General features: G+C 32.5%; 1 long non-coding RNA gene and 1 other non-coding gene across 2 annotated transcripts; both read right to left on the reverse strand.

The window, feature by feature from the left end:
* Nucleotides 1-46310: 46310 nt before the first annotated feature.
* Nucleotides 46311-221090, reverse strand: LOC118189470 (uncharacterized). Its single transcript, XR_015042845.1, has 4 exons — nt 220959-221090; nt 125985-126201; nt 84349-84486; nt 46311-46576 (listed from the first exon to the last, which is right to left on the reverse strand). It is a non-coding gene; the product is annotated as an uncharacterized LOC118189470 (long non-coding RNA).
* Nucleotides 143763-143836, reverse strand: TRNAI-GAU (transfer RNA isoleucine (anticodon GAU)). Its single transcript has one exon. It is a non-coding gene; the product is annotated as a tRNA-Ile (tRNA).
* Nucleotides 221091-222183: the final 1093 nt, after the last annotated feature.

Here is a 222183-nt window from a genome sequence, read left to right on the forward strand (position 1 = left end):
TCTGATCATGCATGACGCAAAACATTATGGTTTGTTAGTTCTTGTTCATTGTGTAATTAACTTATGCTCCACTTTTGCCACATATATAAATGAACTTAATAATCTTAAAAGTGTTGTTATTTTCCTTTGTTACCTTCTATCACCATTCATATTCGTCTACAAAAATATTTTCATGAATTCTTCATTTTCAGCTCTTTAAAATACACGCACTTCATTTTCACCTATGCGTGTTACATTTATCACGTAAAAATAGATCTTTGCTTGCTAAATACTTTAAACAATAAATATTAACAATAAGGTTATCTTCTTTCTTTTCAACTTCTCAATATAATCATGTTTGTATTTGCAAGAACGTGAATTCATGGAACAATTACAAAATTTCTAATTTCTTCTGAATGTGGTTTTGCGGATATAGAACATATCTGCAGATATGTAGAGTTTACAATACGCGAGCATATAGGGTATGTTAAAGAGAAGAAAGTAAAAAAGTCTTCAAAAGCTTTTGATTTTGAAACAAAATCCATAAATTTCAATTTTCTGAATCTAAAATTATTTCTCATATTAGTTTGACCTTCATTTTGGATTTTTTAGAAGCTTCTGACATTTTCTTTCTGGATAATCTCGCTAATGACGCGAAATCGTTTCCTATCTTGTTGAAATTTTAGGAAAAACTATTCTGAGCTTCACTTTTCTTCTTTCAATCTGTACTCTTCTATAGCAGTCACCACCATAATAAAAACACTTTAATAATGACAGACTTTTCCCCAACGAAATTGCAATGAGAGATAAAATATTTGCTTATTTGTGTTAATTGTTACATTGAATCTCTTCATTATTTTTCACTGTGAAGTAGTAATAGACAATTTCTTCTGCCTACATTATGATGGCAATATGAGACTGAACCCTTTCTGATTAGGTATGATAACGCCATCATTCATAAAGCAAAGCTTACAACTGAGAGATTTGAGGAAACGGGATTTAATGAACAGGGACTTATCCTAAATGGGCATCTTTAGAATGAGATGCAGCACCGCTTGGAAGCGAGACTTAAATGTCCCCAAAGTTAGCACAACAAACTGAAAACTTCTGATGCGAAAGATTTCCTTTTCTAATTTCTTTTATTATTTCAGTCAGTCTTAATCTCTCTGTATGAACTTAAAATATAAGAAACGATATTTTATTTTGGTTATAAGTATTCTTTAGAAAAGAAATTTTGACAGGCAAAAAGGTTTATAAAAATTAATGATTTAACTACGTACATTTTTATACAACAGATCAAGTTAGGCCAGATCAAGTAAAAATATTAGTAGTTTTTATATTCAGTATGAAAAAATTGTAATAAATCTAAAAATTTGATTTTAGGTTCTTCATACTGATGTTACCATTATTTGCCTCAAAAGGCGATTAATAATTTTGGAATTCAGCTATCTTCTTCGGTGTTTCCTTCAAAATATAGCTATTCATGTGCAACTGTCCGCTGTCGTAATGCTTCTCAGTAGACTAGTTTCGAATATTACGTGGGATGCTGTCTAAACTTCTGTATAAGAAACACAACATCAGAACAACGGACGTGCCAATATATCAGTGGTTCTTCAAATTTCAAAAGTCATTCCCAGTGATAATAGCATCAAAACCAAAATATAATGGAATAATGACACTATTATTGAAGACCGCTATTGCAGAGGCTATTGAATGCCATGTTTTCTTATTCTGCGATGCTACTACGATTTCTTTTACAGACGATAATGCCATGCAATGTTGAACCAAATCGGCGGAAAATCTATTGGAAAGTTAGAATTTTTCATCAAATCGAGTGGTCTGCAGCCGTCTATTGAGCACATATAGGGTATAACGAGAAAAAGAATTGCAGTACCACTCCTTCGTCGGAAACAAGGCTTAAAACACCTTCTACAAAAGAATGAAGCAACCTGTTTTAGATACTCCTGAACTATTCGTAATAACCGTACCACAGTGTTGTACTTGTAACATCGCAATTCGAGGGGGACATATTTCCTATTAAGAAATCACCATAAGTAATTTTCATTCATCTTTCGCCTACAGCCAAGTGATTGTGAAACCTTTCCTTGAAATACAAACACAGTTGCTTTGATTTGTTATTTCCAACATCTAATTTAAGGTACTTTACCTAAGATAACAACCAATAATTTATTCTCAGTAGGTTATGCCCTACATATTTTTCTTATACGATAGAAATATTCATTATTTCATTTAGGATTCATTTTTGGTACAACGATCCCACTACATGCGCTTTAAAAGGGGAAGCATGCAATTTTATGATTATTGTTGTTAAAAAAAGTAATTTAATGCTCAGATAATGTATTTATATTTTACACAAACTTAAAGTAAAGATTTGTGTTAAATATTTTTGACGAATTATAGTTTTACTCTCAACGACATATAGAGTGATGGAATAATAAAAAAATGTATCTTTCCCCCGTAAGAAATTTTTTCTTGATTCTAGGAGTGAGATGGAATATCATCAAAGATTGAATTCAAGAAAAGATTTGTGTTAAGTCTTGTTTTATAAATCTATGTCAAGACGAAAAGGCTGTATAAGCAATTTGTAATGTACAGAAATAATTCTGTTTTATTCGTAAAGATAACGTTTTCATTAATTGCCTATGAGCTAAACAGATCGCATCCAGAGTTAAAACGAATAATAGCAATGAAAAGTGGAATTAAATTTAAGAATAATCTTTAGTCTAAGTAATAAAATTGCAAGAATGAAGAGCAATAGAAACAAAATTTCATCAGAGAGCTTAAGGCAATAAAATTTACATTGAAAGCAGAAAAAATTAATAGGTGAATTATTTTAGAGTAGACTAATGAAAAGAAAATCCATAATACAATCATTTAATTACTGCATTGAATTCCAAAAGCTAAGCACACGACGGTAAAATCAACAAAAATGGAAAAGCAAAGATTTGTTTAACACCAAATTTCACATGAAACTAACAACTGTGTTTATGCGTGACAGAAAACAAGCATTATATATAAAGATGAAAACGATATTTAACTTTCTTAAATTACAGGGTGAAGTCACATTTGGGACATTAACAAATTGATGCTTCAAGATAAAATCAAGCAAACAAAACTTACATTAATAAGAAAATGAACATCCTAGACCTTTGCGCAAATTCTATAGCGATTACCCATGCTTTCAGTGAGGTCATCATACATCGCAGGTCCTAGCAATAGCCTTTCCTCAATTATGGCAATTTCAAACAGTCTAGGAGTTAGGTTGTAGGAGATAAACATGCTGAAACAGCACAACTGATGTTATTCCAAAGATTTTCAATGGAATTAAATTCGGGCAAATATGGTAGCCACTCCATATAAAATATGCCCCCACTCTCTTAGTTACTCGTTAACAGTATTGGGTCCATAGGGACAGGCATTACCTTCCATGAAAAAGAAATAAAGACCAACTTGTTGTGGGTATAGAACTTTAACTAGATAACGTACAACCGTCACACAACTGTCTTTCTGGCGATGAACTGTATCACTGCATCACAGAACTGTATTACTGGAAGCGATAGCCCGGTATCACTGGGCGCGATAAAATCCCAGCCTACGCGATCATGCTGCCATCTTTGAATTTGTGATATTTGATGATGTTCTGGGTCTGAACTTTAGTTCCTCGTTCTTTCCAGACCCTTACATGTTTATTATCTCATTCCAGGGGAAATCTGGACGTGTTCGTGAACAGGAATTTGCGCCAGTCTGAAACAATTTAACCGAGATGTTGACAACGCCCTTTTAATTTTGCACTTCTCAATATACGGTTAGTGGGACACAAACACTTTGGTACTCTGGTATACATTTCCTTCAAGCCTTCGGTTCACAATACTGGCAGATACTGTCTGACCGAGTGAAGATGTAACCATGAATGTAGCAGTTATGAAGATTGCTCTTCGATTCCGGTTGACCACTGTAGCAATATACCGATCTTTAGAAGGGTAATAACTCAATTTGATTCGTTTGGAATTCGTTTCTAGATTCGACAAATTACCGAGTTCTTAACTGCAAAGGAAAGAGATACATCTCTGGTTGACTGCCAGGATTCAATACATTGGACAACATGGCAACGCTCACTATCTTCTGTTAGCAATTAATTAGTTCCTTTATTAAAAACACATTCCGTCAAACATTAATTGTTAGTTACTTGCTTTATTCAGAAACTTTACCGTCAACATTACTGCTCAAAAACATTACAGTTTAAATTATTATCGTTCTGAAAAAAAAAAAAAAAAAAAAAAAAAAAAAAACTGTTGTTGCCAATCGTGAAAAAACATTTTAAATAAAATTAATACGTTGCGTTTACATTCGGGCATCCTGACTTAGTTACGACCTCGGAACATTAAGAACTTATATTTAAAAAAATTAAATCTGTAATATTAATGTTTATAGTTCGAAAGTCTTTAGCTGTCATATAGATTCAGCGTCGTTTTCTATTCTTTTTCCGTGTCCTAGTTTTAGTAATATGCGGCGTGTTGTTATCGTTATCCCCTGTAACACTAATGTCATCACCATCATCATCGTCTTCTTCTGATTCAGCTTGACACTGCCATGACTTTAATTGGCTCACATGAGCTGTCGTATTAAAGAAATGTTCTTTCACCTTCTCTTCTGATTGAGTCACTCTATATGTATCACTCGGTAAAACTTCTGTAACTACCAAAGGTCCTCGATACTTTTGTTGTGTTTTGGTTGATTCTCCAGTTGATTTAGGTACTCTTCTCATAACTACTATTTCTCCTCGTTCGAATGATAAAGAATTGATTTTCTTCTTGTCATAATTTGCTTTCATTTTCATCTGCATATATTCAATTCTCTTTCTAGCTTCATTCTGTAAGATTACTGGATTCTCCCATTCATTTGCGTCTTCATCTGTAATCATCCTCATCAATCCGTCGTTAAATTTTGGTGAATAACCGTGAAGCATTTCGAAAGGAGTTTTATTTGTAGTCTTATTTATCATATTGTTTATATTTCTTTCGCATTCCTTAATCTTTTTGTCCCAGTCTCTCTGATTCGGATTTTCCATACTCGTTTTAATCGTAGCCAAAATTGTTCGATTTGCTCTTTCCACCATTCCATTATCACTTGGATGAGTTGAATTGTGTGTATGACTGATTCCATTATTTTGACAGTACTCTCGAAATTCATTCGCTGTGAAACATGTTCCTCTATCGCTGATAATTTTTTCTGGTAACCCAAAATCATCTACAAAACTCTTCAATGCAACTAACACATACTTGGTTGCAATACTTTTCATAGGATATAAGCGTGTAAATCTCGTAAAATTATCAATTATTACAAATAATTCCGTATTTCCTCTTGAACTTTTTACGAATGGTCCTAAATGATCTATATGTAAGGTCTTCTACCAGGTATAATTGGATGCAGTACTCCTTGTTTCTTACCACTAGGCATTTTATTTACTAGGCATTCGAAACACATCGAAATGTGACGCATAACATATCGTTTCATTCCTTTAAACCAGCATGATTCCTTGATTTTGGCAACAGTTCTGTCTGCTGAAAAATATCCCAAAAGATCGTGAAATTTTACTACAATACCTTTTCTCATCGATTTAGGTATGACATATAACAATTTCTCCTTTTCTTGATCTTTCACTTTACGAAACAATCGATTATTCTTCAAGACGTAATTTTCAGTTACATATTTCTCTGCATTCGTTCTATCATTTATCTTTTTCTTTAAAATGTCTATTAATTTGCTTAATTCTGGATCTGAATGCTGAATCATAAGAATTTGTTCATCTATTGTTAGCGTTAAACAAACTTCCAAGTTGTTTTCAATTATAGAGTCTAAAGTTTCTTCTGGCTGATCAACTGGCGATCGGCTCAATGCATCTATGTGACTCATTTTTTTACCTTGTCTGTGCTTTATTTCAAGATTGTATTCCTGGATCAGATTACTCCACCTTGCTATCTGAGGATTTGAAGTTTTCTTCGCGTTTAAATAAACTAAAGCTTGGCAGTCTGTAGTTACCGTAAATCGGATTCCAATTAAAAATTGTCGAAGTCGTGTCAAAGTCCAAACTATAGCCATTAATTCTAATTTGCTTGAATGATAATTCTTTTCTGTTTCTGTTGTTCCTTTACTCACACAATAAACTAAATGCCACTTTCTATCTTTACCTTTTTGCAACAGCATTCCTGCCAGCCCTTTGTTGCTCGCGTCTGTGTGCACTTCAGTCTCTGCTTCCGGATTATATAATGCTAGTATTGGTTCATTAGTTAAATGATCCTTTAAAGTACTGAATGCTTCTTGCTGATCTTCGTTCCAACGAAATGTTTCATCCTTCGACGTCAGTCTCGTTAGCGGCTCAGCTTTCTCTGCGTATTTCGGTACAAACCTTCTAAAGAAACTTGTAAGACCTAAAAATTGTTTAACTTCATGTTCATTGGTTGGTTTAGGAAAGTTTAATATGGCTCGTACTTTTCTTGGTCCAGGTTGCATACCATTTGATTGTCCAGGTTGCATACCATTTGATTTTATTAGAAATCCCAAATACTCAACTTCATCTTTTCCAAATTCGCATTTTGTCAGTTTCAATGTCAGCATTGCTTCTCTCAATCTATCAAACACTTTCCTAAGTTTTTCCATCATTTCTTCCCAAGATTTAGCCGGAATTAATATGTCGTCCAAATAGCACAATACTTCTTTATTAAGCAATGGACCTAAAACTTGATTCACAAGTCTCTGAAATTCTGCAGGTGCATTAGCTAACCCAAAGATCATACGTTCAAATTGACCAGTATCATCTGGAGTGATGAAAGCTGTTTTCAGTTTCACTTCTTCAGTTAAAGGAATATGCAAATATCCATGAGCTAAGTCCAATGTAGTGAAAACTTTACACTCACTAAGACATTCAAGAAGATCATCTATCCTAGTGAGTGGAAATTTATCTTTAACAGTTTGCGAATTCAACTTTCTATAATCTATCACTAATCGTAATTCACCTGTTTTTTTCTTTACGAGTAAAACTGGACTAGCATACGGAGATCTTGTTTGAGTAACAATTCCATATTTCTTCCATTCATTTATTATCTTTTTATAGAAGCACGCTCTTCGGCATTGGTTTTATACGACTTCATGCAAATAGGCTTACTCCCTTCAATTTCTTTAATATCCATTTTTGTTAAGTTTGTATACCCTAATTCCTCCATATTTAATGCAAAACAATCTCGATACTCATTTATCAAATGTAAAACTTCCTGTTTTCTCTCTGGCGTAATATTGTTATTAACTTTAATTTCTTCTAAAGTAATCGGTCTCCTAAACTTCTTGATTTCATTTATTATTAGTATTTCCTTTTGACTTGAATTTTCAGTTTTCTGATCTGAACTTGGTTCAACTAATTCTGCTACTTCCGCTCTACCGATACATTGATTCTCTTTCAAAATTAGTTTTCGATCGCTGTAGTTAATGACTGGTATCACTGTTTCTCCCTGTATTACTTCCAATAATGAGCCTAACTCATCTTCCGATCCACTTATTAAAACATAACCGTTATTATTTCATCAGTTTTAACTTTCACGAAATTAACCGTATTACTTTCGATCTGAGTTTCTTGGGAAACCTTCAGTTTAATTCGCGGAGTGTTGCTATCATTTTGCAACTGTGAAAATGGGCAGTCATTAGCATAGCGTATGTGCAAGGTATTACCTATCTTGGCGTATGCAATATGTGGTAAATCAATCCATGTTCGACCAACTAATAAGTCGCATGGTTGCGTTTCATCTCCTACAATTAGAACTGTAATGTCCTTTCCTTCCACATTATCAATCTCTAAGTTAACAGTTACTTTTCCCAATGTTCTAGCGGCTGGTTTATTCTGGTTCCCAAAGCCTAACAATTCCTCCACATCAGGTTTTACAATAAGATTCAGTCTCTTAGCCGCAGACTGTTTCAATAAACACGAACTAGAACCCGTATCTATGATTGCAGTAATTTCTTCTCCATTATTGATGCGAGCATACTTTAAATATACAGCTGGTGAAACACCTGAATTCTGGTCCATGGATAAATTATTTTAACATTTGTCAAGTCTGGATTCTTAGACGTACACTTTTTAAAAGTATGACCCTTTTCATTACATTTCCTGCAAATAATTTCTTTTTTAGGTTAAGGACAATCCGTCGCTATATGTCCATAATCATTACAATTGAAGCATTTCGGCTCACCCTTTTCATTGCGGATGCCAGAATTATATTCCCTTTTCCTTTCGTCTGTTTTATAAAATTTATCTCTCAGATTGTATTTATTATCAAAACTGTTTTTAAAACCCACTTTGAAATTACCATCTGTCTGCATGGAATCGTTAACATTTCTTTGTCTTGAATACTGATTATAGGATCCTTCATAAAATTTAGAACCAGATTTGGGCTTTGAATTATGCCTAAAAGTTTTATTTTCTACTTGAAGTACTTTTATCCCTGCCCGAATATTTTCTTATTCATCTAGTTTTTCAGCCAACTCTTCAGGATTAATGAATTTAGACCAATCATCAATGAAATGGTCAAATGGTCTCGGATAGCAGCGGGGACCCTCTTCTTTAATTGATCAGTAATAATAAGTTGTTTTAAAGAGTCAAAATCTGTTACATTTAATCCAGCAAGCCACTCTTCAAAATAATTTTTTAATTCAAACGTGAAGTCCTTCCACGTATTACGCAACGTTTTAATATGATCAACGAACTTTTGCCGAAACTGTTCAGGGCTTAACTTAAATTTTCTCAGTAGCAGTTGCTTAACGTGCTTACAGTCGTTAGCTTTTTCTTCTGATTCACGGGCAATTAATTGAGTTATTTCATAAGGCAATAGACCCAACAGCTGAGAAACCCAGTTTTGTTCTTCTAACCCAATATGTCGTGCCTGTCTCTCAAATAAAACTAGATAAAAACTTATATCACCTTCATTCAAATCATACTTATGCATTAATTTACTCATATCACAAATAATACTTCTACTAACATTAGAAGGAACAGAATCATTTACATTACTACTTCTGACTTCCGCTTCTATTTTCAATTTTTCAAGTTCAAATGCTCTTTGCTTATCTTTTTCTAAAATTTCTAACTTTTCCCTGTCTAAACGATCATTTATAATTCTATCTAGCATTTGTTTAGTAAAGTCTTCATTATAATTCTTACTATTCAAAATCATATCTCTTAAGCCTACAATTTTAATATCAGAAGGGACATCTACATCAAGTTCCAGAGCAAGTTCTTTTAAGTCACATTTCTTGCCTCTTGCCAAATAAGCCATCTTAGACTTTAATTTTCAAATAATAATACAATAATTATACTTAAGTTCTTTCCGTTTAATACTTAGACATAACATAAACAGTTTATAAATTCACGTACCTTTCTACTTTCAGTTTTGGCGAGCTTCCGCATTCCGTTTAGGCTTAGCGTACGTTAAGGCAATACGTTGTTAAATCTAGATAATAATTCTAGTTTATCCCACTTCTGAAATGTTAGCAATTAATTAGTTCCTTTATTAAAAACACATTCCGTCAAACATTAATTGTTAGTTACTTGCTTTATTCAGAAACATTACCGTCAACATTACTGCTCAAAAACATTACAGTTCAAATTATTATCGTTCTGAAAAAAACTGTTGTTGTCAATCGTGAAAATACATTTTAAATAAAATTAATACGTTGCGTTTGCATTTCTATTCGTCGTTCTTCAGACACAGAAACACTAATGCCATCAAAACTTACCCTTCGTAAGTTATAGCTATTTTGTATGAGCAATTAAATGAACTCCTTAAACGCTTCAAGATGTTGGCCTCTTCAATGACTGCCTAATTAGCATATGTTTGGACAGTCAATCGTGATGCTTACATATTGCCATTTGTATCCGCAGCGATCCACTCAGCCGCGATTTTGAAAACGTTTAGTTCTATGAATTCATATATGATTTCCCAAATAAAAGGTACTGCTGTAACAAAAATCTTAAATTTGTTAAAGCTAAAAGCGACAAGCGTAATTCAGATACTAAGTAATAATACCGTTCTCGAAAATATTCCTGGAAAATCTAGTATAAAATAGAAATAATATTCACTTTTATGATTCAAAATATACACCTTAAGTCAGAAACTTTCAGAGCAGCAGTTCTCTAGAAGATATGCCGAAAAAAGTCATTATTTATTGGCAAAAGTAACATTGTAAATACACAATCCAAGAATCAAATAATTTCTCAGAATTGAATGCATACAGAATTGAATGGAAATATATTTTTTACATATTTGATCGAGTATACTGATTTCGAAATCTAATTTCTAATTTTATAAAAGCAATTTGGATTCAATGGCGAGGTTGCCCAGTTTTAAAAGAAGCAATCTAGAAGACCGATAACTGCCTTTAAGGATCGTTATATAACACTGCTGCTGCAATTAATTCTTCTGTATATTCTCTAAAAAAACAGAAACCATAATCGGTAAAATGCTTTTATACTAACTGTGAACACTATAAATTATTTTGGATACGCGTGAGAAATTTACATTCTTTCAGTTCTATTGCTCGATTCTACAATGCCTTCAATTACTCGTCGGGGCTCCAGTACAGTTCCTACGCGATGTGTTCAGTTCCCGTTAACCATGATACTCAAATGTCTCTATATTGAAACCTCTCTGTTTTCCTAGCTTTTTGACAACATGAATCATAGTCGAAGCTGTCATCATTTGAGTTCTTGTATGGAAGAGAAAGAATATTGATAGAATCAAATGACTGTTTCAAATGTTGAACTCAACAAGCAACCTCTCCTTATTAAGTCTATATGAAGACACTACGAATTCTATGTTGTGTTATGGTTTTGTCTAAAGTCAATACACAATTTTAATAGTTGAAAGGTATGGCAGTTAAATATTTTACAAGTTGCAGATATTTGTGAAACATTATAATGCACATAATAAATACTACTGTATAGGTGTAATTTTTTTAAATGATTAACTTTGAAATGCATTAGTATGTGTAACTGCACAGTATTATAACACGTTTTATTTTTGTCAAATATTTGAAATTTGTAATGCATATACTATTATATTCGTATAGCTGCAATGCCACGATTTTTTTTATTCTCGACTTCACCGAACTGATATCGCATATATAATTCAATATAATATGTAAGCAAATGTTCTCCTATTGACAGGACAAAAAGGCCAAAATATGCGTTTATGGATGAGGTGCTTAGTTATGGGCAAAGTTTTACAGAGTTACTAGCATTTTTTGCTTAAAAGTGTATTTCTGGTCTTTATACTAAAAGGTAACAGAATAATATTATATATAACATAATTCTATACGTAAAAGGGGAAAGAGATTCAAATACATATTGTTGCATTCTACGGGTTCGTAGATTTAGGGTAATTGATGACAACACTTCATGAAGAACCAAAACACAATTTATTCACCAGTAAGCACTATTACACAGGACAGTTCCAAAGAATTACAGTCGTCGAAAAACTACGACACACACGCTGAAACCATCAGCAACATAACCTTCAGGCTGTAGCAGTGAAGATAGATTCCTGGCAAAGCACTAAAGTACAGCTCCCGACTCGGTCGATCGCTCTCAAGCTAATCTCTGAACTCAAGGTACTACTTTCTCTCCTTAAAGGAAGGCTATATATAGCTTTAACCTACCTTCGAGAAAACCGCTGAGAATGCATTCTAGAATGTTCTCACTCGGTCTAAGGCATAATGCCAATTATGTGGCCAAACGAGGGATTTCGAGCCAAATCTGGCAACTCTGCCTTTCCATGTCACATTCTGGCAACCCTGAGCCCGCTTTGCCGAGAAGAGTAGCAGCTGGGTATTTCGAAACGATATAATTATTTACGTGAATCTAGAATAACAATATCACTGACGTTAATATAATCGAAGTTTGCTTTATTAAAACCACGACATTGATTATAAACTCCATTTTTATTTCACGCTGATTTAAATATGTTTATATCTAGTTATCTCGCAAATTTGTGACTTAATCTCCTTAAGAAGCAATGCAAAAGTGCACAAATAAGCTATTGAATGTGCAATTTATTCACAGTTTCCAACAGCTTCATTATGAGTTGAGAAAAAAGTCAAAAAATGGTTACGGGTAAAAACATAAACTCGAAATTAACCTCCTTATCCTTCCTCAACAATTATTATAATGAATGAATACTTTAATATTATTGCTAATGAGTCGCAGGGTCACACAGAAATGTTTTCATGTGCTTAATTATGCCAGTGGGAAATCCCCAAATTATGTCTTAAGGATTAAAGGATGATTGTTTCAAATAATAACTGCACTAATAACTGTAAAATAATAAAGTAAGAAAAGGAAAAATATTGAAGGTATAAGGCAATTTTTTATTCAAAAAATTCATATTTCTAGTTCCCAAAGCATTTCTCAACCTATTTTACACTAATTTTCCTTTTTAAGCAACTGAATGCATATCTCTGAAATGAAACAATCATTGAGTAGATTAAATAAGCTGCAACTCGCTAGAAAAAATTGAATTAACCTTAAGTATGACCTAAAGTCTTTTTATTATAGAAGAATTAAAATTAGAATCAATATTTGTTTGAGCTTCAATTTACTATATTATTGAAGGTATTTTTTTTTCTATTATATTTTAAACAGCTTTATTTTTGTTAAAGACTGTGTACTGAACATTCGGGAATCAATAAGCTTTTAAAGTAGAAATTCTGGAAAATTTAACTATGCCTGTTCTGGGAGTTCAACTCAGGCATTCAAGCTTGTTGGCTCGATGCCTGAATACTACTCCATTAGAATATATAAAAGACAGTACTTTAATTCCGTGTGTGACACGTCCATTTAACAGATACGACTTTTAACCGCCACAGATTATTTAGCCGATACGGATATTGAGACAACAGAACATTAATTAGCAGCACACTTAACTGACAACTCTTTTACCCAGCCACATGTTTAAATGACCACGTGCAAATTTAGGCAAAAATATGTGACAATGGTTTTGCACAATTTGTCCATATTTATCCGACAACTTTATCGTTTTTATAAATTACAAAATTCCTCGAATTTTCCATAAATTCAACATTCAAGTGATTTTCTCATTTATGAATAAAACTAATTCTTCGAATTTTAAAGGTTACATCTTGGATTTTAATTTTTTCAGAATTTTTTATTATATCATGTGAATGTGATTTGAGATACATCGGTCAAACCGAAAGAACACTGAAATTTTTAGAAATGCTGAGTTAGATCATATTATGCTAGTGCGCAATTAAAACGCTATGCACATATGGACTCCCGATATGATGGTAATGATTAAGGTGAGCGGGTTCACCTTTTCAGACATTTAAGCTGGGTGTCTTAAATGTCTGAAAATAACATGTAGATGTGTCGAACAACATGTAGATGAGTTGGATAACTTTTCGTGACGAGCATGAAAAAATAATGGTGTGAGTGAGTTCGAAAATAGTAAGATATTGAAGATTTGGGTAGTAGAAAGAGGTGGACAGGCTAAGAGTTCATGATAGCAACTTAGGTAAACGATAAAGACATTAATAGCGTGAGTCGAGAAATATAATCTAAAAACGATGTGGAGTGGCATGCTACATGTTCATCGATCGAAGCTCTAATGACTGACATCTACCCAGGACGCTGGGCTATTAAAGAGTAGGAGGTGGGGTATCTAGTCATGTGATCGTCAGGAGTGACAGGAATGTTTGCGGGAAGAATACATAATACTAGTAATTCAAGCCCTGGTGAAGGGAGCAGGAGCTCTCGCAGAACCACACAATTTAGAAGGATTAGCTGAAATATATAGGGACGAGAGAAATTAAAAAATATTAAATTAAATACTAAATAAAAGCCTTAAGTGTTTAGATAAATAATGAACTAGAGAAAAGAAGTTAAATTAGGTGAAGTAAGACGGCCGCTGACAGCTTATGATTGCTGGAGTCAAAATAGTCATAATCCATCACAGGAATTGAGTAATTATTGACTTCCCCCATGTTAAAGAATCTTTTTGCAATTAGCCTCATCAGTAATGAGTTTCTCGTGAATAGACTGGTTTCTAGCAAATTATCTGCTTTTACTAATTTGCTGAAAATTAAAGTTCTGCAATACTTGAAGCTGTTTAATTTGATTTTTAAATGCATAACCTCAGACAGGATAGATGTATGTGATAGTGGAAGGCAACCTGGTTTTGTAAATGAGAATCGTATTTTTAATAAGAAAACTGAGTTTTGAGCAATTAAGTTATTGAGTTTAGAGGCCCGAAACTTAAAATAGATATGGGTAATGTGTGGAATTGATTTGAGTTGTCGGTCTAAAATGACACCAAGACACGAATGGCTGGGCTCGCTGTATAACTATGTAGTAGGTACTGATGTTGATATCCAGATTTCGTTTCCAGTTGAATAGGACAACGCTGATTTTTATTTTCTATTTGTTTAGTCAAGATTCCAGCGCTTAGATGTGGTTTTGTAGTGTTGCACTCGCTCACGACAGCTGTACATAGAGTCGTACTTTGAGAGATGATCGCAGTATCACTTGTATACCTGGCAAGTATTGTGTTAGATGTATGTGAGATGTTCTTTGCATAAATCATGAACAAATTTGGCCCTAATAAAGAGTCCTGAGGATCACTTGCAAGTTTTTGCAGGCGAGTGGAATATGTGTTGTTTTAGCGAACGGCAAAAATCTCTCTGTAAGATGGGAATGAATGTTGTTAATAATGTAGTCTGAGAAACACAGGACGACGATTAGTTTATAAATGAGTTATCGAGCCATTCTGTGTAGGAAGCCTTTGAGATATCTAGAAATAATGATCCGGTAACAGTTTTGTTCCGAAAGACGTTGGAGAGTGACTAAGTAAGTCGATAAAGTTGGTATGCCATCGAGTGCTTTTCCTTGAAGCCAACTTCGAAATTGGTTCCATAATTGCAGTTCACCAATTGACTGGGAAATACTGGAGTTTGAAAGTACGGCATCTTGCGAAGCAACTTACCTATGATGGAACTATGACAGAACATGCACCTTATGAATAAATGGCAGAAACAGTGGTTATCTGGAACCACAGGCAGACGTGTCTGTATGTTTTGTGCGAAAGTAAAAATGGAGCTTTATATCAGTAGTCTATCGCTGACACAAGGTCTAAGGACTCACGGGCCCTTTCCCAGCTATATCAATCGATTCGAAAATAAAATCTCTGATGAACGCTAATGTGGAAAGTAGGGCACTCCCCATTCACTATGCCGCTTGGGTGCATCAGTTCAAAGGGAGTAGTATTGCAAAACCCAGTGCTTCGAACTAGCAACATGGGCGGAAAACACGACGTTCAGTCCTTATATTCTCACAAACTGTTCCAAATTTTAAATTACTGTGCCATGATAAGCGACTCCACCCCTCTTAGACTAGCTTTACTTTCATCCTAAGAGACAGGCTAAGGTGTCAAAAATATACATAATTATACATCATTCCATATATTTCTATGACAATATGCAGCATGTTTTATTATTCATAAATGTCAAAGCATTTTCTGTGTACATAGTTTATATCTCTTGTATCTATTTCTTTGTGCCTGCTTTATATCATAATTAGTTATCCATGTCTACATTGTAAGGATCTTAAGTTTTACTAACGTTTATTTTTATTTTAAATCTTTACTATCACTTCTTATTTTCTACTTCCGGCCAGAATTAAAAGCTTTAACTTACTTATGCAAAAAGATTTTGCAGCTATTGCTGAACCATTGTTAAAATTAAAAAGGAAAAAGGCAAGATTCTCGTGGACGGCCGAAGCCAATAGTGCTTTCGAAAAATTAAAACAAGCATTAACGCAAGCCCCTGTGTTGAAATTTCCTGAAAAGGATGAGAATTTAGAAATTTCAGCGGATGCTTCGTATTATGCGGTAGGAGCGGTACTTTCGCAAAATCAGCAGCCCGTGGCATTTTTTAGTCGAACTTTAAATCAAACACCAAGAAATTATTCCGCGACCGAGAGAGAGGCACTTGCAGTTCTGTTAGCAGTGCAAAAGTTCCGAGTCTATTTTGGAAAGGCGCCAATAACAGTGTATTCTGATCATGCGGAGGTAACTAGATTGTACTCAGGGAAAAACTTATCCCCAAGGTTAATAAGATGGGCACTCAAGCTACAAGAATATAATCTCGTAATCAAGCATACCCCCGGAAAGGAAAATATCGTAGCAGATGCCCTATCCAGAATAAAAATAGATGAAGAAGGTAATACTGTAAAGGTGGCAATGCTCACAGCATGTACAATAAATTCCCGAGAAACTGTAATAACCGAACTGGGTAAGGATCTTGAGTTTGGAAGCATTTATGAGTATTTAAAGGATCCTGAAAATTTTAGCTACCAAGATATTGTGGCGATAAGAAATAGGGCGGCCCATTACGAACTAATAGATGGTCTATTATTTTATACAAAAACTACAAATTCCAACAACGGATTTCGACCTGTTATCCCAGCTAGTCTTAGATTAAATATCCTGCAGGAGTTGCATGACAGCCCTTTAGCTTCTCATGCTGGTACTCGAAAAACTATCCAACGCGTACGCGAGGCAGTCTATTTTCCTGAACTGCAAAAGTTAACAAGGGCGTATGTCCAGTCTTGCCCAACATGTCAAGCAGTTAATTATATTAATTTCCGCCCGGCCGGGTTTCTAAATAGTATTAAATCCGAATTTCCAAATGAAATAATTGGCATCGATTTATTGGCCCCTTTCCCAAAAAGTCAGTTAAATAAAAGTCGCTATCTCCTTGTTATGGTTGATCATTTTAGTAGTTTAGTTTAGTTTAGTGACGGAGGACGTGGGCACCATCCCTTTACCGTTATGGTTAATTGGTAATAGCACCACGTCCACCCTTATCTAGAGACTAGTGGGACTACATGTCATACTTTACAGTACTTACGATATCGTACAATATAAATAAACCATACAATTTCCTACATATGCATGATACAGTATATAATCAAACAGGATTATTAAAGCATAATGCTGGTGCGTATACAGTTAAAATGCAAAAGTTAAGATGTAAAATACTAAGTATCGATTTAAGTTATATGACTAAATAATATTATATTATTCATGCATAAAAACCTTAAAAAATATAAAATAAAAAATAAAGAAAGAAAATTTTAAAAAAAGAAAAAAAAATACAATATCCTACATATGCATGATACAATATATAATCAAACAGGATTATTAAAACATAATGCTGGTGCGTGTACAGTTAAAATGCAAAAGGTTAAAGTGCAAAATACTAAGTATCAATTAATTATATTATTAAATATTATTATATTATTCATACATAAAAACATTCAAAAAAAATAAAATAAATAAATAAATAAAATAAATAAATAAATAAATAAAAATAAGTAAATAAATAATGCGCTGTATATATATATATATATATATACATAGAATATGCCATACAAAATAATACACATACACATTAGGAGCAGAATGTGGAATATAGGATCATACAAATAAAGGATCAAGTCGTGAGGATCATTGAAAAGTACATACTTAATGTGCTTCACAAATTCAGCCATAAGTATCATTCATACAAATGTAAGCATTCTGGAACAACAAAAACCAATAATGGTGTACCCTCATATTTGCTACAATACACTACACTGGTACAGTAATTTCTTATGAAATATTTTACTTTTACATTTCAGAGACACAAAATTTGATAGAATTTGTACTGAGTGACTATTTGAAAGGGTACGTTAAGACTGTGGTAACTAATAAGCAAAGTAAACATATTGTTTTTCATAGGGGGTGCATAAGATACAGTACAATGATCATTTCATTAGATCAGTCCGTTATAAGAATATCACTAAAATTTATAAATGTAGCATTAAACCAGAGTTTACCACGAAGATTATGTACTTTGCATCAATGCATTATGCCTATGAATGCTACACCTGGAACAGGTCTATTCCAAGACCTTTAACCTTTTCCATAACCTTGTTAATTTTATTAATCAAGTGCCTCTGCTTGATTAGAAATTTGCAAAAGGCTTGACGATTTTGCGAAGGGAATCTGATATGTAAGCCTTCTGTAAGAGGGCATTTTTCAAGGTAATGCTCCGGAGAGCCTAACTCTCCGCAGGTGCAAAAGCTGGAATCGCTTATTTTAAATCTCTCAAAATAAAGAGGAAAAGGGCCATGCCCTGAAATATAACGTGTCAGATGGGGATTTCCACAGCATCTATCTTGTGTAACGTAAGAAATATGGTAATAAGTACGACGACCAGTGGTACTATAATCCCATTCTTCTTGCCACTTACTGATTGCTTTGAGACGTAATGCAGATTTCAAATGTGAATGCGGCCAAGGTTTGTGAATTTGTTCAGCAGCAATTCCAAAAGCGGCCTCCTTGGCGAGAGTATCTGCAACTTCGTTTCCATATTCACCCATATGTGCCTTTATCCAAGCTAAGTGGATGTCATGGCGTTGATGTTTTCTAAGGTCTTGTTGAATATCTCTAATGATTTTGGATGGGTGTTCTGGATTACTAATCGCATAAATAGCTGAAAGGCTATCAGACTTTATAGTAGCCTTTAGGATTTGGTGGGTTAGCAAGTAGCGAATAGCTTGCGCTATTGCTACTGCTTCCCCTTGAAAGACACTGTTATTGTTAGCCAAATGGCCCTTCCATTGTGCAATGACACTATTTTTTTGTAAGACAGCAAATGCGCTCCCACATTTCCTTCAATTTTAGATCCATCCGTATAAATTACTATACTCGAGGGGCTACGGTATTCTGTAGGCGGGACATGTAGTCTAATGCCAACACCATAATCCGCAGGGTGAATGCTGTCAGATGTTAGTTTGGTTTCATATTCCTCCGAAGTAAAATTTTCTTCAGCAAATGCTATTGGCTTGTGTAGCTGTATTAACATTTGTCGTGCTGCTTCCTCCTCAGTTCTAATATGCAGTGGGAGCAAACCAGCCAAGACATTTATTGCATCAGTGGAAGTAGTAATATATGCCCGAGTTATTCCTAAGGCAAAAGAGCGCTGAGTAGTAGAGAGATGCTTGATTTTTCTCCTCTGCATAGGGAGAGCCCAAATTGCTGCTGCATAAGTTACTAACTTTTCTACAACCGTTGTGTATAAGATCTTTTGAATGTGGTGGTTCAAACCCCACTTGTATCCATAAAATTGTCTTAGTTGTTTGGCGATGGCCAGGGTACGCTTTTTAATAGAGAGAACATGAGGAATCCAGGTAAGTTTTTCATCAAAGGTAACACCAAGATATTTTAATTCTTTTACAATTTTGAGCCTCTGACCATTGAGTACAATACGCGGTCTCCTTGCCAAAGAGCCTCCCTTCTTAGGCACCAGTAAAATTTGACACTTATTTTCTGCTATGACTAATTTCAGTTCGTCACAATTTCGTTGGAAAATTTGACAGGCCTCATTGCAGTTCTTTTGCAATTCTTCACGAGAATGTTCCTTGACAACCAAGGCCGCGTCATCGGCATAGGCAAAAATGTTCGTATGCGCAGGCCAGGAAGCATTGAGTAGCTTATTGAAGGTTAAATTCCAGAGTTGAGGACCTGCGCAGGAACCCTGCGGGCATCCTCTCGTCTGTGACTTTTCAATAATTCTCGCTGAATGTATAATCATTATTCTTCGATCCTGTAGATAATGATTTATAGTATTAAAGATATTGCTTGGGCAGCCAGAACTTCTTAGAGCCTGCAAGATCGCTGGCCGCCATAAGTTGTCAAAGGCACTCTTCAGGTCTAAGCTGATGAGTGCTGTATGGAGACCGTGATATTTGTTGTCCATGATAGCCTCTTTGATATCATGCAAAGCGTGTAAAGTGGAAGTTCCTGGCCTAAATCCATATTGCCTGGGACTGAGGATATTATTAACGTGTAGATAATAGCGTAGTCTGGTCATAAGGAGTTTTTCAAACAGTTTACCAAGAGCCGGAACTAAACAGATTGGTCGGAAAGATGTGGGTTCCGCTGGATTGCGATCTTTTTTCAAAAACAACACCACTTGTCCGATTTTAAACGATTTCGGGAATGTACCCGTAGCTAGCAATTTATTGAAAAAGCTAACAAAGATTGTTGGCTTGGCCAAAACGACTGTTTTAACGATTGCATAATCAATGCCATCAGGGCCAGGGGCCTTTTTCTTTGGCAAATGCCCTAATATATGTTTTAGTTCTTTCAATGTAATATCCCTATCCGGTGGCACGTTAGTAGACATCTGTTCTGTACGTATAGTTGCTTGTTGCTTAGTATCTTCGGTTGGGTCATCCTGACTGAAGACGGAATCCAGGATCTGTATTAATGTTTCCCTTGTGTAGTCCTGAGTAACATTTATTCGTGTAGGGATGTGTAACTGGGCAGGCCTAAACAGCTTTCCAGTCATAATCTTATGATGAATACCATAGATGTTTTGTGACTCTGTACAAAAAGCATGCCATGAATTGATTTTAGCCTGCAAAATTGAACGTTTGTACTTCGCTCTTGCCTGTTGTTAAATTGGGAGGGTCTTAGCTGGAAGGTTTAGTCTACGCTCAGTCTTTAACCTTCGACGTAATGCGCGACATTGCCTCTGCTGAATATGAAGTTCACTACTCCACCAATTGATCGTAGTCAGCTTTTTAGTACTACGCTGTGGCAATATGTCATCACACGCTTGCTGTATACACTTTTGTAGAGTCACTGTGAAATTCTCCAATTCGTCTCTAGAGTTCGCTTGAGTTAGCTGTTGTTCAATACCTTCAAACAAATTCTTGACTCTAGTAGTAAAAGCACGTTTACGCCTACCAGGTAGGTTGTAACGACGAATAATATTAATTGTCGTCGGTTGCTCTATTGAGAAAGTAATGTAACGAGGTCGCTTAAGCTAATTTCATCATTAACCCTCCAGTTTTGTATTAATGGCGCAGCTGAGGCTGAGCTGACCGTCAAATCAGGCCAGCCTTGTGCGTAGATTCTGTCATATGTCGGAGGAGCGTCTGCTGTGTCATGTAAAACAAGATGATTAGCAGACAGAAAATCCTCCAGAAGGCTTCCTTTGTCATTCGTAGAAGCATACCCCCAAACCGTGTTGTGGGCATTATAATCGCCTGTAATTATTTTAAGAGGAATTTTAATCTTTTGCAGGGTATCTGTAAGAAACTGTGTAGTAGCCAAAATATCTGCAGAAGGAGGAGAGTATTGTGAGATAAACAGTAAAGATGCTTCTTGTACTTCTATAATGATTGCAACATTATCGCGTTCAATTGCTACGATAGCCGGAGACCATTTTTTGTTGCAGTTAATAATAATGGCCCTAGGAGGATATTCTACATTTCCTTGTTGATAAATTGTCCATTGCAATGGAAATCCCACTGCAATTCCGTCTCGCGTGTAAGGTTCCTGAGCCATTATCAGGTCAGCACCAAATTCTGCTGCAAATTGTGCTAGTTGAGCAACTGCTGCTTTTGCTCGCTGTAAATTTATTTGTATACATTTGATAGATAATGTACTGCATATTGTATCTTTATTTATGACGTTTGATAAATCAAGATTAGCAGTATTCCGTATTATCTCGGATTGACTGTACCTTGCGCTGGTATTGTGGGCATTCTGGAGCATAGGCTGGATGGAAGTAGCTGTATTTGGTGCCATAGCGGGAGTTGGCCTCACCACAGTTGATACACTGTGGTTGTTGGGCTGTGCTATCACGGTTCCCATGTTCTTCTGCACAGTAGGAGCAATATTGTTTTCTACTTCTGCAGTCAGCTTGCTTATGCCCATATTGCTGGCATCTAAAACATCGCTGGAGGCCAATATGCTCTGAGACTCTATAAGCCTGCCAGCCGAGGAAGATTTTTCTGTGCTGCATGATGGCTGCAAAGCCTGTCGGCTCACACTCAAAAACCCACTTGATTTTGCCTTTACGACGTTCTTGTAATCGGAATAGGGGTTTAAAGGTGGTGCTAGGCATTCCAGTGACGCCGCTGAGTTCTGCGAGTACTTCTTCTGATTGTGTGGATACCGGCAAGTCATGGACGGTGCATCTTGGCTTACGTTTCCATGGACGGGTGACTTCCGCTGGGATATCTTGTTGTTGAAGCTGTTATTCGAGGATTTCGACATCTTCAGTGGATTTACAGACAACCTCGAAACCTCCTTTGTTGAGCTTAGAAATTCTTTCTATACCTGCCTGTAGCTTGGAAAGTGGTACTTTAGCGTTTAGCTGCGCCTTTAGCTCAGTCTCTGTGACGTCCGCTTTGGGACGTATGTATAGACTTGGATTCTTATGTTTCTTTATAATCTCTGCAAAAGTTGGTCGAGAAGCTGTTGGCAAAGGTGGAGGTGCCTGTAAATCAGGTGGTTGTTGTGCTATCGGTAGAGGCTGAGAGCGAGCCAATTCACAGCAAAGCACTGTTGATGTATTAACACCTGTGTCTATCTTTGTTGGCTTGGCTGCTAATTCTGCACCTTGTAAGGCCAGCGTCTGCAACGCAACCAGGGAGTCTAATAGTCTGGTGCGAAGAACTGTAGGTAAAAGATATTTAGTACTTCTGGTGGTGGCCGCTACCAGTCTAATATCCTCACACAAAATAGCTACTTTCTCTGCGTAAGGCAAATCAGAGGTCAATAAATTAGTGGCGTCTACGTCACTTTGTGAATGAGCGGAATCACCGTCAGTTGGAATCACTGATTGACAGGACATGCTGTCCAAGAACTTTTTCAGAGTTGCAAATTATCACACTCGTAGTGTAACTCTTTATCAAATACTTAACGTAAAATAGCTATTGCTTATTGCTGTATAACAACCAATAAATGATAAAATTTGGTAGCAATAGGTCCCTTTCACACCCAGTAACAAGAAATTACAGTAATTAAAGCAAATAGTAGAATAAGTAAGATACTAAACATAATTAACAGATGAACTATGACTAAAAATTCTCTAAATACAATCAAACTGACTGATTTTTAAGTGCGAGTAGAAACATAAAAATACAAGTAATTAAAATACAGCAATTAATACAGTAATTAAAAGATTAAATAAACATTTCAAGTAATTAAAGGTAAAATACAGAGTGCATAAAGATCAGTTCTCATGTAAAACACATCAAAAGCACGCAACTAGAGCTTTAAAACTAAATTTTTAGAGTTTGTCGAATAGTGTTCAAAGTTATCGAAAAGTTATTCGACGACGAGAGCTATAAAGTCGAAACTGAAGATGAAAACGATGGAATTAAAAACACTATGCAAATCCTGTAAAAATGTTAAACATTTTGAAAAAAAATAAACATACCAGTTCTTGAAATTCCTGGTTGCAATGTATCCGAAGATATATACATATATTTTAATTAAAAATTAATTTCTGGACATGGAATATTTGGCCGATTTCCTAGGCCTACCAGGGGAACCACGTGGTAGCTAGGCGGGACACTTCCGTTGCTGTAGCGGCAGAAATGGTGAACAAAAACACGGTAAATTGCGACTGCCTATTTTCTTTTGTTAGAAGCACTAAAACACAAAAATCTGGAGAAATATCACTCACACACACTTAAACGATGTATCCAAGGATGCAGGAGATATTCACGCACATTTTGATATATAATACACACGTTGCACTCAAAAACTTCCACTGAAAATTGGGCAAAAACCAAGAGCTCGGCGTGATGGCGTGCTTCCTCGTTGCATGCTCCGGCGTCCTTGATCATTTTAGTAAGTGGACCGAAATTGTTCCCTTAAACGAGCCTCCGCGAAATTAGTTACTGATTCTATTTTAAATAAATATATTTTAAAATACGGGGTGCCCCTAAAAGTTATATCGTATAATGGTCCTCAATTTGTAAGTAATATATTTGAAGACATGTGCCAAAAACTGGGCATACGTCATTTAAAAATGGTCCCGTATCGGCCGCAATAAAATATAGCGGAACGGGTCAATAGAAATATAGTGAAAATTATCCGTAGTTATGTTAAAATTTTTCATAAAAGCTGGAATAACTATGTCAATGAATTTGCTTTCGCCCTTAGGACCGCAAAACATGATACAACGGGCAAAACTCCTGCTGAGTTATTTTTAGGCAGAAAGATTATAACGCCGTTAGATAAATTATTTTATGTGCAACAAAGAGCCCCAGAATTTAAAATGGGTGATATAGAAAAATTAATTAAAGAAGAAAAAAGAATACTGAAATAGCACAGAGAAAACAAAAACTCTATTACGATTTGAAACGACGGGGAGTAACTTATAAAGTAGGAGATGAAGTATTAAGAATTAAGCATTCACCAGAAGATAAAACCGCCAAATTTTTTCCACGATTTGAAGGACCATATGTCATAGAAAAAATAACTCACGCTGTAGTGGTGTTAAAAGCCAGGAATGGTGAAACATGCTCCGCAAACATTGATCAAATAAAACCATATTATGATCGTAATAAAATGCAAATATTCAAAGATCTTTTGCAGGATCCGGCACGGCAGGCACAAGCTCCAGAGGTGGAACAACAACAAGTACAAGGGCAAGCCATTAGGAGGCAGGAGCAATTGAAAAGAAAGTTTCCCCGCTGGAAAATTGAAGGTAACAAGAAAAAGAAGCCGTTCCACCGTCCAGAAAAGAGAGCTCACGACCACCCCCAGAATGAAGAAGGGAGAAGTACGACGAATGCAAAGAGAGCCAGGAGAAATAACGGCAACTATAACCCGGCTCCCAAACGGAAGATCTACTCATCGGACAGGACTCTCCGCAGCAAATGTCGCCGAACTGCGGAAGGGCCACCAGCGGCGGAGGAAAAGATAGAAGGAAAATTTGAACGGCCAGCAACGAGGTCCAAGCAGGAACGAGAGAGAAGTGTCCCGGTTCCGCCAAGCCAGCTGCCATCAAACGGCCAAGACCACAGGCAGAGGCGAAAAAGAAGGTATTCAACGGTGACCGAACTGGAGGAAAAAGAAAGCTTCTAGAGGAATGCACTGAAGGGCGAGCCTGCACAAGAAGGAGGATAAATCAAACTAGAATCTTCGCTACCTTCCAAGACTGGGCTGAGAAAAGAATGTCCGAATATCACAAAGATAAGTAAAATTTTATGTTACTTTACAAACTTAAGTTAATCTTTCATTCTTACTGCAAGTGGCAGATTTCAAGAAGTTTTACCTCATGTGAGGTCTACCTTTATCGCCAAAAACGCGAGAAATGAGTTGTTACCTATTTTGGTATTATGTTTTTCAATTACTCGCGAGTAAAACTAAAGTTGATGTATAATAGGAATGTGTAAATACTTGAATATTGTAAAAGTTATTGTATAAATTTTATTTAAAACATTCTGGCAAGAAAGAAGTTTTAGTCTGAAAGACTTTTGAAATGTAGTGTTTCAATGTAGAAGAATTGGCACTTGCTTGGAAAAGAATAGAAGTTAACAATGTACTACTAATGTATGTTTTAAAATGCGTAAAATTAACGGCATGTTAATATGTTCTTATATACAATGTGAACTGTTATTTTAAATGTTAAGAAATACTGTGATATGGTAAAAGTGAAAGTAATGCCAAAAATTTTAAACTTATTCGTGTGACTGTAAAAAGACCAAATTATGGTGAATATGTGTTAAAGGTTGAATGAATGTAGTTAGGCTCTCTCACGCTACACTTCAGAGTTAGCCACTTTCAGAATAGTACCTCAGGGTTTAGAGTTGAAGATAGGGTGTGTTACGAGGTCTTGTTATGTTGAATTTTAACACGTTAGTGTTTTGATTGTAGGCGGCAGTGTTGAACACGTATACATAAACACATTTGTCTTTGGTGTTTTCTTTTACAACACATGTCAGAGAGCACGGGAGAGATAATTAAAATAAAGTCATGAATTAAATAAGAATGTTAAGAGAAATATAAATATTCATGTTACTTGCCATTTCATTGAGTAACATTTCATTAAACTAGTTTTCCTTCCAGATCTCTGGAAGTAACCAGATTTGAATAAAAGCTCCTGTTTAGATGCAGTACAGATGAAAAATTGGGTGTCCATGGAGCTGATATTGTAAAAACAAATTTTTTTTTAATTTCTAGTTTCTAGTGAGAGATGTTTGTAAAAGATTGGCCTAGGGTTAGATTCTAGAGCTAAAAGTTTTCAACAAGGTCGTTTTAGACCTCAGTTTCAAACTAATTAACTCTGGCGGGAAGTATGTAAGGATCTTAAGTTTTACTAACGTTTATTTTTATTTTAAATCTTTACTATCACTTCTTATTTTCTACTTCCGGCCAGAATTAAAAGCTTTAACTTATTTATGCAAAATTTGCCTGGCGAACGCCAAGTACTTAAGTTGTGGCTTTTTGCCAAGCGAGAGAGAGGAAGGAGTTAGTCGAAGCAGGCCGCTTACCTTAGCAGTTTTACTCGGTTGCTGGTTGCCTTCCAGGCCAGAGGTTTAATCCTCGTGATAATTTTAAACGTATTGTAGTGTTAACAGTTCTCTGTACTACATACGGCTTCCTGTTAATATACGGCCAATCTTCCACGTAGGCCCTTGTTTATTATTCCAAAGTTAAGTTAGAGTTTAGTTAAATATTTTTATATTCTTACGTTCAGACCACAAGTAGTTGGTCTCTGTATTCCGAAGTACGGAAATTATTGTAAAGAGTGAAAAATAAAGAGTTTCGTATACCCTTCCTGTGTATCGTGTCTACTTCCCACATTTATTGAACATAGCTTTAGTAAGCTCCCTGTTCCGAGTCAGGGTCTTTGCATGTTCCCAAAGAAAGTAAGGAGGAACACTGATCCTGATAACATAACCTAACTATGCATGGAATATTTTTTATGTGTACCTATGTATGGAATATTTATATGTGTATATTATGTATGTACCTATGTACGTAACATTTATATGTGCATATTATATATGTACCTATGTATGTAATATTTATATATGTATCTAAGTATGTAATATTTATATGCGTACCTAAGTATGTAATATTTATATGTATACCAGCTGCACTTCTAATGTCCACGCAGTGTTCTTTTAATGTTCAAATGTGATTAGTACGAGACGCAGAATACATCCGCCGTGTTGGTAACCATCCTCGTACAGTTAACAACAGGGCAAAGACCTACACTAGCGGCGTTGTTTTGTATTCTGTTTGTTTAAGTCTTCGCGTCTTCTAAATAATTTGTTGGCTTACTTACTCTTTGGATAACTGTTCGCGAACGTTTTGATCTTTGTTTCAGGAGTCTTCAAACAATCAACTATCCGCTTTTCCCTCAATTCCTCACGACTTTTATTTTCTGCATCAAATTAATCTGTTATCGTTTTTGTCAATACGTCATGGCTTAGCAACTATGTTAGTACACCTTCCTATTAAGAAATGAATAGATGTCAAAATTTCGAAACTGTCATTTTAGAATTTTTGTGATTTAGAATTAGTTTTTCCTTACGAGGGTACAATCTTTCCTTCAGTTGAGACGTTACTCATTGCACCAGAGTCAATCCGTGTTCTGGCTGCTACTGAATTAACTTCCCTGCTCCTTAAATTTTGCTGTTATTCCAGGCTGAAGTCTTGGATTTATTTAGTAGTCTCTCGTTAACATTTGAAAATACAGAAGCAACTCTAGAATCACCTTTCCTTATGTTTGAGAATATCTCTGAAGCGTTTAAAGTTCTCGCGCGACTCTTAAAAAAACTAACTTCTTCATTATAGTCGGTAAATATTCGTTTTTAAAGTTTCCGTATGATGATAATTTAATAATTTTCAATATATAGGACCATGACTGAAGAAATCCCTTCTATGTTTTGTTCTAATATTTACAGCATACTTAAGCACTCTATAAGATTTAATATAGTAGAGAAAGATTTATTCTAAAGATTTGATTTGACCTTTTGAAACAAGCATAAGTTTGCTGCATCTGATAAGTAGGAATTGTATAGAACATAGTAACTCTTAGAATTACGCTGTTCTGAAAGCGACCATGCTAATATGTACTAGGAATCAAAAATATTTATATACTGTATAATACGAAAAGCACAGTCCCTAACGTGGATTTCAAACACGATAACTTCATGGCATCTGACAATATAATATTTTCATGAATACATGATTTGAAAGAGAGCAAGCAATTTGCGCAAGCTATCCGAAAACGTTAGAAGCGATATTTTGAATTATTTAATATTATTTACAGAACTCGCTGGAACTTCATTAAAACCCTATTTTTCATTCGAAATGAAATATATATAAATAACTGTATCTTTAAACTTCTGATGCTCAGTACCATAATTTCTAGATTTTCTTCAGTACACAACGAAAAAATCTGATGAAAACAATGAATAAAATTCAGCTTCTAATTTCTTAACCTTATGTTTCATTATTTCATAATCACCCCTCCCCCCCTCACTTTAAGGTTTTCGGTTACTCGCTTTTCTTTTAACTTTCAAGTTTCTGTAAGCTGTGATTTTTTTAAATTGTATTTTTTATTAAAACGTATTTTAAACTTAGACACCATAAAAATGAAATAGATATATTTACTTGACACTGCAGCAGTCCTCTAATTTATTTGAAATCCATAGCCACATAATTCACATTAGTTCTCTTTCTACGACTGTTCGAAGGACCATTTTATTTCCTGCTTGTAGATATGTCTGCTTGCAGATATAGATAAATGAAGATGCGCAAATCTCAATAGTAAAATATTCTTTACTGAATTTAACTGTAGATATTTAAGAACTTCATACACAGTCATGAGACCGTATCACACATATTTTCACCAGGTAAGTTCGAGACTCTCAGGCTCGAAACCGTTTGTGACTCAGATTAATGCCAAGGTGTGCGTGGTAAGCGTTGCCACACATTTTCTTAAAATCAACATATACATAGATGCAGAAACTTGAAAAATACACAGGAAAAGATTACTAAGATTATCAGAGCAAGAAATTACCCAAACTTTGAGAAAGTTATAATTACATTTTCTAAACCTGCCGTCGCCTCTCATTATTTCATTATGCTAGCCATATGCGTGGCCAGCTGTCAACATTAAGTATCATTAAAGAAATTATGTAATGAAATTAATTCGATTAGTTAGCGTAATTTAATTAGATTGAGTTAGAATAATTTCATAAAAATACTAAATCGTTCTAATAATAAACTAAAAACATTGATTTTTTTGATTACATTAATTAATTAATCGGTGCACTCCAGCGATTCGAGACATTATATGAAAAAGAAATTATACACTAAGCATTAGTGAATACTGCAGCGCACTGCGTAAATTTTTTAAAACGACAAATGCTTCTAATTATGCTTCTAGAGCGTTTGGAGCTGTTTAGTTTTTAGTGACCAAAGCACCTTGAAATAAGAATCATATACATCTTTTAGTTTTTTCATTTAATAATATTATTTTTGGTGATCTATTTTATTTTTAATTATATCGTGGTACTGATATGAACTCAAATATCAGTTGTTTGATTCCATTTGTTTTTATTTCTATTGAAATATTCGATGATAGGAGACACAATGGCCGCTTTGTAGCAGTCATCATGCACATTACTTCTGTAAAATTTTTAAAAAAATTTCTAGCTATGCAACGGAAGCTGGGAAATCCTTTTTCATAGAATGACGAAACAGATACAGAAAGGAGCTTATAACGATATGATCACAAGATATAGAACAGAGGAGATCGACTAAACATTATGAGTACTGAAGAATTTCTGTGCAATTAGCACGAGTCCAAAATGCATGTAAATTTCTCAAATTGCAATATAACGCCTGTGAAAAAGACTTGCCGTTTAAGAAAGAGAAAGGGTACAAAAATAAAAAAATTAGATTCTGTACCAGTTAAGCACCATATAGATAGCAAAATATTTGGGGGAGTGGGAAGAAAAAAGAAACAGAAAAAATGGGGGGTGGGGTGGAAAGAATAGGTTTACAAGAATTAGTAGTTAGATATATCACGAATTAAATGCATTTTTATTTAAATAAGTTAGATTTAAAAGAAAAAAAATATTATTAAGATTTGCTTTTATTGTATTTAGATCGCTTAGTTGTTAATCAGAAACAGACCGATTATATTTGAAACTTAAATATCTTAATGCACTGCCGAAAGGCAACAGGGTGGCGCGTCAGAGATAAACGTATTACGTTTTCGAAAATGGCAATACGTTGCTTTTAAAGAGCTGAATTTGGGGATTAAATTTGAAGGATAAATATTTTGCATTTTTAGAATGGAAACAAACTGGAGCGGTGAAGATAAAATGTCTTATTTCAAGCAATAAGCTTTTGCAGAGTTTTTAAATTAAAATTTCATTAAATTCGCACAGAATATGAAATAAATAAAACTAACAATTCGAAACTCAAAATTCGGGCCATGAGGTGCACATATCAGGCTATGCAAGGTCAACATTTGGTATCCGTAGGTGTCGGTGTTTTTCCACAGCGATGCACATATTTACATGCATACATACACAGATTCTTCATTATTTAATACTAGAAATATCTCGCTTTAATTTTATCAAAGTGCTCTCTCTTTATCAAAGTGCACTGCTCTGAAGGTTTTAGTATATTAGGTTTAAAGCAGCATGACAGATGCTATTAAGATCTGAAATAATAGAAATATAGCAGAAAGTCACATGAAGATAAAGCTCGCATGTGAAGGGCCACTGAGCTGAACTGAAAACTGCGAGTTTCTGCAATAGTCTCATCAATATTAATGGCTATATACATAATTTTCTTCAAACTGTTTGCTTTTATATTTTAGGCTTAATGACGAACACCAAGTGTTTTTAAAATGCAGAAATATTTATCGTCTTTTGAAGATACCTTTTCGAAGCTCACTGAATTCAACTGACAACTTTGCAACTTCGAGTATCATTTCATATAAGTTAATGGCTATTAAATAACGCTGTTAAGAAATACAAGTGTATAAGATTAAAAACTGAAAAGATGAATCATCTGTATCATGTGCTAAAATTAATTTTTAAACTAAGGAGATGCAGATTTGTGTGGGAATTAGCTGAGTAACGTACCTGATGCATTTCGATGGTAGTTTCAGCACACTATTGCAACTAGTGTTCGGATACATTCAAACATATAAACATAATGAGGTAAAATTTTGAATCTAATTATTGTAAATAGAATTTTTCCACTCACTTGAAAAACCCATTTTGAACAATATTTGTATTTGGATGACAAAATATGAATATCTTTGAAAAAATACTGAAATGCTTGAAACATGGTCTTTTTTAATGGTTATAACGATAAATGCTAAGAATCGGTTATCTTAAGGTACGGAGGTTTTAAGGAGTCAGCTACAGATATCAGCAGTTACTTACTATAGTCCACTGATAATGGACCTGTGCTTTTCCATAAAAATGCATTTTATTATTATATGACAGTTAACTGTCAAAAATTTATATTTTTTACAGTACCAAATTGTGAGGAAATTTAAATATGGAGATTAAATATTTAATTTATTAAGTATGTATGTAACGTATATAACAATGTCCTTGTAATGCAGTCATTCATCACAATTTCAAGTATTACTGCTGTTTAATATAGATTAGTTTTTAATTGTATTTCCAAATTCGATTTTATCATAATTATTGAATTTATACATTATACATATTTTTAATGCTTACGCTACTTTAGTCCACCTCGTTTTTAATATTCATGGCAACATTGTAAGGATTTTAAGTTTTACTAACGTTTATTTTATTTTAAAACTTTATTGTCCCCTCTTATTTTCCACTTCCGAACAGAATAAATGCGGTTAGTTTTAGTATGCAAATAGAGCTCGTAAATTGCTAAGTATTTGTGGCTTTTTGCCAAGAAGGAGAGAGAGACTTCTCGCTACCTTATCTCACGCGCGCTATTCAGTCAGTTACTGTCCGTCTTCAAGACCAGAACTTTAGTCCTCTTGATACTGAAGACGTATAGTAGTTTTCCCACGTTCTGCGTACTACATACGTAGAGATTAAAAGCGTCTTGTCTTTACGTATCTTAGAGTGCTAGTCTTTGTAAAGTATTTGAGTTTTGAGTTTAGCTCTTATTTAGTTCGTTTGTAGTTCTTAGTTTTTACGTTTCAGACCATAAGTAATGGTCTTCTTATCCCGAAGTGCGGGAGCAGCTGTAAACTGGGAAGATTAAAGGGTAGTTAAACCCTTGTTAAACTTGTGTTGTATCTTCTACACTTTTACGAACATAGTTTTTAGTAAACTCCCTGTTCTTACTGAGGACTCCAACATGTTTGCCAAAGCAATTAGAAGAAACAGTAGCCCTGTTCATCAGTGATACAATTTCTAACATTTTCTGTACTAAGAAACACATTTTTTGTATCATTTTCTGTAATATTATTCAAAATATTTTCATCATTACTTATGTTCGACATTTATCTCATCATCAAAGCAATTCAAAATTGTGATTATTATTACATTAATAATATTTCCTACTGAAATGTTTGAAAAATGTTAAAATTCGCTACTGAATTTATTCAACACAGTTATAGAAAAATAAAGTTTTAATACTATAAAATTTCAATTTGAGTATAAAAGTCAATGATTTTCCTTAACTCAAAAACTAAAATTTGTTACTTATTTTATTCAAACATGAAAATTGAAAAAAAATTTGAATACCATAAAATTTTAACTTGATTTTTTCTCATGAAATCATATTAAAATCCAATACAATAAGAAAAACAGCATTTTTCAATTCAGTGATGCAGAGCTGTGACTAGGTGTTTTTTCACCTAAAGTAAAATGATGAATGCGCGCCCCTATGTGCAGTGAAATTAATCTATGTGCAGTGAAATTAATTGTATATTAACAAAGATCATTCATAGTTGTTCATCATTCACTAGTTTTTATAGTAAAATTTAATCGTATAAGGTATTTCTTCCTCCTTTCTGCATGCCTTCGTGGTGTAACGGTAGCACACTCGGCGCGTATTCTAGAGGTCCAGGTTGGAGTTCTTTTTTCAGGTCTCATTTTTCACGTCTCCAACATTAAAAAAAACCTAATGACTCTATAAACGTAATTGTACGAGTATATTGAAAAAAAAAATAATACGTATAATAATTCGCAATTTTTTAATGAAAATTTTAAAGAATGCCTTTTTGATAAATAGCAAATTACACTGAAATAATATAAATAGTAAAAATTTAATATATATATAGTATTAAACTAATATTCAAGCATTTTGTATTTTAAAAGACGTAAAATAAATAATTTTTTCGAAATACATATGGTTACTTATGCTCTATAAAGAAAACAGTGATATTTGATTTAACCAAGAGACATTTTGCATATTATTTTAATTATTATTTCGAGTTTTTTGAAGCTCCTTTTTTAATTTATAATGTTAAAACTATATTTTAAAGCAGCTTTCTAATTCAGGATGTGTTCGAACTGAGCAACATACTAGGATTATCTTTAAAAGGTCAGCTATAGCGGCCAAAATTATAGAAATAAAATGGTTTCTAAAATGAATTCATAAACGTATGCATACATACATGCATTTCTGAGTCTGGTCCTGATAACAGAACAGTACCAAATTTTCCTTTTCATTTCTCTTCATTTCTGTTGATATTTTCAGCCTTACCCAAATTTTCACATATCTCAATAATATTTTCTGTATAAAAAAGAGGTAATCATTCTACTTGTGCATTTAATTAGATATGGCAAAGCTACTTGCCTAAGGAGAGGAATGCTTTTACAGAAAAAAATTGAGGGAAACTAGCTCGTTTTAAATTGCCCATGGGTAAAACTATAAAAAGCTTACAGCCAACGCATTCGTTCGGATTTAGTATCAGATTAATCCATCTATTGAGGGTGCAGCTTTATGTACAATTAAAGGTTTTCATCGCAAGGTTTTATTTACTTTTCATGTTTCTTACAGTATCAAATTCCATGCATACAATTTCAAACTGAGTTGCTTAAACAAGCTATTAATTTCTAGTTTGCTTAGAGACTATTAATTTCAACTCACTGATAAACAGCACAGTGATATATCATTTGATATTTTACATAAATCTGAGACATTGATCTAAATATAATGAAATAATAACGAGCTGAAAATTATATAAAATATGTGATAATGATTTTTATGTCTCCTTTTAAATATTAAATCATTAATAATTAATTAAGATTTTGATTTTACTTGGTTAAACAGTTTAGAAAAAGCACGTGAGTGCTCAAGAAGGAAATGCCATTTTTATTAATTTTATGATATTTTAAAATGGTGCTTCGATGTATTTCAAAATTGAAAGTTAACACTCATAATTTATATTTTAATGCATTTCTAAAACTTTGCAGCTAATTTGGTACCCGTCCTCGCCGTTCACCTGAGATAAGTGCCCCACTTCTCTTACCGTTGTCTCGATCTGCAGATTTTTCTGCATTTAATTAATCATGTAATCGTTTGCTACATTGTTATCATTTGCATTCATTATTTATATTATTACATTAATTAATTATTATTATGACTCTCAATGAAAATTATTAGCATATTAAAAAATAAAAAAAGAAAAAAGAAAAAAAAAGTTAATTAATCTCATGTTCGCGAAATTTGTTTTGCTTTTGCAATTTCCATTCGAACAGACAACAACACAGGAAAGCAGAAATAAATTGTGAACAAAATTAATCGTATCAAAATGCCGTAATTTAGCGAGAACACAGGTACGAAGGCAAGAACCCAAGCAATAAAGCTTGAATGCAAAATCTTTCTAATCCAGAAAGGGCTGTTAGTCTCGAAACACTATTTTACATTATTTCCCTTTTTTGTTTCACTTTTCATTCGAGACTGTTGCCATTCGGCAAAATATAAGATATTTATCTTCCAAATTTATTTATCTGTAGTCGATTAACAAACTAAGCTATTTAAAAGCAATACATTCAGTTTTAATACAGTTTTTTTCTTGCTTTTTAATCTGATTGTTTTAAATAAAAGCGCATTTAATTCAAGTTACTGTAGAGTCTCACTTGCTGTGGTAACATAAACTAAGTCAAGACTCCCAAATAAGACTACCAGCGAGTTATCACTAAGCCTCGGAAAGTATAACAGAGACGTGTTAAGATTGTAAAAGAGTCTTTTATTAAGAATTTAATAAACTGAATGCAAGACATTCCGGTGCTTATAAATCAGCTAGCGTTTATGGCGTAAAGTCAAAAGTAGAATTTTAAATTAAAACTAAATCCAAGTCTTATTTAGTCAACGGCTATTCAGAGATATTTAAATGCGCAAGTTGGCTCTTAATCTATATTGGCGTGACAGAGCTATCTGCAAGAATAAAGCAATGCCGTACACAGGAATGTTAATCGTAGAATTACAACTAGTAATGTGGCCTTCAGCAGGCAGAACACGCTCTGACTAAAAGAATATCAAACAAACACGCGAGAAAATTTGCATTCTGGTATAAAAAGGACAGACAAAAATGACAGTAAAGATTAAAGATTCGGATAATAAATAACTGATTAATTAACATAAATACATTACAATAAATTTAGTTAAAACACTAAATATTTATAAAAATTACATGATATATCTATTTTCTTTTGCTTTTCAAATACACGGAAGATATATAACGTTTCCATGTTAATTTAAATGCGTGTTCATCTAGTATTCCATAAAATGTTTCGCTATTTCACCTGGTCTATCTCAATTTAATCTCTGCTGAAAAATATATTAAAATTTAAAAGAACGTTTTTGGCAGACAACTAGAATCTGAGCCATTTCAGATTTTTTGTTTAATTTTTTTCCTTCTTAAACCTTTATTAATAAACCTTTATTCTTAAACCTTTATTAATTAAGTGCTGGAAAGAATTATACTGCAATATCCCGCGTTTCACCTGGCGCTTAATTTTCGAGCAGCCTGATTCAGAGGCGGAGAAATATATAGACCGTGTTTTGAACCCTTGTTATACAGGAAAGAAATGTGACGAGATTGCACACAGTTATTATCACTACTGATAATGTAAGGCGCCTTTGATTCGTTGCGGTGGCATAATATACTCAACTAGCTAAGTGGCCAAAAACAGTTTATGAGTTCAAAATCGTAAAAAACAACCTTATATTTAGCGTAGGTATATACCTACGCTAAATATAAGGTTGTTTTTTACGATTTTGATTGTCACATTAGCGTGTTTCTCTTCTAGTCTAGTTTATGAGTTATTATACTGTTACCTTGATAATCGTTTCACTCAAGTCACAAACGGCGAAGTTGTTTGCTTGACGCGCTTCAATAAAAGGTTCTTTTAGAAGCCATATTGAGCCTGTTACTACAGAATTTGGGAGATGACTCATCGCTCGCCATATTTATTGATAGTAACGACGCTGAAATCTTGGCAGACGCTGACGACTTCCTAACAGTAGAGAGAAGCTTGTGTGATGCTAATGAGCAAAAATCAATGGATAAAATTGCAGGTATCTCATGTAGTGGATTATAAAATCACGAGCTGCATTGTTTTGTTGCAAAACCACGAGGTATTTATATTTGTAAGAGGAATATAAGAAGATCTTATCCAAATGTCAAAGAGAAAAATCAAATAGTCACCCGTTTCATACATCTGGTTGTCACCTTCAATGTCGGATCTTGGGTATTCCTGCATCAAATAATTACGAGACAGAGTTCATAAAATCTATAAACAGTGAGGAAAGCAGCAGCTGCCAAATGAGCTGTACCGTCGTGACAACTTAGAATATGGTACCTAATTGCGATTGAGTGTTTTGCTCCGCGCGAGGTCTTTGTGCTCGATGCCGTTATTAGCTATGCTTCATTCAAACGTTTGTAGTCATATTTTACTATAAATGTACTTAATAAAATGTAAATGGCTTCTTTAAAATATTCTTTCATTTCTATATCTTCGAATGAAGCCCAACAAAACCTAATGGATTCAATTTATGTTGTTAAGTAATGTGAGGATCATCCAGCTACCTTGCGAAAATACTTTGTAGACAAAATGTTAAAACTAACTGCACCTAAATAAAATAAATTATTGTACAAATTCTCATCAGAAAGTATACGAAATTGCTGTACAAATCATCTTCTAAAAATAAAAATATCTATATTAAAAAGGAGGGATTGATCAACGGGTAGCCCACTTGAAAAGGGCCTCAGAACTGGTTTGTAAAAAAAATTAAATGTAAAGTAAATTAAACGAAATTTGAAAGTGATGGAACCACGCTTCATCACTGAAACACATGTACTCCAATATTCCGGGTCTTTCACCAATAAATTGCTTAAACCAACGGAAAAATATGATATGTTTAATAAAGTCAACCTCATTAAGTTCATGAAAACTGTAACCAGTAAATGAGTAGGAATGTAGGCCAGATTGTTTTCCCAGCTCATGATACTTACTTCGTGATATTCTACTCTCTTACTACAAACGTCGGAGAGATTTTGTGGGAGAAGCCAAGCGTCGGTTTCTTAAATCCTCACAATTTTTCTACCAATAATATCAGGCATTCTCCTAAGTGCTTTACAACGCTGTTTTATTAGCTTCCAGCTTCCTCACTAAATGTTGTTTGCAGTGTTTAAAAGGAGTTTATCGATGATCAAACTGTTCCAAAAACATTCGCGGATGTTCTTAATGGAACCACTAGTTCAATATTGTTTCAAAAGAAACGCGAATTTATAGGGTTACACTATTAACTTTAAAGAGCTAATGGACTTCTGAAATTAAGACGATTTCTTATCCAATCCAACTGTTAACAAAAAGTATCGTAACTAAAATAAAAGTTTAAAGTGAAATTATTTATCAATACGTCCAAAACATATTCAAATTAAATCGAATACAAAGTACAAGTTGACAGACCTTATCTAAACCTTGGCTTACATTTAACTAAGAACTCCCGAAACAGATATTTCTGCTGGTAAGTTAAATTGTAGCAGTAGGAAAACTAAAACAGAATGACGGCCAGCCTATTCTGCAAAGTGCTTTCCCCTCTCTAAAACACATTGACACTTAGAATAGAAGAGAAACACGCGAATAAACACTTATTAACATTGACACTTATTAACATTTTAACTACATTGCCTACTGGTAGCTGATAAAAGTAGAAGTTATTATAAAGCCAAAAGGATAAAATATTTTTCCTAATTAAAATTAAAGCTTACAAATGTTTTCAAAATTGCTAACTTAAGACGATTTATTACCTACGTTTATTTACTGCTTCCGGTAAAATAATTTGAAAAAATTGTTTAACCGGAAGCAGCAATTAAACATAGATAATAATGATTTTAAAGACCATGATGATAATACAGAAAGATTTTATGCTGAAGGTTTTTCAAAAATAATCAAATGGCGGACACGTGCCCTTTTTCAGCATTGGCCTCTTCTAAGGCCAGAAGTGGTAGGCAATTTATTGTGAAGGCACCTAATAAGCGGCCATCGTTACCTCCTAGGAGGGGTCAGACAATTTTACAGCCATGCCTTTTCGGGATTCGAGCTCGGGCCCTTTGGTATCGCAATCGGCTCCCCTAACCAGTATGGCATGGGCGGTATACTAAAAATCTGAAATCAAGATTCATTTTTACAAACTGGTTTCGTCATCGGTATAGGATATATCTAAACAGCACTGTGTTACAAAATGTCCAGCCGCTGTAAGATAGTTTCCTGCAAAGCAGGTTTAGGCTTACCAGAAAATGGCAAGGGAAGGCAGGGTTGGCTCGAAATGGCGCATTTGGAGGCAAAATTGGCAATATGGCATAGACGGATGGAAAAGCACTCTGGAACAAATTCTTACCGGTTTAAACCCAGAATGTCCTCAAAGGCAGGACAAAAGGTATGTAAACTTTGCCTGTATGTGGAGTAGCAGTGCATCGAGAGTGTGTATCGTTGAGGCTATAGAGTGTATTTTCGAGTGCATCGCGAGTTGCAGCGTGGAGAGTCTCGAGAGTACGTTGAGTTCCGAGAACGACCTAGTCGAAAGCTGTACTCTAGCGCTTTGCCGTGAAGCTGGCTGCACCGTTATAGGCTTATAGCCTGAAGGCTGTGTTGCTGATTGTTTCAGCGTGTTTGTTGTAGTTTTTCGACAACTGTAACCGTGTTTTTGGAGCTATCCTGCGTATTACTGGCTAATAAATTGTATTTTCATTCCTCATCAAGTGTTGTCGTCAATCACTCCAAATCCACAAACCCGTCGGATGCAACAATTGGTCTTTTCTTTCTAATGTATGCTGTTATTTTCCATGAAACTGTTTTTAATGTTTCTTTTCCTATTTTCTTTTATCCATAATTGTTTTCCCAACTATTTAAAGGGATACAGCTCAGAAAAATGAGAAAGGCCTTTATTTCGAGTTGTATGCAAATGAAAATCAGAATACCCTGTTCTTACGAAAAGTGCACACTAATTAAAAAAAACTCATGTGTACACCACATGACTTCCTTGTACGAAATATTCAATTATACGCAATTTTCCTGCATTTCATTTAAACATATTGAATTAACAGTTAACGAATTAAGAATTAAATCTTCTTCCTCGATAGTGAATAAACCACAATAGAATAATCGCACTCTTTAAAGTTCACTATATTTATTTACCATAGCGACACTTCGATGCTAGGTTCACTGAGCAGCGTTACATTTCATTAATTTTATAACTCAGAGTACACAAAAGTTATATCATCTGAAGAATTACTACAAGTTCTATTCAAACACTACAATAAATCTAAAACGATGTATAAAAGAAATTAAACAAATAAAAAAGAAATAGTTTTTCACAGACGATTCAGCGCCGCTTACCTAATGCGCAGGCGCTATTAATTAATTCAGTTCTCACTCCTCAGCTAGGCAAAAATACGTAAGTATTTTTATTAAAAATTGAAAGCTTTAGAAATACATAAAATATCAAGTACAGTTAAAACGATTAAAAAAACAATTTTTACAATTAAAATTACAGTTTGTACGCAAAAACAAGCTAATAACTTAAATAATAATTCCAGAATGAATTAAGCATAATTTAATTCGCAATAATAAAAGAAGACATTACTTTGTTATTGCAAAGCTTAGTTTCCCTATATTAGCAACAAATCCACTATTCTGCTAAGTTTCAAATGTAAACAAATATGGCTGCTATCATTAACAAAAATTAGGCTTAGCCGCACTTAAAAAAGTTTTAAATTGTTAATAATTTCACCATAATTGCATGTAGGTTATCTAAAGGCATAAAAATCTTAACCGGAAGATAAGAAAAACATAGTTTAATCATTTTTAAAGCAAAAAATTCACAATTTACAAATATATAAGAATAAAGAAACTGAGCTCACTGAGCCGAGTAACAGAGTGGATATATATATGTATATATATGCATATATTTTTATACTTTTGATGAGGCTGATTTGCAACCAAAATAGGAGGTGCAGATCTACATGTTATAGCAGTCCTATGTACAAAATTTCACCGTTCTGAGGCTACTAGTTTTTGTCGTGTGCTTTGTCATTATAAAATAAACCAAGCCAAGGGACACAATAATGAACATGCTTGTGCTAATTTGTGGATTTTATGTTTACAGTATGCATAACATCTTGAATTCTGAATCTTTTACTACTACGGGGAACATAATTAGAGATATCCTTTATAAATATTTCTAGACATGAATGTATAAACTTGACTAGCACAAAATGCACGAAAATTGAACTGAATGACTAGCACAAAATGCGCAAAAATGACAAACACATCCCATATTAAATATCCTTTTTTAGCTGCGATTGGACCCACTCTTAGTGTCCATGATAGTGGCACTATTATCACTTCAAAAGCCAACGTGATTACCTATTGTCATGTTTTTTCTATTAAAAAGTCTTTTAAAAGTTGATAAAGCCCTTCTGAAGTATGATTTTTGACACAACATCGTCAAGTAACACGTCTAAGACATCAAAGTTTTCAATATCAAAAGACCTAGCATCAACAGCTAGAACTTGAGATACAGATATATATGACATGTGTACCTTCATCTATTATCATTTGAAGCTTATTTTTTCTGCATTTTAGGAAATGCATATTTTTCATGATTGGCTATTCCGTCTTGTTTATAAGACACTTTGGTTGCCTTCATCTGAACTTGTTTTGCATTACTGTTATCATGAAATGCTTTTCTATATGGTTCTAAAAGATGATCACATTGCGAAAATGGAATATTATGCTTAGAAATGAGTGCAGCAATTATTAATTCTGCTTTTGCTCACTCTTTGTGACGAGTGAGCAAAATAAATGAGTTTGTGTCTAACTCTGAAGTTGTCTTAGCAATATTTGCTTTTTTTATGTTTAACTGATGCTAGTCACACTGATTTGTTGGCATTCTTTAATTTCATTTCACAACAAATTTTCATTAACCATTCATGGATAAAAATTTGTGTATACCAGCCTTTACTCATCTTTCTCTGTGGGCAACAAATTTCATACATTATAGCTGTGACTAGTTAATAGTATCTTATTTAAAAATAAAAACATAAAGCACAAATCCATTAACGTGAAATAGGCATAGTCGCTTCAGTTTATTGAATCACTGCGTGTAGCCACTCATAAAAATTACATCAAATAATGCAAAACTCCCACGAATAAGAATAAAGACTATACAGAACCGCCCTTCGCCTGCTCAACAAGCTGCGCATGTAATATGATAGCAACATGAAGAAAAACTATGGACTAGAACGGTGCAAAAACTTTGAAATCCTTTCACATATGTATTATTTAGTCCACACACTTGGAGTATTATAAATCAGTATTAGTATTTCAATAATAGATAGTTAAAAAGATTTTAGTCTTAATATATTAATTTTTACTGTATTTACAAGAAATAAAAATAAACGTTGACTTAATGCTACAAATTACTAAAAAATCCATATAATGGTGTAGTTTTGGGAACAAAAACCTATCAACCCAGATGACAATCAAAAATTCCAGATCTGGTGAAAATTTTCAGGTATGGGAGGCCTGCCAAAACAGCTTTAATAATGGTGGTTTAAGAAAGTGATGTAAATATACCTGTAAATAATGCTTTGAAATTTTTCTTCTGTAATATTTCGTGTAACTTTATAGCATGCAATTAAACATTCCAATAAGGTCATGACAAGGAAGTTTTCACAATTTCCTTGTCGATACATCTTGTTAGGATGTTTTGCTTCGACAATATTTAGAATTTTGGCAGTCTTCGTTGTTGATTGTATTTTGGGATGGGAATATCCCTCAAGAAAATCTTCCTACCATTGATGCAATATTTGCTAGTAAGAATATGAAAACAAATTGTCCTTTATAGTGACTACAAAATGCATTGCCATCGACAATGTATAGCAGAACGCGAAGAATGGCAGGACAGAGTAAACATTTAGAACTAGTGCTAATGCCATTTAAAGAATAACGGTTTTATCTATGACATTTTTTAGAATATGAAGCTTACTGTTTTTCAGCGCGGTCTTTCTCTCTATAGTAAGTAAAAGATACCTCGACTATTTCTCTGTCAACATACTTATTCCTCATTTTTATATAGAAGACAAAAGAAGCGTTGTGTTCTTAAGCTTAAGATGAAACTTCGCTTTTACAACATTTGAAAAAGAAAACAAATACGTAACTATTAATTTTGACATGGCTTAAAGAATAATAACAGCTGGAGAAATTATTGAAAATGTTCGATGTGAATTACTCAAAGTATGTTACTAAAAACTACTTTAGAGAACTATTTCAATTCAAGCTGAACCAGAAATAAATCTTTCTCGCACAAAATATTGATGTTTTTCTATTCATTTGTGTTATCCCTATCCTATAGGTAAAGAAATATATGGATAGTACAGCTGTTACATCGTCAAATAAAAAAATATGGGGCAATTGATCTAAATTGCTAAAAATGATTAGCCTTATATATACATCATATATCAGATTAAATGATATTTTGCCTCATAAAAAAGGCTTGAATAGATACATCTTCTAATTTAGTAGGTTAGTGTCTCTTAACTTAACGCAAAGAGATAATAAAGCAAATATATAGAGACATTTCCACAGAACTTAGGTGTCCTTGTAAAGCGAAAAATAATCATATAAAAAAGACAGTACTGCAACAAAAATACTCAGTAATTAATATGAATTTAGACTGCGCCCACTGATGGAAAAATCAGATGTGGGAGTAGAAGCATTGAAACGTAATCGAAAGCAGAAATCAATTTTCACCCTTTCATTTTGCTTTCGATTTTAGTTTAGTTTCTGCTAAAGAGTTGCGTGAAGAACCTGATAAGAGAACGAAGAATTAAATTTTCGCCAGTAACAGATAAATATACAAGTGTAAAAACTCTTACCATATATATGATATAATAATCGCATATTGATTAACTTTTAGTGTAACTATAAATAACAGTTTCAAGGTGATAAAACTAGAATTCTTGAAAAAGAGATCCACCAAAATATTAAACACGTCATCTAATGTAGCAGACGTTTTCACTGCACTAATAAAGCCTTCACATTAAACAGCGTTGATTCAGTAACATGTTGGCAGACATCTTTTGATATATGGTGTTATGACTGCAGCAAAAGACTCTTCTCAGTTCTGTAAATTGTACGGATAGAGTTAAGTTGCTCGTAATTACTGTTTTTAAGCTCAAACCACAAATACTCTATTGCTTCATACTCTAGGGTCGTGTTTATAAAGATATATATTTTCCATCATCAGAAATATTCCTTAATATTCTTCGCAATATTAGCATAGATCATTGTCTTATTGAAAGACATTATCTTCTTAAGGTAATAAAATCACTTGCTATGAAGAAAGGCACTCTATCAGCGACAAGATTTAGGTATACATGTGAGCTATCTAAAGAATGCTAAGAAAATATTGCCTAGATCATCCCACTTCCTCTGCAGGCCTGTGGTATTCTTACAGTACAGCCACTTGAATAGGATTCCTTGAATATATGTAACACACAAATTCTTGAAAAAGAGATTTTGCTCTTTTCTTATGACAAAGAAATGGGATTCTTTTTATCATAACAGCTTCTTCCAGTCATTGATTGTTTCCACAACTTATGAAGATGAGCCCACTGCAAGAGCTGGTAAAAGAGAGCGGGGGAGAGGAGCATGACTGGATCTGCTGACACGAAAAAAACATACTAATAGCATACGACAAACTGTGCATCAGGAAAAATCAGATTCAACAGCAGGCAGTAACTTCGCCTGATGTTGTGGCTAACAAGACACAGCTTTTGACATCAATGAGGCATGGATGACTCAGTCCTGTAGAAAGCTCGAAGCAAAATTTGATTTGAGGAAATGGTTGGTAAGTGCTAATAATACTGCATAGCATGAACTATATATCAGCGACATCTTTTGAAGCTGAATTTACCAAAGCATTTATCCGTAACGATGTTTGTCCCAAACCAAATAAATCCATCATATTTTATATACATCCATCATATTTACGTCCATTGTATTTATTGTAAGGATTATGATAATTTTATTAACAGTTAAATTTTAAGTTCATTTCCTGTCAAATTCTTAACTTCAACTTACTACTTCCGGCCAGAACGTAGTTTTGGAATCTTTCTGAATACTTAATGAGGAGGAGCGGCATTTAAACCACGAAGTCTACTTACAGAGTTAGAGAGAATCAGAGTTTCTGATTTGCGCGCGTCTGCCTTTTGGCTACTCTCTCTCTGAAAGCTGTTATTACGCTCGGTCATACTCAGGCCCTTGATAAGCTTCGTAGTCAAATAAAGTTAAGGGGCCAACTCGATTATAATCTTGATACCTTCGGCCATATTTCTTTAGTTAATCTTAGTTTTAGTTTAATTTTTAGTCTCTTAAGTGTCGGCTTTTATTGTACACTCCAAGACGGAGTTTTTTGAAATCTGATTTGAATAATAAAGGGTTAGTTACCCTTCCATCTTGTTTCTTGCTACACGAACTTGAGCGATTATTGGCTAACTAGTTCCTAAGATTCGTCACTTTCTACAGTAACTGAGAATTACACTAGTGAGAATCTTACATTATATACATCCATTATATTTAAATCAAACACCCTACTGCTTAAGAGTATGCGTCTTTCAGCCAATGATGGTTTTCTGGGGTCTATGAGCATGGCCCGACTGCAAGCTAGTGCAACAAGAGCATGACTATGTCTGCTACCATGAACACACATATCAAGGATATACGACGAACTGTGCATTCGAAATTCAGGTATTATGCATGTTATTTCGACCATGGCTCTTGTCGTACATGGGTTATAGCCACACAAATTTCCATAATGCAAAGCTGGCTTGAAATATTCGCTGATCAGTATGAGGAATTCTATTATAAACGATGACAGTAATTTTAACAAAAACATACATTCGCACTAATGTGATTTAATTAGGGCAACAAATTAGCAAGACATCATTAAAAAGTGCAATAAGATTGTACAATGTTAATGTCTAAAAATAAGGATGCAAATAAAAACTTTCTGGAGAATGTATTTTGGGAACAAACTTTCAGATAATGAAGCAACAGTAAATTATATATTTATATGACGCTAAAATGCCTGGAGGTTTGGATAAATTAAATTTTTGTTTCCATTATGGTTACATATTTTTTTATTGAAATGCATTTAAATTTAACGGCTATACCTACCGATTACTAGAAATGATATCAGCAAATGAAGAATTTCTTTTCCCTGTAATTTGGCCGAAGTTTTCACTTTCAGCGTTGCTTAACGTTTTATTCAGTTTTTATAAAACCCAGATTTCAAATAGAAAGCCAAAATGAATCTTAAATATTAATCAAGACATTCGCTAAACAGTCAATGAAAACGAACGTTAATCAGCGGTTGTTTTATTACACCCATAACTAATTAAACACATTTCCTGCCCCCAAACTCTGCTTCTAACATGGATATAGAAAACAATCTGAAGATATTCAGTGAACTGTAAAACATAAACTTCCTATCTAGTAAGGCAAAATGTCTCCAAATATGGTCGATAATAATGGTAAGATTTGAAGCAGAATATGTATATTTGAGACTGAGATAACTGTTAATGACGAATTTCACCTTAAAAATTCAATATTGTATTAAATTACAAACAGTAAACAAACGCACATTTATATGTTAAGCCCTGAATATTTAAGACATTATTTATCATTATACATAGAACTTAAATGAGTTATCCGAGATATACTGTAAACGCATACGTTTATATAAGAAGAGAAAAACACTTACCAAAGCAATAATGGTTTGAATAATAATCTCTCCATAAGCCGTCATGTGTGTTGATTTTTTTCATTCACCGATGGGAGACAGTGATCTATTGTTTAAGGCTTTACAAACAATAAAATCACTAGTCTTCCAAGCAGGAAATGAAATCTCAAGCGTCGGATTCCCTGTGGTTGAATATCTTCCTTATTGATTGGTTTAGGACGGTACAAGGTTTAAAAATCATTACAATATCCTTATTGGACTCCAAAAATCGGTCCTTGAATGTAGTATCCTTGAATGTAGTACTAATTGGAGTGCATAAGTCTGAATAAATTTCAACTGAAATATACCAGAGTCCTTGAAAGATGTTTGTGACACCTTCGAATATTTTCAAGAGAGATTTGTATGCATCTAAAAGTTCTGCAGAGCTAAGGAAAGGACATAAAAAAACAGTAAGTGATAAATGAAAAGTTTCTAAGGAACACTATAGATTTTTATGCGAAAAACATTAACATTCTTAGGAATGAAATTAAAGCAAGTAAAATTAATTTACTTAGCAAAAGGTTTTACTTATAGCCTATGATTTCTTCTGAAATAATATTAAAAATATTTGTCAATATTATTTAATTGTATGCAAAGCATTTTTCTAGTAGTTTGTTTTTTCATTAAATTTAAACCGTTTCTGATTGTTAATATTTAACAGACTTTTCAGAATTTTGTCGAAACTCCTGTAGCTAAACAGTAAACTAATTTTTAAATTTATAAAATATATGTAAGCATATAGGTGAAGATACAAAAAAAAAAAAAAAAAAAAATCAAAATTTTTCATGACGTCTGAAAAACTCAAAAGAATTATTCATGATTCCTGCATAAAATGTATTCTAATAAAAATCGAATAACATTTCCTTAATACATGAAGTAACTAAAGCACACTGAGAACAGTTAAGGAAAGTTGAACTTCAATTTCTCGTTAAGTCAAGATTTAACTCAATCATTAAATTGAACTTCTTTTAAAGATAATGGACGTTGCTTAACTTGAAGGTTATGGAAATTGAAGTTAAGGTACTATCCCACATACGCTATAGCATCTGCAAGTGCTTGATTTTGATTAACAGGACAACACCTTTTTCTCTATATAGAAGTCAGGCGCATTGCCACGCCCATTCGCGAACAAATATCCCATTATAATTAATATCTATGTTGCAAATATATAAAACCTTAATTAAGAAATACTGTTCTTCTTCAGTTATAAAGTTTCGTTCAGTAACTAGTTTTGTCTGTGTAATTAATATTTTTACATTTAAAGTTACCTGTATAGAAGGGCCAATTCTATATGCAGAAAGAGACTTTTCGACTGAAACATTAAATTTATTGTTCATGATATGATTATAATAAAGCATTTATTTCTAGAATTACTTTCTGTTGTGAGTCTGAAAAGGGAGAAAATTCATAATTAATTCGCAGTTTAGTAATTCGTTTTTTAACTTACTACCATACTATTACGTACACTGTTCGGTTGTCTTTTATAATCATTGCACCTTATAGAATGCTGGCATTTACTGACTTACTGCATGTTTTCCGATTCATTTTACATAGGCCAATTCTTAAATAAAATTGTTTAAAATATAGTAAGCGTATATAATATATAAGCTAATATAGTAAGCGTAATAGGAAAAAATAATTACGAAAGATATTTTTCATCCAAAATGAAAAAAAAGCAGATATGAATCACAAAATGTACAGCTTTAGAGTAACAAAATATGGAAGTAGAAAAATAAACTTAAAATAAGCTGTTTATATACACCAAGATTCAACACAAACAACAAAATTTTAGATTAGAAATTACTTCAAAGCAAATTTTTACGATGTGTTTTTTTAATTACTGAATAAAAATATTTTGAAAAAGGCTTTTCACAGAGACAAAAATAATCTAACTGAATGAAATGTAACAATCTTGCATGGCTATAAGGTTTTTCGAAGGAGGAAATATGAGAAATGTGGAATGCCCTTTACAACCTAATCTAAGACGCAGACTGCACAAAAGCAAACTTCTAAAATCGTTAAGTAAAAATATTGATATATTAACACTTCCTATTTATGAAAAGAATTAAACTAAATTAAAATACATAGAACTCACATTTAAGAGTAAAAGTTTAGAATGAAGATCTTATTAAACTTCAGAATGAAGAATGCAGTTTTTTGTGCTCCATTAAATCTGATATCAACAGGAAAAGGCAACACTATGAACTGATAAAATACGGTTCTTCAGCTTACTTTTAAATATATCCTTGATATAAATTTTAAAAAAAAGTTAAAGAAACAGTTCTTAGTTGCTCCTATCTCCCGAGTTTTATACTCCCAAAACTGACAGAAGAATGCGACAAGAAATTTGTTATACCATAAAAATGAGCTTGCCTTTGAAGAGTTTCACATTTTCTGCCATGCTCCGACGAATAAGAAAAATTCCTCTAATAAAATTCTTCCGCAAGTAGCATAATACCCTTCACTTTATTCAACTTAGCCTTAAGCTAAGCCTTAAGTGATGTACGGTTCCAAAATAGAATGCCATTCAACCAACTCCTGCGTTACCCTGGGAACGTAAGATTGACTTCTTCCTGTCTGCCCCCCACAAGTTTCAATTTCCTCTTACAAATGTAAAAGTAAAAAATCTTTTACAGGTGCCCAACGTATAAGGCAAGAAAAGTTTGTATTTGATTGTATGTTCTTCTGGAAAAAGATCTTCGGTATATCATGTTAGTACCAAAAAGCAGAAATGATTATTTTGTAAATTTTCTCCAGCCTCTAATAAATTTGTTTCAGTAACTTAGTATCTTCGACTGTTCTACAATCGTAAGGTAATTTTTATAAAACTTTAAACCATAGTTTATTGCCTTAAACCTTATAATACAAGGAACATGCACTAATACTAATTAAAAACAATTTTTGCTTCGACTTAATTTCATTTCTTATTGTAGTAGACGTTTTCAAAATTTCATACCTTTATTCGTCTTATCAGGACTTGTATTCCTTTTAATCTGGGTTTTGGGAACATGACGTGCCCTGAATGGGAGCAGGGAGATTACTCAAGCTATGTTCAAGTAGATGATGTGGAATGGACAACACAAGCAGGAAGGGTTAACTTTACCCCTTTATTTTCTACAATATTACAGGTGCTCCCGCACTTCGTGATACAGAGACCAACTACTTGTGGTCTGAACATAAAAATATAAAACTACTAACTAAGGTTTTAAATAAGAGCTGACTTTGAACAGTTTACACAAATACTTAAGACTGGCCTTTTAAAATATTACGTATGTAGTACGCAAACTGCCGAAAACTACAATACGTTTTAAATATCAAGAGGACTAAACATCTGGCCTTAAAGGCGGACAGCAGCTGAAAGAAAACTCGCGTGTAATGCAGTGCAAGGCGGCTCACTTTCTCTCTATCTAACTCTTGGCAAAAAGCCATAACTTAAACACTTGGGCGTTAGCAAGTACAATTTGCATAAACAAGTTAACGCGTTTAATTCTGGCCTGAAGTGGAAAATAAGAGGGGATAATATAGTTTTAAAACAAAATAAACGTTTAGTACAACTTAAGATCCTTACAATCTTATTAGATCTTTATGATGAGAAATGGTTTCAGATCAGGTTTCTATATTTTTAAATATTTTTCACATCTTAAATTCTTATAGGCTGGTAACTAACACTTTAGGGTAAGTATTATGGTATATAACACATTTTGAAAAAGCTTTCATAGAGTTATTTACCTTAGGAAGAATACAGGATTCGTAAAGAAATTCCTAAGAACAATTGGATCAGATTCACGTTGAGCGAACCTTTGTAGCCACCACGAATAAAACGTAGAGTAAACTACTAATATCTAAAGGTCGCTGATGGTCAATTCTTTAGAGGTTAACCAAACTGTATAACCTTTGAGCCTTTCTGAGCTTAATGCAACTTTTCATTTTCGGGCAAGGTAAGTCGCAAATAAAAATACATTGTATGCAGATGCCCTACTAAACAATAAGGAGATCATTAAGAAATAATTTTACTTAATTATTAGCATAATGCTGTTGCTGGTTATTAATTGAAATTCCTTGTTAAATAAAATTTCCAAGTTTCATCATCTTTGCAGTAATTTCAGCAAAAATAATTTTGTGTTGACCACAACCATAATGTTCACCAGACCACTGGAACAGGAATAACTACACATGGATCTACAAAGTCAGGAAGATATATTTCAGAACGAAATCTTCATTTTAGAATTTATGCTAATGATTGGTGTTTCATTTTATTTGTTTCATTATAAACAATGTTTTTGCTTTCTGTAAATTCATTCTCAGATTTTGTTTTGTAAATCGCTGTGTCCAGTATACTATTAATCATAAAAGTTTTGTTTTTATAAAGATAGAAGGAAAGCTTAAAATTCCTGCATTACAATACAGAAATTAGACTATGAATAACAGATATATGATTTCACTTTATTTCTATGAGTTACTTACAAGATTTTATTTGCAAGTTACCATTATTATTGGCTAAAAGACTTAACTTGAATGGTTTAATTTTTCACTTTTCGCATTATGTATGGGTCATTAGCGTTATGTAAGAATCATTTGACACCGATTAATTTTGAAATGCAGTTCAAACAGACTTATTACGATTATATTACTATATTTAGGTTAGAAAACGAAAACAACCATTTAAAAAGGAGACTTAATGGGCTATTAAAAATTAAGTTAGAATTTTATCTTACATATAATTTTATCTTTGTCAGATATATATTTTAAAAAAAACTGTTTTTAGAATTTGCTTATTACCATGACTATTGCCAAAATAATGGGAAAAAGATTTTTTAAGGGAGTGAAGAGTGAAGAGAATGTCGATGCACAATGTGCAATTCAGGCAAAAACACTATATCTTCGTATTTAGTATCACGATGAAATCCTTCTTTAACATAATTTGTAAAATATTGGTTAACAATTAGACGCTTGCCATTATATAGACTATTTTCGGAGTTCAAAGTTTTAAAATCCAGGTCGCTTTAACTTAATTAAGTTGTTGTAACTTAACGTGTTGTATTATACATAATTATAATATAAACAGTCGCTTCAGCTTAAAATATTAATTTTATGCATTTACCCTTTTTTCAGAAGGTAGTATATAAGGTCGTGTAATGAGGAGAAATTTTCTCCCTCCTTCTAACATGCCTTCGTAGTGTAACGATAGCACACTCGGCGTGTATTCGAGAGGACAAGGTTCGAGTATCGGCGAGGGCATTGTTGAATTTTTATGCCTCCTATTTTAAAACAACCTAATGATTCTCTATTTATTTTCTCCATGTTACAATGCATGAATCCTTCAATAAAACTTTAATAAAATAAACTTCAATAAAAATAGTGAGCATATTGCATAAAAATAAAATTAAACTATTCATTATTTCAAGTTCAGTACCGAGATTTTTCATTCCTTTTCTATATTTGCTAGTAACAGCTTGCACATGAAACATCTCTTTTCATACCTATAAAGGTTGATGTAATTTACATAGCGTGTATAAGGTATTCCTTACTATTAATTAGGTTGCAAAAGCTTCATTTGCTTCAATGATTGTTGCTTTAATTACGATTCATTTAATAAAATATAATTTCGCTTTGGTTTGAAATATGTTATCATTTAAATTTTGAACTACAGAAGAAATAATTATGTATATCAAATTTAAATAAGCTCAAGAAAAACTGAATTCCTTATATTAGTTTACACATATTGATTTTCTTATGACTGATTACATTAGTATTTGCTATTACTTATATTAGATGATACTGTTAGAAGCAAGTATTTTATAACGCATACGCATAATGTTTATCGGATGCATTTTGAACATCAAACATTGGGAATGGGAACAACTTTAATAAAAACTCAAATTCAGAAACTAGCGTTAAAAATTGTAACAGAAAGGTGATAGCTTTGATTAATTTATAGCAAAGTAAGCAAAACTTCAAATTACCTATTTTATTCGTTATATCCGAAATGTAGGGTGTGAAGGATTATCAGAGACGGTTACCTATGGTTAAGTTAGAATTCGGTCAATCATCGTTGTAGTTCGTCAATTATTTTTTTTAATTTCGCTATTCTACTGTTTCATTATGCTATTCAAATTCGAAGTAGCGCAACAGTAAGTAAAACGCTGATTTCAGGCTGATTTTCAGTTAGAGCAAAAGGCTTCGAATTTCTGAAAACTGCGATATGCATTTATTGGATAGACGTAACTCCATGAAACTTTCATCTATATGAAACGCTATTCACACGTCATTTCTTACAAATTTTGTTTTAGTCTGGAAGAGAGCTTCGGCCCAAAAACTCATTTCTCGCGGTCCGCGGCCACCTAAAAAAATTCAAGTAGGCAAAGCTACGAAAAGGTCGTAAATAATGTTACACGGCCTAAGAGAACCAGAAAGGTGATGCTTTAATTAACTTTGCGTTCCATCTATCTATCTATATATCTATATGTGTATGTGTAAGGTAAAAAAAAATATGTAAATAAGCTTTATAACTTAATTACAGCCTCTTAATTCCTCATTTTAAATTTAGGTATTTCCTCTCTGTATTCTAAAAGTAATAATAACTTTTCTGCGATGCGCCATTTTCAGATTAATCTATGCCGCAGAACTTGCATAAAGGTGATGTCTTAGCTTATTCGGTACTTGAACTCAAAATTTCGAGAACTGTATCCTAAATTGTTCTGACCTAAACCGAAGCCTTCTCTTGGTGAGCGTTCACAGTGTATAATTGCGCCCTTTAGCTTTTCCCTATCTAGCTGTAACGACGCTTTTTTGCGGTGCTGTCTTCCTATCGCAACAGTATTAAAAGCGTAAATTTTCTTGAATAGGCTCATTTATAGTGCTAAGTAAATTGTGACCACAAAAGTCAACTGAAATAAAAATGAATATTTAGTCTTACTGGACTGTCAAGTTTCCTATTCATTACATATTCAATATTTTAACATTCTACTCAATTATAATTCTTCTTCTTCAGTATGGATCTACTACGTTCTATGAATTCTACGTACTAAACCATCAACATTGCTACGTCTTTTTCTCTTTTTGATTTCATACATGTTTAATTTGTTTTATTGAATAGCATAAGTAAAGTATAGTCCAGTATTACATATGTGTCCACATTATGTGCGCGTTAACAGCCCCACAGCGATGAATATCACATCGCATATATTATTACTTCCAAGGCATACTGATATATTTGACATGAAAAATCAGTGATCTACATGAGTATCTAGAGTTTTCTAAATGAAGTTCCCAAAAAGTGTTTCCTTCTAATAAATACACGTCTCCTTGTACAAGAAACAGTCCCAACTTGAAATGAAACAGATTAAACCACAAAGAATAAAAGCTAAGCAAAGGTAAAGAAGACTTTTCGCAAAGTATCATTTAACAATTTAAGTTGTACAGCTCCAATCCCTTAATCATAAAAGACTTTTAATTCAATTTTGATTTTATTACATCGTTACCTTACGTTTTTATTACACTTTTATACAACTCTTATTTGAATAAAAATGCAATAAAGTCCTCGTTGTTGGGACGTTATTAACGCAGACTGACAAATGTAAATTATTCAATTCAGAACAAAGTACATGTTTTTGGTACAAAAGAAAAGATATTAGTAATTTAACTGGCGACGGCAAACAAATTTTAGATTAAGTTTGGATGAAAAAGAATTGAAAGTTGAAATGAAAAATAAAGCAGTTTAAAAGAATTTCTCCGTAAGCTTAGAATAACAACTTCCCGTGAATATATTTCTAAGGAGGAAAGGTCTGAGTAATTGGAAATTAGCCAATAGGTTTCAAGAGATTAAGACCCTAGTTTAAAATGTTATGTGGGACGGATGTTGAGAGATATTGGAAATAAAAAGCGAAAATTGCTAGATAAATGTATTTCGAAACAGTGAGGGGAGAAATAGCTACTAGATTGAAATGACGATCAAACTAACACTGCCATTTTTGATTTAATCTTTCGTCACATTTTAGAAAATTTGAGATAATTGCTAAAAATTTATAAATTTTTAACCGGGGTAATATTGGGGACGATTTTCACGGTAAACTCAAAACCCAGTTAATTCGAAAATAGTTGAAATGCTTAAGAAAAAGAAATAGCCTGTATTATATTCGGCAAAAAATACTAGTAGTAATTCACCTATATTTTCGAGAAATATAAATGTGGAGAATAACCTCTCTCTTCCTTCCCGTCGCTCTCTCTTTCTCTCACTTACGTTCATTGTGTTCTAAACAAAAGGAAGTCTAAGCAAGTAACAGTGCTAGGAAGGTACTGAGTGAATGTAATTGACGGGCGTAATGAAGGTAATTGGTTAAATTGATTTACCTGCTGTAAGAAAATTAAGCCCAAATCTGTATTAAATATTGTTTTTCCAAGGCTCCATCAAGACATTTAAAGCTTATGTAACAGCAACAGTTATAAAAATAATTGTGAATTTTCCTGTTGCAGGTAAATTAGGATATCTAATATAGTTTTTTCTAAATGTTAGGTTAGAAGTGACAGGACTATTATCTGATTCTTTAATTATGTTGGAGGAAAACATTTCTCGGTTATGTTATACATAATCTTTAAAATAATAAAGAGAAGTATGAGAGATATATTAAGATTGGTGCTTATATACGGAGATAAAAAATAGTAAGGCAGCTTTCGAATAATAATAATAAGTGACATAAGTGTCAAATTGGGCAAAGCAAAAATTTTGTCCACTGAAAGAAATGCCACATAGAAGGTTATAAGGTACGAATTTTTTTCCTTCTTTCCGCGTGTCTTCGGGGTGTAACTGAATAGCCCATCATACGCATCATTGGAAGATACGAAGTTTGAATCCCGGCGAGGGCATTGCAAATTTTTCATGCCTTCTGCATCGATAAGCCTCATGACTCTACGAGTGGCACGAACTAAAATGTGTTGGTCGGTAGCTCGTCACGATCAGGATCTGCCGATGGGCTCCCTTTATCCTTAGTCACCCTTAAACGGGGAAATATGTAAGGTATTTTCTCCTTCCTTTCCACGTGCCTTCGTAATGTAACTGACGCATAAACGGGAGGTCCGAAGTTCGAGTCCCGGTGAAGGCATTGCATATTTTTACGTCTCCTGCATCGATAAACTTAATGATTCTACAAGGTCATCATGGTCTTTTGAATATATTATATTTTTCTTAGTTATCCGTTCAGTTCATTTAGAAGGATGACAAAAGGGTACAATGTTATTTTGGCTAGTTACTTCTACCTACGTAAGAGGAAGGTTGCTGTACTGAAATGCATATGAAAATATTAAACTGGATACTGGGCTTAATTTTAGCATCAGCTACAGGCTGACACCCTTTACGTAAAAGAGTATTATATGAAGTCGATCACATAACGATAGCTAATTAGACAAGATCGCTGAACATTAACAGTAAGGTCAAAGTTCGATCCCAGCTGCGTGAATGTTTTATTGTTTTATAATTTTTAATGTTGTAAAATGAATTTGAACAGGTTTCTTTACGAAAGTGCACGGTAAAGGCAATAAAGTATCTGAGTTAGAAAGCATTGGGTTATTTTCAGATAATCAGTCAATCAACCATCTATGAGGTTTTAGATATTTTCCTAATGCGCAATTTTAAGCAATTTACTATATTACAGCGCCTTTAACGAAATCAGTATACTGAAATAACCTTTGAATATTATTTTGAAAAGGGTGATTTAATCCTGTCTGTAACCTGAAATCCGAAATATTACTGCCTCTATATAAAGATGTAAAGTTGCACATCAAATTAAACTTTACATTTGGCAGAATTCGCTCTTTGATTGTGATTGATTTAGAATAAAATGAAGGAATTTATTTCAAGGAACAAACAGCTTTATTTCTCAGAATGAAGTTACTAATTAAACCCAATCTCATTGTTACTTAGAATGATTATAAAACAACGGACATCTAGCGTAAGAGAGGAAGCTATTGAGGAAGATAAAGAAAACTCAGAAATTAAGAAATATTGATGTAAACTTTAGTGATGGCACACGCCATAAAGAGTAAAGATGATGGTGCACATCTGAAACAGTAAAATAAATTCAATATCACTTCCGAAACTAGTCACTGGTTATTTATGAGGAGTTTTTAAAGTGTAAATTTAAAATTAAAATTTTCCTTACCTTGCAACAATTGAGAATTTTTAGATTTATTACGGTAAAATTTCCAAGAATAATCGTTTAATTAACTAAAATAAAAAACTCATTTAAATGTTTAAGCAATATTCAATAATGCATAATTAACACTACTTACTCATTTGTCTTGTTATTAACATTGCAGCTTTAAGATTGTTAAGGTGTCGTTTCTCGAAATTATGAGTGTTTTATTTTTAACTTTTCCTTTTCTCGAGTGAAAACATTTTCTGCAAATTGTGTTACAAATATTCCGCCGAAATTTACATGCAAAAGGCTACTATTTTGATTCTTTGAGAACTATTTTACTTCTTTGTACGAAGTAAAAAGGAAGTATTGTAATCGCGAAAAGTTTCAGGCAGCATATTTCAACGAAAATATCGATTTTGACAGCTATCGAATGCAATTTAACGATGTTTTTGAGTGATATCTGTACGTAAGGACAGAATAAAATACTCTTTTCCTCCAATAAAATTATAAAACTGCTTTAATATTAATTCTGAAGAGAATTTTTCGTGGCGTCTGTACGAACGTATGTACGTACGTATCTCGCATAACTCAAAAACGAGTAGCCTCAGGACGTTGAATTTTTGTATATAGGACTGCTATAACATTTAGATGTGCACCTCGTATTTTGGTTGCAATAGGCCGCACCAAACGTATATAAATATATTTATATATATATCCACTCTGTTACCCGGCTCAGTGATCTCAGTTTCTTTACTCTTATATGTTTGTAAATTGTACATTTTTTGCTTTAAAAATGATTGTATTATGTTGTTTTTATCTTCCGGTTAAGGTTTTTATGCCTTTAGTAAATCTGTATGCAATAGTTTTAGAATTATCAACAATTTTAAAGTTGTCTAAGTGCCGCTAAGTCCTTTTTTGATGGCGGCCATTGATGTTTACATTTGAAACAGGAGACTAGTGGATTTGTTGCCAATCTAGAGAAACTTAGTTTCGCAACAACAAAGATAACGCATTCATTTATTATTGCCAATTAAATCAGGTTTAATTCTTTCTGGAATATTTTCGAGGAAATAAGTGTTTAAGATTTAGTTCGTAATTTTTAATATAGATATTTTGAGTTTTTATGTATTTTTGCCTTCTCGCGAAGTGAGAACTGAATTAATTAAATGAGAAATACTCAATCGTCTGTGAAAAACTGTTTCTTTTTTTTTGTTTTGTTTGCTTAATTTCTTTTATACATCATTCTAGCTTTATTATAGTATTTTAATAGAACATGTGGCAACGATTAGATAATTCTATTCTTTAAATGATATAAATTTTGTGCATTATGAGTTATAATATGAACGAAATATATAAGTTAACTGTTATATAATTACTGGATTATATAACAGTTAACTTAGTTTCCGTTATATAATTATTATAGAAGTTAACTGTTATATAATTATTAATACTGTTAAGCGAATCTAGCGCCAGAGTGTCGCTATGGTAAACAAATACTAGAATGAATTTTAAAGAATGCATTTATTCTATTGTGGTTTATGCGCTGTCGGCGAAGTAGATTTAATTAAATCCAATAAGTTTAAATGAAATGCAAGAAAAAATGCGTATAATTTAATATTCCGTACAAGGAAGTCATGTGGTGTACACATCAGATTTTTTTTAATAGTAAAAAACGCCTATAGGCACTTAATATATCTAGTAGATTTACTTTCAAGAAAAAATTACAAAATATACATGATAATTGTTTTAAAAATGCTCATGATTTGGAACAAAATTAAAGTAATTTGAAATATTGCGTATATTCTAATCATGAAATCCTGGTCAAAAATTAAAAAAAAATTCTCGAAATTTCTTTAGCGTTACCAACGAAGCAAGTATTTAATTTTCCGTAACAAAAGATGTTTTATATCTATTTTTTAATCTATTATGACGGAAATGATATTTTATAGCTTTTGATTAAAATGGAAAGCATATTTTATGGAAATTCTTTTAACAATACCGCTGAAAAAATATTCAATTTTATGAAACAGAAATAATGTTTTTTATTCCAATTCAATCGGTTGAAACGAAAGGATGTTTCTTATTCTGAACTAAACCTTCTAAAATAATCCGAAATGGCTTTTATATGTTATGTACATAATAAAGTTCAATTTAATATCTTTCAACTTTATTGAGACAGAAATTTTTATTTTACTCGTTTTTTAATTTATAATTTACTGTACCGTAACATCATACAAATGGTTAATGCATTCTTCAGCCGAGAAAACCTAATTATGTCTTCAGATGATAAAAATATTCAAGGGGAAATAGATTGAATTAAAAATTACTCAGAAACGAAGCATAGTAACTTCAGTATGAAAATGAATGGAAAAAAAAGAAATGAAATGTAAATGATTTCTTTTATAATATTTAAAATATTTTAATTCACTGTAAAAATCGATGTGCTGACTAATGACGACGCAGAATAAATTAAAGTTCTTCATGCGAGTAGAATGGGCTTGTATAGTGACAAAATGTGTCATTTAAAGTTTTTGGAATCAATGTTTAAAATTTGATGTTATTAAGTATTTTGAAGTAATTTAGTAGCCAAGTAAAAGAAGCTTTTGATTTCTCAAAGTCCACCGAGGTATGTTTGTATAAGAGAATTTAAAAACATTTTGTGTTCAAATATACTTGTTATATTAATAATATATATACTGCAGGTCATCCAAAATGAAAAACCAAAAGGAATAAAAGTTATAAAAGCAATATTTACTAGACAAATACTACAAGAGTGAACTGATTAAACAGCTCCGTTAGAAATGCGGAATATGAAGAAATGAGTTTTCCCCCCCTCAGTCGTTACAACTTGTAATAGCAGTTGCCAGAAGCTTCGACATTGAAAGAAAGTGATATCGGATGGTATGTGTCTATGCTATTTTCACACGCCGCCGAAGCTTATCTGGGTAGTCATGAGAGGTGTATCTTGGAAGAATGTGGTATGTGCCGTCGAACAATGACCTGCAGAAAATTATTCCCAGACAATCTTTGAAGGTATGGGGCTGCAACAGATTCCAAAATTAAGTATACTGGCAATTTGTGTCTGGCGGCTGCAAGATTGAAATAGATGACATCCCAAACTATAGTTCTAGGGGATGGAACAATATGGCTATGTATAATGCAAAGGTCTTGATGGCTATTACCATGGTGCGGTCACATTTTGATAAAACTATCACGGATTTGTAGCATGAATCGAGATTCGTCCACAAGAATAATATCTTGCTTTTCCTTTGTCCACATGCGGCGTTCATTGCACCATCATAGCAGTATACGCATATAGTATACAATCAACTCTCATTGCGGAAACTGGCGCCTCACAGAGTTTTCCCTCTTCAGCAAACAAGAGTATGTGCTGACAGAAGTTATTGTAACACAGACCCTGATTCGCTTTAAATTCTTAATGCTGTTGAGTGACCTGCCACATGCACATCATGCTTGTCCTTTTGTTTGCTCGCGGAATGATCCTGGTGCTATTCCTGCCTTCAAAAGATCCGTTCTTCGAGCACACTCACCGATTTCATATTTGCATATTTACAACTTTATTTCGCCTAACAGGAGGACTGATTTCAAGGGAGGTGGGAAGGATAATTCGCACTTTCTTTGAGGGATAATTCTTCGTCTGTCAAACAATACAGACACGCTGAAGACACTCGACGAGACATGCTGAAGTTTTCCCACAAAGTGGAAAATCAAGAAAACATACTATTTAAGTATTCTCTCTCTCTCTTTTTCTCACTTCTGAATGGTGTAACTGGTGCAAATTATTTACACAGGCGCTGCAATGCTAATTGTTTTCCTACCTTACTGAGGTCCATGCATGGGGTCAATTTGAAATCTATTAGATACATTTTTTATTGTACTGTATTTTAGAGGCCTAACAGTGTAAAATGCGTTAATTCAATGTTTATCACAGCTGTGATTCTGTGTGACTCCGGACAAGACACAAGATGTTAGATATAATAATTCAGCAATTACAGGGAATATAATTTCAAGCAAAAAATTTTTTATAGATCTGTTTATTTTGAATAAATATGTGAGCCTTCTTTTAAAATGCATTGTTTCCTTTATTGTAAATTTAACCACTTAAACAGGACAGGAGATGAAAAGAGAACATTTTAAAGATATTTCAGGCCAAAATAAAAAGTTGCTAAAGAACTGGTAAAATTAGTTCTTCAGGCTATTAAAAATTACAAAATGAAATTAGTTCATGTTAAAAAGTTGAATAGTTATTTTAAATAGTGCGAGAGATAATGAAAATTGCGTTTTAAACAGAAGATGATAAAACATTATCTTAAAGTGCAAGTAAGTATACATCAAGTCTACTGGATGAAAGAAAAGATCCATACAAATTTGCCATATTTAATTTATCTTTCATCGTAACGTATTAAAAACAGTTTTAGAGGCCTTTATGGATAAACGGAATGCTAAAATTTTAAAATTCTCGTATAAGCTTTCTCTTCGTTAATGATTTCATTTGCCTAAACTGTGAGAATATGAACTCAGTGATGAATATTTAGAAAATTATCAATATTAAGCCTTTTTAAGCCAGCATGAAGATGTCAAAGAACGCTATTAAAAGTCAATCGCATGACAGAAATTTCGTAATCTATTATTCTTAAGCCGTAAACTGAAAAACGAAAATATCAACTAACGTTAATGAGTTGCTAAATACTTCCAGTATCTTCCAATAATGCAACCAATTAAAACTCGGAGGAAGGAAAGGAAAAAAAATATATAATTTATATAATTTTTACTCGTACCTTTTTTGAAAGTGATTTTGATCGATGAATCCGGAGTCCTTTTTGCAGCAAACTTTCAGAGATTCCGTGACAAGGAAAGAATTTTTTTTTATGTGTCACTCGAATAGAAGGTTAATTAAACATTACCTTCTGAAGATCGAATAATCCCCTTCTAGGTAGGAATAAGAATAGGTGAATTTTTTTTTTTTTGTCTTTTTTATGATGCATTCTAGAAAGGTATTCATGAAGCGAGATGGAGGCTGGTGATATATGGAAAGAATGAACTCGGGGTGGAGTACATTTTTCCCACTATTCAAATGAATAGATAATAAACTACACACGAACGAGTTAAGAAGGGCAGATCAATTATGTAAGTGATGAATTATTCGTGTTTATTCTTTTTCGTTGTTTAATAATTTCTCAAAGAAAAAGATCAAAATCCTAGAGCTTGTCTAGATTTGATTCTGCACGCTTATCAAAATTGTGGCTGATATTCGAACAGTGCTGGTATACAGGAAGAATTTTTCATTAAATACACCGGGGGAATTACTAAATCATTGATAAAGTTTCACATGTGCAGGAAATGCTAATGGTAAAAATTTCTTTCCTTTGTTCCATATTCCATGTTAAAATGAATTTCTGCTCGCATTCGAGTAAATTTCAGTTAATAACTAACGGAAATAAAAACTATGTTCTACAAAAATAGAAAAAAAATACATTAACAATGTTAAAAGTATTAAATAAGCTTTGAAAAAGTACAAAAGTGGACGCTGCTCCCTCTTAAACTTCTGTTCCTTAAATTTACATGCAAAAGCTATTCTGATATTGCCATTTCAGTAAAGCGTAATTCGTCTTCTTTCACTGGTGAACGCGCGATCTTTAATTTTTTAATTGTCTGTAAAAACCATTTGCGATTAAATTCATAAAAGTGTACACTGATTTTAACAAAAGATTAATTTTTGTTAAATGCTTACATTCCTAACTGCTATTAATATACTTATATTTCTAACAATTAAAAAACGTTGAGGAAAACATTATTTGATGTTTTAAAATATTAATGTTTTGGGGAGGGGAGGGACTATTTGCAGTTGAAAAAACAAAAACATATAAAGCTACATCAAGCTGAGAAAGGAAAACAAAAATGTGTCCTAAATTTGTTTTTAAATCAGAAGAGAACAGTAGATTACATTTCAGTTATTCTAATTAATTTTTGAAGTCTATTATAAATACCAGATAAATGCGCTATACTGAAATTTCAAAAAAGCCAAAACTAGATTGATAAATTTTGTAGAAAAGCTTTACACATTTCGAAACAATTCTTCCTCTCAAGAATTGTCTTCTGCAAATTAAAGAGAAAATTATTCACTATATGTATATTTGCAGCGTTTTATGAGAAACATTTTGATCCTGATGTTAGGAACAGATTTTAAAATTTAGTTTATAATATACTCTGAAAATTTGTAAAGAAAATTATCAGATCTTCCGATTTATTTCTAGACCATTCGCTTTTACATATATGAATGTTATAAAACTCATTTTGGTTTCTTTATTGGTGAACTGATAATTAAAAATACTTTTTAATCAATGCAAATAAAATTTGAATTAATAATGTTAAATAGAATAGCTTTTTATGAGAAAAGTTTTGATCCTGATGTTAGGAATAGAGTTTTAAATTTAGTTAATCATATACTCTGAAATCCTGTAAAGAAAATTATCAGATATTCCGATTCATCTCTAAACCATTCGCGTTTACACAACCGAATTTTATAGAACTCATTTTGGTTCCTTTATTGGTGAAATGATAATTAAAAATACATTTTAATTAATGCAACTAAAATTTGAATGAATAATGTTAAATAGAAATGTAAAATTAAAAATTTTTTTATACTTAAGTAATACAATTTATGTTTTCGTAAAAATTGCATTTTAATATATATTTACATATATAATAGTATGTAAATAAGTATAGTTTTTAAAATTGTTTAAAATCGTCTATCAAAGCAATCTCTTTTAATTAAAATGCCGTTAATGAAACTTGGAAAATTTGAATTTATTGTTTTATATTAATGTCAGTGTACAAAATTCTTATATTTGTCATATTGTATTTATTCAAAATTTCATTAAAAATTATTTTGGATAAGTTAGTAAAGAATAAATGTTTCATAGACGTAGCCTTGTAAAATCGGTCATGAAATACTGTTGCATATATAGCCAGTATAAGCATAAGGAATAAAGTATAAGAAAAAGAAATATGAAAGATGCTTATGCTTCTTATTTTAAATTACTTCCTTTATCTAAGTACGACTCGACAGATATTAATAAATTTGACAGTCTTAATTTTGGTTTTGAGGAATAAGTAACAGTTATTAATTAATGTTCTCTAACAAAGGATTAAACATTGTGGATAGACAATAACAAATAACAATATATCCATATAAGACATTTCAATCTTTAATTAGTGTGATTTTTTCATACGGCTAGCACAACTATTTCATTAGAATGTGAAGCCCTCTTGAGCTCTGAAAAATGCTTTCTTAATTGCCAATTTTTAGCACAATAGTACACTTTCGCATTCTAAATTTCATTTCGAATTTCCTAGGAGATAATTTCCTTTATTTTCTCTATTGCTATATTGAATTATATCTATCTATCTATCTATATATATAAGCATACATCGTATCCACAAGAGCTATTATAGAACCTTTGTTTTCGCAACCATTAGTTGTAAGCATACGCTTCCACTTACAAAAATGTTTAAAATGACTCAAACTTACAAAAATGTTTAAAATGATGTTTTAAATATTTAGTTTTGAAAAAACTATGAAAGCTAATTTGTACTGTTCCCATGTCCCGATAATAGTATTTAGAAAACATTTCTGCTCATTTAAAAAAAAACAAATGTGCATTTCGAATAGTTTGTCTTCTATTAGGAAAAAATTAAACAAGATATTTAATTTCAAAATTTAGAATTTTTAATGGCATATCCCGCTTGCTTTGAGTGTTCGATTAAATATAAATTAAAATAATTTCGAGATGAATTCCCATAAATATCATACAATATGTTTTCGTGACTTTATGATGTGCAACATTTTGTAATTAAAACTTTTATTACATTTGTCATGCAGTTTCATAAAATAAGGAACTGCAAATGAAAGATTATAACAATGAAACAATAATTTCAGCAATATGACTACTATATTTATGATATTAAGAAGTATCTTTTAAATATGGAAATCAGCATATTATAAAACTTTGAAATTTTCTGTTATTATTCAGAATAAATAATAGGTGTATGAAATTTTTTATATTTGTGACATTATGTGAAAAGTTATGAAAAGCCTTCCCTGAACAATTATGATTATGTGGACTCTAAAACATAAAGACTTTTGAACTGAAAATTTTAACATTACTCTAAAGTATTATCAAAATTGATAATTTGTAATCAATTAAATAATTATTTTGGTCAGAATTTTATGACTCATATTTTTGAAATTACGTTTGTCTACATTTGCTATTGCTTTAGCTCGTAAAAAAAGGCATTTTCGTCACCAAGCCTTTTTCTTTTTGAAGGGCGGAGTCATAACTTAAATTATCAATAGCCTCTTAATTTCTCATTTTAATTTGGGTATTTCTCCTTTCTATTATAAGAATAATAATTGTTTTAATAACGTTTTTTGGAATGCAACCTTTTTAGATTAATCCATATCATATGACTTTTGCATAACGCTGGTGACCTAAATGGAACTAAAACGAAAATAACCAATAATAATTTTACAGCATTGTTAATTATTCATTAAAAATGTATTGAAACTGAAACTAATCTATTCTGAATTAAGATTTTGTCCTGAATGCAACGCACTTTACTTTTGCTTCTGTTGCCGCAAACACACTGCTGCAGTGTTCTCTTCCTACCGCAACAGTATCACAAATGTATATGTTACGTTCTGCAGCAGGCACAATTTAGTGTGCCAAGAATGTTGTGACCGAAAAATGTTTAACTAAAATAAAATGAATATTTAAAAATTTGACATGACTGCAAGCTTTTATTATTGTATGCTTTGGCATCTATATGCGTCATTCTTAAATTATCACACATACATAGGTACATAAGTTGAAGCTCTCAATTCATTGCTGTTTTGTTTTCTTGGTGAATTATGATTATTTTTTTCGCATAGGTGTGTGGCTGCACCCTAACAAAAAATACTATTAGTGAATTTGAAGCGAAATCGTTTTTGGTTTCCTTTCCTTTGATTATTTATATACGCTGTTTTTACTGATTTGTTCCTTCAAAGAAATTAGAATTTGAAACACACCGTATAGTGCAAATGCCCTGTGGTTTACAACGTACTGTTGAGCGCACGTACGAAGCACTGTTTACGAAAATTGCTACAAATATTTCCAACGACGTTTTCCCTACATCCAGATTTTCGAACAAGATGCTTTACAATATTAAAAGATCCACTTACATATTTATTAAGAATCTCAAATTTCCTATAACGTTCCTTTGCATTGATTCTTTTTAATGCAACAAATTTTAGACAACAAGAGTTACAATGAATCATAACTTTATCATGAAGTTCACAACTATGTATTTTATAAGGGTTAACTCTCACTTGAAACTTGTTTAGAAAGTGGAGGGGGAATGCAAATAATTTTCTGAAATTTCAGGTACATAGGGTGGAGATTTTCAATACATAGGGTGGAGATTATTCTAACCAACAAACTAGCTGTTTTGAATGTAAACGAAGAAAAAAAAGGGCTAATGATACTTGCATGCACTTCTAAGTGCAAATTATACGTTTATAATAAAGTGTAGGGTTTTCCTTATTTTGCATAACAAATTTATTTTAAGTTTTCCAGTTCTAAACTTCTCAACTTCCCCTCACATTCTCTCACCACGATGTAAATTTAAAGTGAAGTGAAGTGCTACTTAAACGTGTGATTATCTCAGTTTATTCAAAGCGTGCTTCGCTAGCCAAGCGCACGTTTCGTTGCTATTTCGCGGTCACGCTAGTAAGCCATTTGGCCTTGTCAGTTTAGTATCACACTGGTTAGATTTCTGTGAGTCCATCTCGTAGGAGTAATTTTGAAGTGCGTTCTTGCATTCTTTATTTTTTTAAGATTTGATTTGTATTACAGTCTACGTTTAGTTACCGCCGCAAGTGAACGGTGTTTTTGTAACGCACGAAGTCCGTGCCTTTCTGTTAAATTAGTTTGATTTAATAAAGGGTTATTTTGCACCCTTCTTCTGGGCTGGTATATAATTCACGCCTGTGCGAGAATTCGCCAGGTTCATTGAAGGATCTAATTTGGTTTATGTGGAAGAATATAGATAGGTCTTCCAAAAGTACTGGAGTAACTATTCTCACCCCAAATTATAATTTGCTGATTAATTGACTGGTGATATTTACTTTTTTGTAACTGCTTTAATCACTTCTCGCATGGTTTCTAGAAATAAATTTTAATTTATTTTTAATAATTCAGTTATGATTTGATTTAAAAGTATCAAAGACTATGCCAAGAAGTTTAACGCCAGTAGCTTAACTCCTATCAAACCATTCTTATCTTATCTAATCACTATATCTTATCTCCTTCATTTACGCTTTGGCAGCTGAGGATAATGGTTCAGTAAAACCATCGAAACTAGTCCTGTGAAAATTTGATAATATAACGCTGATTTTTGTTGTTTGATTTCTAAATCAATACTCGTTCGGCTTGTTATTGTATCTTAACTGATAAAAAAGGTAAAAAAAATCAATTCAAAACATGTATGTTTTCTACGTGTTATTGTAATATAGTAGATGGAGTTTCAGGTCGTTTACTTATTCACGAGTACAGCAAATTAAGCCACAGTAAAACAGAATGAATAATTAAAGATAAAAACGACGTTGGACAATCAATTTTTATTCAATTGTGTAATTATAATTAAAAATTGAAACTGAATTTCTAAAATATGAAGAAAAAAATTCCACCGTTTTTTAGGAATCTATAAAACAACTGATGGTATCTTAGCACAAGCACTAAGGTATCTTAGCACAAAATACAATTTCGAATGAAACGTTAAGCCATAAATTGAATTTTGATGCCTTGAAATGCATAACCAAACATACAAAGTAAATTAAAACTCTACGATTTTATTCAATTGTTTATTTCCCATGATTAAAATGCAATAAAAAGATTATATTACTATTCATAATTAGAGCCACAGTTCCAACAAGCATGGAGAGAAAAGAAAAAGAATTGCACCTGCCGGGCAAACGTAAAAATATTCATCACGTGAAGGGGAAATTGGATTTAATTTTTCCTTCACGCACGTTAGCGAAAATGAGGCTAGTTTCTCTCTTTCTCCCGGTTTTTCTCCCGAGAGGGGTTAATACTCCGCGTTGAATGAGTCACAAACATATGTCACGCGGGCACAGTTTCTGGACCACGCCCTAGAAATCGATCCCGGAATACAGAACCTCCCCTAACCCGGGCTTCCAATTTCCATGGAATGGATGACGACAATTAAAACACAGTCTCTGGTCGTCTCAACGAGCAAGCGACGGATCATAACTGACTCTTAAATTTGCATTAGAGATTAGATCTGCGTGGGTTAGGCGCCATGCGTTATTTTTGTCTGATTTCGGTTCTAGACTTCGCTTTGGCCTTTTTTCCCTAGTGGAGGGAGATCTCCCAAATGGGAATTACGGATTCTTTCAAGCATTATTTTTAATGCAAATAAATTAATTAGTATATAGAAAAACGTATGCAAAATGTCCGTATGCAATTACTCTACCACTTCACATTTAATGAGATAGTGCCGTAGAGTTGCAGGCAATGTGTTTAGCTTTTGTAGGGCAGATGTGTTTGCATACAGTGAACTTAATTTTCTTCTTTTACAATTAATATGCTCTGAACTCTGTGAAATTTCATACCAGGATTCCTCAGTCCCCTCTCGTTGGCGTTTTCGGTTGCTATAAATTTAAAAGTGGACTTAAAATTTCGAAGTAAGGGACAAAAGTGGTGTAACAAAAATTATGTATCTAAATGATGAATTTGATGGAGATTCACTTTCCAAGTAGGAATTCGAAATTTGTAAGAAAATCAAAGGCAATATATCATTTGATCATGGTATCTTGCAAGGCAATTTCTATACGAAAGACTTAAATGATTTGCCATGCAATGTAGATTTCCTTATTGTGGTTTCCTGATTTATTAAAAGCAAAACGTGAATGCTTTAAGATCAAAATAGTAGTATACGTAAGGATTTTAGAGATGATGTAAAAAAGACTTACAGACAAATATTTAACGAAACAATTCTAATATTACTGTTCTTAATACTACCAACTTATTACTAAAATTATAAGCTATGAGATATTTACATCACTCTGCTTTCCGCGTTCTTTCATGGTAGCACTTCCGGCTAGCAATCAGAAGGCCCGGTGCTTAAATCCCTGCCAGGTGAAAGAATATTTTTTTTTTTGTCTTCTGCATCGATAAACCTAATGACTCTATAAACGCACCCACACTAAAAAGTGGTGAACGATAATTCATCACCAATAGAGTATGATGATATGATACCCTTATTCCTAATTGCTCTTTAAAAGGGAAAGTTTATATAACGTATTCTCTCCCTTCTTTCCGCGTGCCTTAGTGGTGCAAGGGGATAGCACATAACCACAATAACCACAAGCTAAGCCAATTACCATAAAGTGAGTTTATGAAGATTACAATACTGAAATCCAAAATGTACGATTCAATAAAGTAATTGCATAAAACGGAATGAATATAAGTATTAATAATGAATAAATTTGTGCTTTTATACAACTGGAGGTCTTTAAATTATTTCTTATAGTTGATGTTTTTCTACTCAAATATTTTTATGGAGTATTTCTTTATATTCTTATTTCAGCTCTGTTCTGAGCGTTTTTAGCCAACCTTACCCAACTGAGTTAGCTATGTTTTGAATTGAATTGTTTCAAAGCGAAATACTAGAATTTTATAACATTCGAGAAAGGAAGATAGGAAGAAACGGGCGAAGAAAATCTTCTGTATAACTTCTAATTTAACGTTTGCTCAGTAATCATCTATTAGGATGCGGTCAGTAAAGTTAGTGAGCTATACAATATTAGTGTAATATATATTTACATGGCTTAAAGAAAATACACTTTAGATATTTATCGCACGGTAAATATTTAGATAGAGATGCATATATAACATGAAAATAAAGCTGAAACAATAATATGAAAAATGAATTCTCGGAAGGTCTGAAATACTACATTATACATTTGTTCTAATACAGCTACATCTTATATCAATTTCGCAATTTTTTGACAGAAAAGATAGTCTTTATTTGCATACACTGTCAAGGCTAAACATCCTATTCTCCGATACTTTAAGATGATTTTCTGCTGCTAAGGATAAGAAATAATGATCAGGGTCGCAACTAAACTGCTGACGTGTGTGAAAACTGTAAAGTATATTTTCCAACATGTGTGTCTTCGAGGTGTAATTGAGAAGCACGTACGTTAGCAATCCGAATATCCAGAGTTCGAGTCCCAAAGAGGGGACTGCACATTTTCACCTCTTCTCCGAAATAAACCTCATGACTGTGTAAAGTATGCAGTGAAATAATCATGCTCATATTTTTAGTAACATTTTAGTTACGTAGTCTAGCGCGTAATTTAACATATTTAACAGAAAATACAAAAAAGAACTTTTAGTGAAATGAAAATAGAAGTCGTATACGCGTCTGATATGTTCTCATTCTGGTCATTTTCCTTGGCAATTCTTTTGCGCATGCTTTCTAAGAACAAATATAGAACAATGTTTCGGAGACGGGATTTCGCCATTTCGTTATTATTCTTTTAAGTTTCTTCTTTTGCAAGTTTTCAGATAATTTGCTTCCATCTCTTCCAACATGGACTAAAATCAATGATATTAAAGGTTCCGTAGAAATATTACCGTCCATCATATATTTAACCTTTGGGATTTTTCGTGGCTAAAATTGATGTTTGGCAGTCTGTACACATTAACGTAATAATCATACGTAACATCTATACCATTTTTCTGTTTACAGAAAAAAATGCACACTAAAATAATGCACTTTTCGAAAAAAAGTTTGATTGTTTATAACACAATTAACACTCAATAAAAATTCTGAAGGAAATAGCCATAATTAATTCATCTAAATCAAACATCGTTCTTACTAACTTAAGTACAGCTCAAACGGGATTCATCGGCAGCGAAAAGCTAAAAATTAATTACTATGCTAGAATATTATAAGAAAAGAACCTGAGTTTCTGAAATATACAAAGGAATTTGAAAGAACAGAATCGACTGGAATAGAAGATAGGAATTTGAATGGAATATGATTTTTAATTCTTTGAATATTGTTGCTTTATAAAAGTTCTTCATTTGAATTAATATTTTTGATGAAAAAATATTTTCATTGTTATTTACATTTTTTTTGTCTATCTACATGAAAAATCTAAAAATCTATCTACATGAAAAAAATCTATCTACATGAAATAAATATTTTCGTCTTCTTTTCATTCTTCACCAAAATTATTTCACAAAAATCCACTTATATTTTTAATGATTTTACAAATTATGTTATCAAATAAATATTTATCTTCCTCTTTTTTATAAGACACTGCAACTCATACTGTCATTCAGATTTATATCTGCTGTGCCTTATGGAAGATATTTTATTTGCTCAGTATAAATTCAGTTATAGTAATTAATATATTTTACTACTTCATATTATTATAATGTATTGGTTATCTCTTAACATATCGTATTTTTGAAGCATTTATATGTTTGGCACACATCACACGCCCATATCCGGATAATGTGCAATGATACTGCTTCGTGTATATAAAAAATTGTACATTTCGGATATAAATCACAAGTATGAACATTCTTCATATCTTCATATATATCTATTGTTACGTTATTTTCTTGTAGTTATTTTCTTGGTTAGTAGATTTGGAGTGAATAACGACGACACTTGATGAAGTATCGAAACATACTTTATTTAGCCAATATTAATCAGGACAGATCCAAAGTCACGTTTTACAGTTGTCGAAGATCTAGTATACACTTGCTGGAGCAATCAGCGACACTGTCTTCAGGTTATCAGGCTATAACGGTGGAGACAGCTTCACTGCAAAGCATCAGAGTACAGCTCCCGACTTTGCTTGGTCGTTCTCGAAACTACACGTACTCTCGAGACTCACCACGCTACAACTTGCGATGCACTCGACGACACACAGAGCACAGATCCCGACTCTTCTGTTCAGTACTTCCCGGATCACAACACACTCTCTCGACAATGCACTAACTCGCGATACACTAAAGACTGTCTCGATGCACTCGGCGACCAACTCGGCGCTAGACTTCTAGACAGTGGCTCAATGACTGACTATCAGCTCGCTAGACGAGCACACTAACTGACTGCGGACCAGCAGGGTTTATATAGCTTTCGGCTTGTGTTCGAGAACATTCTGGGCTAAACCGGTAAGAATTCGTTCCAGAAGGTTCTCCATCCATCCATGGCATATCGCCAAATGGGCGATTTCTCTCCAAATGTGGCAATCCTGCTATACCTTGCTATTTTATGGCAATCCTAAACCTGCTTTGCGGGGAAGATATCTCACCGCGCCTGTACGTTTCGTAACAATATATATATGAAGATGTGAAGAATTATATATATATGTCTATACACACCACTTCAAATACCACTTATATATATATATATATACACACACACACACTACTTTAAACCCTTTTCTCATGTCTTAGTGAATTTAGTATTATATGTATAAAAATACAGTTGCTAGTCCTTTTTGTTATAAATAATTTACATTTTAGCTGTTTTGTGATCGCAGTTTTTTTAAATAAGGATATGTAGTATTTGTATATATAGTAATATGCATATGTAGTAGCAGCAGTTTTTATAATTCAATTTTAATAATTCAATTTGTTCTTTCGTGGTTAAAATTTAATAAAAATAGTCTGTCGCTCACTGATGTAAGTGATGGAAACTATAAGAACAAACTATTTTGTAATACATTTTATCCGGATGAGTTTCTTAAAATAAATTTTTCAGATATTAGATATTAGAAGCGACTGTAGTCTAGACTTTCGCGTCACGTCACGTTTTTCTTCCGCGTCACTTTATATAAAGGCTGTCAAAGAATTATCATGCAGACTTGCATAATAAGGCCCTTTTTTATATTTTTCTAATTAAACAACATATTTATAAGCAAAGTAAGACCAATAATGTGTGTGTGTGTGTGTGATTATGGCAAAGCCTCGAGGGCTATCTGCCTAAGGGGAGGGATGCCTTCGTGGAGGACTTTCTAAGGGAAACTGGCTCGTATACACGTTACACATGGGGAAAACCACGAAAACGCCCATGCAGCCAGCCCGTTCGCGGGATTCGAACCTCGGACCGAACTACCAGTGTTCAGCGATTTTACCGCTCGGCCGCTGGTGGACCTAAGACCAATAAAACAATTTCCTTGCTTCTTAATACGTTTACTTTATGTTTCACTAATACACACATTTGATGTTATTCATAATGTATTGGGTAGGCTAGAAAGTTAATTTCGATTTTTTAGTCTAAAATAAAGCTCAATTTTTTCTACACAAAAAATTAACTACAATCAGTCAAATATCTTCCATTTTGTTCGATGACCTTCTGCCATCGTTTTGGCAACTTCATGATTCCAAGTTCACAAATTATTTGAAATTAGGATTTTTTGGAAGCCAGAGAGATGAAAAATTAACAACGCCTTCGCCGGGAATCGAACAGCGGACCTCTGGAATACCGGCCCAATGTGCAGAACCACTACGCCACGAAGGACGCTAGAAAAGTGGGAGAAATACCTTATATACTCCCCTTTTTAAGGGGCGACTAGGGTTTTAGGGGACCTAGTCGCCAAATCCTGGGTGTGGAGAATCATCATCCACAACCCTTTTAGTTCGGGAGCCATTGAAGAGACACTAGGTATTTTGTTGGAGCCAGAGAGAGGAAAAATTAACAACGCCTTCGCCGGGAATCGAACCACGGACCTCTGGAACACCGGCCCGGTGTGCAGAACCACTACACCACGAAGGACGCTTGGAAAGTGGGAGAAATACCTTATAACGGAACTTTTGGTCTTTATCAGCAGAAAACTCAGCCAAGTGCGATTTGAGGGCATAATTATTTCTGAAATTTTTACCATTTAAGAAGCTTTGTAAACTTTGAAATAAATGATAATCTGATGTTAAAAGTGGTGGAATACGATTTATTTACGATTTTCTCAAAAATGGCCTTTTATCTTTAATTTCTCCAGTGTCATAAGTTGTTGGCAGTAAATATACAAGTTGACCGTTTGATTGCCTGGAAGCAGCTCAAAATACACATCACCTTTGTAATCCCACCAAACTGACAGCATAATCGTTTTCAGATGCAATTTAGCTTTCGATATGACTTGTGCTGATTCATGATGCCTGAACCTTGCTCTCTTTTGATTAATGTTATTGTAGACGATCCATTTTTCACCGGTGATAATTCGCCTCCAAAAATTGGTCAGCGGTATTTCGTTTGAAATGCATATCGCAAATATTAATTCATTAAGTTACGTGAATTTCTTTCAATTCATGTTGAGCCCAAATATCAAATTTTTTAACCACTCCAAAACACCTTATGTGATTTTCAGTTATTGTGTGTGATATATGTAACCCTTTTACAAGCTTTTGCAGAGATATAAGACGATTTGATTCACTTATGGCTTTAATTCATCATCAAGTTCAGAAGGTCGGCCAGAATGTTTGTAATCTTCAAGCGAAAAATCTCCAGAACGAGATTTTTTTAAACAAATTGTGACACGTCTTCTGTTAAGCAATCATAACCCTAAATTTTGTTAGCCTCAGCCGCTTTCTTGCTTTTCTGAAAATAAAAAATTAAACATGTCGAAAATGTTTATTTTTGTCCTCTCCCTATATTGAAACTGACCTTAAACTAGCAGTTTTAAACAAAAATACACAGAATTTGTTTCTCTTGCAACCTAAAAGTATCAGCTGCTAAATCTCAAAAGAAAAAACTATTATAAGATTAATTAGAAGATAATTATAAGATATAGAGCAAGAACAAGACTAAGATAACACTATCTATACGTGCAAATGGAAATTACTTTCTTGCCAACTCAGTATTCTATTGACAATTTTTTATCAATATCTAAATCATTAATGCAATAATAAAAGAAGCTTCTAACATCATATGGAAAGGTTAAAAATAAATGTTATGTACCTCCGCTTTTTATGAAACTGAATGGATATAATACATGTTGAAAAACGAAATGACAAACGTTAAATGCTCTAAGAAACTATATTTTAAATTTACAAAATTTGCTCACACTGTATACACATTCTATATATATATGGCCAGATAATATGTTCACTATCTTTCAGAACAAAAGGCAAGCAAGTTCATTCATTTAAACTAAAAAATGATTAAAACACAATAACACGCCGAACAAATGCTAATTCAGAAGTCAAACAACAAAATCAGCGTTATATTTTCAAATTTTTACAGAACTAGTTTCGAGGGTTTTACCGAACCACCAGTGCTCCTATTTTTCTTGGTAATTCGGTAAAACCCTCGAAACTAGTCCTGTGAAAATTTGAAAATATAACGCTGATTTTTCGTTTTTTGACTTCTAAGAAATGATATTAAGTAAAACACTCATCTGATCTGACTTAGATGTATTTGAGATACAGCCGAAAAGACAGACCTCAGTTGATGGTTCAAGTGAGACAGAATTCCAAGAAAAATAGCAGCACTAAAACTGGAAGTACCCTAAAATTCATACGTAATGTGACTTATGAAGAAATATTACCTGTCTGACGTTCTTAAATACATTCTTCCTTTGCACATTCGTTCATAATTTAAGCTCTTACTAAATTTTCCTACTCGTTTTTATAAGTTTCGCGCCATTAGGTACAAGGGTCGTTCAAGGTTGACCGGGATTCTCGTACGTAAATAATCGATGAATAGCCGGATCATGATGAAACTTACGAGTGACGTAATATATTCCTACTGGAGTAAGTAGCGCCCGGCATGAAGTATTTGGCGTTGCAGCGAACATAGCAGAAAACAGTGTGTCTGTGGCTGTGGAGCAGCGGTGTGGTAATCAAATTTCTTGTGAAGTAGAAAGTTAAACCAACTGTGGATTTTCAGATGATTGCAAGCACAGCATGGTGAACAAACGATGTCACGGACAAAAGTGTAGGAATGGTGTGAACAGTTTCGCGAAGGACGGAAGCTGGTGACAAATGAAGCGCATGGACACATTCGCCCGACTGCAGTCACACCAGTGAATATCGCACGTGTTGAGCAAATGATTCTTGAGAACCGTCGAGTAACAGTACGGGATATTGATGCTGAGGTGAATATCAGTGTCAGAAGTGTTGAGGCAATCATTCACAACCACTTACGCTTCCACAAAATCTGTGAAAGGTGTGTTCCCTGCCTGCTGACATTTGATCAGAAGTGGTCACGCATAACGGTCTGTGAACAGCTGAATCGGTTTCGAGCTGAAAGTCGATGATTACGTGTGATAAAACATGGTTGCAATTCAACCCCAAAGCAGCTTCAAAAGAGGAAGCATGGAGTGGCGGCAGAAAGCTCATAGCAAATATCTTCTGGGACATGAAAGGTATTATCCATGTGGATTTTCTGGACAAAGGGAGAACAATTAATACCCAGTATTACTCCGCATTGTTGAGTGGTGTTGTACAAAAGTCCATTAGCAAGAAAAGACCTGGAATGTTGTCTGGAAGTCTCATGCTTCTCTATGACAACGCCCGCCCTCACACGGCTAATATGACAACAACAACTCAACTGGGCAAGTCTAGATTTAGCCCCCAGTAATTATCATTTGATTGCAGCTCTTAAAGACCATCTGCGAGAGAAGAAATTCACGTTAAATGAAGCACTGCGGAGCGATTTCCTACTGTGGCTACGACAACAACCAAATTCTTTCTACCCCAAAGGAATCAGGGAGCTGCCAAAACGATGGCAACGGTGCCTCGACGCGCACCGATAATACTTTGGAAAGCTGACATAGTTTGGTATTTCTTGTGCTATCTGTTAGAAATGAGTTTTGTATATATGGTTAATAAGAATGTTTTGATTTCTCCTTGTTTTATTACATTTCTGATAAATGAAGCTTATTTGAAAACTCTACAAAATGAAATTATGCCACTTATGGCACCAACCTCTTATAACATGTACAGTTGACGTTGTAAAGCCTTATTTTGTACTAATCAATTATTTTTATTTGAAGAAACTTTCCTTTCCCTTCTGATTTCAATTTCCTGCCAGAATGCAAATTTAAATGAAATATATTTAAAATTTCAGTGAGTTCGGAATAGTATTTAAGTAGCAGAATTGAAGAGTTTAGAAGTAGAAAATTTAGTTACGACTAGAGTGGATTGACCCCGAGAACGAGCGTATGCTCCGTGATTGCAAGTAGAGTTTGACTATCTTAAGAGCAATCTTAGGTGGCATTCTGCCAAAACACGGAGAATTGTCCAAAAGAGACGTTAGTTTATAAGGCATTTCCCTCGCCTTTCTAAGCATGCCTTCGTGATGTAGTGGTCAGCACGCTAGGCAAGTATTCGAGATGTCTGAGGTTCGAGTCCCGGCGAGAGCATTGCTCCTTTTCCACTTTTGCTTTTAAAAAAATACCTAATGTCTCTATGTTATGTACTGCGAGGTAAGAGGTCACGTGAAAGCTATCTCTTTGCCGGAAAAAGGGAATTTATATGACCGAAGAAAGGAAAGTAACCAAGTTATCGGGTGACGCTATCGTCAACTGTCTTTTGCCCTTTTTTTAATATATACAGAAATAAATGCTAAGCTTCGCATTAGTTTGCAACTCGGAAATTGATAATGGTGAATGTTTTTAAACATTTATGAATTTTGAATGAACAATCCGTATTTCCTCGCTTATTTTCAAAGATAAGGTCATTAAAAATCATGGAACTAAATGCTATAGCGGAAGTATTTTTTTGTAGTAAAAAACAGAAAGCTGTCAATAGGTTTCCAGCACTTTAACATAGATTACTCATAAGTAATTTTGTCTTCTTATGTCTGGGCCCTTTGAACGCCGTGGAAATAAAAAAAAAAAAAAAAAAAAAAAGGAAAAAATCTCTATGACGTGATTCCACCCTGATTCGATCTATCGTACATGTATTTTGTACGTGTATTTTGATAATAAATCAGTCCAAATTGCGCATGCGTGTTTTCGCTCATGGTCGCATCTAAGGCGGTCGAACTATAGCTCTGTAGCTGAATATTTGTACTAGCCACTTATATTGATATTTTAGACTCGGATTTGCTGTGTGCAGCCGATAAATTTGATTTAGGTTAAAGGAACCAGTCGTGTAGTTGAAATTGATTCATTCTGACTGTATATACTACACTGGTTATCATAAATTAAGGAAAAATCACAAAAATCACGATTACTGAAAATGTTACATGTAGAATTTAATGAAACTTACCCACAATATACAACACATAGTAAGGTATGAAATAACATAAAAGAAATTACCAGACAAATATGGTAGTATAGAAATTAGCACATGTATAAAATGAACAAATCAAAGGTGTCAGTTTGCTATAGGAAAAGTACCTTCAATATAGAATATGATCGCCTCTAGAAGCAATACAGCACATACAGCGATGTGTGATGCTTTCAATTATGCGATCTATCAGTTCCATAGGAAGTGAGAGCCATTGCTCTTGCAAAGCAGTTGCAAGCGCGACAAGGGTCTGAGGAGGCGGATTGAGAGCAGCTAGACGTCTCTCTAAAGCATCTCAAACGTGCTCGATAGGACTAAAGTCCGGGGATCGAGCTGGCCACTCCATGCGCATAGTTGTTTCCTGTTGAAGATAATCATCTACGATGCGAGCCCTGTGTGGTCTTGTGTTGTCGTCCCGTAACAGGAAAACATCACCTATTGCCACGGCATATGGGCGCACATAAACATCAAGGATGTCATCTCTATAAATCTGAGCATTCACGGTTCCCCTTGGAAAGACATGGAGGTCTGTGTGTCCACCCAAAGAGATGCCACCCCAAACACAGACACTGCCTCTTCCGTATGCATGTCTTTCACGGATGTTTGACGGATGATAACGGGTTCCAAGTTCTCTCCATATCAAATAAAGCCTACTATCACTTTCTAGATTAAACCTGGACTCATCCGTAAAGAGAACCGCCCTCTATTGATCAGGCGTCCAGTGGACATGTCGTCAGGCCCACTGAAAACAGTCTCTCCTATGGCGTGACGTGAGCGGCACACAAATGGCTGGTCGCCTCGCATACAGAAGCCTTACATACCTTCGTGAAGCCTTCTACGCACAGTTGACATTGACACGAACTTTCCGGTGGCTGCAGCAAGGAAGGATCTAAGAAGAGTCGGAGTAGCGGTTCTATTCCTGCGTGCACATAATGTAAAATATCGGTCATCGGCTCTCATCGTAGCAGTTGGCCGTCCTTGGCTGAACCTCCTTAGATGCCGAATCTGTGGTTTGAAATTGCATCCACAGAAGGACTCACATTTAGCCATCTGGTCACTTCTGTTTGACTTCAGACTTTTGTCCTGCCTCTAGTTTCCCAATGGCTCTCAATCGCAGTTCTGCAGGCAAATGATGCTTGGAGGTCATTGTTACGAATTGGCTATCTCAGATTTCTGATGTCACTGTCACAGTGAAATATGTGGGCTTGCTCTCAAACATAGACTTTTATGCTCCTCGCAGATGATGTATTCCGAAAGCAGCTCCACTAATTTGCATATCGCAGTTTTACTCAACTACTCTTACTTGGCAACATATTCAAATTTTACACGGTTTGGCTTATTTTTGAGGGAGTTATCGCTATTTTTGTGATTTTTCCTTAATTTATGATAACCAGTGTATGTTATGTTAAGTTGCTTAGCCACAAGTGGTGGTTAGTTTGTGAGTACAGAGCCACAAGTGGTGGTTAGTTTGTGAGTGAAGAATGTATGCATATTCTGTTCAGTTTAGTTAAAATAGAAAGGTTATTTAAGAGTCATCGGCTGTCTTCTATTTTTCAACACATAGCGAGAATTTGCTATTTCGTCTTCAGTAGGGTCTACATTTTATGCTTCCTGAAAGAACAGGACTGTACGTAGTTAAAGAGTATTTTTTTCGCGGTGCTCAGAAATTCTCAGGATTTTAGTTACTAATTAGTATTATAGTCTTACAGCATATTTCACCCTTTTTACCCGTAAGTTTCGTAGTCTTATTAACATAATAACAGATTATATGGACGATATTTCACTGGCGTTCGGTCAGCAGTGACACATTGTCCGTATATTATTTGATGCAGGGATTGCAACCTCATATAATATGCATTCTACGAACAATTCCAAATCATAGCATAATTTAAATTGTACAAATAGGGTAATTTTAGTGCCAAGATGTTTTACATCACAAATATGAGAAGTCTAATGTAAATGAATATACTAAATCTAGTTCAATATCTAGGAACTGCATATTCAAGAAAACTTTCGACTGTTATTGTACATTGAATATTATTAATATAAAGATTATATAACCATAGAACTACTGAATATTATGATATATAGAATATTAGTATTGAATTATTGAAAGATATAATTCACACAGAGTTAACAATGTATCCTGTTTCAAGTATAATGGAAAACGATGTATTATATTCTATGAGTCATATATTCTACTTATGAATTATGTACTTTAGGACTATATATTTTAAGATTATTCTGTTATTTTATACTTGTTTTATTGTTGCTAGCATACTATTCAATTAATTATTGCACTCTAATGACAACTCTAAATTGTAGCACAGTTTAAATTATACAAATGTAGCAAATTCTATAAATCGCTACAAAAGAGTAATATGCTATAACTTCAGAAAATAAATATCTTTTGATCTGCCGACTCACCTGGGTGTGAATTAGAAGGAACTCCAAGGATGATTTAATGAAGGACTTTTTAGAAGTTTAAAAGTCAATAGTCATCCGTATGTAAGAGTACTGATGTGACCTGCTATTTAGTTCGTAAAAGTGTTTTTTGATAAAATTTAAGCCACTTGCATGAGAATGAGGAGTTCTGAGTAAAATTATTGCATATTCTGTGGAGTATTTTTGAAGCATCGGTAAATTATCAAAAGAGATTAGAGATTCGCTTCGAATAATCAGGAACCTCGGATTTCACTGCTTTTAATTTTTTAAACGGTGCAGTAGCTATAGTACGTAAAATCGAAAAAACCATAGTCAAAAGTGTCAGAAAAGCATATTTAAAGTAAAACTTGTGTTAATGCCTCGCGTGGCAAAACAGAACAACGTAATAAAATTCAAGATTTTTCCAACACATATTTTTCGGTAAACTTCTTTTCTTGCTTATTTGAATTTTAAATGACGAGAAAGAAGAGTATATTTAAAATATAACATTCGAAACAAATTTTTGCCTTGTTTCTACAATCTAAAAGCAGCCGAAAGGAACATTAAATTTGTTGATATAAGTTTTTTTCTTTAATTTTAGAATATCTGAAACGGTGACTTGTAATAAATAACATGTCATAAGAGAAAGAAAAATAAGTAAAGAAAAATGAAACAGATTAATTTTGTTAAAACGTAATGCGAAGCGTAGTATTAAGAATATAAAAAAGCGCTAGTCGAAAGGAACACGAGACAAACATTTATTACAGTTCCTGCGTGAACTACGAACATTAATAATAAATACTCCTCTAATATTTATTTCAGTACAATGTTCTGAAGATAAATTATACAACCAAATGAATATCATAAAAACAACAGAAGAATATTTCTAAATTTTTTCTAAACTGTTAACTCCACGTTTGATAAGTCAGTATGGGATATGGTGCAATTTTTGGGGGTGGCCCCAAGAAAGTGGGGGCCCTAAGCTACAGCTTGTGCAGCTTATACGTAAATCCGGCAGTGGATATTATATGTGTGTGTGTTTACAAATAATCTAATAAGTATTATCCAAGATATTTAGTCTTATTTTAAAATATGAAGACTGGTAAAAAAATAGTAGATATATGCCTACGATTTCTTTTTAGGGAATATAGTGAGCTTGTACCTTTTCTCTATTATCTTATAAATTATTAACAATCTTTTAACAAGTATCTGAGAGGTGGTTGCAGCATCAGCCAGCGATTTATTACACGGGCATCGATTCCATCTCCCTCTCTTGAGTAAAAATTCTACATTTTAAATGAGGTTATTTGAACATGACATAGCACACGGGAAGCACCTGCCTAAGAGGAGGTATGCATTCCTCAAGGCCTTTGTAAGAGAAATTGAATCGCATATACGTTACACAAGAGGAAAGTAAGAAAACTAACGTTGCAGCCAGCTTATTTACCTCAGACTGAACCTCGGTCGTCAACTCCCAGTATTTAGTAGTCTTAATTACTAAGACACTGTGAGGCATCTGTGAGGTAGATATTTTAATTGTTTTCCAATTTGAGAAATTGCTTGTGCAAATTTATTCAAAATGCTCTTCAGAACGTACAGGATGTAGTACCTTGTCCGTGGTATCCATGGTAGTTATAGAAAGTTAAAAAATATGGCAAGTAATTTTTTTTTGGAAGTAACAGTTAACAATAGTATGTACGTCTACCTATTAAGGAAACTTTTCAATTAGAAATGACGTTATCTGGGTATTTTTAAAACGGCTTCTGTATATTTGCATTTGGAACCGGCTTTTAATAACTGCATTTCTATATATAGATTTACTTTGCAACATTCCATTGTTAGCTATATAATAACTGGCATTCAAAATTTAAGCAAAATACATAGTCAGCATGATTCAACTATCTTAATGTTAATCGGTAGGTTATTATTTTAACTACAAACTTAACTTTCCACAATTAATAACTTTTTTAGATAATATTTTGCCCATTGCGTCATAAGAGGGCTGCAATTTGCAAGAAATTTAACTATTTAGGGGTTCGTCATTAAACGATACATTTGAAAAATGCCACTGAATTGATACTTAGGATGTGCCATTTCAGACGTGATATTTTAATTCACAGAAGATAAAATCGCAATAAAACATAAAATATAGAACGTTTCATAAAAGGTTATGACTAAAGACCCCGGAACGATTTGTCATAAGCCTACTGTTTCAGTTTAAGAAATAAATCAGTTACGATAGGCTTTCAGAATATAGAAATTATCATTACTTGATCGTAGTTAAGAAAATGCACGAAACTTAAAATTTATACGGGCCTCTTCGAAACGAAATGGTGAGTTACTAAAACGTCATAGTATAATTAGTAAAACAGAAGTATACAAGTAAATAATTTAATCAAAAATAATTTTCAGACTAAAAACTAACACAATTAAGAAAAGTTTATTACTAAAGATTAAAAAAATTAAAAATTTGCTAAAAAATTAAAAAATATAAAGATAATAAGAATATGAATATGTGCTATAGGATCCTTCATACGGATTTCAGTTTAACACAGAAATTAATTTTAGGTTATACAATTACAATATGCCTTTTGATTTCAGAATCGTAGAAATTAAAGCTATTAAACGCCGATGGCAAATGGTAGGGAAAATGGTATTTCGAATTTGTAAATTAACTCTAAATGGACACTTTTGTATTTTAAAGTACTTAATTATTTAAAGTTTCCTGTGTTACGTCTCGGGAGACGGGGGATCATCACGAGATCACGTATGGGAGCCTTAAAAATATTTTCCTAAGAAACAATATTTCTTATTTTGACAAGACACTAGATCCTCGACAATAAACGCTTAGAAAAAGATAAATTTAAGCAAAAAGCAAATGAACAGAAATTTATATTGCCATGTTATCGAAATTATTAGTACAAAGGGGCTTTGTTCCTAAAGGACTATTGTTTTCGTTTTGCGATTTTGCTTTGTCTCACTATAAATGTCCATGTCCCCGTTTCACTTTTCAAACTGTTGCCACCAAATATTAGAGTCCTACATTATATTTGAAGAAATTAAATAATGAAAGATCTGCATAAATGTATGTATATTTGCATAAATGTATATATTGTGATAAACAACGGTACATAGAGCCATCGAATTTTGAATGACGTAATCCTACTGCAAATATGGGCATGTGAAAGCACAAATTTAAAATTTGGAATTTGTTTTATTATCGATTTCATATTTTGTAAAACTGTAAAGAATTTTTGATTAACCAACTCAAGGATTTCAAAGCGAGCAATGGTAACGTTGTACAGAAAAAAACATTTTTATCTCCAGCGCGCGAGACTCTGTATCGGAAATTCTAAAGGGATATGCTCAATTTAAAACTATTTTGTGATATTGCTCTTGAACTGAATTTTATGGTTTAAGTGCGAAGAACGTGATATTTAATAAATAAAAGAAACAGACAAAATGTTAAAAAAAGTCCCTTTGGACGAAAAATTTAAAATCTGAAAACTTTCAGATTTTCTTTTCTTTCTTTCTTTTTTTTTAAGAAGCAACGTAGTATCTGGAAAATTCTCTGAGAGTGGAAAAAGTTTTAAATTCACATACGTTTTAGTAAATTGTGTCATGCGATCAAATTTGTAGCAGTATAAAGTCTTACCCCAGTTCAACTTTTCAATTAAAACTACAGATCCGTGATCATCGGTTAAAGAGATAATTAATCTGGCAATTATTTTGAAAATCTTGCATACAAACGGAGTTTTAAAACTTATATATATATATATATTTTAGATCGAGAGTAATGTTACAGATTAATGTCTCCACAGACTAATGAATATGGTCAATAACTTGCATTATGCTTAATAAAAATAGCTTTATGAAAGTTCAGCAGGATTCAGAAGGATAATTATCGTATGTAATTAAAATGAAATAATAGATGTAATGGGTATAAGGAAATTACCTTTTCGGAGTAACTCACGACTTAAATCATAGATTCAAGATAATTCATCAACTTTTGTAGAAATTATTATACCTTTTAACGCTGGAATCGTAAAAAATACGAATAAACTCCCATTCGGTTATCGAACCACGGATTGCCATTTTGTTAGCTAGATATGTAAAACAGTGCATCACAAAGCTACACATAATAGAGGTATTATAGGCATACATCACACGCCTCAAAGTGAAATCTAATTCTGGAATAACCGTTTTGTGTGTCTAGCAAACAGACTGAGAAGGGGAAAGAACTACATAAATATTTCATACCTGGTTTGATTAAGGAGTTAATATGGAGGTCTGCGGATTACAGTTTCGTATTGCATCCTTAAATCAGTGGGCTTACAAGCTATACGTCGTACAGTCGTACGATGAGACAAGTTCTGAAGCTCATATCCCAGATGAAACCTAGACGTAAAACATGAATTAATAAATTTCTTAACTTTAAATATATTTTATAAAATGAAAATTGTATTACTTGAAATTATGAATGCGATTTACGCAAATAAATGGTATTCTCAAATAAATGAATAAAGATATGGAATCTGGTACGGTGCGGTCAAAACAAAATTAAAATAAAAAATTTTTGAAACATTAAACCCTAAAAAATCCTGATGTTAATGTAATTAAACATTAAGAAATATTTCATCAACATTTCATCTCTAATATAATTACGCCCACCAGCGGCCAAGCGATAAAGCCGCTGAATACTGGTTCTGGGTTCTGGTTTCACATACAGGCGAACGGGCTGGCTGCATGGGCGTTTCCATGGTTTCTCTCATTTGTGATGTGGATATGAGCCAGTTTCCTCGGAAAGTATTTCACGAACGCATCCCTTCCCTCAGGCAGAAAGCTCTCGAGTACACGGCCGTAATCAAATGAAACAATCTAATCTAATGATTCTATCAAATGAAATCTAATCTAATCTAATGAAAAATAATTTCTCGATTTCGATATTCATAATGGAGAAGGCAATCATATCTGTATATATCCATAAGTGTATGTGTACTTTGAATTTCATAGGTTCCAAACAAAGTATAAATATTTACTCTCAATTGCGTAATTTATTTTATAAAATTCCGAACATATGAATTTTGAAATTCACGGTCAAATCATTTAATATAGAAACTACAGAAAGGTTTAAGCCTTAAAACCAGATCTCAATGCCATCTCACAAAAATGCTTAAAAGACTGCGAAATAAATTTTTCCCAAATTATTTATTCTGAAACAATTCTAAAGCTCTTGGTATGTTTTCTTTCCTTAAGCCATTGAAAAGATAAAGTGAGAAGATAACTATTTGAACGGTAAGAATACTTTTCTCTAAGAAAATAATGAATAAGATATGAAGCGATGGAATAAAAAATAATGATACAAAAAATCAGTCTATTCGAGAAACAAAACGAATGCATGACATACTAATACATTGCATTTCCCTTACATTATATTTCATCAGGTTATCATAGCTTCAATAATTCTTGTGGGAAATACCAGTCAGCAGGTACGGTTATAAGATACTTCTCCCGCCTTTTTAGCATGCCTTCGTGGTGTAGTGGTCAGCACGCTTGACGCATGTTCAAGAGATCTGTGGTTCGAGTCCTGGCGAACTGCTCATTTTCCTCTTTCGTTCTTTGAAATAACCTAATGTCTCTATACGGTATGATATATTTAATTATGCAAAGCACTCGAGCGCTGTCTGCCTAAGTGGAGGGATGCCACCGTGGTGGACTTTCTAACAGAACCTGGCTCGTATACACATTACACATGGGAAAAACCATGCCGGGATTCGAACTTCAGACCGAACTACCAGTGCTCAGCGACTTTACCGCTCGGCCCCTGTTCGGCTACGTGGTCAGGTACGTAAGGTCATTGAAAATTAAACACCTTGGTTCAAATCCCGCGAACGAGTTGACTGCCTAGGCAGGGACACATGTGCCTTTCGTGAATAACATGTTGCGTAATATTAATATGAGTTATTTTTCTCAGTTCTGCTTGAAGGTGTTCCTTCGCTTAGGCAGAATGCCCTCGTGCGTATTATCTTATTCCATATATGAGGCTTTGTATGTCCCCCTTTTGGAAGTTATCTTAGTTGTTATTGTTTTCTAATCATAAACTACTTGATTTGTCTTTCAAATTATAATAATGAATTCTTCATCGCAGTAATAAACACCGTGATTCAAAAATAACGTTCTTTAAAATTTTATCATTATTTCACAATTTTGGCAATGTACCGCTAAAACGTTCAAAAAATAAATTATTAAAGAATGATATGTTCTTTACTAACTTTCATAAATACCATTCATAAAAATTTAAGATATCATTTGTATTATTTTATAATTATCTAACTAATAGTTGTCTTATACACATTTCTACCGCTTACATAATTAATGGCAAATGTTTATGAAACCATACATAACATAACTGCTCTTTTGGCATAGAATAATTGTTGGCGGGATACTAAGCATTGAGTTTATTATATTTTTACTTCTTGTGCGAAATAATGAAAACATAGTAATCGCGAAAAATTTCGGGTATCATATTTCAACCATTAAAAAAAAAAAAAAAAAAAAAAAATTCCATTCTGATCGTTCCTGAATCAATCTTGACAATTGTTTTATGTGACTTTTGAATACACGGACAGAATTAAGGCCTATTTCTTCCAATATGGGTTGTAAAATTGGTTTAAAATGGACTTTTTTCCCTTTGGCGTCTGTATTTACCTATGCATTTATGTATCTCACCTAACTCAAAAACGATTAGACGCAGGACGTTGAAATTTTGTATACGGGACTGCTATAATATGTAGTTTCTTTTATTGCAATCCGCAGTACCATGCGTATACACATACGTATATATATATATAATTAAAGACATAAAGTAAGAAATTTAGAACTAATATTTCAGAAAGAGCAGAAATTGAAATTCATAATTAATAAATTTCAAATAATCATAGAAATGCAAGAATAAATTTAAAAGTGTTAAAACCAAAACATTTCATGCAAGCAAAACTCCTCTTCAAAAATTATGAAATTTAAAGAAAAATGAACAAAAATAGAAGAGGAATTCAATCAATCTCAATGTCACTTCGGGGAGAGGAACTTTGAAATTAATTGAAATCTCTCTTCTACAAAAATCCTTGATTTTCTGTATCCAGAATTAGCCGATGAACCATTTCAATATATTTAAATTATAATTATAATAGTTCACCCGAAAATTCTAGCCCTTCCCCAAAGCAAGGAAAAACATTAATTCTAATTAGAAACATTAGGATAATCTTAAATAAAGAGAATTCTATCCCTTTAAAAGAATTAAAAACGAAAGTGAAAAACAAAAGTGAAAAAACAAAATACTTCAGTGAAAATTTTTTAAATTTAAATGTTAATCTTTAAACAAATATATATATATATATATAGGATGTATATATATGTAAGAAAAAGAATATGTAAAAGATTAAATTAGCAGCCTAAATTAATTTTCCTTATCTATTCTAAAAATAGTAACTCATCTTTGCACTGCGTCATTTCGAGAAAAATGTATGTCATATGATTCTTACGTAATTTTGGTGATGCAAATGGAACTAAAATTTAAGCAGCTTGTTTGCAAATTCTTGCACGCTAGCCAAATTGTTTGTTTCTGCGTAGAAACTCTAATTTTAATTGTAAAGTTGTTCTTTTAACTGTTTTAACTGTATCTGGTGTTTTATGTTTTCCTGTATGTTACAATTTTTAATGAAGATGTTTTGAGTTTTTATGTATTTTTGCTTTGCCGCGAAGTGAGAACTGAATTAATTGAGTAAGGCATATATCTCTAATGAAATTCAAGAAAATAAGTTTAAATAAAATGCAGCAAAAATTTGTATTATTTAATAGGTTATACGAAGTCATGTGGTGTCCACATGAGATTTTTGTAATCATTATGTAGCTTGTAAGTCAAACAAAAAAAAAGTACAGTCTAGCCATTTTATTAACCGGATATTTTCTGAAAACATGCTGCTTTGTAAGAAACTGTTACAGGTCTCAGAAGAAACAGTAATGAATGAGTTACTAATTAGTGGCGGATTAAATTTAGTTATATAAAGTCTTCTTGTCTTCTGAATACAATGTCAAAGACTTTGCTATGATAGAATAGTTGAGAAACATTAGTCTAAATTTCAACTAAATCTGTCAACATTTTTAGAAATACGAATAAAATTAAACCTGATTTATGAATACAATGACGGATTACCTTACCGTTACTCACCTCGCTGAATGCAGATTTATCCAGGATAGTAATTGAGGCATGAGAATTTTTAATTACTTTTAGCAGATTAACTCTAGGACTGAAGCTAAGATATTTCGAGATTCGCGAATAGAACATTTTTCGTTCAACTTCAGTATAATTCCAACATACGAACTGTTAATTGTAATTACTTGCAGAGCGTTGTATTTCCCAAATACCATTTAAATCTGCCTGCTTCCTATGTGATATGAGCTGAAAACAAGGGGGCAGTATAAATTAAAATATAGTATGTAATTCTCAATGCAAAAGATAATCATAAGAAATTTTTGAAGAAAAAATCAAAACGGAGTTAAAAAAAAATTAATTGAGTATCTGTTAGATAATGTAACAGCACAGATAAATAAATATTGTCGTCATGTATAATGTAACAGCTTACGAAAAATGGAGTATATTTATACCTTTTTTAAAGATTAACTTGTCTTATCTTTAGAATTAACTTTATTGATTCGAAAAACAAAGTTTTATCAAACGCAAGTTTTTTACTCTATAAAAGTAAAAGCGCTCAAATAATATGCGTTTGAAAAAGAGATATTGAGTTTATCACTCGGAATGCACTGAATTAAACGTAAGTTTGTGACTACTTTTAAAATGTGTATACACGTTTTGTTTCGTTTGAATGTTATCGATAATTGGAGTTTTACAATTATCATGGGTTTCAGGTTTAATAAGGCCCAAAAAAGAATTATAAGCAGTTGCTTCGCAGTATTAATCCCTCTGACATTTTAAATATATTATTTCATCTGTAGTAAAGGAAACGCTAATTAAAACATCGGAATTGTTACGATACCAAGATATAGTTTTAGTTTTGGGAGAAAAAGCAAACAATATTCTTCAAAATGTTCCTGAAATAAATTAGTTCTCTAACTATCCAGACAGTTTAACCGAATAAAACGTCTATGCATGCAAACTCATGAGGATGTTTCAAAGCGCAACTAATTTAAGTCATTCTGAATCTCTAATAGGGTTTGAAGACGCAAACATTGCTTCCTAACTACATTAAAAGCTAAGATTATAAGGTATTTCTCCCGTTCCTAGCGTTCATTCGTGGTGTAGTGGTTCTGCACGCTGGGCCGGTATTCCAGAAGCCCGTTGTTCGATTCTCGGCGAAGGCGGGAATCGAACCACGGGCGAAGGCGGGAATCGAACTAATTTTTCATCTTGCCTGCTTCCAAAAATGCCTAATGTCTCTACAAGATCAAGAAAAAGGGTTAAGGGAGACCGGGAGGATTACAATGTGGTACGATAATTTAAAGCTTGTTAGCTTTTATTTTATTCTTATAAAAAACTATTGATAAACATGAAATTGCCAAAAATATTGTAAACGTTGACTACTAGGAGCTAGGAGACTGAATTAGTTAAGCAGGGTGCTTCAATGCAAGTTACGAAACGTATCTGACAATAGAAAATGGGTTATTAATTTTTATTACTTTTAAACTGTAAATAATATGAAGTTTCATCATTGATAGTTAAAATCTGAAACGCCTACCTCTGGTAATTTCACAGATATGCAACCTAAAATAAGTTTTCTACCTCATACCGCAAGGAATCCCTGAAGTAACTTCATTAACAGTGATAATAAATAAGTATGGTTAATATGCGTTGACAATGGTGGAACAGTGGCTCAGAACTAAATTCGAGGGCAGAAAAAATGAAGGAACATATCGGTCATGCTACAGCTACATCCAGTGCATGAGTTGGAAACAATGGTTGAGCTTTATGTCTGGAAAGTGTCAAGGAGGTACCATAATATTATATATCTAAATGTCCAACGTGGATATATATATATATATATATATGTGTGTGTGTGTGTGTGTGTGTGTATGTAGTTGAGACATTAAATACTCTTGGAAATGTCTAGACCATACCACAAATAAATGCTTTAAATTATTAAAATTTCTATGGTGTGATAGACAATGCTGTTTAAATTCGTAGTCTGGCAACGACATTGGATGAAATTATCGCATTTCCACATGCAGGATCTAGTCGTATAAGTAGTTAGAACATCCCTCTATTAATTGGAAGATCTGTAGGACATAAGGAGAGGATAAATTCGATTTTTCATGTTTCCAGGTTTAAAGAAATGTAACTATCTCTAAATTGATGCTGAATTGAAAATGTAGTAGATGATGACTCGTCACCAAGTGGATTTATTCTACTTGATTTATTCCAAGTGGGTTTTGTTGTCTCCCACTTGCTCTGTAAATAGAGGAAAATGCAAGAAATTATGGCATTCGTTTTTTACATGCTCTCGTGGTGGAGGTAAACACGTTCCCTTATAAGTGGATCCATGGTTTGAATCTCCGTGAGAGCAAAGCTAATTTTCCCTGTTTCCTGTTCCAAAGCATCTAAAAATTTGTACACAGTTGCCAGATCATAATTTAATTCAATATTGCATTATAATGCTTAGTCATATTTGTTTGTTTTATGAATTTCTTTTAAATCTAGAAGAACCCAAACTGGAAAGAGATTAGCAGTAATAAACTCCTTAGTTATTGATATGATGAAGTTCCGATGATGAATAATATTATATAACACATAATGATAAATACCTCTGAAGGAATACATTTTGCCTCAGAGTAAAATACAAAAGGTAAAATATCAATGGGAAATAGTTATACGTACTAAAAAATTCTCGGAGTGCAAGTAGAAGTTTTACAAAATAACAAAACTCTAAAATGCAATGTTCAACACACACATTTTGTAGGCATTATTTATGAAATGTATGATTCCCAGTGAAGGTGCCACAAAGGAAAGCAACGGAGAGAAAAAAATCATGGGGGGGGGGAAGTCCCTGTTTTAAACCAGAGATGAAGAACAAAATTTCGCTAGCTTATTAAAATGTCACAGTACAAAGCATAGCAGAAGAAAACGAGGCATAAAAAAACTTCGCAAATTCAAAATGCCGTCATGCAAAAGTCAACTATTAAAAGAAATCTGTAAAGTCTAATAGAAGCAATTACTGTCTAAAAAGTTCAAAAATTTGTAAAATAGGTTTTTGTTGTTTCTTTGTCTTTTATGCAGCGATATTACAAAATTGGGAAGTTTAACTTCTGTTTCACTAGTTGCTTTGGTGTTTAGAAGCAATGTCTTAAAATTGCGAGATTTGGTTCTTTCTGTTCCATAGTATTCGAAAAGCCAATTTCTTGCTTCATGCGGAGATGTTTTTTCTTTGTATTGTCTTTTTCTGAAATGATTTAGCTCGCGATTTTGTTGAAAAGTTTATCGATGAGGAAAAAGTTACATATTCGTTTCAATGCATATCATAAAAAATTCGCTATATTTCCATTGTAGTTATTTTTCACTTTTGCAAAATTGTCCAGTGATCTAGAAATAAGTGAAACAAATGTTTACTCATCACACGAAATTCAAGGCTTAATGGTAGTCAAAATTAACAGCAGCGCTTATAATAGGAAAGCATCATCTGATATCCAGTCAGAGCTAAATAATTCAATGTTTGCTGACTCTTCCTGAGAGGATTCTTTAGTGCTATGCCTATGGATGACTCTATGGTGTGTGTCCACAAAGTCATCAATAATAGTATTTATTTAAAAACTATTTTTATTGGATGCAATACTTTTTATGAATGCTAAAATAAAAAAAAAGTTTTGAATTTTCATTGAAAGTCTATATAGAACGGAGCGCATTCTCAGGAACAATATCGGAAACATCGAACTGTTCAAAATTTCCGATTCTAAATGTTGAATTGTTACTTTATTTTAAAATCTTGTTATTTTTATTTGGAACGCAAAATCTTTTGAAATAACGCAATAAAGAATCACCATACATAATAAAACAATAGATGATAATTTCCATACTTTCAGAGTTTCAAGTAATACTAGAATTTTGTTAAGGCACAATAATGTTGATGTTTTCATAATCATAAATGCTATAGAATGCCGAATTTCTGAAATGTAAGAAAATCTGTGGATACTACATGTAGGCTAACCTTTTCGCTAAATAAATATTAAATAATTATTATCATCAAGCCATCGAATGTCAGAAGTACAAACGTCGTAAGAAATTGAGTAGAACCACGTAAGAAATCTGTTTTTACATAAGAGTTTTCTCACTTTATCGTTCATCCCACAAATAAGTTTTCCTACTTTATCGCCTCAGGATTGTGAACATCCAAGCTTTAGAATGATGTTCTTTTTTTACAGAGAACCGTTATACCAGTGCTTCATTTCCTGTGGGTGAAAAGGAAGACATTGAAAACGAGTGTACTGCAACCAACTCTACTATCAACGGCGCTCTGCGGAGATTGCTATGGAGGGCAGTGTAATCCGACATATTGGCTCTGTTGCATCCTGCGACTTATAGTCTCCTGACGTCATAACCACAGGCGACATTGAGTCTACGCTTCTTGGTGGTGTAATGTAAAGAGTATATAGCAAGTGTATTCGCTCTCGGTAGCTACGTTTATACAGCCGTTGCCAGGCCAACAGGATAACCTGTTCTTTTTCTGGCACAAAACAAAAGAATTCCTTCAGGCGCTTATACTATTATAACTTTGTGGCAAAGAAAATGATAAGGAAAAGTCTGGTCTATTCACATATTGTTAATAGGGGATCCAAAAGTAGTCCAGATTCTTAGCTAAAGTTTGTTTCACCCGCAAAATGTAATACTAGCAAACAGATTTCACTGAATTGGAATTTCAAAGTAAGCAGCAAGTAATAAAATAATGAATTAAAGTATATGCCTTCAATTAGATCAATACACGAAAATAAACTTATTAAATATGTTGTATATATATATGCAGACACTTTTATAAATTTATTTAACTCTTCGAATTGAAGAACTTTTTATCCTGCAGCGTTAGATTTGCAAATAAGCATACCATTTAATATTAATTCGTGTACCGCTTCAAAGATTCTCATCTCCCTATTTCCTTCACAAAAAATAGTGATAAATAAATGATAATAAAAAATGAAAGTATCCAAGACTTAAATAATTATAGTACGCAGCAACAGCAATTCACAGATGTCTGAGTTATTGTTTAAATTATAACAAAATGCTCTGGGGAAAATGACAAATATCTTCTTATTTCGTCTGTTGAAGCTTTCATAGCGCGAAAACGTTTCAGTGATTTCATAATTCAAAACTGCTTGTTTAGGTTCCAAACTTTTCATTTCATGAGAAATTTACTTTGGCATCGATACCATTGCAATTGATAATAATAGATAGCTATTATGATAAAAATTATCAGTACCTATACTGATAAGATCAGTAAATTTTCAATTAAAGGTGGGTTTTGCCCTATCCCAAAGACCGTTTGTTTTAAGATCTCTGTAAGGCAAAAACTGCAAATAAATTATAACATCTTTCTTGTTGGTCACTTGCAGAATTTGCTGGTTTTTATGCCCATCCCTAAATTTTCGGAAATAGCATCTATTTTGCCCTTATATTTCAATGTAGACAATACTACATAGCCACTGCTCGAATGCCAAGTTATTCAATCTTGTTTACTAGTTTTACGTTTAATAGCATACATTAAATTGATTTAATTTATCTATAAACATAGAGTTAATTTCCTTAACCCGGGAAGACGCGCGTGGGTTGTTTCGGCACCCTACGCGCTCCTTCAAAAAAATTCTCTGGCAATCTCCTCCTCTATTCCGAAATGCTTAGGTCCATCAGTAGCTGCCTTCAAGGTCATGTTCTATACGTTTCGAGAGGAAACGGCAAAATCCGAGCATTTATTGTTTAAATAATAGTTTGGGGTGTGCCGACACCCCACGCGCGCTTTCGTGTTACTAGTTTTCAGTGTGAGCCATGGCGTGTGGAAGTTGCTCTGTTCGGTCTTTTCCACATTTTATATATAATCAAGAAATGAAAAGACTTCAAAAATTATTAGAGGGGGTTTCGTCAGATGAAGATTCTATAGAAGAAGAATTAGAAGATTCAGATAATGAAGATATATTTAGTGATCATGAGTCTGAATCAGAAGACATTTCTTGTTATCAAACAGTTTTATAGGAAAGGATAAAAATTAGCTCCAATAAGAGATTTATTTCAAAATTTTGTCAAGAATGGACAGAAATTATATCATGTAGGGCAATACGTGACTTTGAACGAAAAGCTAGAACTTTTTCGAGGACGATGCTCCTTTCGGCATTATATACCTTAGAAACCTGCAGGATATGGTATAAAGATATTTGCTATGGTTGATTCTAGAACCTTCTATGCTTTCAACATGGAAATTTACGCATGTCAGCAGTCAGATGGGTCGTACAAGAAAGTCATCAGTTCTAGTGAAATAGCAAAGCGCATCCTAGCTCCATTATACAAATCTGGAAGAAACTTTACTACAGACACTTGGTATACCAGTTACGAATTGGCCAATTTCTTACAGAAAATGATTTGATGAACCACAAAAAAAGAAAAAATATATAATGCAGGAGATCTTACATGTACTCAAGGGAAAAAGACAGAAAATCAAAAACTATATGCGGGAAGTGTAAAAAAACATATGTCAATAGCATTGTGAAATGGATGCTTCATGTATAGGGTTGGAGGGAAAGTTCTGTCGTATTTTAAAGAAAATATTTGAATTCATTTATAAAAATATGTGTTTAATATTAATCAATTATATATGCTCCGTTATTTGTTACAACCTGTTGCCATCTTCCAGGTAACCTGTAAATTCCTGTTTTGTAGAAGTTCTCATCCATGGAGTTAAAATAGTCAGCAACTGCCTTAGAAACACTTTCAAAAGACTTGAATTTTTTTCCCGTTAGATAATTTTGCAGAGATCTGAACAGGTAATAATCAGAGGGTGCAATGTCAGGTGAATACGGGGGGTGACTAAGGATTTCCCATCCTAACGCATTCAGTTTTTGTAGTGTCACCACTGCAGTATGCGGGCGAGCATTATCGTGATGGAACACTATTCCTTTTCTGGACGCTAATGCTGGCCTTTTTTCTTTGATAGCTGCATTCAATTTATCCAGCTGATTGCAGTACAGATCCGCGTTGATGTTTTTTCCCTGTTTCAGCAACTCGTAATACACTGGACCTTTCCTGTCCCACCACAAACAAAGCAGTACTTTTCGTTGATGGATACTTGGTTTTGGAACTATTGCTGATGGTGTTCCTGCTTTGCAGTAAGATTTTTTTCTTTTAATATTCTCGTAAAGAATCCACTTTTCATCTCCAGTAACCAGCCTGTCCAAAAAAGGCTCCACATTGTGTCTAATCAGATGTGATGAACATATTCTTGCACGATCAGACAAATTCTTTTCCGTTAATTCATGTGGAACCCAAACACTTTGCTTTAACACAAACCCAAGAGATTTAATGTGATCTTCAACAGTTGTATGATGAATGCCAAACTCTTCTGCAATTTCTCGACTTGTTAAATGTGGATTATTTTCCAACATGGATCGCAAAACATCATTATCGATCTTGGATGGTCGTCCAGATCGAACACTTTCTTTGAGGCTCAGGTCCCCGGAACGAAATTTGCTAAACCATCTTTGACAAGTACGAACATTTACAATATCTTTTCCAAATACCGCACATAAATTTTTACATGCAACAGATGCGTTGCTTCCTTTTTGGAATTCATATAAAATGCAGTGTCGTAAATGCACTTTATCTACCGACATGTTTTTCCCTTTAAATATTACAAGTAAATGATGAACGGTAAAAAAGGGCACCTTTTATATTATACAGCAGCTAAAAAAAACAAAAAAAAAATCGATTGACTCACTAGCCAAATGTTTTTTTTTATTTACAAGAAAAATCACCTGCCTATTTAAAATACGACAGAACTTTCCCTCCAACCCTTAGTATATATTGCAAAATATCTAATGCTTCTTGGGCCTAATTGATTTCAATATTAATTATATAACTCGCTGTAATAATTCTGCATAATTTGGATTATAATTGCATTCACAAATAAAAAACAAACATTTCTCATAGAACTAAACATCTGAAAAAAAATTATATATTTGTTATTAATTTTAAAATCAGCATTATTTTAATTAATAAATGTTGCAATTAATATAGAATGCACATTGAAATTTATGAATATTATGGTGAAAGGCGAACTGAAAATATCTAGAAACTGGATTTCAAAAATTTCATATTTGATCCTTCTGAAACTGAAAGAATAACTTTTATTTATACGTTCTCCTTCAATTATATAATATTTTTTGAGCAACTATTAGTAACAAGCATAATGATGATCAACTTTTACTCTATTCTGATTTTTATGGAGGGGTACTTGTAGGTATTCTTTTGAACTTAAATTACATAAAAGGATAGTTTCCTTTTGAAGTGTTCCCACCAGCGGCCGAGCGGTAAAGTCGCTGAATACTGGTAGTTCGGTCCCGCGAACGGGCTGGCTGCATGGGCGTTTTCGTGGTTTTCCCCACGTGTAACGTGTATACGAGCCAGTTTCCCTTAGAAAGTCCTACACGAAGGCAACCCTTCCCTTAGACAGAGAGCCCTCGTGTGCTTTGCCATAACTCAACACACCACCAACACCCTTTGAAGTGGTAATGTATCTGCTATGATGATGGAAAGCACTCTTTAGTGACAATAAAAATAATATAACTAAGACATTATCTGCAACAAATAAAGATTGAATTTTTAAACCCGAATTATCCAATTTTATTCCTAGCATTTTAATTAAAAGCACTAAATATAGCTTTATTGTCACTGAACATTCTCGTTTGCTTGTTTTCCTTCATATGCCAAGTCTTGCAATCCCCTCCAAAAATTGGTGTCTTTAGCTTTCAATATCTATATCAATTTAGGATTATTCCTCCGAAGTTGTTGTTTACCAGAAATTCAATTATTTTAGCACTGTTGCCGAGTAATACAGAATTAATCACTCATACAATTTTTCAAGAGCTTAAAAAATAATTTCCTATGCAAAAAGAACTACCATTTTTATAATTTTAACGCTTTTGACACTTTAGTCGTCATACTGTTATTTCCTTCTATTAGTTACAAAATTGGACATATATTTTATGAGCTTTGCTACTAAACTGTTGCGTTTGATGAAGACCAGTATTTTTTACATAAGTTACTGAGAAATTAGTGATACATATCTGTCAACCTAAGCACCTATAAAAATCTGGCATTAAGGAACATGATTATTTTTGGAACTTAAAAATCAGTTCTTTCTGATTAAAATCATAACTATGATTTAAAATTTTCTTGCACCAAAATTCGCCTTCCCCTAAATAAGAATTCTCCTCATCATTGATTTGTTTTAAAGAGTGAACATCTATTTAAATGTTATCAATGTACTTACGATTTTAATTTAAAAACTTTTTTCCTGTAGTCATTAAAATAACTTATTTTCTGATTTCTTTGAGTAAATTTATAAAAAATAACTTATTTTCTGATTTCTTGGAGTAAATTTTATTTTTTTTAATTGCAAAATGTGATTGTGTTAGAATTTTACAGAACAGAATCCCCTCAGTTTTCTACAAGATGTTAATTCCTCATTCTTAGTTGCTAAAAAATGCACGCGATTTCATTCAAAATAAAACGATTCAGTTTAGTATTAAATTAGTTACTACTTTATTTATCTGCTTCTGTAAGTGTTCGTTTAGCATAATGTTTTAAAAAATGTTTATTACTAATGAAATAAAATATAATAGTTAAAATAATTTGAGCACTAATTGAAAGAAAATTAATTAAAACTCGTTATACAGTGTGTGTTTTGAAATGTATGTAACATACTTTAAATTGTTTTTATAAACAGCTGATAAATTTCTGTCTTTAATGATCGAATTTTAATTTAAAATAATTAATATATCTTGAGAAGCAAAGGAATCAAATCACTTATTAGAAGAGATAAATTCGCTCAAAATATCCACTATTTTACTGTAAATTATATACCATATATTAAAATTAAAATTTTCCTAACTTTTAAAATGAATCGCCACATATAAATCTAAATACATAGCATATAAATATGCAAGAAATGCTGATCTTAATGTCTGTCTAATAGCTCACATTTAAATAAAAAATTAATAAACATAATAAAAGAAATTAAATAAATGTTACTTTGAAAGAATGTATAGCTGTTCTAGTGCTCTAATGGAAGAATATAGGAGAAAGTTTGTTTATTTTAGAAACACGGTTTTATTCTGCCTAATACGTTTTCAGTAGCAACTGATCAATGTCTCTAACTGCTGGAAATCTGAGAATGGAATTAATTGTCCTCCCAAACGGCAATATCATAACTATGATTTATTTGAATTATATCTGAATTTCTCGCTTCATCGAAGAATAAGAGGAAATGTACTTTTAAATTGTCATATTTATATCAATGAACGCTTTGAATGCTTTCTAAACAGAACTTATATTTTCAGTTTTAATGAGAGGTGAAACATCTGTGGCCATATCCGTCGGCTTTATTCAAGACAGATGTGAATTCTTTGTTTCCTTTAATTTCATAGGAACGAATTTGAGGAGATTAATAACTTTATTTAATAGCATAATGAAAATTACAACCTCTTCGCCTGCGTAAACAAAAAGTTATGAGTCATCAACCCGAATGAGAAAGAAATGATTATTGTCGATTTACGTTGTTTGGTTTAGAAATATATGACTTAATCCTGCCACTAAGTACCTGACGTTATGCTAACGAACAGACTTTCACTGCTTTAATAAAAAATGTGGCCTTCCAAATTGCTTATTTTGTTAAATATTACTATTCTAAGAGGCAAAAATTTATGATTTATCTTTAAAATATTAACCGCTACTTTGACAGCAAACTGGATGGTTTCGTCCTTGAAAATTTAAATAAAAATATTGCAAATGGTAAACATAGATATACGACACATAAAAAATGAGAGAGTCTCAAATGACGATATTTATTTGCAGTCAAGTAAAATTATGCTTAATCGTATCAGAACTAAGTAAGGAAATTATATGCAAATTTATTATTTTTGTTAAACAAATCCTTTTTTAATCATTTTCTTTAAGCTCATGGTAAAGTAATCAATTTTTGTTAATATTACGAATGCGCATAATTCATTTAAATGGAATTCTCAGTACATGACACCTGCTAACTTGGTGCTGCTAACTACATGACAGCTGCTAAGGTGCGATTTCATAATGTAAGAACATTCCTCATCCCTGCCCTAAATAATTGGATTTATTAAATATAGCTTCGCGTACAAAAAAATTTCAAATGTTATATTTAAATGCAGCTATGTATATTAACCATAACGCGTTGATGTTAATCAGAATGCGAAATTAACAAGTAGATATATTAAAAAACTTTGCTTACATTAGTAAAGATAATAATGCAGCATTTGAAGACATCCATGAATTATCAGCAGAAGGTAATAAATACGTGACACTCAGATCAATAAGATGACTCAGAACTGAATGTTAGGAATCGAGCAGTTATTTTAAGGAAGAAGCTTTTTCGGTTTGCTTTTTATTTCGGTCACTAGCATTTCTATGGGGTCCAAAGAGCATTCTTAAAGTTCATTAGAGCCCGTGAAGTTCAAGAGTAAAATAACCGTCTATTTAGCCTAAATATTAAAAAAAATAAAATAAGTATCATTTTCTGGAATTAAAAGTATTTACTAAATTGACCTTACAAGATTTTAAAATATACATAAATCGATGTTAAAAAAATTGAATCTTATGAGTTTTCTCTACAAGTATAACAATAAAAGCATGATTCGAAAATGGTGTTAATTTGATAATAACATTTAAGTTATCTCTAATATGTCTCTTTTGATTGCAAAATGTGGAAACCCGTACTCCAGGAGGATATTAGTTAAGATAACAAAAGAAACATTATCCAACAACTATCAATAAATAGCTGTAAGTGCTCTCTTCCCTCTGAGTGGCTCTGAACGATACTCAACAAATAATAAAGAAAATTACTTAATTCTAACAGAGTACGAGAGTAAATTCAACATAAACAGGTAGCAGCGAAAATTAAACAGTCCCCAGTCTAGCAACCTCGAAGATTAGAATAAAACCTAAGAACAAGAAACGTTTGATAAGGTAAGATTTTAATTACATGCGTTGAAGGGATAATTAGATAGTGCTCTTTATCGGTTCTTACTGATTCCGGAATCGGTATTACTAGCTAGCCAAATTATAAAACTGTTGTAGTACTTTGTTAATGCACTGAGAGCAATACTTTTTCACTCTATGTTATTTTGGTTTTTCAGTTTCAGGCAGATAAATTATATTTGGATTTATCTATTTCTATGCTGCTTTGTTTCATAATTAAGTAGTAAGAATTAAGCATTGATTAACGGCGGATAAATATTCTAGACGTTTCATAATTGAATATTTCGGAAAGTAGTTGGCATGCTATTCACCAGGCTAAAAGTTAGAAAACTACCTAACAAATCTTTCTAATTTTAAAGAGTACATCCCTTCCTGTACGTGCTATGCATTATTAAGAGAGAATGCAACAGAAGTCTTTTATGAGAATGTTATTTTTGTTTGAACAAAATAAAAAATTTAAGAATAAAATTAATGGGAAAAATTATTTTTTTATACTTATACAGTGAAATGTCCAAATGATTTTGATATATTCGGAGCCTTGGAGCCAAAGAAAATTATAGGCTTCTAAGTTCGAAAAATAAACATGTCTTCTAAAATATTTCATACTCGAAATATGTTTGAATTATCTTCCGGTTATTAAATTCACAATTTTACGAAAGAAAAATAGATGATCTATAGTTATTTTAAGCAAATTATCATAGAGAATTAAAAAACTGTTTCACGATTTATTTCTCAATAAACAGAGCTTAAATTCTGATCAGGATCTTCTTATTCGTAACTGACATAAATACTCCGATATACGTCGCCCCACCTTTATGCAGACTGCTCCAAACTAGTAAAAGGATATTTTCATATACTTTTAGTGCGCTTGGGGGATTTTTTTAATGTGCCTTCTATGCAAGAATACAGGCTTAATCATTTTATTCCGGAAGTTGAGCGTTACTGTCAATTTCAAAATTTATGTTTGAAACTGATGTAAATCATTATCATTGGCAATGCTCTTGGCCACGCACCAAAAATTTTATATCTCCATCAGATATTGAAAGTTATTTTTTGCCCATCGCACTACTTATCTCCTTCAAGAACTAGCCCAAAGATTTTTAAGCGAGTTACATTACAAAACGCTCGACGTTATTCACTGATCTGAAACTTTCTGTAAGTTACGGCTTTTCGAAGGACTTTGCTATTTTTTATGTAAGGCATTTTATACTATTTAACTAATTTACGATTTTATGTAATTCTCACCAATACGTACATTAACATGAGTATTTACGTAGAGAGTTTTGAAAGTTTTAGAATAACAGCTTTTGGCAGCGTTGCTTGCAAACTATATCCTATCCCTCAGCTTTACCCTCAATTATTCCAGCGTTTGTCAATTTGGGGAGCCAGCGCTAAAAGGCGCAGTTAAAATGTTGAGCCAACTTAAATGGCCTATTTTGTGCAGTCTTCGATTACGTTATCTTGAACTGAATTTCAACTCATTTAATTTTATATAACTGCAAGGGGCAGAGGACGCCCAAGTGGAGCCCTTTGTGGCATTTAAAGATTTAATAAAAAGGTTATTTTAACTTTCTCAGGATTTTGTCAGTTTAATTCAGATGGAAAGATTCTCAGTCTAGCAGGATTTGAAGGACATTGAGTTAACTTTTACACAACTAAAACCCTATAATTACAGCCGCAGTTATAAGCGATTTTGGTAGAAATTTAAAGAAAACAATATATAAGCAATATATAATGATGAAGTTTTAGTTCTGTACTTTCTTCACACAAAATATGAATTCTGCAACTAATACAGAAGTAAATAACAATTCTTTTTAAATATATGGACGTATCATTACGGGAAGAGGACTTATTTTCAAAGTTGAATATCTATATGTTGAAGAAATCCTGAATTCCCATAATCAGATACTTAAATGTTTTCTTCGAATTTTGAATTAGTTTTTTTGATGAAACAGAGGAATCTAACCTTAAGCCCACTAAAATTGGGCACCCTTTAAAAACTAAATAATAAAAATAAAAGCTTAAATGTCATCAAAGTTGGAAAGAAGATTCTTTAAACGGAGTCGGACTAGATACAAGAGCAACAGGAAGAAAACGAAACAAATGAATGCTCTTCTGCTACAAGGAACTTTTAAGTCAAATAAAAGATCTCGTCTTCCCAGACTTTTCAGACAGTCAGTCTCAGACGTAAGACTAGTTTAGTTTTCAAGATGTCTGCATCGGAACAAGTTCATTTACAAGGCATTTCTAACGCCTTCGTGGTGTAGTGGTCTGCATGCTGGGCGCGTATTCCAGAGGTCCATGGTTCGAATCCCGGCGAAGGCGTTGCTTATTTTTCATGTCTTCTGCTTCCAATTAACCTAATATCTTTAAACATCTGTTTTACGATTGTTATATAAATTTCACACATTATTGAGTACTAGAAAATCTTTGCATCACAGGTAATTATAATAAATGGAATTATATTCATGCTAAATGTTAGTTAATTGCAAATAAGTAGTGTCTGCTGCATCAGTATTTGTTTTTTTGTTTACTATGAGGCAGATCAAAATCGGGGCCCGGAGCGAAAATCTCCCTGTAACCCCGCCCATATTGGAAGGATCACTATACAAAATTTCACCATAAATATATAATTAACATTCATCTAATTCATTACTTACATCCAGCATATAAAAGCATATTTCTATAAAGCTTATTCCTGCCATTTTTGACGATTTAAAAAAGTATTTCTAACTTTGTCGTTATAAAAAAGCTAAAATCCTTTTCTGCAGGTTTCTGAAAACTATTATCATCATCAAAACTGATGTTTTCAGCTACTGCGTTTTCAAGGAGAGGGCTGCCAAAGTGTTACTTGCCTCAAAAAGAGCTTTTAACCAGCTTCAACTTTGAAAGCTTAGTTTCGCAAAAAGCAACTAAAACACACTGTCAAAAATTCTTTAGTGCCAAATGTAAGACAGAAACTGATTTTTGGAAGCTCATTTCTAATAAACTTTAACAATTTCAATGCAGACCAATTTTTCGCTACGTCCCTTTTTATATCCCTACATATAGGATTTTAAAATCTCCTCCTAGTCAGAAGTCCGGGGCGGTAAGGTCCCGCCCCCTTCGATATGCCCCTAAGCATGCTGTGATAACTGTTTGCCTACCACAATCTTCCTGGAGGACTGCAATATCTGTCTGGAAACTGGTTCTTGTTTATGTTTTGTATCAGGAAAAAAAAAAAAAAAAAAACTCATGTAGCCATTCGGAAATTCAGCGTACGATTCTGAGTCGAATACCAAGGTCTTATTCTGTAGCTACTGAGGGGTTAGCCGTTATCGATAACTTTTGCTCAGTCTACTGCGTAACTTCGTGTACATTATAATTACGTATAAGAAGACAGTGCACCGGTCTTTAGAAACTACTACACTCTTTTAATCAATAGTTCATAGTTCGAAGGACTACACTCTTTTTAATGTTGCATTTATTACGAAATTTAGTCTTATAGTCTATAGTTGTATTTATTACAAAAGTTAGTCTTTCGTAATTTTAGCTACATTAGTAACATTTTCCATCTCATAATTGTTCTCTTTTCATGAGATATTCATTTTTATAATGAATATTATTTAACAACGAATGTTAAAATTTCCACTTCTCTATACCTTTATTCCGTATGGATGAAGCACTGTCGTTACAGTATGACTAAGTAAATACTCATTCACTTAGACAGACATACAGTTATCTATTGGCAAGAATTTAGTAAACGAAAGTAACTGAACTGCGCAATAATTCGGTCACTTACAGTTCATTACAAGGCCTAAAAATAGTGACAATCGAAACCTGCCATGGTTGACTGTAAGACAATTATATGCACAATTCCGAGCAATAATACAAGAAACATAGAAACATTCTTGTACATTCAAACGTCAACAGAAACTGATGACCCTATAATAAAGGTACAAAATCTTTGATTTAAGCCGATACAAAACTCAACTATTCCTCCGTTTAACATCAACCGATAACGTAATAATCACTTGAAAAATAAAAAGTATTTAGAGCAATTACACAATAATCGTTATTTTATTAAGCTATTATTTCTCTGCTATACCTCACTCTGTTTTATGTGTTCGGGTACTACTATCGTGAAGTATGCAGAAAAACAGAGGTAAAGAGAGACCCAAAATAAAATCTAAACTGTTAACCTAAATTTAAAAATTATTGTGTGATTTTGAAGATTAGAGTTCTATGTATTTTAGAAAAGTCTTGACTTTTAAATTTATTTATAAAACGTAAGGAATGATTATAATGAAATAAACATTTTAATGTTACGAAAATTTGAAAAATTGTTTTAATTATGGATATATAATACCTTTTCTTACCTAATGAATTTTAAACTACCGCGATAATACATATTCATTTCATTTTCATAATTTAATTATGTGACATATTCTTGACATTATCTCTATGTATATTTACTTTATGTTACTAACATAACTGCGAGGGGAATAAAATTTTAATTTTTAATTGTTCTTGTTTCTCTTTTAATTCATCATTTATGTTTCATTTTTATTATATTATTTACGTATAAAATAGTATAATTGTTTTGTAACATAATATTTATTTTTATCTTAAATTCCGCGCGTTCTGATCTTTAAAGACTGTGTTCTAAAAGACCGCTACCAACGAGTCGTAACATTTTACTTTTCCCATCTTTCTGGCTGAAGAACCCAACAATTCAAGAAAACTGCTGAAAATACTGTTGAAAAATGTTCTAAAGCAGTGCTTATGAAACCAAAAACGATTTAAGGATAGCAGAAAAACAAGAAAAGAAGCTAACATAGCCTTTGGGTTTCCGGCGAAGTCGCTTTTGAGTGGTTGAGTTCACAAACAGATGCTTTTCAAAGAGAAACAGCATTAACAAAATAATCGCAGAAAATGTCGGAGAAATTAAAGAAGAGCTTTTGCGAACCGTTTTCTACAGAAAAATAAGTGCCCATAGGTGAATGAATCTGGGTAAGGAAACCTATGCAATTTTTTTCCAAGAAAATTGTGTTTTGATGCGATGAACGTTTTCGCTAGAGGAGCATTTATTCTTTCTCAAGCATTTTATTTGGAGAATTCATTACAAATTTGGCAGTAACAGTATAGTTGTAGAAAAGAAACAATTTAAGTGAAAATTAAACTTTTATACGAGAACAAAATGCAACTCAAATTACGAAAGTGGAATGATTCCATAGCAGTTGTAAACAAATTATAAGCCGTAGGAGCTATCAGTACGAACTTTCCTGTTCCTTTGTTAACATAAAATCCATTTAAATTTGATTCTATGTTCTGGAAAGGACTGTCACACATGAAAGTTAAAAACTATACGAAGGTAAAAGCTTCCTCTCAGGAACTCGAGATCAGCGATTTTCTCCGTGGACAAATGCCTTATTTATAGAGATATTTGATTCTTTGAGTGAACTCGCATAATTTCTGCTTATTAATTAGATGATAACCTGCTCACGTGATCCCTTTAGGCTAACACCTTCCCTTTAGAGCTGAGATATATCTCTGTTAAATGAAGATAGGGAGGATCCTACCTTCATATTTATAGATATTTCATAGAAATATTTGCTTAAAACACAAATTAAAAATTTCTTCCATGCTATGATATCTTAAAAATATTGTACTGTCTTCTTCGATTTTTAAAGATTTTAAAATTGTACTTACAGTACAACGTTTGGGCTAGCGCACGTCATAAAACGTAACTTTAGAATGTAAATGATACAATTAAAGAACCTAAATTTTTCTTATAAATAAGTTATATAGTGACTTGACTTAGCTATATAAAACGCACTACGAAAGCTTATAATAGTTTTAAAAATGGTTTAAAATATTTTAGAAGATGAGAGAGATAGCTGAAAACATTGTGAGGAGCTATTGTGCATAAATGCTCATTTTACAGACTGATATTAGAATACACGTAGATGTATTATATTTTATTCTCATTCACGATATCCTAAGCAAATTTCAATGTTTTCTCCACTACCTTAACATAAACATTATGTTTCCTCATATGATTATGATTTATGCATGTAGATAAGATTAAGATAAGACTAGGACAATTAGTCTTAATATTAATGGACAATTAGTCTTAATTTTCATAAAACCGTATTAATTAGGTTAAATCTGCTATAGATTTTAGTCATGACATTTAAATGAAATTTCGCATAGGATTAGTTTTTTGTATTAAAGAAAAGGCCAGTCTGGTTGCTTAATTAAATATCCTGTACAGAAAAGATGCAATAAGAGAAAAAGTTTTTACACGATTGATATATAAACGATTTTAAATAAGAGTAAAGAACATGAACACAAACACACAGGCACGGTTCATGCATTTACGGAATGCTAATTTCCTAACTGCACATTGTTATGGCAATCATGATAAGGTCTTCCCATCATGGACCAACGGGTCTGCAATAACTTGTAAGATTCCTAAGTGTTTTAATCTATAGCTAAAGTTGAGGAATTTTAAGAACAGATAAGCGAATAATCGCTTGAGTGCATGAGATGGAGAACAAAACGTAAGAAGGGCGAAATTACCCTTTATTATTTTAATAAAGTTTTAATAGACGACTCCTTTCTTGGAGTTACAATAAAACCTCCATTCGGGCTTGAGGAAACTGAGAACTAAAGCTTAATAATCTTAACTAAAAAGATATAGCCGAAGATATCAAGGTTCTAACAGAGTTGGCCCATTAATGCTAACTAACTGCCAAGCTATCAAGGGCCTAAAGTACGGCCGAGCTTAATAATAGCTTAAGAGAAAGAGTAATCTAAAAAGGCAAACGCGCGCTGTCAGAATCACAAGCTCTCTAATGAAGTCAGTAGAACTTCACATTTAAATACTTCTCCTCATTTGCATTCAAACACGATTCTGAAAATACGTTCTGGCCGGAAGTTGCACACTTGAAATTAAGAAAGGATAGGAAAGTAACTTTACAACTCAAAATTAATTGTTCGATAAATTAACATAATCCTTACAAACTGTTTACGAGAATGAACTGTCAAATTCTGTGGCTTTCTGAGAATTTTGACGCCGATTTTTAACAGCTAAGAATGTTGCTTAATTATTTGCGAAGTTATTAAAGTTACAGTGATATACAATAAAATTTCAGCCCCTGAATAATTGAATTTAGAAAGAATATAAAAACCCGTTAAACACACTTCAGAAATTTAAAAGATGAAGTATTTTTCCTTTTCACGAAACACTCCTGAGCGAAATTTGCAGCTGATTTCATTGGTCCCGTTTAGAAGCTACTACTATGATTATGATACAAATGTGCACTTAAGAAGTTTGCTTACTACATAGGATGAATGAGTATGGGTCTCGTGGTAGAAATTTTTATCGATTTATTGATCTGTTTTCATTGCATAATTTTCGAGAACTAGAAATGAAACAAGAAGGATTTTAATTGATCGAAGAAGAATAAAACCTAACCTCACTAAATCAACTAGTAAAAGTATGTTCTTGAATTTCCTCACGCACTGTGATCTTATAACCTACTGAATAACTCTTAGTATTTTTGTAGATTGACAAACAAGCTGGAGCCTTCGCTCGTAAAACAATGCCATTAGGCTGTAAGAAAAAGAGTATCTAATAGAGAATAAATGTTTCAATTTTTCAAAAGATATTTATATGCTTAGCTAAAGCAGAAAAACGTAATTTCAAGCTGCAGGCGTGTATCCTTGGCCTCATTCGGATGTGATATAACTCATTCTACTTTCAAGAAATTCTTTGCACCAGAACTCGGTATTTGCAGAGGCAAATACGATACATACCAAGGAAGTTTTTAAGTCCTTCTACAGTATTTAAAATATATGAAATCTTAAGTATTTTCTTGAATTTTAGATTTTTAGATCTTAAAAATATAAAATGAAGAGTAGAAAGATCTTAAACATAGTTTATTCTTTTTCTTAAAAATCATACCCTAGACCTTTGTTTTCTAGTTTAATGCTTTCGTTTAGTAAAAGGTAAGTTCAAAAATACATCATTCACCGTTGTTGCATGCAAGGTGTGGTCAAGGGTGTGTCCAAACAGCCTCGCTCTATTTGATAATAAAATAATAAAAAAAAGTATTTTTACTTAACATAATGCAAAATAAAAACAAGCTGTTGCAGAAGGGCCTGGAAAAATTAGTAAAGTATCTTTTTGAATTGAATATTTTCTTTTATAACATTTAATTTCCTGCAGCACGTTTCCTTTGAAATACTCCCTATTTAATCATTGAGAAATCAAGCATAAAAAATTGTAACCTTTTTTACTTATATTATTAAATTTAAAGATAATTAAACTACAGTTTATAATATGCGAGATGACACGATTTTTAACAAATTCTTTTGATAACTAAATTGATAAACAATTTAACTTCATGGATTTTATCATTTATATATCATACATGTGTCCTAATTAAGGCTCAGTAAAATCAGTCAGAATTCCTCAGGCACTTCCATTTTTTTTCAGTCAAATCAAGATTACGGTTTAAAGTACGTAAGTTCATAATTTATGCAAAACATATTAAATTGAATCCACGGAAAGACAACGTACCTAACTGTTGTAGGGTCGCTGTTGTAGCTGGAAGGCTATAGATAAAAGTCCTGCAGACTTTACTTGACAGATAGCGCGTTACCGCTACATTTTAAACAACTCACAAAACGAAGAAACATTTTAAATAGCTTTTTTCTTTTTAGTCTCAATTTGTACATAAAGGCACGATATGTGCCATAGACGAAATTTCCATCACTTGTTATTTGACGAAATTTCCATCACAATTCAACTTAACGCAACACAGAACGCAAACACTGATAACGTAGTCTAGGCCTATACATTAAATAACTCAGATATTTTACCGGCGCGTATTTAAACCATCGACTAGCGAGAATAATAGAGCCGGAATATCGCTTTTAAGCAGAAGTGGCGATAAATACGTACTAGCATCAACACACGATCACCAAAAATTCTCTCACTAAAGATTAAAAAATCCTTAGCTTAAATGAGCAAAGTGAATTTGCATTTTGGTGAGGAATGATGAAAGGAGAAACTATAGTAAAGACTGAAATCATAATAACTGGTTAATTAACACATGTGGAATATTTGAAGTTAATAGAGGTGCTCCAAGGTAGCCTAATGGTATGGCAACCCTTCTTGTTTTAGCAGAACGCAGCGAGGTAGGCAACTGAGAAATTTGAATGCCGCAGGCATATTATTTTGGCACATAAACGTGAAACTGTCAAACCGCATTATCAAAATATCGTTAGTTATCATCAATAGGCGAAAGGTTTCAACCGCTGAATACTGGAGTTCGACCAGGATTTGATTACAGGTGAATGGAGAAAGTTGTATGTTTTGTTTTCCTTCTTTCCCTCTGGGGGATGTTCGGTTTCTTTTAAAATGTTCTCCATGTTGGTGTCCCTTCCCTTAGGCCATTTTAGCCATTTTGTGCTTTACCGTCTTCAAATAACCTAACCTAAGCTTAATTTGAGGATTTTGGTCTTTGAATCTCCTAAATACAGTAAAACCTCAATTATGCAACATAGTCAAACATCATCGAAAGGAAATAACTAGCAGCAGCAGTTAGATCAAATGGTGGATAGTATGGAACTGTCAAAGATTAATAATTAAAGTGGCCAACCATTAAAAAAGTATTATAAATTTGGCATAATACAGGTCAGACATAATAATTGCGCTTTGAGATTATCTGACTTTAAGCTCGTATGTAGACAATGAAATAATATTAGAGGAATTTTCATTAGGAAAATAAAAAGATATGTCCTTATGATCATATAGATTATAATATAAAATTTATGCTACAGGTAAAACATATAATGATGAATTGCAGAACCGCCTTTAGAGCCTAGTGATTAGCGGAAGCTGAGTGCCAGCCAGAAACTAAACGTACAGCGTTGACTTTTGCATAAAGTTGATTATATGTCTATATTCTTTCCGTTTACTCACTGGTGCAATTTACCCGCCCCCTGTGGTGCAACAAGGGTAACAAACTGATTATAGAACTGCTAAATGAACTCAGCCATTCTCGAGGAATTTCTTTTTTTCTAGTGTCCGACCATTAGGAGAATAAAAGCATGCTTTGACAAAAGGTTAATTTGTTTCATGATCAGTTCAGGATTGCTACTGTCAAAATGTTTCCAGGTGGAAGAATAATGGGGGAAAATATTAAAATGTCCAATATTCGACGATCGGGTATCGTTCAGACAATAAGGTCTCTATTGTATATCTTGATGTATTTTGAAGGATTGTATTGTTTTCTTGTGCCATAGATATGCAGAGTGTTCGAAACAGGTTTTCATGGATTTAATTTCAAAATCAGACGCTTCTTTAGTATGAGAAACAGAATTTTACGAAACAAATTTCGATATCGTGCGAGAGGAAGATTCTATGAAAAATATCTAACATTTTATATGGCCCTCTTAGAGTAAATATTCCAATCAATGTTTATGCATTTTGCTTTATTGAACTAAAAATGAGGACTCTAATATTCCGCGTCTCAACTTTACGATTTATGGAACTATTCGAGAAGGTCTATTAATGTCATTTTCCCGAGCCTTTTCCAGACTTAATGCAAGAATTTTGAGTATAAATTTGGACTCCAAAACTAAAGATTCTCATTTATTCGATTAATGCTTTTATTATTATATATTATTGGGTATATACCATAGTGTGGCAGCCTTTACTATATTTATGCTTGATTGTACGTCTTAAATTGCAAGTTTATTGTTCTTCTGTGAATTGTTCTTCTGGGATCTGTAGCTCAAGTTATGGAATGTTTTTTTCCAACTAATTGAAATGGAATGAATATTTAGCTACTTTTTATTTTTACTTTACGAAAGGTTACCAGAACTCTTGACTTTTCTTAAATACAGGTACTTGTCCACCTACACCTTAAAGCCTATTTTGAGTTTTGCTATATAAAATTCAGTTTAAGAATTTTTGTAATTGGAATTATATGTACTTTATTAATATTTAAGAAAATAAATCCAGTAGCCACCTTTCCAAATATCTTGCTTAATAATATCCTTATTTATCGATAAGTCACAAAAACATGCCAATTTTAAGAGCAATTCTCAATACATTCTTGTATTCTTAATACATTTCATATTTTACTAACTTATTCATTAATATACAAGCATACGTATCTATCAGGTTCATATATGCTGTGACATTCAAATGTTGAACTATAGATCGGAGTGCATCAGAGCGAATATCTGCGCCAATCCTAAGTCAAAGCGTGGTGGCGTCCATTCTACAACGTAATTGCTTTTAAATTACTCACATTTCTACCCCGTCGATTTGCACCTGGGATTTATGACAGCGTAACATAGCAGATCGCTTGAATAAGTATAACTGCGAAAGCTGCAGGGAAGCTGTGGGCCAGGTGCACATGCACATTATGATTCGTGCAAATTCATTGCATTGTGTAAGGAGGATATGCGGGTTTATTACCGCACGAAAATTTAATGAAGACCTTTAATTTTGGGGGAGGGGGGCAAAAATATGCTTTTATATTTAATGGATTTTGCAGATATATTTAAATCAAAATTTCGCTAACATTTTATTGAGATGAAATACTAGCTAAGTGAAATACTAGTATACTAGTTAAGTCAACTTAAATACTTTTAAACAGCAAATAAATGTTTCTTAGCCTATAGTATAATAGTATAAGACCACTGTAGTAAAATATATAGCAAAGAAATTAAAATTTTTCCATTAGCATTTTTAGATAAAGATCTGAAATTTTTAATTTAACCATCTGCTTCTGTTCCACCCCTTGCAACAACAACCATCTGCTTCTATTTTGTTTTGATCGGAATAAAGAATTTTTTTTTTTTTTTTGGGGGGGGGGAAATAGATCCTAAAATTTATAGATATCTCAAACGTTTACGTAAACGCAATTTCGGAGGAAAAATATTCAGATGAGCAAATTGTAAAGCGGTGTATAAATCGAGTTTATTGCATTCCAAAGAAGGATATTTTTAATATATTAAATATAAAATATAAAAGCATCTAGCTTAAAATAAAAATAAAGAAAGGGTCGTAAAATCACATCCTAAGGGTGCTCAAATGCGGGTAAATATCACGAAACAGAACCTTTTACCCTGAAAGGAAATCCACCGACTCAAAGATACATTGCATTGGACGTGGAAACAGCTTCTGGAACTGTCAGCTAATTCCTTCATAAAGATTTAAAGTTAAACAAATGTTAAAATCTAAAGTACATCTGATTTTGGGAAAGCATATTGTGGAAAGAAAAATAAATTGCAGAAAACTACATGAAAAACATCTAATTGTCGATAAATGGAAATATGGAAATTTACGGTAACATTTGATGAAGCATAGTATATTTAAGTGACTGTAATAAAAAATTCAATTTTCTGTTGCTTAACAGACAAAAATGGTTATAGGAAATAGCTTCATCAATGCACAGAAAAATTACCAAAAAAAATTCATGGTAGTTGTAGGATTTTGTTACAACTTTAAATTAAAGCGCAAAAAAGTATCAAGCAAGTCTAAAATTAATTAATTTCACCTTAGCATAATATTCTAGAGCCAATTTAATAGAAGAAATTCCAGACTTATATGGGAAGGACATCAACAAAGTTGAGGTTCACGTGAATAAAGCCTCTAGTAACACGTCTAAGTCAATTATCCCTTATTTAGCAAAGAAAGAATCAAAAACAGGTATAAAATGTATCCCATTTAATGAAGACCTGCGAAATCACTTGCCACTTTTCTGAAGCACTTTCGGGCTTTTGGTTTGTTAAAACGTGTCTTAGGAAAATGGTATTCAGGAACACTGAAGGGACTTGACGAAAGAATGACCAAAGAAAAGGGAAAATGACCAAAGGAGTGGGATAAAATTGACATGATGGTGCTAAGAAAAAGTTTACTTTCGGGGAAAATTCGAGCTAGAGCTTTAGCCAAGAAGCAAGGTAATCAGGTAGAAGCAAATTGCCGAATGAATCAAAAACACGCCTTATGTATAAAAATTAATTATCAGAATCGTTTTCAAAGGGAGAAAGATCTCCTGCACTTCACTGCTAATTCGATAAGAACGAATAATCTTTCTATGGCTCAAGGCAGAATAATTTTTTTTGCTTTCCAGTTTGTATTATTTTCTAACTCTGCTGTCTGTAACGAAGTGCAAAATAAAATGTCTATAAAATGTTTTAAGTTACAGAGTTTTAGTTAAATAAATTAAAATGTAAAAAACTAGTTTTTTTTTTTTAGTTATCACAATTTTTGGTAATTCATAGTAGTTCTAAACTCACAAGGCCCTCTGTACTGTGACATTAAGAGAATTCTTAAGATAAAAAATTTGTGAGAATTATTAAAAAAATATTTTTTTTATTTCTAAGTTCACTTAATTGACACCGTTAAATAAAAAATATATAGATATTTATGATATAGCTTTCAGATTTCCTGTAACGCACAGGGATTTAATACTGGATATTTATTTCACAAGTTGTGGGCAACCTAAATCTCATTAAGACTTAGATAACATATATGATAACTAAAACGAATTTCGTTTAGTAAATTCAAAAGGAAATCATTAGCTAATATGTACAGTGACAGAAAAGAGAAGAAGAGAAATTCGCAACATTAGTTCTATTAAATATCTTGAAGTCACGTTGGAATCAAGTTAAGGACTACGTCAATCACTCCGCCTTAAAAGCGGATAAAGGTTTTATGAGCAAGTTCGCTATAATGAAGAAGGGCTCGACATCTTTCATCTAACTAAAAGTATTTATTTTACTATACGCTTCACATATTAAATGCCATTATTCTGATGACCAGTGAAACCATAATAAATCTTGTGACGTACATGATAATGACTCCATGGTATCTGCGGAATGCGATCTCTCATAACGTTTTTAACTTGGGAATAATAAAGGTTTTAATTTAAAGCATAGGACAACAAATATCTTCACAAATCTAATGCATTATCTGAAAGATCTGAACGACAATAGTACATAAGAGTTTAATCCTACCATGGATGAAATTTTTCAAAGGCTGGGAAAGAAAACGAAAAACGACAGTTTCAATTTTTCCCGCCCTTCAGTGACACTCATGCATGCTAGTTTTATACAATTTAAAGCGATTTATGAGAAAAGCGTTATAGATATCGAAATTAGAATATTCACTGAATAAAACTTATTCTATGCGGCTAAATACAGTCCCAATTTAAAATAATTGTTTTTAAAAGAAGAAAAAGGAAGAAAAACTTACAATGCAAATTACAAGATAAAAGTAATAATACGGTTGTCTTCTCAGTAAAATTGTAATAACATTTTTAACTCCTCACAAAAAAAAAAAAAAAAAAAAAAAAAAAAAGAAAGAGAGAGATATATCGTTTCTTTTTATTTTTTTACTTTTATTTATTTATTTGGGTGCAATAAATGGAATTAGAATGGGTTACTAAATATAAATTATTATTGTTTGGTCTCATAGACAAAAATTAGATAGCATTTAAAAATAATAATTACAACCAGTTGCTATGCAGAACAATTGGGAACAATTAGTATTTTGACACACACTGCATCTCTTTATTTTAGTTAACTTCACGAAAGCCATTAATTTTTTACATTTTTGAAAAGCTTATAATAGCACTGAGAACAGAAATAATAATCCATACTGTAAACTGAAAGTTTGTAGTTATTAAAAATGTATTAGATATTTGTAAGTTTTTACAGATTTCTAAATCGACAGCAAAAGCATACATATTAATTTTTTAAGTCCTGTAATGTTAAACCGATATTTTATTAAAAATTTCTTGCAACTCACCTCTTCCGATTTCCTTCAACATTTTAACACACAATTTATTCGTTAACGTCAATGAACTTTTTTTAACCACTTCTCATACCCACCTCATATAAAACGTTCTATCTTTAGATTTCACACGATTCGTTTTGTTTCTCAACAATCAATTTTGAGTTAAATTAGGAAAAGCTCAAAGTGTCGTAAATGATTGTTATTGGATTTATTTCACCATATATAAAAATAAGGTTACGTAGTTACTAAATGTACGTAGACAAATTCTTATAACTACTAAGTTTATGAGGTTCTGTTGAAAAAAAAAAAAAAACGAAATTATCAAATCATAGTAAGTTTCGTTGACATTCCGCAAGCACGTAATATATTGCGTCGAAAAACTACTTGGACAAATAATCTACGTAGATACTTTTTGAACATTATATGGAAACAATGGTAACTTTTTACAAAGTAAGGTTTTAGTTCTGGCATTTATGGTTACATGCTAAATTCTAGGATTGAGTAAATGTTCTTGGCTAAATGTTTTTTCCAAAAGAGAAAAAATAAACTAATGATTGAAAAGTAGGACTAGCCCTTCAAATACATATATGTAGTTATAACAAAAGTTAAAATTTTTTGTACGATGAAAATGGAGGGGGAACTTAAAAAAAGTGTTTTTCTTCTTTTTTGTCTGTGACATAAAGTTTTTTTTTTTACTTTCATTCCTAGAGTATTTCTATAGCATCAGCACTGTTTATGCAGATTTTACTTTAACCGCAAAACCAGCTTCATTACCCGAACCTACTATAAACCCAAACAGAGCTACAGCTTTAGAATTCAGTATAATCTTTATGTTTAATAAAAATATATTTTGCTGGAGGAAGAAAATTATCACATGTTAAATTCTAGTTATATTAATATTTAATTCAGGATTCAATTGCTTAGTGTTTTCTAATAAAAATTTGATGCTTCTATTGACATCTAAAAATTTGCTTTGAATATTCTAGTCGTTTCGTGTTTTAGATACATTACATGTAAAAAAATAAATTCTACATCTGAGAGATGTTATGAGCACAAAAAGAATAAAATGAATGTAAAGGAAAGAGAAGAATTAACTACTCTTAATGACTCAAAAATCAAATATGTTCGAAGTGCCTTCAGAACACTGTATGAAAAATGAATGCCGAAATTATTTTATCACATTAATATTATTATTTTACAGTTTAACTACAAATTAGTTTCATTATACAGATCAGGCATCTGGACACCAGGGAAAAACTATAAAAATTATTTAATTATTTCCAGAAAAAAATGTGTTTATGGAAAAAACTTCTATAAATATTTTTGGTTGGACTCTTGCCAAAGCGCGAAATTATACAAAATCAAAGAAAAATCCTATAATGGAAGAAATTAAATGCCATATGATACAATTTAGATACAGTACGAATAAAGAATATGACCAGACTTTGTGAATCACACAGGCTTCTGACAGAAAGAAAACAAAAGGTATAGTGAAACTGACTTATGAGTAAACGTAAAAGATAAGTGTAAAAAATTTAGATCGCATTATATTTTAGATAAAATCTGGAAACAAGCTAAGAAAAGGTATTAAATTGCAAGGTAAGGCAAGGAAAGACATAGAGAGGGTAGAATGAAAAGAAATAAAAGTAAATTAGCTTATTAATACTTACAAATAAATTATAATTCGTAAATTATGACTATTCAAAATTACGTGATTCATGAAACAGTTCCGTAACCCATACAAAAGCTGAAAATTTGAAGGCTAAGGACACGAAGCTGGAAAAATAGAGTCAAAAACTAAGGCATAGCTTATAGAAAATGTAAGGTTTCATATCTTGGATCGCTTAATTGCTTACATATGGAAACGGAAACGTATGGCTTCGGGTGGAAAACTCGAAATATATTTCATTCGTTTCATGAACTAATAACAATAAAAAAGTCAGCTACTTCCAGTTATTTCAGTTTTGAAAGATATATGACATGATATAAACCACGCTGAACTGTTTAATTAGTAATATTAATTCTCATAATTAATTAGGTTTAGTGTTATGATTATATAGATTGCAAACTTTTAATTAATAAATGAATTTCAAATTATTAGCAAAGATTTTTCTGTTATAAATTATTTTATTAAATTAGGATAAATTGAAATCTATACTTAACCCTAGAATATTTAAGATCCAAAAAAGTACTTTTTTTTACTAAAACCTCTATAAGTTTTAAGAGACAATTCACTTATTCATGTAAGTTTACATAGCAAAAAATATATATATTAAAGTAAATAACTGTAATAAAAGCTGCCTAATATCTTGCATTAACTCTTTGCATTTTAAATCTTTAAAATATTATATAACTCCTTCTTTTTCTACAACTCTCTTTTCTACGCTATCTCAATTCAGCTAAAACTTCATCCTGTTGTTTTGCGCCCTATTTGTTGCAGAAAGCTGTCATTCTCTGTTTCTCTGATGGGTCAGAGAAGTATAGTTTTCTTATATGTAGAGTTTCTTATCAGAACAAATTTTATTCTTTGTTCTTTATACCTTCTATCTTGCATATTTGTATTTTGTATATTTTGTGTTCTCAGGAAATCGTTTTGTCCAATCACATCTTCATCACTGCAAATACGAGCTATTCTCTCTTAGAAAGTCCTCCACGAAGATATTATTTCTTCTCAGGATAAATTTTATGTGTTTCATCATATTAAAATAAACAAACGAACCTTCATTATCACGTTTAGCTACTTTTTCTAATAAGTAACTGATCGTTCGACAATCCGAACTCAGACACTGCATTATAACTTATTTTAGTTAGCGTTCTTAGAATTAGAACTAAACGGGTTAACAAATTAGCATAAGTACTTCTGTGAATTACTTTTCGTAATCTCGCTTTTTTCCACTCATCTAATTAAACAGTATAATGTTTTTACAAGTTGAAAGATTGATAATGACAAGTGTCGTTCAAATTAACTATCTCTTTTAAATGACGGCTTGAAGCTTAAATTTAATACTTGTAGCTAAAGCCTTATAATTTGTCTTCTTCGTATACTAATATCTTAATATTAGAAATCCCAGTATTGAATCTACACTTGCATATCTCATTTTATTGCGCTGTGCTTTACTGCGGTTATACAATAAACCCTTTCAGCCACTGAAAATTTGTGGAAATAATCTGATGTGAACCTTTTGAGTAACTGAATTTTATGAACCATTTTTACTTGCTTCACGTTTCTGTGTGCTAGTCTGGTAATAATTAGACTATTAAAATTTTCATAATTGTTTTAATACACTTAGATACCATAATATCCACACAGTGGCCTCTAAGTGCTCATTAACTAAAGCAAGTTGTCAAGAGACAATTATTTAATTCCACCATTTGTTAAAATTATTATTACGTATTTCTCTCTTTTAAGAACTACTAAGATATATTAGTAGTCGTATTACTAAGATATGTATAATTATACCTCATTAGTAGGACTACTAAGTATCACTACTAAGTTATATATAATGACCTATATGTATGAAATTTAGACAAAGGCTGTCTATCTAAATTTAAAGAAAGGCAGATAGTTTTTCTCTAAATTTCATATATTACACAACAAGCTAAGCCTCGTAATATTTCAAAACCTTTCAAGTAATAATTATCGAAATTAATGCAATTAGTAGTCGTACTATCAGCCTTTAAATATTTAAGTTTGAAAGAAAAACTTCATTTCTCTTAATTTAAACCAGCTAAAAGAAACAGATCAATAAAAAGCCTTGGAGAAAACGATATGCGGACAGCAGACCCAGGGTTCTTACGTTAAATGATGTGTGAAAGAAAAGTTCTTGAATAAAATAAGCTCTCTTGCCAGTACGCAAATGGTCAGAAGGGAAACGAGACTCGCTGCTTTATAGACCATATATTTTATAATAAAAACGGAACTTTTACGCGCACAGATAAGTCAAAACATTCTCGTGGCTTCTTATTTACTTGTGTTGAAACTGAGATTTTAGCATTTCAGGGTAAGCCTACCACATCTAACATAAGCATATCGTATGTATGATGTATAGACCAGTGCTCCGCAACCTTTTCTCTCCTGCGACGCACAAAAAATCTTTCTGGAATTTCGTGGCACACCAAAGAGTTCCGAGTTATCAAGGAAGTGCCGAAAAAATTCAAATGCTGACACACTTACAATCACACACACAACCACACAACAGTGAAATGTATAAAAACATTTAAAATAGACATTATTAAGGAAAAAATTGTCATTGTGTATTAAATACATGATAAAAAATTGCAAAATGTCAAATACATGTATTTGATTGCGGCACACCTATATCCTACTCATGGCACACCAGTGTGCCGCGGCACATCGATTGCGGAGCACTGGTATAGACTATCCAACAAACTTTATCCTTCCCAACAAAGGCAGAATGGCAAAATCACTAAATATTGGTAATTCAGTTCGGTGTTCGAATCCCGGAGAATAGGCTGGCTGCGCGGACGTTTTTGTGGATTTCCCCATGCATATAGGGGTCAGTTTCCCTTAGCAGGCATCTCTCCTCTTTAGCAAATAGCCCTCGAGTACTTTGTCATATTTAAATAAAACCGATAAGCAAACTAGTTTTCATATTGGTTGATTCATTTGATGATTTGGGATCTTTGTACAGAAACCATTCGACAGTGGTAACCTAGACGGATCTTACTAAAAACTAGTTAAATGTTCTTGCAATTTTCAAAGGAATACAGCATATTTGATTTCTTAATGAGCAGAGCTTTGAATTGAAGAAAATTCGAAGAAGAACAAGAAAACTATAGCTCCAAAGACAGCATATGACATTGACATGGAAATGAAGCATTAATGACTCTGTTACTGAAGAAGAAATGGAGTATTTTGAATTAGAACTAATTGAATCTCTACTTGAACCCAATGTAAAAATTGTTTATTTCGTAACTCTTTGTTGGCAACCGACGTCGATTCCCCTAGCGCATGCGCATGATAAGCAAGTTCTCTGTTGCGTAATACTTATACTTAGTAGGCAGTTAGCCAAAGTCAATGGTGAGTAATGCATGTAAGCGAGAAGGGCTAAGCGCTGTGTAATATCATGTTTCTACTCTGCTGTTCAACGTCTTCGTAGTTTAAATAAATGTTTGTTATGTACATAGAAGACGTCATTTTATTCTTCACTCTTAAAACATTTTCAGTCATTGTAGTACTACTGCCGCTTGCAGGTATTGAAAGCATTTGTCCCGAGACCCTCTTAAGAATTCACCCTTTAGTCTAAAGGTGACAAAAGCGTCAATCATCTAATACTATTGGCTGTTTCTACTTTTAAATATTATGGATAGATTTTAATGTAGATGCCTTCACGGATATTACAAATTTATTACATTATATAATTATTTAATTTTGTATTTATATAAAAATTTTAACTGGAAAAATAATTTCAGGTACGTTTGGACGTCTACTTTATATCCTCGTGATCTGATTTCTCATGCATTCGTATTAAACTCGGTTATACCAAAAGGTCTGTTTATGGAAATTCTCATGAGACTCACCACTATATGTTTAACAAAAATATTTTTTTAGCTAAGTTATGATTTAATATCAAATGAAAATCCTAATTTTAACTAAAAACTGTTACTTTAATAATAGATAACAGAAGCTGTTATTTAAACTGATTGATTTCATTTCGCTATTAAATTAATTTAATAGTAAAAAATAATAAAGTAATTATTGCCAGTTTATGTATTTAAGTTATTAGACGTAGTTCAAGAATAAACGTTAAATTTACTTCAAAAATAGTGTGACAGAAATAATTACAAATGGAAGACTTAATTTTATTTGTTGAAATAATAAAATAATTTAATAAATTTTGATGGCACTACAAAATCTGTTACCGAAAAGAATAAAACATTCAATGTTTTAAATTCGTATTTCTATTTATTTAAAAAAAGCATTTTCGTAAAATATTTAGACACACTTTATTTATTCTGAAACATTTCATACTGCATAGCATAGTGTTCTGATGGATTGAGGGTGGACACTTTTCAGGTAGAAAAATACAGAAATATAGATGGATATTAATTTTAAATTAATTGATCAAGGAACAAATTATTCATTGCAAGTGATGAAACGGTAAAATACTAGCATAGTGAAGCAGAAAATTTTACAATTTAAGAAAAACGAGAACCGCGCCGAGTTTCGTTAGAATGCGTAGCGTATTCTTTTAAAGCTAGTACCAATTCAAAAAATTTAAAAGATATAAAATGACACTTAAACTTTGATAACAGAAGTACTTCTGGTGGGAATTTGGAACCGTAGTATTAAAAGTTGTAACTTAATAAAAATGTAATTTGATAGCATACTTTAAAAAAACTTCATTATAACAGAATTAGAGCTGTATCTGAAATTCTTACTAGGCAATCAGTAGCTAGAATTTGCAAAATTGTCCTGTCTAACTTTCTGATTTTCTGTCTAGCAACTTTGGAAATTCCTCTCAATAACTTTTACATTTGTTTCCGCTTGCGTATTCATTTGTGTGATTTATGTGATCATACACATGTTCGGAAATAAGCAATAAGCAACATTAATTGAAAGCTGTCAGTTTCTTTCGCTGAATAAGATATCCTAAATTAAGCAATTCATTTCAAATTAACTTCCGCTTACATAATTAATAGGTATAATCCATATTTTCTGTCACTTGTTCTGGCAACATAAATGAAAATAGGAAATTTATTTTGCCCGGATTTGCTGATATACACGCATAAAAATATTTTAAGATTTTTAAGATTTTAAGATTTTTAAGATATTTTAAGATATTTTAAGATTCGAGTTTATATACATGAAAGAGTATTTTAAACAACCTTGGTTTACCTATTTGATCAAATGCAGTAGAATAATTCTTTTTTTTCATGTTAGTTGTTTAGTTGACATCCGTGTTTAAAAAATTCTATGACGTCTTTTGTAGTTACGACAGAGGTTTCAAAAGTTTATTATTATGTATTTTATCAAATTATGCGTGGAATTAACATTAAGTCTTGCAGCTAATTTATAAAAAAATATTTAAACTAAGGATAAATTACATGCTTTCATTTTTTTCAACTAAGCATTACAAAAAAAAAAAAATAACAAGGCCTTATTTAAAAAAATCCAAAATTCCATGCACCTTTGTGCAGTATTTTTTAAAGAATGCAGAAAACAGTTAGACCAAAAAAATTAATTGTTAAAAAATAGTAGAAAATTAAAAAATTTTTAATAATTTTAAATGTAATTTAAACAATCAGATTAATAACATATGGTTTTCAATACTGTTTGTAATTTATTATAAAAATATATTACAACATAATTTTTATTGTAAAACTGTAAACACGAGGGTTTTGTGTCCCTTTAGAATTCAAAATTAAGTATACGCTAACACAGGAAATAATCAATTTTCATTGTGAATGTTAACTTCAACGTATAGGATGTCATACGTATTTAACGACTTATGTATGATTTAGGTTTATCAGATAAAATTGCGCTAGAATGTTTAAAACCTATATTCTTCAATAAATCTGACGCATTAAGAGACATGTTGTTAAGTGTAACTTACAGGTTTAGGGTTAGATAAAATGTATCTTAATACGAAAAATAAGCAGTTTGTTTCGTTTTGCCTACATTGAAGAGTTCAATAACGTGGGGCATCATTATGTACCTAGAATTATCTTAATCTTCAGCATTTATCGTTTCCTTTTAAAATTGTTAAAATAAAGTGTTTAATGACAACATCGTATAAGTAGAGTATAGAGATTATAGTCAGACAGACTTTAGAATAATTATAGAATTATTAGAGAGGGACAGAGTAGTTTATATTAATACAGGTTAGAAATTAATATTAACTCATATTAGTACATATAGTGGTCTATACTTACATCTAGTGCATACTTTATTTCAGTAGAAATATTCGAATTCATTTACTAAAATATATTTTCTAAGAAAAGCTATCATTGAGGTCAATTTTAGCAATCAGAAAAGTAAATTAAAAAATCATACAAAATTTACATGCCTCGCTTAACATTGGCTAAAATTTCTAAATAGACTCAATTAGAAATTTAGAAATAATTTTTAAGCATTATTATATCTTTTCGAAACAAAAATCAACAGAAATGACCATTTTAGGGAAATAAATTATATAAGTAGTTTCAATTTATTTTCAAGATGCGTGCGAATGGAACTTTAATTTCGTAGTAGCTATTTTAATATTCAGGATGGGTTTCGAAACCTAAATGATATTCATATCTATTTAAAGTATAATAGAATTTTATTCCTTTTTTGTCACAGTTTTCATCATACTAGTGACTGCCAGTATAAGATTTTATCCACACGTAACCTGAATAAGAGTTCCCGTAAGAGTTAGTAAGCTTTCCATGAAAATATCACCCTTAAATAATCAATAAGTCTAAATTTTTTGATTACATTAAGTTATGAATGCAATATGAATTATATTTAGAATAGTATAAATTCCAAAGTGTTAGTCTCTTAATATTTCTACGGATTAAAAAATTGGTTGAAAACAGACTTTTGTGCTTTTGAAGATTACTTATTTTTAACTCTTTATTTTTCTGTTTTAAACGAAACTATTGACAAAAGAAAGTCTGATGTGGACACCACATGACTTCCTTATACGGCCTATTAAAATATACATTTTTTTCTGCACTTCCTTTAAACTTATTTCGTCGAATTATTCTAACTTGATTAAAAGATACCTCAAGGCAAGTTGAAAATGACATCAAAAATTACAAAATTTTAAATTCTCGGCCAATATCTTGGAATATCGCGGCCAATTTTTGTCCTGCAGGAGTCAAACTTCTAATAATTTTATTTTTTCATAACGAATAATAAAACTTAAACTTTCCCAAATACAGGTATAGGAACCGGGAAACCGCATTAAAATTTAGATTTCGTTATTTTTTGAAAAATAATGTTTCTTAAAATCTGACACTGTCAAAAGATGAATATCTTCGTCATTTAAAACACTTCTGTGATTGGAAGTAAATCACTACGACCAACAATTAAGGCTAACTTTTAAGTCGGGTACGGGGGTGGGCATATCATTTTAGCAATTGCAATGCATCAAAAATTAATCCAGCAAAGTTTTAATAGTAAAAGTGATTTAATAAGTGCTTTTAAAGTTTCATTTCAACTATGCAATCAGCTTTCTAATATTTCTACATCATCATCATCATTACAGATACAAATTTCTCTTCCTTGGATATAATCAAAAAACTTTTCTAATGTATATACATTTGGTATTGCTGATTGCAATAAAAAAGTGAGGTGCACAACTATATGTTATACCGGTCCCATATACAAAATTTCGACGGTCTACGACTAGTCGGTTTTGAGTTATGTGAGATACATATGTACATACATACGTACGGGCAATAAACGTCATGAAAAAAATCGCTTTTGAATCCTTTTTTTAATCCATTTTATAATCCGTTTTGGAAAATGAGTCCTTTGTTCTGTCCGCACTTACAGATGTCACTCAAAAACAGTCAATATGAATTCGAGAACAGTCAAAATGGATATTCACTTTAAAATCTGAATCATTTCTTTGATTCATTTTTCTTTATTACAGTACTTCCTTTACTTTGTACAAGGAAGTAAAAATTAGCATATTTAAAATTTAAGCAAATTGTGATTCTAAGATTTACTAAATTCAAAGTATTTTCGCTACTAATTATATTATAACTGCACAATTAGTATGGATACAGTTAGAATAAGAATAAAGCGAATTACCCAAAAATTGGTTATTTCAAGGGTTCATTAAAAAACTGAAAATAATTTCAAGTATTAATGTTTTCGCTATACTTAAAATTACAGTTTATTTACCGATGTTTAACAGTCCTTAAAAACCGAATTTGATTGTTCATAATTAATTTAAAGTACTAAAATAATTTAAGCTAATTTCAGTGTTAAAATTTCAACTGGTATTAAATGTTAGCGCAAATGGTATTAGTTAAAAATGAAATAAATTAAAAATTTCTGAAAAAGTTTCTTCGCTTTCTTCACACTGAAGTTAGATTTCAAATGCATTAATTCAAATGTAACTGAGTTTCACTGCAGACTTATGCATTATTTATTAATTTCGCCTAAGAATAAAAAAGTAATTTTCATTAAGCCTTGCAAAAGTTAATTACCTATATATATAGATTTAAATACTGTCCAGGAGAGGAAGTTAATAAAAAGTGAAATAAATGAACTACAGTGAAAATATTTTCATTTAAATTTTTCCAGAAATTTGCGGACAACCATTGCTTTTAATAACACAATACACTTTAAAAAATCCTCTGGCTAACTGTTAATATTGTTTATTATTTAAAATGTTCAGTTCTTTCTTAGTTTCGATTATAAACGGTGAAGTCAAGAAATACCTTTCAAAAATATTACACCAAATCTGGCGAATAAAGGTATATAAAGCTTTAGATTAAAAGGAATATGATAAAACAGGTAGAGTAAAACATAAAAATTTATAAACTCTGAAATATATAATTAAGTTGCTTTCCAATTCCAAAAGTTTTCAAAACAAAAATTCAATAATTAGTACTAAATGCGGACATGCAAAAGAATGCTTAATAAAATGTTATTAGAAACGTCTAGAATTTCACAGATATTTACTGCTCACAACTTACCGATTCTAAATTAAAATTTCTTATTAATAGTGATTAACCTTTTTAAAAGGTTAACTTTTTTAAATTATTTTAAAAAAATTCTGCAAATAATAGTTTTTATTGCAGTAAAAACAGTTACTGCAAGAAAAAGGAGTTAACGAAATAATCGATTAATCTTACTTTGCCCAAAGGAAAGCAAACTGTGCAACAAACATCACAGACGTTGCCAGGTTTCAATTTCCAAGTGCAGCAGACGATGTTTCCCAGCTTTTTGGTTCGCGGCTGCGGGTAAGCAGCTAGCGGTCAACTCTCCACATTAGAAGACACATCTGTCGCCCTGATGTCGCACCTGCCGTACGATGGGGGATCTGTCGCAAAGCGCCGGTGCCGGTAGCCCCTATTCCGAACGAAACAAATGATAGTAAAAAGAAAAGAATAAATAACAACCATCCAATAAAACAAACAAAAAATAACACAGATATTCAAAAAACTAACTGCTGTTGTGGCGTTAGGCTAAATCGTTGTTGTTATAGTTGCCATGGGAATGTGTCTTTCCTATTGGTCAACTAGGCAACAGGTACAATGCGCAGCAAGCACACCGTTACAATTTTTTCAGGGTGTGGAACATGGCGTCGGTAACCATGACAACGACGAGAACCAGAAATCACAACACAGCACGAGGTATTGTATTACATACACTCTCTAGTTCTAAAACTGCCGAAGTTTTCGGTACAGTTTTTCTTTCTTTAACTGCTTTTTTGTACAACAAATTTTATTTTTACATGCCTATTTCAAGAAATTTTATGAAACAAACTAAATAATAAAAAGTTCCATATATTAACAAATTCCTTTTTAAGCCGATTTATAGTTTCTGTTTTTAACGAAAGCAATAGTTTTTCTTAAACTAAAATTAGAACAAGATATCTTAGACACGTAATACTGTTCATATTTGCATTACTTCGTTTAAGATTTTAATACGATATTGAGAGAATGTCTCCTAGTGCGAGATGAGAAACCGTACCATTAAATTTTCAGTATTAGACAGCTTTTAGTTAAGTCACGTAATTAAGCATTTTTAAAAGAGGCACAGCTAGTATTGTAATGGACAAAACGAATTTTTTAAACGTTTTGGTACAGTGTCTTTTTTTATACTTATGGAATCGACTCACATCGAAATTAAATTAAAATTAGATACATTTCAAACATAGTTTGATGCTAGTTTTGTAGCATTATGCATTTCAAGGGTGACTTAAACGCCCACGCAATATTTTTGTTTCTTGAAAAAAGAAAATATTGCTTCATTCAGCTTTCCTTAAATTTTTCTTAAAAAATATTGCTCAATTAAAAATTTTTTAGACATTTTGTAGTTAACTGAGCATCAAAGAAATATTAATTTGCATTAAAATTGGATTTACTAAATTTGAAATTTTTGAAATTTGATAATTTTATCATTTTTTGATTTACTTTTACAAATAATTATTTGATTGATTTAAATAATTAATAAGTAGCAAAATGTCTTCCTGGACGGTATTGCTGGCAGAGGCTGACTGCTAGTTTGATTTGGCCTTACTACTTGACTGCCAACAAAATGATTCCGTATAGAATCATTATTCCTTCTATATTCGTTACACATGAAAATTTCTGCTAGCGTTTAATGTATATGGTTTCAGTTTGGATGTACATCGGAAGAAAAGGAATCAAGGTACAAAATGAAAGAGTCAGTTTTTAATTAAAATCAAGAAAATATGATTTATTCATGACATTTTGGGGAACTTAGAAATTTCAGGGCTAAACTCGTAATGCTTGGAGGTGAATAATTATATATATATATATGTATGTATCTATGACTTTTGTATGGTTTCATCTTATTTTTTTTACCTTGAGAAGTTGATTATTGCTTCTTATACCTTTTAAACCTGTAATATACACATATTTAGCTCATCTTAGTTTAATGTAGAATTAATGCTTAAACTAAAATAAATACATAACATATGGGGTTAGCAAATGGGGATCGTTTAGAAATTACGACTAGTGTGAGCAAGGCCGCAATCGAACAGGCGTGTCTAATTGAGAAAATGAGAATATGCTGCATCAACTCGAGCGTGATGTTAACTGAGCTGTGACGAAAGGAGTCTCGGTAAGCTATTCATTAACTTAACACGTTCACATATATGTTCACCAATATTTTCGCGTCAATGTCATCCATTGCTCAGACTTCTGTCATAGCTAGGAGGTAGAAGTTGAGTACATATGTAAGTTAAAAAAGACTCCAGCATACGTTTGTCCAATTATCGAACTAATCAGAGGCGGATTAGAGGCTCACGCAATTCGTAACTGCTAAAGACTCTGCATTCCCACATGCATCCAAAACATTGATTAAAAAAGTATTAAGCATTTCTTGTGCCTTAAATGACTTAAAATGTCTACGTTAATGCCTATCTTCGTAAACCACCGTTAAATCAATTTTTAAGCTTGTTATATAATTATTTTTTGCATATGCATACCAATGTCTAAAACAGATTTCGGGAACTAAAACGTGTGAAGAAAAACACCTAAAGTAAATTTCTCACCTTGTAGAAGCTTATACCTCCCCCCCTAAAAGGGGGTTATAAATAGTTAAACAGAGAAGACTTTATGAACAACTTTTATTTAATTACAAACACTTTGACTTCAAACACATGCGCTCCATTTTAAAGAAGATCTAAAAAGCTATCCCATTGTTTACAAGAATGTCAAAAGATACTAATTCAGAAGTCAAACAACAAAAATCAGCGTTATATTTTCAAAATTTTCGCAGGACTAGTTTCGATGGTTTTACCGAACCACCATCCTCAGCTGCAAAACCGCAAATGAAAAAACCGCATTTTTTTTCATTTGCGGTTTTGCAGCTGAGGATGGTGGTTCGGTAAAACCATCGAAACTAGTCCTGCGAAAATTTTGAAAATATAACGCTGATTTTTGTTGTTTGACTTCTGAATTAGTATTTATTCGGCGTGTTATTGTGTCTTAATTATGTCAAAGATGTTTGATAAAAGCTGAATTACGTCGATTTTCATAATTTTTTGTCGCTGACTTTTGATATTCTTGTGAAGAATGGGACAGGGTTTTTAAACCCTCCTGTAAAACTTGACTTTTGTCTCATAATCAATTTTTACCTCTTTCTGATTCAATTTATTTTAATTTTTTTTCTTAAAATCTATTTAAAATTTATTCCCCCAGTGTTAAATATGAAACAAATTATTTTTGCAGTTAAGTGCATTAAAATCGTGCTATAGTGTTTCAAATAAATTTCCCATGTAGTAATAGATGACTAAAGCAGCACTTGTATAAAATTCCTGTAAATTAAAAAGAATATGTTATTAAGGAATTGCATTCTATATCTCTGTGTCCGTTATCTCTATATCTGGACCAGTATTTTATATCTCTGTAATTCAGAGTACTCTGTATATAATTCCTAAATTTATTGTTGTTGCATCGAGGTAATGTTTTAATACATTCTTCCTCAAAATAATTCGCACTAATTATTATTCTTGCGGATGTTTCCACTTTTTCATAGGAAGAACAGGTCACCTACAATATAATATTATATTTAAACACAAATTATTATTAATTTAAACACAAAATATCGTAGTTTTCAGTAAACTTACGTTTATTTGAAATACTATAGCATGATTTTCAAGATTTGTTTTGGGAAATAATAGCAATAAAATTTTGAAGAAAGAATTCAAACTCGATTCCTTTGAATTCCGTACTTCTATATGTAAGTAAATAGAAAAAATACAGCTGTTTCTTCTTAAATGCATGTCCATTCTCGGTTAGTTTAACATGTAAGAAAAATATTGGATTTAAATGCAAGTAACAGCCCTATTTTTCAAATCTCATTGCGTCTTCAAACTGAGCAATATTACTGAATTACTTAAGTTCAGAAATGAATAAATAAACAATAATTTAATTATGAATTACCACTTAATGATGAATAATGAAATCAACTGATATTAAAATCTTATTTGGGCCGAATTTTAGTTTTATTTTATTTAAAACTTTGAAAAAAAATGTTAAAACACTTATGCGCTTTTTGCTCAAAAGGTAAACTTTTTCACTTTGAGAAACTTTAAGTTTCAGTCTAATATTTCGGAGGAAAGTTTACCTTTAAATAATTAAAAAGATCACTTTTTACTATATAAGAAAATATTTAAAACATTAAAAAGTAACTGATCTTCTAAAAAAGACTATTATCTTATGAATAAAATTGAAAATATTAAGTATGCACAGATATATACAAGTATACATGCAATTAATTGCCTTTTAAACGATTTACTCTTGCTCTATAAAGTAATGCACTTTTATGAAAGGATGGAAAAGTTAAAAATATTAAACATTATTTACAGAGTATTATTTTATGTTAATTAACCCTTTTCCTTTTGCTTTAGAACTGCACTATCACAGTACTGAGCGCCTTCTCTTTAGCTCTCACCAGGATGCAAACGAGCTAAGAATAATTAGGTCGGAGTTTTTGAATACGCAGAAGCAGCTTTGTGCCCAGCTCTGTTGCAGTAAATATCTGGTACTAGCCATTTTGCTAAGCGCAGTGTATCGCACACTTACTAAATTGAGAAAATTCTTGGTAAGGTTGTACGAATTGCAATCCGCAGCATCGAATTTAATTTAAAAATAAATTGAACTTTTCCTTTGCTAATATCTCTCACGAAGTGAAAATTTAATTTGTAACCACAAGTCGTGTGTTTGTTAAGGCTAAAGATTTTATTAATAAAGATTATTTAAACCTTCATAAGAGTTTGTTTTAATTTTATAAGCGGAGCGACAACTCGCTTGTTGGCCTTAGTAAAGAACTTTTAGTTAAATTTCAGAGAGTAACCCTACACATTGACTGGAAATAACCTTTTATTTTTATTTATATCAAACAGAAATCTCTAAAAGTATCCATTTATGTTTAAAATTAAGCAAAACATCATATTTACGGTGGCGTAAATTTTAAATAAAACTCATTCGTTTCGAAGGTGATCAAATACAGGACCCTCTTCATCAGATGCAGAATTTGTCTGCTAATTCTGAATTTGTATTACCTAATTTGACTTTAGCGAGTATCTCTTACTATTTGATCCATCTAGTATGTATTTATAAATCTTTATCAGATTTTTCGTTTAAAGACATTAAGTACAATCCTTCATCATCATTTTATTTCCGAAGTCACGAAGTCTTAGAAAATGCATAGTTTTTGGCCGTTCCCCAAAATGTTCTTCCAATGATTAATATAAGTGACATATTTCTAGGTATTTAAATTTCTTAAAACGAGTTTCAATAATCTCTGGTGAATTTTAATGCAACATAAAACTAAGAAATATTCTAAGATTTACTTAGTAACAAAATATCGCGAAGAATTTCATTGTAAATTTTTAGTTCAAAATATTTTAGATAAAATAAATGTAATGTTAGAAGAAATTCATATTAACTGAAATATATATTTGTTACAAAAGAGGGTAGCGTTTTTAAATGGAAATACCTCTTTACATATTCCACTAATATCTATGGTGTTGCTTTCAATCTCTAAAATTTGGGAATTTTTGTTTCCCTCTCAGATAAAACTTCAATCTTCTTTATGCCACTCTTCTTAGTCTTAACGAGAATTCTTGTGGGAGTTTCGAGCAAGTAACGTGATATTCGCTGAAGAAATACAGTTGGTTTAATGAGGCATTTTAGGCGGTTTTTCTTTGCGAAAACGGCTGTGTGTAGGAGGATAGCATAGTGAAAGCGTTTCAATTTAGTTTGATTTGTGACTTAAATTTGAACATAACTTTCATCTTTATGACAATGTTTGTTAGACAACCATTATTTAAATGAACACAGTCGACAAAATGATATTGGCATTTAAATGGCAGCTTCTTTTGTGTTGTTCTACATGACAAAGCTGTAATGCTGAGAAAATATTTCACCGTTTCTTAGGTTGTGAAATAAATTTAGCTCTGAATGTTTAAGAAATATTAAAGTTATTTTAAATTTAACCAAACAGGACAGCAGACTTCTTGATATTGAAAAAAAAATTATGGCTAAAAGACAATTAAAAAGCTACAAGGTATTTCTCCCACTTTGCTAAATTGCCTTCGTGGTGTAGTGGTTCTGCACACTAGGCCAGTATTCCAGAGGTCAGTGGTTCGATTCCCGGCGAAGGCTGTTGATAATTTTTCATATTTCCTGCTTCCAAAAATATACCTAATGTCTCTACAGTGGCGCCCGAACTAAAAGGGTGTTGGATGAGGATTCTCCACACTCAGGACTTGGCGATTGGGTCCCCTAAAAACCCCAATCGCCCTCTAAAAAGGGGGAGTATATAAGGTATTTCTCCCACTTTCCTAGCGTGCCTTCGTGGTGTAGTGGTTTTTCATGCTGAGGCGGTATTCCAGAGGTCCGTGGTTCGATTCTCGGCGAAGGTGGTTGCTAATTTTTCATCTTTCCTGCTTTAAAAATTATACCTAATGTGTCTACAAAGCAAAAAAATTAAGTATAGGTTTTATACTATCTTCTAATTAAAAGTTCAAGATAGATTATTGATATCTTTTGCTCTGAAAAGTATAAAATCTGTGGCAATAAATGTTGTAAAGCTTCTTTTTGTAGTTTATATAAGTCATTCTTGCAAGGTAAGTTCTTTCAGTTTTTGCTTGTGAGCAAAAGTTCTGCAAATATACCTATATATGCATTCAAAGTTTTAGTACATTATGTTTTTACTTAGTGTAATAATAAGCAAGAGAAGAATATCTTCTAGAGTAGCGGTTCTCAACCTTTTTGACTAACGCGTACCATCTATACAAAAATTGAAAATCTTTAGTACCTACAACTACATTACTACTACCACAACCACTCTTGAACAAAGCTCAGATCGCATAAATTTACGAGTGTTAGAGAAAAATCTCATTTAGGATATTGGGGTTTTAATTTTTGAATTTAATAGTTGAAAATAGTTTGCTTCTGTGCGTACCAAATATATTTCTCTTGCGTACCACCGTTTGAGAACACCTGCTCTAGAGTATAGAATTATAAATCGCAAATATGAAAAGATGATCAAGGAGAAGAAAAAAACTCTGACTTCACAATCAGTTTGTAAGAATAGTGACCCACATTCAGACACATTAGAGATTAACAAGAGGAAAAAAATTGGGTTATAAATTTGGATTTGAAACCATTATGCTTTTAAAGCAAAGAATTTTGTATTTGGAAGAATTAACAAAATTTCAAACGCTTCATAATAGAAGGAAAATATATTTCCTAATAAAAAATATTTGAAAAATCTAAATGCATCCAAAATTTACATAACTGTAAATAACTTTAAAATATCAAAACCCACGAAAATGGTTAGAAAAATAATCCGATAGCAGGAAACTGACGCTTGAAAATATGGCTAATAGCGTCAGTGGGAAGACTGCTAAAGAGTTGAATAAATAATAAATGACCAAGCCACATCTCGTTACGTCCAAAGTAATAAAACACATTTTACAGTATTGCTATGAATTTTAATATTAAAAAAGCGCATTCCAGACCATTTCTTATATTACAAATATAAATTTCCTAAATCACACAACACTTCCATCTTGCTTGTAATAATTAGCAGTGCGATAAATATAGATAGCACTGTAATAAAAAAAAACCTTATGCTGAAAAGAGTGTTAAATAGTTTCCATATTACTGAAAAGATTTTATATAAAATATGCTATAGCATAATTTAATTTATCCGAATTCTCTTAGTTATGAAAATTAAGAGTTAATTTTAAATGTAACGTAAAAAAGAACAATATTTTCATTTATGCCTTTCTAAAACTTTATGACCACTTTTAATCAGCTGAGGAGTGATTTTTCCAATCATCGATACAATTTTCCTTAATATACGAGCTATTTCAAAAAAATAATTTGGCTAAATTTTCATTGAATTAATCATCTTAAGCCTGTTCGAATTAAAAAAAAAGACGTTGATTTTTGCCATGTGACAGTTTTCTGCAAAAGTATGCAAATTTAATTTTTTATACAGTTATATAAAAGTTTAATAATTAGTAAAATAATTTAATGCTTATTAATTACTTCTTATGATGAGCATGATTTCATATTTACTAGTTAGAAAAAAATTATTACTAACAAACCGTTTCTAGCCCTACTAAAATACTTTTTACAAACAGATAACTTTAAAAATTTTAGTTAGAAGCATTCCCAAAATTTTATGGTGTAAACTATTCTCATCTAATGTTAAAAAATCAATTTCAGAGGACATTATACAAAAATGTGAATTTCCTTAGACAAAAAAACTGAGCTGACTAACAAAGAAAGTCAATAGCAAGAGCATGGGCGGGGTGGGGAAACTGGATTCAGAATTTGTACCGAAAATGGGAATTTGAATTTCATGTATATATCTTTATTCTTCATTGATATAAAAAGATTCTTCATTGATATAAAAAGGGTCTTTCTGAAATTTCCATGCGAAAATTTGTATGATTATCTGTCTGTGATTTGATCTGAGGTTGTAAATCGAAATTCTAAGGAGTAAATAAACTTTTTATTAAGAGTTCGAACTTAATGCCCTTGTACCTACAGAACACATGCAGGGAAAACTCCTACACCGATTATTATCCGCCAGCGGCCGAGCCGATAATACTGGTAGGCGTGGAGGAGCTGATAATACCGGATATAATGGGGGATAGTTGGAACTGGGTTCAAATTCTGGAAAATAGTCTAACTGCTTTGGCTATTTCCCATGTGTGGCGTGAATACGAGTAAGTTTATTTCCAAATATTCTCCAGGAAGGTAATGTTTCTCTCATACTGTTTTCCCTAGTGTGCTTTATCATAATCCAGTTCTTTGATATTTGCCTTATGAAAAATGCTTTTGTCCTTCTCAAACAAGTCCCGAGTAGGTCGTAGGTACCAATGAACTTAATACTATTTTAGAATGAGGCAGCAGTAGTCCAGAAGAAGTTGTGAACCTAATTTTAAATATTCAACTCAATGCATTTAATCTAAAGTTTGCGTGCAGTCTTTTTTATATTAATTAGGAGAGATTTAACCATTATCGTTTCAATTTTGTTTTTTAAATACTAGCAATCTTCTTCTATACGTATATATGGTTTACAGTTGCTCTTTAACCGTTCAACTGGGATAATGGTTAGCGACGCTGACTGCCGAAAGGCCCAAATTTGAATCCCGGAGAAGTCATGGATATTTGTAAATGTATAGTATCCGTATGGCGGTAGTTATCATTTCTTTAACTTGGCTATAAAAAGCATTTTTGTAGTTTCCGTTTTTTGGGGGGGTCAAGTAATTACCTTAGATTTATCTTTGAGATTAAACTTCAGTTGGGTAATTTACATTCACATTATGAATTATTATCGAGAAGATCACTCCTTTAGCTTTCTTGAAGCTACAGCATAAAAATCATGCGTTCAACGACACATATAGAAGCATCATTTGCAGGATTTCATCTGTTCCCAAAAATTCTGCTTTTGCTTATAGCACTATGATACCAATATAAATATGGAAGACCAATATAACCAATATAAATATAGCTATGAGTGGAGACACCAAGGGAGAAAAAACGCTTGAAGCACGCATTCGTCATCGTTTTACCACCCTAACACCTGAACTGGTAGTGTTAGTAGTGCCAATGGATAAACATCTCATTCATCTCAGCACACTTACATTACCAGTACTTTGGCCAGTCATCTTTCCATTTTACTGTCAATTGACCGTGACATGCCTTTGGGGCCTCTGTCACCTCACCTTTCAAACGGCAATGCAAAATCACATGTTGTCGCTACACCATCTCATATGTCATTAACTATGTATGGAAATTGGAATTGACTTTTAAAACAGGTTCAGATAAATATTCTTTTTCAAAACTCTAACATATTTTTTTATTTTCCAATTAATTGTTTGAAAGGAAATAACGGCAAAGATTTTGTTTAATATTGCAATAATTTTATTTAAAATTAATTTTCTCATTTACTTACAAAAAACTTAATAAAGCATTTTTTCCATGAAGCGTTTTTTTCTGAAAACCTAAAATATATTTTAAAACTATCCGTTTTATCATTTAGTTTATGAATGAGTAATAATTTAAAATTCTATTTCCAAAAGAGTTTCATAATTTTCATCTCATGTTTGGTGTATCCAAGTTCTCAAAACCTTTTTCTAAAAGCAGGAATGGATAAAGATAAATATTTTGAGACCGAATTAATATTTTTTCTCCTTAGAAGCCCTTCGATTTCATTATTCTTAGTAATAAAAAATCTGATGTGTATACCACATGACCTCCTTGTACGGCCTATTAATTTATGCACATTTTTGCTACACTTTCTTTAAAATTATTTCCCCGAATTATTTTTAAATAATTAATAACGTTAAACAATCGATCCCTCAACGCATGGTGAAAATGACATAAAAACTGCAAATTTTGAAATGAAATATCCCAGTCAATTTTTGACGTCGGGAGTCAAACTTCTTTTAGTTTTATTTTTTCATATCGATTATCAAAACTTTCTCAAATATAAGTATAGAAAGCAGAAGGTAGCATTAAAAGTTAAATTTTCTTACTTATCCAAAATATTTTTTAAAAATTTGTCATTGTCAAAATATATTTCATAGTTTAGTCATTTAAAACACTTCTGTAATTAGAAGCATATGACTGAGACCAACGACTGCGAAAATAAAGGCTGGTTAAGCAATTTGACGCCGAGTAAGGGTGGGTGGATGTATATATATATATACATTTGATACTGATAATTGCAATAAAAAAGGGAAGGACACAACTAGGTGTTATAGTAGTCCCATATACAAAATTTCAATTCTTTAACGTTCAAATTCCATGTTTTTGACTGAAGATGTCACGAAAATAGCCCATGTTTTCATTTTGAATTCATTTTACAATCCGTTTCAGAATTAAGTGTCCAAAACGGACAGATCTCATGTAAAAAATAGTCATAAGGGATTTGGGAATGGTCAAAATGAATATTTTCACTGAAATCTGATAACCGAAAATTTTCGGGATTAAAGTATTTCCTTTACTTCGTAAAAGGAAGTAAAAATCTATCGAACAATATAAATATTCACTTTGAAAGTTCACATTTATTGAATTACAATTAATAGAGTTAGAACAAATGTCTTACCACCTGCAATAAATATACATTTTAAGCATTCTAACCAGCATTCAATAGTAACGCAAGTTTTTACATAATAAATATTGTGCCACCTAAAATATAAGATATTAAAAAATCCAAAACCTTTTACAGATTTAAAATATTAGCATCACATTAAATACAAACAGACTGTATCGTGAAAAGCACACGAGAACTAAAGCCTGCAAGACTTTATCATAATATACTATGGGCCCACCAGCGGCCGAGCGGTAAAGACGCTGAACACTGGTAGTTCGGGCTGAGGTTCGAATCCCGCGAACGGGCTGGCTGCATGGGCGTTTTCGTGGTTTTCCCCATGTGTAACGTGTATACGAGCCAGTTTCCCTTAGAAAGTCCTCCACGAAAGGCATCCCTCCCTTTAGGCAGATAGCCCTCGTGTGCTTTGCCATAATTAAATACACCATAATATACTATGTATTATTATTCCCAGAAGCACAAATTCTCTTGCCGTTTAATTTTACATGAAATCGTTTAAGAAATGATTCTGGAAATTTCCAGCATTGAAAACTTAAACACATTTTCGTTCATAGTGCATACAAATAGCGTTTTGTTATTTAAAAAACCTCAAAGCAATATTCTGAAATTTTAGTGGCAACAACAACGTAACAACTCTAGAAGTTAATCGTAGAACAATTTTTATATTTGGGTTTGGATAAATCGTTGCTAAAGAATTTAGTTTCAGTATAAAATACGAAATTTTAAAAGCTAAGTCTAAACAGCTTTATTTGTACAGTTTATTTATTTGTTTAATAAGTTTTATTTGTTAAATTTGTTTTGAAAAATTAAAGACTAAAAGACTAAAACGACTGTGATTATAGCTCCCTTAAAAATTCAATTTTCGACTTATAAATGCCATTAAAAATAGATACACGCATATTTAATTTATTTTTGAATTGAAACAAATTTCCAACTGTTGACTTTATGGTTTGGCCTTAAGTACAAAAGTCTAAACTTACAGCTATACGTGAACGAAATTAAGTTCTAATTACGAAGCAAGGGTCCATTTCTTGATGCTGGAAAATGTTAGACTGATATCTTCTATGAAGATTAATCAGTAAGCGAATCATAATTACTGAGAAGTTTTCTCATAACATAAGGAATTCATGATTAGAATGAACTATTAAGGAAACGAGTGGGATGAATATTTAAATAATTGTTAAGACTCTTCTAGATACCATGAAGGCTATACTAAAGATTCGGATCATTTATTTTGAAATTTGTATATGTGGGTAATATTGATGTATCTGCAAGTTCCAAGTAATATGCCCAAATCACAAAACATTACTAAATTTAACGGTCTTCATAATTTTACTCAGAAAGTTGGCAAATAAATAGAATTAGGCTTAGAAAAATGTAGTGACTATTTCATATTTACTTAAAATATATTCTTCTAAACTTAGTCTATTAACTATAGGAACAAGTAGATAATTAATAATGCTGGCAAAGGATACATTTCCATGAAATATTGAAAATTATTTTTCTTTTTTTCACAATATAAAATATCGAGATACCTTTCTTGAGATTAATTGTGATTTTGCTATTAGTGCATTGCATAATAGTGTTTTCTCAATTTTCTAATAAATATTAATAATTTTTTAAATCTGATAATCTATTATCCTGTTTTCTTAAGAAAGACCTTAAAACGTGGAGTACATTTATGATATTTATGTCAGCTGTGAAAGTTTAACATTTTAGTTTCAGTTTTTTAAATATTTGTGTAAGAATTATCGATAAATTTTAAATTAATTATAACATAATATATGAATTAACTTTATTCATATCGGTAAAATTTACCGAATATTCAATTATCTGTAATATTTCTACCAATTAGTGAATAACGTTTAATGCTCAAACACCAGTTGCATTTATAGTCATAAATAGTGAAGCTATTACAACACTAACGACTAATTTAACACCTACGACACCTTAACGAAATCCATACAAGGCAGTCATGTGGTGTTCACATCAAATGTTTTTATTCTTGTATTGGAGCATTTTGAATGACGCGCAGTATTAAATGCTCTTTATAGAGTAAATATCTAGCACGAAGTTTGGGTGTCGGAGCGTAGAACAGTAGCAGGAAAGCCGATGGCTTGAATAAGCATCTGTCGAGAGACGAGTTTGCTCTTTTTCTGCCTACTCCAATCATTCCCTCGTTATTCATAACTCGTACATTTCCTAAATTAAGAAAAAAGTCGTTGGAAAACAAATAAGGGAAATGATGGAGCATATGGCTGCATTAAATGTAGTTACGGTCATATGTCCTTTAAGCCTTCATATCCATTTTAAATGGCATCACGGATGACTGACTGAGCGTAACGGTTCAATATCTATCTACATATGCTTTATGAAAGCCAGATGTATCATCTTTTGTAATCTCATTAATTCTGTTCACGGTTACACTGAAATAACGCTTAGACGTTTATGGCAGGGAGAGTTCTTTCGAGTATGTTAACACTTTTTACTGAAGTAATCTGAAAACAACAGATAAATGACATTTGTTTTGAAAGTAGAAAACTTTAGACTTTTGTAAATATGCTACTGATAACAGTGCAAGTTCAGAATTAGTGAAACTGCGATGAAAATTGCATCTCGGATATCCAGTAAAATTTGTGCGCAGTTTATATACGTAATACAAGTAGTACTCATATTCTGTATCCAAATATATTCAAATACACTCGTGTGCAAAATTAAGAGAATTTTCACTTTATATCGAATTTCTGAGAAACTAATAGGAAGATTTTAATGAAATTTGCTATGAATACACATTTATAACAGAGAAAGACATATAACATTCAAAAATCCTTTTATGTACGTATAATTATTAGTGAAGTTCATGCTGCACGAATGTCCAAAATCTACGTTGGGATGTCGAATTAAAATTTGAGTCTAATATGGGGTAGAATCCCCTCTCACAGCCAGACAGGTCCAGCAGTATAACGGCATAGTGGACTGTTGAGGAGTCGCTGTAGCAATCGATCCCACTCTTGCAGAAAGGCAGTTTTCAACTTCGGGATGTTGCTCAGAGGGGAATGATGAGATGAAACTGCCTTCTCAAGAGCATGTCAGTCTTGATCTATAGGGTTAATTTCAGGAGATCTGTCTGGAATGCGGCGAATATCCTCACTTCTTAAGTAATCTTCGACTAGCTAAGCTCTATGTAGACTAGCATTGTCATCCATTAACAGTAGCCAAGAACGAATTGCGTTCTTGAAAATTGAACACAGAGCTTTAAGATTTCCTCTCTGTACAACATAGGAGTAATCCTTTATCAAGCACAGCGTTTATAACACGCAGGGCTGTAAAGACTACGCCGAGAATCATTATCTAGGCCGAATTTCAACTTATTTGTAAAAAACATGGTGCTCTTTCGAAGTCTGGTCCAAGGCGGATGTTTTCTGCACATGCTAAATGCGCTTTCTTGTGCGCTGCAGTGAGCGGGACGCTACACGTGAGTCCTCTGGTATACAGCCCTATCTCATAAAGCCTTCAGGCAATTGTAGACCGTGAAACTCGTGTTCTAGAGGCTACTTCACAGCTCACGTGAGAAATGTGAAGTTTTAGCAAGCCTACATCGCCTCGCTGCCAAAAAATAATCCTCATTCCCCGTCGTGGATCTTGGTCAACCTTGTCCAAGTCTTATCGATATGGATCCAACTGTTTCCACAAACTGCAGACGACACTACGCTATACACTGAGCTCTGTAGACACATGCGCTTGTAATTCTTCTGCCTCCAATAAACAATTCTCCATCTTCTTCCGTCATATATATGTTCCTGGCTACTCATTTTATCTGATACCATATAAAATTTGCCCAACTCATGCGAGAAACGCAGCGAATGTCGTAAAGGAGTATACGTATAGAAATCACCGAAAAGGTCTAATGCGCTTATATCCTTTACACAGTCACAGCTCCGAAGTCAAAAGGGGCGTTAACCCAGAAGAGCTATTAATTTCGAAACGCCATTTTGCGTCGAATCACTAAAAGCGTTGAATACGTTTTCAAATTGTTTCCTCCAAATATTATGAAATGATGAAGAATCTGCATGAATTTATGTATTTTTCTCGCATTGTGAAAAAACAGCGATACCTAGAGCCAGTACGAACAAAATTATGCTTAATAATAAAGCTAAAAACATGAAAAGAAATGGGTTAGTAAAAATAAGTGCAACAGCAGAATGGTAGATTGCGAGCTCAGCGAGAACGTATGTAAACTTTAACCCCTTTTGGGAGAAGGATAAAATCTGAAACATTTTAGATTTCTCTTTCTTTATTCATTTTAATTTTTGCTGTAATGTAATATATTGTATGTATATCTTACGTAATGTAATATGAATTTTGTATTTCAACCTGTGGCAAATTATATAATTTGAATCATTGACGTACTACGCTATTGTTTTCTGAACTTAAATTGGCAGATTTGCTTTACTAAAATATTACGAAAATTACAATCCTGTTTTCCTCTTTTTAGGAAAAGCAATATTCTTTTGCTTAAAGTCAATGTTAAAGTCAATGTAACCTCATTTTCACTAAGGGCGAAATATCAGGCGACGTTTTGAACCTGTCTTGATTTTCTTTAGTTGATTACGACAAAACACACGGGAAAAAACACCAAAACTCCTATGCAGCCAGGCCGTTCTAGTGGATTCCAATCAATATTCAGTAATTTTATCGCTTAGCAATTAGTGGGTCTTCGAGTATGGCAACAAAATAATTTCGAATGTTGCATTTAATGGAAAACTTAATGCAAACTCAAGCTATCTAGAATACTATGAAGGCCAGGATTAATTTCAGAAATCCCCCCCAGAAATGTCAAAAGTGCTGCAGAGAATATTTTGTGATAAGAATAAAATTACCCTACTTGAGCATTTCAAATATAGAAGAATTTACCATGCTAAATGAACAGAATATATTAGATTCTCTGCTAAAAAAAGAAATATTTGAATTGGAAATTTAAATATTTTTAATGAAATTTAAAGAAAATTCCTAAGCTCGCCTTAATTTCAAAATCAGTCTCAGAAGAAAGACAGCAAAGATCTCAGTTTTAAAACTGACATATGGCAACTGTACAATAATAAATTATCACCTACTTTACTATCTCACACGTCTTAAAACTCAAACCATTAAATAAAAAACTTTAGAGTTGGAAGTAGAATGTGATCTGTATGTTGTGTTGCATGTGTATTTGTTTAACAATTTCGTGATCCAGAGTTTTGGTCACGCAGAATTCTGAGTGTTAAAGTCAGCTATTATTCCTTTTATGTACAAAAGAGAATTATTTAAATATTTTTATAATACCAGTAGCATTGAATAACGAAAGCTTTTGATTTTATTTTCGAATTCCAAACGAACTTTCGTAATTTGGTTCCTTTAAAAAAAAAAAAAAACAATATTCTTAAGATTAAAAAGAAGATGAAATAAAAAAAAAGAAAAAGAATGCTTTTCTGAACGCAACGTCATTACTGCAAAAATAGACAAACAGGCAAAAACTAAAAGCACTAGAAGAGAATATTCGAATTCGGTTGTACTGGAAAAGAATTTTTTTCTAGATAATTTCATGGTAACATGGACTACAACAAAATTGTTTATCTTCATTCAGTTGCGGTTTCTATGTAAATATTCGAGTGTTGTTCCAAAAAGCTTATATGTGTTTTACCTAGAAATTGTAATAGCTCTTTTTGGATTTTAATCAGTATGTTCGGTTGAAAAACAAATTTTTGTTACGAAATTTTTTTATTCTGTATAATAACTCTTTAAATGTACTGTTTCCCTATTTTTAAGGTTAGTTTCAGATTCAAAGGCCAAACGTTAGCCGAAAAACAGGTGACAGATCTAAGACAACGGAATTGTTGTTCCTCACTTTTACGGATTGATGGCGATTATAAAAAATGAAAATTATTTAACGGAATTGTTGTTCCTCACTGTTACGGATTGATGGCGATTATAAAAAATGAAAATTATTTTTCTGATAAAATTTTTATAATCTTTTCTAGAAATACACTACTGACCATTAAACTTGCTACATCAAGAACGAAAACAAACAGCAGAATCTTATTTATTCTAGATATACAGTGTAATGGGAGGAAAATGATTAAATTTACCAGTGGTTTGCAGTACAAAGAGTGCTGAATTCAGCACTCTTTGTAGCTGCCATATTTGGCAGTAAATACATTTGTAATTCGGCTGGAACGACGAATCGAACACAGCTTATATACCAGATACGGATACTTCATTTGATGTGGGTTCAACTCTATATTTCATCAATGACATGAGGTGGAGAGTTGGTGTGCCTCTCTCAGGAATAACTAGAGGTCCTCAGTGGATGAGAAATCTGGAAAACGTGCTGACCAGAGCAAAACTTGAACACTTTCTGTATCGAGGACTGTCCGGACAGCATAGGCAACATTTGATCGTACATTATCTTTTGAATGATGGCATCATGAGAGCCTCAAAGTTAGGGCATAGGGAACAGCCACGGACCTTAAAGTTTCAGAAATGTAATGTCGACTTTCCATATTACAGGCTATACAAACAAGATGTGACCGTTTGTACATCCAATCGCATCTTATAACAACACACTAGGTATTGGGCCCGTATGACGGCGACGAGTACAAGCTGGTAACATTTCTTCTTCTCAGTGCCCCCTCCCGACACGGAAATGTACATCATGATGCTGTACGCAGGGCAGAACATATTGTCTGAAAATTCGTTCATTGTATTGTAGAGACATTAGGTATTTTTGAAAGCAGGCAAGATGAAAAATGAGCAATCGCCTTCGCCGGGAATCGAACCACGGACCTCTGGAATATCGGTCCAGCGTGCAGAACCACTACACCACGAAGGCACGCCAAGAAGTTGGGAGAAATATCTTATAGTATCACTGTAGGCATACCTCTCTCTGATACAGCGTCAAGAGAAATCGCAAGAATGTTCCCGGCGCTGACAGTTCACGGTGCTTGCAAGTGTCGTCGCACCTTTCCTGCACATGAGCCAAGTTCCTGATTCAGGGTAACATAGCTGTATGATCGCGCAAGGCCGAGAGGACAATATGTCTTTTTTCTTGACTGTACTACTTGTTGTACTTGAACAACTTATCTTAAACGACCCAAGGCCGCAGCGGTTCTTCATGGTATTCATTATGGCTCTTCAGGACCAATCAATTCTATATTCACCTGAAGGTCATGGGATGCCCACCCACGCGAACAGCAATGTCACGCAACGTTTAACTACAGTCCTGATAGGTCACTCTCCTGCTACGGTCGAATTACAGCACGTGCTGGCAGGCATTTCTAATTCTTACACAAGGCATAAGAGGAACGTTACCAACCAAAATTCAAATGCGATTTCCAAATCAGAAACCCGCTGTGTAGTTTTACAATTTATTCACAATGTCGATGACATTGCTCATATTTGCTTTGGGCACGTTTGTATATCCTAAGATGTAGTACCTTTTACGCAAATACCATTTGTTTCATATCGTCTTCTTGGTGTAGCAATTCTATTTTCATTTATAGTTTCTAAAATTATCACATATTTCATGACATTTTTTACATTCGATGGAATGTTTTTAGCTTTGATTATACTGAATTATTTATAAAGGCACTGAAGTTTTTCCGCATCCTGAAAACCTGTTAAGCAATATTCAGAAAGGGTACTGAGATACTTTTCGTTTAGGATTCAAAATTGCATCAAAAGCATCTTTATACCTATTTCAGCGTTTGATGTAAAATCTACACTTTATTGTAAACTCAAGATTAAAAAATAAATTATCTGAGCCAAGAATTGACATAAATTTCTAATCCCGTCTTATTTTAAAATGCAGTTTGTCACAACAGACACATATTAACAAACACAACACAGTTTAAATTTTACATAATGATAACTTAACTAGGAGTATTCTACTAGTTAAATATTAGTGACTAATTTATTTAGAAGAGTGAGAAAATTTACATGTTTAGTTCACTAAACGGTTTACGTAATTTATCATAAATATTTTCACAAATTACATTTAAGAAAAATCATCTAAACTAGAGTATACATAAAATTATCATTTCTGACAAACAGTTTTTGAAAATTTTTAACCATATGAGGAAAACCCAGTATGATTTTATAGACAGTTCAGCGTAGGACTTTGAAACACTTTATATAAATTAATAAACACAATTTCATCTCAACTATCAAGATTTTTAACAAAGTTGTAAAAGCAAGTACTCGAATCTCATGAGGGTTTTTATATCATGACCAGTTCGTAAACGAACGCATATTTCTTAGCTTAACTATATATTTGTAGTTATATGTTATTATTAGTATAAAATAACATCATATTTATCTAAGAATTTTAAAGTAAGAAATAGAAAATTTTATTTTTTTATCTATGATTTTATTACATATAAACACGTGTATATAAGACATATTTCTTATAAAAGCGTAGAATCTTTATACTACATTTAACTTTCAACTTTAATGAATGTGTCCAATGATAGAAAGAGAAATCTGAGCATAGCAGCTTTTTAAATGTTAAATGATATCGAACAACGCAATTAATATACTGTTTACCCAGCTCAATTTCCTAATTGCCTCGTCTTTTCGTGCAGTGAAGCGTGTAGGCTCGTTTATGTCAGCTAGAGCATTTCAAGGTTTTCTCCGCTTCCCCGTCTGGAGTCGAATACAGTTAACAAATTAGGGAGGGACATCTGACTCAGCTAAAGCATCAGGGTTCTCTCCTAGAAGAAAGTGTGTATAGATATAAACGGTATTAATGGTTTGGAAGGAGAACCTGAACTAATATATAATTTAATTTATAATTTCGATTTTTAATTGGAGAATTTGATTTTCAGTCAGAAATTAAATATTACGCTTTTATTTCACAGTTTTGAGAATTAAATTTCCTAGTGATAATTAAATTATTTATTCACAATTCTTTATAATGTCATGGTTTCTAAGAAGATATATGTAGGTTTCATATGTTTAGCCAACTGAGTTAATGGAATTAAAATTACAGTAAACTGTTAAAAAATGATTCGGAAATTTTACTATTGTTTCCCAGTAATCAATTGCCCTTATCAATTATAAATACTTAATAAAATCTAAACAAGCCATTCACTGTTAAGTTAATATTTCTTATTATTTAACATGTACTTTCCAACTTTTTAGAATTAAATTTACCAGTGACAGTTAAATTAATTTTCCACAATTCTTTATAATCTCACGGTTAATACAATCATTAATTTAGATTTCAAGTTCATATTTCTTATTATTTACACTTACTTATTTTTTTAATTTTTACATTTCAGTTAATTTTAATCACAAGAAATAAGTTCTTTTTTTTTTTTTTTTTTTTTTTGCTTAAGCAACAAGAAGAAAATTATCGTTACTTTCTTATTTTACTATTGCCATATTCATATTCTTGATATATTATTTTCGTAATAAATGAACTTACTAAATATTGACATAGCCATCAATTCTCGGCAACTGAATACACGTCTTTGTCTCTTGGCTAGTCCCCCATGAAAACATCCATCTTAACACAATTTCTATATCGTTTTGTTAACTACTATCTTATAAATTCATAAAGTTGTACGAATGTGCAACAGATTCGTTTTCAATTTTTCATACGTAAAAGGAAATCTGGCAAACTCACATCACACACATATTCATCAAAATAGACTTGAAAAAAGTCAAAATGTTCTCTTAAGTTAAAATTCCTACTCAAAAAATTTCTTATGATTATAATACTTCCTTTCCGCTAAAGCTAGAGGAAGTAACAATACTAGGTTTGATATATGTGAAAGGAAATGGTCCCATTTCAAATTTTCTTTTGTTCCTTGGTTACAGCAAATAAGAAATTCTGGACATGAGCCAGAGTAGCCAGTTAGAAGGCGACAGGAATAGTTAATAAAGGCTTGCGTGGTATGGAAATTTTTTCTTTTCCCCACTGACGTCCCCTCATTCCTTTCGAGAAAAGCATGAGTCACACTTGTTAAATTTTTAAGCAACCAGGACTATTTCTACTGAGACATCACGCGCAGGTGCTAAAAAGGTATGAAAATCCATACACAGTGTTTTTAATTGGTTGATAGAAATGACTAACTAGGTGACGCATTAGAATAGATGACTCATACGAAGGGATAATTGATAATTAAGTTACTAATAATGTTACTTTACAGTTCATTTCAGCTTGCTGAAGATTAACTAGAAGTATTTATAGAGGCATCAGTATTTCAGTCAAGATATTCTCATAGAATAGTGCTCCCACTGTTGCAAAATACTAACGCAAAGTAGCAGTTAACCGTATAAAACAATCTCACAACTCACAAATTTCTACAAAAATATTTTCACTTAAGGAAAAATTCTTAGAAGAAAGAAAATCCCTATTAACAATATCAAGCTCTTCCAGAATCTATAGGGTTATTCATTAATTTAAGTGACAAAATAACTAAACCCGCAAAAAGACAATCAAAAGACCTATCATCCCGTTTTACTACATGTCTCATAATTTCAAAGTGTTCGTTTAAAATGAACATATTTATTAACCCGTCAAAAGTATAACAGAAATATCTACCACTTGTAATTCTGAACGTATGTTTTAGTCAAACTGAACGTAAGTTTACAAATTAATACACTCTAAACAAGCCTGGGCTCGGCTTGGTATTCGCGAAGGAAAAGCGCCTTGCCAAAGCTTAAGGCGATAAATTAAATTCAAAGAACAGAAACGTATAGCAAGGTGGCGGTCAGCCAATGCTGCCAAAATCTTTAAGTTAAAGAATTCTGCACTTATTTATAGTTCAACTGATTTGCATTCTGTTGATGGTTGACGAAAGTTGAACAGCCAGAATAATAAGGTAGCTGGGTTAATTAACATATAATCTTTTAAACCATGAGAGGTAACCTCTTGTTTCATAGTGTAGCAAATATTTTAAATTAACAAGCTCAATACGGGAAGTCTAATGCACATATTGTTTTAATATGTTAGTTCAAGTACTAACTATATTTGGAATTGTAAACTTTTCAACATTGAATGTGCAATAAAAATTTGTTTAATGGTATGAACATATTAAAAGCTTCAAGAATTATGTGAATTAAAACGTGAATATATTAAGAGCTAATAAGGAAAATACATGCATGTGTAACAATTAAATGTCTCGTCTTACTAATGTAATAACTCAAATTATAAGGCACGGTTAACTTAATTTAAACACTAGGGTAATCTTCTAAAGGAAAGTTGGAATTATCGTTGTCTTTGCCTTTCAGCATTACAATAGTAAAATAATGTGAAACTACTAAGGAATTTGTTTGAACGTCAGCTGGAAATTACATAATTAAATAATTAATAAAATTAACTTTCGCTATATGGGGCTGGACAAGCACAATGATTCAAAATATTTACAAATCAAAATTTGATTTAACGTCTAAAAATATAGCTCCGATTTTTGACTGAATTAATTTTTAATCAGAAACAGAACTAACCAGTTGAATAAGCAGCAATCAAGGGAGGTAATAACGCAGGAATTTCACTACGACAGACTGATGCTGCCAAACCACTTTCTCTCTCTTAAACTTAAAAGGCGCTTCCTGCTTAAAACTCAATTCATTCTTCTTATTTTCGGGTAGATTAGAAGAAACAGCAGAAACGTAGGACAGATTTTAATATAACGTGTTGATTAAAGACGACTGCGTTTAGATGGTGGGATGTTTAACCGGTTGAAAGAATACTTTTACAAATTTAGCAAAAAGAAGCAAAATTTGTCGAAAACTGAATGTATCCATTTCTGAAACAAACACCTTTTATTAGTTTTCCATTTTTCTGCTGTTTTTCAGAAATCTATCTCTTGAAAACGGATATTACATCTATCGATAGAAATGTTTCATTCATTACTTCTGCGTTAATTTGAAACATATGTACAGAGAAAAGTGTATTTATGTTACAAACAGGAAATATTTTTTTAAATGCCAGGAGTTTTATTTAAATCTCCATTCACCGTGCACCATTACAAGAGCCGAAACAGGCAGCCATTTCATTATGGAAGCATCACCTTTGCCTTCTATGAAGGAGACGGACAGTTACAACCTTACCTTCTCCGGTTTTCGAACCCGGGCCCATCGCTACTGCAGTCAGAGTCACTAACCACTATACTGCTAGGCGTCCCAAACAGAGATATAAGAACATAGAAAAGTGCACTTATGTGTTTCAAACGGGAAGACAACAAAGTATTCTCTATTTTCTGTTTTTTTAAATAAATCTTTATAAAGATAGGTAATATCTGTGCTTGAAGCAGCGACTTGTGAACTAAATGAACTTCATGATTTAGATTTCGCTATTTTACAGTTTCTTATGCTTGCTTTTTAAGTGCTTTATTTATTTTTAATTGGCTATAATAATTCAATATAAATGCATTACCTAAAAGTGAAGTTTAATTAGATCCGAAGCAAATTTCCGTTTCCAGAAAAAAAGGTCCTTTCAGGAGAGATTTTATAAACAGTCGAAAGACAATAAATTACATTCCTTGAAAATTATTCAGACTTACATAATAAATGTACATAATTTTAGGGAAGTTCCTATTCTCTGATCGTAAACTGCCCTAAAATATGCAGAGCATGGAAAGTAGTTTATAGCAAATTGCAAACATATTAAACAATTATATATCCCGGGGACTGAAAGAAATGAGTTTTAAGCCATACTCGCATTTTCAGGGAATTTTAATATATCATAGGTAATTAATATTTATTTTTAATTAGTTCGTTTCTATATTGTTCCTAAATTCTACAAACGTAGAGTTACAATGCCTCGGTAAGGCTGTTAGCCTACTCCAATGGTCTATGATATGAAACGCCAAACCGACATAGTCTTGCTTCTCTTGCGAATCCTGATGGTCTGTTAATATACCTTTCCCCAAGCAGGAATTGATGGAGTACAGATTTTAGCCACAGCATTAAAAAAACTCAGAGAATCAAGTCCGCAAATATAAAACACGTGAATGTATAAAGTAACCAGAACTTAAATGCATTCATGGAGTACCACCAGCCTGAATGATTTGATTGCTCTTTGTCGCAAACAGATTCATACCTTCAGAAACGTTTAGTAAAGAGACATGGGTAAAAATTGAAGTAACTGAATTTGGCTTTTAAACTGCGCTAGCGTGCTCTTAAAATAGAGCACGCTAAAAGCCGGAGTATCCAGTACATTGAAGTTTGGTTTCTAGTGCAAATGAAGTTGAAGCCTTTGTCAACCCTTCAATGCGATACTGTATTTCGAGCAAAGAATCTTTGGTTTCTTTGATCGGAAGCAGATCACTTTCATTCCATAGCAATCTTGATTGCTGCATTATTCTATCACCCTTTTGTTCCCTTTAATCAAGTTGGTTCTAAAAGGTCCAAATTCTCAGATAAATCAAGCTATTCGAAACAACACTACGGTGACAGATGGAAGTAAGCATGAGCACTGGAAAAGGTGCCTGCGTTACATGAAATATTTTAAAATTCGAAGTTCACTAGGTAATAATGTTTTTACATTTCAAATAGAGCTAAAATAAATACACATAGATTAGCATTTTTTGAAAACCTTTGAACGTATACTATGTGCTTTAAGGAGGAAACAGATAATTTTTCAATAAAAAAGTGTGTAACATGTAGATAAATCGAAATCTGAAGATCGAATAACTTTGTTATAAAAATGTTTATAGGTGTACGGGCATTTGTAAGGTAAAGCTGCTGCAAGTTTTGTATTCTTCAGTATTGATCTTGGATTCGTATTTACGTTTGCAATATTTCTTAAGAAGTAAAATGCTATGAAAACAATATTGAACAGTGAACTAATGTTGTAAATGAAGAAACTGACAGTGAAAATAATGCTGTTAATACTCTACGTCTGAAACGCTCGAAGAAAATGTTTATGTAATGTTTCTGTGTGAAATGTAAAAGGATATTACTCAAAAACATTAGAAACAACATTCATAGAGCCAAACAGACAGATTCCAACATCTATTCGCACTACCGAATTGAAATATGAGTGCAAGGAAATTAAAATTTTTGTAATGTAAAGGTGGCTTGTTAAAGTACCAGATATGCGGATTAGAGGTGAACGAAATGTCCCTCGGAATCTCATATCAGCAATCTACGTGCTGGACTGGAGGGTCGATTAAGAATGCAAGTTTTCAGCATTCTTCGTGCCCCTTCTTCGATACCTACACACAGGGATTCTGCCGTCATAATGCCGTAAGTAAAAGCAGGATTTGTTCGAAAAGACGGACGTTGGGCTACTAACACTTCTCTCTGAGCCACGGAGCATTGGTGAATGCAATGTTTCCGGTGATTTAGCGTCAAATGTAATGCTCGTTTTGCTGACAAACTGTGCAGTACTTTGCAGATGTTATCGTACCGCACATGTGGATACATGCTACTGGGCCACATATCTAATTTTTGACTGGGTATATGATGTGGAAGAACGATCGCTAACTCCGATGTGGAAAAGTTGTACAACATCTCGGTCACTGAATAGAGAAAATCATTAAAATCTCCAACGTAGCTTTGTATGGCTGTCTTGGATCCTCGATTGCAAATTCTCATAATAGCCTCTGGATCTGGACTAATGCAAAAAACAGTTGCGTGCAATATAATCTGCAATCCTGTCGGCTATATCAGACTTTCATTCTCCCCAAATTAATTCTTCAAATGTAGTGGTATGAATGAATTTTTTTTAAGGGCGTTAGTCAAGAAGGGCTATTAATTTTATTTTGGCATTTTGCGTCGAAACCTGTAAATGTCCGTTTCACTTTTCAAATTGTTGCCACCAAATATTATCGACCTGTCTTATAGTTAAAGAAATTAAATAATGAAGAATCTGCATAAGTGTATGTATATTTTTCACATTGTGATAAAGCAACGATACCCAGAACCATTAAATTTTGAATAACGTAATCCTGCACCGAACATGGGAATCTGGAAGCCCTAATTTGGAATTTCTTTTATTATCGATTTCATATTTTGTAACACTTTAGCGAATTTTTGATTAAAAAACGCAACGATTTTAGCGAAATCAAAGGCAACACTCTACAGAAAAAAAAGCATTTTTATCTCCTGCGGGCGAAACTGTGTATCGAAAATTCTAAAGATATGCTAATTTTGATATTATTTTGTGATATTCCTGTTGAATTAAATTTTATAGTTTAAGTGCGAAGAACATGATACATAAATAAAAGTAAGATAAAAAACGCTAAGAAAACACCCCTTTGGGCGTAATGTAAAATCTGAAAGCTTTCAGATTTTTTTTACTGATATATACATATATTATTTTAATGAGACACATTATGACCTCCAATGCAAAAAAGCATTGAAGTGATTTCCGAATGATACATCGGCACTTCACTCTGCCTTTTTCAATGCTTCAAAGATGTCATTAATTTTCCTGTAATATGCGTATGCTGTGAAATCTAAATTTTGCATAACCCAGCAAGCCATATCTTTCGGAAAATTTCAGGTTAATGTGCCCTTCTTTCGTGGTGTAGCAATAGCTTTAGTGTTGTGCGCTTCTTTCGTGGTGTACTTAAATAGCCACGGGGTATTCCTTATCAAAGAAACCCATGCTTTGTAACTCAAAAATGCTCTTTGCTGAAAACGCAATATCACTCCGAACGGACGAAAGATGCTTTTAGTCCATTCGACTCAAATTCAATTACTGCAAATTTGATGCACGTATTTGCTCAGAATACCCGAGGAAGTCAGCTTCTGGGCCGTTTATTAGAATTGTTTTGATATATTATTTTCCGTTAATTGCCGTACTAGTCGCTGAGTGTGTGCAAATATTTTTTGAAACAGCATCCGGTTAGACTGCTGGTAACATTTAGCTACAGATATAGGAAGCGAATATTCGATATTTCCTGCTTTCGATTTCAAATACCTTTGGTTCCGGCATATCTCTCACGGTCCTTAGAAAGGACTGATTTACGTCATCACTAAACATTTTATCGTCTTATTATATTATCAATTTCTAGCCAAAAACGCAAATTTATGAAATCATTGGTTTAAGAAGAAATAAAGCGTTTACGTAGCAAGGTACGCAATAGATGCGTTAGAAATATCTTTTCTTAATTACAGTAATTCTGCAAATGCTCGTAAAAATGATCAGTTGGAATAATCTCAATTAAATTTATTTTTAATTACACCAATCAAATAAATTTTTAAAAATAAAGTAAGGATGAAATTTATTAATAAACCTTTCACTGCATTTTAAGTCATTTATCCAAACTTACTTTCAATTTTGAAAAAATAAATTAAAGATTTTTATACATGTCGAATCACAAAACACTGGGAAAAGGTTATTTTCTATCTCGTGCAGCTTGTAAATTAAAGATCTCATGCCTCATGCAACGGCATCACTTGTCAAGTCCACTTAAATAACTTCTAATATGCAAGCTAAAGTTGTAGTCCTTACGAGCTAGAATACTTAAAAACTGTGTAGCGAATAATCGCAGAGTTCTCGTACGCAAACAAGAAGTCCAAAGAAGGGTTAAATTTATCCTTTATTTCAAATCAAAATGATTCACAGATGGCCCTTTCTCGGAATTACAGTTATAAGGTATTTTCCCCGCCTTCTTATGCCTTCTTATCATGCCTTCGTAGTGTAGTGATCAGCACACGCGGCGCGTACTCGAGAGGCCCGTGATTCGAGTCCTGGCAAAGGCGTTGCTCATTTTTCATCCCTCCTGCTTCGAAATAACTTAATGTCTCTACACAGTAAGCTTCCCCTTGGGTTTTAACTCAAGATAGAAAATAAGAAATTAATCTAATATTAACTGAACTAAAATCAGACGAAGCTGCACAGAAATTACTACAAAGTTGGCTTCTATCAAAACACCGGCTAATACTAGAAGGCACGCAACAATAGGAGCGAATCGTAGACTGATTATTAGAGTCTTATCAATAATGGAGATTAGACTTTTAGCAACAACGTGGCCAGAAGGAAGAACACGGTCTCCTAACGCTCTACTAGGTTCTTCTAAGCTCTTTTAGTGAAGTGATCGACACTTCAGTTTAAGTAATAGTTTCTACCTCATTTACATAAAAAGCAATCCTGAAAACTCATTCTGGTTGGGAATTGTAGGTGGGACACAAGGAGGTAACGGAAAAGCTTTTACCAATATAGAAATAATTATTAAAAAATTAAAAGAAACACTTACAAGCTAATAATATAATATGTAAAGTTCACGTAACGTAATTTTAACATAATTTAATGCCCCTAACATTTAAGTATATTGATAACAACATTAAAAGCGATGTATATAGATTTTTTAAAATGCAACACATGCAAATGTGAGGTTACGGCGCGGTATCGACGATGTATTTACTTAAATAAGAATAAAACTGAGTTTAGGGAGTTTCACAGTAATGCAAAATAAGAATTCATTTTCCAGCCGGAATCCTTGTAAATGTTGGCATCAAATTAGTCAACGTGTATGATTATAAGACTTGTGCAGGTCCTTACGACTATTTGAAAAATATGATGATTAACATGAGATTATGAAAGCAAAAATATTAAGAAAATTGTATTGGATGTAAGTTTAATACTCAATCTGAATTTAGCCTCTAGGATAGGGGTTCCCAACTAAGGATGGAAGGCTGGTTCTACGGGTGCGTAATTTTGTTTAAAATAAATGAATTTTTTAAAGGTTTTTGTAAATGTTAATTTTTGTAATATTTCCCCATTTACATGTTTTATTTTTGTTTTTTTATTAAAATGGGATTATTCAACTTTGTTTTTGGTTTTTTTTTTAAGTGAAATTGCTTTCGGGGTGCTAGAACATATTAAAAGCATTTTAGGGGTACGCGATGTGAAAAAGGTTTGGAATCCACGCTCTAGGGCTTGAGTATAAATATTGCATAAATGTATTAGACTGATGTTTAAATGTAAAATGCATACACGTGTTGGAGTGACATTTATATGTGCAAAACTAACACCTGCTAAAGAAATCCTTGAGAAATCAGTCTGGGAAGCTGTTGATAGGATTAGTTTTAGGTTTTTTGAAAATGAGGGCATTTTGCACGTGAGGGCTATTTGTCCCAAAGTGAGGTATGCCCTCATGGAGAACTCTCTACGGGAAACTGGCTCATATTCACATTATAAACGATAAGAACCGCGAAACTAACCGCGCAGCCAGCCTGTTTGCCGGGATTCGAACCTGGGTCGAACTACTTGTTTTTATCGGTTTTAAACTCTGTGCATTGGTAATAATAAAAAAAAAAAAGGTTACATGGTCCTCAGTTTCCAACCTTCTTTCGCAGAGACCAAAGAAAGCCAATTACAAGCATAAAAACAATCCGCCTATGATTATTGATAAAGTCTGCCTATATGCTTAATGCAGGAAATCGAGATAAGCAAGAGTAGCTAATTTCGTAAACTTTCATACATCATAAAGAAAACTCTCATAACAACTTCTAAGAATTTCTCTGACACATCCATAAAATTTGTTCAAAGCCTCGGAAGATTACAGGATGTTTATTACATGCATAGCAATCATTATGCATAAAGCCACTCACCGAAATTAAAGAAACATTTATACTGCTGTTTATCATACTTTATAGAAGAAATCAATTTGGGTAATGGATACTTTAGAAGAAAAAACTGGAAAGATAGTTTGTCAGTTAATGATGAAGAGGTTACGCCGGCAACCTACAGGGGACTGTAAAGAAGTAATTTAAAAAAACTTGACTTCAAAGACATTTTCTAAGAATTCTTATAAAAATCGAATGCGTCTTCAAAAATAAATATTTGCTTTTATTACGCTTTATAACGTTGTACTTTAAACTTCGAGCAATCTTGCCATTATATGATAAAAGCTTTTACTATACAATATGAATAAAACTTTTATAAACTTGTCGATTATAGCTGGATAAATGAAAGCTCTAATATAAAGCATTTCATAAACATAATTTTAGCTTCAAAGTGAAAGCAATATTTCAGCAACAAAAAAGCTTTCATTATGTCCGAAACGGTTTCCAGCGAATTTTGCAAGTAAAAAGAATAATCAAAATGTCTCTTACCCTCAAAATGGATCACGTGCATCATTTATTACAGGCACAAGTTTGGCAACAGGTGACGATATGGTTGCCGTAGTGACGATAAACAACACATTCGGCCATCCTCCATGGCGTCCGATGTAAGGACTTAATAGTAGCTGTTATCAAGCAATATTCCAATCGATTCCCACAGTTTTCTTACGCCACATTTTAGCCAAGGGTGATGAATAACCATCGATTCAAGTCTTTTTTTTCCTGTTTTGTCATTTCTTGATTCAATCAGCAGTGACACGCACTGGGTGGCCGATGTTGGCCCAATCGGGGACTAGTAAATGGAAAGAATTCTACTTGTTTATATCGTGCTCGGCATGATTAAAAAAAGAGCCACCTTCTATTAGCTTCGAAAACTAAACTGGTATTGGAGATTTAATCGTCTTGTCACGGGATGATTTGCGACAACAGGTACTGTGTTTGTCAAATTAATCAAAAAAGGTCGGATCTTTTACAATAATGAATTATTGTGATGTTGTTTGAAAAGAAAGAGCAGTTTATAATTTTGTAAATGTCCCTCATAATTGATATGATTGATACTTTTTACATGGAAATAATTGTTCAGGTGAATCTGCATATTTCCCAGTCTAAGATGTATTAGAAAACTGATGTTTGGATCAAAATACATGTATGGAAATAAAACTAACTGATGTGTGTACATGAAATGGCTGCCGGAAATAAAATATAAATAAATTCCTATTTATGAGGGAAAATGAGAACTAAATTATAACACTTTTATTTTATTTTTATAAATATTTTTAAAGAAACTCCTTATAAAATCTTGATGTAAATAAAACTGGTTTATATACAAAATACTGTACTGAATGAATGATAAATCAAATAATGTTTATTTTTTAAAATTTTTAATCCAAAGGGGCAATTTGCCCAGAAAGGCTATTAATTTCGTTTTGACATTTTGCGTTGGTTCACTAAAAGTTTGAATCACTTTTTAAGTTGTTGCCACCAAATATTAGAGCCCTGCATTATATTTAAAAAAATTAAATAATAAAGAATCTGCATGAATGTATGTATGCATGTTTCTCGCATTGTGACAAAACAACGGTACCTAGAGCCATCGAATCTCAAATAACGTAATCCTCCTACGAATATGGGCGTGTGGAAGACCAAATTTTAAATTTGGAATTTGTTTTATTATCAATTTCCTATTTTGTAAAACTTTAATGAATTTTTTATTCACAAACTCAAAGATTTCAAAGCGAACAATGGCAACATTGTACAGAAAAAACATTTTTATCTCCAGAACGTGACTCTCTGTATATTGGAAATTCCAAAGATATGCTCATTTTAAAACTATTTTGCGATATTGCTGTTGAACTGAATTTTATAGTTTAGGTGCGAAGAATGTGATATTTAATAAATAAATGTAACACACAAAATGTTTAAAAACGCCCTTTGGACGTCATTTAAAATCTGAAATATTTCAGATTTTCTTTTAAATGTCTTTATACTTTTAGTCCAAAGGGGTTTTTTCCTGAAGGACTATGGTTTTCGTTTTGCGTTGAATCATTCTGAATGTCAGTTTCACTTTTCAAACTCTTGCCACTAAATACTATTACCCTGTATTATATTTGAAGAAATTATATAATGAAGAATCTGCATAAATGTATGTATATTTCTTGCACTGTGATAAAACAACGGTACTGGAGCCATCCAATTTTGAATGACGCAATCCTATTGCGAATATGGGCATCTGGGAGACCAAATTTGGAATTTGTTTTATTATCGGTTTCATATTTTGTAAACTTTTAACGATTTTTGATTAACAAATTAAACCATTATAAAAGCGAGCAATGGCAACACTCTGCGGGATGGAAAACAAACTTTTTATCTCCAGCTCGCGGAACTGTGTATGGAAAATTCTAAAGATATGCTCATTTTAAAATTAATTTGCGACATAGCTGTTGAACTGAATTTTATGGTTTAAGTGCAAAGAGCATGATAATAAATAAATAAATAAAGGTAGCAAACAAAACGTTAAAAAAAGGCCTCTTTGGACACAATTTAAAATCTGAAACCTTTCAGATTAAAAAACATATATATATATATATATATATATTTTAAATGTCTTCTCTCCTTTAGAAGGATGTGCTGTTAAGGATTTATATTCATCAGACCATGATCGCTTTTATAAGGAAGTATAAATACTTAAGGTTTTTCTTCTCCCACGACGCTATTCTTCCTATTAGAAATGATGTTCCAAACAATCTGTTCCAAACAATAAGAATCTGTGTGGTAGCTACTATTTATGATTTCTTTCGCTATACAACGCCCAATCTTGGGTGTCTGTACTGGTATAAAAATTGCTATTTATATTGGCATAAAAATTTAAAAAATTTAAAAAACCGAAAGTTTCTAGATTTTATATTACGCCCAAAGGGACCTTTTTTTAACATTTGTGTGTTGCTTTTATTTATTAAATATCATGTTCTTCCCACTTAAACCATAAAATTCAATTTAACAGCAATATCACAAAATAATTTAAAAATAGCATATCTTTAAAACTTCCGGTACACAGTCTTGCGCCCTGCAGATAAAAATGTTTGCTTTTCGTACAGTGTTACCATTGCTCGCTTTCACATCGTTGCGTTTCCTTATCAAAAACTCATAAATGCTTTACAAAATCGGAAACATGTAATAAAACAAATTCCGAATTTGGGCTGCCAGATGCCAATATAGGTGTGTAGGCGTACGTTATTCAAAATTGGATGGCTATAGGTACCGTTGTTTTATCACAATGCGAGAAATATAACACATTTGTGCAGATTCTTTATTATTTACTTTCTTTATAGTACAGGGCTCAAATATTTCGTGGCAACACTTTAGAAAGTGGTTCACCGTTTATAGTGAATCAACACAAAATGGCAAAACGAAATTACTAGACCTCTTGGGCTAACTGCACTTTTGGATTCTGATTTACTTTTTGCTTTGTTTCTAGCTGTTAGATTTTAGCTTATTTCAGATTTATAAAATGTGAAAGCTTTCAGATTTTATATTACGCCCGAAAGGGCGTTTTCTTGAACTTTTTTGGTGTTACCTTTGTTTATTAAATATCATGTTCTTCGCTCTTAAACCATAAATTCAATTCAACAGCAGTATAACAAAATAATTTAAAAACAGCATATCTTTAGAATTTCCGATACATAGTCTCGTGTGGTGGAGATAATTTTTTTTTTTTTTTTTTTTTTTTTTTTTTTTTTTTTGTACAGTGTTGTCATTGCTTGCCTTGAAATCGTTGAGTTTCTTAAGCAAAAACTCATAAATGCTTTACAGAATACGAAATAGATAATAAAACAAATTTAAAATCCCAAATTCGGTCTTCTAATTGCCCATATTCGAGTGGAGGGCTACGTTATTCAATGTTTCAAGTCTCTAGGTACCGTTGTTTTTCAACAGTGCGAAAAACATACATACATACATTCATGCAGATTCTCCATTATTTAATTTTTTTAACGTAATGCAGGGCTCTATTATTTGGCGGCAACAATTAGAAAATGAAACTCTTTATAGTGAACCAACGCAAAATGCCAAAACAAAATTAACAGCCTTTCTAGGAAAATTGCCCCTCTGGGCAAATAAATTTGAAATGAAATATATAAAAGGGTATTTAGTTCCATCATAATTTATACCTGTTTATTCACGGGACATTCAGTCTTGACATGTGTCATTGAATTTAATTGCGGTGCAAAGCGCTTGTTTAATTCTTGAATGTTATATGCAGAGATTATTTATGAACTGTGCTACTTATGGAATTCCTTTCAAGCTCCACATAAAGATAAGATGACTAATTTGAATAAATAATACTGAAATTAGATACCACATTGGATGCAAAGGCCGATTTACATATTTTCATGTATTTTTCGCAGTACAGCGTTGTTTTAGAAACCGATGTGTCATATTTGGATATTTATTGCTGATTTGGTCCTTTCAGCACACAGGTTTTGCTCTCTTTAATTATAAATTTATGATCACCTGTACCTTTTTTTAATATCTCTAGTTGGAATGCAAATAAATTATTCTGCCATGATAATTCGAAGGTTTTAAACTTTTTTTATCTAGTTTCGATCAGATTAGTTAATTAAGCTAAACAATTGAAGAGAATAAAGTACTGTTTTCATGACATCGACTTAGCAATAAATATTTCTCTCCTCCAGGCATAGAACTAAATCTTAATTTTATAGATTTCAAGTTGTCCATTATCTTTCGATTAATATTGGTCTTTTTTCTTGCCTCAAAATGCTATTTTTAAGTACGAAGACGTTGATGATTCAGGCCCGAATAAAATAATGGTTTATATTCAATCTTCAATTTTTGTTTTTAAACTTAAAATAAATACAATAAAATAAAATACAATTTAAGTTTTTATCTTTAATTCTTTATTTTTAAAGTTTTTCTTCCTGCTATTGAAACATTTTTGTCTAAGTTCGTATTTACGTTCATTTTGCTTAGATTAAAAGAAAATGATACTATAATTAGTTTTAATAATGGCAAAAGCATTAATAAAGTTATTGCTCTTACTATTACAACAATTTATTACATTATTATTACCCTATATGGGTCATTACAAGGTTTTATTAATATTAATACTTTATTGTTACCTTATATGAGCTTTTTGTAAGGAATCCGAGTCTAAAACAAATCTGACTTACGAACGTTCCCAGGAACAAATTTAGTTTGTAATCTACTGATTACCTGTTTTCTATGAATCAAGATAGATTAATGCAATCGTTGTAAATGTTAACTTAATCTCTGCGTTACGGCGCTTAAGAGCCTATGTTACCTACCAAAACGAAAAACCTGCAATTGTTGGTAAAATTGAAAATCTCCAAAATTAAGGAAGGAAGAGGATATTATTAATGGTTTCAGAGAAATCGTGCAACAGTATAAGAAGGATAATATAGCTAAGCATTTCTTGATTTTGTGGAAAGTTTTAACTCTAAAGCAAAAATAAAGCAATTTTAAATAACACAAGCAGCATAAAATCTTTCATTAACCTCTTATGTTATAAAAAAATTGCTTCGTCAGTGCAAGAAACTGAATGATTGAAAACAACAATGTTTTATTTTTCACGATATAAATTGCAAATGTATTTTTACTGCTAAATATTACTATTATGAAAGTGCCTTACTAACTCCATATCTACTGTATAGTTGACGTGAATATCTTTCCGACATACCGTAGCTTCTTACTTTAAAACAGGGGTTCAGGTTAATTTAAAATAAGGATTTACATGTAGCTTCTTACTTTAAAACAATTATTTTCTGCCGCCCACTTCGACTCGTAACCATGCAAACACGAACTGCGGAAAAACGACAACTCGCTTACCCCCCCCCCACACACACACACACTATTGCCGCTTAATGTTCCGCTTCATAAAAAGCACGCGAATAAAGTCTGACTTGAAGTGCACTCTGAAATGATGTGGAGAAAATAAATACTGTGCAGGGATGACAATACAAGTTAGATCGCAAAAAGAGGGGGGAAGACTAGCAATGGCACTGAAGTATCTATTTTACAGTAACAGTTTAGTATATTGTTTTCAGGCACATTTCCTATTGCTCTGAAAAGATAACCAGTTTCCAATAAAGCATTTTAAGCATTGACTAAATGAGAGTTCTTGTCTTTGTATTGAAACTTGGACAATTTCTTTGCAGATGATAAAAAAATGCACCAATGAGTTATTTTCAACTTTTCTATACTTATGCTTCTTCTCTGACTATAATTTTAAGATGCCTTTTTAATGCAATATTAACGTACTTCCACAGCCATCAGTATTTTGTTTGCGTAAGTTAAAGCATAAATTTATTCTTACATGCTTGAAATATCTTTCCTGCAATATTATTTCCGAAGTTAGGTTAAGGCCTTTAGAGTAACTGCCATGTTTATCTGTTTAGGTAATTTGAACAATGATTTTATTTACATGAGTTAATTGTAACGTTCTATGAAAAAAAAAAAAAATTAGATTACGTATCCAGAATATTGAGATTAATGCGTCCCGTTATCAAATTTAATGTTTTTGCTTGCTCCGAAGCAGTAGTTGATATATCGAAAGAATGGAATAGAATACTTCTAAGTAAAAAGCCTTCGGTAAAACACTCGTGCTACATGACTGATTGCTTCTTGCTGAACGTGCTTGTTGGAGATTTTGCACTTTCAGTACTTGTTGACTAAAATGAACCTTGTTGGCAACTTATTTATACAAGAATTCAAAGAATTAAATACCCAAATACCCCCTTTGCCAGAAAAGGCAGACTTTTTCAACATGAAAAATTAAAATTGCGTGCTCGAGGTATTTAAAAGAGTAAACACCAAAACTCGCATCAAAAGTTTATCCTGCACTACCAGATGGAATTCTTGGTTCTAAGTTATCGTTTATTTCAGAGAACATGTGAAGCATACTGTTGTTTTTATCAATGAATATGAGATGTCAACTCAAGTATCGGTTTCTTAGAGGAATATTTTTTAATGAAATTCTGTGTGGTAAAATACAGGCTCAAATAGCTTTCGTTTCTCAATTCTGTTAAAAAATTATGAAATTCAGTCAGAATCCAGAGAAATTTCTCTACGAATTCGCTCATATCTTGCGGTGTCTATTAAATGATTTAAAGTTTTCTATTTAGTCTTAAAGTTCTCGTTATTTTGAGGATAAAGTAGAATGTATTTTGGCAAACGAGAAAGTTGAAGTTGATCAGAAGCACAAAATAATGTTGATGACAGTAACAGTAAAGAGTTTAAATAAATTGAATCTGCGCAAGCTATGCAATTCACCAAGTGTATTCCTGCGAGCATTCTTGCATCAATTTTCAAGGCAAACTTATGATTGGAAACCTCCACCAAAATATCGTTTTTAATCACCATTGCAACAGACGAATTCCTTAATGGATGCAACAGTTTTCATAAAAAACTTATGAAAATACGTCACTAGTTTATGAAACTAATGATTCATAAACTAGTAATTAATAATATTCGTAAAGAAGCAACTTTCTATCTTAAAAACTTCACAAAAGCAGCTATTCAAAGCCTTCGTAGCCTCATTAGTAATGTGGGTGTGACAGATATTTTAATACCTATAACATTATAACTTCGGATAGAAGACAAAGCCTTAAGGGAGATAATATGGAAACTTCAACGGTATTAGCTTTCAATTAATTTTCGTCATATTGCTGCAGTAGTACATCTGATTACAGTAGTTTTGAGAAACAATGACCAGTTTCGTTATTTTATTTATTTATTTATTATTTTTTGGGAATAAATGCGAAATGTGTATTTTGTAATTTTTATTTTTATGAAATTTCCATTTTCTAAAGTGTAAATTATGTATTTCTAATAATAAACCCCTTTTTAGACTTAAACAAGGGTTCAGTATCTTAACATGGATTAATTTTCCATGGCATATGTAGTCATACTATAATAAAAAATAATAATAAAACAACAGATGGTATAATAAAAATTGAAAATTATTATTATAATTGTTTGAAAATTTTTAATGTTTAAAATTTTGGCACACAAAATGCGTTTGCTTTTCTTGTTAAAATTACTTTTTTTAATGATAATCTTTAATGATATTTGTATGTTATTAAAGTTCTTAAATAAAGAAACTCTTCGAAAATGTACTAAATTTCTTTAAGAATTGAAAATCTATTTGAAAGTGTTTCCTTCTTTTACAATAAAAAATAAAGACTATTCTTGTCATAAAATTCTGACCATTAAATCCAAAACTATTGCTGAGCTAAAATAAAAAAAAAAAAAAATTTAAAAAGAAACGAAAGTCATTTTTAGAAGGAGAATTTCTAGGAAACCGTCAAAATTGCTACAGATGTTTAAAATATATCAAACATATCTCCAATCGTTTTAATAGTAACAATAATAAAAAGTTAATATTTAACTTCTCGTAAACGATAATGAAATAAAACTTTTCGATATATGAAACCGATTAAATAAATTGTCCTTAAAACGCAGAGCGAAATCCTTTTTCCCGAAATTTCAAAGAATAATAATAAGTTGCACTGAATTTTAAAAAAAATCGCTATTTTCAGTTAAAACAATATTTTCATTAAATAGAATAGTGGTAGTTATGAAAATCAAACATAAATTAATTTAATGGGATTCATCTTAAAGATACATGGTCTTTTGATTTTAATAGCAAAATGACACATATTTAAGTTCTTCTTTCATGCTTCTATTCTCCTGATGATATATGAAGTAGTGGTTTCAAGTAATTGCATAATGTAAATCACGTTTGATATATTAGTACTCATGCACTTTCACATGAAGGAGAAAGTTTTGATTGTTGAATGTGGCAACGACGCAGAAACAAGTATTCAGCTTGCGTGTTGTGTTTACTCACTAAAGGCAAAAGTGGGCTCCGCCCAGGTGGGTATTATATGATACGCATCACGCTTATAAATAAACGCAACAAAAATAAATATTAAAAGGGAAAGAAACATTGAAAACGCTTTCCATATCAAGAGTTTCGCATAGAAACGTGCTGCCAATAGAAAACATTGAGCACGTTCTCTGAATGCCAGCTTCAGGGAGATATCGGCAGGAGGCGCGGTTTGTGCGATCGAGCGGCGTTGCCAGTTTCCGATTGAATATTCTACTCTCTCGATCGTTACAAAAATGGTGAATTATTCTCACCGAGTGGTAGTTAGTCGTCTAGGCGCATGTTTATCTTTGGGCTGAGAGGCGACGGGCAAAATTTCGCTTTTTTTCTTTTTTCTATTACCTTTTTTAACTTCATCGAAAGAGTGTGTGTTGGTTACTCGTTACCATAGTAACGCACGCACTGTCATTATCTTTTGGGAATTAAAAAATGGCCGGCGCACGCAATGCAACAGGCAAACGATGGCGACGAGCGCTGACTGGTTCTCTAACATTTCGCGCACTGTCGCACCTGCGCAGTAGGGAAATTCGTTGCTATAGAAACAATGGCGTTCGCTCTCGCAACTGGATGTTCTCATGCTTATTTTCCTCAGTTTGAAATAACATGTCCCTTGTTTGTTAGCAGAGAAATTCGTTCGGCGGGGACATACGAGTTAGCTCGTTTGTGTTATTTCGCTTAGGTAGAGCACGCAATAATGGCGTAAAGCAGGGCATGGTTTTCGATGCAAATTATTTAAATATGGCGGAGTTGCGCATTCCCATAACGAGCTGAAATGAGTAAAAGAGACTTCAAAACATTTCCAGTAATTAGCTATACCAGGAAATAAATATCACAAGAAGCATCGACATATAGTTTCATTCTGCACTTTTTTTTTTTTAATTCGAACTTTTTAAACTGGAATGAAAGATATGTTTACTTTGTGTGTTTTTCATATATTCATGCTGCATACGAATCTGCATACATTGCCACATTTTTCTATTTTACTATTTTCATATGAATTTCCTTGCCACATATTGCCTTTTTGCTATTTAAGAAATGTTCTTTATTGTTCAATTCAAAAGTGGGGGGTCGACCAGCGGCCGACCGGTAAAGTCGCTGAACACTGGTGGTTCGGTCCGAGGCTCAAATGCCGCGAACGGACTGGCTGCATGAACGTTTTCGTGGTTTTCCCATGTGTAACGTGTATACGAGCCAGTACCCTTAGAAAGTGCTCCTCGAAGGCATCGCTCCCCTCAGGCTAGCTCTCGAGGCTTTTCCGTAATCGCATAAATTCAAGCCATTCAGTTCAAACATGAAGAATGATTCAAATTGGAAGCAATGTAAAATTTAAATTAGACAAAAAATCATCGATTTTGATATTTTCCGTCTACACGATACGCAGCCTTATGAAGGTGTGCTTTTTTTCCCACCACGTTTTGGATTCACTAAATTATGGATGTGATATTTCTTTTTACCCGCTGCAAACTGAGGGGTAGCTTTTGGTTTGATAATTCATTTAATGCCTTCTGATTCACTTACCATTTCTAACTTAATCATTGAAAGTTTAAATGTTTAAATAACGAGACAAAAGTAAACAATAGAAGTAAACTAAAATGTATCTGTCAAATAATTTGTATGAGGAAAGTTTTCACAGTACAAAAAATATATTACTTTCTTACTTGCTTTTATGCATGGAATAGTATGATTTCCATACACGCAATATAATCAGTGTAATTTCTTATTTAGTATACGGTCTCAATTTCTAGATTTCTTTATGCAAATACTCATTTCTTTATATTAAATGACAGTTTCTTTTATTTTTATTTGAAATGCAAAATTAATACTATAGTATCTTATACACTGCTTATCTGACGGCATTATGTTTAAAGTTGCTTGAGGTCATATTGGCAACAGCGCTTAGTATATTACTTGTTTTCGTTTTAAGGTTCCTCCCCCCCCCCGAGAAATCTAAATTCTAAATAAGAAGTGTGAAAAAGTTTAATTTAAAATAAAACTATATTTAGTTAAATGAGAAGGTCGTTAATTCATTAGCACATCTGGTGCTGTTCAACAACAATTGAATCATATAAATTTTAGTAATAAAGAGAAAAACTGCACTTAAAATATTCAAAACACAGGAAAAGAGAGGCTATAAACATAAATCGAGGCGCTCATTTCTCTGGGAGAGGAGAAAGACGAAGTTTCTAGAGAACATGATTTTACAAGTAATATCGAAATAATAGTAAATAAACTTATATTTATGATTGTCCCTATTTTATTTATATTTGCCAAACAACATGTTCGGAAATTATATCCTAGCAGAATTCGCTTTCCAACATTATACTTAAAGTTTTTTAAATCAATACATGAAAATAAATAATATTAAAATTTATTTGTTAATTTTGATAGACTTGCCACATTGTATTATGAAATCGCAAGAGTTCATGAGGCATCTATTTTATTTGGTTAATTTGGTTGCTAATTAAATAAAACCAATTCGTCTCAAAAATCCTCTTTTCATTATTTTTTAATGAATTATAGAACTATCCATTCCAAGAGTACATTTAGTTTATAATTCTTTTTAAAATGAAGCAAAAACATCAAAAATCATAAAAGGCATTACATACATTTTTGATACATTCATACACCTGGTTAGATTTTATGTAGCTTATCAAAGATTAATCTTTATATGATTCCGTGCAGTTCAAGCTAAAAACAACAGCAAAAGAGGGTTACAGAAAGAAATGATCATACAGCGATAACATAGAGCAGAATTTTATGCTGTTAACAAAACACTAATAAATATCAAAACACAATATATGTAATTTTAAGATAAATGCTCAGGGTGCAAACGTACAAGGAAAATATGAGAAATATGGTCCGTCCTAAATTAATAATACTGGTATGCTAGCTTTATGCAAGTATTGTATAAATCTGCGCAGAATAACGTTTATTAATTTAAGATACAGCAAAACTTTGTGATTATACATTCTTAGAAATTTACTTAGTGGAGATTGGACGACGGAAAATACTTTTAAGTCATCTAATTTTTGTCAAATATTTTAGAGTTTAGGAAAATGAAAAACGAATAACTTATTCATTTCCATAATTTATCTATTTTTGTTCATGTCTGTGATCATCTGAGACACTTCGGTATTAGTGAGGAATTTGATAAATCAAACACTAAAAGTATTATGTCTAGTTATAGCAGAACTCTGCTTAACAAAGCTTCGCTTAACTGAAGTCAAGCTTAATGTGAAAAGAATTATGTTGAATTTGTGAATTGAAAAACCAGTCATTTATATTTTTCAGACACCAATGTTTTTTGTGATTTGTTTCAGTTAGAAGTGAATAAGTATATTATTACATGAGAAGCTCATCTCATATATCGTATGCAAAAAATCTGCAAAATTTCTGTTGAAGAGATATTTTTACAAACGTAATACGATGATAAGATATGCCAACTGAATATTTTTTCTGAAATTGGCTAAAATATCAAAATTGAAAGTTTTTAAATTTAATCAAATTATGAACAATTTTAAAAAAGCTTTCTAAATGAGTTATATGAAGATATGTGTTACCAAAATACCTAGTATTCCTAGAATTTTAGGATATGATTTCTGAATACGATAAGAGTGTAGAAATTCCTTATTAATTTACAGAAACCTGTACATCTTCTGTGAAATCAACTACTCAAACAGAAGAAGGTTTAAACAACTTTTCAATTTAAAACTTTAAACTAATAAAGACACAGCTTGCGTTTACAGTTTAATTTTCCGCAACTTTAGAAATCTCAATAACAGAAAATCTAAATTCAGAAGTCAAACAACAAAAATCAGCGTTAATTTACAAAATTTTCACAGGACTAGTTTCAGTGGTTTTACCGAACCATCATCTTCAGCTGCAAAACCGCAAATGAACAAGATAGGAAATAATGTTTAGATAAGATAAGAAAGCCTGGACAAGAATAAGCAAGTGGCGCCATCTGTTGGCGAAACCAGAACTAAAACATAATTTCTCTAAAAGCCGAAGGCAAATTTGGATTGGAATTAGGATCGTTAACTAGAACAGAAAGATTTTTATGAATGTGAAATGCCTCTAGAAAATCCAGTTCTCCAATGGAAGATGTTTTTTGAATAATTTTGGCAGCAGAAAAATTGAAAGTGTGATTTTCGGACCAACAATGTTGAGCAACAGAAGACTTCTGTGTTTCCTTTTTTCTAACATATGCCTCATGTTCTTTGACGCGAAATTTTAAGGCTGTCTTAGTTTGGCCAATGTAAATTTAACCGCACTGGCAAGGAATCCTATAAATACCCCAGGAATTCATATCCGGAATGGGGTCCTTGAGTATAGAAGTTGGAATTTTATTGATGGGAGAGTAAACAACCCGAAAGTTAAATTTCTGCAAAATATGTGCAGCTTTATAGCTAATTGATGGAAAGAAGGGAATGACAACAGAATTTTTATAATCTCCTAAAATAAGAGTGTGGCTTTTAGTGTGTTGAGATGAGAATTTTTTAACTGCTTGATTAATAATGTTGGGTGAAAAGCCCCTGTCAATAGCTATTGCTTTTAAATAATTTAGTTCTTCATCAAGGGCTAGTTTGGAGGAGCAAACTTGAAGAGCACGGAAAACATAGGAATAAAATGAAGCTAACTTTTGTTTAGTCGGATGACATGATTTAAAGTGTGGTGGAAGGCAAACCGATGAAGGTTTACGGTAAACTGTAGTACTGAAGTTGGATGTGTTACGTGTGACCAGAATGTCGAGAAACGGAAGAGAATTGCAAGTCTCAAGTTCAAAAGTGAACTGAATAGCAGGATCAATAGAATTCATTGTTGAAAGAACTCTATTTAAATCATCTTTATTACCTTCAAACAGGGTAAAAGTATCGTCTACGTAGCGGAACCATGCCGGGAAGTTTAAAGTTTCAAACAATTTTGATTCATAATAATGCATGTAGATATCAGCCAGGATGGGACTGAGGGGGCTTCCCATGGCTAATCCCTCAGTTTGCTTGTAATATTTATTTTGGAAAACAAAATGTGTTTGTTTCAAACAGAGTTGAGTGAGAGAAATTAGCTCATCAATTTCGATGCAAGAGAAATGAAATTCGCGAAGTCTGGTTTCTAGACATCTTAATGCACCCTCCACTGGGACATTGGTGAATAATGATTTTACATCAAAAGAAACCATGAGTAAATTACGAGGAGAAATGTTTTTAACCTTTTTTACAAACTCTATTGAATTTTTTATGGTGTAAATGTTATTGTCTAATAGAGTGGAAAATCTAGAAACTAAATATTTAGCTAATGGATACGAGGCAGTACCTAAATTTGATACAATAGGGCGGAAAGGAATACCACTACTTTTATGAATTTTGGGAAGAGCATATAATCTGGCACAATTCGCAACAGATGGGATAAGCGAATGTTTTAAGTTGCTTGAAATGATTTGCGAAGATTTGATCGCAGTTTTTATTTTGGATAAGTCCGAAGGTGAAGGATCTTTAGGGATCGGATTATATGGTCCTTCGTTTAAGAGTTTAGTGACACCATCGATGTAAGTGTTCTTATCCATGACGACTATCTAAACTTAAGTTAGAAAATCTAAACTTAAATTAAGTAGATGCTGAAGGCTGAAATACAAAACAGTCTACAATAATACAAATTAGAAAGTGCGCTATTTACTTTAGCTAGCAAAGTGGCTAGTTCCGGAGAACTAACTCGCAAAACTGGGCGTACAACGGCGAGCGTCACTGACTAAACTTCTCTTTCCCAACTTTCAAGAACTTTTAAATTCATGTATCTCGTTTACATCCTGGTAGGAGATAAAGAAAAGAGAAACAGCAGTATAGTTCCAAGCCACAATAAAATGAGTTAATTAAAATAAAGTGTACTTTATAGTGCTATTTATGGAATATAATTGGTTTTTTAAATTTCATGCTCCTTACTGACTGGTTTGTTTAGCGCAATAAAATTCTAGCGTTCCTAATTTTTACCATGCGCTTTTCACCTTCATTTTTGGAATAATGTTTAAAAGGTGATTACTGAGATAAAACTACAAACTAATATTTTTTTTACAGTTGATTGTTATTTTCTTCACTCTATGCCAATGAAAGCAATAAGCTTGAAAGGAAAAATTTAAAGCTTGTTTATGTAAAATGTATAATAAGAAATAAAGAATAAAAGAAAAATATTACTGGCCCAGAGGATGCAAATGAAAAATTAAATATGTGTTTCTTTACTTCTACGAACCCTGTTTTTTGAATGACGATAAGATTAGCAACAAATCGCTAACGTATATCGCAGACCTTCGCCGCAGAAAGGCTGTGAGTAGATGTGAATTAACACTTTTTTTCTTTTTCAATAATGAAAATAGTTTTTCATTTACTGACGATTGAAAATGTCGTGCTACAATTTTCGCTGTTATATGTACTAATTTTGGGTTATTAGTTCCTACTATTATTTGCATTATTTTTAAAAAATAAAATTTTAGCTTTTAGTAACAGAATATCATTTAAGAATATTAATTATTGAATTTAATAATTATTAAATACAAGCTGTGCAAATTTAAAAAATTACTTTAATCTTACACTTTTTTAAAATGTTTTAAAAATTATAAAATTTTTAAATCAAGTTTTTTTTATTAAGCTCTTTTAAGGAAAGCACATATTTAAGCGATATTAATTCAGAAATGCAGTTAAATATTCATATCATGTTCTTTTGGAAATGAACCTAACTAGAGATATCAAAGAAAAAAATATTATCTATAATGGTTCCATCTCAATTAATGCGGATAAAACAGATTCTGCTTTATAATGGTATGCGCTTAAAATCCTAGACATCTTTTATACGATTAGTATTTTCGTATAACAGAATTTGAATAAATCTTTTCTAAATCGCCTCTTTAGCTCGCACACACGTATAAAAAAGGCAGTAAAAGGCTTTCCCCTCCCCATATAAAAAAAAATCTACTCACAACTTCTCTCAATCTTCTATCTGCTTTTCGAGGGCAGAGGATTACCTGGTAGTGTGTAGGGCGAGGATAATAATCACTGACGCGTGGAATGGGCTGCCAATTGGATTGGGGTGAACGTAGTGATGATGTTTCGGTGCGAGGGCTGTTTCGGAGTAAGTGAAGCGACAATCCTATTGCACCCCTTATCAGCTGTGCCCTTCGGCCAATAGAATAATGAGAAAGCCTTCGAGAATTGGCTATTAGTACTTGGCTGTTGGCTTAACAGTTTTTTCCGTCCCCTCATCATAATGATGTCTTTGCATTTATTCGGCAGACGTTTCTGTGGTGGGTTGAAGTAATCGGATATGCATTATTTTGCAAGGGAGTTTCCGATATTATGAGGGGGAAATACAGGAAACTAGCAATTAAGTTTATTGGCCCTCCAAAAAAAAAAAAAGTGTTGCACTGATGGCTGAAAGGTGATTTTTCTGTTGAAGTAGGAATTTAATTTGCGTGACACATTCATGTCCAAACTTTAACTTTCAGTTATACGGGAAAAACTTAAATTAATTCTATTTAGGATCAAATTTATATTCTTAAGGATCTAAAAGAACTCTGCAATGGCTTCATGCACACTTTAAAGCATAGCATAATTTCATCACAGCATTTGTGATCACCATTGATATCCGAAGTCTTTGAACAATGTTCCGCTTTATTTAGTCAACATTTTGCCAGTGTTAAAGTTATAAAAAATACTGATATGTCCTTTCTCAATGCAAACATCATCTTTCACATGAAAATTCTGATCTGAAACAGTTAAAATTGTTGGTTTACTGCTTTCTGTCCCCAGAAAATATTTTCCAGTAAATTGATTTAGACCGCAGATTACCAGAATGGTTTATATGGACCCTCAGGGGACTACTCTGATATTCAATGGATCATTTTAAAGAAAGAAAAATTTGGAGATGCGTGAGGAGTCAATAGGAGCCCACAAGACTGGATCCCATTTAAGCAGGTTATTCTCCTGAATTTAGTATTCAGTAATCTAATTACCTATGCACTTACGTAATACTTACTTATGTAATAGGCATATAAATTAACTATTTACAATACCTGCGACTTAATAAAATCATTTCCGTTCCAAACATAATAAAGTTTTTTTAAGCGGCTGAGTTTAATGAACGGCGCGTGTGATACAAATTGTAATATCAGTTTTAAACTTTACAAGTAAAATAATGACTAACAGGTCATTAAAATAATAATTAAAATTATAACTAATTAAAATAACAATTAAAAATAAGCATAAAAATCTGAAAGCTTTCAGATTTTATATTACGCCCAAAGGGGTGTTTTTTAACATTTCGTGTGTTACCTTTATTTATTAAATATCATATTCTTCCCACTTAAACCATAAAATTCAGTTCAACAGCAATATCGCAAAATAATTTTAAAATTAGCGTATCTTTAGAATTTCCAATGCACAGTCCTGGGGGCTGGAGATAAAGATTTTTTTTTCCGTAGTGTTGCCATTCCTCGTTTTGAAGTCGTTGAGTTTATTAATCAAAAACAAAATATTAAAACGATAATAAAACAAATTTGAAATTAGAGCTTCCAGATGCCCATATTCGGGTGGAAATGTACATTATTTAAAAATTGATGGCTCTAGGTACCGTCGTTTTATCACAATGCGAGAAATATACAGTACATTTATGGAAATTCTTCATTATTTAATTTCTTTAAATATAACACAGGGAGATAACATTTAGTGGTAACAATTTAAAAACTGAAACGGACATTTAAAGTTTTCGACGCAAAATGCCAAAAAGAAATTAATAGCTTTTCTGGGCTAACGCTCTTTGGGCTAAAAATAATAATTAGTCTAAAGTTATTTAATTTTAAATTTTTTTATAAAAATATTTGTATAATTACGTTTTGACAAAGTTTTAAATCTTTTACAAATAACTATTCTGCCTGTGTTTGTTTCCTACTGCTCAACAACAATTTTTCATTTGTAACTTTTTTAGTTTTTAAAACTGCTAGTAGATTTTTTTTTTTTTTTTTTTTTTTGCCAGCACCTTTCAGTTCAAGACATTTTTCTTAGAATTTACAGTATTTTTCTATATTCGATTGATTTTGGCATACCATCACTTTATTCTGTATCATTTTCGCTGCCAGTTTCGGTCGTTCTTTTAACACTTTCAGTTTTTACACATGTTGCCTCAATAATTTTGTGAATTGATGCATGTTATAAAAAAGAAGCTTCATAACTTCCGTCATTAATGTTTTTGATATTCGCCATGTATTTCAACTCCTCTAAGACTTCTTCTATACTAAAGTTACACTTTCGCAAACAGTTTTTAATTGATTTTAAGAGATGAACTCCCTGCATTGTTTATAGTACACATGACCTTTAATACAGCTATCTACTTAATTATCTTTTTCAAAGTACTTGCATTTTCCAAAAATTCAGTTCTGTTCGTCATTTTATAAATATATTTTCTGTAATAACATTAGAAAACTGTTATAATATTATGACCTAAAGGCTGACTTTCGCGAGAAGTTCCTTTTTCAGAAAGAAATCAGAGATGTGCGTGTGCTGCATACTTACTTTAATTAGTAATTTTTTGTTTTTTGTTTTCAATTACAGTTGGCTGCCCCATTTCAAAATAAAATCATTAAAAGTATTACGTGACATCCACGGGGTTTTGTTGCTGTGGTAAAATTAGGGATAAATTCTTGCTTTCTTTCAAACATGGAGGCTTTCTTCTTTTGCTAATAACCAGTGATTGCGCTAGACTCACGTAGACATATCATTTCTATACTCTTAAGAAACGTCTCTGGACTGTCTCGAAATAAGCAGAGAAGGATTTAATTAGCCATTATAAGGACAAGTTTGTGATATACATCTCCAGCCTGGGCCTCAGCTTCAAATGTAGCCTTCCACAAACTTCAGAAAATACAGAATAAGATTTTGAGAAGAATTGTAATTGCTCATTAACTGATTAGAAACAAACTGATCCATGATGAATTCGAAATCGACTACATAGTGAACCAAATTTCTAAACTTAATGAGCATTTCTTCAGCAATGAACTTACCTGTGATGCTGCAAAACTTTAAGTCCATAATTATCAAATCATTCTAGAAAATAATTTGGTCAGATCATCTGCTACCCACATGCTTTAAGACTACAGTTTCGTAACGTAGCCTGGATTGCTGACTTTTACTTATTTCCGTAGGTGGAATGACTTTTGTTTCTCTTCACTTTTGATTTTAGCAACTGTATGATGATCTGATTCTACCTTTTCACCATGCAATTTTAGATGGACAATCTTGGATTTCACTTTCTCTCACTAGTAAGTGATAAATTTCTAGCATTTTCTAGCATTAGAAAATTACTGCAACATTCTCTAGAAATAAAAATATATTTTAGCTTTATGTAGCTTGAAACAGTTGTAGAAAAGCAGTTTCTATGTCTTTCGATTTTCTGTTTTGCTCTTCCCTGAGACATCTGCATAGTTTTATTAATTCTTCATTATCAGTCCACAGTTATCGTTTCCGTTTCATTTATAGATTCTTAATGTACCTTAATGCTAAGAAGCATGTCATGAACTTTTTATAACTCTTTGCGAAAATAACGTATTTTTCCCTAAGAAAAATGCTTGAATGTGGAAACATTAAAAGATGGAATACGAAAAGATGGAAACTTCTACATCTTTAGAGCTGATATTCGGGAAAGATTCCTCACTCACTTACAATGTTTCTAACTGATTGTTTTTGTCAACCTTATGATAAGGAAATTCTTAGTTCCCCTTTGAAGATCATTGTGGACGAACAAATCTGAAAAACAGTGCATCATATGCACAGGGACCGGTATATGGGACACCAAACTCTCCGGCTCTAAACGGTGACATAGGAAAATTTCGGTCAATTTCAGTCGGTTTATTGTAACATATTATTATTACAGACCTGACAGATAAAGCCACGGTGCACAACAGAATCAATGGATGAACTATGAAAAGCTTTAATTGGTACAAGCAGAATATTCTGGCATTGAAGAATTAGACTTTTCCCAATCTGAGTTTTACAAGTGGCGCATTTTCTATTGTTTCTTACACATTCGTTTGGGTTCCAGGAAATTTGAATGAAATAATTAAATATATTTTATAAACTTGCGTACGTAGGTACCTATTCGGTTTGTAGTCACAGTACGTGTAAAAACTTGCACATTTGATGACGGAAAAAAGTATTATGCGCGTACGCACAGTATCATCCCTTGTTTAGACATGCACCATTACTTTGCAAGAATGGCGCAGATTTATTTAACTCGCACGGACTACAAATTCACTTATTTAACTCGCACGGACTTTTTTAATTCTTCAATTATAAATAGGAGCATCAGAGACTATCTTCTGCATTTGTTTTCCGAATTTTGAGAACGAAGTGTATAAGCAAATAATTTCAGAAATATAAATAGGTACATACAAGTTAAACTGATCCACAGTCATTTCCTTTGAATTTTGAGAAAAGTAAATAAATTTAATTTTTTTATATATAAAATATTCTTATATATAAAACATGTTTTTCTAATTACGTATAGATGCAGATCATGTTTCCAATCACGCTTTCTTTCTAAAATTTAGAAAGGATGCGTTTAAGAATAACAGCAAATGCACTTCTGCAAACTGTTTATGCTTTATGGCGAACAAAGGATCGCTCTTTAAAAACCAAAACAATATTTTGTATTATAATGAATGTAACCCAATTTCAGATCGAACAAGTAGTTACGTTTTGCTTTTGAACGTATTTAGATATTTTGTGGTGGATATAAGGTGAGATTTTCAATTTTTTTAATAATTTTCTATAAAATAAATTTTCCAGAATAACTTTATTTAGTGGCTAATACAACCAGGTAAAATTAATGCCCCAGTTTAACACCATAGATACCTAACTCAAGATTAAAATAAGGTTTCAAACCGAGAATCAAGTTTAAATTACTATGTCTTATCACATTTAAATAGCTTAGGTTTCGTCCACACACAACTGATACTAAGCATGACCGATTCTAAAAGAAAATGCAGGCAATGTAGAGTAAATTATTTGATGTCCGGCTTCATTCCATCAATGTCCGACATACCCCTCTTGTGTTGTTTACGCAACATAGTTTTAAACAATGATTCTGTGAAACTATATAAGCTGGAGGATTATCTGGGAAGGTGTTTCCCTGATAAAACAGGTAAAGATTTGAAAATACTGAAGTAAAAAGACCCACGGTTAACAGTACGTTCATTTCAACGTAAAAAGGAGACAATGATGTTTGCAGGCGTCTTGCAATATCATACTACTTATAGCAAAATCAGAAAATCGCATGCTGTCGGAAAACAGCTAATTTTGCCAGCCGTTGAAGAGTCATAAAAACTATTCTGTATAAACCTGCATATGATGTACTCAAACGATGCGTAACAACGAAGTCCAAAGACATATTTATGAAGTAGGCGATGAAGCTGAAAGCTTTTCTTTTGTAATTATCTGAAAACAATCAGTTTCTCAATATAACTAGAACGCGTCAACTGCACTTAACCAAAACTCTGAAAACAGACACTAACGGTGAAACATTTTTCAATGTTTTGAGAGATTTTTTCATGGGAAAAGCGATCTCTTTATCAAATATAACTTCAGCAGCAGCAGAGGGAATACACTTCCATGTTTGGGCGCTATTGTGACAAATCATTTAAAAAACACGTATGCCTGAGGTATTAGCAATTCACTGCAACTAAGTATGCCCGATGGTATTAGAAAAACGCATGCCCGATAGTATTAGCAATCCATCGGCAACATTTAATTGTTAAAAAACGGAGTGGTAGACTGCATCAATTTCAATTTCTTTAATTCGTTCTAAATGTAAAAACAAACTTCGGAGCAACCCTTGAATCTTAGATTATTTGCGTAGCTGTACGAAGAAAACGAACACTTTCATCGATAAGTATATGACGATTGTTAAAAGGCTTATCATTGACAAGATTGTTTTTCATTATACGTTAAGACTGTTTTAGAGCTTTTGGTTGTTAAATATGCCATTTAAAAATTAATGAAATGGAAACCAGATATTATTTAACAGATCTGATTACTTAATTTAATGAGGCTAACTTGCAGTTACAAGGTGATAATATAAATTTAATAAAAGCCAAGTGCATTAATTCTGCTTGTCTTGCCAGAATTAACTTTGTGAAGCAAAACATTAGACGGCGGCAGTTTTTCCAATCTTCCAATTTGCCACAGACAAAATGCCAGGTTGATACCGTTACACTGAAGAATCGGATGTCATATTACAAGAGGAACTGATTGGAATAAGCTTTAACGAAAGGATTAAAAAAGGATTTTATCAATACTGGCTTTAAGGATAAGTAACATGTTTGCTACTTATCCTGCACCTAAATTTCACATGTAACGTGACATTTCCATACATTTTGCTTTCACTTGAGTGCTCTGGAGCACCTTGGGTGAAACTTTACAATTGGTTTTTCTGAACCGAGGAAGTTCGAGTATAAGTATTACACTGTCTGACTAGTTTTTGAACGACCCTTAAGAAGTTTTACGAAGTGCCTTTACAAAGTTCTTGATTTACGAAAAATAAAAAAATGTGTAAGTGCTCTACGGGACAAAGTCTGATTTGAAGAAAGTCTGATTTAGACTATCGAATAGTACCTCCATATTATTCTTTATTTTCTTGATAGTATTTCTCAGAATATTACTACGCAGTGCCTAGTACCTGTTATGGTTCATTGCTTGGATGATACTATTTTTAATACGACCAACAATTTCATATTTAATTTAATAGTAAAGTAAAATGCATCAAATCACAAAGTTAATAATTTGTTTTTAGCCCAAAGGGGCAATTTGCCCAGAAGGGTTATTAATTTTATTTTGGCATTTTGCGTTGATTCTCTATAAACTGTGAATCAGATTTAAAATTTTTACCACCAAATAATAGAGCCCTGTGTTATATTTAAAGAAATTAAATAATGAAGAATCTTCATAAATGTACATATATTTCTCGCACTGAGATAAAACAACGGTACCTAGAGCCATCAAATTTTGAATAATGTACGTCTCCACCCGAATAGAGGTATCTGGAAAACCAAATTTGGAATTTGTTTTATTACCTGTTTCATATTTTGTAAAGCAATTAAAGGTTTTCGATTAAGAAACTAAACAATTTCAAAGCGAGCAATGACAACACTGTACGAAAAAAAAAACATTTTTATCTCCAGCAGGCGAGTCTGTGTATCGGAAATTCTGAAGATATGCTCTTTTTAAATTATTTTGTAATACTGCCGTTGAATTGAATTTGATGGTTTAAGGGCGAAGAACATTATATTTAATAAATAAAGGTAACACACAAAAGTTAAAAAACGCCCTTTGGGCGTAATATAAAATGTAAAAGCTTTCATATTTTTTTAATTCGTTACTTTTTTAAACTTAAACTATTTTTTATAATTTTTCTTTAAATTTTAAACAAAAAGACAAAACGCAATAGAAAATTGAACTGTTCTTTATTTTAATGACTCTGCTTTTGCTGAAAATGATTTGACTGAAATATTTTAATCCAGAAAACTGAGCCTTTAAATGTTAGTTTTAGCTTTTGAATTTTTGTTTAATAATATTTTAAAAGTTCTTTTTAGAAAATGTGCAATATATTTTAGCTTTTTTTCTGTTATAATTCAACATCTAAAATACTTAATTAAAAAAAAAACCAGTTGAGTGTAAAATGGATATATGACTAAATTTGCAATACTAAAAAGTTTTTTAAATTGAAGATACTGTTATGAACACCATTTCTCTAAATTTACTCTATGTATGGTGTATATGTATCAACGCGAAATTACTACGCGAAACTCAATGCTCTTTCTTAGATTTTAAAGTCTCTTTACGAATGACTAAAAACTTATTTCTGAAGAAACATATATAGGTATACCTTGAAGCACAAAATATCATTTTTGATACATTCAGTGTCATTAAGATGTACAGAAGAAGATCAGACAAAATTATTCCAACCGATGAACCATGGATATAAATGCCCCTATAAAAATTATTAATTCAAATAAATTTACATAAGTTCAGAGTTTAGAGAATCTGCGAATATATTTTTCTCCTGTTATTCACTTAAAATATGGTTTTAAAACCGCTAGTGTATCAGTTACCGAAAACAAAAAGAAAGGAATAAAATATGATTAGGGGAAAAAGAATTATTTTATTGGAAAAGTCAAGTAAAACGAACGAAATATTTCTCGTTCTTTCCTATTACAAATGGAGGAAATAAATTCCTGTTTTCTCTCTTAAAATCGTCTCGATTGCTAAAATTTTGCTTATTACATTAATAGTTGTTGACTGAGAGAAAATCTTTAAAGCACAGGGAACGGAGAGAGTGAGACGCCTTAAACTATAGTTTTGAATTTATTTGTTTGCGCGAATTTTCATGTTCCAGATACACTGTAAATGGTGTTTCTCTGCTTGTATAGCAAATAGACAGTAAAGCACACCTGGACATTTTAAAACGATAATCGAAGTAACAATAAGAATTATGGACCTAGATTGGAAATATTTTGATGATAAATACTGTTTGCAGACGATAGGAAGCAGACTATAACTTTAATAGTGTACATTCAATATAACGTAATAAGCGTCTTTTTATCATATTTATAATACTAATGGTTTAACATGATTATAAAATAACTAATCTAACACAAAACCTTTCGCTGTGAAGTATCCATCATCCCAAAAATATTTATTAATTCTTTAATTACTTGGAATGCACGTTGCTTTAATTTAAGTAGCTTATAGCCTCTCAGCAATGACTGGTCATTTTAGTGAAAATGACCAGTCATTACTGAGATACTTTTATTATTCAAATACTTTTATGATGTAGCGAAACCAATTTCACGAATGTAAACCAAGGAATGATTTCAATGTAAACACAATACAAATAAACAAGAAATTACAGTTGAACTTCAGTTTTATAGCATCGCAGTCCAGCTTTGTCAAACTCTTGCTGTTAATGTTTAATTTGTCAAAGTGTTGCTATTACGAATAAGAAAATGAAGTTATCCCTATACGTTCACGTTTTTCATTGTTAAAAGGAAAGCATTGAGGCATTTCATATTGTTCATCTTACAGTTCATTCCTGTCACACTGACAAAGGAGCTAACAATTACGGGAAAACACTGAGTTTCTCAGAATTATGCTTTTGCCATCATCGACATCTCGTACAAGAGTCTTTCGAAACCTTCATCCCCCCCCTCAATTTAATTCTTGAAACTAAGAACAAAATGCGGTTTTGTGGTTACTTCTAAACAATATATATTTCGAAGCTATAAAAGATGTAATGTGGGATTGTCATTCAGAAACTTCTCTTTGAGTCTTGGGTATATGTGATTCGCAAGACTTTAAAAGTCGCAGTCTTTAAAATGCAATCTTTAAAATGCGTAGTCAGCAAATCTTTAAAATGCCTAGTAAGTGAACATAAGCACTATATTAATCCCAGGGAAGCAAAAAAGTCCTGGGCAGCATTTTGATAATGGGATAAAAATGATAACTTTCAGTTTTTAAGGGACAGAAGTTTTACTTGATATAACTGGTCCTTCAAATTGGATTCCTTAAAAGCTTCCAAAATTTGCTCGCTCAAAATGTTGTTATTAGCGCAGTTTCCATTTTTTTTTCTATCAGTGGCATAAAAAACCTTTCCAAGACTACTTTTCTTTTTTCTATCAAGAACTAGAGCTTCCGACGAAGCACGTAATATCTTTCTTTGCGTTCACCGTAACGAACTTGCAGTCAACGATAAATTTTTGATAAATTTTAATTAATTTTTAAGTTGAATATTTTCATTTTTTTTATTATTAAATTGCACAAGGTTACTTTTCCCAAAATTGTAAAAAAAAGCGGTTCATATAAAGAAAGCGTCAAGCACGCCCTGTCGTGAAAATCATAATGATCTGTATGAAGAATATTTAGCACCAAAACATTATGTATTTATGCACTATTAAATAAATATTAATATAAAAATGCATTTTTTTCTGGTTTGAGAGAAAGAAAAGGGATTTAAGTACAATTTAAAATTTCAAAATTTGTTTTTTACTAAACATTAAGCTCAGTGTTCTTAAGGTTACGTTTTAGATTAATTTCAGTAATTTAAAATCCTGCTTGAAATTTAAAAATTTAAAATATCATAGGAAGACATTATTATGTGTTGAATTATTTAATTATGGTAAAGTAATTTAGCACTTCAGGATTAACTATGTAACAGAATGGATTTTTAAATGAAACTCTTTTTAAAGGAAGCTGCCCTCTATTTACCTGATACAAGAAAACAAGAATGCGTCATGCAGTAAATATATTAATTGCTGGGTAAACTTGAGATCATTTATACATACAAAAATGCTGCAAATTTAAAAAAAAAATGTGATAATATAATTAATAATATAATATTATAAATCATGTGACAAATTGTACAGAGATGGTTAAAACACTTTTAGAAGGATTTAATTAATTACGCTTAAAAAAATAAATATTTATTATTTGACCAACTTTTTTATTGCTCATTTTAATATTTTTATTAAACATTACTTTCTTTGTACTCATGCCGCATAAAAGTCAACAACAAAATCATAAAATTTTTAAAACCAGCATATCGTTAGAATTCATAAAAAAGTCCCATATCTAACTATTTCTCTAAATCTAATCACCTTAAACTAAATAGGTTATATCCATGCAGTAAATATGAAAAAAGTGCTATGCCCTAACTCAGCATTTGAACTCCGAACTCCCAGTTACACGTCGGGCATGCTTCCAGTTATACTATGAAGCCAAACGGAAAGGAGGCGTAACGGCTATAAAATTTGGAAATATTTACTCAAAACATACTTACCATCCAAATCGAATGAAGACATAATTTATTAAAACGTGCGCTTATTGCTTTTAAATCGTGGAGTTTGTTAAAGAATTGTAGCAATAATTCGAACCTTTAAGATAGTGTGAAACGTCGGATATCAACAGAATTGAACTGGCTATTTTCAAAGCGGCATGAAAGATAAATTAAACGGCTTTATATCTTGAACAGTGACAACATTATATAACATGGCCTAAAAATGTGAAGTAGTAAAATGCGATGTAATGTAAGGAATAAAACATTTTCAGCGATTGTCTGTACATGTTCTTAATGTCAAAGAAATATATTTTTAAATGTTTTCATAATAATGTTTTCACTGATCACTTTTACACTCAAGGTCTATTTTCAAATTTTCTATTTTAATGGATACTCTTTTAAATATTTTTAGAGATTAGAAATCGAACTTGATGTTGAATATCTTAACCTAGTAAGCTAATGAAGTGCTTGATTCGTAATTTTAATATTCTAATTTGTGGATAAGACCCTCATATACAAGGCTTAGTGATTTCCTTATTTCTACCATAATAATCATAAACGTAATATGTAGAATATGAAAAATTCTAAAATCATAAGTATTTCTCTAATGTTAAATAAATGCAATGATCATGAATATTTGAGACAGGCAATACTATGAAATAACGTAATTTTGCTAAATACCATGTCCACATTATGAACGAAAAAAGGATTTCATAATCTACTCAAATTTTAAAACGAAATATTTCATTATTCATATACCTCCTTTTCAAAATAAAGTGTATGAAGTCTACAGTCATTTACTGATTTATTAAAATGAGTGAAACTTAAAGAATAAAAATATCACTACGTACGAGATTATGAAAGACAATGATTAAAGAGAGCCGATTCAAACCTGTCATTGTCCTCATATCTACATTCATGTGCCAGACAGTTATAGAGTTTGACATTCTTTAATAGCATAAACTAGCATCAAACTCCTAACAGATTCCACGGAGTAAATTGCCTTAAAGTTAATGACAGAGACCTGCGAAGGTTAATGCAATCTTTTTATTAAATCTTAACTTGAACATGCGCTTAAGATCTAAATACATGAGTACTAACATTTATGATACACTTACCTGGAAAGCATTGTCAGCAGCATGAGTGCGAAATGTTTTTAAATTTAACGATAAATATTTTTAAGATGCAAGAGATATTATAGGCAGGCTTCTAGTCAAAAACTTTAAGAACACATACCCATTGATCGTCCTTTGCATCGAGTAAAGAGAACTGTTATCATATGCTTAGACTGAAGTAATAAAGAAAACATACAACGATGTCATGAATATGCGATCACCATTATGAAATATAAAAGCCAAAATGGAATTGAGAAGAGTGATGCAATAATGGAAAATATTACAGTTTGTTAAAAAGGTGTATCGTCGAATTACGAATTGAGAATTATAAAATGGCAATAATGTATTATAACAGAAAAGTCGATAAAAGATAATAAATATGTTTTTAAAGATAAACTCTAAACATATGAATCTCCTTGAAAAAGTATAATATCGAAGGTAATATTTAAAACGGTTAGTTCCCTTAATGAAGGATAATTACATCTAAAAGGTGTAATTCACCAGATTCGCATGAACTTTGGAAGATGCAATATTTTGTAACATCTACATAAATATAAAAATTTTGAAAAAAATAATAATAAAGCTGTGATGAAAAAATGTAAATATTAAACTATCTGAATAAGGTAAGGAGGCAGTATATTTAGATTATACTGCTTCCTCCTATAAAAAGCTTGTATATGCATTGTTGTTATATAGGAAGAAACCCTAAGTTATAAAGATAGAATGAACTATACAAATCAAATAAGATATAATTTGTCAATGAATAGCAAATAGGTGCATAGATACAGCATAATACACAAAGATAATATAGATAATAATATGAATTCGAAATATATAAAGATAGCAAGGAAAATTAAATGGAAGACAAATAAGAATAATACACAAGGATACGTTAGTAAAAAAACTCAGATACACATTAAGTATCGAATAAAGGTAAATAAATACTGAAATAATACTTAGAAATACTGAGTAAATACCGACATGCTAACTTAGATGAAAGGCAGTAAAGCTTTATAAAGAAAACACACACTGCAAATAATAAGAAAAATCTCTTATAGAAGTGATAAAAGATCGTATATAGTATATAGTAACTGATATAAAGCAAAAATTATGCATTAAAGCAAAACGAAAATGATAAAATAAATTCATTAAGTTCTGTGCAGAGATAGGAATGAAAGGAAAATATATAGGGTGAAAAACAGAACTTTAAATTGAGGTATATGTAAATAAAAAGGTTTCGGGTTTCGATAATGTTCACAGATGCTTAAAAGATTTATACAAGAGTGCTTTTTATAACACTGCCTTTATATCATTACATAAAGTTTTATGAGTTTTAATGAGATTTTTTTTACATGTGCCGTTAAAATAAATCACGTTGAGGGATACTAGGCATAAAAGTATTAAATTTGTAATAGCCATTGCACCAGGCATTCTCGACGTGTTATTATTCAAGCTACGGAACGAAAAAATTTCAATTTCCTCCAGGTTCACCGCCATATTTTACACCTGCATCGCTCCGTGATATTCACACGAGCGGCCAAAATCGTATCCGTACCCTCAAACAACTGGCGACTATCAGACGATGCAAGATACGATGCCTAAGGTTAAATGTGATAGGTTACCATGGAAACCGGCGTTTCCTTCTTCCTTCTCTACCCTCTTCTTTTCTGTTTATTTTATTTATTTTTTTTTTTCAAATGTACCGGCAAAGATTGGAACACTTCCAATGAATTAAAAAAAGCGGATGAAAAATATATATCTTTTCCCGAGTGTTGTTTGTTTATTTTTGCTGGATGAGAGGAAAGGAAGTTTTCGTTTATTTTTTGGAACCTTTTTATTTTTTTCTCTTTATACTTCGTTAATTTTTTATCCCAAGAAGGCCTTTTAAATTCCACTAGAAAGTTTCATCCATTCATTAAAAATTATTAATGCTCTAGCTTAAATACCAGGATACAAGGCAGACATTTTCCATTACATTTTGATAGAATTTACATTAGCTGCAAGCTAACATGAGAACACACGAGGAAAGCTACAGGGACCTATACACTCTTGCGTCTGCTTCCTCAAGCTGACGGGTCATGTTAAAAACTGGGGTTAATACTTTTAAATCTCTCTTTTCTTTGACTCACTCTAGCTTGTTATGAACAAACTTTCTTTATCGCTTAAGAATCCACTGCCTGTGTCTCTCATTTCCTCTTCCATTTCTTCAACAATTTTTACGAATAATTCAAAATTTTAAATCTTATAAGCTTTAACGGTACGTTTAAAAGCTTCCCAGGTTATTATGGATACACATCCATAATAACCTGGGAAGAAGACAGTGAGTAATCCGAATGACATCTTAATTTGCAGTTTTGACATTTTGCTTTAACATCGATATGTTTAAAATAAAATATAAAACTAGTAAAACGATTATTAACAGTAAATTTTATCAACAAATATTCCGAAGAAATGATAAAAAATTAATTACAAATTTTGCTAAGAAATAAAATACAAATTCATTTTTAAGTTATTATAAATACTCCTAGCTGCAAAAAATAAAAAAAAATAAAAAGAGCTAAATAAGGGACTCTCTTCTGACGTCTAAATGCAAGTAATAACAGAAACGGCGAATTACAAATATTCAATAGCTTTGTTACCTATAATTCACATTTCGGATCTCTATAATTCACAATAATTTGATTCCAGAAGCATACGTCTTGGAATATCAATCGAATACTTTCATGCAAATCCTTGTCCACAAATTCCCTTTTGCTATATACTGGTCACGATTATGAGACCATGCACTGACTTTAGACTGAATAGAATTTATGCCTACAATCATTTACATCGAAATAGTACATAAGCAACAATGGATTTAGGTTGTGAAAAACAGGAATTCCTCTAGAAATTTGAACTAGGTTTTCTTTATGCTGTCAAGCTGTTTTTGATAACTGAAATTTTGAAGTTGTCTCATTGCAGCTACGATTTGTTTATTCAGCAAGTCACCCATATCACTTATAAAAAAATAGCTTACCATCTTAAAAAACAAATTCAGTCAATCATATTCTCATCTTTGATTAACTGCGTGTATAACATTCTTCATTTGCATATTAAAAGAAAAGGCGTGATTGAGAAGAAGCATAAAGATTAACCGATTGGCAAAACCTACCTTGCAAGACACATGCGAAAACTTTCACCAACATGAACAAATATTTAAATGCAGAAAGTAAGTTTTCTAATACTTTGATCCATATTTTAGATATTTTTAGAGATACACAACATTCTGCTTAAGAGTTTCATAAATTTGGATCAACAATTTAAAATCCCGACAGAAATTTTCAATGTTATTCAACTCTTTCACAGAAAGAATGAGAAAGAAATTTTGCTTAAGATTCTTGGTACAAGAATTTTTCCCGAACTTTTAACAATAAAAGTAAAAGTATCATTTTGTAATGTAGGAAAAGTAATTGATGTTTTTATATGTGATAAATGAATTTTTCCCGAGCTTGTAACAATAAAATTATCATATTGCAATGTAGTGAAAGTAATTAATGTTTTTTAAGTGATAAATATTATGATAAAGTAGTCTGCTTTTCCTTAAAACAAAAATGCCTGGCGACAAATGATGTAAATGTTTAAGATTGCTGAGAGAATCTCCCAGATGAAAGTAAAGGAAAATTTATATACAGCCAGATAGCATGATTATGAATTATGTACAAAGAAATCTCGAATGAAATCAAGTCAGATGTTTTTTCTTTTATCAACACATTCATTGATTATGCAGTAGGTTATCTTGTAAATAGTTAGAAAACTGCTGCTGTTATTTTTATAATGCGTTAAAAATGTGTAAAAATGCATCCTTCGGTGAATGGAAAAATTCTGAGAAGTTAATCTAGCCTTAATTAAAGCATCAGAGTTTTAATGCATTTGAATACTACTTGCATTAAGTAGACTTCTATGGAGGTTATGTCTTAGCTTTTGGATTCAGAAGCATGAACATAGTTTTAAACACCTTAAGCTCGAAATTATTTTGCGCATTCTGACATCGCCAAGATACCTACGAACAGGTTAAATATCAGGTTCAACAAACTTCCAAAGATTTATAGATAAATGGTTTGTTGACGAACCTTTTGCTACATGACATACGCTGTGCATCTGCAGCTTTTCAGGACAGAGGTTTTAACTAATTAAAGAAAACATGCTAGATGATAATTAACAAGGTTTTCTTTACTGTGGCATCTCAATTTGTTTTTCATATAACAACGTCTGTTTACGAAGAGAATCTCCTGTGCAATTCATCATTTGTTTGATCTAATGAACATGAACAATCATGGATTCGAAAGTTGAGCCATGCATTCGAAAATTGAAATCATGGATTTGAGCCAAATGGCAGACATTAATCCTCATTTTTTTCCAATAATATGTGACTAGAAACGCCATTTGAAGTTTTATTATGATCCTGAGATAAAATAACATTAATCTGCTGTGTTACAAACAGCTGACTATAATCATCGAAATTTCGATATCAGACATCTCGAGTAAAGAATTTTTTTTTAATTTTTAATCGAGTTTTTAATGGGATAATTCATGACGATTTTTTAGGTACAGCGGAGCTCTATTTTTGAAGGCATAATGTATACAGACTTCCGAAGGGAATTCCACGTATTAGGTTAAAAACAATCTCAGTAGAATATTTGGTTTCTGCTGCATGACAATATGTAGCCACACGATTCCATTCTCGTAAAGTAGTTTCTACAAGAAAAAAAGAGGCTTGTTTAATAATATTGAAAGGACTCAGAAACTATAACCGTATACTTTTCAAAAAAATGAGTTCAATGTTGAATTTAAACAGTTGCATGAAGTTGCCAGGCTATACACATATATACGTTTGGTGCGGCGGTTTGTATCAGAAAAGGAAAATGCATAACTAGATATTATACCAGTCCCATATACTAAATAAAAAATAAAAATATGAATTAATTCTTAAAATCTGAAATATTAGAGCAACTAATATTCTAAAATGAAACAATATATTCGATGTGTTCAGTAGCTAACCGTAAAATGTGCTAGGTAATGAGTTTGGATAAACTACGTATTTTAGACTGGTAAATATCTATAAAAATAATTAGAAAAAACTTTTATTGTAACATTAAATATGATGCAGTAAAAATGAATAATTTGTAAAATAAATACACATCAAATTACCTGGATTATAGATAGTAACAAAATCCAAAATTAACAGCAATAAAAGTTCGCTTCTTCTCATGGAATGGAATACGTTGAAACATTCAATATCAAAAATTAATTTTAAATTCAGCGATAGAGAAAGTTGTAGTGCGTTGTAAAAAATATTTTTAAAAAATTTTTAAATTTTAAAAAATCGTGAAGAATAAATAATCAAATTTGATGATGCTAAATAGTTATAATGAAGTTAAAGTAGTGTTTAGTAAACTGAGAGCAAAGATTTTAGAGAATACAAAAGAGGAATTTAGCAGCAAATGTTGTCAAACGTTGCAGAATATAGAACTCACTCAAGCGAGCTTTCTTGAGACTTGAAGGCTGAAGTAAGCCCATTTTTTAATAAAAGAGATAGATAATTATTAGACAGTCTAATCTAAATTAAAACTAATTTAAGAATTTTGACAAGAACGCCTAACTCAACTGTCTTAAGAAATTGAAAAATATATCGCCATAATAGTTTAGGTGCAGAGTCTATCATAATAAACTGCAATTTGGTGGTGAAAATAGTTTTTATCTTGACAAATATAGTTTAACTAGCTATTTTTTGATGAAAGTAAGTGGAATTTTGTTATCTTGTAGAGTCATTAGGTTAATTGGAAGCAGAAAAGATGAAAAATGTGCAACCGCTCTCGTCGGGAATCGAACCACGGTCTCTGGAATACCGGCCCAGCGTGCAGAACCACTACACCACGAAGGGCACTAGGAAAGCGGGAAAACACCCCACATACCCCCCCCCTTTTCAAAGGGCGACTAGGGTTTTAGGGGACCTAGTCGCCAAATTCCGGGTGCGGAGAATCATCATCCACAACCCTTCAAGTTCGGGCGCCACTTGTAGTGTCAATAGGTTAAGTGGAAGCAGAAAAGAGGAAAAATATGCAACTGCCTTCGCCGGGAATCGATCCACGGACCTCTGGAATACCAGCCTAGTGTGCAGAACCACTACACCACGAAGGACGCTAGGAAAGCGGGAGAAATACCTTATATACTCCCCTTTTTAAAAGGCGACTAGGGTTTTAGGGGACCTAGTCGCCAAATCCTGGGTGTGGAGAATCCCCATCCACAACCCTTTTAGTTCGGGCACCTTCGTCGGGAATCGAACCACGGACCTCTGGAATACCGACCCAGCGTGCAGAACCACTACACCACGAAGGGCACTAGGAAAGCGGAAGAAACACCTCACAATCTTTTAGCATTTTAATTAACAGACTAAGCTCATTTGTAAATTTATTGCGGTTATGACATGTATTTCTGATTCCTTTTGTTTGATTAATAAAAGTGTTAGCAATAATTAGTTTAATTATTTTGAAATTAAAAAGCCCCTCTTTTATCAAATAAAATGATATTGTTGAGATAGTAAATTTGTGGGTCAATCTAATTAGCTTCGGTGTTATATTTGTTAGTTTTATTAAGTTTCTTATTATTATACTTGTATTTGAGTGCTGCCACTGATTCTGGCAAATTCATTTTCATTAGTAATTTTTACGACGGATGGCATTCGAAACTATTTAGATGACCATTAATTCCACCGGAATTTCAAAGCCTGCTTTCGTAAAACAGTGCTGAACACAATTTTGCAATACGGATTAAAAGGTCTGTGCTGTACACTGAATGGCATTCTACAGACTGACACCCTTTGCAAGCTCGTCGCTTTTCTGCAAGCAGCTTGACAAAGAATATTGTCGTAAAAACAGTTTTCTGTAACGAACCTTGAAGTTTCTATTTATATCTGGGTCCAAAGGCTGTATTACTGATGTAGCATTAGGTGGAAAAAGTATTAATTCACGAGAAAGTTGGCGAATTTTTAAAGAAATAGCAAAATCTTCCTATTTTTTGACACTGTTGCATCCACAGCAATTAACCACCCTGACATTATGCTTTACGTCGTCATGACGTTTCAATGTAATACCAGTGGAATGATAAAGCTTTTGGATTTATGTGTTTAAAGCATCTTTTTTTTTTTTTTTTTTTTTTTTTTTTTTTTTTATCCTTTCTAGTTACAATTGGGTTCTCAAACTCTCCTTCCAGCTTGTTACAACAAAGCACAGTGAGACGTTCCTTGAAGTTTTTACCACCAGAGCACTTTTCTCCTTTCAAGCACAAGAATTTAACTATGAAACATCGATAAAATAATCCAGTTTCATTTGAATTGTAGGTATTTTTAGCTTCATAGCCTTCACAATATTTTATTTATTGTTTTTAATCCACTCTGTTACATGTTGCATGTCTACTGATTTTTCTTCACCACAAATAGTCTTTAAAGTAAATTCTTTTGCATTTTCTTTTAATAATACTCCACTTATAGGAATATTATTTGCTCTTACAGAATAAAACTAATTGACCATTATCGTATCAATTTCACGTGCTCCAGGTTTTCTAAAATTTACAAAATTTACATTTGTCTTGGAATTTACATTTGATTACAGTTTTGAAATTTACATTTGATACAGTAATCCATAATTTTTTTATTTCCTCGCTAGCCTTTATCACAATGTTTGATTTACTTGGTTTCTACTTATTCTTTACTTACTTAAATTGCTCTAAATGTCTGGCCTGAATCTCTCAAACCAAGCTTTTCAGTTCTGCTACATGACTAATATCAACTTTGTGTTTTAATATTAATCTTTTCCTCTCTGAAGCCATGTTAGCTAACGTACGTAGAAATAACACACAAGGTACAAAATTACTCTTATTTTCCTCCCCACTTCTAGTAAGAACTAAGAATGATAGAAGTGATCACTCTATTCACATTGTATGCCTAGACAGCTGATCCAGTCATCTCACCGATTTTTCTTTCCCACTGGTCTCTATCTTGGTTTGCCTTACAACTTGCTAACACTGTTTCCTTCCCTCTACTGAGAACCATAGCAAGAATGACTGGATTTTTAATTCTCTGTATTTGAAATATCCTTTTGATTTCACCACAGCTTGCTTTTCTCCAATTTATTGTTTCCCTTTTCCCTACTGAAAAGCAGTTTTCAAAAGAGGGCTTAACTTTTCATTTTATTGTTCCTTTGTCACAAAACTATCTTTCATTGAACACAAACTTGCTTTTGAAACCTCAAAAGATTACTAACAAAGAGTATTTCTGTTTTTATTTATTTCTCTAACTTTGTCTTATTTTTTAAACTTTTATAAATAGATTGTCCCTTAGTAAGAGGCAAATATATTTAGATCCCTATTAAAAGGAACCGGGACCAACAGAATTGTCCGTTATTCTGAGGTGTGCCTTACAGGAGGTAATACAGTATTTATATTTTCATGTGTTTGAGTGCTTGCATACGTACAGATGTCACGAAAAATTCTCTTTTGAATCCATTTGAAATTCGTTTTGCAATCCGTTTTGGAAAACAGAGTCCTTTATTCTGTCCATACATACGGATTTGGACCCCTAAACATCGATCAAATGAATTAGAGAGTGATCAAACTGGTTGTTTTTGAAATATGATATTTGAAACTTTTCGCGATTACAATACCTCCTTTACTTTGAACAAGTAGGAAAAAAATGTTAGAATTTATGTTCCTACTCACATAATAGAATTCTTGTGTACTAGTAAGTCTCCGATTCTCTAATGAATCGAATAAGCGAACGAGCGAAAATCGCTAAGATATGAATTGCATGGGAATGAGGAAAGAAGAATTAAAAAGTTAATAATAAATGGAACTTTAAAGTTGTATATACAATTTGAGACTTGAAGAAAAGAGTAAGTGATTATTAAATGTTTAAAAGTTGAATAATAAATAAATAATATTAAATAAATACTAAACCAATGTGGATGAATTATTTTACTGTTTTATCTTACAACATAAGTCAAACTTTGCGTAACAATAAGCAGTAAAGCTAACAAAATAAATAAATTCAAGCAATTAATTAAAACTTCATTCTACACAAAATTTCGGGTAAAAATATTGTTAAACATTTTTAAGCGTTTATAAACATTGATTAGCTGAGTGTGTCCAGGCAACGTACATTTTTTTCTCTTCGCTTTTTCTAATATAACAGTTTTAACGAAATCACAGTAACCGCAGCTTTGACGTCTGGTAAAAATTGAAATTTGGTACGTTATTATCAAGTTTTATATTTATTTTAAGTAGAAATATAACATCTATTATAAATTTTCAAATTTAATAGTTATCGCTTCCATGGTTGGATTTTCAGAAATTGCTTACAGCGTTTGGTGTACCCTTTGATATGGTTTTTTTCCATCAAAGCTGTAAGTGAAAAGTTTGTTTCAATAAATATTGGAAATTGCTATTAATTTGTATTTTTACAAAATGTAAACAAGGCAAAAAGAAATAACACTTTCAATATTTATTTTTTCTTATATCATTGCAAACATTTCACTAAAGATTAAAAATGTTTTTTATGAAGGATAGTGTGATGCTTTGCTAATACGTTTCAAACGAAACCGAAGGGAATATGCAAAAGAGGGTTTAAGTTTTTTGCTTTTGTAAGATTTTCATCTCGAAACGCTTCTGCTTTCATTAATGGCTCCTGTAAACTGCAATAAATATCCAACAGTACTTTTCTTATCCTTCAACGAGTCTTTTTTATTAAGCCCGTTATTTCCACAAAAGGCTTTGTCACGAATAATAGTGTAATACACCATTCGTAATTATATGCTCTGATATAAAAACAAAGTTTTCCCAAGATATAACGTAAAGTTTTCTCTCACAAAAGGAGACTCAGCTTTTGAAGAGATTTGAAAACCAATACTTTAATATCAATATTTTTAAATGGCTGAAAACATATAACTAAATTTTGTAAATATGAAAGAAAGAGATTAGATTAGTAAAAGATTAGAGTTAAAAATATTACTTCAGTTTCAGAATTCATTTAAGCTGTAAAAAAACTAATTTATATTCCTATGGCGACAGTATCGTTTCTCTCATTTCAGACTGACAGCAGTTAGTGACACGATATATCGTTTTCTTAGCATTAAGTAAAATAATAAGAGAACGAGTGTTTGATCAAGAAATGTTCTCGTTTGTTTATATTATTCTCTTCCGGATTAATAACAAGAATTTCAAAAAGTATCGTGGCCTTCAGCAGACGAAACACGCTTTGGCTAAATAATCTAAACCTCTCTTTAACTGCTATCTTTTTCTACCTCATTTAAATACGTGTGACCTAAACTTAGCATTCTAGTTTGCAAATGGAAAGAGGGAAATGACAGTATAGATTCTGAACCTGGTTAGACAAAATAAAAAATACCTTGCAGATGATAAAGACAATAGAACAAACAAAGCAAGTGTTTTTGTGTATAAATTAAGTATATTGCCTTTGCAATAAGGCCCACACATCTAATTAAAATATGTAAATTCTAATATTACTCCCGCCAGTCTTTACCAAACAGTCTGCAATAATCAATGCAGCGCAAAAGTAATAAAAAAGAAGAGATAAAACTGTTAAAAAATTAATTATATATTGCCTTTGCAATAGGGCCCATACATCTAATTAAAATATGTAAATTCTTATATTACTCGCGCCAAACAGCTTGCAATAATCAATGCAGCGCAAAAAGTAATAAAAAAAGAAGAGATAAAACTGTTAAAAAATATCACTCGATAATTAATTAAAAACTCCGAGAACTTCAATAATTTTGACATTACCAAAGAATTAAAACTGTCACCTGAGATTTGAAAATGATCTCTCTAACAGAAAAAAAAACCACTTTTTATAATCATGTCAGAACAAAGTGAAATCAGAGAATTTTATAATTGCATAAATGATACATAACCACAACAAAGATTAATTTTAAATTTGTACTGCAGCATGCGATCTTGCTCGAACGTTTACTTTTCTAGATCTGTTACTACTCTTCCTCATATCTCGCTGTATTAGGGAGTAGAGAATTTCAATAACATATAGCTTAACAAATTAAATATTTAACCCTCGTGATAAGTGAAAACAACTGTAACATTTATTAATAATTAAAAATATATAGTTACGAACAAAGAATTATGATAAATAAAACATTTCAGTTATTTGTAATTTGAGCAACTCTATTTATACTCTAGTAACATCTACTTACTGTAACCAGAAATAAAACCTGCACACTAAACGAGACCGAAAGAGCGTCTAACCAAAGGGTATAACCATACGAACTGTGAACTTGGCTTACCGGTGAAAGTTAATATAACCTGATTGCGAATCTGGAAAGAAGAGACAGTGTATGGCAATAAAGAAATACAGAAGAGATAATAAAGAACTATGTAATAGTAAGGTTGTTATATATCACATCATAGCGCATGAAAAACAGTATGTACTAATATTGTAGCATAATAATTATAGATAAAATTGCTCGATGTAACTGGAAACTTTGCTGTTGCACTGGCAGCCAAGGCAGATCGGATAAAATGGAAGACATTTTAGATGCAATTGGCGTGTATTCGAGCGTTCAAATATGTAATGATACTGGCAACCTTTTCTGATGTATGGGCATCAATATGGGGTCCTTTGGCACAATCACTTCAGATATTTGAGGGAAAACCCATATTCGGTGAAAAGCTGTGCCAGCGATGACTTTAGGATCTAATGTATTCTAAAATAATTTGTGGTAAGTACTCTATCCTGTCTTATGCTGTGATTTTTCAGCGGTTTACCAGAGTTCTGCTTTGTCATTTTTTTAAGATATATAGAAAGATTTGTTGATTGTTTCAGTGCTGATGCTATCTTGGCTGCTTTTTTGCTATCGAGTATCATATGGGTATGGACTGGAATCCCGGGCGATTACTTTAGTATGAAAGGATAAAAAAATCATCTTGGGTGGCCGAATCTGTCAACTAAGCTTACTCTGAAAGGACAGCTAAAGTTAGGATTCTCTTCACGTCTCTTTATCAGAAGCGTTGCACAGATGAACCACAAAAGATTGATCGATATTTCATCACGCAAAATGGAAGAAAAGACGTCACAACTGTTTATGGCTTACAGAGGATTCGAACACAGTCTTATTATGTTGGAAGCTAGTCTCCTCTAATCAATGTATAGAGAGCAGCTTAAGAGATAATTAAATTAAAAATATTTTACCGGAAAGAATGCTTTACCTTTTATCTCTAAGATTCGCACCACAGCTATTAGACGGTCTACGATACCAAGCTCTCATCGTCGCGCGCACCGGTAACAGCAAAAGAGCTCTTCTATAACTGTTAATGATGCTTTGATGCTTCGCTGTTTATTCTGATGTTCAACGGGAAATTATCCCGGTCTTGCCAAAATCTCTGGAGTCCCATGAAATCCCCTTCACACGTGAAATTCTATTACTTGTGAATCATCTTTTGAGGATGAAAACTAAAAGGAATAAGAAAAGAAAACCCTTTATCTCTGTGTATTCTCACAATCTTTGGCTGAAGTAGTTCTGAAATATTGGATAAACTATATCTGCATGGCGTGAAAAATCCGGTGTTTCCTTTTGGTCACATGAGCATATCTACCGTAAAAGATACTGAATGTCTAGAACAGGAAAGCTTAAATACATACCGAAAAATATGCATATGAGCTATCAGTTTAACAGAAAAATTATGTCCAATATGATAGTGCTAAACAATTTTCTCTTGAACTCACTTAAAGCACCAAACTACATTAGAGTCAGAATTTGACCCTTGTTTATCATTGCAGCAATGCGAGTGGTTGTCAGAAAAACCTGACGTTCCACTGGAGAAAAATCAGATTGAGATACGCGATTATATCTTTCCAGACAGCTAGCTGTCTTATATTTCCTAATCATAGTTTTTATTTTTTGATTTAATCTGTTGATCTTCATCTTCACATTCCCATTTAATATCCTACTGAAACTTTTCGCAGTCTGTTAGGTACTGGAATGACTTCTCTGATATGCATTGGAAGTTTATGTTAGTCAACATCGCTGTCGGCGTGAAGACGTGACTTTTGGACAAAGTCCGTGAAAACTGCGATTGGATTTTCGATGTATGTTTCAGTTTTCAGTGTGCAGATGCTGGGATTTGAACTGGCTGCGATAATATGAAATAAGTCGAAGTCAATCGCATTAATTGGAGGAAGGAAATCTTTGCTTTCTTTTATTCTAAGATAGGCTTGCATGGGACATGTTATAAAGAGAGATCGTTTTGTATTGCAAAAGCCGTGGAAATGTTTATAGTTGATATAAAAAACCCCAAGATGTCATGTCGTTTATTTACAATGTTTGCTCAAAATGTTGGTTTCTCTGATGTATGCCAGAAAACTGGATTGTTCGTGATATAGTCAAGAATAACATATTCATTTCTATTGTTGATACAGCAACCCCAGTCAGAATACTTAGCATTTACATCTCCGCCTAATACTGTAGGCATGTTATCACTTAACAGTTCGTCTGTATGCTCTGTAATGATAAGGATTGCTGGAATATTGTAAATTGAGCAAAAGACGGTTAGTAAATATTTTGGCAGAGTAATGCACACTTTAACTGCCTCAAATACTTTGGTATTATATGAGGATATATGAGAATATCTGAGGATATATGAGAATATTGAAAATATGAAGTCGTTTAGTGCATATCCCGGCTCCGCTTTCGCGATACTGAAGTCTGTTACACTGGTTTAATAAGTAGTTTGCCAGTTTTAAACTATACAACTCTGTGTCATGTTCTATGATGAATTCGATTATTCGATTTTGATGATGATATTGTTCTAGTTACATAGTACGATTTTCAGCGATGAACACTTAATTTAATCATGTTTATTCAGGATTCGCGATGTGATTCCTTATTGAGTTATCAACCACTTGAGATAGAGGAAAAACTTGCATGGCATCTTTGAATATAGCTATGGATGCTATCAGTTATCCTATAAAAGGTTTTGCTTTTTCAAGCTGCTCAGTTAAGACCTCAGGAGCTGGCGAGTTTGGATTTAGAAGACTGCTGTTGCTGATGACTCCATCTGCATATATGGTGACTTGGTGACTTGTCCTAAGCGTTGTTTTTGATAAAACACAACCCCTTAAAACTGTCTGTGGGAGATAACCAGCAGTTGGCACAGCATAGCGGCTCTGCTAATTTTTTCACAAACTTAGACTCCTGGTCTGCGCCACTTTTGACGCGCCAAAGTGCGTAGTCAAAATGCAAAAGAAAAAATTGCATTTTGACTACGCACGATAAAAACCTTCGCAACAAAGGTGCTGTATATATGACTGTTAATTTCACTTTGCATGCTTTAAATACCTCATAAGGATATTATTAGTTGCATTAAAAGTTTTATTCTCCATAAATAAATATAAGATATTGTTACCAATTGCCAATTGATCAGATCTTAAATTATTTTATTTTACTTCCAAAATATTAATTACAGAGCGATGTTCATCAGCATAATAAAACGAATCGTTTTAAATCTTGCTTTCATCTGTATTTCTTAATAATGTTTTGCAAGTTTATTTAATAATTAATAATACTTAATAATGTTTTCCTGTTTTCTTAATAATGTGAAGTGTTAGTTTAGACAGTTATTATAATAATACATTTTTAATACTTTATAATATGTCCATTGGAAAATTTTTACCGCTAGCTCATTACGCTCTGCATTTCGAGGAACAAACGTATCGGTAATGATGAAATTTTCCAGTAATTTATAGATTGTTTTCTTCTGTGTATATTTCCTTTTTTCTTTTATTCAAACGCAAGTCTCTCTTTTTTAAACGATAATACACTTCTTAATGTTTTGATAGTTACCTATTTATTCTACTTTATATTCAGAAAGGTAATGCCGAAACCAGTGAAGAACTGAGGGGCAGCGGATGCAAGAGGCCAACTACAATCAGAAAATACATGATTTTAATTTGGGTGCTTCTGTAGAGTTTGGAAAACATAAAAATTCAAACGCGAAAAATCGAACTCGAAATCTTCCTGGTATGCTGACCACTATACTATTAGGATGCATATGATTAATAGCCTTTCGTATTTTCCAATTTGCTAAGAAAATCCTCTCTTCTGGTTTCAGTTATTATGCTTAATCTTCTGCAGTGAGTACTTTGGTTTTAAAATTAAAAATGGTTAGAATAGAGTGACACTTAGTAAAATTTCATTAGTATCTTAAAACAAAAGTCAAGAATATTTACAAATAAAAGAAAGAAATTGTAAAAAGTAAGAAGGCTTTTTCTGGAGTTGCTTTCATTCCACAAGGAAAGAGAAACGCCTGTTCTCTTGTGCAAAACTTATTTATATACTGTTTACTTTAAGACATTTTGTTTTCCTTGTTCGTAAAAAAGCGTTCAATATAACACTGCACTTCAATGGTTATCGTACAGTACGATTTCGACAAAACATTTTGTCAAACACGGAAAGAAATTCCGAAAACATGCTGAAAGTAGGTTTTGACAAATATTTTCCCTAAATTGTGAGAAGGTGGCAACGGAAAGATATGTATTCTACCAAACCGGAGAACAAGTTGACCGTCGCCATAGCGACGACGCTTCACCTCGTTTCGGGATAAGAAGAGAAATTGGGGGGGGGGATAAGAATATTTTTTACTAACTTTCGTATTTCAAACTGTTCTCGAGTATAAACGAGAGTGTTTTCATTGGATTTGTATCGGAAGCAATTAAGGAGGATTTTTATTGCCTGAATGCAATAATTAAGAATTTCAGCATCGTTATTTTGCTTAGTGAAGAAATCGCAGATCGAATTCTAGAAAAGCAGCAATTAAGCGCTATTTATACTGGTATCGAGACATTAGCTTTTCTCTCCCATTCATTATGAATTAAAAACGAATTGATGAAGTCCTTCAGTGCGATTATGCGTTTTTAGAAAGTGTGTCTATTCAGTGTGATTAACAGAAACAAGAGAACTTGTTTCTGTTAATAAAAGAAACTTCAAAATTAGAATTTAAGTATAAAGTATTTTTTATGCAGCTCTTGTAAGTGTAAACAACACTAAGTTTTCTAAATAACACTAAAAGACAAAAATGTAATCATTGGAAATTCCGGATCTGTTCTAGCTGATATGATAAACTAAATATAGTACAAATGATTATTTAGACAGACGCATATTTTTATACACATAGATAGACGCATATTTTTATACGCATAGATAGACGCATATATTTATATATAGTACAAATAATTATTTAGACAGATGCATATTTTTGTATGCATTTTAGGCTCTGCTGAGACACCATGAAGACTTAAATCACACTAGGCGATGCCGCCTTAACAAGTTAAACTTAGCAATATGAAATTTACAAGGCTGGGATTAATAATCTGGTAATGATTTAATAATCTGGGATCATTCCTTTTGAAACTGATAGTCATCTAAACATTCTCAAGGTTTAATAACTCTAGATATGCAAAACTAAGTAGACTAAACTGATGACTTCTTACTCATTAGGGAAGTCAGCCCGCTTTACCACGGCACATAGTGCAATATGCAAATTCAAAACTCTCTCTTTTAGGAAAATAGTCTGAATACTAAATTCTGTGCCAACTGGAGCAGCAGGCTGGTAGACAACTGCTTCAAATAAATTATAGGCTATTTTGTTCAAATTATCATGCATTTGCAATTTAGTATCTCCTTAAAAATAGACTAGTATCGGTCATGGCTTAGTCATTCCACACAGATATACATAGTAATAAGCAAGCTACCGTTACAAAATGTGCAGGCACTGGAACAATCAACACTCTTTCCCATCAAAGATTTTAAGAATATAATAACGAAATTCTACTGGTTCAAGGAATGAAACAATCGGTGAAATAACATTACAACAAATCAGGGTAGTGACTAGTTCTTCTCAGAGATTTCATTGGATGTTAGAGAAAAAGTACGGTTACTGACGTAGTATTTCACGAGGCCTGGGTATTTTTTAAGTATCTGAAGTGCTGCAGATCGAGGCTCATGCAACGAACTCTTTCCGTTTCATTATGTGCTCGAATACTTGAACACATGCCACTTAAAATCAGATACGCCAGTCTTCTCTAATTCATCTCCATGGTTAGTTACATTTTCAGTAACAGCACGGCTACTGTAAAACATGTTGTGTATTAAATCATAGTACATAATGAATTTAAATGGAAACTGTTGTGTATTAGCTTATATTGAATTTAAGTTTGTGTACTATATCTTAAAGAACATAATATATTATCCTTTAAACAGAACATTCTCTTGAATACCTAAAATTCTAGGAGGGCTGATGAAATGTGTAGCATAGCTGATAGCGGGGAATTTCCCCCCAGGCTGCCATCCTTTCTTTGGGGATCAAAGTTTACCTTTCAACAATGAACACTCGTTCCGTTCGTGAAAAGAGGTTGAAAACATTCTTTGAAGTGTTGCATGGTATCTTTGGAGGAGTTAGACTTTTATTGGAAACAAATGACTAAGTTATTACCTTTTTCTCTTTGGCTGAAGATAGTTCATAATGATTAATTTATAAATAATTCGAGCCAACGGTAAATTTTTAGGAAGCTTTCATTCATTTAAATTACAGAAAAGAAAAAAGAAATAATGCTTCGACCTCTTTCGGTGGCCCTGGGGTCCGGGCCGCATATTTCACAAGTGCACATCAGCGTAGCCACTGAGGGAGGAGTTTCGAAAATGGACCAATGAGCTTCTATTGCTCTTGTGACGCTAAATCTTCGTGCATGTGAGCGTATGTTGTTTACGTTTTAATTTGTATTTGTTTCGCAGTTATAAATGTATGGCGTAATAATACAAAATCCCGTAGTGCTTTCGTTTTATGAGTTTAATTAATCGCTGACATTTCACTTTCACGATTTTTATCACGCATTAACATTTGGATTGATGTTCACTGCATATTATCGCTTTTGAGGAAATGACTCAAGATACAATTAGCCTCGAATATTATGCATTTACTAACACCTGTAGATTAAAAGAATTTAAGTGTACAGTTTTATTTTAATTGAGCTGAGAAAGGTGGGAAGTGTTACAATGAATCTAGTGTTTTCTTATTTGAATGCTTGCATTCTTTTGATTTTTAAAGTGTAAGATTCAGAATACATATTGAATATGACCTGAGTATATCCATTGTTAACATTAAAAGTTATATTGAATAAATTGAGTACATTCGTTTTGAATAAATTGAATATATTCGTTGTGAATAAAATAAATTTATTCTGTATGATGAGTATTTCTTGTGCAGACAAAACATAAGAGTGAGCAATTATTAAACGTGAAATTTAACACACTAAATATATACAAATGAAAAATTAGGAAAGTTCACTTTGAATAAGTTTCTGCATTGGCTATTATTATAGAACATCTTTTTCATATAGACTGCAATAAAAGTGCTGACTTCTATTTACATATATTATTGGTGTAAATATTTTTCTCATATGCTTAGTTTTATGTAAAGATAGCATTTGGGTTCAGATGTTTATCACGTATTTCTTTCGTCATCTTATTTACCACTTATTAAAGAATATTTCAGACTGATAATTTTGCTGAGACTCCAACCTGTGTTTTGTTTATTTAAAATTCTTTCAGCCAGGTAGTGAAATCTTTGCAATTGCCTATATGTATTTGATCTAACTTCGCAATGAAAATTTTCAAAAGAAATCGACGATGCTTTAATTATTTTATTACAGAAAATTGCGTGGCAGAATATTTTCAACTATCTTGTTTAAATCTTAAAGCACACGAAAGATCATGTAACATGATAGAAATATTACTGTATGCCCATTCGTCCATCCTAAAAGCCACTCCCTCGGTGGCTACGCAGATGTGCACTTGTGAAATATGCGTCCGGGCCGCGCCCCAGGAGTACAGTTTTCCCGGAGAAAACGAATGTTGGTTACGGTGTTTCTTCGCAGCCATTCCGGTCACGGCCAACCCAGTCATATGAGAATAATTAAAGAGTGATAGTGTTCCCGTAGCCGACGAGATGAGCCTGTTTGCATACATCTCATACGAAACTACATGCGCTATTTTGAGATCGGATCTTGCAGGCTCTAAAAACTTGACTTTTCTAGTATTTTGTGCCGTGCCCTAAGATGTTGAAGGAAAATGTCTGACATTCATTCATTTTGGACTCTAGGAGTTAATGGGGTTTCAGTTATTACTCGGCATTTAGATGTCGCAGGGAACGGAGTGGTACATGCGTGAAAAGATAGTGAACCCTAAACAGGTGGGCCAATTCCAATGTTTTTTCTATAGACTGAATTAATAATAGGATTATGACAAGATATGGACTCTGAGAAGAAAGAAAAATTAGCTGTTAATTTAAATGCGATGGGAATTGAATATGTAATCTTAAGTATCTCTTAAGCAAAATTAGAATTTAATATTATTTGCCTGTTACAGGATAAGTATTTAAATTGTTAAAAAAAAAAGAAAGAAGGAAAGGTTTGTAAGGACCTGGATCAAGTTATCCCATTTATCTTAGTTTATATTAATGAATGACTAATAAATGTTCTTATATTGTAAATTGTTTTAATATTGGCTTATCATGCCTCCGTGTGATTTTTAGGGAAACCACGGATATTCTAAATCGAAAATGGGGAAAATATTCCGGCTTAATTATGGAGTTAATTAATTAGGTTCGTTCTGAAATTATGATCTGAATTATTATGATTTTATTTGAACTGGTAATTGAATTGTTACTTGTGTGATTTACCTATTCTTTGTATGGAAAATTTTGTATTTGTATTTCTATGAAATATGTGTGAGTTTTGGAATTATTATGCATGAGATTTACGTGTTTTTAGGAAAGTCAAAGTGTTATATCATTATTTTAAACTGAGATATTATTTTTAGAATTTTAAAATGAATTACATTTTCCTTTTTTACTGAAAGAGAATATTTTTGATTTGGTACCAAGGCACTAGAGAGGATATTATCTTACTTCAATCTCACGGATATTGCCTTAAAGAATTTTTTAATTAATATAATTTTCTTTGCATATTTTATGAATTTATATATTTTAGTTTAACTGCAATCACCAGCTTTTAGGACTTCAGAAGTGTCTATTTTAATATATTTGTCCGGCACTTATTTGTTCAGACGAATGAACAGAAAATATTCAAATTAATATATTCTGAAGCTTATGTAGAGTTATAAATTGTTTTCCTACGCAACAAAATAGAAAAAGCACTAACTCGTGACAAAGGAAACACAAAAGCACTTCAGCTAATACCAGTGAAAAAACCTTTGACTCAGATTAATTTACTTAAACACATACTGGATTACCCGCATTAGGTTTTGTGATAAGACAAACCCTATACATCTTTTTTTTTACTACCTCCTCTCCAGTCTTGCTACTCTAGTACAGCCTCTCTTCTTTCCACCTTCACATCATGTTATATCACTTCCTCTGGGTAGGCTCACAATCATACAGCTAATCTGTTAGGAAGATGCCAACCCGGCAGCATTACATTCCTCATGCACAATTAAAACATCGCGTAAATTTTTTTAAACATATTTATTCTTTCTATGCCTCAACATACTAAGTTTTAATAATTTAGATAATATTGTATAAAAAAATCCGACATATAGAATGTTTCTTTTACAAGAAAGTTATAACTTTCTTACTTTGTTGCTACAATCCCATATAATGTGGGCATTATTATATTTGTTTTATTGCATAATAGAATGATCCATGATTTGAATCTATGATTTATAATTCGCAGATATATATTAAGCAATTGAATTTATGATTTATTATACGCTATTTTTAAAGATTTATTGTTATTGTACATAATCTGGCTGCATTGTACAAACTGAACAAACGAATTAAATATTATTGTTGGAACAGGCTCACATTTATATCATTGTGTCTCCATATCTAGATACATTACATTATTATTTTGCTATATATAATTGAACTATTCGTCTCAAATGTCTTTATATATCTATTGTGGCTCGTAACTTGATGAAGTTTGCAACTTCAGTGAACGGTAATTTGGTGATTAGTGAACGACTGGATGCGTTTTCCACAGAATGGCATTAACAGCTGAAAGTTAACTACAGGGTAACTTTCAATGTGTCGTGAATGAAGAAATAGTTAACATCATGTGACTTTTATCCACTGCATTAAAAAAAAATTATATTTTTTTTTTCTAAAAGTGAAATATTTTCTCGCATTTTTCTTGCAAATCCAAAGTTAGATCTTACATAAAAGTGAAGTAACCTAAAGAGGTGATCAGATTCGAAATAAACTTGGCTGTGCAAAATAGGTAAAACTGCGGAAGGATTTTCGTTTCTCTCTTATTTTAACTGAAACTCTGATGATGGAGAACTGCATTTTTCAGAAGTCGTGTGATTTTATTTTGAAACACGCTCCTGATCGCAACAAAAATGAATAATATAGTCTCAAATTATGCTGTCGTGATAATGCATATGCTGCCAGTTAAAAAGCTTTCTAATTTCGGTTTAAAAATAGAAATATCAATTTATGATCCTGTAATGTTGCTTTAATTTTGAAAAACTAAAATACTTCGAAACAATAAATAATGTATGTAATTGGTAATATCAGTTATAGTCAGAACAGATGTTACACGTTCAATGTTTTATTTAATTCTATACAGGATGTTTCCTCTACTAAAGAAAAATGTATTTTAAAAATTAAATTTAAGAAGACAGCATTTAAAGTAAAAGCAAAATAACTGATTTTCAAATGTTTTTAATTAATTTAATTACGTTCTTAAATTTTGTTCATTAACATTAATAAATTATCATTGCATTACGGTCCTTTTTTCTTGTTGTCTGGGTTTTCTGCTCATATGACAACTATGGTGAGAATAAGACAGAAAATGATAATATTTCTTCGTCCGCATCATTTTCTCATACATAACTGCTTCATAAAATGCTGGATTATATCGTCCTTTTATTTAATCAGTTGAGTTTAATACTTCTATCTGGAATTTCAAATTCTAAATTTTGAAGTTGGGGGGGGGGAACGTAATTTCATTCTTAATTGGGTGATTTATCGATTTTTCCAGATTTAGGAAAACGTAAAAAATAGAATCTAATTAAAAATATATTGAAATATTTTATGAGTGTTTTCTTTTGCACCTGAGTAAAAACTCATAAAATGTTAATAAATTTACACAAATTGGTGTGATTTTACTTACTTAAATAAAATTCAATACATTACACATATTTAAACTCTTTCATGAATTAGTATCAGTACTCAAAAATGTTTGTTTGTAGTTAATATATAGTTTTCTTTATATTTAAAAATGCGAACTCTGATTTTGAAAGTTCTGAAACAATTCTGTGTTTCATATTCCAGAAAGCCGCAAAATCGGTATAGTGGTTAGCGTCGCTGACTGCCGTGCCGAAGGTCCCGGGTTCGAATCCCGAATATGGCATGGATGTTTGTAAATCTATAGTGTCGGTACTATAAATATGCGGCCGATCGAAAGTCCTTTCGTGTGGTTTGGCGGAAGGGCAAAGGTAGACCCTCGGACCCGTCCCTCTGGGGTGTTTTCCATCAAAATTAGGTGCAGAACTGAGATAATTACACTGTCACCTGCAAGGGGCTCAACGCTGGTTGCCAACGCCAGGCGTAACTTGCGCTCCTTGCCATGAAGAATTTCGTGGTCTTCGGCTGATGTTACTGTCAGACAAGTGATCACAAGTAACAACAACATATTCTATAAAAGTAAGACTGTTTCTTTTATTATAATTATATTAAAATTTACCTTTTATCTTCCTACAGCACATTAATGTTAACCAAAAATCGAAACTCTAAAACAAATTTTTGATTCACAACCGTTTGGTTTTATGTCTGTATACATACTTTCAAAGACCAAAATTACTTTTATCTTAACTTAATTTGTTTGCATGACGACGAAGATAATACTGAATTATATACTGAAAGTAGAACGCTGCTGTCTTTCCAAACGTAAATGCTATTTACGACTAGCCATTGAATTCCAAATTCCCCCCCCCATGTCCTCCTCCTTATAGCACAGTAAAATTCTGTTCAGTGCCATTTCGCGTCTCTTTGGGGTTTTTGTTTTCAATAAAGCTTTTAAACACTTATCTGAATTTCTTCCATCAGCAAAGACTGCTGTACTTACTTATTAATACTACATTATTTTGGAGAGACTAACACTATCCTCATCTCCTGCCTTGCATATAAAAATATTTGTTTTTAATTTTACATCCATTAAAACACTTGACACTAACGTTTTATGCATAATCGATTTCTGAACACTGGTTCTAGTTTATATGCTATTTTGAAAATTGTAGTTAATAATCTCAATTTATATTACTACTTCAGAGCTAATTTTGAAAATATCCGTGCAGATTTAATCTTTTCTCACAGTATTCTTCAAAGCCTATTCCTTTGGTTTCAAATATTTAAAAAGTTTCAGTACCCATTGGTTTACTTCATATAAGAAAACTACGATGAAAACTTAAAATTTCTATTAAGTAATGTTACTTTTATTTTTATATTTAATTTATTTAAATATGGAAAATCTATTTTTTTTAAATATTGAAATAGTTAACATTATTAGTTAAACTGAAATTGTTTACATTATTTATGTCATTCATTATGGAATATGTGCAAATGTAGAAACCCAGTCATTGCAAATCTTTCACTTTCTAATTACACTTCGCATTTATGCTCGCTTAAGAGAAAAAATTTTGCATACCTAAAATTAAGGCTTGGATTTTATAAAAAAAGGAAAGATACTGTAGATTCGCTCAGTAAACATTGTTTCACGTCTTTCGAATACTGCTATTTAGAAATTCTATTTCGGTAGTAACCAAAACTTGCTCTTTAGTATTGTAAAGTTTGAACTTTTGTAAATCTAGTTTTCCCATTTTACACAGCTGCTTGATGCACAGAAAATGGGATGTGCTTTTTTTAAAATATTTTCTTGAATTTTATTACGTATGACGCAAGCATGAGAAGACTGCTATCCTGAAATCCCTCCTCCTATTATATTGCTCTTCCGAAATTATTTAAGATTTTTTTTAAACTACCTTTCCTGTCAAGCCTTACTTTCCCCTGGAACTGCCAATGCCAGAGTATGTAAATTTTAGTAGAACGCGCAAGGATTCAAATTATCAGCGGAAGTATTCTGAGTTAAATAGAAAGGAAACGAGTTCGAGGCGTGCTGTTCTTACTTCACGAGCGTGGAGGTAGTTAGCCAGAAATTGAAGAACCCCGCGTTTCGGCCTGTGTGCTTGCCTGGAAGTATTGTTAATCGTTCAACGTGATCTTCAAGTTTGCTGAATTAGCAGCGGTATTGTAAAACGCGGTGAGGTTAGTTACTTTTAGAGAGCCTCATAGTTAGAGTCTTGTCTTTAGTTTCTTTTCAGGTTATTATTTTTATTTTACCGCCGAGTTGGCGTAGTTTGTGAGCGTCAAGAGCACGCACTTGTAATTTATTACGTTGAATAAAAAGGGACTTAAACCCTTAACAAGACTCTGTCATTTATCCAGTTTCAACAGTCACCTCTTGGTTGCGTGCAAGTTGGAGGCGCGCAACGCTACATTGGCGCCCGAACACTTATCGAACTGAAATGGCCGAAAATCGGATGGAAGCCGCTGGACAACACCAAGAAATAGCAAGCCAATTGGAAGGATTTGGATACCTGGTCCAGACTTTGAGACGGTCAATCAAGCCAAACGTCAATTTCGACGGAAAACTTTCGGTGGCGATATTTCTAGAAGGCCTAGAAAATCACTTTCAGCTCTACCCTGTGCCTGAAAGACAAAAAGTTGCCATCGCCACATCCACACTAAGAGGAGAGGCCGCACTATGGTGGAAAAATATAGGCAAATTTTTATTAGGGGAATTTGGAAGCCAGACATATACATTTGAAAATTTCAAAAAATCGTTAGTAAAGGCCTTCCCCATAGTGAAAGATCGAGCAAGGCTGGAAGCCGAACTATATAGTTTCTATCAACGGGATATATAGGAATTGACGGACTTTATTCTACGAAAACGTAAGCTGACGGATATGCTGTATGGGAAGAAACTCGATGCGGAGATTATTGAAATAATCTTACCAAGATTGTTACCCGCTGTTCAAGACTACTTCGAAATTAGAAACCCAAGCACATTGCAGGGGCTCTTCGAATTGGCGGTGAAGTTTCAAAATCGCAGAATAGCGGAAAAAGCGAGAGGGGCAACGTATTCTCAAAGTACCCAAAGGAAATCTTCAAATGAGGAAACCAGAAATGGAAATCGCTCTTATAGGGGAAAGAGCTATCAAGCTAACTCATCGAACCTCGAAGGTCAAGGCCCAAAAAGAAAATTCGAAAATAAACATCCGCGTACCCAGAAGGCACAAATTGAAAGGAAAGCTTTAAACGAGTAGAGGGGCCTGTGAAAGGGAGGGTCCAGACCCCGGAAGTTTTAAAAAACCCTCAAAAAGACATTTAAATACGGTCATCGTAAAAATCTCACATCTACCAATTATACAAGTCCTGGTTGGCAATGTACCAGTAGAAGCCCTCATCGATACAGGAGCAGAAGGAAATTTTATGAGCGAAAATTTCTTCAAAAAGAATTTTTATAGGGTACGATTATTTAAAACCAAAAATACGGAAATTATAGCGGCGCAAGGAAAAACATGTCACTGGATCGGGAAATTATCATTAAACATACAGGTAAAAGAGGAAAGCCTCAAAGTATTAATTTTTGTAGTGAAGAATCTGCAAAATCCTCTTATTTTAGGTATGGAGTTTTTAAGGGCCGCGAGGGCCAAATTGAATTTTCAAGACAGTTCCGTGGTGCTGGAGATGGACCAGAGGGTGGTGGAACCTGTGGAGACACCGCAAGTGGACCTTAGCCATCTGAATGACCATGAAAGGCAAGCAATACAGCAAGTGGTGAGTAATTTTTCTAACTTGTTTTCAGAAAAGCCGGGAAATTGTCAAATAGTTACGCATAAGATACAATTAACTGCCGAAAAAACTTGTAGGACTAAACCTTATCGGTACGACAAACAAAAAGACGTAATCATCGAAGAACATATTCAGGAGATGTTAAAGAATAAAATAATAACGCCCATAAATAGTGAGTACGCGAGTCCAGTCGTACTATGTAGGAAAAAGAACGAGTTTCCTCCTTCGGATAAAAGGGCTTGGAGGTTTGTTATCGATTACAGAAAACTAAATAGTATTACTAAATTTCCAGTTTACCCTTTGCCGGTTATAGAGGAAATTATTAGACAGATCAAATCGACAAGATACATGTCTACTTTGGACTTAACGTCTGGCTACTATCAAATAGCTATGAGACCCGAAGACGTACATAAAACCGCGTTTATAACAAAATCGGGCACTTATGCATTTTTACGCATGCTCTTTGGGTTGTGTGGGGCCCCATCAACATTCCAGAGAGCTATGGACATTGTTCTAAAGCCTGTCCTAGGAAAATCAACTTTAATTTATCTAGATGATATAATTATAACGAGTAGTACGTTGGAACAACACATTAATGATCTAGAACAAGATTTTAAATTATTAAAAGAGGCCGGTCTTACAATTAACGCCTCAAAATGCAAGTTCGCAACTAAAGAACTTAAATATCTCGGTTATAAAATTTCGCAAAAGGGTATAGAAACGCAAGATTCAAAAATAAAAGCCATCAAGTATTTCCCACCGCCCAACACCGCCAAGAAACTTTCTTCTTTCCTTGGGTTATGTTCTTACTATCGGTCTTTCATAAAAGATTTCGCTAATATTGTTGAACCACTCTTAGTAATCAAAAGAAAGAGAGGTAAATTTACGCGGACAGCGGAAGCAAATACAACATTCGAAAGATTAAAAGAAGCGCTCATCAATGGCCCTGTTTTAAAATTCCCGGAGGGGGACGAAAACCTGGAAATTGCAGCAGATGCGTCAGACTATGCGGTGGGTGCGGTTCTTATGCAAAATAGCCATCCTCTGGCATTTTTTAGTAAAACGTTGAATCAGACACAAAGGAATTATACAGCTACAGAAAGAGAAACATTAGCCGTATTAATGGCTGTACACAAATTTCGAGTTTATTTCGGCAAAGCGCCAGTAACAGTCTTTTCGGATCATGCGGCTGTTGGTAGACTTTACTCGGGGAAAAACCTAACGCCCAGGTTAATAAGATGGGCTTTAAAACTCCAAGAATATAATATCAGAATAAAATATAAACCGGGTAAGGAAAACAATGTAGCTGACGAACTTTCTCGTATAAAACTGGACGAGGAAGGAAATGAACTTAAATGCGCTGTGTTAACTTCAAAAATTTTAGTTTCTAGAGATACGATTATCACTGAACTGAAAGCTGATCCTGAATTTGGAAATATCTATGCATATTTAAAAGACCCCGAAAGCTTTGAGCACACAGATATCGATGCGATAAGAAATAGAGCAGAAAACTATGAAATAATAGATAATTTATTATTTTATACGAAAACAACAAACGAAAATCTTGAGTACAAACCAGTCATCCCAGCCTCGCTTCGATTAAGCATTTTGAAGGAATTACACGACGCGAAAACAGCGGGTCATTTAGGGGTCAGAAAGACTTTAAAAAGGGTACGCGAGGCGGTATATTTCCCGCAATTATACAAAAAAGTAACGGCGTATGTCAGGTCCTGCAATCAATGTCAGTTAATAAATGATATTAATTACAGCCCGGCCGGGTACTTAAATAGCATTCGCGCTACATTTCCGAATGAAATTTTAGGCATAGATCTTCTTGGTCCCTTCCCCCAGAGCGAGTTAAATAAAAATCGTTTTCTTTTAGTAATAGTAGATCATTTTTCAAAATGGACAGAAATTGTTCCACTTAAACGCGCGTCAGCCAAAACAGTCGCAGATGCATTCTTACACAGATACATTTTAAAATACGGTGCACCGATAAAAGTCATTAGCGATAACGGAAAACAATTCATTAGTCAAATATTTGAAAACATATGCAATGGACTTGGCATACGCCATATCAAAATGGTTCCGTATAGACCACAGGCAAACATAGCAGAAAGAGTGAATAAAAACATAGTAAAAATAATTCGCAGTTACGTGAGCACACATCACAAGCGCTGGGATGGCTACATAAATGAATTAGCTTATGCTTTAAGAACGGCAAATCACGATACTACGGGAAAAACCCCAGCAGAATTATTTTTAGGCCGAAAGTTAATTACGCCTTTAGATAAATTATTCTTTGTGCAACAAAGAGAGCAAGAGTTTAAACAGAAAGATATGCAAAAACTTATTGATCAGGCGCTTAAAAGCTCGGATACGGCAAGAAATAAGCAAAAAGCATATTATGATAGAAAACGCCGTGAAGCAGATTTTAAAGTTGGGGATAAAGTATTGAAGCGGAAATTTTCTTTATCAAGTGCCCCAGACAATTTTACGGCAAAGCTAGCTCCAAAATTTGAAGGCCCCTATGTAATTCAGGAAATCAAAGGAGTCGTATTATATCTTAAGAACGAGAGAGGGGAGATCCGTAAAGCAAGTCCCGACCAGGTGAAAAAATACTATAATCCAAATGATTTTGAAATCCTTAAACGTTTCTTGCAGGACTCAAGTCTAAACGAAGTAGAATGTCCAGAAATAACAACAACTGTTCCACCACCCAAGAAGCAGAGAACTGAAGAGAGACCTAGCCCTTCTACAACCCGGACGACGGTACCAAAAAGAAAAAATAAAAACTTTCAAACTCCAGCATTTAAGAAAAACAAGAATACAGATGCACCGCGTAAAGAAACCGTGGTAAAGAGCAAAACACCACCTACAACGGATCGCAGGAGAAATTATACATCAAGGAGAACGCGCCCAGGGCCAGAGAGTCAGGTGCCAGCAAGGCCGCCGTTCCGGAAACTGAAACGGCAGCAGGAGGAACAAAAATACCAGGAACAACAGAAGAAATTCAAGAAGGACTCCAGACCGGAGGACGTCAAGACCAGCCGTCCCATGGAAAAACGGAAACGACAACAACCCGACGATTACTCCGCCAAGAGGCCAGCATGCAGAGGACGCAAAAGAAAAACTAATGTGGACGACACTCGGAGGTCAGTAAGGAGAAGATTGACGTCCGATAACTTGGAACCGATAACTTGGGAACAATATTGCCAGAAAAGAATGACGGAGTTTCAATCATCGAAAACTCAAAGATAAGTTAAAATCTTCTATAAATTTTTTTTTTCTCTTTTGTTCCGAAATGTTAAGCATAAGTACGAAGTTCTATGTTTTGACGAAAGTCAATATGTCTCGGTTGAGACTTAGTTTTGTTTTACTTTATTTAGCTAAGGCAAAAGTATTATTTTCTTTAAGTATAAAAGCTAAGAACAAGCATTTTCTGTTGGTCGAAAGACTAATTCTGTTATGTTAAAGCCAAAAATGTGGCCGAAGACAAAAATAACTTCGTATTCTTGTATTAATAAGAATTTTAGTTTCAGTGCCGCCAGCTTGGCGAAGAATGAGTAAAGTAAAAATTTATTTTCTCTTATTCATTTTATGGTAAATTGTAAAAATCATATGTATTAAAATTTTGTAAATGTACGTAAATACTTGAATGTTATGTAAAAGTAGAATTTAGTCTAGAAGCATAAAAGTAAAATGCTCAAAAGCAATGAATTCAAAATTTAAGTATTAAACTGTAGATAAAGTCATGCTTTAGAGCGAAAGCCTGCATGTTTAAAGATGAATGAGGGGAAAGTTAGAATGAATGTGTTTTGTAGGGTTCTCCACCTACACTTGAATTTTTAAGAATGTTAAAGTAGCTCATTGAGTTGTAGAATGTCGAGTAAGGTGTGTCTATTTGGTCGTTGAATTCTAACAAATCATGGTGGTTAGGGGAAGTGTTGTAAGACTAAAACACAAATGTTCCCGTTTGACACCACACATGGTGAAGAGCCAGGGTAAAGTTAAATTAATGCTTGAAAAATTGAATGAATGTGAATTAAGCAATAACTAAGGAAAACGAATCGTTTAAAAACAAAAATTTATTGTGTCAAGAAAGTGTAAATTATAATGTATTTAGAAAGATACTGATACTTATTCCTTCCAGATGCTGGAAGGAAAAGACCAACATTGATTGATGCAGTCCAGGAAAAGTTGCTGTAAGAAGAGAGAGTTATAAGCATACACAGAAATTTAGTATACAATTTGTTACATAAGATTTTTTTTTATGTAAACGAGGTTCTCGAGAGTTAGTTCAGAATTATAGAAACTTACAACAGGTCGTTTGTAGGACCTGCTTCCAAGTTTTCCAAATTCTGGCAACGGCAAATGTAGGGTTTATATTTATTTTAACTAACATTTATTTTAAGTTTAAACTGCCTTTCCTGTCAAGCCTTACTTTTCCCTGGAACTGCCAATGCCAGAGTATGTAAATTTTAGTAGAACGCGCAAGGATTCAAATTATCAGCGGAAGTATTCTGAGTTAAATAGAAAGGAAAAGAGTTCGAGGTGTGCTGTTCTTACTTGACGAGCGCGGAGGTACTTAGCCAGAAATTGAAGAACCCCGCGTTTCGGCCTGTGTGCTTGCCTGGAAGTATTGTTAATCGTTCAACGTGATCTTCAAGTTTGCTGAATTAGCAGCGGTATTGTAAAACGCGGTGAGGTTAGTTACTTTTAGAGAGCCTCGTAGTTAGAGTCTTGTCTTTAGTTTCTTTTCAGGTTATTATTTTTATTTTACCGCCGAGTTGGCGTAGTTTGTGAGCGTCAAGAGCACGCACTTGTAATTTATTACGTTGAATAAAAAGGGACTTAAACCCTTAACAAGACTCTGTCATTTATCCAGTTTCAACAGTCACCTCTTGGTTGCGTGCAAGTTGGAGGCGCGCAACGCTACAATCTGTCATAAATATTCTAGACTGGATGAATAATCTTTAATATTTCTTCTCTAGCCAATAAACCATTTTTGTGTTTTTGTTTACTAAGTTTAATAATTCTCGTTATCGAGTTTTATAATGAATGTAGATCTGTAGAAACATGACTTTGATAAATAAAAAAAAAAAAAACCCATGTTCTTAATTAATTCTGAAACGTGTTTAGAGCTTTAGAGAAGGACAAAATATCTTAAAATGCTATAAAATGCATAAATTTGGTGAACTAAAAACAGAATTTTCCTCTAGTTTCTTTTTACTCCAAGAAGGACAGCCGATTTGATTTGCGCTTTTGATAATTTATGTTAATTGCTTTTAATATTTACTGATTAAGGGGACACAGTGTGATATATACATTTTTTCTTTTTATATGAAATGCATACTGTTCGTGAAAAATACATGTTAAGAAAGAGTTGAAAATTTAATGTAAACACATTATATGAAAACTGAAAGAAAATCATTATTGTCATCAAGTGCCATTACAAATTATATAACATACTAAGTTTGATAGAACTTCTATAAAAATGCATCAAACCACAGCTGTAAGCATTTCGTAGTACAAAATTTGAAAACCCGTTGATTTGAGCGATATATAGGTTAACATATGTAACATCTGGAAATTATTTATAAAACATGCCGAAGTAATACACTGAATCCTTTTTGAAGTTTATCCTATCACTTGCATATCTGACTATTTTCTGCGATTATTAACATTTTCCTTTTTTGTGTGTGTTTTTTGTGCACTAAACTTCAAAGAAAGAATCTTCAAATTAAACAATTGAATTAACGAAGGGCAAATGATTGGATTTTAAAATAATTTACTGTGCTACAATTAAAGGACTTTTATGAGAATCCTTCAAAATCCTTTACGATTCTGTTCGTTAGTAAAATTCAAGTAAATTTCTTTATTTTTCAAACTCTGTATTACTGAAATTTTAAATCGATTGTTTATCTTCCTCTACATTGTTAGCATTTTTCAAATTATTTTAGTATAGCATTACAATTTATATCCGATACAAAAATTTTTCCATTTCCTTGAATGCTTTACGAGCTCGATTACATTTACTCTAGTGTCTTTAAATCTGACAACATTATCTTCCTTTCTCGAATATGCATTATGTTCGCTTTATCACAGCTATTTCAATATCTCTGCAATAGGAGTAATTGCACAAATACGTAATCAAAGATTTTTCAAGAAATACACAGCGCACAAACACATTCGAAATGTTGAATTAGCTCATTAATTTTGCTATCGTAAAAATTTACACGTTAGTTACGGTATGATGCAACATATATGATGTGTTACTTCATAGAAAGGTCATAGCTCATTTATATGCTCATATATGAAACATAAGTGTATCTAGCTAAAATCTATTTATATTAACTAATTTATTATGGGTTCTTTATAAAATAACTGAGTCTGTAACTGAAAACATAATAGCATTTTTGGGGGAGGGGAATTTTAATTAAAATAATGCTACATTTACCTCAGTGAATTTACTAAATAAAATAAATTAATTAATATATAAGTATATTACTTATTCAAACTATTTTAATTTGTGTTAGCAATATACTCTCAACTACTTCATACAAGGAAAAGTTTACTAGCTTATGCTGATATTTCAATGTTCTTGTACGGCAGCATATTTTCATAAAGTTCCTCCATCAAATACTTGAAATTATTTTGGAAAAGATTGCCAATTTTTCCATACGTAAGTATTAAGATTGTAGGGTTTCCCTTAGTTTGACTAACCAAATATTCTAATTTTTGTCATCTTTTCTGAACTCTGTAATTTTCCCTCACATTTCCTCGCCAGGATGTAAATTACGTTAAAATGAAGGAGAATAATTATACGGGCTAAAAGAGAAAGTTAGTATGAGCGTGATTTCACTAGTATAGCGCACGTTGCTTTCTGTCCTTCCTTCTGTTATTCTGAGTTTCTAATACGCCTTCTGGTTGTTTACTTAAAGTCAATAAAGTCTATTGCCGGTATAGGTTGCTGAGTCAGCCTGCTAGTTTTAAGCAGTACAGTACTATCTTTAAGTTATTGACAATTTATTTTAAAGGTCCCACCTCAAGTAGTCGGTGTTATTGTGAGCACGAAGTACTTGCATTTTTATTAAACAGTTTAATCAAATAAAAGGCCCATTTAAACCTTTTCTCTGTGTGCTATTTCTTCACGCCCATGCGAGAAGTCGACTAGCTTAGTAAAATCTATTCCTTGCATGATAGCTAAAAGAACAAGATCTGACAAGATGATACAACCTCTAGCGAGCATTTCTGCTAATATCGACCGAAAATCCAACTAAGCATGAGCTGTAATGAAATTCTTTCATTTCTTCGTCAACAAAATGATTCAATTTTTCATCACAGATTGAAGCCGCTAGCAAGTACTTAGGTTAAGGAATTTTAAATAATGCAAAATAAAACATTGAAAATAATTCTAACTGATTACCTTGATAAAAATTTTAATAATTAATTTTATTCTTTCTAATCTACATTTACATTTGGTCATTCGTCATGGTTATAGAGTTTACAAAGATCAAAGTAAGACGTTATTTTTTAAATGAAGATCATTTCAGAGTATAGTTTGACCCTTGAACCATCAATCAAACATCCAAGAAACCTCCATCAAAATGGGAGAAAGATGCTATTACCCCATTACTTTACTTTGTATGCATTCGTCCTTTAAAACAGTTTTCCGCAGTAAATGAAATATTTTAGAGTGAATTCAGCCGCCCAGATGGTATAGTGGTTAAGGAAGCTGACTTCGAAACCAAAAAAGGACCGAATTCCAATCCCGAACTAGCATGGTGGTAACTGTCCTTTCCTTCATAGGAGGCAAAGGTGCCCCACCTATTAGGCGCCTCCATAATAAAGTGACCGCCGCGTCTAGCCTTAGTAATGGCCAATGTCTATGATAATGACTTGTGGCCGCCATTGGAAAAAAAAATAGTGAATTCAAAATTCTATTATTCCGCTCTTTAACTCCATCTGTTTGCTTTCTAGAGCGGCACAAAAACCCAAACTAAGACAGATATTACGCGATAAATATTATCAATTAAAGAAATGATGATAATTTAGCATCACCATTAGATTGAGAGGGCAAAAGTACGAAGCTTTGTGTAGATAGTATTATCTAATCATTTTTCTTAGGCTGCTAAATGTTTTACTATATTTTATTTCTTTGCAAACCGTTTATGTCAGGCATCAGCTTTGAAGAAAAAAATTTGATTTGAAAAATTTAAAAAATACTCTGTTACAGTTAAATAATTATAACAGAGAAGAAGATGGGAAAAAAAACCTAGTGCTGAAACTGAAAGAGGTTATACAGCGTAATATTCATTTATGTCCTCAATAAAAAAAAATTCCTGTCATTAGATTAGTGTACTTGGGAGTTTCTTTCATAGCACAAAATGTTAGTTCATTAAAAGTATTTATAGTTACTTAATAAGAAATTATTTGCAGCCGGCACCGTTTTAGGAATATTTAACAAAGTTATTAAAGCTCTACTTATTTAAATAAACCTAAATTTTTGTTGTTATAAAAATTGCTACAGAAATACATTTTTTGCATTTTCACTATATCAAGACACACAGCTGTAGCCAAGAAATTATTAATATTGCCATTTTCCGCAGCATTGTTAATGTAAAACGAGTTTTTCCTTCGGTACATCTCCTATGCAGTGAAGCAAACCTTCAGGACGAAGTTTTTCTTATTAAATTTTCTCAGGAATGTGTTTAAGTAATTAACTGTTTCTTAATTTATGAAAAATAAATGTTATAATGCTTTTCATGTAGGCAAAAATTAAATTATAAATAACTTATCTTTCTAATCAAGAATACATTTCTAGACACTGAGGGTCTAGTTTCATTTTTATTCTAAATTTCTTTTTCTACAAAACATGCTATTATTATGTAACTTATTAACTCAAAAATGTTTTTCATCAAATTGTTTAGTTTAAAAATTTTTATTTAAATTTAATAACACTGTTCGTTTTAGTTGTATCTTCTTCCATGTAGTTCGTACTTTCATAATATGATTTCCAATAAAGTTTTCCTCCATTTTAAATTTGTTACTCTTTGAATATTTAATTTCAGTAATTATTGCATGTCAGAGAGATTTTTATTAAGCAATTGCTAATGATTACTAAGAGTTAATATGGCGTCTTCAGGAAATAACAATCTGCAGAAGAATTTCCTTCAGTGTTTTTATGATCTTGTTTTTATCGGTAACAGCTTGCATGAATTCGTTGTTCAAGCAAAAATGCATTACACCCTCCAGTGCAATGCAGTAATTAACTTTAATCGTTCCTATAAACATTTGGTATATAAAAATAATTGGCATCTATAAAACTATTGTTTTCACTAGAAAAGATGTACTAATGAAATTTGTAACAACTAACCATAAACTGAAGCATGTATTCTTCGTTACTGATGTATTAAAAGATGCAGAAGATTTATAATTGCAATAGTCTTTAACTGTAATCCTAAACAGAAATCAGTGAATCAATAATTTGAATAAATTTTAATACTATGGAATTCACAAATATCTTAATGTCTTAAATCTTAATATGAGCTTTTAAAATATAATAGATTTTAAATTCGGTTTATCATAATAATTATCATCGAAAACTGTTTTCAAAGCTGCTTTCAAAAAGATAAAATTTATTTTAAATGAAGTTTTTAAATTTTGCGAAAAAATACATTTTTTGTGATCAATATTATTGAAATATAACAATTAATTAATTCTAAAAGGCCGAAATTAAACCATTCTGCTTAATTGATGCAAATAATTTTCATTTTGAAGATATGAATGGTATATGAACACAGGTAAAGAGATATCCGTAATTAGAGAATGTTAAAATAATATCAGTGATATTTTGCTCTCTTCAAAATTACAGCATTAATTATTTTTTACAACAGTATTCTTATATTCGCTAGCATAAAATGCCGTATTTAATCAATAGTAATGATGCAATCTCACTGCTTCGCGCTATTACACCGCTTTTGCAGTTATAATTAAACAGCACCTCACTGATTAGAATTTTGTGCTTAATTTCCTGTTTATCATGCATTAAACATACTAAATCACTTTAATATATATGATCCTTTTTCGATTAAATTAAGATTTTTTAATATGATAAACGAATTTCAAAATATCGTAATTTTTAGAAATATTAAGCAAGATCGACAAATTGCTTGTATAAAAAACAGTTTCCTTGTGATAATATTATAATAATGAGCGAGCGGAAAAATATTTCAGGAATATATTACTTGGTAACAATATTACTTGGTTTCAGGAATATATTACTTTAACATACTTGGTAACAATACAAAATGCCTGTAGAAGCTCAATAGAATTTCCATTATTAAAATTTGATTTTACATGTAATTAGTTAATGCATGCATATGTATATATATAGAGAGAGAGAAAGAGAGCACTTTAACTCCCTAAATTAAATGCAGAATTTAATATACAATTTAATAATATTAATACCAAATAATTTAACAATATTAATAATATTAATACCAATAATTCAATAATATTATTCAATAATTTAATAATATTAATACCAAAATAATAACTTTATTTCATGAAAGAGTATTATGAATTTAAAATAGAATAATCCCTTATTTTACATTCTCCTTTGTAGGCAATTTTAAGTGAACCGTAACTGTATTTCCAATCTGAAAAAAAACGACATCGGAACCTTTGAAGAAAATATATGAAGGCTTTGGAAAGAATTTAATAAAAGTGTTCTTGCATGTCGTCAGTTTTATACTTTTCGCCCATTAACTAAAATAATGAACATAAACTAAACCTAAATTGCAAAAAGGGTTTAATTTCGTATTCCGAGCGAGATGTTTCAATGTGATTCTTCCATGTAGTAACAGTTTTCTGTAAATAGTTAAAAGCTTCAAGTTCGAAGATTTTTAAAGTCTTATAATTTTACTAGAATAGTTTCTATCTTAGAAGTGCAATTTAATGTCACTTAGGGTCTCTTTAAAATTAAGCTCATTGTCAGTCAAAAATTATTTTTGTGCGAATGTACTGTTAATAAAGTATTTTATCTTTTTGATTACATATAAAACATGTAAAATGCAGAAAATAGTTTCAAAACTTACAATTCAAAAGAGAATATCTGATGATTATTTAATTAAAAATTCAATTTTTTCTTTTTAATTAGCTATATAAACGCTACATTCAAGTAAATATATAATGTACTATTTAAAACATGACTGCAACTTAAGGAAAAGAATAAGTTAAGAAATGAAACTACTCTCATCAAAGAAGGGAAAAAAATAAATTTAAACAGATGGCAGACAATACTGTTAAGCACTTCCCAATCTCCGCCATTGAAAGCGGAACAGAATGCAGAACACAAGAAGGGGGAAAGGCCCAATCACTATGGAAACGGAGGGCCCATCCATGGTTTAAATTGGGGGGATAGGATAGAAGAGCAGACACTATCAAAAGAGACACCATCCACCGTATTTAAAAGTCTGTTCTTCATACAAGAAAAATTCCGCTGCTGCAAATAATTTTGCAAAAAATTGGCTTACCTCTTCCTGTCTTTTTTAAATGCAGATAAAAGCATTAAACACAACTCATTCTCTTTAGAAATTTGGAATAGAATTAAGCCTAATTTGGCGTCTTCTGGCTGGCAGCTCACTGAGAATACTTCCACCTTGCTCACGATACTCCCCCTAGTGACAGGAGAGATCAAATGTGACAATGGGATACTGCTAGCGCCACCTATTGGATCATGCATTAAACTGCCATCGATGTCTTGCAGATTTGAAAAGCTTTCCGATTATAGATAAACGTTAATCCTATTGAAGTGCTTTTCAAATAGCAACTCTAATCTTTTTTTTTTCCCAGGTAGACCATCTTGGTTACATTTGTATCGAAAGATAAAATGTAGTCAACGAATTTAATTTTATCCAATATACGTACGCAGAAAGAATTTTATAAATGTAATGAAATTTAATTTTGATGGCACACAAATTTATTATTCCCTATATTTCTAAATCATACAATTTTAATACATCTGGAACCAGTTTGATAATTTTCTTTTTATGTTCTTTATATGTCTGTGTGTTTATGCCTGTGCCCATATGATTTCGTATATGGTGACAAAGGTTATTAGAAAAAGCATCAGTGTTTTATGTGCGATATCACCGTATAATGCTAAATTTCTATTACTATTTTACGTTAAATGGAAAGACTTCTAAATTTTAAGTTCAACAGCATAGTACAAGCGCTTTAATAAAATAGCTAATCTGCTAATGCATGAATACAATTTCTAATTTTATAACGGGTTTTGCAAAATTTAGAAGCTGATTTTAGTCATAACTTAAATTAACTGAAATGCAAACTTACTTAAAACAATCTTTTTAAACTATTAGTGAATACTGTTACTTCTTCAAATTAAGATTTAATAATTGTACCCAAATATGAATCTGTTAATATCCTACTGTCCTTTTCTATGTGGTTGTTAGAGATTTTAACACTGTCACTGCTCTCGGGTTCGATTCCTGAAGGAGGCATGAAAATTTGCAAACATATAGTGTCTTTACGACTTGCGGGTTCTTACAGTACAGGCGATCTGAAGTACCCTGAGTCTCGAAAGGTTAGTAAAGGAAATGAAAAATATGAGATCCTTGGATTTAGTCCTCCAACTGTTTTGATGATGACTTGCGTGGAGCTAGCAAAATCATGCTGTCATTTATAAAATGCCTAAGGCCTCGAATAAGTGTTCCTAAAGGAGTCATTATCATACTTTGG

The sequence above is a fragment of the Stegodyphus dumicola genome, chromosome 8 (genome assembly GCF_044657685.1).
Source record: "Stegodyphus dumicola isolate Sdum_Otavi_A_Nest chromosome 8, ASM4465768v1".
In the NCBI taxonomy this organism is placed as follows: domain Eukaryota; kingdom Metazoa; phylum Arthropoda; class Arachnida; order Araneae; family Eresidae; genus Stegodyphus; species Stegodyphus dumicola.